We start from the raw sequence: 287,792 nt of genomic DNA on the forward strand, positions 1-287,792 counted from the left end.
GGACTCATTCAGGACTTTGGGATTGCACTATGGCTAGCTAGGAGCAAGCTTGCTGTGACAAAGCTGTGGTCGTTATTCCCAGAGAAGTATGGGCTGCAAACTTATTCCCACAGCATCAGTGTTGGGAAGTGTACCCGGCACCATGGGAGCTGATTCGGTTTGGGGACTGGTTCTTTTCCTTGGACTGGTGTGGCTTAGCAAAAGACATGCAGCTGCAGATTTGACCTCTTGCCTATATTTCTACCTTCTGCCTTCAACCATGCAGTCATAAGACGGTTATCTTGGTTTGTGCTTCCCAGCCTCCAGGGTAGAGAGAAAGAAACATACATTCTCTATGAACTAGTTAGCCTACGTTCTCTATGAATTAGTTAGCCTGCAACATTCTGTTACAGTATCACAGAATGGCCCTCTGGGTACCAAGGGATACCAAGGGGAAAATCAGTTCCAAGGAGGAAGTCAGACACTTATCTGCAACACGATTTCTTCTTACACTCAGCCGAGACACACCAAAACTTGCAAAGACTAATTCTTAGATATGCTTTCTTAGAGGCCACGCGCCTCCTTTTACCTTTGCCCCAGTTATAAGTGCCTTACTCAACAGGAACTGACTGGATTTCAAGAGCAGGCTATCCTGTTGGAGCAAAGTGGAAAGGGAATTCTTCGCAGTCCTCTGGCTATCATGGACACCAAGGACAGTTTTGTCATGCTAGGCAACTACCAACGGGTTGGGATTTGGGGCAACTGGAATCCCCATTCTCTGCAAGTTGGGATGTAAAAGAACCCAGCCAGAACTGGTGCTTCAGCTTCAATACAGCAGCCAGGCCCTTCTCCTGTGCCCCAGCCCTGGCTGTTTGTTCAAAACAGTTCTGTGCATCACAGCTCCAAAAAGGAAGCAATACACAGTCACGTGAGAGACATCAGGGAACTCCGTGCATTTGAAGGGCCCTTGGCTCCCTGGGAATGGGGAATACATGAAAGAGCCAGATATAGTCGAGCCTACACTGTGGCAATGCCATGCACATCCAATCCAGCAACAGCTTGCCACTGGGGCTGCTGCCTGAGAGAGGCACAGACTTCTGATGGCGGTACATGCTCCGGATCGTGGTCTGGGAGATGGTTCCTGCTAGCTACATAACATTCTTCTATTGAACTAGCATCAGCATGTTTCCTTCTAGGCAGAGAGTACCTCAACAAATCACAGCTAAAAGGAAAAAAAATCTCCGAGAGCCTTGAAGGACATGGGCCCAGCTGAGTTCAGGAAAACAAGTCATTTAGGGGTGATACTTGCATTTGATGGACATTGGGATTCATTCCATTTGTGGATGTTATGTTTAAAGCTGTTGTGAATTTCTTAATTTCGTCTTCTACTTCTTCCTCCTCTTTCTCCTCCTCTTCTTCTCCCTCTTTTTCCTCCTCCTCTGCCTTCTTCCTCCGTTAAGGACAGGGTTTCACTCTTTAGCCCTGGCTGTCCTAGAACTCTCTCCGTAGAACAGTCTGGCCTTGAACTCACAGAGATCTAACTACTTCTTGTGCCAGTGAGTTTGTAATTAAAATCATGTGCCTCATGCCCAACAAAATGTCACAATATCTTGTACATACCTTTGTGTGGACCTAAGGGGGTGTTTTGCTTTGTTGTTTTGTTTTTAGACCAGATCCTCACCTTGCCCAGACTGGTCTTGAACTCTCAATGAACTCAGGATAACCTTGAACTCCTGATCCTCCTGCCCCTGTCCGATGAGTGTTGAGGGTTGTGTGTGTTTTAGGGAATCAAAACCCAGGGCTTCCTGCTCCCTAAGCAAGTACTCAATCAAGTAAGCGATAGCTCAGTCTCTGGACATAGGCTGTTTTTTACTTTGAGTAATGCCTAGGAATGGAATTTCTAGGTCATAAGGAAAGCTTATGAATAAGAAACTACTGAGACAGTTTCCCAGTAGGTGAGCAGTACATGTTCTTAGTTAAGGATCCATTGTTAACTGGTCTTGCTGATACTTGTGGCCAGACTCTGCTTTTAGCAAACTAAAAAGTCTTCCTTTTCTTTTCTTTTCTTTTCTTTTCTTTTCTTTTCTTTTCTTTTCTTTTCTTTTCTTTTCTTTCCTTTCCTTTCCTTTCCTTTCCTTTTCCTCTCTTCTCTTCTCTTCTCTTCTCTTCTCTTCTCTTCTCTTCTCTTCTCTTTTTTTTTAACTTTCTATGTGCTGAAGATAATACCAGCCAGCATGCTCTTACATGCTGGGTAAGCTATACTCACAGTCTAAAGCTTTCAGTTTTGAGGAAGTCTTTTTATGTGAATGGTTGGTATCTTGGGATACTAAGAAAGCTGTGCCTGGGAGAGAGTGACAGACCCTCTTACATTCCTTTTCTAAAAGCTTTAGAGTGCCACTATACATCCTTTTTTCGTTTTTCTTCACCGCCATCTTCCCCCCCACCCCCCACCCCACCCCCCGCCCCAAGTCAGAGCCCAGCCTGGGCTACAGAGTGAGTTCAAGGCTGGTCTAAGCTACTAGTATTTTTTTTCCCCTTTCCACATTGCTGCCTTTGTAGGTTGTATCAGTTGTAGGTGTATTCCCTGGCTATGTCCCGTTCCCCTGGTATGCTAGTCTATCCTGCTGTCCTAATTACACTGGAATCACTTGTTACAATATATACACTTGATTACTTGTATAGCGAGTCAGGAAAACATCTTGGTGTGATGTGAGAGACCAAACTGTGGGAAACCAGACCCTCAACAACTCTCACCCTGAAGATCCGGCTGACCCTTTGATGGGAATTATGTCACCCCCCCTCCTTCATGTCTCCATTTGGTGCCCGGGACTGTTTTAGGGCCAACATTTCCAAGATAAGCTGCAAGATGTTTGAAGCCTGCAATCAGCATCCACCCCAGATGTCCATCCCTTTCTCTGTATTTTATTATGCCCCCTCGACCCCTCCCTATTTTCTCTCATTGTATGCTTATAACCAGGCTCCTAGCCTCCATTAAACAGACCTTGACAACTCTTTGCTTGGTCTCGCTCCCTTTTCTCTGCCCGTTTCTCTTTCAGGCCTCGGTCCTCCTCAACCCACAGAATAACTAAGTCCTGCTGGATGGGACAGAGTGGCGCCCAGACGTGGGGCTCGAGGCACAGACCTTTGCCCAGTGGAGACCACGGAGACTAGCTCCAAGAGAATTTTGTCACGACTAGATGAATAAGCCGTTTGAGGAATGCTCCTACTGCTCATAGGAGAAGTTGTTCTCGGTAAGTTGATTCCTCTCCACTAAGAAATGGGAACTAGCCAGGTGGTGGTGGCACATGCCTTTAATCCCAGCACTTGGGAGGCAGAGGCAGGCCGATTCTACAAAGTGAGTTCCAGGACAGCCAGGGCTACACAGAGAAACCCTGTCTCAAAAAATCAAAAAAAAAAAAAAAAGAAAAGAAAAGAAAGAAAGAAATGGAAACTAAGCTGTTGAAGGAAGCGGTCTTCATCAGAAACCTGAAAGCTTCACTCAGGGAAAGGGGAGTTCAAGTTAAGAAAAAAGATTTGATAAACTTTTTTATTTTATGGTTTATAATTGACGGGGCAGAGATACACCGTAAAAAATGGTGAAGGGTAGGTCGAGAATTAAATGAAATATTGGCCAGGCAGGGCCCCGATGCTGTTCCTGCAAATGTTTTCACTTATTGGGGACTCATTCATGATTTAGTAGAAGCTCGGTTGATGATCCTGAGAAGCAGCAACTTTTGTCTGTTGTGGAATACTGTCTCCACCCCTTGTCTCGGGTGGCTTCAGTGAGCTCCCTTCCCACCAAGAAACCTCCTTCAATAATTACAGACATGCCTGAAGCCCTGCAGGCTTCTCTTTATCCCCCTCTCCCAGTGGATCCGTCTCCTATTGACATGCCACTGATCAATCCAGTCTTTAAAAAACCCTTGGCTGAGGGGCTGCTAGGTCCTGGGGATGCAGACACTTCAGAGGAAGAGGTGGTTCATTCTCGTAAGCCGGATCAGCCGCCTCACACCTCAGCCCCTCGGCAGGGGCTTCCTCCCTACCTTCCGCCAATCTGCCCGTTCCCACTCTCATAGATGCCAGAGACAAACTCGTGTCTCAGGTCTCGGGGTTATAAGAAGTTTTACAGCTCCAAAAACAGCAGAGATTTAAATGATAAACTAGCTAATGAGGGTCCCAATGCAGTCCCTGCAACCATCTTTTCTTATTGGGGAGTAACTATCAGAAGCTACCACTGTGCCTCCTCTCCCTTCTCTGGCAGAATTCCCAGAAGGAGATAAAGAATTAGAATTTGAACATGAGAGAGAGAAAGAGAGAGAATAGGTTTCAGAAAAGGAGTTATCCCCTGTTTGGGACCTTTTAGCAAAAAAGAGGGAAAATGAGAATAAGCTATTTCAGAGCTCTCCTAGGGACAGAAGGAAATCGGGAGACGTCCTGCTTCCTCTCTGGCTCCTATGGAAATATTCTTAGTTCTAGTTAGGATATCTGGGTCCCTTTGAGACATCAGGTTCTATTCCCTCTCTGTCTATTGTCTGTCCTTGGTGCAACAATTTGTCCATATGTCTGTCTATTTATGTTTGTTTTTGTTTTGTTGTTTGAATGATTATTGTTCTGTGTTTCATGTTGAAGAAAAAAATGGTTAAAACTTTATCTGCTGGCTGTCCATCCTTTGATTTAGTTTAACTTGTTTAAAAGGAAGTCTCAATTTGCACAGCAGAAAATGATAAGTTACACTGCACTGTGGCTGGGAGTCAAGTACAGCTGGAAAAGCCCAGTTAGAGGCTGATTATCTACACAAGCAGCTCTTAAAGGGGCCAGCAGCCTTTTGCTTGTAACAGAAAGTTAACTTAAAATTGGTAACTCAGGGTTGGAGTCATTCTAAACAACATGTGGCATGAGCGAACCCAGGAAAACAGGTCTTTAAAGATACTTCAAAAATAGGGATAATATTTGGGCCAGGACTCTGGCAGAGTGCTCAGATTGAGAAATGTTTGCATTTGGGTTGATTCGGAGCTCAGAGCAGCCTCAACGCGGCTTGAGTGGCATTTCTTTTGTTTGGAAAACCCTGACTAGGGAAGTTCTTGGGACCTCACCTCTCCCTGCCTTCAGGGAAAATTCCTTTTAGCTAAAAAAGCATTGTTGCAGATCTAGCCAGATGTTGTTCTAGTAAAGTTTAAATTCAAAGTTTATAAAAGGTCAATCAGGCTGTGGAATTTATCAGGACATTGCGATTTGACTTGCCTACTTCATATAAAGTTATAGTGCACAGAGTTTGCTTCTAGTGAGCTTGTAATCACTGGAAAATTTTGCCTCTAGGTATGGCTTATATAGCATTACCTCATGTAAGAAAAATTCTTATTGTCTTTGCTTCAATACAAGAAGCTAAGAGTTTGAATCTTTCAGTGTATATTGTTTCCTAAGTGAAAAGTATTTTAGTAGCTAATGCTTTTAAGGGGAAGTTTATTTTAAATCCTTGCTCTCACACAATGAGCTTTTAAGTTCTGGAGAGTAGCTGTTGCTCCAGAAAAGATTCAGAGGCAATATCTTTTTAATACTTAGGGTTTTAGCTATACTAGAGAATTGTGGTACAGAAAATCTAAGAAGGAAAAATTGATTTGCTTCAAATTTTTATTTTCAAAAGCTTCCAGGAGATGTTAATTGGCTAAGACCTCACCTTGAGGCTTTAAAGCTACTTAAACCTTTGTTAGGTGCTATCTAGTGAGATTCAAAATTACTGGTGAGAAACAAAAAGGTTTCACAGAAAGCAGAGGAAACTTCTGTGATCAATTGTTATCAATTATAATCAATGGCAATTAAATATTACCTGCATATTTATATATGTGCCTACAGCAAATCTTTGGCAAGTGAAAACATTGTTGTAAAATCATCCTTCTTCACCTCAAAGTAAAGTTTTAACACCCTATTAAGGCCACTGTGGTGCTAATAAAGAATTGTAAGATAAATTCACATATTTTGGAAAAACTATAACAAAAATTGTGTCTTAAGGACCTGACTAAGTGTCTGTTCCTTGTTCTAAACAGCCATTAATTTGATTATTACAGAATATTGATATTTGACCTATTGCATACCATCATTTTAAATAATATTGACATTGTCCCAAAGATAAATTAAAAATTGTTTTTATGCATGCTTCTGTATCTTCTATAAATTCATGCATGTACGCATCCCATTTACTGTGTTTATAAACAGCCTTTCTATGGGAGAAAAGTATATGTGAATTGGATCACATACTTATTCTTTTGAGTTTTCTCCTGTTCCAGCACAGATAATTAAATTGTGTGCTGTAGATGGTGTTTTAAAATGTTGAACAATCAAACTTTAATTTGTATATTAATAGTCTATATTATATCTCAGAGCTTACAATTGCTTAAGATTGTTGGCCCCTCAGATGCTATTAATTCTCAAATTTGCAATTGCTTGTGCATATACTACTCATAAGTAAAAATGCTGTTCTTTTAAGAAGACTGTCTTTGGACATTTAATAAATTGTTCTGGATTGCCTAAGGCAATGCCAAGCTAGATTTATATCTCAGCCAGACTACAGGTGTTACATAAGAAGGATTTGGCTATATAATCTCATTCTTTATATATTCAAAACAGTAATGGTTTAAGATAATATTTTGATATTTTTGGAGAATGTGCATGTCAAATTGTAAAAACTTTGCTCTTGGTGTTCTCAGTTCCTACCTGTTTCCACATAATGGTGTTAATTCTTGAGGACTTATGCTTAATCAATTGCTGCAAATGAATGCTCTTATTTCTGATTAATAAATAAATTATGCACATGTGACTATTAATAACTTTTCAAGCATTCTAGTTACAACCACTCTTCAAGAGAAACAATTGAAAGTGTAATTAGTCACTGCCCATATTATATTAAAACTGACTATAACAGTCAAGTATTTGAGATATTTTGTCAACAATTTAATAATTCTCAAAGACAAGATATTGTGGAACTTTAAAAACTCTATCTTCTTAAAAAATAAAGAAGGGGGAAATTATACCCCTGTGCACATTATTCAAATCATACTTTTATTTTTAAGAATTTTGAAATTTGGATGTCAAAGAACTTAATAAATACCTTATAGTATCTTAAAACTAGACATAATCATGTCTAGGTGAGATGAAAAAGGATCCACTTATTGGCACATGGCATGATCCTGAAAAGAAAATTAATATGGGGGAGAGAGGGGGTTTTTCTGTTTTTTCCACAGAATGCTGCAGAAGCATGCTAGCTTCCAGAATGATTCGTGTGATAGGCTGGCCTGTGAGTTCCTGAGTGCTCTGACACTGGTGACAAGAAAGCTGTGTTGAGCGCACAGAAAAAGAGGAATCAGGGAGAGCAGCCCCTTGCAAACAAGATGAAGAAACTCTTCCTATCTCCGCCATGGGCTACAGCAAGGAGAGCCGACCTGGTGTCAACTTGGGGACAACTAAAAATGATGACTTGTGAGGCAGAGGGACTGCTACAGTGTATTTGACAAAATTTCGTCAGAGAAACTGTTTTTTGGCCATTCAGGCCAACTCCCCTATAGCTGTAAAAGCTTGTGTACCTTACCTATATGCTATACTGTTAGATAATTTTAAGAGTTAAGATCACCAATCTTGACAAGTCTTTTCATATTCATTGTAATTCTTGTCAATTAACTAATTGTGTAGATCCTAATTTAGATAAGGAATCTGCTGTTATGATTTTGTTAAAGAGGCCTGCTTATGTTTTGCTGCCTGTTAGAGTTAGGAAATGATCCTTGGTTTAAAAATCTGGGAATGCAAACTTGGAAAAGGATAAATGAGCAATTTTAAGATTTATTGCTTTAATTGCAATTTTAACTTCAATACTTATCACAGCTTTAGATCAGCAGCTGCATACTGCTCATTTTGTTAATGATATGCATAAGAATATTTCCATAGCTTTGTCAGAGCAACTTACTATAGATAAAAAATTGGAGGCAAAGGTTAATGTCTTAGAAGTAGTAGTCTCAGCAATAGGGCAGGATATAGCAAATATTAAGGCAGAAATTCAGATATTAGAAGAATGTTGCCTATTCAGTGACATTCAGAATTGCCTCTAGTATTGTAAGAAAGATAGTGAAAGGAACCAGGCTTTACTATCTACTACATAGAGTTAGAAATCTCAGGGCAAACTTAGCAACATAAGTTTAGAATTCTTATTATAGTTATGTATGGCAGACTACATTACTTATTAGTAGAAAGTCCCCCCACACTATCACTTAGAATAAAAGCCAAGTCTCTCCCATATACAGGAATTTACAATGGTTTAGGAAATAGATCGGGCTGTGGTTTTAGAGTATTGCATTATTCATGAGATGGTTAGCTAGAGCAGAACTCCCTAATTAGAACCATGACTTGGGTGTGAAAGCCCTTGCTCTAGGAGTGTAAAGACCTCACACCTGGCTTCTAAGACTATACTGATGTCCCTATTACCTTCTTTCAACCCACATTCCTTGCAGGCCTGCCCTCCTTGGCAGAACTCATTGTTACCATTGTTAATGCCTCACTACAAGCCATTCATGAGGCCAATTCTACCCTTGCTAGGGATTGTTGGATTTGTTATTTGTTCCAGCCTCCTTTTTATGAAGGAATAGCCCTTTTTGGAGAGGTGATTGCCACCAATGATAAATCCTTTCTGAGATGGCATCTGGAGTCTAAAGAAGGGCTGACTCTTGGCCAAATATCTGGTATTGGTCTCTGTCTTTTGGGACCCCAGATGCTTCCCCCCTTGCCCCTGTTTAACGTGTGTAATCAAACCCTGGCTCTCCACTTTGCTTCCCAGCCTTTTGGGACCCTTCATGAGCATTCTGTTGCTTTGGTCATTTGGCCCCTGGGCTTTTTTGTTTTTGTTTGTTTGTTTGTTTGTTTTGTTTTTTGAGACAGGGTTTCTCTGTGTAGCCCTGGCTATCCTGGAACTCACTCTGTAGACCAGGCTGGCCTCGAACTCAGAAATCTGCCTGCCTCTGCCTCCTGAGTGCTGGGATTAAAGGCATGTGCCACCACGCCCGGCTGGCCCCTGGGCTTTTAACAGATTAATCAGTTTTATTAAGTCACAGATTGATTCTGCCTTAAACAAAACAGTTGCAGTCCACTACCATTGGCTAGACATCCGAGACTCAGCCAAAGACCTCTCTTCCGATGATGCAGAGAGGGTAGCCGTTGGCCTTCAGTTTTCCACCCTTGCTGCAGAAACGGAGCCTTCTTGGTTCCATATGCTGTAGAAACGACAATGATGGAGGGGGTGTTCTCCGGATCCTAATAGTGGCTGAGGGCCATAAGCTGTGGGATCCCAATGACGGGATCTTGTGGTGACACAAGCCAGATGCACACTGCCTATTGGCTGCAGGGTAACTCCATGATGGGATTATTGTGGGTCCACTGCCTGGGTGCTCATCATGACTACCAATGGCCTGATTAAGCCATAGGAATAAGACGTGATGCTGGGAGTGGTTGCAACCTGCATTGCCTAATACCTGAAAAGGCCTAGTTACTGCTGTGCTGGACGTGGGTGCAAGCCACAAAAAAGGCCTAAGACAGGTGCTCTTTTCATGGCCACCCCCTAACTTTAATAAAGAAAAAAGGGGGAGATGTGAGAGACCAAACTGTGGGAAACAAGACCCTCAACAACTCTCACCCTGAAGATCTGGATGACCCTATGATGGGAGTTATGTCACCCCCTCCTTCATGTCTCCACTTGGCACCTGGGACTGTTTAGATAAAGCCAGCATCACCTCCTCCTTCATGTCTCCATTTGGTGCCCGGGACTGTTTTAGGGCCAACATTCCAAGATAAGCTGCAAGATGTTTGAAGCCTGCAATCAGCATCTGCCCCAGATGTCCATCCCTTTCTCTGTATTTTATTATACCCCCTTGATCCCTCCCTATTTTCTCTCACTGTGTGCTTATAACCAGGCTCCTAGCCTCCATTAAACAGACCTTGACAACTCTTTGCTTGGTCTCGCTCTCTTTTCTCTGCCCGTTTCACTTTCAGGCCTCAGTGATGGGACAGTGTGAAGGATACATACTTGATCTTTTTCAAAAAACTGTTTTGAAGCTGGGTATTATGACATCTACCTATAAGCCCAACATTTGAGGGATGGAGACAGGAGAATCAGGACTCCAAGGTCATTGGTTACATTTCCAGTTCTAGACCAACCTGGGCTACAAGGGACCTTGTCTTAAAAAGAAAAAGTTCAAGGTCATCCTAAGCTTTATTACAAACCCTAAAGGTCATCCTGGGCTACAGAAGATCATATCTCCAACAAACAAACAAACTGGAGATAGTTTGATCTCATTTAGACATTGTGTGGTGGGGGACACGGGCTGGCACCAAACTCTAGGCTTTATGTGTGCTACACAAGAACATCTGCCCAGCCCTCTTCAAGTTTTTTCCTGTAAAGTTTAAAATCAGATGGTTTATTGTCTCCAGAATCACCAGAAACACATTTCTATTGGAAGTAAGCTATTCATTTTATTTATGTATTTATTTATTTATTTTGGAGACAAGGTCTCATTATGTAGCTATTGGCTGGACTAGAATTCACCCGTGCAAAACTTTCTGATGGAAAGTTTCCAGTGCCACATCTGAAACAAATTTTTCTTTTTTCTTTTGTGCCACAGGCTGGGCTCAGTCGGTCCCTCAACCCGTGGGAGAATTCAGGGTCCTGGTACTCAGGTGGGCAAGGAGTCAGCAGATGACAAATAGATACTAATACAAGTAGAGTGTTGGATCTGAATGTAATTTCTCAAAGCGAGCATCAGACTTATAGAAGAAAACAAGGAAGTTAGATGATACATTAAGGTTATCTGATGCATAACAACTCTTTACACAAAACAGAGAAATGCATATATAAAGCTGGCAGGAACCAGGCAGTGTTTACAACTGAAATAAAAAGTGGCCCTATCTAAAGTCAGCTATTCTTTGGAGCCAGGTGAAAGGGTTAATATGCCCAGGTGCAATTCTAATCTATTGTTTATCTCACCACTAGGGAGGTTCCGCTCTTTCTAACCTTTTCATAAATGATGCAGTACTCTAGTTCCTCCTTAAACTCTCCTTTTCCTAGACCATTGTAAATTCTTGCATATGGGAGTTATTCTAAGTTTACTTTGTTGAACTAGCCCTGAGATTTCTAGCTCTTATCCACACTATCGCAAGGACAAATCTGAAACACATCTGTGTTATGGGAAGCCAAAGACTCTCCAGGAGACCAGTTTCCATGAAACTTCTTGCCTCAGGACTGAAGCCAAGCTTTTGGACTTGTCACGCAGACTCCACTGGAGTGGGTGTGGCACTTTTGTTCTCTAGACATGGTTTCTCTGTGTCACCCTGACTGTCCCAGAACGCTGCTAAGCAGGCTGACCCCATGCGCAGAGATCCCACTGCCTCTGCCTCTGGAATGTAGGGCTCACATAAAGGCTTATCTGGCTCAAACATTTGCTGCTCTTGCAAAAGAACCAGGTTCAACTCCTAGCACCCACATGGCAGCTCAGACCTTCAGAAGCCATAACTCCAGTGGATCTGATGTTGTCTTACCTCTGAGGACACCAAGCATGCTTGTCAAGGTGCACATGAAAGATCCTGACAGAATGTAAAAGGTCACAGAAGCCCTCAAATTGGCAAAATAGATTTCATTGTTAGTTAAAGTAGCTTCACTGATTTAGAAAAATAGAGGTGCACAATGCTCTGGCCACTCCTTGAACCCATGTGTCTGCCAGTGTTTTGACCGTTCCTTGAACCCAGGTGTGTGCCCACTGCTGCACCTCACTGCCAGGTGTTTGTGATATTGGTTGCTAAGATAGAATCGGAAAATCTCCCCAGCAACCACAGCTGGGCCAATCTAGAGTCGCTACACCTGCACCAGACTCTTTCCTTGTACCCCTCCCATACCCATTTCTTGAGAATAGACATTGTTTAGATCGGGAAATCCCCTACTATCCCCCTTCTCCTTTCCCCACTGAGGGCCTATAAAAACTGGGGCCTCTTTCCCCTCAAGGTCGACTCCTCTACCCCTGTGTGGGATATGAGTCATCCCCAGAGCTCTGGCTTTGCCTGAATAAAGCCTCATGTGGTTTGCATCAAGCTTGGTCTCTCGTGAGTTCTTTGGTGTCCGCTATTGTCCCGAGGCCCGAGCGAGGGACTCCTCTCAGAGTCTTTCACACATACATTTGTTCAGGCAAACACCCATACACATACAATAAAAGATAAATCTAGTAAAAAAGTTATGTATATAAAATTAAAAGTTCATGGTAATCAAAAGATTATGTTGATACTCTCATTTCTCCAGTTTATATTACAACAGATATGTTATTTGGAAACCTTGATCTTAATTATACATAATGAATTGCACTGAATATGCCCATTTAAATGTTATTAGCATTATTGGGGGTATTCTGGTGCTCCAGTGTGCATGAGAAAGTCAGAGGTCAGTACTGCCAGGTCCAAAAGGAAACTTCAATTCCCCAAACTCCAAAAGGCCATACAAGTATCCAGAGATGAGCTCAGTCTGGTTGATGAGGAATTCTGTTGGTTTGATAAAAGCCAGCATTCCTCAGAAACTCATGAAAGTGGCTCCCACTTGCCAAAAGGAGCCATTTCCCCTAATTCTGGCAAAAGGGACACATGGCTTCCCCATTAACAAAATGCCTGTGGTGTCTCTCAGCATGTCAAAGTCCAGGCTAGCCTTAGGCTCCCTCAATATAACTTGGTACACATTTCAAAGTCTGTGCTGGCATCCTAGCCCTTCCTGCCTCCTCCCTACCCTAAGCTCCTGCCGGTTTCTACTTATTCTTATAAACCTTATTTTCTCTGTGTCTGTCCCCCCCCCCGCCCCCCCACCATGTGCATGTGCGTTCGTGTGTGCTCCGGCTTTTCACTGATCTCTATCTCCTACTGTTCTCTCCTTTCTCACAGACAGCCCTGCCCATGTCTAGTCTGCTGGCCATGCTCAGACTACTTCTTTCTTTCTCTCTCTGCTCTGGACTCTCCAGATGCCTCCAGCTGTTCTGTCTTTCAGACCAACAATAAAAACCTTCCGCTTGACCAGATCTTTGTAAGTATTTTCCTTCTATTGCAGGTTCCCAGGTTGGAAGTCAGGTCGTCAAGCTTGTACTGAAAACACTTTTATGCTGAGCTTGCCAGCTCCCAATTTTTCTTTTTCTTTTTTTGGCAACTAAAGGGACTAAAATTGAACTTTCTCAATACAGTATTTAAGAGCCTTCATCTTTAAGGAAAGTACATGTTTACTCTGTCAAACTTCTCTCAAACCAGATTTTCTAATAGAATTTGTTCTCTGTTTATGCTTCAATTGGATTGTAGCTATCTCAGCATCAACTTGAGAAACCAGAAAGATACATGGTTTATTATTTAATAAAAAAGATTTTTACTTTAAGAGTTTGTCAGCTAATGTCTTTTATATCAATGCAAAGTATTCAGAGACTCTTTCTGAATTCTTGAAAAAGTTGTTACATTTGTTTATTTTGTGTGTGGTGGGGGAGGGGGATATGCAAGCCACAGCATGCATGTGTAGGTACAGAACAGTCCTTGGGAGTCAGTTCCTTCCATCTTGAGGATCCCAGGTCTCAGGTTATCAGTCTAAGCATCTTCACCTGTAGTAGGTTGCCCTGTTTAAATGCTAATACATTAAACACCCAGCCAGAGCTGGGCGGGCGTGGTGGCGCATGCTTTTAATCCCAGCACTCAGTAGGCAGAGGCAGGCGGATTTCTGAGTTCAAGGCCAGCCTGGTCTACAGAGTGAGTTCCAGGACAGCCAGGGCTATACAGAGAAACCTTGTCTCGAACCCCCCCACACCTCCCCAAGGAAAGAAAGACAGAAAGAAAGAGGCTTGTCTGCTGTTTGGGGCTGAAGAGATGGCTCAACTCTTCCTAAGGTCCTGAGTTCAAATCCCAGCAACCACATGGTGGTTCACAACCATCTGTAATGAGATCTGATGCCTTCTTCTGGTGTTTCTGAAGACAGCTACAGTGTACATACATATAATAATAAATAAATCTTAAAAAAAAAAAAAAAGCCGGGCATGGTGGCACACGCCTTTAATCCCAGCACTTGGGAGGCAGAGGCAGGCGGATTTCTGAGTTCGAGGCCAGCCTGGTCTACAAAGTAAGTTCCAGGACAGCCAGGTCTACACAAAGAAACCCTGTCTTGAAAAACCAAAAACAAAACTAAACAACAACAAAAAAACCCAAACACCCAGGCAGATTGCCCCAGAGATTAGAGAGTCCCCAGGTAAGATGCTGAGTGACCCTGACCCTAAGTTCTTTCTTTCTTTCTTTCTTTCTTCCTTTCTTTCTTTCTTTCTTTCTAAGATTTATTTATTATTATATCTAAGTACACTGTAACTGTCTTCAGATGCACCAGAAGAGGATGTCAGATCTCATTCCGGATGGTTGTGAGCCACCATGTGGTTGATGGGATTTGAACTCAGGACCTTCGGAAGAGCAGTCGGTGCTCTTAACCACTGAGCCATCTCTCCAGCCCCCTAAGCTATTTCTGATTGGTAACTAAAGATGCCAGGAGAGACATAGATGGGGTTTAGGTTTCCAGAGCTTGGGATTGGAGGAGAGATGAGGAGGAAGAGGAAGAAGGCAGGAGAAGCTGCCATGAGTTAGGGGTCAAGAGAACGTGGCCCTTAGGGTCGCTCAATTGGATTTAAGAACAGTCCAGATGAAACATAATAAGTAACCCTCAGGGTCATCAATAGGAAAATAGATTCTGATAGCGTGGAGAGTAGAGCTGCCCAGGTGTTGTGCTGTTTTAAGGCTTATTGTCAATATAAGTCTTAGGCCTTGCTTTGTCTTTCACCCAGGAATTTAAATGGCCTAAGGTGGGGTAGAAACCTTAGGCCAGCCAGGATTTAAATACTTTCTACAACATTTACCCCCTGAGCCACTTTGCTGCCTCTAGGCTATGGCTCTTCTGAGTCCTGCCGTGAAAAAATATTGAGCATTAGTTACACCTGGGAGGAGTGCAAGCTGACTGGGAAGTGGCACAGGGGACCCTTCTGAGGGGAGGACTCCCATCAGTGAGAAAGGTGTTAATCACACTAGGCAAGAACAAGACCATTACCACCTTTTATAAAAAAAAAAAATTTTTTTTAAAGATTTATTTATTTTTTTTATGTATATGAGTACACTATTGCTCTCTTCAGACACAGCAGAATTGGGCATCAGATCCCATTACAGATGGATGCGAGCCACCATGTGGTTGCTGGGAATTGAACTCAGGTTCTCCGGAAGAGCAGTCAGTGCTCTTAACCACTGAGCCATCTCTCCAGCCCCAAGATTTATTTTTACTCATGTGTACAAGTGTTTTATCTGCATGCATGCCTGTTTGTGCAGCGCCCATGGATATCAGAAGAGGGTGTGAGATATCCTGGAGCTGGAGTTAGGGACCCTTGTGAGCAACCATGTGGATGCTGGGAATCAAATCCAGGCTCTTTGCAAGAGCAGCAAGCTATTAACTGCTGAGCCATCTCTCCAGCCCTAATATACACATACATGTATGCAATGTATTACAAATTGTGTAATATATTGCACATACATGTATATGTATGTATACACACACATACACGCACAGATCTTGCCCCACCCTCCATCACCACAAAAACCAAAATTCATGCCTTTCTGTATATGAGCAGAGACAGCAATGACCTAGAGCTGTCATCGTCTCTACTGTTATCCCATAATCTCAGAGAGGATTAGCCATAACCCAGAAAGCACCTAGTGAGGGACTGGGGGCCAGATGCCTGCAGGCTGACAGTCAGGGGTAACATGTGGGGCTCACTGCGTCACTAGGACAGGCTGTCCTCTTTCTCACTGCCCCCAGAAGCTCTTCTTCCAGCTTTTGGTTTGTGGGGACAGTGTATCATTCTGAAGCCCTGGATAGCCTCACACTCATAGCAATCCTCCTGCCGCAGGTTCCCAGCTGTGCCTCTTTTGGTGTTTACGTCTGTGTCTTGTACTCACTGGGCAATGTTTCATTCGAATGTTCACAGGGAAATCAAACCACTGTCACAATGTTTGAGCCCAATTTGAAGCAAGCTTTATTAAATACTAGCCAGGAGGATGGACACTAGCTAGGCCCATACCCAGGATTTCCAGAGAATGGCCACAAATGATGTTAGTAATTTTGGGCAGGTCAGGAGACTCCAGGTCCAGTACAGCATGAACCTGAAGTTCGGTAGGCCCAGCCTTCCTGCCTGAACAGCTGCTGAGTCATGCTTCTTGCCTGGGGAAATTGAAACTGATCCTGTGGGAAGCAGACACCTGGAGGGGTGTGGCGAAGGGAGCTAAGATTCCCTTACAAGGCAGAACAAGGACATAGGCTCATCAGGGTCTGCCCTTTGGTTCCCTCTCCAATCCTCCCTCCTTCTGGGACAAGTCTACAGGGAGAACCGGATGCTATGGAGAACTTCTTAAGGATATCAGCTGATTTCTGGGAATGGAGTGTGGGGGAGGGAACAGATGAAGCAGCTGCGTCAACTCTCCCCACCTTGAGGCTGTAACAAGCCTTAAGCAAACACATCAGCTGTAGCTAGGAAGGGACAGTTAGCACAATGTAGCTCCAGCCGCCTCAGCAATTGCAACCGGGCTGTGTGGTTGTAGGACATGGCTGGAAATTGACATTTTCTCACTGTTGTCCCCTCCAAGCTACACATTTAGGATGCTGTGAGGGCTAGGGTTTTGCTTTAAGTCTTAATTACCAAGCTTAAAGATCTATAAAACAAAAACCTCTCTAACTCATGAGCCCTGCTTGCCCAGAGACAGATAACTTCCTAGAATACTGGACACTGTGGCTCATTGGAAGATAAGAAGCCATATCATATATCTTTACTTCTGAAAGCAAGTCGGTTGGCCCAGCTGCACAGGATGTGTTTGATCAGATGTAAGCTGTAGCTGCTGAGGCGGGACGCACATCAGGATGTATGTTTGCCTCCAGTTGGACAAAGGCAGGAAGTATGTAGTCCTGTGGGGTTTGTCTTTATAAGCACCCGACTAACGTCATTTGTGGCCACTCTCTGAGAATCCTGGGTATGGACCTGGCTAGTGTCCATCCTCCTGGCCAGTATTTAATAAAGTTTGCTTCAAATTGGGCTCAAATGTTGTGACAGTGGTCTTATGCTCACCTGATTGGGTCAACAATGCATCTTAAAGAATGACTCATGTATCCAGCACAGACGACCATAGGTACTGGGTGCCAGGTCAAGGTTAAGGTCAGGGAGAAGGCCAGCTCCGGAGCCTCACAAGCCCTCCAGGAGTCTACTCTACCCATGAAGAGTCTCTGCTGGAGGGAGCGCCGTGCACAGTTCTCCCACCCTGGGATTAAGGGGATCTTTCCTTTCAAGGGGTAATAAAATAGAATCATTTGGGTTGGGCGTTATGGTGATGGAAATTACTACCTGCTGCGAAGGAAGTGAGTTTGCTCCAGGTCTGAGGAGAGTCTGTGCATGGAGCCTTGGCAGTTAGGTGAAACCAGGCAAGCATTCTAGTCTCAATACCTCTGTTTTCTCACTGTAAGTCAAAACTGGTGGCAGGTCTACTTCCGAAGGGGACTGGGGGTTAAGGAGCAGCTGGTTGTCAGGCGCTCAGGCGGCGGAGTGGGCATGCTGGGTTTTCTGTCATTTGTTTTTTCCTGGCCTGGCTATGGTAGTAAGGTGGTCTTCTGAGAAGGGTGGGTCTGGTTAAGCATAGATAAGTGCCTGCGTGGACAGGACAGCTCGCTAAGATGATGGTGACTGATGGGCTCTGTACAGACATGTATGTGCACACTCCTATCTCCAGGTAGCAAGGCAGCTCCCAGGGACTGCAGAGCACAGGTGGAGAACAAAGTACAGGGCCAGTTACACTGGAGAAGACCCAGGCCCATCCAGCAGACTCAGGGTCCAGGCTAAGGAGTCTCAAGTAGGACAGAGGTATGCTTATTTTAGAGGGATCCTTGGGTGACAAAGAGGAGGGTGTGACTAGCTGGAGGAGGCTGGAAGGTGAAGAGCACCCATGGAGCTGTGTCCTGGGAAGTCCTTGCCCGGCACAGAGGTGGTATCTGTGTGAGGAAAGGCTGGTTCACAGGTGTGAGAGGCATGGCAAGTGCAGCTGCAGGGAGAGAAGGTCATGGTACAATATTAACTGCACCGAGACGACATGTGTGATATGAAACCTGATCCTGGCAGATATCCAGTCTGCACTGTGGCCACGAGGACCCTGAAGTCCTGTCTCTAAACACATTCTATTCTTTTTTTAAAAATAATTCTATAAAGATTTATTTATTTATTATATGTAAGTACACTATAGCTGTCTTCATACACCTCAGAAGAGGGCATCAGATCTCATCACAGATGGTTGTGAGCCACCATGTGGTTGCTGGGATTTGAACTCAGGACCTTCGGAAGAGCAGTCAGTGCTCTTAACCACTGAGCCATCTCTCCAGACCAGCACATTCTATTTTTACTGGCCAATTCTATATGAGTGTGTGTGGCCCTGAGGTCCCAATAGAAACACAGGGGCATGCAGGTTGGAGGACAGAGGATCAGCATCCAGATGCCACCAATACACACTAGACATGTTTTGTGGATTTGTTTTGTTTTGATTCAGGTTCTCACTATATAGTCCTGACTAGTCCAGAACAGGTAGTATAGCTCAGGCTGGCCTCAAATTCCCAATGATCCTCCAAACTCCATTCCCTAGTTTAGATGTATACTTACTATGCCTACCTCTTAAGGAACAATGGCAGGCTGGGGAGATAACTCAAAAGGCAGCCTGGTCATGAGGGTCTGCATTTGAATCCCAAGAACCCAGGTAAAAGCTAGAACTGTGTCACAGTGTCTGTAATCTCAGCGCTTCCATGTTAAGACAGGAGAACTCGGGAGCTCAGAGACCAGCTGTCCTGGTGTGTATAGCAGAAAACAAACAAAGCCTGCATCAAACAAGGTAGAAGGCAAGGACTGGTACCTGAGGTTATAAACATGCAGATACACACACATGCACACATATAATATACACACAATACTCATACACACATACATGCAAACAATACACAAGCATATACACACTTGCACAAACATACATACACACATACATACATACAAACAAATACACACATACATACAGATACGCACAAACATAATACACATATATTGTATACATATACATGCACACAGATACACACATTCACACAATACACACACACATACATACACTGTGAGGGCTAATACTGTGTTTTAAGTTTTAATTACTGTGCTTAAGAGAACTATGAAATAAAAGTGCCCTCTAAACTGTAAGTTCTACTTGCCCAAGGACAGTTAAACCTGCAAGCCTACTTGCCCAAGGACAGATAACTTCCTAGACTGCTGAGAGTTGTTCATGTAAGATAACAAGCAAGCATTTTCGCTTCTGTGAACAAGGTTGGTTGCCTTAACTGCACAGGATACGCTTGATCACACGTAGGTGGGAGTTGTTTAGGCAGGAAGTACGTCCCCAACTGGATGAAGGCAGAAGTAGCCTTGTCAGTCATTCTCGGGGATCCTAGGTATCCTCCTGGCCACTATTTAATAAAGCTTGCTTCAAATTTTGCTCAAAAGTTGTAGTAGCATTTGATGGGATTAATAACACACATGTGCACACACATACATGCAATACTTGTATATGTGTGCCCAGGAAATGGGGCCGGGGAGATGGGGAACTCTAGCTTAGCTCATCGGTAGTGGTGGTTGTCTGGAAGTGTCAAGAGGCCTTCTATGAGAGATTAAGGCTGCGGCTTTGTAGGTGAAGGCCTTTTCCATGCTCCCCACAGTAGTTTCGATGGGAGGGACAGCCCATGTTTATCCATACTATTTACTGACTGCGTTTTCCCACCCCGAGTGGTGTCTCAGCACTTCCCTATAGACCAGCACCTGACGACATAGGGAAACACAGTTTTAATCTCTCCTTCCTACACCCCAGCGGCGGGGCAGAACACAGACCAATAAATATACATACACACACACACATGTACACACATAAGTATATGTGTATACATACATATATACACATACACAGTCATACACACACACACACACACACACACACACACACACACACACACACCACTGAGAGGCCAAACCTACTCCATCTTGGAACTGGCCTTCATCTTAAAGAAAAAAACAAATGCCTGAGAACTTGGCCTGCAGATGAACCCAAGCTGCATCTACATACCAGGAAGTACCCCATGGCTTGTCCTTGGCCAGAGTTACTCCCTAGCTACTTCCTAGCAACAGCTAATCAAAGATTAGTCTGATTATTTCAGATGTACTTTCAGACCGTTTGTAATTATATACTGTCTTGCATCAGAGCAACCACCTGTCGGCTTATAACAGACATTCAGTTAGATGCTAGGATAGACTCCACCTCACTTTCATTTTCTATAAAACCTCGTTTTGATGAGAATTCAGGGTTGCTTTGCCAAAAATCGTCCGTATGTGTGTATGTGTGGCCAGCAGTGAGCAAACCCAAACTTGAGTTTGTAATAAAGAGACCCTAATGTGATTACATCGTAAACAGCTCTTTGGTGGTCTTTTGGGGTTCACAAGCGCTTTGTGGCACAGCAACAAAAGTGTGTTCAAAAGGATTTTAATTAAGAAAAAAGGTACAAACCTAAATTCCAGGAAGACACCTTAAACTTGATGCTCTTAGCTTTGGGCTGGAGTAAGCATAGACTGTGAGATTCATCACTGGGAAACACTCTGTTTACAGGAAGGCCCAGGCCAGGGCACTTTGCGTAGGAACTTGGTGAAATAAACTCTGTGTGTGTGTGTGTGTGTGTGTGTGTGTGTGTGTGTGTGTGTGTGTGTTTGTGTGTGTGTGTGTGTGTGTGTGTGTGTGTGTGTGTGTAGGGGGGTGTATGTTAAATATCAGATCTGTCAGGACTCTTTCAAGCCTCCAACTCCCCCCAAGAAGAGTTTGTATAAAACAGTCACAACAGTCACATAATTTAGAAAAGGTTAGCCACACCAGTCCCTCCAGCCTGCCTTTATTTTATTTATTTATTTTTTAAGATTTATTTATTCATTTATTATATGTAAGTACACTGTAGCTGTCCTCAGACACTCCAGAAGAGGGAGTCAGATCTCGTTACCGATGGTTGTGAGCCACCATGTGGTTGCTGGGATTTGAACTCCTGACCTTCAGAAGAGCAGTCGGGTGCTCTTACCCACTGAGCCATCTCACCAGCCCCAGCCTGCCTTTATAAGCATCTGAAAAGTCTTGGCAATCCAAGTGTCTGAAATGAATATTTGTGCAAGTAGTGATAGATACTTATAAAACAGGTACTTGGGAGGTAGAGGCAGGAAGATCAGGAGGAGTTCAAGAGTTCAAAGACAGCCTTGAATACTTGGGGAATGTAGCTAGCCTGGGCTACTATGGAACCCTGTCTCAAATTAGGAGGGAGAGGGGGCTCAGGCATTTAATCCCAGCACTCAGGAAGCAGATGTAAATGCTCTACCACTAAGGCAAACTCCAGCCTCATTCTAGTTTGTTGGAGGATACTACTAAGGTACTGAGACGGGAGGTGATTTTCTCAAAGTTCATTACATGGTTTGGAATGAGTTTGACAGCTTTTCACAGAAAGTGCCCAGCTAGAGAGACTTGGAAACTACATGAGTTTGTCCTTTCATCTGAAAGAGGTTGGATGTTGCTAAGCCAGGGCCAGGCAGACAGCTCCACCATGATGTGGGCTCCAGCCCCTTTACAGTAGCCTACACCATCTTTAGTTTGTTATTTCATGAGCCAAATACATTCTGGAGCCTGCGCCATTACACTGATGTCCCACTGAACTCTCCATTAGCCACACCCTTCATACCCACATGGCCTCAACACTATCAGAAGCACACACAATGCCAGGGAAATCAGAGGGGAAGGAGACAGCATTAACCTGCCCATTTAAACAGCAGAAGTATCTTTTTAGTATAAAACACACACACTCACACATACATGCAACGTCTCCTGTAGTCCAGGCTGGTCTCAGTGAATACCTGATCCTTCTGCCTCTGCCTCCTGAGTGCTGGGATTACAGCGGTGCACCACCACATGCATCAGTGTGTTTGGCACTAAGGATGGAACCTCATGCATGATAGGCAAGCACTCTACTAAGTGAACCCTAGCCCCAGCTGTAAAACACCTGCAAACTGTTCAGTCCCGAGAACAGGGCGGACATGCTCCCAGTGGGGAAAGGTTAACTGAGCCTTCTTTCCCTGAGGCTCTTATCTCTGTTGGGAGGAACAATAGCAGATGGCAGATGCTAGGGTGTTTGTACTGAGGTCACATCCGCCCTGCTTGTAGCCCTCATCTGACCTGCCCCCTTCATGTCACTGGCCTACATTGCTGGTGGTCTTCTGTTTGTCCTTCTGTCCTGTCCCTCCTTCCTTTTACCCAGTTTCATGGGACACAGTTCCCCTGTTTGCCCTGTAGCCATCCCCAGGAAAGGAGCCAGTATTGATCAGATGCCAGGTTGCATTTTGAGCAGCTCTCGGCACAAGGAAAATTTGTATTGAAAATTTCACATTTCAAGTTCAGCTCCCAGCACCAGTGTAGAGTAACCGACAAAGCTAAGACTCAGAGAACACTCAGGCAGCTGGTGAGTGGAAGAATCGATGCCTCGGTGCATGAATGCCTTCCCTGGCCATCACCACCGAGTAGACAGAGATGCCTAGAGGCACTGGTTGTCTCATGGTTCCTCCAGAGCTCATTAATCTGCTGCTGGCTGCATTATCTCGACTGCATGAATTTGGCGTGCACACTTACAACCCAGGTAGGCATAATGTGATGGTTTGTATATGCTCGGCCCAGGGAGTGGCACTATTAGAAGGTGTGGCCCTGTTGGAGTAGGTATGTCACTGTGGGTGTGGGATTTAAGACCCTCATCCTACCTGCCCAGAAGCCAGTCTTCTAGCTGTCTTCAGATGAAGATGTAGAACTCTCAGCTCCTCCTGCACCATGCCTGCCTGGATGCTGCCATGTTCTCACCTTGATGATAATGGACTGAACCTCTGAACCTGTAAGCCAGTTCCAGTTAAGTGTTGTTCTTATAAGAGTTGCCTTGGTCATGGTATCTGTCCACAGCAGTAAAACCCTAACTAAGACACTTAGGGTCCCTGTTCCCCTCAGCACCAGAATGAACACCAGTTCAGATGAGGATGAATCCTTCTTCACTCCCATGCGCTGTAGGCTAAGAACTCAGCTTCTGTGTGCACCCCATGTCCCAACAAGAGATCTTGTCTCACAAAACAAAATGGATATCTCATAAGAAAGAACACCCTAGGTTGACTTCTGCATGCTCACACATGTGTACCTGCACACACATGAAAATGCACATATACTCACACATACACACAGAAAAAAAAAATTCAGGGGAAGTAACCAGACATAGTGGCACAAACCTATGATCTCAGCATCTGGCTCCTACATCAAACCACCCTTGCTTTCCAGGAACAAATTCAATTTGGGATTGGCAAATAATCTTTTAATATGCTAAACTTCATTGGCATCTTGTTGAGGATTCTTCTTCGTCATTGTCTTCATCGGTCGTCTTCATCCATCACACTGTGTGGAGGTCAGAGGGCGATGCTTTGGAGTCGGATCTCTGCTTCTGCTTCTACCTGAGTTCTGGCAATCAAACTCAGGTTACCAGGACTGCGTAATCAAAACCTTTACCTGCTGAGCCAAACCAGACACTGTCCTGATTTTGAGGATTTTTACATCAGTGTTTATCATGATGCGTTCTTCTAGGCTTTTAAAAATATGGGCTTTGTATCAATGTGATCCTGGCTTTGCATGTTAGTAAGTGCTCGCCACTCTTCAATTTCTCATAAACATTTAAGGGATATTGGCATCAGATCTTTAAATGTTTAGGTAGAATTTGCATGTTAAGCCAGTAGGTCCAGGGTTTTGCCTGGAGAGTTTAGGTGACTGATTTAATCTCGTTACTAGTTTGCAGCTATGTCTGCACATATATTCCTTTGATTTAGTATTGGTGGGCTTTGTATCTGGCTCATTCCGTTTACTTCATGTGTGGACGTACATTCATTCTGTCTTATAACCAACTGTCTTATTTCTGTAGAATCAATTGTAATGTCTCCATATTCATTCCTGGTTTTGACAGTTGCAGCCTTCTTAGTCCATTTACAGGTTTATAAATCTGGGTAAATCCTGTTAAAGAGCCAGCTTTGGATTTTACTGAATTGAGCAGTTTCTCACTCTCTATTCCTTGCACCTACCTCTGCTCTCAGCGTGTTTTCTCTCGAAAACAAATTTCTCCCTAAGCAGGTTTCTTTTACAGCAGCTCATCAGTTTGCAGGGTTGTTGCTGTTGTTGTTGACTTGTTTTTGCTGTTGCTGTCTTACAAGGCAGAGTTGGGAGTCACAAGGATTAAAGGAACTGCGGAGTAAAAAGGTACCTGAGGGTATGTGAATGGGCTGGAAGAGGAGTTTGTCAACTGTGGCTTTTTTTAAATTTAAGTGTTTCTGAATTTCCTTGGTGATTTTTCTCTAATTCACAATTAGTATTTTGGGGGCCTGACACCATGACTCAATCATTGGTCTGAGTTTCCTTGGTGGAAGGACCAACTCTGGAGAGCTGTCTTCTGACCTCCATACATGCCCTGTGGTGTATGCAACCCCATGCTCCTATCACACAACCTAAAACACTTTTTAAAAAAGTGTTATGTTGGGCTGGAGAGATGGCTCAGTGGTTAAGAGCACTGACTGCTCTTCCGAAGGTCCTGAGTTCAAATCCCAGCAACCACATGGTGGCTCACAACCATATGATAATGAGATCTGACTCCCTCTTCTGGTGCATCTGAAGACAGTTACAGTGTACTTAGATAGAGTAATAAATAAATCTTTAGGCCTGAGTGAGCGGGATCAACCGGAGTGAGCAACCTTCATTCCCAGCAACCACATGATGGCTCATAACCATCAGTATAGCCACAGTGTGCCCATATACATAAAATAAATAAATATTTTTTTTTAAAAAAATCTTTAAAAAGTGTTATGTTGTAACCTGGCAATGGTGGTGCACACCTTTAATCCCAGCACTTGGGAAGCAGAGGCAGGCAGATCTATGGGTTTGAGGCCAGCCTGGTCTATACAGTGAGTTCCAGGACAGCCAGGTCTACACAAAGAAACCCTGTCTTGAAAAAAAAAAAAGTAGATGCTGCTTAATTTTCAGTTTGTGAATCTTTCCAGGTAAGGCAGGGTCTCATTTGCCTTAGGCTGACCTTGAACTCCTGACACTCCTGACTCCAGCTTTCAGGCGCTGGGATATCAAGAATATACACTTCGTTCAGCACCATCTTAAAAATATATTTTTTAGTTAACTGCTTAAACATTTTTTCTTTTTAAAGATTTATGTGTATGGATGTTTTGCCTATATATATGCCCATGCCCTGGTGCCACAGAGGCCAGAAGAGAGTGTTGGGTCCTTTGGAACCGCAGTCAGATACTTTGTGAGCTGTTGTGTGGGTGTTGGGAGTCGAAAGAGCAGCCTATGCTCTTGAGCCCTGTCTCCAGCCTCTCTTTGTGCGTGTGAGTGTATGATTCCACAGAGTTGAGAGAAGGATGGCGCGGGTCTCCCCCAGCCCTCTGTACCTATTCCTTTGAGTCAAGGTCTCTTGAACCTAGGGCACACATTTTTCTCAGCTGGACTGGAAGCCAGTAAGCCCCAGTCACCCTGTTCCTACTTTCCCTTGGACTGAGGCTGTAGGATTTGTGAGACTCTCGGCTTGTTACGTGGATACTGGAATCCGATCTCCGGCTCGTCAAGACTGCGCAGTAAGTGCTCTTAGCCACTGAGCCGACTCCCCGGCTTCAGCACTATCTTTTGAACACAGGAGAGGGTCAGTAACTGAGCAGTAAGATCTCTGGCTTCTGATGAGGGGTCAGGGTCAGATCTGAGCTGTCGTCTCTGTATCCCACAATTGGGTCAATTCCTTGATCTCTTTACCCCGCCTTCCCAGCTGAACACCATGAGTCCTACTTCACAGCATGGTTAGGAGGGTTTACAGGAAGGAGAGAGATTCAGAGTGGAAGCCCTCACGAATTGTTCCTTTTCTCTTGTCTGTGCTGCTTCTGCCAACCTCCAAAGCAGCTCTCTGTACCTGTGAGTTGGCAATGGAGAGGCTTCCAGAGATCAGAGACCAATTCTGCTCCCCCTCCTTCATGGGAAAGGCACCTTAGCTAATAGGAGACCAACTGGGTCTGCATTACACATTCTGTGACTGCTGGGGTCATCACTGTCTCTCTGGGACATAGTCCTGCTGCCTCCTCCTGTCTCCTGTTTAAAGAAAATTGTGTGAGTGTGTGGTATGTGCATACACACATGAGTGCAGGTGTCTATAGAGGCCAGGGTTAGATCTCAGGGAGTTGGGGTTACCGACACCGGGCACTGTGGTGGTTTGAATATGCTTGGCCCAGAGAGTGGCACTATTAGGTGTGGTCTTGTTGGAGGAAGTGTGTCACTATGGAGGTGGGCTTTGAGACCCTCTTCCCAGCTCCCAGTTTCCTTTGGATGAAGATGTAGAACTCTCAGCCCCTCCCTGCCTTACCTGACTGGATGCTGCCATGCTTTCTGCCTTGATGACAATCGATCAAACCTCTGAACTTATAAACAACCCTCAAATATTGTCCCTTATAAGAGTTGCCTTGGTCATGGTGTCTCTTCAACAGCAATGAAACCCTAACTAACCTAGGCTCTGAGAACTGAACTCTGGTCCTCTGCAAGACCAGGATGTGCTCTTAACCACTGAGCCACCATCTTTCCAGCCTGTTCTGAGATCTAGGCATAACCTCCTCTCCCCCTGACTTCCTCCCTCCCTCCCTTCCTCTCTCTCCCTCTCTCTGTTAGGGTCCCATGTAGCCTCAGCTGGCCTGGAACTTACTATCTAGCTGAGGGAGGGCTTGAACTCTTGATCCTCTGATCCTGCCTCCATTCTTTAGGGAGGTTCATTAACCCCTGGCAGGGTTCAGACCCTGTGCCCTCCATTCTTGCCCTCCAGTGCCAGTTACCCACATGGTCCCCAACAGTCATCTGAACTGCTCAAAACAAACAGGAGTCTCCAGATACCTTGGTAAACTTTATTCACACACTCCAGACCCCTAGGCCTGGCTGAGCCACAGGGGACATTCATTCTTAGCAGTGGCAAAAACCCCAACGTAACACATTCATCAAGACTAACCATTTTAATTTAAATTAAAGCATTTCTGGAAGACAAATGCAATTGATAGAAAATATAAAAACTTTTACTGTACAAATTTTACATCACATTCAAAATAAGCAAATAAATGTCTGCCTCGTGGCCACAGAAGACGCTAGGTGTACACACTGATGATATCCTGGCCAGCGCTGCAGCACAGCGTGGCTGTCCCACCCCACCCTGTCACTACAGAGCAACACAGGTTTGCCACTCCCTGCCTGGACCAGGAAGACAATGGCCGAGGGCTCTGACTGGATGCATTAGAGCAGCCCAGCACTAGCTAGGATTCACTACTTGCCACTCTGATGGGAAAAGGCCTCCCTCGGGGTGAGGCTGGGAACCCAGGGTGCCTGGTAAAGGGCATCACACCTTAGGTGGGCAGGTTCTCCGATGCTTGGGCCTTTTTCACTGCCTTCATAGTGGCTACGCGGGCTGAATTCACAGTATCTGTCATCCTTCATGTGTCTCCCAGGAGACGAGGAGAGTGCGCAGGAGGCAAGCTTTCCTAACTTCAATTCACAGTCACTTAAGTAGAAAAGGAAGTGGGGGCCACGGTGGGAACTCTCTTACAGGAAGGGCCGAGCAGAGGCAGGACTTGGGAAGCAAGGAGGAGGGCCCTAGAACTATAGCTCCACTGGGGCAGATGGCAGCCCCAGCACACTGGCCCCCAGAAGATGGTCAGCTCCTTCAGCCAGGGGCCACTACTATTCCTATCTGGTTCTCAGCCAATGCACAAGACCATATTCAATGCAGGGCTCAAAGCTTTCTCAACTGTGATGTTCACAGCACAAAGCAAGACCCAGGCTTGCTGCTGTCAGTAGGCTGTGTGCCGCTTGCTGTGATTTGGTGTCAGGGGATAACTGAAAAGGGTTAACTCAGCTGGCAGCCTGACGGTTCACATTCTACCATGAGGGGAGGCCAACATCACAACACTTACACAGTGAGAGACCGGCCTGAGCCTCAGGCACTGTGGCCTCTGGGATGGTGCAGGCATGAGACTGCCAGAGGCAGGGGGCACACACAACTCGGTTTTGGAGTAGGGAGGTCACGTCAAGGGCTAATGTGGAAAGCTGAAGGGGTAGAGAAATGATTGGAGAGCCCACGCAGATCTGAACAGAGGCTCACGGCTCTTCCTCCCCACCCGGAGGTAGGGTCAGAATGCTACTGTCCCAGCTCTCCGGTAGTGTGAATAACTGTGCTGGGGCCTAGGGGAAGGGGATTTCCACAACTTCTCAGAGAGTGGCCTGTTTTAAGAGACGGCTGGAGCAGACTTGGGTGCTCGGAGAACTGTGGCTTTACTGGGAGTTTTAACTGAGAGGGAGCTGCAAGGCCACTCCACAGCGGGACTCAGCCCGTGGGTCTCCGCTCCATCCCCATTTCTTTCTTCCTCTGGTTGTGGAGTCTGATGCTGCTTATCCTCCGCTCAGGGACCACCCTGCTCAGCAGCTGACAGTTCCTGCCAAGCACATCTGACCCCACCCAGTCCAGCCCCTCCAGCTCATAGGAATGAACACAGAGGTCTGCGGCTCACATCAGAGCCTCCCTGACTGATGTGCCTGGGCGGTCTCATAACCCGATCTGAGCTCAGAGCACACACAGGGGTCAGAATGGGCTAAAAGGTTTCCATGAGATGGGGAAGGGAAGTGGTGGTAGGTCTAGAACCTTCTGGTGTGACAGACAATGGGTTTTAAGATGCTAGGGCCACTGCAAACTGCTTCTGCCAACGTCCCTGTTCTCCTTCACCAAGAACTTACTGTACACACACCCGATGGGCTAGCCCTTGGCTCTGGGGGAAGGGGGTCAATGAGGCATTGGGGGGGGGTGTCTGATGATAGAGGCTGAGTTCCACAGCCTTTGTGCCTACCTGGAGGCCTCAGATAAAGAAGTGGGTGTCTCCACAGATATGTGGCTATCCCTCCCCCCCTCCCCCCCGCAGTAGAAGCCGGGCTAAGATCCATCAGATCAGTCTAGAAGCCGCTGAGATTCTGTCTGTACTTTTTTTTTTTTAAGGGGGAAAAAAAAAAAGCACAACAGGCCTGGATCAGAGCAGAAACTGAGTCCACTCTCCAGGAACTCTGATCCCCGTAATCCAGATAGATTCCTAACTCAGGCTGCTGCTCCTTAGTGTGGTTCTCGGCCCAAGCACAGGCCAAGGCAAACCTCCTGCCACCTGCCCTTTTCCGGGTACAGCCCACACCCACGCAGCTTTTCTTTCATCTGGCTCAACCCTGGGCCTCTCACAGCTGTAGGGTCTTCCAGAACGGGGGCTGGGGACATCCGTGCTGCTCCACTGTGCCAGCACCCTTCTGCAGAATGATCTTCACCTACTGTAAAATACCAAGCTTGCCAGGCAGAAACCTCTGTGTAAACACTGGCGGTAGTGGTATCATCTGGAGTTGCGTGTATGGCTGCGATCCTGAGCTCCACACACCTTGGTGACGCACGCACGCACGCACGCACGCACGCACGCACGCACGTCCTTTAGGGAGGAGACACGCTCCCAGTCCGCAGCTTGGGATGCAATGCTTCTGATTCCTTGAGGTGGTGGTCTGCATGTTTCGTGATCATGTTTTCGAAAGGAAGACACTCTCTGCATGAACGTGCAGGGCTGGCTACATCTTTGGATTACCGGACTCCAGGGTCCCCAGGCCAAACCTTTCAAAGCGGGGCATGACTTTGCTGCTGTTAATGCTGTGAAGAGGAGCAGAGACACGGGTTATGGCTCTGCTGGCCTCGTCCAGTCCAGAGTTAAGGTTGTCGCTGGTTAAGCTTAGCAGAGGAGCCGAGTGAAGGCGACTGCTCCGCCCACAGTCTTGGCAGAGCTGCTCCTGGCCTCCCTAAGCCCCGGGCCTCGGCTACATTCCCTTCCTGGCAGGGCTGAGGGGAAAACAGATGCTTGTCCACCTGACTGCCCAGCACCCAGCATGGCGGTAGCTGTAGTTTCCACCCTGGCTGCCCCACATGGATGTGGGACTGGGTGAGCCAGGCCTGAGGACCAGCAATGCCACACACTCCTTTTAGAAATAGCGCTCACACGGGGCCTACTGGGGCCACTATGGAGCAGAATCCCGAGCCTGACTGCAGAAATCTGGTCAGGGAAGGACATGAACTCCTAACAGATGTGGCAGCAGGTTTGCCTCCATTACTAAGCTCTGGTGGCAGGTATCACGTTGTTTATGACAGTTTTGAGTGTGGCTCCTAAGGACCCAGCCTTTTTAAACTGATGCCTTTCATCAGTGTGTGTGTGTGTGTGTGTCCTGTCTTCAAGAGAAAGAGAGGACTCCAGTCAGGGTCCATGACCTCAGTGCTGACTCTGGGCAGCTCCGAACTGTGACACCCTTTGTAGAACAATGTCCCAGGGTCACCGAGCCCCTCCCCATCCTGAGCATGCTCAGCAGGGGCTCATGAAGGTGTTAGTAAGGGCTAGGGAGCAGAGGAACACAAGCAAGAGCCACTCTTGGGAGAACAAGAGAAAAGAGACCATCTTATCCAGGAAGGCGGCTGAAAGCTGCTCTTCCGCCTCGAGGGTCACTCTGTTAGTGCCATCCTCCCCTGGCAGTGATGAAAGTCAGGCACCCACAGGCCATGTGGAGGGGAGGGGAAGCTGTTAAATGGAGCACAGGGAGGAGTCTGGAGCAGCAGAGATGGCGTCCCCTGGGTTAGTGCCTGCTGGCATTTTTTGAGTCTTAGCAGAAGTCACGAAGCTGAGTCGGTGTTTAGGAGGAAGGAAGCCCCGGGGCATGCAAGACAGCCAGGTCTACAACCTAGGGACAGAGGAGAGAGTGGTATCAGAGTCTGAGCCTAAAGGAGCCAGGGCTTAGGGGCCTGGCCAGGCCAGATGCCCAGGGACCCACCTCAGAACAGGATCCCCACCTCCACCCCTCAGAATGGCTGGGGACAAGCACAGGGAATCTTCTCCAAGTTCCCACGGGGCAGTCGTAGGTCCCCAGGGCTCCCTGTGACGAGCAAACTGGCTTCAGAGATGATCACTTCTGCTTTCTTGGCTCCTCCCTCCCTCTCTCTACATTCATTATTACTATTATCATTATTAATGTCTGTAGTTCTGGACCCCAAACCCAGCCTTGTGAATACTAAGCAAGAGCTCTACACAGAGTCACACCCCCAGCCGTTCACTTGTGCTTGTTTGGTTTGCTTTTTGAGACAGGGTCTCTTCTGGCACTCACTGTGTAGACCAGGCTGGCCTCAGACTCAGACTCATAGAGATCCACCTGCCCCTGCCTCCCGAGTGCCGGGATTAAAGGCGTGTGCCCATCCCCGTCCCCAGCTGCCACTGATGATTCTACTTCTGACATTTTACTATGTATCCTAGGCTAGACCCAAACTTAAAATCCCCCTGCCTCGGCCTCCTCAATGCTGGGATGATAGGCGTACACCACCACAGCCGGATCACTGGATTCTCCTCTCCTGAGCTCTAGCCATAGTGGGACTTGGGGGGACCTGCTTGGCTCACTGAGCGCTAAACCCCCCTCGCCCACATGCTAGCTAGCTCCTGTGGTATGGAGAGGGGCCCTCCCTGCTGCACACCGTGCGTTTCTTTAACTCTCTGTGAGAAACACAAGTCTGGTGGCCATTTCAGATGCAAGAGGTCATTATGGATTATGGGAAATCAAAGCAAGAATGTGAGAAGCTGGCATGCAGAGACAGAATGGGAGGGTGGGTAGGACAGCCACACACAGGCAGAAAACGAGAGAATGGCAGAAACACACTATTCCTCCAGAACTGGACAGGAGTTCTTAAAGTCGGGGTGACCATAGCGTCCTTTCCCGTAGTAGCGGCTCCGCCAGCGGCTAGGGGTGCCCGAGACCGTTTCACCAGCAGTTGAAGAGAGCCGTCCAATCCGGTCCAGCCCGGTGGGTGATGGCAGCCAGCAGACAGGTGGAGGAGTCAGGATGGTAGAACAGGGGAGATGACAAGACAGGCCAGTGTATCCGCCACCCCCCCAAAAACGAAAAGTGATGAAGCCGACAGGAAAGAAAACAGAAGTGAGAGTTAGAGACCCCATGTCCGAGGAAGCCACGGAAGCCTGGGAGCTGGTGGCTGTGGCCTGGTGACGGTCCCTACTAGTGGACTCCTCTCCCATCTGTGAGCTGAGACCGTGGGGATGACTGGTTTTCAGAAACAGGAGTCATCTCTGAATGCCAGTGTCCGGTGCTGGCATGGTTTCACAGAGGAGGAAGCCTGTACCCAGAGGGCCTAAGGAAGATCTACAGCAGCAAGCAGCACAGGGCTCAGCCCTGGGGCCTCGTGACCCCTCCCCCACCGCCAATGCCAGCACCTCCCTTGCCCAGCTTCCAGGATTTACCGCCTGATGACTGGCAAAGTTTATGCAACTCTGGATCTTCCCTAACGCCCACTGTGAAAGCCAAGACAAGTGACAGGGACCCAGATCCTGACAAAGGGTTGTGGCTGGAGAGGTGTCTTTGGGAGAGGAAGCCAGAGAGCCAAAGTAGAAACAGAACAGGACAGAATACAGAGGAGATGACAGCAGCCTCTTCTGCTCTGTGTCTCAGGACACAAAGGGCCACTAGGGGGAAAGGCTTCTGACACGGGTGCCACAGAGCTCAGTGGCGTGGCTCACTAGGGGGCGGCAAGCTCCCAGTGCTCAACAGTTCAGTGACTAAGTGGGTGCCAGCCTAAGCAATACTGATGTTGCTTATTGGGGGCTGTTTTGGTACTCACATGGACCTGACCTCTGACCCCTTCTCTCAGGCACAACTCTCCCACCATGGTCTAGCCTGGGCTTGGTGTCAGTGACAGTCTATTACGGTGATGTGTGGATTTTCACAGGTGGAAAGGAGGTGCCCCCCATTACAGGGGGCCTCCAGCATCAACTGGGGAGGTGAGAATCCTTCAGCTCCTACACCGTGGAAGCCTTGGATTGTGGTCTGATGCATGTCCAGCAGAGGGCGCCCTCAGACACTCTAGACAGAGGCGCTCAGGATGGTTCACAGAAGGAGGGAGTACTTACTCAGCCGACTTCCAAAAGTGCCCAGGGTGGGAGAGCCGCCGGTTCAGCTTGGGCAGCCTCTCCAGCATGTCCATCAGCAGGCTGAAGCTGGGTCTCTCCTGCAGATCGAAAGCCCAGCAGGCAGACAGGATCTCCTGTAAAGAAGCACTGGGGTTGGTGGTGTGTGGGCATCTGGGTAGTGAAGCACAAGGACAGAGCATTTCCCGAGGAGCCCCAAGAAGCACTCAAGTGCCCCGCGCATCTGTGGAGTCAGAATCAGGTGATCCTCCAACCTTCCAGGTCAAAGAGGACTTGTCTGCTTTCCTTCCCCCTCGACTTGTCAGCGACCAAGTCAAACAGAATGGAAAATGGGAGAGGTCAGAATGAAAGCGGACGGCCTTTCAAGATGGAAGGTACATCCTATGAACATGAAAACATCTGAAGGTAAATGCAGGGTTCTTGGAAAGCATAGAGAACGGCCCTGCCACTAGGGGGCGCCTCAGCGTTCCAGAGCAGAGACTGGACAGGCAGGACTAAATACAGGAGCAGCCGCTGAGAACCCTCAGAACAGCTGCCATGACAGAAGGAAGGCTTTCTTCTCAGGGTCCACTCAGCCCCACAGCACCCTCTGTAGTCCTGACATCCAGGGGTGTGGCCTGCACACGTTGCCAACACAAGGCACACACCCCTGACACTTTTGTTCTCCATATAACGGTATTAGGTATTAATGGTCCCTGTGCCTGTACCACTACGAAAGCCTTCTCAGTCATGTCACATGCCCAGCCCACACTTGTCCTTCTGTCCCTCTACTCACGCCGACTTCCTTCCCCAGGCTGACGGATGCCAGGACGCGCCGTACTCCTTCCCCACTTCCAATCTGCCAGATCAAGGCCTCAGCAGGCTGGTGCTTAAAGGGCCAGTCTCTTGCCTGTAGTTCATACCACACAGTCCTGTGGAGACACACCACAGTGTGAGCTACTAGAGCTCCACAATGGCTGGCCCACGCTAGATGCCAGAGACCAGAGGTCAAAGGCAGTCACTCTGCCCAGCTAGCACAGCCATGACTTTCCAAGGCACACCTCCCCCCCGCCCCCACCAGGGCCTTCTCATTTGCACTTGGGGGGGCCAGTGGTCGACTCACCCGAATGCATAGACATCGGCTGCTTTGGAGAAGGGCAGCTGGTCCTCGTCCCGCCCCGGGATCATTTCTCGTACGATCTCGGGGGCCAGGTAGCACAGCCAGTCATGTGACAGTTTCAGTTGGTTCTCGCGCCTGGAGGTCAGGACAAGAACGACACCTCAGTGGGGGAGCGGGTGGCCTGACTACACACATCTGTACTCACAAGTGGTACACAGAAAGCCAAGAGAGGAGCAGGAGATCTTGCCTTTGAATAGGATGGGCGCGTCTAGGGAGGGAGGCCACAGTTGGGAATGGCGGGGAGCCGTCAGTGACAGGGTCTGAGTCCCCGTGCTGGGAGAGCAGCTGGTTTGTCTAGGTCTCGGATGACTGCAGATATCAAACCTGCATGCTACTGGCCTGCCACTCTTCCTTAGGCTCCCATTCTTAGGGCTTTTTTTTGCCACCCCAACCCTTTACAACCACAGGAACTAAACCCCAATGTTCTGTCTCATGAGGGGCGACCAGCCTGGTCCCTCAGCCTGCATGGTACCCACCTGGAAGCTGAGTACCATGAGGGACCTAAATATCACCCACACCCAACACTGGCCTGAAAGCGCATGGGCTGAACCACAGACCGAGGTGACCTAGCCTGTGTGGCAAGGCTCTCTCCAGCAACACAGCTGTGGGCACTTCACACTTACACAGTGCCCCGGCTTCCCAACTCACCGTTCCTCTCGGACCACACCCGAGATCCCAAACAGCCCGAAGTCTGTGATGACCACTTTGCCGTTGTCATAGAAGACATTCTTGGACTTGAGGTCCTTGTGCACGATGCCTTTTGCATGAAGATAACCCATGCCCTGGAAGACAGACAACCTAGCGTTAGTGTGTGTGGGGGTTAAAGATGGAGGTTGAGCTTTACTCGGGGTACCACACAGAATTCACCCCCAGGTCCAATCTTCACACAGACAGCAGGCAGGAGGATACTGTCCTCAGCTTGCAGATGAAGCAACTGAGGCTCAGAGAGGGCAAGTGAATTGCCCCAAGTCACACAGCAGTTAGACAGGGAGCATAGATCTGACCTTAAGCTGGTTGATGCTCTTTCTATGCCACTCTGCTGCCCAACAGCCACCTCAGACTTGGGTAACTGTGGGGTGTGGACACGGTGAGTGGTCTCGGGTAGTCAAGGAGCATAGAGATGAGTGATATGGGCTTAGCAGTGATGTTGTGATGCAGCTTAGCAGTAAGCATGCACATGGTCCTGTGTTAAGTACTCAGCATTACTGACTTAGAAAATAATTGACCGGGGCTGGGAGATGGCTCAGTGGTTAGGAACACTTCCTTCTCTAGCGGAGGGCCAGAGTTCAGTTTCCAGCACCCACATAGGGTAGCTCACAACCATCTGTAACTCTTATTCCAAAGAATCCAGGGCCCATTTTGGGCCTCTATGACACATAACTGCCAACCATGTACAGTCCCAGCCCTTTCTCCCTTGCTTCTTTTCTCCCATCTTCCTCCCCCCACTGCACACACATACACACGAGAGAGAGAGAGAGAGAGAGAGAGAGAGAGAGAGAGAGAGAGAGAGAGAGGAGAAAAGAGGAGGGGAGGGGGAGGGGGAGAGGGAGGGGGAGAGGGAGAGGGAGAGGAAGAGGAAGAGGAAGAGGAAGAGGAGAGGAGACTTATCATCTGGGCTGGGGCATACGGAGCCTAGCTGGATTCTGCCCTTCAGCAAGGCAGCTCTCAGAGCAGGTAACAGACACATTCATTCCCAGGGTGAGATCTAAAGTTGAGCTGTATCTAATACTTTGTCATGGTAGCAGGAACCCCAGATGAAGCCTGAGGTCTGAGTTCCATGCTCCATCTCCACTCAGAGGCTAGCACTGTGCGGCCATGGCCACACACCAGGAGAAATGTGGTGTGTGATTCCCACCAGCATGTGAGCATTCAGGGGTCAGGCACACAGAGCCTATGACCTGACAATTGGATCTCATTAAGGCCACAGCTACTCAGCACTAATCCCCAAGTTCTCAGGATTCCTAGAGGGAATGGAGCATGGACACCTCTGGGGCAAGACACTGTCACTCATGATAGAATGGCCTGTCTGGCTGTGGCCTCCTCCCACCTCCCAGCCTCCCCATGAGGTTTCCCAAAAGTGTCCCTGGCTATAAGGGAGTTTGGGTCACATGCCTAGAAACATAAAAGCCACTTTTAGGAAACAGTATCAACCAGACACAAACCCACTGCAGGGAGTATCGGGAGTATCAGAAGAGCTTAACCCAAGTGGATCCTGCTCTAAGACGCAAGAGGGTGCAAGGCTTGGAGCCTCCCCTCGGGCCTGTCTTCCGGTGAGAGGCCCTTCCCCAGACTCTGACTGAAGTGCAAACCAAACTTTATAAAATATAACTGCCATTTCCTAAACCAGGCACAGCCTTTCCCAGGTGCCCCAGTGACAGATTCCATTGTGGGCTGACTAGGGACAAGGAGCTGTCCCTCTCTGAGGCTTATTCACACCACAGACATTGAGTGGGGCTTGGTGGGTTACATTTATAATCCCAGGACTTGAGAGATGGAGGGAGGAGTTTAAGGTCATCCTCAGCTACACAGTGAGTTTGAGGACCGCCGAGGCTATGCGAGTCCCTGTCACAAAACAAAATAACCATCCAGACAAACAAAAACCAGATGTGACAGCTGGGAAGGGTCAGGCTGAAGAGACAGGCTGTGGAGCAGAGCCTGGACCATCAGTCCTTTCCCAGAGCTTCCTGGGGTCTCTATGGCAATCCCCAAAGTTACAAGCCTCTCACTGAAGGTCAGGTCCCTCTGCTCCACTTCTGACTCTCAAGGCATCTCAGATCACTCTAAAACGGAAGTGAGCTGGGGCCCCTGTGGGGTGGGGGGAGAGGAGGGGTTTCGGCAGGAAGGAAACAGGGGGGGACAAGAGGCAGGCGGAGGCAACTCCAGAGCCTCCGCGTCACTTTCCTTCTGGGCCCTGCAAGTGGCCACTCTGGCCACCTTGGGTCACGTGACTCAGAGGACAGCTCCCAGTTCTGAGAAAGGTCCGAAAGTGGGGAGCAGCAGGATTCAGGTGCGGGGTGGGGAGATGGAGCAGAGTCCCTGGTGAAAGACCACGGACCACACTGCAGGCAGAGGTGACTGACACCTTGGGGTTTTGGACTCGGCTTAATCTATAAGTGTGACCATGGGAAAGGGACAGACTGAAACCCTAGTTTGTCCCCAAATGCCACTGTGATGATCTTTTCTAAAGACATCCGTACACACTGAATGCACCAGAGAAGGGAACAGGGTGGGGGGCGGGGCATAGAAGGCAAACTGAAGCACAGCTGCCAGGGGCGAATCTTCTTTTCTGAGACAGGAGTTCATGTAGCCCAGGCTAGCTTGCTTGGTAGCCAAGGGTGATCCTCCTGCCTCCACCTTCTAAGTGGAGATTACGGGTGTGTGCCACTGAAATGCTTCTGGTGATGGGGACTGAACCCGTGGCTCTGTGCATCCTAGCCAAGCACTCTACCAACTGAGATTCATGGCCAGCCTGAGAGGACGCAGCCTGTCAGCACAGACAGGCTTTTATAGGAGCGGAAGCTGGATTCGGTGTTCTAGGTTTTCTGTTTTGGAGACATGGTGATCTCCCTTCCCCATGTGGTCCAGGCTGGTTTCAAGCTTTCAATCTTCCTGCCTCAGCTCTGAGCCCTGGAATTCATGATTTCTATTCACAGCACTTGGCTTTATCTTACTATTTTTTTTTAAATAGATTCATTCATTTTATGTGTGTTTTGCCTACACGTATGTATGTGCAGCATGTGTGTGCTTGGTACCCATGGAGGTTAGAAGAGGGTGTCAGATCCCCTGGAACTGGAGTTAAGGATGCTTGTGAGACGCCACATGGGTGCTGGGAATCGAACCCAGATCCTCTGCAAGAGCAGCAAGTGCTCTTAGTTACTGAGCCGCCTCTCCAGTCCTCATAACAGGTTGTTTAAACAATGAGTGAGAGGCTCCCTTTAATTAATTTTTAAAATGAGAGTGGAAAGAGCTGCCTGTGCTGAACAAAAGGGCCTGCTCTCGGGACGCCTGGATCTGGATAACAACAAAGTTGCAGAAAGCCTGGGTCTTTTTATGTCCTGAAGTGAAACACTGTTTCCCACTGCTGGTGCTAAGAAATCCTCACCAAGCCCGCTAGCTCCATGACACTGTTCTCTGTACAGATGATGTCACTGTCTCTGCTCTGACCTAATCAAAGAGGTTGTGTTGGCATTTACAGGGGAGGAAGCTGAGGCTCAGAGAGGCTAAACAACCTCCCCAAGGCCACAGCTAGAGTGACACTGTCTTTAGAGCATGCAGTATTTCCTCACTGCTAATTCAGTTCTATTAACACCCCCCCCCGCACCCCCCCCCCAGCCCCTGCCCAGTGGAGTTCTGCATTTGACTGGATGAGACAGGGACCCTGGCTGAGGTGCCCCAGCTAGGACATAGAAGAGCCACAAACCACCTGACACAGGCAGCTATGGTCTTCGGAAAGACCAAGACCTGTAGAGGTGGCTGGAACCCCCAACTTCAACCCCACCTTTACCTTGATGATCTCCTGGGCGATCTGCCTAGTCTTATTGATGTCCAGAGACGTCTTGGGGTCCCTCACGAATGAATGCAATGTCCGCCCCTTGCAGAAGCTGTTGAGTAGTGGGAATGGGTAAGAGGCCAGGAGCTAGTACAGGTTTGCCCTAGCTCCATGGAACCTGTGAGGAGAACTGCGACCACCTGCTTCTAGAAGGTTCTTCATCCCAACCAACACACTCCAAAGGGCATGCTCTTTAACCAGGACTCCTGCTGTAGCTTGCCTACACATGCATACACGACACAGCTCACCACACTCCCATCCCATCCACACATGGGGCAGGAGAACTCACACAGGGAAGAACTCAGCCTCCGGGACTCTCAGCAGGCCACACCGAGTCTCTAGGACTCATCACCAAGGTTATCATTTTCATTAGTTTTAGATCCCAGGGTAGCCCATCCTGTTGCTAACTGAGCAGTGTCCTGTTGCTCCTCTCTGTGTAACCCCATTCGCTAACTCCAAGCTCTTCTGGAATGGAGGCCTGAGTGAGAGAGGGTGGGTGGATGGCAGAGGAGGCTGCAGGGCCAGGCACTCACAGGCACCTGGAGACTCTCGGGGCTGCTCTGAGTGGGGACCCATTTATAGAATGGGTCAGGGGGCTCCAGTGATCCAACACTGCACAGTTCCTCTTTACTTCTGAGAACAAGGGCAAATTTTACTTGTTCAATGCATTAAGGAAAACAAAGAAAAAGACGGCTGTTTGTTTGTGGGGGTGGGGTGGGGGTGGGGGTGGGGTTGTTTGCTTGCTTTCCCCAAAGCACAGGGTCCAGGTCCAGGTCCAGGGTGTCTCATGTTGGAGAGGATTCTCTTGGTTTCTTGGAATGGAGTCATGAGGACCTGAGTTTGGTCCCAGCAACCACTTCAAAAGCTAAGTGTAAAACTGGGCACATTGTTGTGCGTCCTTATTCTTGACACTCGGGAGGCAGGGGCAGGTGAATCTGAGTTTGGGGCCAGCCTGGTCTACAAAGTGAGTTCCAGGACAGCCACAGCTCTACTGAGAGGCTATCTTCGTGTGGGCCCCCCACCGCCCCCAGACCCCTCCATAAACCTCAGTGCCAGGATCTGAACTTGGGTCCTCGTGCCAGGATCTGACACAACTGGTGTTATTACCCACCAAGCTCTCCCCCCCAGCCCCTTTTTCTGATTTTAAAAGTCAACAGTTTAAATGGCTCAGGCAAGTGTTTCTGAGTCTGGCCTGCTGCTCTGTGGAAGGTCCCTGTTTTCCACAGGGACTGACAAGTGAGGCACAGAAGCAGGTGAGACACATCAGGACACTGAACTGTCAGGACTGGCTGGGGCATGGCTCAGCACAGCCCTCGCTGAACCTGCAAGGCACTGCACTCCTCCCTCAGCAGCACGCACACCAAGAAGACCTCAGGCTCCCATCAACGGACAGAAGTAAAATGTGAACCAGCGCAATTTAGTTATATATTTTACAATTAATTGCATTTATTTTTTATTTTTATTTTTTGTGTGTATGTGCATGTGTGCACATACCACAGCATGCCTATGGAGGTTAGGGGACAACTTGTGGGAATCGTCTCCCTTACTATGGGTTCTGAGGACCACGATCAGGCTGACAGGCTTATGCAACAAGCACCCTAACCTGCTGAGCTGTCTCACAGGTCCTCAACCTGCTTTATGTTAATGAAAAGAATATTGAGATTAACCACACTCACTTCTGTTGGGAAAAAGCACTCATGCAAGGTGGTGTGAGCGGAGAATCTGCTTTCTATCTTTTCAGAGCACTGGGATTTTCTTTATGCCCAGAGGTGGTTGGTAGTATTATTATTATTGTTGCTACTACTATTACTACTACTATTACTATTATTATTACTATTACTATTATTATCTGGATGGGAGACAGAGTATTGCTGAGTAGTTCAGGCTATCTTAAACTCAAGATTCTCCTGCCTCAACCTGCAAGTGTTAGCACTCCAGGTGTGCGCTGCCACATCCAGCTCTGATGTTCGTCAGTGGTCCCGTGTGGATGCAGAAACGATGCTTCATCTTTGCCTTTCTTCGTCCTCTCTCTAATAACCCTTCCACACTCCCCGGGGCACTCATAGAAAGCAGCAGGCTGCAGGGACAGGAAGGATATGCCGCTCACGGGCCGAGAAGGGGTGGCTTACCTGGTGATAATGGCCAGGTGAGGTGGGTTCATGCAGGCCCCCATGAAGAGCACCACGTTCTCATGCCGCGTCTGCCGGTAGTTCATCACCTCTTTCTTGAACAGCTTCAGGTGGTCCTGATTGTGGCCGTCCATCTCCAGCAGCCGAATGGCCACCTCGCCATGCCAACGGCCTCGGTGCACCCGGCCCCAGCGACCCTGTCCAATGGGCTCGCCCAGTTCCACCTGTTCAAAGGGGATGTCCCACTCTTGCAGGTAAACGCTGGTCTGGCTGGCCTTTCGAGAGATGGGGCCCCTCCAGGGCCGGCGGGAGCTGGGGAGGTCGTCCACCTCATCCTCCTCGTCATCCTCTGCCTCTGACTTGCCAGCCTCAGGCTCCTCAGCCTGAAGGAAGAGGGAGGGAGGGAGTCTGGGTCTTTTCTTCCTGGAGTGCTGGCCAGGCGCCCCCACGCCTGCTACCCTGGCCTCCTGGTCCTCTCTGTCTGAACACACAGCTTCTGATGTCCATGCTCCTTGCCTTCACTGCGCTGCACTGCAGAGACCCAAGCTTGGTTCATGTTTCCATTTGAAGGCCAAGCCAGTGGCTTCTTTCTTTTTAAGACAGGGGCTCGTGTAGACCAGGCTCGCCTCCAACTTACTATGTAGCAGAGGATGACTTGGAACTTGTGACTCTCCTGACCTCTACTTTCTCAGGAGCTGGGATTACAGGCGTGCATCACCACACCTGACTATGATGAAGACAGCGGTTCTTGGCAGGGATCAGAACTCACCTATCAAGCTCTGAGAGCATAGAGATGCCAACTCCCACCCCAGGCTGACTGACTTAGCTCCCAGGCCCAGGTCTGTGGGTAGGGAGTGAGAACAGGAGAATAGAAAGGTTCTTCTTTCAGCGAGTTCCCTAGCTTGCACTTCACATTCTTCTCCCATGCGCGTATCTACCCACACCAGCCGCAACAGGCTCAGCACCCTCCTCCCCCATGCCTTCCACCTACCCTGTACACCCTAAGGAGGGGACACGGGGCAGCTACCTTGGGTCTCATACATGGTGCTCCTACTCACCTCTGCTTCGTGAACACCTAGCACATCTGTTTTGGGCTGGTCGTCGAGCCTAAGAGTGAAATGGGCTTTGTCAAGGAGACTCTGGGCTGGGCGGGGGGGGGGGGGGGGGTGGGGGGGGGCGGGGCGGATAAGGCAATGTGGATGCTGGGGACTCAGGCAGGAGGCTGACTGGAGTGGGTGAGGATGAGGGTGGGCATTTGGTGCAGGGCCCCACATTCCTGCCTCTGGGACCTGGCTATCACATCCTTGCTATGTTAACTCGTGTCATCTAACCCCTCAGAGTGGTTGCACCCTCTGGGAGACCTACTTCACTGGCTGAGAACTGAGCGACCCGGAGCCAAGTGCTCAAGGAAACCTAATGGAGAGGGGATCCAGAGGCAGGGGTTATGTTTAGTCTCTGTTCACCTCCGTTCCCTCGAGGGCCACAAGCCTGCTGCCGTTGTATACCCAGCCCCACTCAGGGCTCACTGTTCTGCCAGGAGGCGATTGACTCCCAGGCTCAGAGGGTCAGAAATTTAGGGGTGGGTTGGGAGATGGCTGGGGAGGGTTCATACCGTGTACTGTCGGCTGTGCTGGACAGCGGGGCTGCCTGAGAACAGGCTGAAATGTCTGTAGGAAAAAAGAACAGGAGCAGAGTGAGAGAGAGCTTGCCTTCATCCCCAAAGACCGGCACACCAGGGCACCCCCTCTCTCCTGAGCTGCCGCTGCTCCTCAGGCCACTTCCACCAGGAGCTTACTGCGTTCTGTAAGCTGCCACAGACTCAGTCTACAGCCTTTGGTCTACATCGCTGCCCCTGGCAGAGGCTCCACGTGAGTGACTCTAGAGAGACCCCAATAATTAATACCAATGCCCTGGGCCCAAATGATTCTGCAAGTGACAAAAGCTAACACTACTACCTCTGGTAGGAAGCAGGGCTAGCTGTCACTTTTTAAAGTAGGGACCCCCTTTGCCTAGCTAGTGGCAGAGCCGGCAGCTCTATGGCACCTGATAACACCTGTGATACCGACATCCGGTATATAGCTGCGGGTCACCCAATTGGGTGGCTAGTGCCATAGCTCTGGGTAAGATGAGGGAATTCAGTCTGTGTACCAGGAGGCTCCAGGCCAGGCAGCTGAGGCTGACCCCTGACCCTAGGTAGTCTAGTTGTAGCATAAAGACCCGCCTCTAGGGCACCAGAAATAGATGGTCCCCTCAAAAGTGGAGGCGAAGTGCTACATGAAGAGTGGTGGTAGGGGTCAGTGCTCCCCTCTTTCAACAAAGAGGATCAGTTAGTAGAAACTGCTCAAGCTGTCAGTAGTCCCTCCCCTGCCCGGACAAAAACCTTCCTTCTCAGCCCGCGGAACCAAACTCTGACAGAAGCTGTGGGCCTTCTTAACGGGGCACGCACACATGTGCCTGACATCCTGGTCAGTGTTGGGAGTCCACGGGCCTCAGAAACATCTCCAGCCTCTCCGGCTACCGCTATAATGGCCTCTAGACTACCAGGCCAGCATGTCCACACGTGCTCAGAACATTCCAGAAGCTACACATGCCTTAGATGAAGTGTAGGAAGTGGGGGTGTGGGCGGACGTCTGGGAAGCCTCACACCTGCTCTTGGAAGCTAAGAGTACATTGTGCAGTCTGTTCCTACCTGTCCCTGTTACAACTGGTATATGGGGCTCTACGCCCACCTTCAGGACAAAACAGGCCATTCAGGAAAAAGCACTGTGGCTCCTCGGTTGGGGAGGAACACTAGTATACATAGCCTAGAGATGGTAACTAGGAAGGCTCTTGGGAGGTAGGGGATCATACAAAAGGGGCGGATCTCCCAAGCTGTGACAGCTGGCGATCACACCCAAGTAGCGTTACAGGGATAAGGGTTGCCAAATGCTCCAACTCAGTTCCTGAATGGAGCTGATCTGGGAGATAGAAAGGCCTGGAATACCCAAATACTGAGTCTTCCAGTCTTGGCAAACCAGAGGAAAAAAAAGACTATTAGAGTCAGCTAAAGCCCACTGTGTGGAAATACTGTATTTCCAGCGGGAGGAGAAAAGCATTGATCCTATACAGACAGAAGGTGAAGAAGTATGGCCAAATGCACAGGTGTGCAAAAATAGATTTTTTTTTTTTGTAGGAGGGAATCAATCCATGCCTTATTGAATGAAAGTTTTTTTTCTTCAAACTTTCTGCAGTGAGAAGGTAGTTCCAGTGACGGCCAGCAGGGGGCGCTGTGTGTTAAGGCTGGGAAAGGCAAAGCCAGCTGACAGATGCCAATGCCTGTAAGACTCTCCCTAATTGGCTTTGCCTTGTTCATTATTCACCAGGCACCATCAGCAAGCAGTTCCTCTCCCTCATTCTGCAAATGTGTGAGTTCTGCTTTCTTATCTGTCTCTTATCACTTCACAGCAGTGTGACCCTGAACCAGTTCCCTGTAAAAGACTAGGGAGGATGGACAGACTCCAGAGTCCCATCCAGCAAGGTACTGCCCACATGAAGGTCCACACCTCCAGGACTTCGCAACCTCTTGCCTAGCTGCAGTGGACTCAAACGTGTGGGGAGAAGGCACCCGGCGGGAAGGAGAGGGTCCCAGCAAGGGGCAGTTAGTGGACCCACGCAGAAGACTCACCTGGGAAGATAAACTGCTGTCTATGATGAATGAAGTAGGCAGCTTTAAACAGAAGAGGAGGTGAGTCACACAGTGCACAGGCAGCGCGGGAGGAGGGGGGGCGTGGGCTTGGGGGGAGCAGGCACTGGTTATTGGCTTAGGCGGCTCTGCCCCAGGGGCTCTGGTGAGAAAAGGTGGAGCCATCCAGGAAAGAGACCCAAATTAGGAGAGAGTCGGGGCGTGGATAGCCCCGAGTGGTGATGCTGCACTAGAGATGGGGCGGCAGCACACCAGCTCGGTGGTTCCCTAGCCGCACAGCCCTGGCCAGTGCGCATGGGGGAAAAGCTCGGACCAGGTTTATTCTAGAAAGATGTCCTTGAGTCAGGAGGCTCAGGTAGAGTAGGGAGATCAGTGGCTTTGACAAGGTTCAATGGTGTGTGCAGAAAAGCCTCGTTCCCTTCAGTCTGGCCCCGCCCGGAAACAGCTTAACCTCACTGCCTGAGTTCTGGATCGGGCTAAGTGCTGTGATTCCAGACTTAGAACCATGACATACCACTTGCTTATGTTTTTGAGATGCTTGCTATCTTGCTTGGGCTGGTTTCAAACACATGGGCCCCATTCTCCTGCCTTGGCCTTGCAAGAAGTTGGAACTCTAGGAGAGTCCAACCTCGGCTCTACTCCATGCTAAGGCTCTGGGGACTGAGGAGGCAGTTAACCCCTCAGTGCCTTATTGAACAAGGGAGATATATGAGCTTGCCCAGGCTTTCCTGTGCAGGACAGCTATGAGGATCCTGGACAGCACAGGACAGGTAGGTGGTGGGAGGGGTTCAAGCCTTCTCAGTTCCCTAGGGATCTGTCTGTGAGTCCACTATGATCATGGAGAAGGTGACACTTCTGCATAAGGGATGAAGGAAACCCATCTCCTTTATGGGTCATCTGTGTTAGTGGAAAGGGTCCGATCAATATAATAAAAAAGACTTTTTTTTGTGTGTGTGTCCCTTGCTTTTCAAACTGGCCCTTCTGTGGAAAACCCAAACTAGATGGTTTAGCAAACAGAACTTGTTCAGAGAGTAAAGGCAGAGCAACAGGAAAGGAAGTGAATCCAGGGGCTGTGGCTGTGTTAAACCAGAGGGTGGGGTGGTACGCAGGGCACAAACTTCACTGCACTGTTAGGAGCAATCCAGCCACATGCATATTAAGGAAGGCACAAGAACAAGGGACGGAAGAGTCCTACCCCTTGCCACCCCCAAGAGAAGTCCCAAAGTCCCCAATGGGCCAGAGGCTGCTTGGCCAGCTGCTGGCTGTATATAGGGTTAGTGTCGGTCTCATTAGCCAGGTGAAGGGTTGAGGGGTGTGGTGGTACTCTTGTCTTTCTGGGCTTAGAATTCTAGGAACCAGTGATGGGACTGATCTGGATCCTGTGGGCTACAACAAACAGGAACATCACTGTGCAGCATTTCCCATTAGGACTAAAGACCAGATAAGCCCAGGACTGAGGTTTGACATCTCTTGCCAAGGTGACAGCTAAGTGCCATGTAGGTAAGTGGGCCTTGCTCTGCACCCTGGAGACAGGGCAGCCCAGTGTGGCTGACCAGAACCAATGGTAAGACAGGAATGCAATCCTGGCCTCTTCCAGCAGTTCCGGGGCAACCGGGATCTGAGCATAGCTTCTGAGGGCAGCTGGGCTCAGCTCTGCTCCTCCAGGGTTGCCCCAGGGCCCGGAATCCTCACCTGCTCAGTGGTGACCACCTTATTTTAATTCCCTATGGTCTCTGGGTGGCACAGGAAGGGATGTGAGATCGTCTTTGCGTAGCTAGACCCAGGCACAGAACTGGGTATGCAACAGATGCACTGTAGGTTTCTTGCTCCCTGCTGCCTATCACGACACTCTCAAGTTCAGACATCAGCTCTGAGAGAGGATGATGCCGGGCAGAAACTACGCCAAGCCCAGGCTGGCATCCCGGGTCATCCTAAGAAGCCAGGCTCTGTGTACATTGCTGGGCCAGCCACTCCTCCTTCCTTAACCCCAGCGTCCTCATCTGTATGAAGTGCATTAATCCTATGCTCAGCAGATGCTCTGCCGACTCAGCTCTCGGGGGAGATGGGGAGAGATCTGAAGGTATCCCTCGGGACCCAGAAAAGCCCAGAGGTGTGGTACCTGGGAAGCTGAACCTGCTGTCCCGCTGGCCAGGTGACGGGTTGGGAGGCGTGGTGGCACTGGAGGGATTAGATGAGGTCAGGAAAGGTGCCGGCGATGAGGGTGTGGAGGACGTGGTGGAGGATGGGTTGCTGCTGGAGTCCAGGTTCATGGCTGGAGGGTGCTCCTGCAAGGCCAGAGATGCGGAGATGAGCAAGGCTGCAAGCTCAACTCAGCCTCTGCCACCTGGGGCGCCCGCCCTCCTTCCACCCCCTCCATCTCTACAGGTGGAGGTTGGAACAGGAGATCCTTGGGGGCCCATTCTGAAGCCCCAAGATTATCTGGGACTAATATACGATGGAAGGACACTTAAGAGACCCTCTCCTAAAGGATTCCTGCCCATCTTTCTCATTGCAGTTCCTTCTTCTCCCCAGAAGCCTGCCTGAAGCCTGCCTGAACTATACTCTTCCTCTTCATCCTTCCACAGTGCTCAGCATTTCCGCACCCAGGCACCGTAACGGACCCTATGTCAGCTTCTGACAGCCGAGGGTGGTTTGACCATCTCTCCCGCCCCAGCACCCGCCTGGCTTTGAGCTGGGCACCTTCTTAATGAAGTGAATTTATATTGTGACCAACATTTATGCAGCTTCAGGCCCCTCGGCAGGAAGCAAATCGAGTCTGTGGTTTTGTGATCTTGTCCTAGTGTCAAGGAACTCAGAAAACCCCACAAAACTCCGGAAGAGGCCACAGCTTGGGCCAATGTTGTCCGCTGTCTCGAAGAGTTAAGAATTCCAGAACTGAGGACTGGCAATGTGGTTCAGCTGGTGTGATGCTTGCCCCAGGTCTGGTTTTGATCTCAGCCCCGCATAAACTGGGCGTAGTGCTTCAGGAGGAAGTTGAGGCAGGAGGCTCAGAAGCTTAAAGTCAGCCTTGGCCATAAAGTGAGTTTCAGACCAGGCTGGGATACATGAGAGCTTGTCCCAAAAAAGGGGGAAAAATCCCAGAGCTAGAAAGAAATTTCTAAGAGAGATTCCAGGAAGTGATCAGTGGGCAGGTCTAGTTCACACCCCCGTGACTTATTAACGCCATTTCTTTTACAAGCATGCATGGTCACCTAAATTAGATCAGGCTAGCCAGAGCTTGCCAACAGATGGCTTGCCGGCTAGGGAGAAATATTGGGAGCTGTGGAAGGATAAAGAGGAAGCTTAAAGTTCCAGGCAGGGTTTGGACAGGTTTGCTTGCTGGGAGACCTCAGGCCCCAGCAGGGATGGTACTGGGCCAGAGCAGGGAGCACTGGCCTCCCAGCTCTCTGCAGGAGGGGCCCACAACACCCCCACAACACCGCAGCATCAATTCCTGTCCAGCTGCCTCTGGCAAAAATGCAGACGGCAGGCTCAAGTCTTGGTCAGGCATGGCTTCTAGTCAGGATGAAGTGGTTTCTGGATTTTAATGACATCTGGGTATGTGTACATGTGTGAACACATGTGTCTTCATGTGCCCGGAGAAACTGAGACACTTTCTACCCTGTTTTCTGAGGCGCCCTCACTGAGCAGGATACACACTGATGTGGCCAGACCGGCTGATCAGCAAGGGTCTTCCTGCCTCCACTTGATTGGTACTTAGACCCACAGGTGCACCGCCACATCTAGCTTTCTGTTCCATTTCTGTTCATTTCTTTTAAAGACAGGGTCTCCCTATACAGTCCTGGCTGGCTTGAGACTTGCTATGTAGATCAGGCTGGCCACGAACTCACGGGATCTCTGCCTGCCTTAGCCTCCTGGGTACGGGGATTAAAGGTGTTAAGCTGTTATGACTCTCATGCCTGGCTTTGTACGTGGGTGCTGGGCATCAGAATCCAGGTCCCCACAGTTACATGACAATCACTTCATGAACTAAGCCATCTCTCCAACCCCAGTGACATTATTTTATCAATTACCTTCTACCTATGGAAGATGATATTTCTAATTATAATGATGATGAAAAACTGAGGGGGGGGTTTCTAGTTATGGTGATGGGGGATTGTACACCAGCAGATTCCGAATATGAATCTTGGTTGGCTGTGCCCATGAGGACAGAGCCAGATAGATGGTCTGCAGTAGTCAGGATGGTCCCAGGGAAGCCCAGGGTCAATGTGGCAGGAACTGGGGAGGAAGCCGAGGCTTAGTCTTCTTCCTTCAACCTCATTAGACAGAACCAGGTCTGATGCAGGCTGTCTGGGAGTCCCATCAGGGTTTTATCACTTCTTAGCTGGGTGACTCTGGGCAACTTCCTTGACCTCTCTGAGCTTCCATTTCCTTAGCCACACAGTGGATACATCATCACCTTTGCCAGAAGGTTACTGTGTGGACTTGCAATAAGACAAGTATGCTGTACATAGCAGGTGTCTAATATTTGCTCACATCTTTCATAGACCTGCTTGGACCAAACAATGCCTGGGATCTTGCTTTGAGACTTAACCAGACCAAAAGACCAAAAGGCCCAAGAGGGGTCCAGGGACTCTCTGGGTTAGGTGGACTGTAGGTCTGGCCCAATGCCAGTATTTCTGAAGCAGAAAGAAACTCCTTAGACAAAACAGGGCCAAACCACAAATAACAAGTTTCTCTCTTGCAAGACCTTTAAAGGCTGGGGTATGCAATGTCCCCTGAAACTCACAGAACTGAAGTTGGCGCTGCTGGCCAGGATGGCTGCCCCAACATGGCACCAACTAAACACCACCCTCTTCTTTCTGCTCCCATGCCAAGGCTCTAGACCTCCCCGGCCCCTCCAATCCCTGTAAGCTGCACCAGACCTAAGCAGGAGCAGCAGCATGTGGGCCACAGAGCAGGCTGCATGGTCCTGGGCATACACATGACCTGAGCTAGTGACACCCATAGACTGGGCAGCAATGGCTACACTACAGGCTGCTCGTGCACCCAGTAACCCACACTGATGCTTCCGGCTGTCTAACACATCCAGGAGACAATGCAGATATCAGAAATGTGCAGGAGGGGACAGCACTGCCTCCATCTCTGGGGACATCTGTGCCAAAAGAAATGGGGGAAGGTGGCAAAAGAAGGAGCCACAGATATTCGCAGCCCTCACCCCAGTGGCCATGCGTGAAGCCCTGTTATTCCCATTCCATACCACCCATGCGTGCATGAGTCTCGGACCCCTGGAGTGTCTCAACCCTGCCTGTGCCGCAGATCTCGGACTGTGGCATGGTGTCCCACTTCCCCACTGAGCCTGATGGGGGGCTGCTTTGAGGGAGGGAATCCAAGGCTGGGGTTGGCAGTGCTCCCACGGGGCACCGCCAGCTTACCTTCTTTGTCAGGGCCTTGGGAAGGGTTCCAAAATGGGGCTCTGCTGCTCTGTCCACTGGGTTGTTGATATCTGACGGGACAGACTCTGTCCTCCGAAGCCTGGCCACTGTTTGGAAAGGAGGGGGTCCGTGAGGAACGGATGCCGTGGGATGCACCCTGGTTCCTGGGGGTGGGAGAGGGGGAGTACTCACGTGGGAGGAAGGTGATCCTGCAGGCGGGAGCTTCCTTTGTGCACTTGTTATGGCATTTTAACCTGCAGAGGAGGCAGAGTCAGAGCTCTGACAGGCACCCCAGCGTCGCCCAGACAACTCTGCCATGGCCTCGGTTTCCCCAAAGCTCTCAACAAGTGTCAACACCAAGGTGTGGGGCGCCCTGCATGCTGTAGCTGGTGTCTCCGGCCCCACAAATACCTCCCCTGCATTTTTTTAAATGATTTTTATTTTATAGGCATTGATATTTTTGTCTGCGCCTATGTCTGTACGGGGATGTCAGATCCCCTGGAACTGGAGTCACAGACAGTTGTGAACTACCACATGGGTGCTAGGAATTAAACCCATATCCTCTGGAAGAACAGCCAGTGCTCTTAACTGCTGAGCCATCTCTCCAGCCCTGTCTCCCATGCTTTTAAAGAGGGAACTTCCTCCATCTGAGCAAGCTGGACGCGTATCTGATCTTTAAGAATAGTTCTATAGATCAAGGACCCTGGGGCCCCCAAGGGTGTCCTCATTCAGGCACTGGCCACACAGTCTGTCTGGGTCTAACCAAGAACCCACAGGTCTCAGTGTTCCTGCTAATGAAATGGGTTTCAAGGCTGCTGCTCTACCACTGCAAGTGTAGGGCTCAGCAGGGTGGGGCTCAGGGGCCACCGTGTGCTGGCCACATCGGGATGGGAGCTGAGGATCTCCTTTATAATCAAATGACCAGCAGCTCCTCCGAGGCCAGGGACAGTCATCAGGACACAATCAGTCAGGCTGACCTGCAAGAGACTACTGCCTCAGTCCTGACAATAGCCCAATAGTCACTCATGGCAGCTCAGATAATGAGGGGCCAACTTCCCAGAAGTCTACACGGTAGACACATAGCCCCCAAAGGGCAAGTGCCTTACCCCATGTCACACAGCGACATCAGGGCAAGGGCTGGCTGGGAACTGAGACTCCAGGACACCCTCTGTAAGGCGTGTGGGCAACCAGATAGCAGATGACGAACTGTCAGCCCTCACTGTTTCTACTCATGTCCCTTCCCACCGGGAACCATATGCTACGACGAAGCAAAGCTGGGCTGGTATCAAACCGCCATCCCCCCTCACTCTGCCCCGTCATAAGGCAACTCTGCTTCTGCCGCCACCCACCCGGTAGCCCATCTCTTCAGAACTCCTTCGGATCCCAGGAGTCCTCCCTCCCTTCCTTGCCTTTGAATTTCTACCTCACTCTACCTAGAGCCAGTTCTAGTGGAACTCCTCTTCCTCCTTCCAAACACACTTCAAATACTCCTTTCTTCTAAGGGTGCCTCCTAGGGAGTCTCGAGCACCTGGCATGCCCAGTGGCACTGTGACCAATGGGTTAGAGGAAGTCCTTCCACTCTGATGTGACAGGAGGCCAAGAATGAAATAACAGGGCCCTTATAAAGGACAAGGACCTGCTTTCCCTTGCTCATCACCTGCAGTGTTTGCACTTCACGCCAAAAATCATGCTCTTCTGGCACACGTTGCACACCTGTGACAACCATGACTTTGTGGAGAACCTGCAGGGGGTAGAAACGTAAGTGGGGATTAGAGCTGGGACTCTGGATGGGTCCCGTGTGCGTGAAGGGAGTCTTGGCCTGATCCTAGAACCACAGGAGTTCTGTACTTGGGGGTTACAGCTCCCTTCCCTGGGCATCTAGATTTCCCAGATGCTGTCAATATCTTAAAGGTTGTGTGGTCAACCGCACCCAGGGTGGCACCAGCAATCCGCATCAGTGGGCACACCCTCGGATCTAGCAGTTCTATTCCTTGGTATTTATTCAACATGTCAGTCCTTGGGATGAGATGTCATGTGATACACGGGTACAGAGCTGCTGCAGCCTTGTACCACAGTAAGGCTGGAAAACCATGTCCGTCAGAAGGTGACCACAGTGCTGTTCCTCCACAGAGGAGCCCATGCAGCTAGAAGATAGGAGATATTTCCACACACACGAGCAGCCACCTCCAAATCTCACTGCATGGTAACAAAATTAAGTCCAATAGGACATGACTCCATTGCTGACGGTCTAGCACAGGAAAAGCTCATCTGTGACAGCAGGCTCAGAGAGTAATGGCAGGTGGCAGGTGGAAGCAAGATAAATTGGGAAAAGCCAAAGATGACTATCAGTGTGTGGAATGTTTTTATCTTCATCTGTCTGTACACAGGGGATAGCTACAAACTCCTATGTGTGCTTTGCTCTATGTAAATCACATGGATTTAAAGGGGGGTGGGAGCAAAGCATGAAGCTGTAATATGGGCAGTTTTTTGGAAGCAGAACATACATACATACGTGCCCACACACGTGCCTGTATAAATCATCCCTGAATGGATACGTGACCTGTTTTCAGGCACAGTAAGAAGCCAGGGCCAAATTCACTCTTCCCTTTGAAGCCTCTTGAATTCCCAGTATAGGTATTTTCAGTCTAAATATTTACCAAAACAAAAACAAACCAGAAGATAGACTGGAAGGAGAAATGGGTTTTAAGGGGAGTGGCATCCTCCAGCACAAAAACGCGAAGCCAGCCCTGGGAAGCACAGACAACCCTTTCATTTTCAGGGGAACACTCTTAACACAGCAGAATGACTAGAGACAGCCTTTGTGCAGCCGTGTGTAACACACCCACAAATCTCACTTGAGGATCACATCCACCTCCAGGAGTTAGGTGGGTCCAGGAATCTGGAAAAAGCAACTCAGAGAGGTGGGTGGTGGTCTATCCTAGCCGTACGTGCCCGGGATTCTCGTCCCTGAGACAGCGGCTGACGGATCCTGGCAAGGACAAGAAGATGCTCTGCCTCCAAGCAAAGGGCTCAGGCTTTGCCTCGGTGACAGTGACCTCAGATGCACTGTTCAACTCTTGGGAGCTAGAACTCCCCCTTGGGTGAGAACTTGAGGCCAGTATCAGCACAGCTGGAAAATAGCCCACAGTTTCCATGGAAACCACAGGCCCTGGCAAGTTGCAATGCCCTTGAGCCCCTGACAGTGTTCCCTGCTGTGATTACAACAGACTTTAGCAGGGACAACCAGAGCATGGGCAACCCAAGGCACTGTCCTGCAAGCCGTCCAGAACCATGTGGCTAGCACACTCATCTCATGAGCATTGAGGCCAGACCTCTGGATGGTTCTCAACAAAGGTCTCCAGGGGCCTCTTTTATACAAGGGTTCAGGCTCTGCCACTCTTTTACAAACATCAACCTCTGGAAATGTTAAAATCCAGGTTGTTGCTGGATACCTTTAATCCCAGCAATTGTGAGGCAGAGGCAGAGGCAGAGGCAGAGGCAGAGGCAGAGGCAGAGGCAGAGGCAGAGGCAGAGGCAGAGGCAGAGGCAGAGGCAGAGGCAGAGGCAGAGGCAGAGGCAGAGGCAGAGGCAGAGGCAGAGGCAGAGGCAGAGGCAGAGGCAGAGGCAGAGGCAGAGGCAGAGGCAGAGGCAGAGGCAGAGGCAGAGGCAGAGGCAGAGGCAGAGGCAGAGGCAGAGGCAGAGGCAGAGGCAGAGGCAGAGGCAGAGGCAGAGGCAGAGGCAGAGGCAGAGGCAGGATCTCTGTGAGTCTGAGGCCAGTCTGTCTACATAGTAAGTCCAGGCCAGCAAGGGCTACATGGTTAAATCCTGTCTCAAAAATAAAATAAGGGGCCAGAGAGATGGCTCAGCAGTTAAGAGCACTGACTGCTTTTCTGATGGTTCTGAGTTCAAATCCCAGCAACCACAGGGTGGCTCACAACCATCTGTAATGAGATCTGATGCCCTCTTCTGAAGACAGCAACAGTGTACTTAGATATAATAATAAATATAAAAAAAATAAATCCAGACGGCCAGGCAGAGAAGCCTGTGGGCTGCATTGAGGAACATAGATTTTCAGCACCTCCACGGAGGACCCTAATGGCCTTAGGACCTGCATGGCATGAGGTGAATGCGGAAAATCTGTGGCTTCTTGCCATGACTGTGGTCCTATGTCTCTTGAAGAGGGAGAGCGATAATCCTCAGCAGGATGAGACGAAGACTCAAGTGGGACCAGAAATCCCAAAAGTTGTCTGGTTAAATAATTCAAGAGCTCAAGCTTTGTCATAAGACAAGCAGATAGGCCAGAGGCAAAGAGCAACCAAGACAGACCCAACAGTACCCTGTGGAGTCCAGGTCAGCTCTGTACTGCCCACAGCTGAACCTACCTGTGCGTCACCGAGAGCCCGATATCCCTTCGTACCAGCTGTGGGGATCCATGAGGGAGTTCTGTGGGTGGAAAGAAGCCAAGTTGGGTGAACTGGGGAGGCTCTGTAGAGCTGACCTCTGCTTGCGAGCTTCTATCTCAGAGATCACAGGCTAGACGGGGCTTGATGCACAGAGACGCTTCACTGAATCAATACCCATCACACAGAGATGGGCCAGACCCTGCTAGTGCAGGAGGCCGTGTGGTCACCCTCACACTGGGTCCTTGCCTAGCTCTTCAGGTGGCACACTTGCCTATATTGCCAGTCTGCTTTGGTGGGAGGCAGTGGAATGGATGCAAAGCTGAGAGACTCTCATGTGCATACCAGCCTCTGGCTCTCCTTCATTGGGCATTCACCTTTAGGACTCAATTCTGGCTAATTTTGGTTAAACTGGTGGACACCTGACCTCAGCACAGGGCACGGGGCTGGTCAGCCATGCAACTCCACCTGCACTCTTCCAGCCAGCAGCACCCTGGGGATAGTCCTTGCTGATCACAGAAGAGCAAGGAGATGGTGTGGCTCTTCCGGGCCATCCCTTGAACCTGTAGGGAGACCCCTGCTCCCCTTTCTCTGCTGAGGAGGACCGCGGGCTTGGAGGGTCCCCTCTGCTTACCATATGCAGGCCCCCTGAGAGCTCTCTCTCCTAATATGGCTTCCTCTAAGAGCAGTCATACCAGTGTTTATGGCAAAGCCAACTTTGAGGTAGAACAATGGCTGGGCCCTGTCCATGACCTACAGCCTAAATGACCGACCTGTGCCCCATTCTTCTGAGCCCAAAGAAGATTCAGGGACCCAGAACTCCCCAGGGGTGGTCAGTAGACTACTGCAGGCTTTTTGTTTGGTAAACATGGTGTGGACTTTTATCCAACATATCAAAGGGTTCTATACCCCCCCAAAATTAAGAATCACAGTACTCAGATAACAAATGTCCCACCCCTCCAGGGCAGCTACTCTCCCTATTCCTAATGTTCTTTCTCACAGCTGGTACTCCCGGCACGCTAACTTGTCTAAGGCCGGGTACCACAGACTCAGCAGCACAAGGACCCCCGGCCCACACCAAACAAGGAACTGTGATCGTGACAAAAGGGCCTCTGCTGCCCTCCTGACAATAGGGAGCCCACAGCGCTATCACCAGCGGCTCTCTGGCACATCCTCCATGAGGTTGTTTGCCTCTCAACTTCCTCCCAGGGCCAACCCCACTCAGTCTGTGGCCAAGGATGTCAAAAGACAGCACTGTGAGAGGTGTGAGCCCGCAGCTGCGAGAAACAGTAGCAAAGGGAGCGGCCAGCCATGAAGCTCAGGGCCTGGCCTCTGATTTCTCATGTCGGCCACAAGTATGCAGCCTTTTGTGACAGGCAGCACGGCTCTGGGTCCGGATGGAATCCTGGTCCTGGGAGCCCCACAGACTCACTGCCCTGGGCCCTTGGCCACCACAGCCACCCGAGAATGAGGAGTGATGGTCAGAGATGTAGGCTTTGGTGGTAAGCGGTATCCTAGGGTCAGAGATGCAGGCTTTGGGAAGGGCCCTAGAGAGAGGAGTGCAGTACCTTCTCCTCCTTCTCTGCCTTCCTGGGATGGTGCGGGAGCTCCCTCCAGGACTGTCACTGCCTGCCAGGCCCTGCCTGCCCTCTCTCCTCAGGCCTCACCCCAGACACTATTACCATCTAGCTAGTAGAAAAACAAATCGCTATTTCACTGAGAAAACCCTAGCCATTCCTGGGGCACTCAGATGACCCAAAACAGAGTCACAGGACCTCACAGTTTGTGAGTGCGTGTGAGACCCTAATCCCAGTTGGAGATGGGAGGAAAGTGGAACTCCAGGGTGGCCTGGGTCTCCTCTTTTTCTTGGGGAACTTGTACTCTCAGGGTTGGAGCTGTCTCTAGGAATTCCTGTCTCCTACGGAGGGGAGTCCTGAGCCTTGAGCAGGGTCCAGCTGGAAGACATTCCCCACCCAGAGCACAGCTTGCTGAGGCAGCTCAGAAGGCAGGAGCAGGCACAGGGGTCACTACATAGATGGCAAGGTGGAGCCAGGCTTGGGGCGGGGCTCATGAGGGTACTTTCAAAGTCTCAACTTTCCATAGGCTAGGCTAGGGCCAGCCTGTCATTTTAAGGCCAGCTGTCTCAGAGCTATTTCACGAAGTGGCTGCCAACACTTTTGCTTCTGGACTATGGAACAGCCAATGGGGCTAAGGTGTGCTCAGAGAAATCCACCCCGGATGGGGACATCGACTCGACCATGACTTCCAGTGGCAGAAGGGATGACAATGAATTGTTCTTACCAAACCTGGAGAGACAAAAAGGAGAGCAAGGGGTGATGTCACCACATTGGCTCAGTCTGGGCTTGGAAAGCTACCTGGTTACAGAGCAAGCCAAGGGCTGGGACAAGGGACAGAGACCTAGCCCTGGGTAGGCCTTGCTAGTCACCCAACATAGCAGATTCACCCCACTTTTACCACCAAGAAAACAGGGTCTTCCTAGGTCACATGGCCCATGGGGATGAGTGCCTAAGGTCCAGGAAAAAGGGGATGGATTGGTCTGTTAGAGAGGCAGGGAATTGGGTAGGAGGGCAGAGACTCAGCCATGCAGAGCTGGAAGGTAGATTCCAGGAAGGGTCAAGCAGGGACATGCTCTGAGCAAACATGGAGCTTCCCTTGCCCAAGGAGGCAGCAGCTAGGGGGAGTGAGGACTTTCTGCTGCCCTTGGAGCTTGCCAGGGAGTCCCTATCAGGGCTGAACCAGGTGGCTGGGTTTGAGGGGAATGTACTCAGAATCCCAAGGTCTGGCCTGAGCATCCGTTCTCTACCTGAACATGGGACCAAAACAATGTCTACTGCTCTTCTTAGGAGAGAATGAGAAACAAGGCATTGGCTGCAGGCCACTGTGAGGCCTCTTTGGTGGACCTGGGGCCTTGAGGCGGTTGTCCTGTATTCTACAGCTGCATGTGGGGGCACCCGGGCTGGGCAGCACAGCTGGGTAGAGAGGGGACAGCACAGGCAGCTTCTGGGTTTCTGCTCCATAGTGCAGAATCATCTCAGTCATCCAGGGTCTGACACATAATGGACCCAACACAGGCTTCATGCACGCACAAAGCCATGAGGGACACTAAGGCCCCGGGAACCCTCTAGAACAGGAACACCATGTCAAAGAGCCAGGCACCTGAAGCCTCAGGGAAATAAAAAGAACCCAGAGAAAACAGCAAGACCCACAATGGTCTAAATGTCCACCGGAAGGGATATGCTGACCGAGTTATACAGCAGTGTGCCGGGAAGGTTCTTAAGTCAGGTTGCTTTGGTTGATATGGCTATTGGTAGTGGGGATTTAGGGAGGAAGGGCACACATTTATGGCCTTTGGACCATGTGTAAATGCTATTTAAATAGTTGTTTACTGTTGGTTAAGAAATTAAGATAAGGGAAAAGGTGCATGCTCAGTACAGCCACAGGTAATGTTTTTTCCCCCAACTGTTTTCTTTTCGTGTGGTTAGATATGGTGAGTGTTCTACCATGAAACCGCATCCCCGACTCCTTCCTTCCCAGTATTTTCAGTCCTTCAGTGGTTGGATTCTCTGGAGCAACCCATGAACACAGAGAACCAACTGGATTTTACTGCCCATGAGAATTTACTGTGTGATCTGCCAGTGACCAAGTAAGTAATGTCCAGACGGGCTAGCCTCTGAGAATCAAGTCTGACACTTGAGGCACTGGACATACAGGGCCTGTTTGTTACTGTGGCCTAGTCTAGCCTATCCTGACTGATACACGGCACCATTTTATACATGTGTGTGTGTGTGTACAGTAAGAGATCTGTTGGGATTCTGTCCAACTGCATCATAGGGATGGACACCTATTTTTGTTCTCCATACTTCTATCTGGGTTGACTTTATCAGTCCTTAGTATGTGCCTAAGAGGGTGGTGCCACAGGGCCGACTTACTTCATCGGGGTGACGTCGTCGATTCGGTTTCCCAGCTGGGACTCGTGGGACTTGCTCCGTGTGAGTGTGGGGAAGCTGGGGAGCAGCTGGAAGACCTTGCGGCTTGGCGGTGGGGGTGTCCTTGGTGGCTTCAGCTTGGCGTGCCGTCGTAGCTGGGGTGTGGTAGGGGGCGTGATGAAGCTGTGCAGGGCCCGGGGGGTCAGCCGGCCGCTGGTGTGCAAGGGGATACAGGAGTCCGAGAGGCCCTCACTGAGGCCGGGGACCGGAGAGTCTGAGGCAGGCAGGGCGGACACGGAGATGGAACGGGGTCCCTGAGTGCTGGCACCCGCTCTGCCCAGCGAGGAAAGCATGTCCATGGGAGGCCCCAAGCTACTGTCTCGAGCATCTGTTGAACTCCAACCTGAGTCCATTTTGTGCTCCCCTCCTGTGGGCCAAGGAGTCGGTCAGAAATACAAGGCACTCAGGGGCGCCACTACTATGGGAGAGCATGACACCGTGACGGAGGTAACACCATTACTCAGCAGCAGGCTCTGCTCCCAGCTTCCCCTTCTCCACCCAACAGCGCCTTCCATGGCACTCAGCTGACACCAGGCTATGAGCACTGATGTCACACTCTCTGCTGTACTGAGGAAATGCTGGGTCGCCCACCCCAAAGTGGGGCCTCAGAAAAGGAAGAGGTGGCAGCTCCCATTAAAAAAACGCTGCAGTGTGTGATCAAGGGAAAGCTGGGTGGGAGGTGGCACACACCGTGATCCCAGGCACACACCGTGATCCCAGTATTCAAGGGGGGGCGGGTAGAAGTGGAGGGAATCTGAAGCTCAAGGCTACCCTCGACTCCATAGTGAGTTCAAGGCCAGACTAGGCTGCAAGAGACACTGTTCCAAAAACCCCGTCAGCTGGGTGTGGTGGTGGATGCCCAAGGAGACCTCGCTTACAGAGGGAAACGAAGCACACTAACGTGAAACAGAAGCCAGGTGTCACCCGGGCTTGGTGTCACCCATCTGTGTCACAGCACTCAGGGAGCTGACACAGGAGGAGGATGAGCTCAAGGCTGGCCTAGACGACACAGGAAGAAAAGACCAGAGACTGTAAGGCTAACGATGGCAACATTTGCCACCCTCCACAGGCCTGACCTTTAGCGACCCCCAGTTCATTTCTCCATCACAAAAATCCTGTTAGAGGGGCAGCCTTTTTGTACAGATGGGGACCTGAGGAACAGGGAGGCCGGGGGTGGGGTGCGGTGGGGGTGGGGTGGGTGCTCTGACCAGGCTGGAGTGCAAGCAAGATGCTCTGACTGCTTTCAACCCTAGTGGCCAATGAAGAAGTCATGTGGGATGATGGGAAGCCCACAGGCTGTCACAGGGACACAGCGGCCTCACGGCTGAGAGAACAAGAAAGGAAGCTGTGGAAATTCCCTTCCCCAGAGCTGTGTCCTGGCACGGTGGACCCCAGACATACTGAGTACCGCAGGAACTCAGATGCCGTGAACAAAGAACTTAGGCTCTGTGCTTTCGGGGGAATAAAATAAATTAGCTGGGCATGGTGGCACACTCAGCAGAGGCAGAGGCAGAGGCAGGTGGATTTCTGTGAGTTTGAGGCCAGCCTGCTCTAGACAGGGAGTTCTAGGCCAATGAGCACTACTACATAGTGAGACCCTGTCTTTAAAAAGAAAAGAAGAGAAAAAAAAAAAGAATATAATGCCAGGTGCCTCCTCTTTCAGCCTCAAGAGGCTGGAGATGAAGCAGGTAACTCAGATCTTTCAAACGAGCCCTGCCTCCCTGCCTCCATTCCTTAGGCTCATGTCAGTGCCTTCTCTGGGCAGTAGTGGAAACATTAAGTCAGGCATTGGAAACCATTTCCAAAGGCAGATGTAAAGTGCCTATGAATAATCCCAGGGGAGATTGTGGTAATGGCGGGAGTATACACAGCCCGGGATAGCCCTGTGTGCACTCTCCAATCAGCAGCACGTTTTCTCTAACTATGCAGGGCTCAGGCCCCACTGGTACCACAGCGGCTTTGTGAGCAGGGATCTGAAGCCGCTCATGAGGACAGGAGCAAGAGGGAAGCTGTTTAGGGAGGGAGGTGGAATGCAGGAAGCTAGTGGGAAGGGCTGGAGCAACACAGATGCCTTCCTGTACATGCTGGAGGCACAGCACACAGAGCCTGAACTGAAGGCAGGCTAGGGTTCCTAACAATGGCTGAAGCTTTTAAGGTCAGACTGGCCGGACCAACTGGGCTCCAAGGCCCCGGGGACCCTGAGAAGGCTTCCTAGGGGCCAAGACCCAGTATATTTTCTAAACAGCCACACCAAAGCTACCCCCAAAACCCCGAAGCACACTACCCCTATCTATCCCAAGGTCGACTCTGGCAGAAGTCCCATCTCCCAAGGGAACCAGCCAGGCCTGGGAGCACAGGCAGAATCGAACCCTGGGGCAGAGCAGGCATTGCTTACCCAGGCCAGTCACCTTCCGAAGGCAGGTAAGGGCTTGCTGTAGGCGGCTGCACTCCTCCGTGCTGGCCCCCCAGCGCCGCAGCATCTCCTTGGCTTTGGCCTCGTCCATCTCCAGCAGAGCATCCAGTGTGAGCTCTTGGGGGATCTCCTGGGGGGGGCACAGAGGGGACAGGAAGAAGGCTGAGAGAGCAGTGTGGGAGTCCTGGCCCTCTGCTCTGAGGCCTGGCCTCCCAGCTGAGTGGCAGGGGCCAGCTGCTGTCTCGGACAGCCTCTGACTAGAAGCCACACTTGTCGGGAGCAGAGCTCTCTCACTCACCCCCCCCCTCCCCCCTGGTCAGAGACAGCAGCTGAGCAGAGTGCCACCTTTGGGTTGGAGATGAGGGGAAGAAGAAAACACCAGAAAGCCCTGGATGGGGCCTCGAAGCCTGTTTGTTTGTTTGGTACAGAAAAGTTAGGAGTTATGACATCTTTGGAAGCTCTTCTAAACTTGATTGTATCTGAATCACACAAGAGACATCTCAAGCTAAGTTGCTTTTAACAAGGATAAAACAACAAAACAAAACACAAAAACCAAACAGCACTTACTGACTTGTATGTAAGCCAGTCAATGTAGGTCAGCTAGACTGGCCTGTCATCCCTTCTAACTGGGAGGCAGAAGCAGGAGGATCCTAAGTTCAAAGCCTGCCTGGGTTAGGAAGTGAAGTCAAGGCCTGCTAAGGTAACAGTGAGACCTTGTCTCATAATAAAAAGTGAAGGCTGAGGCTGTAGCCCAGCTGGCACAGTGTGCCCAGGATGCACAAAGCCCCAGGATCTAATGATGTGCACACCTGTGCCTGTAATTCTAGCTTTCTTAGAGGCTGAAGGATGGCAAGCACACGGCCATTCCTGCCTTCGCAAGAAGCCTGAGGCCAGCCCGGGTTACCTAAGACTGTCTAAAAATGGGGTAGGGGTTGGGGAAGCAGAGCTGGCTGTGTAGCTCAGTGGTTAGGGAAGCAGAGCTGGCTGTGTAGCTCAGTGGTTGGGGGAGAATTTGCAGGTCACTGGGATCACATTACACCTAGAGAATGAGCCTCAGAGGGCGACACTGCTGGACAAAATGTCTTGCGGGAGGTGGGGGTGGGGCACTAAGATAGTTTGCCTGCAAACCTGAGGACCTGAGTTCAATCCCCAGAACCCAGAAAAGGTAAAAGGAAAGAACTTGACTCCACAATGATGTCATCTGTCCCTGTCCATGTGTACTGTGGTATGCACATATGCATGTATTGTATATATGCACATTAATAATAACAATTAAAAACATCTATGATTGGGCCAGCAACATGGTTTAGCAGGTAGGGGTAACTTGAGGACAAGCATGATAACATGAGTCTTATTCTTGGATCCCATAAGGCTGTAATTGCTACATGCATGCTGTGGTATGTGAGTATTTGCACACACAGAGATACATGCACACACACACACACACACACACACACACACACACAATCTCTTCAGGGGGTAAAGGGAAAAGTGGCGAGGGAACTTTTAAGGCTTTTGTGTCGGAGGCTGGAGAGATGGCTCAGAGGTTAAGGGCACTGTCTACTCTTCTAGAGGTCCTGAGTTCAATTCCCAGTAACCACATGGTGGCCACAACCATCCATAAGATCTACTTGCCTCTGACTCTCAAGTGCTAGGATTAAAGGCATGAGCCACCATGCCCGACCTTAGAAGAGATTTCTTTTTTATCTTAACTTTTATTTTATGTGTATGGATATTTTGCCTGTTGTGTCTGGGTACCATGTCTGAGCGGTACCTGCAGAAGCCAGAAGAGGGCGCTGGATCCCCTGGAACCAGAGTTATAGGCAACTGTGAGCTGCCATGTGGGAGCTGAGAACTGAACCTGCATCCTCTGGAAAAACTGCTAGTACTTTTAACCACTGAGCCATCTCTCCAGCCCCCTCAAGAGTTTTGAGTCTTGGTGCCATTCCTGACAACATTACGTGGCAACACTCAAGAGCCCTTCAAAAGCAAATGGCTTTCTTTGGTTAACCCCCATAAAGCCCATGTGAAAAGAACTCAGGCAGACCTTGGAGATGGAGGGTCACCTGAGGAGAAATGTGGGTGGCCTCTCCGGTGGCCTGTAGGCTGCTGACACCCAGTGAGAGACCAGAAGCTCAGGCCTGAGTGACCCTCCCCAAATGCTTTGACTAGGCAACTTGACAGAAATGAACTAAATGTTTCAGACAGGGGCTCAGAACCAGGGCCCCGTCACCTGCTCTCGCTTCTCCCATGCTTTGGGGAGATGCCTTCTCTGGAATGTCCTTAGCTGCATTAGCCACAGGTAACACACCACTGCCTCTGCCTCTCCTAAAATTCCTATATTCCTCTCGGAAAAGATGACTAGGGACTGGAAGCCACTCACCTTTCCTCTTCTCTGCAAGATGATGTTGGTCCCTTGGGCTCACTTAAATTCCAAAAGCATCACTTAACACGAAGAAGCTTTTTCTGTCCCTAAGGTCCTCTCAAAACTGCCCACCTCCCTCCCTCCCTGCACAAATAGATACGAATGTTGGGATCTTCTGGCCAGTGGGGACAACTGCACTAAATCTGAGCGTGTAACGTTCTTGCGGGGCTTTTCTCCCATTCAACTTTTGACAGTTTACCCCGAGGGACTGTTGTAAGGTGGAGGGAAATTCCTTCTGCCCTAAAAGTCACAAGAAATTGGATTCTAGCCAGGTGGTGGCGGTACACGCCTTTAATCCCAGCACTTGGGAGGCAGAGGCAGGTGGATTTCTGAGTTGGAGGCCAGCCTGTTCTACAAAGTGAGTTCCAGGACAGCCAAGGCTACACAGAGAAACTCTGTCTGGAAAAAAAACAAAAACAAACAAAAAAACAAAAAAAAAAACAAAAAAAGAAGAAGAAGAAGAAGAAGAAGGGAAGGGAAGGGAAGGGAAGGGAAGGGAAGGGAAGGGAAGGGAAAAAAGAAAAGAAAATTGGATTCTGCCACCAACCTAAATTTACTTGGAAATGGATTCTTTCCTCAAAGCTTCCCCAAAAGCCTACCTAGCCTGACTAACATCTCACTTGGCTTTGTAAGAGTCTATGCAGAGAAGGTTGCAACGGTTGCAACACTGGCCTGGGGTTGAGCTCCTCACGATCCTCCCACTGAAGAGCTGGGAACTTCCACAGGGGCAGTGCCTGACATTGCTGAACAGTACGAAGCACTAGAAAACTAATATAAGCGTGAACATTGAGTTAGACTGACTTCACAGTTGGACCTTTCCTCCCACCCTAGGAGTCCGAAGATCCACCTCTGGCCTCTGCGGGTTACGGGGGCTGAGCAAAGAAGTAATCCCTATGCACTAAGATACAAACAAGTACAGGGAGCCAGCAAACACCTCCATGGCTGGACTGGACAATCGCCGTCTTCATCGTCTTCCACATTCTTATTGCCGTTTAACACTTTCTACATGTGCAGTAACTGGGGTTCCCACATACCCCAGATCAGTAAGTCTAGAAAGCCTGAAGGATTTCAAGGGTTCTGAAGGCGACCTGGATCTAGTTTTGTTTGTTTCTTTGAGGCAGGGCCTTATACTATATCCTAGCTGGGCTGGAAGCGATTTTACAGAAAGCTCAGGCTGGCCTCCCAAGTCCAGGTGATCCTCTGGCTTCAGAGCCCAGTGCTGGGCTACAGGCCTGCAACACCACACCCAGTTCAGATTCTATTTCAAAAGAGTAATCTCCCTGCTGGTGCACTTGCAGTGCTGCAAACCTTAGACTCAAGGGTCAAGCTGAACTGACTGAATCCTGGAGACTCGTGTGGGCCACGTTCCTCCTCCCATAGGTGCCTGCGTCTCCGCTGGGGCTCCGGCAAGACTCTCAGTATAGTTTACAACAGTTCCCACCACAATGAGAAAGAAATACACAATACCAAGAACCAGTGGTCAGAAAAACTCTTGGTTATCAGAAATCCTTCCACTCCATCACATGCAAACCCACAGGAAACTGCTGTGGAGGGCGGTGCCGGGAGGAGACGCTGATAAAAGACCAGTTCGCACACAGGAGCTTCTCGCCTGCCCCACCGGTCTTCCTTACGTCCCCAGCAACTGTTCGTCACCACAGTGCGGCCTGGCCATCCTTCCCCTTCATTTTGCCATGGAAAGCAGCTTGATAAGATTGTTGGATCAAGGATGGGTGACCTTTACTTCCACACAACTGCACTCAGCACATGCAGCACATGCCTGGAATCCCAGTTGGGAACTACATCCAAGAGGTTCTTAAATTGGAGGCCAGTCTGGGCCACTGGGTGATCCTGCCTCAAGCAAAAGTCCAAAGGCAACTACATAAAGCAACATTCTACCTCGGGTGGGATGTCCTCGGCTGGTCACCCAGACACCCACGCATGGGCACACGCCCACATGCACACATACTGCCGAGAAAGCTGAGTCAGCAGGTTCCCGAAGATGAGAGACATACGCTGTGGTGGCAATGACGAAGTCAGGCATGTGAACCCCAACTTCCAACCTAGCAATAAAGCTAATAGGAAGCAACTCCCTTTTATCCCCTCTTCATCAACCACACTGTGATGGTTTGTATATGCTCGGCCCAGGGAGTGGCACTATTAGAAGGTGTGGCCTTGTTGGAGTAGGTGTGTCACTGTAGGTGTGGGCTTTAAGACCCTCATCCTAGCTCCCTGGAAGCCATTATTCTGCTAGCAGCCTTCAGATGAAGATGTGAAACTCTCAGCTCCTCCTGCACCATGCCTGCTTGGACGACGTCATGCTCCCACCTTGATGATAATGGACTGAACCTCTGAACCTGTAAGCCAGCCCCAATTAAATGTTGTCCTTTATAAGACTTGCAGTGGTCATGGTGTCTGTCCACAGCAGTAAAACCCTAACTAAGACACACACCCTTACAATTTCTCAAACAAAGTAATTACAGTCATTACCACCACCCATTTGCTGGGGCAATATGTCCACTGCTTTGTGTATGCTATCTCTACTAGAACCGATGCAGGAAGCCCACACCACCCAGTCCATCTATTAAAGCTCCAGGAGTTCACAGAACTTAAATAGCAGCCTGTCAGATGCAGGGGCTCCTGCTGCTGTCCCATGATGGCGATCGCTAAGCTGGAACTTGGACGCTTCCTTTTAGGGGAGAGGGCTACTTCAAAATAACCAATCTCTACCTGTTGTGTTTTATAAAACGGCAGTAGAATGCTTCGGGAGGGAGCACCTCAGAGGGCTGGCCAAGCTGTCTCCAAGGAGTCACCACCATGTGACAGGCCTAGTACAGAAGGAAGCTGATGGTGAAGGGAAGGGGATTTGGAAAGGAGTGGAGGCAGAGGAAGGAGGGAGCCAGAAGGATGGAAAGAGAAAGGAGAGGGGAAGAGGCCAGCCTGGAACCATGGGAAAGAGAGAGAACAGGAGATGGAGATGGAAAGAGAGGATAGACAGAGAGACAGACAGGTATACACTCATAGGGAGAGGGAGAGAGGGGAAGAGGGAGAGCGAAGGGGGAGAGGGGGAGAGGGAGGAGAAGAGGGAGAGAGAGAGGGAGAGAGGGAGGGAGGCAGAGAGGGAAGGAGAGAGGGGGAAAGAGAGAACACATACATAATGGGGGTAGCCAAGCAGTTCTTATACCCCAGGTTGGTTCATATCTGGCAGGCAGCTACGTAAGCTGTTGCTAGGTAGCTGTTGGGCAGAGCCTGGAGGAATTACCGACATTACCTACATTTCAACAGAACCACTAAGTAACACAGAAGGCCCTTTGTTCTTTATCCAAGGGAATTAACTTTCCTGGAAAAAGAGAACTAAAATGTTCGCACGCATCCTTTTCTTTAATACATAAAAGAAAAGTAAAAAGAAGACACGATTTTTTCCTATAGCTTCAAATTAGCCATAAGTGTCCCTTGCTCCTCTGAAGCCTGGGGATCAAGCTGCTCCCCCCTTGAATACGGCAGGAGTGTAGCATTTCTAGTCTTCTCTCGTCTCTGCTCTTCATGATCAGATTCAAAACAGTGCTAGGAGACGGACAAGATCACAGTGGATGGCAGCGGGAATGCTGGAGAGGAGAGCCGCCCTACAGCCCTCCATGTGCTGGAGCCTCCACCACCCTGGCCCCAACCCCATCATGGGCCACTCAGCGCTTCTGCCTGGCTTCTAGGGGTATGGATACACACCCCCAGACATGGATGTATCAGACTGCCTAGCACTCCATCTACACCAGTCTGCTGCTGTCACTTCTGGGTGACAGTTCTTTCTACCACTTAATCTCTGTGGCATGAGGAGGCACATGGGGAACTGGAGGGGGGAAACCCTAGTCCCCAGAAATTGCAGCAGTGGAGTTATCTCTATACCCATCCTTTTATGATTAGATGTTTTCTGCCACAAACTCCAAAGCTAACCAGAAACCCACCCACTGCTCTCAGTGTTATGGGAATGGAGAAAGCCAGGAAGGGTGCCAGAACTTCTAGCATTAAAAGCAAACAAACAAAAACAAAAAACAAAACTAAGCTGGGCTTGGTGTGCCAAGCCTGTTACCCACAACTGGGAAGGTTGAAGCAGCTGGGTCACTACTTCAAAAGCCAGGTACATAGTAAGTTTAAGGCTGCATAAGACCCTGGTTTGTCTGTCTGTCCTCTGTCTGTTTAAATAGCAAAGACATTTTGAACTATCTTTGAATGGTTGTTTTCCACTTGGTGGTAACTAACTCAGATGAGAAGGGCCTGTGTTGTCGTCGTCATTCGTCATCTTCCTCTTCTTCCTCTTCCTCCTCCTCCCCATCTTCTTCTTCTTTTTTCTTTTTTTGTTTGTTTGTTTGTTTGTTTGTTTGTTTTTGTTTTTTTTGTTTTGTTTTTTTGAGACAGGGTTTCTCTGTGTAGCTCTGGCTGTCCTGGAACTCACTTTGTAGACCAGGCTGGCCTCGAACTCAGAAATCTGCCTGCCTCTGCCTCCCAAGTGCTGGGATTAAAGGCACGCGCCACCACCGCCCAGCCAGACCAGAGGCTTCTAAAGCCTTCCTCTGCTGTCACATGAGACCTGTTACCCAGCAGTGAGCACCCTGGTGGCCAGGCTATCTCAATGAGCCAGCCACCCTGCACATGAAGTGTGCAGTCTTCCAACTCTTAGGGCTGATGTGGGGACTCAATGTTAAGGAAAGTTCCAAAGGCAAACATGCTTGAAGAGGGCGGATTAACAGAAGAAAAGAAAATATCTGTGGCAGCCCAGCCCCCACAGTCAGAGGAGCCTCCCAAGCACCCCCACCCCCAGGAGTGGTCCTGGCATCAAGTCTCAGCCAAAACAACTCAAAGCCCCCAGACCTCACACACAGATGTGACTCACCCACTCACCAAGACAGCACAGCACAGGGGAGTCTGTTTAACCAGAATCACTCCCATGTATGCTAGGGGACCACAAGATTAGGGATCAGCCTGCCTCCTGCTCCAAGGGAACTCATGGGAAGGGCCTCTGGGAAACCCTCTCTGGCTTGAGAGGTCCCTTGCTGACCACCCACCTGGAGAAAATGGCCATCTGAAAGCCAAGAACAAAGCCTGCCTCCTTCTGCTATGCTCTGGAGAGCTGGAGCAGGGATGGAACCTGAGAAGCCCACATGGCTTCTAGAACTGCTACTCACTCCAGCTGCTGAACCGAGATAAAATATGCTAAGTAGAAGCTGAGAGAAGCCATATGCCCCAGCCATGGACCCAACATGCCTTGGGGCTCACATGGCCCACAAGCGGGTGGCGGGAACACTTGCCTCCTCGGCTCTCTCTGCTGCTTTCCCTCAAACCATGACTTATGTTTTCCAGTGAGTGACATTAAATTATCCTTTCTGGTAATAAAGAGAAAGCAGGGCCAATTGTCAGCCCAGCCTGTGACAATTAAGCCATGCCATTAACAGGAGCCTACTAGTCTCTGTTCTCTGTAGCAGAAGGCAGGGAAGGGTCTAGCCAAATACGTCCCCATCCCCTGTCTCCAGCAGCTGGCAATGGCTAGGGTCACAGGTCACGCTGGGTATCAGATGGTATCCTGGGACTTACCAGCAGCCACGGGGCAGCCTGCGTCTATACTTAGAAACACAGGTGGGCCAGCGAGAGGACAGTAGTTATGCCAGGGACCGCTCCGCCTGGTGTGGGTCACATACACACAGACACACTGTACCTCCAGCCAGAGTAGAGGGGACAGTTGGAATGAGAGCATACTTAGGGCGAACTCTTAGCAGTGGGATGGAAGCAGCTGCAAGGGGCTCCCAGGAGGCCTGTCCCCTCCTGTCCCTCAGCCCCACCCCTGTAAGGGGCTCCCAGAAGGCCTCCTCCCCTTCTGCCCCTCAGCCCTGCCTCTACTTCAGGCTCCTCAGCAATGTAAGCCAGTCCCTTTCCTGGTACTTTCCAGGACTGCCTAGTACAGCTCTCCAGTTCTAGACTGCACACAGTACCACTGTCCAGCCTCAGTGCTACCCACCAGGGCCTGCCTCATAGCAGTCTCCCAGAAAAGGCACAGAAAGGCCCCTTCTTCCACTTTGCCATGACTGTACCCAAACGTCCCCCAAGATGACACTGTAAACGAGTGGGTGTGGTCATGTTCAAATGACACTCCGTAACTCTCAAACTTGAATTTTATACCATTTTCATGTGTCACAAAATATTTTGCCCTCCCCTCTCTGACAGTTAAAAATGAAAAAAAACAAAACAATCAAACACATAAACAAACAAAAAAACCAAATCAAGAACCTTCATTCTTTAAACAATAGTGGACTAGTTCTGGTCTGTGGATCAGAGCTCTTTAGTCCTGTTCAAGTGGGCTTATTCAGTCACTCCATAAGTACTTGCCAGCTATGTCTGGCTTCATCTCCCAGAGGCCTGGCCCCATTGTTCTTCCTTTCCTGCTTCCCCTTGCACCAGCATCCCTGGTCCCACCCCAGTACAACGTCAGCAGGAAGGGGTCATCTAGGACAGGCTTCTGGCCAGGCCCACACCTGCCACTCAAAACCCACAACCTGTGCCCACATTTCCAAGCCGACCTGTTCCACTGCCAGTTGAAAGTGGCTAGACATGGTCCATGAGAGAAACACACATGCACCCAAGCTTGGAGGAATTGATGCTTCCCTTACTCCACACCCTCCCAGAGTAAAGAGAAGGTTGTGAGTTCGATGCCAGCTTAAGCTACAGAAAGAGGCTTTCTCAGAAAATAAAAACCATTATCCACAAGACCCAACAGTAACGCTCACATCAAAACTAGATAGTTTCTTCAAGACTCCGGGTTCAATCTCCAACATGAAACAAAGCAAAAGACAACACAACCACCCTGGGATACCCATTCAAACCAGCCAGAGACCGGGCTGGAGAGACTGCTGAGTGGTTAAGAACACCCACTGCTCTTGCAGAAGGCTGGAGTTCAGTTCCAGACCCTGTGACTAGCAGCTTACAACCACCTATAGCTCCTGCTCTAGGGGAGCTGATACTTCTGGCTTCTGTAGGCGCCTGCACTCATGTGCATGTGTGCACACGTAGACTTAAAAATAATACATCTTTAAAAAAATTAAAGACTGTTTGAAAGGAAGTCTTGGGGTCAGGGTAGTTTGACTACAGCCAAAGAGCTACATAAACCCTTGAGTGACATTTTGCTTCTGGGGAACTGGCAAGTGAGAAACTCCCATAACGCACAAAACAGCTATGCAGAGGGACCAGAGGCCCTTCCCCAACCATCCCCTGTTCTAAGGCACAGCTCCCAGATCATCAGGTTTCCCTGGCCTCCTTTGTTGATGCAGCAGGCACCACGCGAGCAGGTGACAGCTGGGTGACAAATGACCATATGCTGTGCCAACCACATCAAGGCACTTCTTTAAGGAAATGGGGAGCCGTGACAAAGTTGGGCCTGCCCCAGAAGTTCAGGGTGCTGGAAAGGACAAGGGCTAGTCTGAAGCATTTCCTATGGGTAACCTAGCCCTCCTGAGAGTCAGCTAAGTCCCTGACATAGTACAGGGACATTGCCATGCCTCCAGCCATCTTTACCGTCTGCTGGTCCCCAATATTTCCCCTGTTCAAGTCCTTCCCCTCATTTTCTCAGTGTCAAGGACTAAACCCAGGAGTCCCATGTATTCTAAGCAGAAGCTGACCTATATCCCCGGCCCCAGTTCTCCCCTCTTCATACCTGCATCTACCTCCTCCAGGTTTGCAGGATTCTGAGACCAGCTGGCGAGTTCTGCTGCAAGTGGATTGCAGCTACATGCCTGACCCCCAAGCTTCAGTCCTACAGGACCAGAAACCTAATCACAGACCCCTCTAGCAGATCACCACATTAGCATGGGAGGTTTGTCTGCTGGGTAGTTTGTCTGTCCCAGAAGGGAATAAACTGGGTTATACGCAGGCAGGAGCCCAGGGCCAGAGACCTGAGAAGCAGATTCTCTGTCTAGAGACAAGGGTTCATTGTTTCAGAGCTCCCCTAAGACGCCCGGACAGGAGCAGCTAGAGACCTCTCAGGCGACCCAAGGGCAGGCAGTAGTTTTCCAGGGCTGCTGAACACTAAAGGCCCCACAGCAGCACTGGGCTTCAAAGCTATGGAAGCCCAACAAAGCTTCTGAGAGGGCGGCTAAGACCCAAGCCAGGGGGGGCTGTCACCATAGCTACCAGGTTCTGAGGACATGAAAGGAGCCAGTGGATACCCAATAAAATAAGGAGAAACCCATCGGCTGCCAAAGTTGGAGGCAGACTTCAAAGAGACCTTAGAGATAATGTAGCCACAAGTGAATTTACAGAGGAAGAAAGAAAAAAAACAGGACCTAAAGGAGGAAACCTGCTTGTGTTATCCAAACAGCAGCTCTGGGACCAGGCCCCGGTTATCTGCATCCACAGGAACCAACAGCAGAACAGGCCATACCTCATGGCGGGCCTCCCAACATCTCCCAATGTCCATGAACTAATGGGAACCACAAGAGAGAGGACGGACACATATAGACAAGGCTGGGGTTGGGTGGCCGGGGCAGTTAGATGGAGAAAGCGCAGCACTGGGAAACTGTGTGATTGTCACATAGGAAGCAGGAAGGTGTCATGGCATCCAGCTGAACAAGGAGGCAGGGTTAGTATACACAAATAAACAAGGGGCAGAGTTTATGGGATGCATCTGGATCAAAGTGACAGGTCTAGCTAATCTTGGTAGGAGTGGTGTCTGTAGGGAAACAGCCTTAAGGCCATAAACGTGGGGGAGGAGTAGGGCAGACATTCTCTGTGCACACTGTCAACACTCACACTTGATTCCACAAGGGAGGCTTTGCCATTTCTGTCCTAGCCTGTGGAGAAGGCTTTCCTATTTTCCAAGAACCCCTGAGACTCTGGGGTCCTTGACATGGCTGTGCCCACATCAACAGCACACATTCCCTCAGGACTTCACCTGCTCAGGGTCTTCTCTGCTCTCAGCAAGCCCTCCCTACCCATTTGTCAAGGCGCCATTCCTTCTAGGTCATCTGAGCTGGTGCCACACAGAAGCTGAGGGGAAGCCCCTGACTCCTATGCTGAGCCTCTTTTCCAAAGACGACTGCCCAAGTGGTGCCAAGCCACACGCTGGGCTTGTGGGACCAGAGCCCTATGTAATCCAAAGCAAACAGTCCTAGGATGTCACTTTAGAACCTGCCAAGTCCCTAACACAGATGATAGAAGGGAACAAATCTTGCCCACCGTACCTTCCCTAACTCCGGTGACAGGAACACGTTTTATTATAACAGGAAGATGAGAACCTCAAAGCACCAGCTATATCCAACAGCTAGCTTCCAAGACAAGAGCCAAGGTTTACAGGGGCCCATGGCCCACCGATTCTTACACAGCTTCTCGGTGAGCGTCCTCCTCTCTAATCAGTTGAACCATGTAAGTAATGATTATGGGTACTGCCACCACTCAGTAAGTAGCTCAGGCATTAAGTGCTTGCTAGCTATAAATACATACTCTGAAGGGTTCCATTACTCATCCTGGGCCACTGCAACCTGGGTCTTGGCCCCATTTCTCTCCAGCCAACACTTAGATTCTCTATGTGGCCCAACTTCCCTGTCCTGACCGACCAGAAGACTAAAGGGTAAGGTGAGCTCAACCCCTCATAGCAGGAACAGGTCAGGTCCCATGGATACAGCAGGCTCAAAACAAGTGTGTCCTGTCTCAACCAGAAGCATGAAAACAGCCAACCCCTTCATTATAAAAATGGGGGCCATCTACATCTAAGACTCGGACGGCTCCTTAGCCATAAGGAAGGGAATGGGACATGAAACGACAGTCACCCCCCCTAAGGTGCATGCTTTTCTGGTGTGTTCTAGAGCCAGCTGGCAAAACAAGGACTCAGGGTCCAGCCAAAGGGACCCATTCCGAGGACCCAAATGAAGGCCCTCTGCTGCCTACCTCACAACTCTCATCTGGTGCAGGCTGGCTTGAGCCTTGGGCTTCTCTCGGCAAGGTGGGTGGTGGGGCTTCTGGGTCCCTTGACGCCTTTGTGGTCACCCAACTCCACAGGCAATGCATGGTGAGGGGGCCCTGAGCACTGCAGCCCTGGCCCCCAGAGCACTGTCCCACGGAAAAGCAAGGCAGGGAGAGGGGTTTCTGTTTTCATTACTAGCGAATGGTCACTGTAGCCAAAAATAGTTTGTGCCTGGGAGCTGGGGAGTCAGCACATACTTCCCAGAGCAGGTGCTGGGCATGAGGCAGAGACAGAGGCTCTGGGCGGCCTCATGGCAGGGGGTGGGGACCCAGGATGCCAGAACCCAGTTTTCCCTGCCTCACTGCCTCCCTGCAAACAGCAGGAACTGAGTCAGGGGGGAGCACCGTTCTCTCTCACCTCCCGTGAGTCATCTGGGGACTCCCCACCTCCAAGTGAACTGCAACTACCCTTTAACCCCCATAGCCTCTAACACTTTCGGGGCACACAAGAACCTTGAGAGTTACAGTGTGCCCTGAAGAGCAGATAAGACAGCACCAAAGGAGCATGTGGTGGCTGTCACACAGCTAGAAGTGACACAAGGACCAGTGACCCTTCCTCTCTCAAAACAAGAAAAAAAAATGAGAAGGACTCCAGAGCAGGGTGGACTGCCAACGTTTGGAGCAATTTCACTTTCCTTTTGAAGTTTTTCTGTACTTTCTAATTTTCCTAAAATCAACACTTATAGTTAGATTTGGGGATGCTACTCTAAAGTAATAAATGTTTTTAATATAAATAAAATTAAGGGTACTGGGAGGGGGCATGGATTAGTTGGTTAAGTGCTTGTCCCACAAGCCTAAAGACCTGAGTTCAGAGCTCTAGAACTCAAGTAGAGGAAGCCAGGCAAGGTGGCCCACAGCTGTCAGGGTTGGAGAGGTGGAGATGGTAATTTCCTTCAGACTTGTTGGCCAGACCGTCTGACGAATCAGTGAATCCCAGGCTCAGTGAGACCCTGTCTCTGTTTTTTGTTTGTTTGTTTGTTTGTTTGTTTGTTTTTCGAGACAGGGTTTCTCTGTGTAGCCCTGGCTGTCCTGGAACTCACTTTGTAGACCAGGCTGGCCTCGAACTCAGAAATTCACCTGCTTCTGCTTCCCAACTGCTGGGATTAAAGGTGTGCACCACCACGCCCGACTGAGACCCTGTCTCAAAATACATGGTGAAGAGCAATGAGGAGGACGTGTGGTGCTGACCTGTGTTCTCCACAGACGCATGTATGCATGTATATATGAGCACATGTACACACGAAAAAAAAATTCAAAGCATGTAAAGACCTCGTGCACCAGAGGGAAAGAGACAAGAGCTTGTCTGTGAGAACCAAGGGAGAGAAAACAAAGAGGAGAAGGAGAATTTTGTGTCCCAGTTTTGCAGCCAGACGTCCTGGAGATGCATCCTGGCTCTGCCACTATCCACCTCTGTTGCCTCAGGTGGGTGACATGTCCCATTTGCTGCACACTGAGCATTACAGAATGCTTTCTTGAAGGTCACTTGGAGAAGCGGATGGGACCATCTAGGTACAGATCACCTCAGTCGCAGGAATACTGAGAGTCCTCGCTAAATAATTATAGCCTAAATTCACATGTGAACTACACCATTACAAGAAATGGGTGTGAGCCAGAGACATGAATTAGAGGTTACATGGTGGCTCATAACCATCTATAATGGAATCTGATGCTCTCTTCTGGCATACAGGTGTACATGCAGAGAGAGCACTCGTATGCATAAAATAAATACATCTTTTTTTTTAAAGGATCGTAATAAAGAAGTCTCCCCAGAAGGAAGCAGTCACTTTAGCAGCGTTTCTTCCCCCCAGCACTGAGACTATGAGATAAACAATTAGTAAACAGAACTATTATTACTCCCTAGTCTTTGCACATTTTAAAAAAGACTTATTTATTTTATGTATAGGAGTACACTGTAGCTGACATACCAGAAGAGGACATTGGACCCCATCACAGATGGTTGTGAGCCACCATGTGGTTGCTGGGATTTGAGCTCAGGACCTCTGGAAGAGCAGTCAGTACTCTTAACCACTGAGCCATCTCTCCAGCCCCATCTTCACACATTTTGAACATGAACATATGAATAAGTACTAAATAGCAGGGAAAATCTAGTCTGGGCACTGTGGTGGAAACCTATAATCCCAGTACTTGGGAATGTGGAAGCATGAAGGTCACATGATCAAGGCTAGTCTTGTCTACACAGTGAGTGCAAGGCCAGCCTGCAATCATGAGATGCTACCATAAAATGGGGGGAGCCTCCACCCAGGCTGAGCCCTTTGACCTCTACTCTCCATCTTCCTAACCGGCTGCTGGTCACAGTCTGTGAGCATGTGACTAAAGTCTATCCAATCAGAGCCCTCCCTGAGATGGCAGCTACAGTTCAAAGGGAAGCAGTCCCCGTGGCCCCTCTGACAGGCACAATTGCCTTGAGAAGCGTGGCTGAGCTGCCGTGGTCCTGCACGCTGGCACACAGGGCTGTTCACCCAGGAGACACGTCCTAATGGTACCGCTCCTGTACACACACCTCTCTGGGCTCCTGCCTTAGGTCTACTGGATAGCTACATTTACTACGGAGAAGGACTGACTAGTGGGAGGAGTGTGCATCAGCTTTGCATCGTAAGTATTCACTGTCCCTGGTACCCTGCCCTTTTCCTATCTATCCATCCTTCATTCCAATCAATAAAGAGCTGTGTGTGCAGAGGACTTTATTCAGTACTTGGGGATATCAGAGTGAGCATAGTATTGTTTTTTTCCAGCAAGAACCAAAATAAAGAACAAATTCAAAACTAACTACAATGTGTAATTGGAATTTGTGAATGAGTGCTATGGAGAGCACTGCACATGGCTGTGGAGAGGAGGGGAGGCATCTGGTTTAGACATGGCAGCTTCGATAGAGTCCTGACTTCTCAGCCCTGCAGAGGAAGAGGAGACACTAGGCTGAGGACATAGACCCATGTGGGCAGAAGACACAAACATACGAGGGTCTGTGGCTGTTACAGGAAGCAACCTGCCTTGTTCTGATGCCTGGGCAGAGGGAAGAGGCAGGAGTTGTGGAAGGATACGGACACTGAATACTTCAGGGTCTTAGGAATGGTGACAAGGCCTGACTTTATGTTGAGTGTGACTGGATCTCGACACAGGACTAGACTCAGAAAAGCCGGCTTTCTCGATGTGATCTTGAAGCAAAACCACTGTGGGCTCATAAAAAATGAAACGGAGGGAGGGGACATGGATCTGGGAGTGATGGAGTATGCTGCCAATGGAACAGACACAGATGGATCTGGGACATGCATGGAAACGGAGCCCATGTCAGCTGGGAGCTGAGTGTGGGGGTAGAGGAGGCAGAAGGGACCAGATGTGACTCCACGTTTCTCACCAGAACAACCAGCAGATGAGAAAATGGGCACAGAGAAGTTAAGGGACTTGCCCAAGCACACAGCTGGCCGATGGCAACTCAGATGGGTCACCTGTACAGCCTTAGTCAAAGTGGGATATGCTTTTGGGAACAGGGAACCCTGAGATTTACCTGCTGCTAGTTATTGAAAAGAAGGGTGACAGACTAAGGATAGATAGCTCAGTGATTGAGCCTGTTTGTACAAGCATGAAGACCCAAGTTCGAATCCCCAGAACCCACATTAAAAAAAACTGAGCGTGGCTATGTGCACACTAGGAGCCTGGGTACTATGTGGGTGGAGACAGGATAGTCATTGGGGATTGCAGGCGACCAACCAAGTTCCAGGTTCAGTCAGAGACCCTGCCTGTAAGGATTAAGGTGAAGAAGTGATAGAGCAGGGTATCCAACACCCTCTGAGCCTCCATGTGCACACAGCTCCTGTGCACACACATGAGCATACCCTACACACACACAAAAGGGAGCCAAGGAAGAAATCGTGACTTACAATAACTGAAGCAGGGCAGAGTTGACACAAACATTTTCCTAAGCAACCTGGCTCATCAGATCTCTTTTAGAGCAAGCCTCACGGCTGCCCTCCCTGAGGAGGAGGGAGCACACATGCAAGCTGGCGGCTTGGAAGCTGGCAGTGTCCAGAGGAGGCTGAGCACACACTACTCCAAAGGCATGGGCCACAGGCACATGCTGTTTATCCAAGTCCAGCCTGTGGCCCACAGACACATCAGCCCAGAAATAGCTGCCGCAGTGACTGGCAAATTCAAGGGCCCCAGCGATAGCTGGAGTGCCTTTTTCACTTACTCCTGTGACATCTCAGCCCCAGGGGGCAGAAAGGCTTTGGATGGTATTTGAACTTAAACATTCAGAAAGCACGCCGGTGTGTACACACTGAGAACCACAACTGAAGAGCGAGATTCCTGTCCTTATAGCCCATGCAATCTACACTCAGTGACCTAGAACTCCAAAGAACTAGGAAATGGGTATGTAGTTCACAGCACCACACAACACGAAGTTATATGGCATGCTCTTAGCCGTGACTCTTTACCGACTGCCTGAGCCCAGTGGCTCTCCTACCTCAGAATCTTAATAGATACTTGGTTCAGGATCAGAAAAGATAAAGTGGCATTACTTAGAATGGTGCCCTCTATACAACCATGGCTAAGCACATGCTACTGAGAGTAAGCTAACTAGTGAGAGAGTGATGTCCATTCTCCACTTGGGACCTGCAGCCCTCAGACACTCCGCTTGGCATGGTGACGATTTGTAACGAGTGCATTCTGCAGCTGCAACCTCCCCAGGGTGAGATGATTCATTTGGGTACCTAGCAAAACGTAAATGATTGACGACTGACTACACAATGAACGGGCATTAAAGAAGAGAGAGAAGGTTAAGGGCAGTGAAGGGGGAAAGAACGTGAGAGGAAGGCAGCCAGCTCTGTCACACCACCAGAGACAGCTACGCTGAACTGGGCTGTTCTGGGGCCTGGGCTGAGGTGGATCCCATGGCTTTGGGTCACAACAACCTGAGTTAGAACTCTGACCTTACCAGCAGCTAACTCAGTGTACAGTTCTTAATTTTTCTGAGCTTAAGCTTGCTAAACCAGAAAATGAGGCCCCTTCCCCCCTTTTCTAGGCATGATGATTAAACAGGATTGTGTGTGTGCACGTTTGTGACCCGTGTGCACATGTGTGCATGTATCACACTCATACATACAAAGCCTTGTCACTTCCATCTTCCCCTTCACATCCCAACTTCAGCTCCTCTGTGTGGTTAAATGTGACTGACAGAAGTGTGTGGTCACCCACTGGGCCTCTGCTGGCCCATCCCAAGCAGGGAGGAGAGGAGTCTGTGGTCCAGTGGACCAAGCTACCCCTGAGATCCAGCATCCATGCTGAGACCCAGCATCTAATACAACAATCTCACTTCCTCTAGCAATAGGCAACGGGGGCTGACATTTCTATACAGATTCCTCCTCAAGGCAGCACGATGGAGGTTCTCAGCTGCCTGAGATCATCAGCCAGGCCTCTGGCTTCTCAGGGAGATGTGGGGCTGGAAAGAAGGAGAAAAAGGCTGGGGGAAGGGCCATAGGACTCACTCTGTTGATCTATACCTCAAGAGCCAATGTGCTTATGTGAGTTTGCTTCTTAGAGAACCTTCCTGTCTTTGAAGCCACCCTTCTCAGGCCAATAAAGCTACAGCCAGTGGGAGGCCAAGATGGTGGCAATGGCCAGGTGCTCATCCCAGAGAAGGCTGAGAGGACAGAAGAAAAGGGGAAGAGAATCCTGCCTACTGGTCCACAACATAAAGCCCTTTTCCAGGCCCAGGGACATCCTCAGCTCAGAAGCACCGGCTGCAGGAACTTATGTAAGGGCAAACGTTGAGGCTCTGTGCTGGACCACAGGTTCCTCGCAGCATCTGCCTCCTGCCTGCTAGAACTGATCCCAGCTGGCCTTTCCCACTTCCTTTAACAACTTCCAACAGGAAAATTGCTGAAGGGGGAAAAATGGCTCCTGGCCAGCGGGTTCTGAAGTCATTTCCCTAGTTGCAGCCAGAATCCCAAGCTGTGATGTTCAGACTTAACCTGTGGGGCAAGGGTGGCTGGAAACGGTCAGTATTGAAGGGGTGGGGTTTGCCTCTGACCCGTCTCTGGGCCTTAGGGCCCCCACTTGCAAGCAGGCTGCTGCCTTCTTCTTTGCATCTCTCCAGCAAACCCATGCTATTCTCTGCCTGCTCACCAGTGGGAGCTTTGTTTTCCATAAAAGAATTCCAATATCCAACCTTCCTCCCTAGCTCTCACACATGCTTCAATTACCCTCCTCAAGTCAAACCCACGCTCTCTGCTACACACACACAGAGCTCCTGAGCTGGCCCAGGCTCCTCCCAGCCTTTCTCCCTTGTATCCTAGGAGCACAGCTCTGGCTTTTTCCAGCCTCAGGGTCCCCACAGATACTGTTCCCTTGTCTCGGTGCTCTTCCTGCCCTACTCGGGATGAACAACGACTTCTCTGGTGTTGCCTGATGTCTTTCTGACGTGGACTTTCCTTGACTGCCTGGGATGAGTGTCTTTGCATCATACTTCTCATGCTGGCTTCCATTTGAGCACCTTATGTCAACTCTCAAGTTGTGTTTTACCCAAACCTGGAGCCCATGAGGCAGAGAGTGTCACAGCATCTAAGCTCTTGGCTTAAGCCCTCTTAGGCAGACACAAGAGCTGTACAGCTCAAGTGTAGTAACAGCCCAACATCCACATACTTTAACGCTCTTGATATCAAAGTGGTTCTCAACCTTCCGAATGCTGTGACCCTTTTATACAGTTACTCCTGTTTTTGTTATCCCTGCAAGCATAAATCATTTTGTTGCTACTTTGTAACTGTAATTTTGCTACTGTTATGAACCATAAGGTAAATATCTGATATGTGACCCCTGTAAAAGGGTCATTTGATATCTCACCCCAAGAGATCACAATCCATAGGTTGACAATCACTGATATAGAACCTTGAAGAATTCAGTTTGTCTGTGTATCTAAGACATCATTTCCTGGACACACTGGAGGGGACAGAGCCTTCTCATCATTGAGGTTCTATTAAGCAAAGCGTCTGTCCAGGATCCGCACTGGTGTGGGGAAAGAAGAGGAATCCAAGATTTCCAGGTAAGAAAAGCCATAGCTGGCTGGGTGGTGGTGACGCATGCCTTTAATCCCAGCACTTGGGAGGCAGAGGCAGGCGGATTTCTGAGTTTGAGGCCAGCCTGGTCTACAAAGTGAGTTCCAGGACAGCCAGGGTGATACAGAGAAACCCTGTCTCAAAAAAAAACCAAAAAACAAACAAACAAACAAAAAACCCAAAAAGAAAAGAAAAAGAAAAGCCATAGCTGTGGGTGCAGGGGTGAAGCCACTCCCCACCACTGCCCCTAACCACCTGCCACAGTCAGGAGAGCAGGCCCTGGGGTCATTGAGAGTGATGAGCTGGCCCTGTCCCTTACCGGATGAAGCCCTTCTGGGGTGCAGGCTTCTGTGTACCTCATCTGGGCAGCACAGTAGAGCTAGCCCTGATGGCGAAGGCACAGGTGGGCCAGCCCTGAGGGTGTGAGAGTGGAAGAGCTGGTCCAGCCGCTCACCTTCTGCAGCACCAGGGAAAGTGGGCCCAGAGCCTTGACTAAGCAGCACAGTAGAGCTGGCTCTTAGAGGCTTGGGTGTGCCCTGTCCCTTGCCAATGGTAGCACTGGGTGACCTAGCTGGAGCCGTGCTGGAGAGGTTCCCCTGGTGGTGCAGATAAGGGAGAGTCAGCACACTGACCAGCTCAGCTGCCACCCAGGCCCAGATCCAGGGCTCTGAGTTGCCCCACACCAAAATTTATATAATCCATAAATGGCTGGGGTGTGTGAAAGTGCCAGTCCTGATCCAAAGCTGCAGGATCCCCATGACACAGGACAACGAGATAACCAGGAGGCACAGTAAGGATCCAATACTGATGGTGTCACAGAAGCCTGAGATCTCAAACACAACTAATGACTCACTGCAACGAACATTTGTAAGTGAAGATGTGTGGACAGAGGGGTATACATACTGTGGGGGACACACACTGTGACGTAACAGCTTCCATGATGAGATGTTTTCTATGCTTTCATTGTCTGTTTTGGGTTGGTGTGTGTGTGTGTAAGTGTGTGTATGGTGTATGTGTATGTGGTGTGTGTGTGTGTGTGTGTGTGTGTGTGTGTGTGTGTGTGTGTGTGTGTGTGTTTTATTTTCGGGGAAAGGTTATAAGGACAAAGAGCAGATGTGAGTGAGTGGGGAGATGAGTAGGACTGGGGCACATGATGTCAAACTTACAAAGATTCAATAAAAAGTTTTTTTTATCTTAAAATAAAATAAAAGAAGAGGCACAGCAGCCTCTGAGCTGTGGAGGGCTGGGACACACTCAGGTGACATTCTGACTAGGTTTCTGTCAACTTGATCCAAGCTAGAGTCATCTGAGAGGAGGGAGACTCAACTGAGAAACTGTCTCTGTAAGATTGGGCTGTAGACACGACTGTAGGTCATTTTCTTAATTAGTGACAGATATGGGAGGGCCCAGCCCATTATGGTTGGGGCCACCCCTGGGCTGGGGGACCTGGGTTCTATAAGAAAGTGGGCTGAGCAAGCCAGGGGAAGCAAGCCAGTAAGCAGCACCCCTCCACGGCCTCTGCATCAGCTCTTCCAGGTTCCTGCCCTGCTTGAGGTCCTGTTGTGATTTCCTTCAATGATGAACAGTGATGTGAAGTGTGAGCCAAATAAACCCGCTCCTCCCCAAGCTGCTTTTGGTCATGGTGTTTCATCACATCAACAGTGACCCTAGCTAAGACAGGTAAGGACAAATGAGTCCCAGTGCTCAGTTGCCTCAGCCTGCCCGTGCAGCTGTCGCTCCACGTGCATGTGAACTAATTAAGTAATAATTAACTTTTTGAGGCAATGTCTTGCTATGTAGCCCAGGTTATCCTTGAAATTATGTAGCCTTGGCTAGACTCCAAATCATGAACTTCCTACTCCACCTTCCTGAATCCTAGGATTAAGGTATGTGCTATCATGTGGTCCTGGCTTGACATCCCTCTATCTTTTTTCTTTTAAAGATTTATTTATTTATTATATGTAAGTACACTGTAGCTGTCTTCAGACACTCCAGAAGAGGGCATCAGATCTCTATGGATGGTTGTGAGCCACCATGTGGTTGCTGGGATTTGAACTCAGGACCTTCAGAAGAACAGTCAGTGCTCTTAACCGCTGAGCCATCTCTCCAGCCCCGACATCCCTCTATCTTTACCCACCGAGAAAGACACTGTTGCCTGGAAAGTGACCATAAACACTGTCCAGCCCTGTGACATCAAGTTAAGGTGATGGCTAGCTCACCCTAGGGAGGCAACCTTGTACTTCCTATGGCCTCATACATACATGATCTTGCTTATGTCTTCCTCCAGCCATAAAGCCGTGAAGAGCTACAGTCAGAACAACATTCAAAAGGTGGAAGGGACAAATTCTACCACAGAAAGACCCCCACCCACTCAGGAGGCTTCAGGAGATGCCCTAAGACACATCACCCTGTGGTGAGATGTCAAGGCTGGACCCTTCAGCTGCTAGGCATTCTAGACCTGGTGTGCAGAGGGACAGAGAGATGCTGAGAGGAACCTCAATACCCCCAACCTCTGTCCCCACTGATTGTTATCCATTTCTACCACCCTTGGACCAGAAAAGGCTTGCCAAAGGCTTCCCACCTGCTAGGTGCCCCGGGGCTAGGTAGGTACAGAGCTTTTTCAGGTACATGTGGCTTCTGTGGGCACAGGCTCACAGATTTATTCATATGCTGAAGTCACAGTGAGCACTTGTGTAAGCAAGTGGTCTCATCCAAACACAATCATTCATAATGGAGGATCTCTTCCTCCCTCCCTCCCTTCCTTCCTTTCTTCAGGTGTTGAGGGACTCAGTGTGTGTATGTCTGGGGGAGGTCTCTCAGAGGCGGGGGGGGGGGAGGGGGGAGTAGGGGGAGAAAGGATGTCTCTGTTCCTACCGCAGCAGGCTAGCTGTCCCTTTAGCTTTGCCAGCTGCTCTTTCTAGGGAACAGCCCCCTACCTATCACTGAGCTGCATCCCCGGCCCACTGTCAGACATCCTGAAGAATTCTCTCACTATTGTGCTCTAAAAGAATGAGGTGGATTTTCTGGATTTACACAAAGGCGAGAATAAGACTGACATCATGCAGAATTCATACTGCACGATCCCATTATAGCAAACAAAAGGCAGGAAGGGAACACGCGGGAGCTGTCAAGTGTCCATGAGTGCAGGAAGGGAACACGCGGGAGCTGTCAAGTGTCAATGAGTGCAGCGTGCATGGAGAAGCCTGGCCAGGGTACCTGGCAACTGCAAACAAGGTGCTTATCTCAGAGCACAGGCACAGGGAGGCCTCCACTCACTCCCTCCATAAACAACCCCTGCCACTGCATGGGGTGGAATGCACTTGGAAGGCACTCTGTGTCTCTCAGCATCCATGGGCCTCTAATTTGTGCCCTGATCACTTCCTGCGTGGGATAAGCAACAGGAGCAAACACAAAAAGGTGAAAACACGCAAAGCTGACACATGAAAAGCCATGAGCGAAGAAACCTGGCTTGGGCCTGTGAGGCGAAGATGTGCTTGTGGGGGAGGGGGTCCCAGCTGTGCCCACAGGACAAACGCAGGACATGTGTTCCCCAGGAGACCAATGGGAAAGCGTTGAGAAGACCTTTCTGAAGGACAATGGGACTGAAATCACTGGAGGAAGACATACAGCAGAGGCACGGACCAGCCTGGTTGAGGGCTTCAGTGACAGAGGCAGCGCGGTTCCTGGAAGCCTCCCGACCGCCTCATAGGACACAACTCTACAGCTCTGGCTTCCCTCTGTCTCTCGAAGCCTGAGGAGAAGGCTGAAAAAAACTATCTGAATCTTTCCCGATATGGGTAAACTGAGGCTCAGAGGGAAGAAGTGGTCTGCTCTGGGATACACAGGGAGAGAAGATCGAGGGGCCCTTGGGACACGCACAGCACCTCAAATTCTGGGTGCCCTCACACCCACACATCAGCGGCCACAGAACTCAAGGATGTTCAGCTCCCGTTGGAACGTAGCCCCAACAGCAAGCCCGAGGGCCTTCAGAGGGCATGTTCAGCCAGGGAGCCATAGAACGTGTAACTCCCATCCAGAGCAAGGGGCAGAAGATGCTACACTGCCTGGCCGACTGACCCTGTCACGTTCATATGCACTGGGGACCATTTTGTGGGGGAGTAGAGGGGAGCTGAGTTCTGTAGTCTGTACTCCTCAGAAGAGACTCTTTCCAGCTCAAACTTCAGAGTCAAGCAAACAGGGGGTCTCTCTAGAAGGATCTACATTACTACAGAGACCTCTAGCCAGCTTCCTGGAGAGGCTGACAGGTTCTGGGACCTCCCCATGGCAGGCTAGGATGCTGAGTGAGGGTTGGAGTGATCTCATGAGGGCACCAACAGGACCTCAGTAGGAGTCAAGTTGTCCTTCCAACCCTTTGGGGATTTGTTAGCTTCCTTTAACAGTAGGTGGGCCAAGGTACTAGGGCAGGCAGGCCAGGCAGATAATGCTACTTAGCTTCTAGTGCCCATGGCCTAGGGCCAGTCTGGCACAGTAAGAAGCATGCTATTGTGTTAAAGGCCCAGGCCTCCTGCAGGGTAGAGGGCTCAGAAGGACTGAGAGCCCTGGTCTTTATGACAGAGTCCATGTGCACAGACACATCACTGCTTAGGAACACCCAGAGAATGGATGGGAAGAGAGGATCCTAACTATTGCCTAACAAGCTATTGACGTGGGGAGACAGGGTGGAAGACAGCACCTACCACACATGAAGATGGGCAGGACATAATCTCTGCTTGAGCAGCTGGCTTCTGAATGGTCAACTGTCTCCAGGTGAGAGGTCACAGGCAGCAGGCAGTGTTCCTGTTTTCTCACCCCCACCCTCTGTTCCTAGAGCCCTCTGTCCTGAGGGACACTCTGGCTCCCATCATGCACTCGGCCTTGGGGCCTGGTGGCCCGTCCGCTCCTCAGATCCACAGGAGCTCACTGCTCACTGAGCACACAGCTCTGCTGAGTCATTTGGGACTTCATGATTCAGCCAGGGCTTGACTCAGCACCAGCTACAGCTCGGCCTTGCTGGGAGGCCTCTAACCCAGCAGCCACCACAAGGCACACTCCAAATTATCAGTCACCGCCCTGGGCACACTGGGCCCCATCCCCCAAAGATAGTCTCCCAAGGTCTTGAGGTATCTGCTGAGAATCCCTTGGGGCATAAAACCGGCTGCCAAGTATATCTTCAGAGAGCAAAGAGGTGAAAGGCACACTCAAGAGTCCAGCACATTGGATTGAACCACGCACAAGTTTGTCCTTGTCACCAGCTCTGTGAACATGCCTGAACTGCTGTGTTCTCATTTGGAGGTACCGACATAGATCCTGGGGATGAGGGAGGTACAATGAGATTCGGGGGACAGTGGCAGCATGGGGACAGCTTGCTTCTGTATAGCCTCCAAATCTATATACTTAAATCTGTGTCCACATTGCATGTCCAACCTCCTTCTTGTACGGCAGAAGACTGACTGATGAGCAGGAAGGTGGGCGAGGAGACAGACAGAGATTGTAGCTCATTATACTCTGTGTATATGCTAGATGCACCCACGTGTGTGCGGGCGTGCAACTTTTATCATTCAAGGAGCCAGTTGCAAAAGGCATTTTCCCCCAGGCTTCTTCCAGCCCACCCTTTCTGGCTACAACGTGGACCACGCTACACATGAAGGTAACTGGGGCCTAGGACATCTTGGCTAGGATTCACTCATTCCCCAATCCTGTGACAGGACAGGCACATTTCCACCCAGGGATATCTCCTAGGGAAAATTCCAGAGCCGTTTACAAAGAGTGTCACAGCGAAACTGGTTACTGTCATGTCTAATAGCCAATGGCTGGAGTTGGCTTTTGTCTGGTAACTTGGCACCACCCAATCAGGAGACACTAATAAAGAAACAATCAATAAGAGACAAAAGTGTGAAGCACCAAAAAGAACACACTGGGCTAACCGTCAACTGATGAGAGTAAAACGTGAGATTGTTCTAGATGGTCCCCGTGTCCAGAAGTACCAGATGAGTGGTACTCTTACATTCCAATCTGGCAGCCACACTTGAAAACCCAAAACCAACCAGCCAAACAAACAAACAAACAAACAAACAAAAAACCGGCTGAGCACAGCGACTCACAACTCACGCTTATAATCCAGCGTCTGGGTGGCAGAGGCAGGAAGATCGTCCCAAGTCTGAGGCCACCCTGCTGGTCTACAGATAGAGTTCCAGACCAGCCAGCGATATATGGCAAGACCCTGCCTCAAAAGCAATCAACCAATCAACTATACCAAATAGACAGGGGAGAGTAATTTTAATGTTATAAACATATGTCCAAAAAGACTGTCCCTTCAACATGTCACAGGCAGGAAAAGTCACACACAAAGTAATTTTATACTGTTTCTTTGGTACCCAGGCTTTAGACTACAGCTCTTGTCTCTAAAGGCGCAGGTACGGGGCTGCCTGAGACCAGTGGCTGGCTGGTCCTAACCCCTTAGAAATGGGGGCAGGAGGGATAAGAATCTCAAAGGGTTGTTTAGTTTTGTTTTCCTGAGTGGTAGACAGGCAGGATACCCTTCCCTTGTTCTGTTCGCCTCAGAGCCCACACTGAATGGACTTAACTGTAAGCACTAGCGAGGGTTAGAACTGATGTAGGAGATTGTATGAGGGTCGGTCTTTCCCATTTTATGAGACTTGACCTGGTAAAGCATAGCTCCCACCTGGCCACTTCTGTCAGTTCCGTGAGTGTCGCTCTGTACCCTGACACTGCCCTGCACCCTGACGCCGCCCTGCACCCTGATGCCACCCTGTACCCTGATGCCGCCCTGCACCCTGACATGCCCTCCAAGGGCACTGTTGGCTAAGAGGTAGGGTGAGGTTGGGTAGAATGTGGACAGATGGAAAGATGGACTGAAGGAGACAACGCAGTTCAGGCAGTCAGGAGAGGACACTGAGCTGAGCTCAGGCTCTTGTTTCCTAATCCCATGGCTGCCTCCTGCCAGCTGTGTGTCCTCAAGTATGACAGAAGAATGGCAAGACCTTCTTTATAGAACTCTGAGCAGAATGAGATCATCTAGTTTCCTTTATTATATGCATAAGTGCTTTGTCTGCACGCATGTGTGTGCATCGTGACTGTGGAGGCCAGAAGAGGGCATCTGATCCCCTGGATCTGAAGTTACAAATGGCTGTGAGCCACTGTGTGGGTCCTGGGTCCTGGTACTGAACCCAGGTCCTCTGCAAGAGCAGTAACTGCTCTTCTTAAGTTCTGGGCCATCTCTCTAGCCCCAAGGTTACAATGTCACAGCCATAGAGTCAAGAATTCCAGGAAAGGTCATTGTCATGATGATCAAATGAATGGCCAGTTTAGTGGGGCTATCCCAGCTTATGTGGCAATGGCACCTGGGGCACTTGCTATAGCCACAGGTATCCTGGGTTGCTCCTGGTTGCTGCTGTTTCCCAGCTCGCATGCCATCCTCTGCCCTTTTCCAAGAGCAGAGCATTTCCCACCTCCATCTCAGCCATTCTCAAGTTTGGATGTGGTCCCCGCTCATCCCTCTTGCCCTGGCCTGGGTTCTGCCACATACCTGCACCACCTCAGGCCTCACGTTGAAGATGTACAGCCAGTCACTGAAGCGTGGGTAGCTGTTGAGCTCGGCGGTCCTGTCGCTTGGGGTCACACTAAGCTTGCTCTGCTGCTGCTTGCAAATGTATTTCACCAGCTTTGCCTGTGGGAAGTCCAGCAAAGAAAAGGTCACCTTTATGGGGAGCACAAGCACGTGGCAGCCATGTGCCCTCTGGGGGGAGCTCAGGCAGATGCCACGGAGATGCTGAGAACAGAGATGGTAGGTCATGGGGAACCCTCTTGCTGTCTGTTATTCACGGTGAAGAAAGACTACACATAGGTAGAGGAGTTAGGAGAGTCTGGCCACAAGCATGGAGCTCCATCCTCGCTGAGGCCGGCCAACTACACTGCCTTCAAAACCAGCCCTGCAACAGGAAGGGTCATGACTAGTCAGAATAGGAGCAAGCTAAACAGAAGCCAGCCTTCCTGTTTGGGGCACAGATATGGATAACTGATAACAAGAAAGGGCTATGAAGGGAAACTTGGAAAGATGGGGCAACCTTCCAACTGTGATTAGACAGTCTGGGTTGGGGCAAAGGGTCTTCCCTCATATGTGAGTGAGTGAGTGAGTGTGTGTGTGTGTGTGTGTGTGTGTGTGTGTGATGATAATGATAATAGAGCCTCCCTCAGAGAGTTTAAGAGATAAGCTCTCAGCCCATCACTGCACAGAAAAGCATCAACATGGTAGCTGTGACTGGGAGGGGACTGGACTGGAGTCTCCACACAAGCTATTGGGGATTTAAATGAAAGGATATCAGAAAATTCCAGACACATGGACCTGGTGTTTCCCAAGGGAACAATGTCCAAAGCATTCAAAAGGCTCAAGCAAGATAAGCTTGAACAAGGACAGACTGACCCAGGTCAAGCACAGAGTTCTGACCAGCACTGAGGAACACAGAGCAGAGGCAAGACACAAAAGAGAGCACAGCTAGGAACTGCTTGAAGAGGAGGCTCCTCCAGCTGAGGCGACCCAGCAGGGTCCACAGAGGGGAGGGCACCAGCAACCAGAGAGAACAAGGAAAGCCCGGGGTATCTAGTGAATATGAGACTCGTGGAGACCAGGCTACTATAACTTTCAATATTTCTCCCAAACAGCAAACAGCAAAAGCTTGCCTGAACTAAGTATACTGAACTAGAATATAGGACCCCCACAAGTAACATGTTAAGCTCCCCCGCCCCACCATGAAGGCAGGGCCTGTATCCATCTCACCCATTTCTGCCCCCTCATGCCCGGTACTGCACCTGGGTGTGACTTGGGCTCCCAATGGCAGAGGAAGGAAAGCCCAGGGTTCTAATCTCAGGATTTCCACTCAGTCTCTTCTTCCACTATAAGTGGCTTGCAAACCACACCTTCTGAGGGTTGACCAGAGGCAGGCCTACTTATCAGATAGCTGTGAGAACTCAAAACTACCCTTTTCCACACTGATGAAAGAGGCGGCTAGGCTCCTAATGTTAACAGTATCGTCAATAATAGCCATCCATCCCAGAGAGGGGCCCACAGGCTGGACCTCTGGGGGATGATTAATAACACCTGTTTTACATAGGACTTTGGCTGTGGCCAACTGATGTGGGGAAGTGCTAGTCTGAGGGTCTCCAGTTCCACTTGTCTGCCTTCCCCAAGCCATGTTCAGCCCCTCGCTCATCTTTGTGCCAATGACCCTCTTGCCATGAATCCCTGGACCTAGGCTAGGCGTCTGCGCTCCTTCCTCCGGGAAGCCTCTAGGCCCTCACCCAGGTGACTGTCAGTCCTTCCAGCTGGTCTGGCTCTCTTCCTTTAGGTTACAAGTTCTGCATAGCCACAGGTCTAGTCTGCATCTCTGAGTACCATCAGATGCCCAGTCTGCATCTCTGAGTACCATCAGATGCCCAGAAGCCTGGCACATGGCCTGGGCCTCACAGCCACACTCATTCCATACCCTACCACCAAGCTATACCTTATTGGATATAAAGATATTGGAGTTCTGGGTTAAGTATCGCAAAGCAGGCCAGGGGCAGGGCTGTGCAACACTGCCAATGGGGCCTGAGCTGAGTGAGGAACATGGCAAGTCCCTGCTGTGCTATGACTGCTGGCAGCTCTGGGGTCCTGGAGCTGCTGTCTCCTGTGAACTCACTTACTGAGGAGCAGTGCTCTATCCTGCCCAAGCAAAACAGCAGCAGCTGGCGTGTTAGGGTTCCCATCCCAGGGAGATGGGGCTGCTCTCACTTTCTGTGAAAGTTAGTGAAGTCTCGGAAGCACCAAACGGCCACTTTCTGAGACAAACCGCAGCAGGCCTGCCAGCCAAGCCCAGGGGGTGTGCCAGGGGACCTCACATCGATGGTGTCATTTCCTCTTTGCCACAAAACCCACAAGATCTGCATTTTCCGGAATTTAAAAGCACCAGAGGTTCCAGCGGGGTGGCCGCCTACAGAGCTAAGAGTCGTCACGTCATCGCTAGGATGCTGGCCACAGGTAGGGCCTCGGTCTGCCCACCTTGACAGCCATTTGCATCAAGAGTACTTGCCCCACTGTTCTCCACACAGCCAGGTTTACACAGTGTAAAAGCTCTGGTGAGCCCACAAACAAGTTGGCAGGTCCTGTATACAGCAAGCACTCACTAAGGTCCACTCTCTGCTCCGAGCTTTGATAGTTAGGATCAAAGATCTTAGAGAAAAGCCCCGGGGCTCAGCCTCAACCTCGGAAATGCAGCGACACGTGGAACTGTTGAACTACCTACAAGAATATTTGGAACTGGCAAGAAAAATGCAAGTCCCACAGTGTAACTGCAAGCTACTCAGGCCACCCTTGAAGACCACCTGGGCATGAGGAAGACTGTTAGCTCTACTTGGGTGGAACTGTCAATGAACTAAATCCTGTCCATTCAAAATATTGTAAATATGGGCTGGAGAGATGGCTCAGCAGTTAGGAGCGCTTAGGGCTCTTGCAGAGGACCTGAGTTCAGTTCCCAGCACCCATGCCAGGAGGCTAACAATTGTCTGGGGCTCCTCTAGCTCCAGAGGATCCCAAGCCTCTGACCTGTGAGGATACAAGCACTCATATGCACATACCACCCCCCCCACATGCACGCATGCACGCACGCAATCAAAAATAAGCCAGGCTTGGTGGTGAACACTTTTAATTCCAGCGTTCAGAAGGCAGAGGTCAGTGAATCTCTAAGTTAAAGAGCAGCCAGGGCTACACAGAGAAACCCTGTCTCAAAATAACTAGACCAAACCAAACCAGACCAAACCAACCAAATACACACACACACACACACAAAGACACAGGGACATGAGGGAAGACTCAGCTCTGAGACCACAGGCTGGCCATAAAGTCCCTCGCTGCCTCAGTTCCCTGTGGAAAAACACAGTCAAGGGATTCCCAGTGCCAGCCTCAGTCACAATAGGGTTGATGAACCTGAAAGGCGAAACTGTGTAGCCTGAGCCAGGGCAGTGGTGGATACCTGTACTCCCAGCACGTGGGAGAAGAGTTCAACGTCATCTTTGGCTATACAGTAAGTGTGACACCTGCCTGAGCCACATGGGACCCTGGGGGTGGGATGGGGGACCACACCAAATAAATTGCCTGAGCAGGGAAATGCTTGCTCAGTGATGGTTAGCATCCTTGCCAGGTGGTCTTCAGGTCCTCTTTCATCACCTCAATGGCAAGGACTATAGCAGTGGGGTGCTTGCCCATCTCTGGAGTTACCCCCCTCTCTGGGGTAAGAGCTAAAGGCAATGATAGCTAATGTTGACCACAGAATAATGTTTGGGATAACAGATCAGGAATGTTTAAGCATAATGTGCGTTGTGATCTATGTTCCTCTAAGTATGTAGAGATATCACTTCTGTGCAAGTATGCACACCCGTGCTTAGCGCCAAAGGCAGACCCTTGTCTTCAATTTACTTCTCTACTTTATTTTTTTTGAGACAGGATCTCTCACTAACCCTGGAGCTCACTGACTCAGCTGGACTGGCTGGACAATGAGCTAGGGAGAGCCACTGGTCCCTGCTCTCCCCTGAACACTGGGGTTACAGATGTACACCACTGGATCCAGCTTTTACAGAGGTGTTGGAGATCCAAACTCAGCAAGCGCTTTGCTGACAGAGCCACTTTCCCGGGCCCAGGTTCCTTTACTTTCAAAAATAGGAAGGCCAAAAGTAGGCTTGCCTAGATACCTCTGGTTTCTTCTCTCCCCTTGGCACCAGACAGTACGACTGCTCTGGGAGGGCATAGATCGTGGGGATGCTGCTTGCCCAGGTGAGTACCTGTACGTGAGAATTTTGATCAAGCTCACACGTTACCTGCTACACCCTCACTGCTCTGGGCATGACCCAGACCAAGCCTCTCAAAGAGAAGACACCAAGAACAAATGTATCTTATATGAACCCCATAGGGTGTCTAGATGTCATGGCCAATCCTGGGGCCATGCTGATCTGGAAGTTGGAGCTCTTCTGAGGCTATTATTAAGCCACTTACGGGCTTTGCACAGAGAGGCTGGCTGCAGAGCAGCCCTTGTTGGGGGACTGGCTGATGTCAGATGGAGAAACATACTCCTCACATGCAAGGATCCTCAAAAGCCTCCTGTTTATCTCCAACATCCAACCTACCTGGTTATGGCCCTTGTTCTGTCCTCTGAGGGAGGCACCAGGTCAGGTGGCCCCATACCACCGCCCATGTGGCACAGACTGGATCAGTTTCCCTATCTGCCTGTTCCCTGTGGACTCCTCTGCCAGTGTTCTCTCCAACACCCAGGACACAGCAAGTGCTCAAGGAACAAGAGCCTGTGAGTATCACACTTCAGCTCAGCCAGCAAGAACAACTCAGTGCACAGAGGCATAAGGACCTCTGGTACCTCCACAAAAAGCACCTCTTTCCAGAGAGCTGACTCTTGCAAATGACATCAGCTCCACCCTAAAGTTGCAGGGCCTAGGATTGTGAAGTCCCTTCTATAGGAGACTTATAAACTAGAGAGCTGGACTGGGAAAGTGGCTCAGATGTTGCCTGTTGCAGGGCAACCCTGTGGCCCAAGGCTCCATGTCCAAATACAGGGCAGGAGATTAAGTCTACGGTAGCAGATGTAATTGATGTAGGAATATACAGGGGCCAATGGACGGCAGGAACAGGCTGAGGCAGACGCCAGAGTCATTCAGAGGCAGGCTCCCTGGGTTATGAAAATCATGAAATTGTGTCAGTGTTCAATTACAAACCTGGCAGTAGGAAACATGCCCCCGTTTACATAGTGCCTAACTCCTCTTGCTGGATTCTCAATGGCAATTTTTGGAGGTAGGGATCTTTTTTGGGGTAACATTCCAGTCATCGTACAACTCCAGTCCTAGCCATAATAGTAGAGTATCTTTCCCCTCACAAAATAAGCACAAGAAACTAAAAAACATTACAGACTCTTACATACTTAAAAAGATTCTATTATTTTTCTTCATTCTTTTGAAATCGGGCTGTAGTTGTGTAGTTCTGTCTGGCCTAGAACTCACTCTGTAGACCAGGCTGGCCTTTATCTCACATAGATTCGCCTGCCTCTGCCTCCCAAGTGCTGGGATAAAAGGTGTGTGCCACCACACCTGCCTTATTTTTATGTATGTATACATGTTTGTGTCTGTGTTCATATATGTACATGGGGGTCTCTGGGGAGTGTCAGATCTGCTGGGGCTAGAGTTAAAGGTGGCTGTGAAGCGTCCTACAGAAGTGCCAGGTCCTCTCTGCAGAAGTGCTCTTAACCACTGGACCACCCTCCCGGTTCCCTTCCCTTGCTTTGGCTGGGATGCTCATTTACTCAAAACTAAGCTTAGAACAGCAAAGCTATGCTGAGCTGGGGTTGCTGAGCAGCTGGCTTGGCTCACTCGCAGGCTAAGGACACCTGCCTGCCATACCAGCCTTAGCAGAACGACAAGCTCTTCACAGTCACTCAGCACATGCTAAGCCCACGTGACACGGAGCTACATTTTACTATTCCCAGCTCACGAATGACAACACCAAGAACTTTGTTGTAATTTTTGAATCACATAGTTACAGCAATGACCTAGTCTGGTGCTCTGCCCCCAAGGCCCACATAATCTCCAAAAATATTGACTCCTTGATACTTCAGCTGGGCTCAGCTGGGCTGACCACTCACACTGGGGATAGCACTGAGAAAGACTTGTGACCCAAATCCAGCAATACCCAGACTGTACCAGGACCTGTGCATAAAAGCCACAGCATTCGCGTATCTCCTAAGTGGCTCTGTTCATACAAACAGATCACCATCTCTGGTCTGACTTGCAATAACCCTTGAGCTACACCTGATCCCTGGTCCCAAATCAGCTCTAAATTTAGTTAAGCCTGCCATTCCCCTGCCCAGTACCCATAGCTACCCTTCTAAAGTCTTAGCATATCTTCTAGCCAATAGACTAGGTCCCAGCTCACCAGCACCCTTTGTCTTTCCTCCCACATGGTTAGCAACACACACACACACACACACACACACACACTATTAAGTGGATGTCCATAGCAGTTCTTGCTACAACCAAATTCCTTTCTGCATCCTTCTAACCTCTGGAAGTCAGTAAAGCTGTCATGACCCACTACACCCAGCACAGCTCAATGGTTCCTAAAGCCACTGTCCCTCCTTGCTGCCCCTCTGCCCAGGGAATGTTCCCTTCCAGCTTCCATCTCTCCAAAGCTGGATGCTTCTGGGGACATCCTGCCAGCCCAGCTGGCTAAGTACTCTGGTCCGACTTCTGTGGCCAACATGTTGCAAAACAGTTTCTGGGAATGCAAGGAGGGCTCGGGGGACTGCCACACAGATGCTGGCTCCACACACAGGCACGGGCTGACCACAGCACTTGGCCCTAGAGGTGGCCCTTGGCTCTCAATCAAACCCTGCAAGGGTCTCAGAAGGGCTGACATTAGCAGTAGAAGGGCAGAGTGAGACCATCAGCCAGGGATGGAGAGGTAGGCAGCAGAGAGAACACCAGTGACCCCACACTAAGGGTTTTGCAATAACCTTCCCTGGTGGCTCCTTGGGGAAGCTGCCAGCCCATGAATTTTTACAGAGACAACCTCCCTGCAAGCCTCTCAACAAGCAATCCTGCCTTGACGTCAAACTCCAAGTCGGGGAACTTCAAACACAAACAAACAAGTCTGCCCCAGACCACAGTGGAGATGTTCCCAAGGAGGGCTGGCTGGCGGAGAGTGGCCACAGCTGGGCGCATGAAGCTTACTCCCCTGTCCACATCTGCCACGGCTGAACTCTGTGACCTGGTCCTAAGCTGTAAATGCAAGGGTCTACCCCACGATGCTCCCTAGCCCTGTTGGCGCGTGAAGGCGCCCACTGGGGTGCAGTGACCCTGCCCTTGAAACGCTCCAGCCAGTTTGCTCCTCCGTGCGAGCAGCACTATCCCCAGATAACATCACAAGGTCTAACCACTCTGAGACTATGTACTGAAGCCAGGAAGGAGAATGGCTTGCGCAAAAGCACTTAGTGGGGCTTGCTGAGAAACTCCAAGTGTAAGCCAGGCAAGGATGACAGATAGCCAAGGATCTGACTTCTCGGTGACATCTTCTGACCCAATCTTATTCTCCACAGAGGCTGTGAGCCTCAACAAGACTTCTCTGGCCTTTGCAAAGCAGCCTTTGCCTTGGAAAGTCTGTGGATGATCTGCCCCGGGACTGTTTTTCCAAGGTTTGCTTCCTGTCCTACCTCATTACTCTGACCCCTAAACCCTTGCCTTTGTGCTCTTGGTCCCTGCACTCCTGGGGAGCCTCAGAGACAACCTGGACTAAATCGGGAGAGAGCAAGCATTCACTTTATCCTCACATTTCCCATGTCCTGAAGTGACTGCCCACGGAGGCAAGAAGAGAAGTGTGGCTGTCATTCATTCATTCATTCATTCATTCATTCAATAGTTAAATCGCATCCTTCCAGAGTCAGGTATGGTGTCTGTCATGAGCAGCATGGTTCCCAGGATCCACTGGGGACCAGGGATGTGTCCATAGGCGTGCCTGGCTGGGAAACAGGAGAGGAGGCAGAGAACAGATATGTCATGTTCCATGAACGTCCATGACACAGAAGCTTCCGTGGACACAGGTCACTAACATATCACTAACACAGAGGTCCCTGGTGCTTTGTACTTCTGTTGGGAAACTGAGAGGAGGGACAACAGGTCACGTACTACGCACACATCAGGTCTTCAGACACACCTGTGTCCTGGTTCAAATTCCCCCACATACTTGTCTGAAGTTCACCAGACCTGCAACACTTAGAAGAAATCAGTTTCCTCCTCATGCACAGAGGTTGGTGGATACTCTGGCCCAACTGTGAGGTGTAGGGGTGTCTGGGACCTACAAGGAATCAGAGAGGAGGGCACCCCTAAAATGGAGCAAGGGACATGGCACATACTGACGGAAAGATGGGGGGCCATGCTAGGTATGTGTGGGGGCACCCTATGAGCAAAGATGAGTGTCATAAAAGATTTTAAATAGGGTCAGGGGAGATAGCTGGAGATCTGAAAGGACCAAGAAGAGAAGGGCAGCAGAGCTGGTGTAGGACAAGACTGGATCCTATATGTCCTAGAAAGTTCTGGAAACTTCTACAAGGTCTTGGAAGAACACAGCATTAAAATAGCTGCCGTCATGCAGGTATGGGGTAGGATGTACACGGAGGAATGTGATCTGATTTGCATTTCTGAATGATCATCGTCATTTTGGAAACCACTCGGAGAACAGATTGAAGTGGGCGTGGAGAAAGCAGAGACGGGAAAATCAAGGAAGAAGGACCCCACCGCAACTCAGCACAAGATGGGAACAAACGGTAATTTAGCTAGTGGCAGAGTGGGTGGAATGAAGAAGCAGATCCAAGAGATGTTCTATTGGCATTCTTTTTTTTTTTTTACTATAAAGATAAGACTTCCTTCTTGCTCGTCCCGGGCATTTCTGGCATACCAGCGCTCTGGAATGCAGGAAGCTTAGCACTGAAGCTCAGAACAAATTAGCTAACCACATGGAGCCCGGGTGGCTGTTTGATTTACTAGAACTTGGCACTTTGTGTGTTCTGCGGTGGGGAAGCCTTTTGCCAAAGGACCAACCTGGCAGGGCACAGACTGCAGACTCAATAGCCCAGGTTCCCATCACCCCGCTTCTAAACACAGCACCTGCCTTACCTACCAGGGAGAGGGGGCCTGTGCTTGCTTAAAGCAAAACTTGGTGTTTCCCTGTACTCTACTTGAAAACAGAGACTGCCCTCTCCAGCCAGCCTGTCACACTGGTTCTGTCCACCCCTCTTTGCTAAGGGGAGACAGTTTTCCCCAACTTAACTGTAAAAGCCATCAGAGTTCATAGCCGCACAGCCCCAAGCTCATGTCTCACTTCCATCTGCTGCTACTTGTGGCTTCGGACAACTGACAGACTGTCTGGCCCTTCACTTCCTCTGTCCTAAGTGAGGAAAAAGATCTCCAGGCAGCCAAAATGTCGGTGTGAGTTTTGAGTAGCTAGCATGCTGTGGATCCCCCCCCCAACCCCCGTTCACATCCCCACCCTCCTCCTCTGCAGCTTTAAGCATCATGGAAAAGGCCTAACAAGGGAACCAGGTGATGGGAAGCAGGGTGGACTTCTGATGGCTTGTGTCCAAATGTAGGATCTGGTTTACTGATCTGTGGTCCCATGTGGCAGTTACCTGTGGGACAAGGAGAGCAACTGGTTCTGAGCACAAGTGCACATGAGCTCCTACCTACACCCCATTTACAATCTGAGGTTCACCTTGTCTTAGTTAGGGTTTTACTGCTGTGAACAGACACCAAGACCAAGGCAAGTCTTATAAAGGAAAACATTGAATTGGGTCTGGCCTACAGGTTCGGAGGTTCAGTCTATTATCATCAAGGCGGGAGCATGGCAGCATCCAGACAAGCATGATGAAGGCAAAGCTGAGAGTTCTACATCTTCATCTGAAGGCTGCTAGTGGAAGACTGACTTCCAAGCAGCAAGGATGAGGGTCTTATAGCCTGTATCAACTCTGACAGGGCCACGCCTTCTAATAGTGCCACTCCATGGACTGAGTATATACACCCCAAGGCCTGAACAGGGCCTCTGAGACAGACCTACGATGGGACCAAAATGACATGACCAGCTGCTGTGTGACAGTGTTTATGGTCATGTATTACACCCTCGATGAGTTAAAACGCTTCACACACAGGGCACTCAATTGATCCTCATGCCACTTGTCAGAACTTAGCTCTGTCTCCATGCATTCCTGTCCCCACAGAATGGGGTGGAGGGACACACACACACACACACACACACACACACACACACAGAGGAAAGCATGGCTTTGAGCTGAGAGACTAAAACACTGAGTCCCAAGCAGAGTTACTATGTGGTAAGCTGTGGGTGCCTGGACAAAGCCATCACCCCTTCTTTCAGAAGGGAACCTGTGAAGGCCACTCAACTAGTTGGAATCTTCTCCATTAGGAATAGCATGCTCTGCTGTTGGGGTGGGGCAGAGAAAGGAAATCAGTGGTGGGTGGGGAGGGGGATATCTAGAACATGGTGGGGCAGTTTTATCAGGCAGCTAAAGGGAAGGGGAAGGTGACATGAAAAATAAACAGAAGCCCAAGAACGGAACTGCAAGGGTGCAATGTTGTCAGCTATATGTCAGGAAAGAAAGCAAGGCCACTGACTCCATCAAGCAGAAGCCAGGAGGCTGCGGGCCCGACTTTCAGCCCCAAGCACCCACTGCAACTGTGCTCACTAACCAGGCAACAGGGGATGGTGGAAGGCTCATAGAACAACGAGACTACAGACAGAGCTCTGGCTAGGAGTGTTCTGGGAGGGCCAGCCAGGAGCCCTTGATTCTAAGAGTCCTGCAGGTATGGGTTCACATGACCACTGCACTCTGCTGTTGATCAGCTATCTGAGCACACTTAGTTTCCTTATCTACAAAGGGGGGAGGAGGTACGGGGGGGGGGGGCAGTGCATTCCTTGACAGTAGGTAAGTGCAGGGGAGGCCGGCCCAGCTGACTCACTCGCACCCTGAAGGATGCTTTCCTGAGGCTTACTCTCTTCCCAGGAGTTCAGGAACAGTGCAGTAGCAAAGCTAGTGTGTGTAAAACAGAGTCGGGGCAGGAGAGTCCCAACAAACCATGAGTGTTACCCAGCCATAGGGAGCCTGAGGGAGCAAGCCAAAGTGGCCTTGCCCTAGGCAGGAACAGGGGCTGTTCTCCAGGCTTAGGTTGGGGTAGCACACTGACACAGATATGCACATACACCTGTGACCCCAGAGGAGCTCTGCCTGGACAAAAAAAGAGGGGGGGGTGCATTTGAAAGTAAATATGCTGTGGGTGTCCAGCCCCCCAAGAAACCAGTAGGCTCCAGGCACCCACAAAGCTGGATACTCCCAGGGCTGTCTTCCCTGTCTCCCCCAGATAACTCATGTGATTCTCCCTACAACGCTGATGCCAGGCAGCATCTCCATTCCAGAGAGAAATGAGCCAGGGACAAGCAGCCAGAGATCACGCAACTCATGCCGGGAAAGGAGGCAGAGGCAGTGTATCTGCCTTGGCCATCTGCTTTACCACAGGACCGATAAAGCATCATAACCAAAAGCAGCTTGGGAAGGAAAAGGTTAACTTCTGCTTACACTTCCAGGTAAGGGTCCATCATCTGGGCAAGTCAGGGCAGGAGGAGCTCAAGCAGGAACCTGGAGGCAGGAGCTGATGCAGAGGCCATGGAGGGATGCTGCTTACTGCTTTTCTCACTATCGCTTGCTTACTCAGCCTGCTTTCTTATAGCACCCAGGACCACCAGCCTGGGTGCGGCACCGCACACAGTGACCTGGGTCCTTCCACTGCACACAGTGACCTAGGTCCTTCCACATCAATCATCAGCCAAGAAAAATTCAACACAGGCTTTGTCCCCAGGCCAATGTGGTGGGGGACAGTTTCTCAGGTGAGGTTCCCTCTTCCCAAATGACTCTATTTTGTATCACATTGACATAAAACTAGCCAGCACAACGCCGGATGGCAGAAACTGGGGCACCTGCTAGTAGGAGGCAAATGATGGACATCTTGGTATGAGGATCACCAGGAAATGGGACCCAGAGGTGAAGAAACTGAATCCAACACCACTCTGTCAGGTCCTTGCCACAGCAAACACCCTCTGCACATAACTAATGAACACCCTGTGTTGTTCCTCCTGTCTTTGACCTAGTAGGCCGAAACCCCTGCCTTGGGGACAGACCCTTGGGGCCATTCCACTCCACTTATACACACTGATACATCACTGATGATGCACAAACCCAGGGAGGCAGCTGCTCTGCCACATGACCAGGAGTGCCCAGAATTTTCCAGAAGGCCTGTTCTCTTCCTTGAAGAGAACACATCAGCTTCAACCCCCTGTGTCAGCACAGTCTCCTCCTCTGGGGTGCTTGGAAACCGGAGTTCACTTCTTCCCATCCATGGGCAGAAAGAACCAGACTGGGGGCCTCCTGTACCATCCAGACTGCAGGCACGCTGTGGACTGGCTCAGCCTTCTGGGGGTAACCGTCTGAGATACACGCATGTGCACATGTCCTTGCGTCAGATCCTTTCATCCACACTCAGACCTCAGACAGAGCAAGCAGAAGCGCTGTGGGCTGTAAGCGCTGTGGCCCACAGGGTGAAGCAACACACACCTCGGGTCACCCCGCTTTATAAGGCAGCACAGGAGCCACACCTGCCCAGGGCTAGTCCCACGTGACCCGGATCCAAACTCTAACGACCAGGTCAGCCAGAGAACAACAGCTCATGTAATTTCTGTCCTCCAGTCTGTGCAGATGGCTCCAACAAGGATCGGCCAACCAGCAGGGGCGACTGGCAGGAAAATTTGCCCTAACAAAGTAACATGTGTGAGTGATGGCTGCTCTGCCAGCTACCTGTGTGCCTGAGCTGTGTGTACCTTTCTGTGTCTGTGTATGTGTACACATGTGGGGTCAAAGGTCAATGTCGAGTGCCTTTTCCTATTGTCCTTCATCTTCTTTCTGAGACAGGAATTCTCAACAAAACTAGAATTCACCAGCCAGCGAGGCCCCAGGACCAGGATCCTCTTATTTCTGTCTCCCCAGCTCTGGCATCCAAGCTCTTTATGTGGGTGCTAGGGATCTGAATTCAGATCCCCACCATTGCGTGGCAAACATTTTTCTGATTGAGCCATCTTCCCAGCCCTGCTAGATAATTTTTACAAGACAAAGAGTCTCACTATGTAGCCTACCTAAGCTGGTTTCAGACTCTCAGTTCTCTTGCCTGAGCCTTCAAAGTGCTGGGATTATAGGCATGCAGTGTGCCACCATGCCTGTCTCAGCTACTTTGAAGTCACAGATCAAGGGCTGATCTATAAAGCATCCGAGTGCTAATTTACTGAAGTACTCTATTGTCTCATGTAGGGATGCAAGTCAGACTCAGAGATGAGGTAGCCAGTGGAGGAGGAGGAGGAGAACCCAGATGATGTCACCCTGTTGTGCCAGCCAGGCTTCTTAGTTGGAGTTCTCAGCTTGCTCCTAGCCACTCCAGAGAGGCGGGGCTGAGGTCAGGCTGAAGGCAGCTCCCATCTCAACAGCCCAGGGAGTGTCCCCCAAAGAGTCATCAAGAAGACACTAGGAATGGATTTCCCCCTAAAGCAGAGGAAGCTGGGATGAGGCAGAAGATGGAGCCAAGTGCTTACAACCAAACCCATATAACCATTGCCACTGGTCCTTCCCGGCTGCCCCCCGAGATCCCTCCAAAGGCTTGGCTTCCTCTGACCTGCAGGGCTGCACCCTTGAGCAAGGGGAAGCAGGGTGGAGGCTCTGACCCTGCAGAGCATGAGCCTGTACTCAGAGCTGACCTCCTGTGCACTCAAGCTCTTGTGTTTTCTTCCTGAAAACGGAAGCCATTTCTCAATCTGTTGCTACACAAGATACTAGGAAACCAGAAGCAAGAGATGCATGGGGGTACAGACAAGTAAGAGGGGAGGGGGGGCTACAAGAGACACATGGGGTACATACATACAGGCGAGAGGGGAGGGGGAGGAAGGCTACCGTGGTTGGTGGGTTGTCTGTGGCTCGGCTGAAGAGCTAGTAAGGAGAGAGAGGGAGGGCAAGGCCTTGCCTTTCGGGGCTGCTCATGAGGGAACGGACCTAAGGACCACAGCCTGGGAGCCATGCGAAGAAGGTGACCACAAAACCACAGGGCGAACTGTGACAGAACCACAGAACACATCTCAACACACAGTTGTGTTAAGTGACATCGGCAGAGAAGGGATCCACATGACAAATGAGGAAAACCATTGTCAGGGACAAAACAGGTTCTGGCCAGACCGTGCAGGCCATGGTGGTGCACACCTGAATCCCAGCACTCAGGGGCCCTGGGCAGGGAGATCAGGAGTTCGAGGCCAGTTTTGGCTACAAGGTGAGTTTGGTTACACTGTCTCACATAAAAGAAAGTGGAGCTAGAAAGATGGCTCGGAGGTTAAGAGCACTGGCTGCTCTTCCAGAGCATTGGGGGTTCAATTCCCAGCATCCCCAAGGCAGCTCACAACCACCCGTAACTCCAGTTCCAGGGAGTCTGACCCCCTCCTCTGGCCTCCGTGAGCACCAAGTATACACACGGTGACATTCATGAATGCTGGCAAAACACCCACAAACAAAATAAAATGATAATTTAAAATTTTTAAAGAAAAAAAATTAAAAGAAAAGTAAGGAAGAGAGGAGGGAGGGAGGAAGGGAAGGCAGGAGGGAAGGGGGGTGGGGGGGAGAGGCTGGCAGGCACGAGGGAGCCAAGTGGGAAGGAGTCGGAGCTTGTTCTCCCAGCCTTTCTGTGTTCTGAACACTGTGATTACACAGGCGGGTTCTGCAAGGCTGTTGCTGGTAATGATACATGTCAAACTGTCAACCAGGTACTGACTATTTCACAGTGTGCTAGGGTAAGTGGTGGGCTGCCTGTGTCCTGTGTAGGGGAGCCAAGCCAGGCCTTCCCACAGAGGCTAGTTCTGGCTTCTCTGTGCCATGCCGGGTGGATAGCAGAAAAAACCATAAAGACCTTGACTTCAGCGCAGGTCAGAGGAATTGGCTTTAAGAGAAAGGACATAGGAGAGGGCCCCACGAGAGAAGCTCTTAGGGGGGGAACCGAAGGAGAAAGAGTTAAAGCACACAGTGTGTAGTGGGGAAGAATGGTTCAGCGGGTAAGAGCGCTCGCTGCACAACCGTGAGGACCCAGCTTGGCCCCAGTGGCCCTGTGAAGTGTATAAGAAGCTGCAGTAAGTGAATTAACAGGGCAGTCCCTGGCAGCTGCTGGCTGCCACCCTAGCTCCAGTCCAGCAAGACCCTGTCTCCATTGAGGAAGACGGAGAGATAGGGCAGGACAGTCAACATCCTCCTTTGGCACACATGTACACACAGACACACACACAGAGATACACACACACAGAGACATATACACAGAGACAGAGATACACACATTCACAGATACACACACAGACACAGTCTCTCTCTCTCTCTCTCTCCTTTTGAGGAACAATGAGATTTCAAGAACAAGTTCACAGAAAAAGACAGCTTTGCCAGGGATCCTGGAAAGCCAGGGAAAATCCAGGAGGAGTCACGTCAAAGGGAAGTTACAGGAAGCCCAGGGGTGCAGGTCTGTACTCCAGGCTGTTTAGGAGGACAGGGAGGGTGAAAAATTCAGGAAGAGCCTTGGCAACTTAGTGAAACAATGACTTAAAATGTAAAAAGAGCAGGGGGTGGGGGTGGGGGTGGGGGTGGGGGTGGGGGGGCAGGCTGTAGCTCAATGGGAGAGCTTGCCCTGCCTGCATGTCCCCAACCCCTCCATCACAAAGCAAGTAAGCTATAGTGAAAGGAATAGCGTTCCCCACTCACCGACAAGCTAGGAGAAAATGAACACACACTCAGGCTTTGCATGACACCTGCGCCAAGATTCCAATCAGTACCCAAGCATCCCAAGACAGCTGGGAACCTCTCAACTCCAAATCCACTTCTAGGAATTTCTCTTGAAGAAATAAGCCTGGGGCTGGAGAGATGGCTCAGCGGCTAAGAGCACTGATTGCTCTTTCAGAGGTCTTGAGTTCAATTTCCAGCAACCACATGGTGGCTCACAACCGTCTGTAATGGGATCTGACGCCCTCTTCTGGTGTGTCTGAAGACAGACAGCTACAGTGTACTTACATTAAATAAATAAATAGAAAGAAAGGAAGAAAGGAAGAAAGGAAGAAAGGAAGAAAGGAAGAAAGGAAGAAAGAAAGAAAGAAAGAAAGAAAGAAAGAAAGAAAGAAAGAAAGAAAGAAAGAAAGAATGAAAAAAAGAAGCCGGCTAATGGTGAGTCACAGAAGTGCAACTGGGAAAAGCCAACCACAGAAAGCAGGCTGCTGTGGCCTGAGTGTCTGTGACAGAGAGGGTGGGGTCCCTGACAAAAGTCCTTTAGGAATGGACTGAAGATGGAGTCTACATCCATGGCCGTGCCCTAGCAAAGGTCAAACTCAAGCTGAGAAGACTAAACGCCAAGAATAATCTCAGGCCGTCTCTGTATTTAGACCGTGATTATCGTTTTCCTTTTCCTTAACATGAAGGCCAATCTATGTTTTAAAGCAAAACAAACATATCAAAATATAAACACTAGAGATACACTATGTAGCCCAGGCTAGCTCCACTTGCATGCTACGATGACAAGCCTGTGTCATCATACCCAGCTCGAAATAGAGGGTCTCTTATTTGACATTTTTACTTTTTGCACTATCTTCAAAGAAGATGTGTGATTTTTCTTGAAAATTTAAAGGATAATAATAATAGTTGTTGTTATTGTTGTTCTTGTTAAAAGGGCACACGTATATGCCAGGTATATTCCACAAAAGCTAGGGAACAACTTTCTGGGATCGATTCTCTTCCTCCATCTTTACATAGGTTCTGAGGACCAAACTCTGGCTGTCAGGTTTGCATGGCTAGTGAGTGCCTTTACCCACGGAACCATCTTGCCAGCACGGTTGACGTCATTCATCGAGAAGGCAAGAATTCTAAATGTGTTATCCATGGAAGCCCTGGGCATCCTAAGTTTGGAAATACTAGAAGCCATAGTGGAGAAGCCTGCGTCTGTGCTGGAGGAGAAAGGACTGATCCTCAGGTCCTGCCCTCTGTAGAAATCCCTGAGTGTTCATCTTTGAAGACCGGATGTGTTAGATTATGCAGAGCTCACTGCCTCTCTGGGAAGTTAAACCCGTCAGAACTGTTCCTGCTGATCAATGAAGCCAGATCTAACCTGGATGCACGTGTGGGAAGCAGGACCCCCACAGGAAAGATGCTCAACCAATCTAACAAGAGCATCCTCAAAAACCAGCAGTGCTCTGTAACTACGCACCCTGCACCCTCGCCTCAGAAACTACGAGCTACGAAACACACCTATCTGAAGATCCAGAACTCAGAGCCTTTCTTTCTAGTGAGGATGGTGACAAGCAGGAGAACACCTCAGTCACGACACTCAATTTTTCTGATACAGGGGAGATGTGTGCCCCGAGAGGAAATGGGCAGTTCAGAGTCAGCAGGATGGCTCAGTGGGTGAGCGTGCTTGGTGCATAGCTTGATGGTCTGCATGTAATACCTGGATCCCACAGTGGAAGAAGAGAACTGACTCCTGAAAGCTGTTCTTTGACCATCACACGCATGCCATGACATGTGCATGCACACACACATATGCATGCGCACGTACTCACATATACATACCACCACCACCATCACTATCCTCACCATCACAATTATCCTCATCATCATCTCCATCACCAACATCTCCAAAATCAACATCATCCACAGTTCTGGAGCAGACGTGTATGCAGCAGGATGACTGGCTTTTCAGCCATGGTGGGTAAAATGTGTGTTCATCTTACATCATTCCCAACAGGAATGTCTATTTGCAAATGGATCCCACCCACCCTTTTCCGCCATGTAGGACCGACTTTGCTTAGCATCACTTAGCTTCCTTGAAGCTTCCTGGCTTCATAAGCTGCCCCTCAAGCAATCTAGACTCCTGCATGTAGGCTTCCTGCCCCTGAGTGGATTGCCTTCACGCACTGCAAGCACAGCTGAGCGAGCCCAGGCTTGCCCATCTGTCACTTGGAGGTTCCAACCTAAGCCTTTGCTCCACCCAGCGCACAGGTGATAGACAAGGCTCATCAATAGATCTGCAAGGCCCTCTGCAGGCCCTGGAGGCCACAGGCCTGACCCCTGCATTCTATCACCTCTTATGCCACCTCCTTTCTTCTGAAGGGGCTGGGAGCTGACGTCTGCTGTGCTGTAGCCACTGAGCTTGTGGTAGCCCCTCTGTCCACTGTGACAAGATAAGAGGGACAGTTTCAATGGGATGGGGGACTGATCTAGTCATAGTTGCAGAGGTTTTCTGGCTGTGCTTGGCCACCAGGAACATCAGGGTAGGGGGATGTGACAGGTGGAGCAAGCAGAGGAGGGAGGGGGGGGAGAGACCACTTCCACCCACACGTTGCTTCTATCACTTCTAATAACACCATCAGATAGGAACGGCCAGACCGTCAACCCACAGCTGAGGTGGGGACGCCTCATGACAAGGTCACATCCCAAGCCTGTCAGCTGAGTCTCTAACACAGGCCTCTGGCAGCGTTTCAGTCGGAAGCCAGAACACCAGCATGAAGAACCACTTCCCTTCTGCCTCCTCACTCCCCTCCTTCTCTCCTCTTGCTCCCCACAGCCTGCTACCTCGGAAAGCACCTGGGCTGCTGTTTTTCACTTGGCTTCCTGGGGCTACAGTAGAGGCCCTGCACTTTCCCTCTCCAAATACACATCTCCTAAACCAGAAACTCCTTGTCCAGGTTCAGGGCCCAGAGGCATCCCTAACTCACTCATGCATTCCATCTCCCATCCTCTGAGTCTGCAGGAGACCCAGCCTCCCTTCTTTGCAGCAGAATGCTAACGGGCAGGTGCCTCCCTTCCACCCTTCCTCACAGCCTGGTGACCCATGTGACTTTACTATCTGGCCAATGATAAAGAAATGGGATTCTCGAATGGAGATTATGAAAGGGTATTTCAAGGATGCAACCTTCTCCAGCCCTTTATCATCTAGCTGCTGGAGAGCCGACTACATGGCTGGTGCTCTGACAACCATCCCGGAACTTGGGTAAGACACGACAGAGAAGCAAACGGGGAAAGAATCTGGCTTCTTGGTGACCACGCCAACCTCGGCCTTCTAACCTCCCGGCTTCCTTTGTGTGAGAGAAAATGAACTTGTTTGAAACGATTGTCATTTAAATGCCGTTTCCACTCGTACTCCACCCAAGTGGGTCCTTTCCCCGACTTGGCCAATAACACCAGTGTTTACGTTCTGGACCCCCCAGGGCTGTTTATTTACTAATTTCCTCATTAGTTATTGGCAATTTCTGGAGAGAGGATGTCTCTCATTTCCTTTAAGTGAATATTTCAAACGTAACAAGCAGTGTAGCCTCCCTGTCTGGGCTTTTTGTTTATTTAATTCACTGTGTGTGCTAGCACAGGACTGTCACAGCGCTCATGTGGAGGTGAGAGGACAGTTTTCAGGCGTCAGCTCTGTCCTCCGTCCCTGTGTGTGTCCTGGGGATCGAACTCGGGTCCCTAGTCTTGTCAGCAGACGCCGTTACCACTGAGCCACTCTGCTGGACCCTTTCCTTGTTACCCTTGCTACAGTTGATGGTACCTGTTGGCTTTACCTGGCAGGAATATCGTTATGACACACATTCTGCAACTTGACTTAAGCACAGTCAAGATGACTCACAAGGAAGTCCGGGCCATTGACTGCGCTCTGCTTCCAGGGTAGCACCCCACAGAATACTGATAATACCTTCCTGCCCACGGGCACTGGGGTTGCTCCCAGTTCTCCTCACCACAGAAAATGGCACAGTGCATGTTCCCACCAGTCTCCATCCTGCACCTCAGGACTGCCCAAAGTGCACTTTCTGGTAGTGGGAGGCTTGTACTCTTAGCTTCACCAGACGAATGTTCCACTTAGGAATGCCCAGCCCATGTGCCCAGGCCTGGAGAAAGAGGGGCCTTCCCAGGACCAGGCTGTACTTAGCTCTGAACCACCAGCCCCTGTCATGTGATGGGTGACAGACGTCTGCACCCTCTCCTCACAGTCTAAACTAGTCATAGCAGATATACAAATACAGAAGTCCCCTGCTTAAGCTTCCCTGCCCAAAATGGCTGCTCCCTGGGGACACGTGCGGAGCCAATGCACATGCTGGTCCCCACACAGAATCTCTCTGAAAAACAGAAAGAAAGAAAAAAAAAAAGATTTTCTTCCCTGTCAACAGCTATCTGTGGGAGAGACCCATCTTCTGCATATCCCAAATCAGGAGATCTCGAGCCTTTATCCAACATCAAGAGTTTTCAAGGTACCCACCCCCTCCTCACACCCTCCCATAGGGCCTTCCTGCATATCTCAGCTTCTCTCAGGAGCTATCTCCCAATGAAGGAAAGTCCCAGGCGAGGAGAGGGGCCAACTTGTTTATTTCCAAATGCTGCCACATTCCAGCTGCGACATGTATGCTGGCTGGATAGGCTCACTGCAAAAGCCAGCTGGGAAGTAGGCCTGCGGGAAGGGGCTGGAGCTTTGCAATGGGTTATTTTTAGGCAAGCCAGTGTTCCCAGAATCATGTTTACAGCCCCAAACCAGTCCAGGCGTCCCAACTCTTGAATAGCTGTGTGCTTCTCATTAGAATGTGCCTCTGCACCTCACTAGGGGCTCAGGTGAGAGACAGATGACGACCCAGCAAAGCTACAGCAGACACCCGCCCTCCATGCCACACTTACTGGATGCCAGCTCAGTTCAGGGGTTGGTACTTGTCCACAGCACAACCACAAAGCTGGGCTCTGTAGCAAGGAAAATAAATATTCCAAAGTGGGATAATAAGCCAGACATGCTCAAATCCCAGCTACTCACCTCTAACCCCACCTACTCACAATGCTAAGACAGGGAGGTTAAGAGTTCAAAGCCAGCCTGGGCAACTTAATGAGGCACTATCTCAAAATAAAAGGGGGGCTGAGGATACAGCTCAGCTGCAGAGCATTTGCCTGCAGTGTGTGAGGGAGAGCTACACCCCAGCCATGCAGGAGAAAAAGAACCACCATCTACACACCAGGGTAGCAACCATCAGGGCTGCAGAAACCCTATTTCACAGGTCACATAGAACCTGCCCCAGGAAGATGCTCAGGGGCCACCCTAGCAGCCCGCTCCCTGTTCCCAGGGACTTCAGGAAGCTTCGGATTAGGAAGGCAGGCAGATGGGGCACTATCACCTGGATCCTTCTGCTGTCAGCCAGTGGGATCCACCCTTCTATGGGGCAGGGCTTGCTGGCTCCTTCTGCCCACTTCAAGCAGAGCATAGTGACATGAGATGCAGGTAGCACCTTACAATGCCCCAGCCAGGGCTCCTCTCTCAGGGGAAGAAGTCATGGGAGCTGCAGCCACCAGGTCTGGGAAACTGCAGTGACCTCCCTGCTTGGATGGAGCCAAGAGGAGAGGAGAGGAGAGGAGAGGCGAGATGTGTTTTTGGACAAAGGGGCTGAACAAAGCTACATTGTGATGCTGGCTGGGCAGAGAAAACCAGCAGGGGCAGAGGGGCCCGTGGATTCATTAGTGGCTCATTTATTTATCCAGCCAACAAAAGGCAGTGCAGGCAAGGCCAGGAAGAGCCCTGAGTCTTTTCAAAATAGTAGCTCATGCCAGGCATGGACATACAACCTGTTATCTCAGCCTTCAGGAGTCACAGTGGGGGTTTAAGTTCCGGGCCAGCCTGGGCTACAGAGAGAGACCCTGTCTCCAAAGAAAGAGAAAAGAGAAGGAGAAGAGTAACGGACAGAAATCGGAGCTTTCCCAAGCTCATGTCCAAGGAGGGGAAGGAAATCGTCTTCTCCGTCTTCTGTGCAAAGTGCCTGAGCCATCTACAGAGGCTGTCACCTGCTGGGGTCTGCTGCTATGAGAGTCGTGAGAGAAGAATCCTTGTGCATGACTGTCCTTGGAGCCTAGCACCCACCATCTTGGGCGAGGTCAGATGTATCCCTTACAAGAGGATCACCCCAGCTGGACCTGTTGACTATTTACACAGGGCCGATGGGGAGAGTCACGAGGCCCTCACCTGAGTAGCCAGCCACTTCCTGCTACTTCTGCCTTGACTTCATATAGCCTGGGAGAGGGACCAGAGGATATAGACCAGGGAAGACTAGAGGTGGAGGCTCCATCTATGATCTGTGTGGCTACATGGAAGCCCCCTCCCTGCTGGGTAAAGACTTTCCAGGTGCTGCCTCACTCACACACACACACACACACACACACACACCACACACACACACTCCTATAAGTAACCTTTCACTTGTGGTCTGTAAGAAAGCCCGATAAACTCCCTGGTTCCCCCAGACTGAACTTTAATGGGATGGTGCCTTGGTTTGTCACTGGGACCTTGGGGGGATGGGTTGTTTATGTCTCCCCTGGAAGGAATCTTAGCCACAGAACACAAGAGTCAGGAACGTGTCCAGGGTATGACCTCAACTTCTTACTGTAATTTTCAGTGGGAGGGGGCATTTGCTCACAGCGGGCTGGGGAGACTGTAAGAGCACGCTCAGGGAGCCGTGTCTATGGAAGGTGAAGGCAGAGCAGCCTACCTCCAAGATGCCTGTGAAGTGAGGCAGCTAGCTACAAAGGGCTCCAGGCCACTGTGGCTTGCTGTGTTCTCCCCCTGCAAAGCACACCACCAACAGAGATGCCCTGCAAGATGTCCTAGTCCCAGGAGGGGAAACTGAGGCTTGAGTGGATGAAGTTTTCAGGAGTAGAGGGGAGATTCGAACCCTGTGCCAAAGACTTTCTTCTTGGTATCTGGTTACCAGCCCTGGCCCCACACAATCTTTTGGGTGGTGGTAGTTGTAATATTGGGTCTTATAGTGACTGTGACATAGTCAAAACTGTTCTTAGGTGTAGATGAGGAAACAGAGAGACTAGGTATCTCGCCCATGCAGCTACCTTTTCTAACTCTCTTTTAGGTGTGACAAGTCCCTTAATGCCATGGGATCTTATACCAGACAGGAGAATTAAGGAGAAAGTTATTCTGAGTGGAGAGGGGGAAAGCCAAAGTGACAAGTCAGCCATGGGAATTGGTCGTTCACTATCACTGTGATTAGGGAATGTTGGAAACTCCCTCCCCTTCTGAAAGCATGGGCGAATGGGTCAGTGGATGGATGAGTGGCTGGGTGGCTGGATGGGTGTCACATACTCTCTTACAGAGCAGGTCCAAGGAGACTCGAGTAGTGACAAGCCTGGTCAAACTCCTGGTTAGTAGTGACTAACCCAGGAGTGCGGATCATTCTCTACCCCACGACTTGTCCCCCAGTGGTTCAGTCTGCTGGGTGACCTGCCTTGACAGAGCCCAGCATCAGAGCTTCAGCACCTGAAGCTGGAAACCATGGCGCTCACAGGGAGGAGCACAGAGCTCACAGGGAGGAGCACAGAGCTCACAGGGAGGAGCACAGAGCTCACAGGGAGGAGCACAGAGCTCACAGGGAGGAGCACGGAGCTCACAGGGAGGAGCATCACAGGGAGGTGCATGGAGATACAGGAAGCACGGCACAGCCGGCGAAAGCTTTAGAAAATATCATCTCAGCCCAGCATGGTGCCACATGCATGTGTCCCAACAGTCAGGAGGCAGAGGTGGGAGGGTCATGAGTTCCGGGACAGCCTGGGCTGCACAACAAGACCTTGCCTCAAAGGGGAGCAAAAGCTAAACGACAACTAAAAGCACCTCATTTCGGATTTGAGGATAAATCTCACTAGTACAATACGTGTCTCGCACATACATGTGAGGCCCCAGGTTCAATCCTCAGCACCGCTAAAAATGATTTAAAAATAAATTGGAGGAGGCATAATTATCTGGGATCAAAACAACAGTACAAATGACACTTCAACAGGGTCTGTGGAGATTTCTGGCCATGAAGGGAAGTCGTGTGTGTGTGTGTGTGTGTGTGTGTGTGTGTGTGTGTGTGTCTGCCTTCTTGAACTATTTTAAATTATTTTAAAATACATTGGAGATGGTTGATGTAACTCCCCACTACCAAAGGAATCTGATTTACTGTGAAGCATTGAGTTCTCTTGTTGACGTCACCCAATAAACAAGGGTACCTGCTCTTAGTCAAGGGTCCCCTGCTCACTGTCCCTTCTTCATTAACTCTGAAGAGACCTGATTTTGCTCAGGCTGACAACACATTCATCCTCCAAGGCCCCTTGCAGCCAGTGAGATGGAAACGACTTCCAGAAAGGTGATTTTCCCCCCTCATTAAGTTGAGTAACAGGCAGATAAGAACAAGATCCTACCTAGAATGCAAACCTTGAGAACTTGAAGCCCCATGTGGAGGGTGGTTACAGAGCAGACAGGAGGAGGCAGTGCAGACGCTGGGGTTTGCTGACCTCTGAACTTCCTGTTTCCTGAGGAAGCAATCCCTGGATTTCCCCTAGAAATTACTAGGATTTCTGACATACAGACCAAAGAAATCTTAACATCCATACCAAATCCTAACTCCAGGGCGATGAGCATGGCTCCTGGTAGCATACTCTATTCCTGGGAGTAGCCTGCGAACTTTAGGGGACACTGGGGGTACTCAATAAGCAAAGGCTGCCTAACCCTTATTTTGGGGCACCCTGCTTGGTGCTGGAAGGGGCAATGGCCATTCATGGGTATTATTTCTGCTGAGTTGGCTTGGTTTTGCAACTTGGAATTTTGCTAGCAAACAAAAAGTGCTTTATGACAGAGGACTGAAGGCCACAATGGGACCTTTCTGCGTTGATTATGAAAACACATTAAGAGCTGAGCTGCCCCAAAAGCCGTGGCCAGGAGCCTTGGCCCCCTGACCCTGTACGCTGGAAGGCCTCCAAAGCCACTCAGGAAGAAAACGCAGAAGCCGAAACCATACTCCAGCAGACAACAAAGCTTAAAGAGCCATTGAAAGAGCTCAGGTCGGCACTGGGTTGCGATGGACCAGTGGGGCCACACATCTCCCGAAGACCCTCTTCTCCATTTTGGCAGCTCTCATGTCTGCGACACACAAGTCTCATGCTCCACCTCCTGACACAGACACAGGCAGCACACACACTCTGGGGTTGCAAAGTCCATGGAGATAGGAGAGTGGGCAGAGGGCCCCTAGGGCCCTGGCAGACCCCTCAGTAAACTGAGCAACCTTTTCACCTGTTTACAAGGCTGATTTGAAACTGAAACAAGAGGTGGTGATCCTGTTGCCAGGACCCCCTAAATAATGTGCGTACACAGGTGCACATATGTGTGCACATACATGTGCATGCACATAAACAGATTCACCAGGACATGTCTAATAATGACCACAGTGGCATGCTGGGTAGCATCTTAGAACTAAACGAACCAATCAGTCACCATCAGGAAAATGACACGGAAATCAACGATACTAATGTTCTATCTATGGCTACGCTCAGTTGAGTGAGTAAATACACATACATACATATACACACACAGACACACACACACACAAACCACCACCGAGGAGGAGAGTGAAAAGGAAAGAGGATACTCAACAACTAAGAATGGGAATTATTTCTTCATTGTGCCCATTCACTGGACACAATGAACAAGTACAGCTACATGCCATGGAACCACACGGATGTTATAACATCGAACCAGACAGACTCCCACGCGTGTGCACAGGTCTTCTGACAGAATATATAAGAACTGAGCAGGGGGAATCCCAGCAGCAGAGGGATACAACTTTGTGGCAAATAAGACTTTGAAGCAGGGATATGATGACTCTGGCAGTCAAGCTAATGTCATTTGTGACAGCCAGGAAAGGGGTGATGATCAGAGAGACTTCTGGGCTCTGGCAGGGATCTGGTGTCCTTGATCTGGACAGGTTACCAGGGTCCACATGTGTGACTGCATGCCAGCTGTACACTAATGTCCTGTGCACTCTGACTCTGTATTGTGTTTTACGATAAGCAGTTACAAAATAACAAGGGAAAAATTATGTCTGGATTCAAGCCTGTCTTTGTGGGTCCTCAAAAATGTTTTGACTGGACCCCCCAAGGGCCGCTCCAGGGAGCCGGCACCCTTGTCGCTCCAGTCAGAAAGTGACAAGGGCATGGCAAGTCCCCTGGCCTTCAGGTTGTAATTAGGGCTCCCTCAGCAGGAACCACACAATCCTCTGAGAATGGAGTGGTGTGAAACACACATGCCTTTCCTCCCTGGATCAGAGATGGCCACATAAGAGAAGCGCCTCCCCCAATACAATGACGGTTACTACACAGAAGATGAGCAGGCATGCAGGGTCAGCACAACAAAGGCTGCACCCAGGCAGGCAGTGACTGGCAACCTCAGAGAGAAGACAGAGAAAGGCCCTGGTCTGGCCTGCTCCCACCTGAAGCCTCCAGTTAACTTAATGCCACAGACCATGTCAACTGCCCAGAGCCTCTTCCACATTTTGCAGTGGATTCTGCTCTCCTACAAGGCCTGGCCACACGGGTACCACTCTCTCAAGAGAACAGACTCTCACTGAAGCCTTGGCTTCCTGGGGAAACAAACTGCCAGGTCAGGGGGCATCAGGCAAACAAATCTGGATGTTGGCCATAGCCACAGCTATAGCTTCTGCCAAGGAGTGAGAATTCGAGAGTTCCCACGTTAGGTGGTCTCTTCCCTGGGGTACTTGGTGGCACCCCAGACACCCCTTCCCTGAGGTATGGCTCACCAAGCCACCTTGAACTCACTGCTTCTTTGTTGATAGCACCGAAAGCCACAGCCAAGTTCTGGCAGTCTGGAGTCTCAACCCACCTCAGATCCTGCAGAAAACCTAGCCTCTAGGGTTCCAGAAGGCAGAACATTACCCTGCCTTTCTCAGCTGTGGGCCCCGGCAGGCCACAGAGAACTTTGAGCTCCTGTCCAACAGTGCTCAACAGTTGAGGTACCCAGGAACACACCCTCTACTTCCAGACATGGTGGTGGTGGTGGTGGTGGTGGTGGTGATGGTGGTGATGGTAGGCTAAGCCTCATCTCCCCCATGTTCACCTATGCCCTCCGCAGAACCTACAAAACACCCAGACGAAGAGGAGGTAAGAGACCCTCCCTGGCTGCCGCAGCTGTCCCACAAGCACGTGGAGATCTCTAACCTGGAGAGTCTAGGAAAAGGAAATGGACATTACGCAGGTTTTTTATTTCTGTTAAAAACATTACATTTATCTAATTAATATGGGCAAGGCATATGTCGGAAGGCAGTCTGCAGATATCACCTCTCTCCTGCTATCACATGTGTCTGGGGTTCTGAACTCCAGTTAGGAGGCCTGGCAGAAGGCACCTCTGACCACTGAGCCATCTCGCCAGCCTGTTCAAGAGCTGCTGGCTCATACCCACCTTCTAAACAGTCATGCTGCCTCTCTTGGCTGTGGGCATCAAGGGAAGACAGCTAACACTCTGTCACTTGCAAGCTGTGCACGACCTTTGGGTCTGGGCTCTGAGATGATGTCTGGATGGTTGAAACATGCCGGCTGCGGAGAGGGAGTCGGGTGCAGAACCTGCATTTGTAGATGATGATGAGAGCAGTCTCCTAGAGGCCCCGGGCTTGGCAGACCCCGTACCATTCAATCAAATCACTTGGGAAAAGAGTGGAACCTGAACCCCTGTTCCAAACCTACTAGGCACCATGGACTTGTTCAAACCATTTCAGTAAACCCATTTTACAGGCATGAACACCAAGGCAGGGGAGGCCTTTTTTTTTTAAGTTACCTTAAGGTAAGGCCCTTTGCTAGTCAGCCTTAGGTTAGACTTGTTCTTTCCAGTCCTCTCCTGTCTGACAAACAAACATGGAATTAGGCACAATGACCAGACATGCTTTTTCAGGGGCCAAGCCTTCTGTGCATTCTCATGGGACCCTCACAACTTTTAAGGATATGTCTGAGCCTCACTAACATCCCCATTTTACCGAGGAGGAAAGCTGAGGCTGGGGAGATAAAAGATTTGCCCAGGGTATCAGAGATAACCTTACCAAAAAAGTAGTGGTGACAGATACCACTGCTCTCTGCAGGCAAAGGGAGGGTGATCTTCCCAGAGTCCTGGGCACCACTACCGCTCACAGCCTACAGGAGGCAGAATCAGAAGACACACACACAGGGCTTGCCTTTTTCATAGACTCGGATGGGAGGGGCTTTATACTTGTCTAGGGAACAGGTTTATTACAAAATGCCTGAAGCTGAGGACACTGGCTTTCCCACCTATTCTATACTGGACCTGAGGGGACCTTAGGACAAATGCCCAGCGCTTAGCTCCTCTGTAACTCCCCAGTCCTTTCTAAGCCAGACACTCCACCCCTTCCCAGCATTCTACAGACATCGCCAGGACAGGATGGCTGCCACAGTGGGTCCTTGCCTCTCCTTACCCCAGGCGGCAGGCCCAGGCACATTCCCTCCCCGGCTCCAGTTCATCCTCTCTGGGGTAGGACCTCAGATGCCAATCCATGCTAGCTAGACAGCTCTGCCTCAAAGACAGATGTTGTGGAGTTTCCTCTGCTTCAGTAGCTGGAATAAAAGCTATTGTTAATTATTTATTAGGAGACACCAACTCATGAAGCTAGCCTCAAACTCCATGTGTAGCTGACGATGACCCTGAACTCCCTATCCTGCCCGCACTCCAGTGCCAGGAATTAAGGGTATGTACCACCACACCCAGTCAGTCCCTGCTGTTTTAGGGATTGCATCCCAGGACCTCACGAAGGCTGGACATATCAACTGAGCTACAGCCTTATGAACGTTAATGATATATTTAACCAAGCATACACAAAACATCGTTTGAAACCAAATATCTATAATATACTATACACGGTATACAGTATACAGTCAGTGCACACCAGGAAGTGAGTGACTCTATACATTTTTGTCGCCTTTGTCTTCTAGATTCACCCTCCAGCCCATTCTCATCCAGGCCAGCCACACGTCTTCTATGTTCATCTTCCCAGCTTCCCAGGGCTGATGGGAAGGCAGGGTGGGTACCTCAATGAGCACCAGCGGTTCTGCTAGATGGTGCCAAGGTTCTCCGCTAAATCCTGGGTGCTTGGAAGGACGCTGAATCGGGTGGGGCTCCCCCTCTGAATTCCCACAGGGGCAGACCTTTCTGACAGCTAGGGGCTGACAGGAAAAACCTGTTTGTCTGGCTGCAAGACAGCTCCCCCCCACATACACACACACACACATCCTGGACTTAGGCAGGGCTGGGGGGTTTCCACAACACCTGCCGAGCCCAAAGCACTGCCTCTGGGGAGCTGAACCAAGACCCAGAGCTACACAAATTGAAGCCTGGGGGTTTCTGGTGGGGTGGGGCTGGGAGCTGAAGGCTGACCCTCTGGCAGGACAAGCCCCTACAGCATGCTACAGATGCTGGGAAGGGAAGGGGGTGCGTGAACTCTCTATACTATCTAGCCAGTAGAGCGAACAAGAAGACTGTCTGTCTGCCATTCTGAGCTGGGGATTTTTACCGAGAATAGCATCTTCACTATTGCAATGTCAGGGTTAGGACAGTGTCCCTTATTCCTATGCTCTGTGAGGCCGTGAGGAGAACCAGCTCTCCAAAGTGATGCTAAATTGCCCAAAACAGCTCAGCTAGAGAGAGGCTCAGGATGCACTAAACAAATCCCATCATACTCCAGTTCCTACCTTACCATGCTGCTAGCCACCAGTGTGTGTGTGTGTGTGTGTGTGCGTGCGCGTGCGTGGAGAGGGATTTTTAGCACTAAAAAGCACCTTTTACTCTTCAGTCACATTACATTTCTGCCAACACACCCCAGGTCGGGGAGGGAACATGAACACGGGAACACAGGTGGGGAGCCACAAGTCAATGACTCTTCACAGTGCAACACCGACCATGCAATGTGCCCTTTTAAAAAGCTAATTTGATGTTGTGCAAGTGTTTACCCAAATGTATACATGCATGCCACATACATGCCCAGTGTCTGTGGAGGCCAGAAGATGACATCAGATCCTCTGAGACTGGAGTTAGACAGCTGTGAGCCACAATGTGATTGCTGGGAACCGAACCCGGGTCCTCCGCAAAAGCAGCAAATCTCTCAACCACTGCGGTCTCTCCAGCTTCTCTAAATGCATCCTTTAAAATCATCCTTAGAGTTACATATTTACTGACTGATGGACTGCTTCTGTCTGTCTGTGTGCACATGTGCATGCTTGCATACCGTTTATGTGTAGAAGCCAGAGGGTCAGAGGACAGTCTGTGGGAGTCAGCTTTCCTCTATGTGGGACCAGGCTGTCAGGCATGGCTGCTGCCCCCCACCCCCATCTGCTAAGCCACCCGTAGTCCCACACATCCTTTTCAGAGGCTACTCTCTTCTGAAAGAGAAAGCACACGGAAAGCACCAGGGAAACCAGCTATGTGCGTGCAAAACTGCCCCGCTCACCCCTGAGATCTGGAGGCCGTGCTTGTCTGGAGCTGGTAAGATGCTCCAAGTACAATTAGAAACACATTCATTATTTATATCAAAGAAGCAGGAGCAGGTACATCTGATACCAATCCTTTGGTGACACCAATACCTGGCACCTTAGGGAGAACCAGAGAAAGCCGTGAACCTCGTGTGTGTGTGTGTGTGTGTGTGTGTGTGTGTGTGTGTATGTGTGTGTTCAGCACTGAATCCTGTAACTCATTCGGCCGAAGGGTTCCAGCCTCAGACTCACTTTACTGATAAGGCAACTGAGTCACAGAGAGATGAACTAACTTGCTCAAGATCACACAGTCAGGGAGTGGCAGGCTGGGATTCACACTCAGGCAGCCTGGCTCCACGGCTCCCAAGCCCTTTTCACTACACTGTCTGACCGTGGCAATAATGAATGTCTGGGGCCTGCAGCCCAGTGAGTCACCCGCTAAGGCAGAGGCCACCAGCACCTTCCTGGATAATCAATTGCTCTTAGATTAATGAGGGTGGTGGAAGGGGTGGAGGCAGGCCCACAGGTGCCGGGGGAAAGGAACCAGGCTGGGCAGGTGGGCCACTGTTAAGTTTGCAACCAACTCCTCACCATAACCTCTGAGGTGAGAAACTCGGAGATCAGCGTCCCGCAAGCTTCTATACAAAGAGTTAACCCCACGGCAGTGTGCTCTTGGCACAGCCTTGCACACGGCCAGCAGGTACCCTCAGGACGGAGCTGTCCAAGCTGTCCCCAGGCTCTTGTCCCAATCCCCTCCCAAGCAAGAGTGCTTTGAGGACCTGAACTGGGTAGCTAGAATGAATATGTCACTCTTTCCTTCTGATATGTTGGGGACTTTATGGGACAATGACCTTAGGCCTACCATGCATGCTGACCTCAGAAGGAGGCAAGTGGAAACTGTTCCCTGATTGTGCCCTTTTTATAGATGGGAACACTGAGGCTCACAGAAGTGTGAGTCAGGCTGACTTTGTCCGGCTAGGCTGGCTCACGGCCAGGGTAAGCCTGCTCCTGGCACGCAGCAGTCATACCTGAGCCTCTGTGAGAGATGAGCAGAATTAATAGCCCTCAGCACACTGCCTGCACAGCAACACCCCTCCTGAGGTGAGTGCTGCTCAGGGACGGGCATGGTTGTTCAGGCCAAGAAGAACCAGACCTGTACATGGGGTATACCCTACCCACAGTGCTCTTTGAGCCCCTGGCGTTGCTGCAAATCAGAGAAAAGTAAAAGACACCCAGCCCTCTGCTCTTCTCCCTGCTCAGGGCCATCCTATTCAGTGGCTTCTCCTAGGGCCTCTCTCCCCCCAGCTACACCAGGCTGTGGCACTCACATTCCACGCTCAGCACACACAACCCAGACATGCTGTGAGAGACCTCAGGAAGCAAAGACAGACTTCACCTTCAAAACACTCACGTGCAACAACTGCTTTAATGTGACTTACTGAGCAGATTAAGTGTGGCCGGCTGACAGTGGCCTAAACTGCACAGCTGTTGGATCCTGTCTTAGTCAAGATTTCTACTCCTGCACAAACATCATGACCAAGAAACAAGTTGGGGAGGAAAGGGTTTATTCGGCTTACACTTCCATACTGCTGTTCATCACCAAGGAAGTCAGGACTGGAACTCAAGCAGGTCAAGAAGCTGGAGCTGATGCAGAGGCCATGGAAGTATGTTCTTTACTGGCTTGCTTCCCCTGGCTTGCTCAGCCTGCTTTCTTATAGAACCCAAGACTGCAAGCCCAGGGATGGTCCCACCCACAGTGGGTCTTCCCCCCTTGATCACTAATTGAGAAAATGCCCCACAGCTGGATCTCATGGAGGCATTTCCCCAACTGAAGCTCCTTTCTCTGTGATAACTCCAACCTGTGTCAAGTTGACACAAAACTAGTCAGTACAGATCCCAAGAGAAAAGCCCCCGGTGGCTGAGTGAACCATTCTTTTATAAAGCAACCTGCCAGCATCCATGGACTTCCCTTGGGGACTGGCATGGTGTCTTCACTACAGAACGCAATAGAGAAATACTGTGGGCTGGCACTGACACCCACAGCTGGCACAGAGCCAGTTACTCGATCCACATCTCACCTTCACATTTCTGTTCCAGTGGGGGATGTTAGTCAGGATCAGAGAGGCTCTGCAGAGGACAGTCGTCCCCAGGTCTCAGTGGTCTAGACAGAAGTGTAGCTGTCATTCTTGCCTGTGTCCACCGTGGCTTGAGGCTCTTCTCAAATCTTCCCAGTTGGGGCTGATGGAATCCACCAAGGGAAGGGCTGAGGTGAATTACAGGAGCTCTTATAGGGCTCTACCCTGCGGCCCGTGTTTCTTTCTGCTAACAGCTCATTGGCCAAAGAGTCATATGTCTATACCTAAAGCGTGGAAGGCAGAAAAACATGGTCCCACCATGGGCTCACTCAGCGACAGCAGCAAAAGCACACAGTGACGGAACATCTGGGCAGATATTCAGGATACAGCACCAGGTGAAAGGCTGAGGACAACTGCCTATTCTTGTAGCTCTTGCTTGGTTGTGACAGGGTATGTGTATCTAGGTTAGCTTTGAACTTGCAATCCCAGTGAGGATGGTGCAATTCTCCTGTCTCAGCACCCCAAATGTTAGAATTATAGGTGGGAGCCATGGTACCTAGAGTTTCTTACCTGTTAACATTTGGAATATTCCTTGTCACAGGAAGTCTGTCTTGACACTGCAGGGTACTAAGCAATGTCTTTGGCATGTAACCAGCAGCCACCACGCTCCAAATGATAACCAAAACTGCACTGCCCTTTGTCCCCGAGGGAAGCACGAGGTAACGTCTGCATTAGACGGTCAGGGGCAGAATAATCTTTCGAAGAAAGAAAATGATGACATTACCCTTCTCCCACAAGATTCTTGCTCAGATTTGTCTTTACTGATGACTCTGGGGCTCAGATCAGGTAAGGTGACAAACTGCTCAGCACAGGGCTCGTATAGCGTGGATGAATCCGCAACAGGACATTTGTATTAGAATTCTCCTGCTGGCCCCAAGTGCGGAGCAAGAAGAGATGGGGATTTCTATCCTCTGAGAAACCAGCTGGGCCCAAGGCCATCCTTTCTGCTGGGTGGGAATCCAAGGCTGGAATGTTCGAGGAGTTGCCTGGTGTTCCAATGATTAAAGTCAAATCAACATCTGGGTAGCAATTCTGCCAACCAAAGGACGCAGGTCCAGGAATGTGCTGAGGCTCCCACGTGGGCAAGCATGGAAAGACAAACAAGTATCTGCCCAGGGAAGGGCTCACACAAGGCACTCGGCCATCCACGATCCTGCAGTGACCGCTGCGAGGTGGCACGTGACCAGAGACCACCCTCCATCCCAAGCACCCCACTCTCTAACCTCTTCCTGACTGCACATGCTGATGTGCATATGATAACACCACTCTACCTCGGATCCGGAATAAGCAGACCTGCTTTCAGATTCCATCTCTGCCATGTTCTACCTATGTGGCTTTAGCCAAGCACTTGACTTCAACGCTGTCCCCGGCACTTGTCCAGTTTGTACCCACCATTAAGATGGTGGCATGAAAGCAAGAACTTAATTCACACAGGTTTCACCAAACTGGCGTCCCACATGGTCTATGCTAAGAGACATTTTTAGTTGCTGGAATAATGCTGACCCACCTGATCCTCAACCCCTGTATCTAAAACCATCAAAGGAATTATGGAAGTCATAGTTTTTATTGACTTAAAAGCTTCAGACATGCCAGAGAAGAGAGACTCTCAGTTGGGGAATTTCGTCAGACTGGCCTACGGGCATATCTATGAGGTATTTTCTTGATCGCTGATTGTGGGAGGAGCCAGTCTACTATGAATTGTACCATCCCTGGGCAGGTTGGCAGGCTGAGCAAGTCAAGGGAAGTAAGCCAGTCAGCAGTGTTCCTCCACGGCCTCTGCATCAGTTCCTACCTCCTGGTTCCTGCTTGAGGTCCTGCCCTGGCTTCTCTGAAGGATGGCCTCTAGTCTGTAAGCTGAAATGAACTCTTTCCTCTCCAAGCTGGTTTTCATCACGGTGTCTGTCATAACCGAAAGCAAACTATGACAGTGATCATGTGCACAAAGTTTTCCTCACTGCCTCCTACGGCAATCACTGGCCGAGGCTTGTTCCCTATGGTGACAGTGACTAGATATATAGCCTTGGTTGACATCCTGCCTCCAAAGCAACCAAAAGAAGCCTTAAACCTGCCTCATGGAACTCAACAAGGATTAAATGAACAAGTACGAAGGGAATTTGGCACAGTGGGAAGGGCCTGAGGATCATCAGTGGTTATTCCTACAGACGTAACAGGGCTCAGCCTGAATCCATTTGCAGCTTGCAGTAGAACATTAGCACAATGTCAGACACTGAGGAAGGGTGCGAGAAATGCCAGCCATTGTTCTTCACACATAACTTGCAAGCCCTTTGGTGGGAATCCCATATCCTGGGTACCACCTTTGTCTGACCTGTTCCTAGTGATTCTGTGCCTATAGAGAATTTGGGGTCCACATGTGTAAACATGAGGACCAGGCCTGGCCGCCAGAGCCAGGACCCACAATGTCCTCTGTTCTCCTTCCTAGAGGCTTCCTGACTCCTGGAGATGGTGGTCATTGGTTCTTGCCGTGCTCATACTTCGGCACCCCATTCATCCACAGCTCTCAAAGTGGAACCCTTCCCCGACAAGCTTTCCCTAGATGGCTAGTCGTTAGCATACTACGTTTACAACCTTAAGATATTCTTCCCAAACAACTGATTTTAATGTAACCACATTAAGTTCAAAATTAAGAATGGGCAGGTGTGACAGAGTCCTCCCTGCCTCTGTCAACTATGAATGAGAGCCACGTGCTAGTACAGCTCACGATGTCCTTGATGTACCAGACACAGCAGCACACGGTCACCTGGGACATAAAAGCTGCTGAAAACTTGGGCTATCACTCCCATTGGGTCTAAGCTTACCGGGCCACTCCTTACACTGACACTAAAGAGAAGATCTTGGGCTATGAACCTTACTGGTAGAGCTAGCATGCACAAGTCTTCCCCACCCCAGGGGGTGGAATGTAGGAGTCACCCAGAAAGCAAGTACACAAGAGGCAGGGCACAATGGAACAGGCCTGGCCTCTTGGTACATCCTAGATCCACCACGTGACCTTCATATTGACCAAGGATGGAGAACCATTGGAATATCTGGAGAATCAGTGAGTGTGAAAAATATCCACTGGGGCTTTCTCTTTGAGAACATCCAGCTGTTTCCCTAAATAGAATCATTAAGCAAGCTGTGGGTAATGACAGCGGGTGAAGAAGGCCAAGCGTGATAATAACCAAAAGAAACACACATGAGCATGTGTACACACACATACACACTTACACACACATACATGCTCACACACACATGCATGCTCACATACACACACACACACATGCTCGCATACACACACGCACAAACCCCGCCTCCAGACCCCTTCCTCGTAGTAAAACTTGCACAAGCCTGTCCATGCAACCCAGAATCAGGCTATCACCCTGATAGTCTTGCGTGTACGTGCCCTGTGTGCTCAGCTTTCCAGCAAGGGCAACCCTCAGGCAAGCAGTGAAATTCCTCTTTCCGACCCTCCTGGCCTCCTCACTGCAAGCCTGTCCTTTCCAAGTAGGCTTCCCTAACACCGATGGCTCGTCTCTTTGGGCACAGATCACCAGAACTAATATTTATATATCTTCTCTTCTTTCTTTAAATCTACTCATTTTTAAAAATCCGAAGGGGAGGGGCCCAGAGGACAGCTTTGTGGAGTTGGCTCTCTCCTTCTCCCTGGGGAGAGAATCCAGGTCATCGGGGATGGAGGCAAGAGCCTTGACCACACTGAGCCATCATCCTGCTGGCCCAGATTTGCTCACTTTTAAAATACACTTTACATCTTTACCATAAAAGGAACATAAATAATCATGCTACACTGAGATATTACACAACATCAAGAATAGCTGTCTGAGTGTCACACATCTGTACCCTGGTACTTAGGAGCCTAAAACAGTAAGGTCATGATTTCTAGACCAGCCTAAGCTACAGAGAGGTGTTGCACAGTTTTAGAACACTTTCCTAGCATGCCCAAGGCCCTGGGTTTGAAAGAAAGAAAGAAAGAAAGAAAGAAAGAAAGAAAGAAAGAAAGAAAGAAAGAAAGAAAGAAAGAAAGAAAGAGGGAGGGGGAGGAAGGGGAGAAGGAGGGGAGGGGAGGGGAGGGAAGGGAAGAGAAGGGGAGGGGAGGGGAGGGAAGGGGAGAAGAAGGGAAGGGAAGGGAAGGGAAGGGAAGGGAAGGGAAGGGAAGGGAAGGGAAGGGAAGGGAAGGGAAGGGAAGGGAAGGGGAGAAGAAGGGAAGGGAAGGGAAGGGGAGAAGAAGGGAAGGGAAGGGGAGAAGGAGGGAAGGGGAGAAGAAGGGAAGGGAAGGGGAGAAGAAGGGAAGGGAAGGGGAGAAGAAGGGAAGGGAAGGGAAGGGAAGGGAAGGGAAGGGAAGGGAAGGGAAGGGAAGGGAAGGGAAGGGAAGGGAAGGGAAGGGAAGAAGGAAGGAAAGAAGGAAGAAAAGAAAGAAGAGAGAAGGAAAGAGGGATATGAAGAAGCAGAAAAGAGGAGAAGGAAGAGGAAGAATAAAAAAGTTCAAGGCCAGTCTGCTCTACAGAGTGAGTTCCAGGACAATCAAGGCTACACAGAGAAACCCTGCCTCAAAGAAAAAATAAAAATCCAGAGGCTGGAGGGATAGCTCAGTCTGTAAAGTGCCCACATTCCCGAATTTGGACCTAAGTCCAGACCATAGCACCCAGGTGAAAAGTCAGGTACATTGGTGGCGAATGCTTGTAACCCCAGCTTTAGAAAGGTAGACAGGAAAATCCTTGGGGCTTGCTGGTCAGCCAGTCTAGCCAAATCAGCAAGGCCCAGGTCCCACTTAGAGACCTACATCAACAGAAAGGGTGGCTGGTTCCTGAGCAACAACACCTATGGCTGACATCCAAACACACCACACACACACACACACACACACACACACACACACACACACACCCATTCATACAACCCTAACAATTCCCCCTGACCCCCAGCTTTGAAGCAAATATCTGTGCCTGGTCAGTGCCACCCAACTGTGGACTGACATGAACTCTGGTTCCACTGAGGCTTCACCCTGTGCCCCGGACTCAGTGACTGAAATACCCGGTTGGCAGTCATGTGTTACTGAGTGGGGACAGCTCACCAGATGACACTGTTCTCAGGATTTTGAAACTAGAAGAAACACTGGAAAAGATCACCAGGCCTCCCTCTGGTGGCCCATATGCACGTACCAAGGCTCATGAGAGGACTGTGTCACAGGGAGACTAAGAGCTAGGTCTAAGGCATCATGGGAGCAGGTACCCCGATAACCCTGGAGTCCTGGGCCAGGCTACCCACTACTCTTATTTCTTATTCCTGCAGAAATCCACAGACACAGGCAGAGTGTCACACAAAGGCATTCTGGCAAGAAGGGCATGGAGTGGGCAGGGGGACAAGGAAGTGAGACAGTTACTGCACATGGCACTCCTTGCCCCACCATGTCCCCTCTGACTGAAACATACATTTCCGGGCAGACACGGTTTCTAAGAGACACCCAACTTCTCAGATGCCTTTCCCAGGCTCCGCAGGTAAAAACCTCAGCCTTGTGCACAAATCATTCCCGCTCTGAACACCGGGGCCTCCGTCCAATGGCTGCTCATCTGCCCCACCCTCGCCCCCACCCCAGCTGCCCGACTTACCCGGCTATGCCCACTGAGATATCTTATCAGCCTCTCACTTGGGCTGCTGGGCGGGAATGGGATCACCTGGGGCACCTGCTTATGGGCTGGGCAGGGACACAGCCGCCTACCGGGCACAGGGAGTCACCCAGCAGACCGCACTGAGTCAGAGGCCAGGGTCCAAAATCAGTTTCCTGGAGGGCCTGTGACACCACCCAATGGTTCAGACATGGCCATCAGGGCTCAGACGGGGCTGCCAACCCGACTCAGAAAACGGCTCCGTCAAGGATTTTTTTTTTTAAGCTGTACAAGTGCCAGAAACCTCTTCCTCTTGTTATTACTTTTGAATGTAAATTAAAAGACCTGTTCTTTCATGTCTCTGGAATGCCGATATCAGTTCCTCAGCTGTCTCCAGGAAAACATGAGCTCTGCTGGAGTCAGAAACAGCGGGGCTCAGTCCCCTCGTCCATTTAAGGACATTGGCCAGGCATGTGACAGTGGGTAAGTTGTCTCTTTCACTTTTTATGACTAGGATAGACTTCAAGCTTCCCAGTTACTGCCACCTGCTGTTCCTTCCCATGCCCAGAAAGCCACTGGCTTCGATTGCCAGGCTCCGCACACCGCTGGGACCCCACACCCCCACTGCAGGAACTACTACACAGTCCTTGCACAAAATCTGCGCGGTAGCTTTGCCCTCAAGTTCAAGTCTTTTGCTTAAACTCCTTAGATGGCCTCCCTCACTGCTCCTCAAGCTCTCTGGATTTGTGCATTTGTGTCTGAGTGTGTATTCAAGTGGGGGCGTGTAGGGGCCAGATGGTCAACCTTAGGTGTCCTTGCTCGGGGAGTGGGGTCTGAGGGGGGGCATCCACCATGTCTTTAAGACAAGTTTCTCACTGTCTGGAGCCTGCCAAGTAAGCTAAGTTTGCTGGTCTGTGAGTGGAGGGATCCTCCTGTCTCTGCCTCTCCAATACTGAGATGGGAACAGCCATCTACCACACCCAGCTTTTTTTTTTTTTTTTTTTTTTTTTGTGGGTACTGGAGATGGAACTTGGGTCTTTGTGCCCAGACATCAAACAACTTATTAACTGAGCTTTCTCCCCCTTATCCTTCCTCTACTTTCCTCGCTCCCTGTCAGACATAGATCCCTAGCATGTCCAGGGAGGGGCCTCTGCTCCAAACCACAGCAGCCATCGAAGTCCCATGTCGGGGCTGGCAAAATGGCTCAGTGGGGAAAGGTACTTGCCATGGAGCCTGAAACCTGAATTTGATCCTGGAAAGTCCTCTGATCTCCACACCTACTCTGTGGCATGCTGGCTGGCACTCTCTCTCTCTCTCTCTCTCTCTCTCTTTCTCTCTCTCTCTCTCTCTCACACACACACACACACACACACACACACACACACACACACACACAGAGTCCATGTGGATGACAACTGTTCCAGGAAGATGGGACACAACCAAAGGGCCTCAGGACCCCTAACGTTCTCTCCAGACACAGAAGCAGACAGAGTGAATGACCTGCAGACCACATAGCCATGGGTCTCTTAAGGGGAATAAGCTGGACAACAGAAGCCCACTGAGCTGAGCTGAGCTGAGCTGAGCTGAGCTGAGCTGAGCTGAGCTGAGCTGAGCTGAGTCTGTCTTGCTTCTGCTTCCCAGCAGCAGGCAAATCCTTCAGCTCTGCTAGCGAGTGTCACCAGTGCGACTGCACTCATGCGGGGCCCATTATTTCCTCCCCGAGTCCCCTCCCTCCTTGACATACCCCTTAATTAAAGTTTAGGGTTGGGATTTTTTTTTTATGATGCTGTTCTTTAAGCACATGACAACACAGAAGGAAGAGTTATTTAAATCCAACTTGCAAGGGGAAACCGGCATCGTTAGAAGGGCAAAGCAAGAGCACATTTCACTGGGTTTCAGGTATTTCAAGGTCACTTCTGAAGAACAAGACAGAAAAAAAATGGGATCCTGGAACTAAGGAGCAACAGCCTGACAGAGTGACATGCTGGGTTTTACTGTGACTCCTTCCATACCTAACTTACCCATGGCACTCCGTCTGTGACAGAGACACACTCCATCCGAGAGTGGGAAAGATAAAAGGCAAGGTGAAAGGTATGGATGGCTAGCAGGCCCACAGCGGACAAGACACCCCCAGCCTGTCCTTGCTCCTCCTCCTGCAGCCACCCCGGTCCCACTTCCTCCCAGTCTCTCTGGTCCTCCCTGGGAGGTGTTCCCATGATGCCAATGATGGGGCTCTCCTCCTCCTGGGACGATGACCTGGGGGTTGCTCCTGAAATGAGGTCACCCACAGGAGACCACATGCCCATGAAAACCAGGCCTCCGATGACAGCATCTCGAATTTGTCCTAGGATGGTCCCCACCCAGCCTGGCATGACCTGGCCAGATGGATAAGCCACCAGGGGCTCTGTATCTGTGTTGTATCCCGTGTCCTATTTCACTAGATCAAAGTTCTGCACCTGGATGTTTGCAGGTGTCACAAGAAGAATCCCTTCCCGCACCCTACTTCCTAGCAAAGAGAAGAGCTTGGTGGGGAGAAATTGAATTTAAAAGTACAGCTTGGCAGGCTGGAGAGATAGCTTAGTAGTTAAAAGCACTGGCTGTTCTTGGAGTTCGAGTGTTCCAACACCCACATGGTGGTCCACAACCATCTGCAATTCCAGTTCCAGGGGAAGGACCCCCACGGGCACCTGGCATGGACATATATACATGCAGGAAAAGAAAACACTCATACGCAGAAAATCAAAACGCTAAGTGCAGTTTTGTCCAGGTGTGGTAGCCCTCGCCTTTAATCCCGGACTCCTTGAGTTTGAGGCCAGCCTTATCAAAATAGTGAGTACCAGGACAGCCAGGGCTACATAGTGAGACCCTAGCTCAACAAACCAAACCAAATGCAATTTCATTTGCATTTATGAGCTATAACCATAAAAATGAAGCCAGCTCTTTTAGTTTGATTTTTTTTTAAGAAAGAAAGAGAAAGAGAGAAGGAAGAAGGGGGGAGGCACAGAATTATATGGTACACATGAGCCTGGCAGGACGGGCAAGAATAGGCACCATGTGGAGCTGACAGTCAGGGTGGCTGAGGAAACCTACTGGACTAAATAGTTCCAGAGCATGATTTCCTGTGGGGGCCAAATATTCCCAGCCATAGCCACAGAACTGGATCCCTGCCCCTATCTCAAACCATGTCTTTAAAAGGACGTAAGAAGTAGAGAGTAAGAGTTGGCAGCTGAGGCTCCAGTCCTAGCTTGACCACCCGCTGTGACCCAGTGGCCTTAGACACAACCGGGTAGTTCACGAAGACTCTCAACTTTGTCATTTTTAAAGGGCAACAGACAATGGTGCCTATCTGTTCATAGTGTTTCCTGAGGCCCTAAGATCAGGGCGTCGGGTACACCACACACAGTCGACTGTGCAGAGTGCTAATTGGAACTAAAATGATGAGGGGTTAGGCAAGGTTGGCAAATTCCACACGGATGCTTTCAACTGAGTGGTATCCTTAAAGCAAGGTCAACTCCCATTTCCCTCCCGACATGAAATACACTATCCAGCAAAGACAAAAAGCAGTTTCAAAAGCCAAGTCCTTTGGCCAATACCACGTAATGAGCACCTGTCAGGAATTTAAACATATTTCCCAAATCCTTAGCCCTTCCTTGTAGATGAGATACCATGGCTTGAAATCTGCCCCCACCTCCCTCACCCCCCGCCCCTACTGATCATACCAAGCCAAAATTTCACAGCCAGGTCTGCATACTGGTCTTGGATTCTGGACTTTACCTAGCCCATGGCTGTCTTGCTGCAACAGTAAACATGTCTACCATTCAAATTTTCTAAAACTGTGAAGAACCCCCAAAATGCCCTGATTCAGAAGTGTCAAGAACTGTGCCCAGAGAAAGGGAAGTCAAAGGCTTATGACTCTCGAGAAAAAACCTTGCCATCAGATTCCCCATCTTCCCTAGAGGAATAGGTGCTGGCTCCGGTGGGCAGACACCAGCTGCAGAGCAAGGCGAAGGTGAGCTGAACAAGGCTGTCAGGAAGGCCAGTCTGACCTGTGCTGGCTGCTGCCTGCATCAGGGCTCACCAGGAACCACAGCCTCTAGAAGATCCGAGTGTAAAATTACCTTCTGAGATGCTTCATGCATTTCTATTTTGAAGCCACCCACTCCTAGCTGATGCTCACACCCTCCCAGGCGATTCCCTCCTCCCCACGTACAACTTAACTGCTTGTCAGCACCGTCTGTCTGTGGGCAAAGGAGTCCCATCAGGTGGCTGACCCCAGTAAATAATTAAAGGGTGATCCCACAGCCCCAGCGGAGGCCTATTGAGAGGAGGGAGCCCTGCTAAATTAGACATGGCAGGGAGGCACGCTAACAGCTTAGCAACTGCTTCCTTGACAGATGGTGAGCAGAGCGCAGCCCACAGAGCAGCCTGCCAAGGGCAAGGCAGGGCAGGACAGGGGCACGGAGCCTTGGCTCTCGGCAGGCAGGACCATCTCAACGACACGAGAGAGTCTGCGATGGCTCTTCAGCAAAGACCCGCACCACCCGGGGAAACCCACCACCCTCTCGAGGCTAAAACAACACCCAACCTTTTACTTCTTTTTCTCTTTTTAGTGGGAGGAAAACACCAACCAGAAAGTAAAATTTCCCAAAGTGCCAGCCTTCTATGGGCCGAGTGAGGGAGAAAGAGAAAAAGGTCAACTTCCATTTCATCTTCCCACCAAAGTGGGCACATGAGAGCGATCTGTGTACAGTTTATATGCAGGCCCACATAGGAGCAACAAATGCACAAATGCTCTGTGAGACAGGACTGGGCCAGGCACAGTGGCACATGCCTATATTTCCAGCTAAACTGAGCCTGGCTCAAAATCTAGAAAAACAAAGAAACCAGGCTGGTGGCACAGACCTGCAACCCCAGTGCTGGGGCGCTGGCCACAGCTGGGGAGCTGGTAGCAGGGGGGTTATGGACGCTTGGAAAAGTAAGAACAACTTGACAGACCCCGTCTCAACAGCAATATGCTTGTTTAGGATTTCTGAGGCTCAAGGTTCAATCCCAGAACCTCTAAAAACCAAGAGTTAAAAAACAGCTGGGACCGGGCATGGTGGCTCCTGCTTCTAATCCTTATATTTGGAGATAGACACAAGAAGATTTAAAAAAAAATTCAAGAACATCCTTGGTTACACTGAAAATCTGAGCCAGGGCTGGTGGTTGTAGATACCAGAATGCCAGCAGTTGGGTAGCTGAGGCAGGAAAATCTCTTGAGTTCGAGGCCAGCCTATTCTACATGGAGCATTCCAGACATCCAGGGCTACATGGAGAGAACTTGTTTCAGAAATAAACAAACAAAAGGCTGGAGACGAAGCTCAGTTGGTACAGTGCCTGCCTAGCAGGCACAAAGTCCGGAGTTCCATCCCAGGCACTGCAGAGCCCAGTCACAGTGATGTATAGCTGTAATCGTCGCACTCGGGAGGTGGGGGCACAAGGGTTGGAAATTCAAGGCTATCCTCAACGACAGTGAGTTGCAGGCCAGTATGATCAGCACTCACTCACTTAGGAGAGAAGGGGTTTTGGGGAGCCCTCAAGGGACTCTGGCTATTGTCACCTGTACTTTTAGTTTTTGAGTTTTGTCATTACCTGTGTTTCATTGTGTGTGTGTGTGTGTGTGTGTGTGTGTGTGTGTGTGTGTGTGTGTGTGTGTGTGTGACAGTGCATACAGAGAATGCTAGAGGAAAACTTATAAGAGTCAATTCTCTGCTTCCACCATGTAAGTTCCAAGGACTGAAGCCGCGTTGGCACGCATGGTGGCTAGTGTCTTAACTAGATGAGCCATCTCAACAGCCCTCACACGTGTTTTTAATGATGGGGGCAAAACGTTTTCATTTCATTTCTCAAACTTTGTTTTCCATCATATATGATGAGCTAGTCTGTCACAGTCTATCACAGAGACTATCTATCACCCAGGTCACTTAAAAGGCATTAATATTTGCTCACACTTAGGCAGTATTACTGTGTTGTGTGCCTGGTGTATCACATGATAAACAACCAGCCCTCTTCCAGAGGGAGAAACAGAGTTGTCACGCTGACTCGCTGGCCCCTCACCTGAGCTCCGCAGCTAGAGTTTCACAATGGGCATCGTCTACACACAGAACAGAGAGGAAGGGGTGGGGGTGGCAGGAGTAGCCGGGCTGCCAGGGATGTGTGTCTACAGAGCCAATAAAGGGGAAAAAGAACAAAAGGAGGACAAACGAGAGAGCACAAAGGGAAAGCACATGAGGAGATGCTCACCTCAAAAGCAGCTGCCCTGGGCGCACCCTTGACCCACTCCCCTGGCCTGCACCCTTCACCAGCCCTCCCACACATGTCCCTCTTCAGAAAGGCAAAGAAAAGCAGAAGAGACGGGGCCCAGACCCCAAGAATGTTGCACAATACAAGAACAGGAACTTTCTTCTTAGAGTGTAGCGTGCAGCTGAGCTCCCACGTGTGTGCTTCTCCACACCCTCCCTTCAAGTAAGCATTGTCCGGCTAGGGGGTCCCACAGTCATCCCTGGTTCCTCGGGCCTTGGGGAAGGTACAAGCTGTCAGATAGGAGAGAGCAGTACCAACACATGGCAGAGACTATCAGGGGCCATCACATGTAGACCAGAGCCACAAAGGCTCCCTTCCCTTGCCTTGAGTGTCTACATGTTCTGGAGCTGCCTGACAGATCAGGGACTGATGCAATAGAGCCTCTTACAGCACCTTTTGATTAATGCCAGTTCCTGGAAGCTAGGAAAGTTACTGCAGCATTGATGGTAACAGCAAAACTGGAAACACCCTAAACATCCATCAGGAGGAGACTGGCTTTAAGAAAAAGGTGACAGGGGGTCTGGACTCTGTGATGAGAAGACAGAAGCAGGAGGGGGCCATGTCAACACAGTGAGTACCAGGCCAGCCAGGACAACACGGCAAGACTCTGCCTTGACATGAAATCCCCCATACTAATAATGACACAGGCACAGTGAGGAAAGAGAATCCAGCTACCTTAAAAAGAGCAAAATGATGGGCTTGGTGGAGCACGCCTTTTATCCCAGCACTTGCGAGGCAGAGACAGTCAGATCTTTGTAAGTTCAAGGCCAGCCAGATCTACACAGGGAGTTCCAGGTTAGCCGGGCTACAGAGTAAGACCCCAGGTGGTAAAGGAGCAGGCCACCAAATCAATCCCCAGGACTCACAGACTGAAAGGAGAGAAGCCTTACGCTGTCCTCGGATGCACACACACACCCTACCCCACCCACAGGGTATGGCATGTGTGAGCATACACAATAAATAAATAAATGCAATAAAATTAATTTAGAATGTTTAAAGTGTGAATGCTTCTGAAGAGGGAAAGTAGGCAGGGTGGGGGGTTGGGGGGGGAGCATGGCAGCACTGGCACCATAGCACCACAGCATATATATGAAGGTGGTTTCCTTTTATTCTAGAGCCTTTTACAACCTCCCAGAATCTTGTACTATATGCATAAATTGCTTTCACTAAAATACACACACACACATATATATACACATACATACATATGTATGTGTGTGTGTGTGTGTGTGTGTGTGTGTGTATCTCACAAAACAACAACAAACTGTATATATCACAAAACAACACAGTGGCTGGCTGGCACTTTTCCAGGAGTGTTTCACCATCATCACAGAACAGGAAAGTACCAGACTATCAATTTCTCCATTTACAGCTAACGCTGCAGCCCAGGCACTGAGTGCCGTGATGCCAGAGATGGCAACACATGCCTATGACCCCTGACCTTGAGAAGCACAAGAACTGCTGCAAGTTCAAGTCCAGTCTAGTCTACAGAGTGAACTCCAAGCCAGCGAGGGCTACATATTGAGAGCCTGCTGAAGAAGAGGAGGAGAGGCAGTGGGGAGATGGGAGTGGCGGCACATGCCTTTAACTCAATCCCAACACCTGGGAATCAAAGGCAGGGGAATGTCTGTGAGTCCCAGGATACCTGGGTCTACATAGTGAGGCTGTCTCAAAGGACAACAAAAAGGACAGACAGTGTGTATGTGGCAGGTCAGGAAGAGAGACCACATCTCCAGTGTACAGGTCTGTCTTCCCTACTCTCTACCAAAGATGCGATACCCGACTGACATGACCTGGTCAAACCCTTCCGTAGTGACATCCCTTCCCAGGCTGCAGTTGCACATGGGGCAGATTAAGGATGGAAACAGCCCACAAGTCCCTCAGGGAAGTCAGGACACAGTCTTGGTTAGAACACCGAGCTGAGAAGCGGGGCTGCTGCCTCTAGAAGTAAGCTTAAGGACAGTGGGATGGGGCTGTTAACCTCTGACCCTGACACTCAGGGCATGGTCAGCCAGCATGGCCTCTCCCGAGTCCTCAGCAGGGATCCTGCCAATACACCACAACCTTGCAAACTCAGTGGGGCACGCGGTGCATGAACTGACCACTCTGCGATCAGAACCGCAGTGTGGAAGGCAAAAACAAGATCATCCTGGTGCCTTCATGCCAGCAACCAGGCAACTCAACAGCCTGAGATGCCAGACCCAAGCCTGTGGTGACGACCCTGAGCCAAACCACCCTGTTTAAATACCACTCCTGTCAGCATGTTTACACTGAGGAAAAACCTTGAAGAGCTGTGCAGAAGATCATAAAACCTAGGGCCAGGGGGAGCTGAGAAAACATGATGGGTTTTCTCTGCAATAAAAATCCACTGTGCCCACTTCATTGGAGGCCAGAAAAAACTCAGTCCAAATCGTAATACTTAATACCTAGTTAGCAAATGCTACCAAACCGAAGTCCAAATAGTCTTTTCAACAAACTCTATCCCACTGAGGGCCAGGAACAGAAGGAGTTCCAAGGATAATTAGAATGATTGCCACTTAGAAGACACAAACCACACAGATGAATCTACACCAGGCATGTACCACGAAGGGCCTCTTGCACAGGACCTCCTTAGTTTTCCAAGGAGCCCATGAAGAGCATCTTATATCATCCCATTTTACAGAGGAAGAAACCAAGGCTCTGGGGTGTAATAGCTCATCCCAGGTTTCAGAGCTATAGCAAATAGGCCAGTCTGGCTCCAAAGCTTCCTCTACCCACTCCACATGACACGACCCTGCCCGAAGGAGGTTCCCACTCGGCCAAGTATCGCACTTCCTCTAAACCCATTGTGTGCAGCAAGGCAGTGGAGCCTGTAACTTACCCCCTTCCAGACTCCAAAGTTCATCTACCTGAGCCTCAGAAGGGGGTACAAGCCAAGCAGGCAGAGGTAGGGTCTGCAGGGTGGGGGACACAGCAAAGGATCCCAGGAGCTCCAAACATCCTCCCACATGGCCACCTGGGTGCTAGGCTCATCCCTGGGGACTGTGTGTACATTGATAACATGCCAGAGTCACCGCCTAGAAGAGGAGAATCCACAGGTATATCCCTACCCCCCAGAACAGGTACCTTGTATCACATGTTCAATTGTCTTTGGGGCCAGGACTCCCTGAAGTAATGGCCTTCTGTGCACTTATGTATCCAAGTGTCCAGTAAATGTTTGCTAAGTATTACCATGACCCTCTGAAAGGTATGGAGGACAGAACTCTCCTAGGAGGTGACACACTGCAGGATCCCAATGCTGGGGTGGACCAGACCAAGACAACGGGAACCTCCTTCACAGTCCTGCTTCCCAGAGAATGTATCTCTCCCCCAAATGGCCAACTCCTCACCATGAAGCAAAGTTGGCCCCATCTACAGAAAGAACACACGCTCAGAAGACTATGTCCAGCTCCCTACACATGGAGGGAGTCCTTGATGTTCTGTCAGGAAGCCATAAGGGGCTGTGTGACAAAACCAGTCCTCTCACTGGCCTATCCCTTGAAGGCCTGTTTCTGTAGGCACACCAATCTGCGGACACTGCACAGTGGTGCATGGCAGTATATAAGTGTGCTTTGTGAGATTGCCAGCGCTGCAACCCAGGAGACAACCATCTAACGGAAGGGGTCGAAGGGGACAGGGCTGCCAACACTGACAAGGCAGGGGTCACATGAGAGCAGACGTGGCAACTCTCAAAACAGAGCTATCCAGTACCCCAGGCCTAGCACCCTCCCCACTAGGGAAGATAGGACAGGAAAGAGAAAGGAAACAGATGAGAGAAGCTACCCAGGCAGACCGGAAGAGCTCTAGGCACGATGAGGAGAGGCAACCTCAGACCTGAAATGGAAAAAAAAAAAAAAAGCAGCCCAATGTGTTGTGGACAAAACTCTAGGAGAGGTACAGGGAGGCCTAAACCAAAGCTCGAGAAGCAGGCCCAGTGACACGAGGGGTGTGACGCTCTCCTGAGCGCATCAGGAGCAGCACCCACCAAAGGCTGCCTATCTACGCACCAGCAGCCATCTCTAGTGCCACAAGGAACAGAAGATCGAAATAGCCCGTGCCTGGCAAGCCTTGCACAAGGCCAACAAAAGCACTGCCCTCCACTCAAGTACACAGTGCTACACGTTGGCGCTCCAGGTACAAGGAGGCCCTCAGATCGAGACCCATAGATTCTTGGAAGAAAGGTGTATGGCTGGGTAGTCCTTCCCTGCAGTCAAAGGCTACTTTCTGAAGACAGCCACAGTAAGTAGGCAAAGAAGGTAGACATGGTAACAGGCACAGTAGAGGGCTGGGATATGCTAGGACCCCATCCATGTCTGCAGATCTTAAGAGAGCACAGACATCCCAGGCTGCAATCTTTGTTCTCAAAGACATCAGAATCGGGGGCTGGGGAGACACACTGAGTGGGAAGCACGCTTGGTACACAACCATGAAGACCAGAGTTTGAATCCCCAACACCCATGAACAGGACTTGAAGAGGTCAAGTTAAGCCTTGAGAGGCAGAAACAGGAGATTCACCTAGGATGCTGGTCCAACCAGAACAGAGAGCTGCAGCGTCAGCAAGAGAGCCTGACTCAAGGGATGAGGGGTAGGGTGACGGCGTACAATGCCCATCTCTCTCCCTCTGGTCTCTGTACACATGTGCACACAAGCTTACACACATGCAAAGTGGCAGAAAAGCCATCACTTTCCCCTCCAGAACTCACCTGGGTCAGTTTCCCTGATAGCAGGCTCTGAGAGAGAGATTTGCCAGCAGGAATTTCACAGGAATTTCAGGAAAGAGGCCTGGACTGGGGAGGCTGGGAGCAACCCAGGTCGCAGATAATCCTGTGGGAACTGTCTGGACTGGTCTCTGATCGAGATGAAAGGCTATGATTTGTACCCTAGTTTCTAGATAAGGTGGCAGTCCCTGGGAAAAGACATTCCCTTTGCCTAAAGGCAATTCTAGGACTGACCGGGCTAGAAGCCATCAGCAACCAGAGCTTACAAAGCAGCGGACAGGAAGTAGGCTCCTGATGGGTCTTCAGCCATTCCAGGCCTCTGCAGCAAGCCTTGACTCTGCAGAGGGTTCTCAAAGCAGCTGTGGGCTACCATCAGCCCGAGGATCTCAGAAAGACACAACTCACATGAAGTCACGGAGGAAGAGCACTGTCACGCACAATGGATCTGACAGGATCTAATGTTCTCAGTCCTGGGTTTAGATTATTTTTAAGAACACATAATTTCACTTCAAAAAGAGAGAGAGAGAGACCTGTCGACAAGTTGCTCTCTGAATTTCTGAATTTTCCATTTTCTTCCTCATTGTGCTCAAGCTCCTACTTCACACACCTGAAAAAAAAAATCTATTTTTTGATCTGTAAACTCAAGCCATGTCACGTGAGCAGATATTCACACTGAGCTAGGGGCCAGGTTGTGGCAACAGAATGGTTAAACCTTCCCAGCGGGGACAAAAATTAAACCTGAGAAATGTTTCCCACATTAAACTCCATGAAAATTTACCCAAAACATTTTTACATAAACATGGCATGATTTTTCCCTGACAGAAGAAACGTAGGTTTTACCAAAGAAAACCCGAGAAAGGAAGGAAGCCAACCACCTAAGCCCTTACCACCTATACCACCTAAGCATGATGGCAGGGGCCGAGGATCCCAGCTGCCTGAGGCAGGAAGATTGGAATTGCAGGGCCTGCCCTGGCAACTTAGTAACACCCTGTCTCAAAATTTAAAAAAAAAAAAAAAAATCAGGTGGGCAAGAATACAGCACAGTCAACCACCCCACCCCCGGGGGGGGGGGGGGGCGGTGAATTCTAGAACAACAAAAAAATAAATAAAACAAGAAAGGGAAGGTGCCAAGAAGACAAGCCAGAGCCAGGCGTGGTGGCGCACACCTTTAATCCCAGCACTTGGGAGGCAGAGGCAGAGGCAGAGGCAGAGGCAGAGGCAGAGGCAGAGGCAGAGGCAGAGGCAGAGGCAGAGGCAGGCGGATTTCTGAGTTGGAGGCCAGCCTGGTCTACAAAGTGAGTTCCAGGACAGCCAGAGCTATACAGAGAAACTTTGTCTCGAAAAACCAAAAAAAAAAAAAAAAAAAAAAAAAGAAGACAAGCCAGAGAGAAGGCCATCCTTCAATAGCAGCCTTTGCATGTATTTGTCTTTCCGTCTTTTTGTTTTGTTTTGTTTTTTGTTGTTTTGTTTTGGTTTTGGGGGTTTTGTTTGGTTTTTTTGAGACAGGGTTTCTCTGTGTAGCCCTGGCTGTCCTGGAACTTACTCTGTAGACCAGGCTGGCCTTGAATTTAGAGATCTGCCTGCCTCTGCCTCCCAAGTCCTGGGATGAAAAGTGTGCACCTCCACCACCTGGCTTGTCTCATTTTTTAATAATTAAGTGGATTCCCGCTCTTTGGTGACATCTTTTTTGCTTAGTTGATTGTTTTTAGTTTTTTTTTTTCCCCCAGTTAGCGGTATACTAGGATCATTTTTTAATTCTTTATAGCAAGGGGGTGTTTTAAAGGCTGTCATTCAAATGCGCTTGGTCTTGCTGGCACAGTATCTCAGGGTTGTATGTTTAGGGTTAGACAGGTGGATTGTTGCAATTCCCCATGGGTGTAAACCATGCTGTGTTGAGCATCCTTGGGGACCACTAGTCACATTCTCTGAGTTCTCGCTGGCCCTTAACCCCTTTGATGTGCACTTGCCTCAGGCTGGGCATAGTGACATGGGTTTACAAACCTCAACAGGAAAGAGCATCCTATACTAGGATCCAGTTCAAGGCTAGTTTGGGCTCCATAGCAAGGTTCTGTCTCAAAAGCAAAACTCTTCCCCTAACAACCTAAGAGTGGGACCTCAAGCCTAAGGCAGCTAGCAGCAGAAAGGGGAAGCACACAGGAGCCCACTTCAGCAACTCCAAAAGCCAGCGCTGTCCCTTGCTTATTCTGCTTGTATTTCTAAGAGGCCATGGAGGCGGCACATAGGCTAGGGCTGGTGTGTGGAGGTCAGAGGACAATCCACTGGAGGGGGTTCCCTCTCCACCATGTGGCTTCAGGAAACTGAACGTAGGTCAGCAGGCTCGGCAGCAACCACATTTACCCCCTGAGCCGTCTCGCCTGGGCTGCCATCGCGTCTTACAGAGCTTCCTGTCACACAAAACTACTGTGGAGGGGCTGCAGACTAGTTCAGCAGTTAGGAGCACATGCTGTCCCTGCAGAAGACATGGCAGCCCACAACCATCAGTGACCAGTTCCAGGGGTTTCTGACACGTTCTGCTCCCCACAGATGCTGTAAGCACATGGTATAGTGTATACATGCAGGTCAGACACTCACATATATAAAATTGTAAACTTTTTAAAAGCTGAGGACAACCAAGGAAGACAACTGATACTAACCTATGGCTTCCACGTGTGCACATACATTCATGGAACCTACACTCTTGTACACACCACACACAGAGAGAGAGATTGGTTGACTGGTTGTCTGACTGATTAGTTATTAACACATGCTCAATACTGTAATCTCAGTGCTCAGAAAGCTGACTCCAGAGGACTGCATATTCCCGGGCCAGTCTCAATAGCCTCAACCAGAAGGAAAAGACCTTGTTTCAACAACAATGACAAAACCCCAGACATGTCCGTCTTCATCCTTAAAGGGAAAGGAAATCTCTCCTATAGGTAAAGTCACCCACCCTCTGTGGAGAATGGGTAGCCATCCCTGAGGTGGCTGGGAAAGCGTCGAGGGTATCCTGGAAAGGCTGAGACAGGCAGCAGGGAGTGGGGCAGGGTCACTGGGTTGCTGTTTTCCCTGTGTGGCTGGATTCCACACTCGCATCATCATGTGTCCAGCGACAGAGACCTGTCAGACTGCAAGTTTAATCCCAGGCTATCATACTACCAGTGGATGGCCCTTCGGGAGCTGCTTAGACCCCCAGGGGCAGCTGAAGATAAGTGTCCTCTGTGAGCAAAGAGCCCTGAACAGTTCCTGTACGGTTCCTGTACCAGTGGATGCTACAGTTACAAACATCCTCATCGACACTGGTACCCAACTCCCAGGGTGTCTCTAAGAGGACCAACAAGCATGGGCACCTTGGAAATGAAGCTGGGGCCACAGTCTTCCTCCCAAGATGGCTGATGCTGAGGGACCTGCACTCAAAGGGGCAGGATTCCCCTTGTTAGTGGGGATTCGGCTTACAGACAGCAGCCATCACTGCTTAAACGGAGGCAGCAGGACTTGGGAAGCTCTTTCTGCACCAGGCCAGTTCTGTTCCCACAGGACTCCTTGCTAGAAATAGCTCAGAAGAGAGTGATTCTGGAAACTTCTCAGCTCCGCTACAGAATCCAGGACTAGATGAAGAAAGGTCTGAGTGGCCAGATGTGGCACAGGCCTGTCATTCCAGCAGTCAGGAGTCAGCATTGGGCTACCTAACAACCTGCTTTAACACAAGCCTAAGTGTCCAGAGGAGAAAACTACAGGACGAGTCTCCCTTTTGTTCCAGAAAGGCTTGGTTTTGTTTTGTTTTTTTATGGTCTCTGTGAGCATCATGGAGGGAAGCTTCCAGCCTGTGGCAGTGCGCTCCCAGCAAGGACAGGGGAATCTAGTCTGGGACACACCATATCTGGCCACCAGCTCAGGGACTAGAGTCTGGTAGGCATTCACACATTCATCATTTCATTTTTTAAAAAATGTCGATGTACATATAACCGTTTTGCCTAAACGTGTCTGTGTACCATGAGTATGCTTAGTTCCCTCAGATGCCAGAAGAGGGCATCAGATCCCCTGGAACTAGAGTTACAGATGGTTGCCCATCATGTGGTTGCTGGTAATCAAACCTGGGTCCTTTGGGAAAGCAGCCAGTGTGCTTAACCACTGAGCCTTTTCTCCAAGCAACACAGTGATAAGCTAAAGTGTGACATGATAGGGGTGAGGAAGGGATTTTTTTTTTCCCAAACGAAAAGCAGCCCCCACCCACTTACTTCACTTCTGGTTTTCCCATCTACATACATATTTCTACCAATTTACATAACTATAAGTGCTGCAGGCATACAACTTCGCCATCTGGATATTTATTTTCTCTTAACGTAATGTTGTAAACAAGGCCGTGTTCTTTCCCAGCCTTCTTAAGTAGCTTCTGGGGTACATAATAACCCCTGCATTGTAGGCTGGGCTACGGCATGAGTAATTAACCATGGCCTTGCCGATGGACAGCTATCTTGCTGTCTTTTCTCCCTCCTGTATTACAGTTTAAATATGTTCTCATGAATTCTGCTTCATTGCTGAGTCGTTTGTCTTAGGAGAAACTTCCTAGGGAGAAAGGACTGGGCCAGGTACTGTGCACTGTGCTCTCCAAATGCACACGGGAAGGGGGTGGGGGTACCGGGAGAGACCAGGTAGATCTACTGAGTTCATGCTCAATAAGCACTCACAGAAGGAGGAAGGGCGGGGCCTCACTCCCAGGACCTCCTAGCAGGTGACAGACTCACAGTCTTCCCCGGGCCAGCAGGGCTCTACCACCTGCCCCCAGTCAGAAATGCAACTGTCAGGAAGGGTCAACAGTTCAAGGTCATGTTTGGCTACTTAACAAGTGAGAGAGAGGCTAGCCAGTGATACGGGAGACCTTGACTCAAAACAACAACGAAAAGGTATAATAAAAAGAGTTTTTAAAGTAAGAAGTAAGGTGCTGAGCACGGTGATGGGCACACATCTTTAATCTCAGCACTCAGGAGGCACAGGCAGGTAGATCTCTGGGAGTTCAAGGCTAGCCTAGTCTACACAGTGAGGCCCTATCTAAAGAAAAGGAATGAAAAACAGAGGCAGGGCTCACCGAAACATTCACATAAGACTCCAAACCTTCTTTCTCTTTATTCTTAACAGCTCCTCCCTTCCTAGACTCTGGGTCCTGGGAGTAGAGGTAGGCATATGGCAAGCTCCACACAGGCCACCATGACCTCCTTCAGGGAGCTCCAGGGAGCTAGGGTCCACTCCCTTGGGCTTCTGCATTCATGGCTCCATCAGTCACTTAACTGTTTACCCTGTGTCTCCTCCCAGCATTGAAGTGTTAGCCGCACAAAGTTTGTACCCACCGTCTTCACGGCTATCCCCCAGTCTCACAATAGTGCCCAACCCAAGTAGGTGCTAATCAAATACCTGAAGAGAAAATAAAAACCAGGCTGGGATTGCAGCACGCACAAAGCCCTGAGTCTGATCCCACAACAGAGTAAGCCAGCATGGTGGTGCACGCCGAAACCCAGCACTTGGCATATGAGGTAAGAGTATCAGAGTTCAAAGTCATTCTTGGCCAAATAGCCAGTTCAAGGCCAGCCTGGGCCACATGAGAAAAGGAGGGGGCGGGGGGGGAGAGAATAAGAAATGAATAGGAAATTCTCGTGTAAAAATCTTCTTCTAGGTCAGGCACCATGCTTCACACGGGCCCGGCTCACCAGCTACGAACAACAATCCCATTATAATCCTCATTACAATAAAGAAATGATTGCCCGGGAAAGGCTAAATGACTTGTCCAAAAACATGGTGAGGAGGCAGAGTCTGAGCTCTTCAAGCACCACAGGTTGTGATCTCACCCACTGTGATGTTGCTGCACACTTTCCTGGTTCAGCAGCAAAGACAGACCAGGCCCCTGAGCCTCCGAGCTTCTCAGAACAAGATAAAGTCTTGACATCCTGTGATCAAGAGAGTGGAGGAGGAGGCAGGGGCAGTGAGGCCGGGCAACTGCCCCCCCCCCGAGTGCCATCTCCTGCTTCCCCGGGGGAGCAGCAAGCTTGACTTTCGAACCCAAGCAGAACCTGGTTTGGCAGCCACAGAGTGGCAGGGGCCAGGCGGCTGCAGTGAGTGGGGCTGGGACTTTGGACAAGCCAAGTGCTTTGTCCTGCCGATCCGGAACTGATGAAGACAACTAGGGCCAGAGAGGAAGCTGAGTCTAAGATACAAAATGCTCAAGACAAAGTCTAGCTGTTTGAGGCCACCAAGTCTTACTAAGAAGAATCAGAAGCCATGTGGAGTGAAGAGGGAGGGCAAACGACCAAGTTTCCATGAGTCACGTGGCAGGCTGTAACACATGTGGCTTTCTGTACACAGGTATCACAAGTACATGATCAGTCTCCCCTCCCTTGACCCTCCCCTCCCCCTCCTCATGAACAACCAGCCAACCACAAAGAAGCTTTCTTGTCCCCTCAAAGACAGTTTCCACTTGCTAATGGAGTCATCCTTGCTCTGTTCTGTCCCCTTGGCCAGGATGAGTCAGGACCAACGAGGGGAATCTCCCTGAATACTTATCACCTTCTTTTGAGTAAGATCAGCCACCAACATGTAAAATACAACTGGGCCATGGGCCACCAACCACACTGCCTTGCTTTTCATACACAACACTGTGGGATTGGAACCTATGCTGGCTCCGTACAATCCAGTGCCCATCCCACTTGAGACTGTTCTTCAAAGGCGGCCTCTCCCCAGCTTCCTCTCCACCAGGAGGCAGCCATCTCTGGCCCTAACTCTTTTCTGTTAATCCAGGTTCCAACACTCTCAGGTATATGTTTTTTTCCAAACACCAAGCACCAGCAAGCTCTTTTCCATGCAGTAAATGTAGTGTATGGAGGAGGGGGCACACAGGCATGCATGTGTCTCAGCACTCACACAGAAGTCTGAGGAATTTTGGGGGAGTTGGTTTTGTGGGTTCTGAGAGTCGGGCTTGGCACCCTTTACCCACTGAATGATCTCACCAGCTCCCAAAGCCTCTTCTGCTCTCCTCTCCGCAGCTACGACCCAAGGGGAGGCAGCTTTCTGACGGGTGAAATGAAACATCTAATACAAATCCAGGCAACTCCAGACGCCACCAATGCCCTCAAGCCTGGTTTCTGTATTCTTGAGGTGGGCTTGTAAAGTTAGTATGACTCCAAAATTCACTCAGAGAACCCCTGGGAAAAGCTTGCGGTGTCAAACCAGTCAGGTCCAGCTCAGGTTAGCCCTCACCGTGTGACAGAGAAACAGAGACCCTAAATTATTCTCCTCCCAGGATCCTGCCTTCCCTTACCAGAGAGCAACAAACTCCTATACAGGGAGCCTCAGGAGCTGGGTAACTCTGACCAACCCTGGCCCCAGCTCAATGGCAATAGAGCGTAGGAGCCATCAGGTTCCTCCAAACAACATGACAGCCAGCATCCACCATCCCATTCCTAAGAGCCAGCGCAAACCCTGCTGCTCTCTGCACGAATACATTCTAGGCTGTCCAAATAAACTTTTGAGGAGCTTGGGACTGTAGCTCAATTGACAGAGTGCTTACTAAGCATGTACGATGAACCCCTTGATCTGGCTTCCCAACACCACATAAACTAGGCATGTTGGTGCACTCAAAGGTGGAGGCAGGAGAAGCGGGAGGGAAAGACCATGCACATAGCAAGTTCAGGGCCTGCTGGGATACATGAGATCCTGGCAGAGACAGACAGACAGACAGACAGACAGACAGACAGACAGACAGAGAAGATAAAAGACATTTAAGTATCTATGCAGATTTTACAAACCCTCTTTACCCTCCCTAAGGAAAGAACACTACGAAAACAACACAATGTCAAGCCTGAGGTGGCAGCGACCACCTGCAAACCAGCACTCAGGAGGCACTGATAGGAGGGTCAAGAATTCAAGGCCAGTCTGATCTACATAGCAAGTTCCTATCCTAGAAAACCAACCACTGAAGATATGGTTCAATAGCAGAATACTTGTCTAGCATGCACAAATCCCAAATGGGAGTCGGGGAGGAAGAGAAGAAGCAGAGCAGAGCAGAGCAGAGCAGAGCAGAGGAGAGCACAGCACAGCACAGCACAGCACAGCACAGCACAGCACAGCACACGACAGCACAGCACAGCACAGGACAGCACAGCACAGCACACTACAGCACAGCACAGCACACTACAGCACAGCACAGCACACTACAACACAGCACAGCACAGCACAGCACAGCACAGCACAGCACACATAGCACAGCACAGCACAGCACAGCACAGCACAGCACAGCACAGCACAGCACAGCATCCCCAGGACTACGCTCCTGGCAGAAGCTACAGCCAAAGTGTTAGTGAAGATGGGGCAGCCGAGGAGGAAGGGGGTTTCCCGAGTCTACTTCTCAGGCACTGTTTCCCATAAGTGGCTGCCAGATAACCACACCTGGTCTCAGCAGCCCTGCAACAGAGCTGGCCACCTCAGTTCCCAGCTCCTCCCTTGGCAGAGGTTCAAGGCACCCCCACCCCCAACCCCGAGCAGGGCTGGGAAAGTACTCCTGTCCCCGCAGTAAAGACTGGCAGCACAAGGTGCATTTCCCAAGATCTTACACACCTCGGTGCAGAGATGAGTCAGCGGGAGGTAGGGGGAGGGGGAGGAGGGGGCACTCAACCTCCTTCACACCTCACCAACACCTCCTGCGGGTTTACTCAGCCTCATACGCCCTGACCAGCCAGCCAACTTGCCAGAGTCAATTCTCCCCTCAGATAGGTTTGTGCCATGCCACAGAGCAGTGTCCAGAAAAAGGCTAAGGAGACAGCACGGGGAGAACACCCTTTCTGTCACCATTGTGTCCCAAGTCCCCATTCCCGCCTCATGGCTATCACACAGGATAGTCCCCGTATAGCCCCTCTTCCCCGCTGCAGGAATTCATGATCCAGACTCCATCTATTCATGGACACACACACCATTTGCCGGAAATACCCCCTCTCCACACACAACTCCAACCCCAAACTAAGGCCCAACCCTGCCTCCTCTCTCCGCACTTCCATTCTCCTTGGCGCAAACCTCTGTCCTTGGCTTCTCATTTGCCTCCTTCCACTACCGGAGCCCTCTGCCGCCCTGCCTGCCTTTCTCCAGCATCTAAGGCAGTGTTCAGCACAGAGCAGTTGCTAAATCAACATCGAATGAATGTACAGAGAAATAAAGAGCAAATGAAAAATGATTTAACAAGGCCAAAAAAATTTTAATAGAGAGGTTAGGAAGAAATGCACAGATAAATACATGGGGAAACTGGGAGTAGGTACACACCCTGAACTCCCAGAACTTAGGAGATGGAGGCAAAAGGATTAACAGTTTAAGACCATCTTGGATGGTGGGAAACTTTCATGTAAAGGGAGTAGTGGGGAGCACATGGCAGAGACAGCCAGAGGCAGACAGGTAGGCACTCCTGACTCATTTTAACCTAAGAATTCCATTCATGGGATTATGTGAAGGATATGAATTGAATTCAGAACAGGAGCAAAAGAGGTGCTTGTATAAGAATGGTTCTAGTCACACTGTTTAAACAGCAGAATTCTAGAAACAACTGAAATGTCCAAAACCAGCAAAAACATCTGGCAGGTGACAGACAGCACAACTGCACGCGGTATCACATGACAGTTAAAACGACAGAACCGAAGGTAACAGAGAACAGTGGCGTGCTTTAAAATAATGCCAACTAAGTAGAAGCCAGGCCTGGAGACTTAGACCTGAAATCTCAGCTACACTGGAGACCTCAGCTCATGAGTTCAAGGCCTGCCTGGGCTACAGAATAAGTTGAAGGATCAGCCTGGGTAGCTGAATAAGACCCAATCTCAAAACGTAAAAAGTGAAAAGACAACAACAGGCCCAATGTAACCCAGTGGCAGGGCGCCTGTCTGTCAGGTGTGAGGCCCTAGGTTCAATCCCCAAGTCTGCAAAAGGGTTCATTGATGCTAAGCAAGAAAATGTGTGTATGCATTGAATTTCTTCTTAAACACTAGATTCTAGTCCACACATCCTCTGAACCCTATGTTCTTACAGAGTCCAAAATAGATTCTGCGTTCCCTTATCTACTGAGGAAAAAAAAATGACAGAGAACTGAGCAACTTGCCTAAGATCAGAGCTAGCAAGGAGTCAGGAAATGACTCTGTCACACTGGCCCCACAGCCCATACATACATACCCTATGTCCTCAGAGTGGCCCTTCCCATGAGGCTACATTGTACCTGTGCCTGAGAAGCCAAGCCCAGAAACATCCAATAGCCAACAAAGGTGACACAGCACCTGAAAACCAAAGAATGCAGCAGAAACCTATACGACCAGAAGCAGACCACTGCTGCCGTCCAGAGACCCCAGAGAAAAAGCACTCAAAGAACAAGCAGCAAGACCAGGCTTCTGGAGAAGCAGTGGCCAAGGAAGCAGCTTTGGTGTACAGGAGCTCAGCCAGTCTGGATCAGCAGAGATCGGTAGGGGTCGGCATCCGCCTGCCACTCTGAGCAGCCAAGGACATTCATCTATCTAATGACACAGATAGAGGAAAAGTACGAAAATACACCTGAGCCATGGAGAAGTGTGGACAGGCCATGCAGGCAAGTCACACGCCACTCAGTAGGATTTCACACTCCTAGCTAGGTCTGGGGAAGAGGGAGGGCCGTGAGAATCGGAAAATCCCCCCAATAACTGAGAGGACCAGGTCAGAGCAGGAGACGACCCTGCAGTACTAACAGACCAGAGCAGGATATGCCTGAGGCTCATCAGATGGAGAGCCCTCCAAGTCTAGGGACATAGGCAGAGAGCTAGGCTATACAACCTCCCTAGGTCTCACGTCCCCAGACACCTAGGGCCACCACTTTACAAGTCCTCAGAGTGAACAAGGGAGATGATCAAAACTAGCCAAAGCTGCTTCCTCTGGAAGCTTCCTCTGGTGGGGAATCACCATCGTGTGTGTGTGTGTGTGTGTGTGTGTGTGTGTGTGTGTGTGTGTGTGTGAGAGATGTTCTGAGGCACACACTTTCTACCTTTGTATGTTTGAAATTTTCCATAATAAAGTTGAAAAACACATTGGTATACTCCCGAAATCCCAGAGCGCAGGCATATAAAACAGAAGGCTTATCTTGAGTTCAGAGACCAGCCTGAATGACAGCGCAGAGGTCTTTCTTGTCTCTAACAAACAAGGGGTGGAGAGATGGCTCCGTGGTTAAGAGCCAGGACATAAGTTCAGGTCCCAGCACCCATGTCAGGTGACTCACAGCTGCTCGGAACTCCAGCTCCAGGCAGACAGACGCCTCCACAGACCTTTGCACCCACTCGCACATACCACACGGACACGCAGACACGTAATTAAAACCAAAATGAAAATAAGAAATAAAAAAGCCCAGGCCTACAAAAGAGCTCAGCGACTAAAACATTTGCCAAGCACACTTGAGGACCTGAGTCTGATCCCAGGAAATGTAAAAGTGGAGACTCACTCAAGTGTGTATGCGCGCGCGCGCGCGCGCGCGCACAGACACACACACACACACACACACACACACACACACACACACACACACACACGAGTGCATACGCAAGCCTATAATCCCTGCACTTGGCAGGTGGCGGAAGGAACCTCAAGAGTTCAAGGTCATCCTTAGCTACAAAGTGAGTTTTGAAGCTAACCTGGGCTATCTCAAAAAAAAAAAAAAAGGTACCCAGGTTTAATGACAGCTCTGTCTGCACCTCCTGGCAAATCCCTGCTCTTGCTCTTTGTACCTCTGCTCCTTTTCTGCAAATGAGGAAGATGGGAGGGACACCCCCATCCCCACCACCACTACCACCACCACCCCACCACCCCACCACCCCCACCCCCGCAAGCTCTTGATGTAACTTGGTGTAAGGACTACCAGCCAGAGAGCACACCTAACAAGGAGGTCGGGGTGACGAACAGGCAGTAAAATGTCAGTTAGAGTGACACATCCATTTGTAGCAGGTATTGAGGGGCAGTTTAGAAACCGCACACGCCATTTGACCTGGCTATCTGGGGAGGATGAAATGGGGTAGCCTCAATGCTGCTGTAAGTCTGAAACCTCAGGCAACAGAGAGAGAGCAAAGGCTGGAGAGTCTCCAGCTTCTTCAGGCCTAAGGGACAGAAAGAACTAACCCCCACCCCACACACACACCCCAAAGGAAAAAAAAAAAAAAGCCACCACCACCAGCAAGAGGAAGCGGCTTCCTTTCCTCTCCTTCCGAGCCAGCATTTCCTTTTTTGTTTTAAAAAGCATTCCTTGTCTGCAGCCCGGGCCCCAACCCTCCCCTCCCGCCCTAGGCTCTAATGGCACCCAGAGACATCTGAATGTCTCCTGCTTTGTCTTCTGTCCAACTAGGAATGGGGGGTGGGGGTGGGGGGCTGAGGGAGGCACAACAGGGAGGGAGGGGGTTGCCCAGGCAGGCAGAGCTCTCTGAGCATCAAGGGTGGAAAGATTAAGTGCCAGGAGACCCATGCCATCACATCTAAACCACTTCCCCCAACCAAAGCCGCTTTTCCTTCATGACTGAGTCCTCTGGAGTTTGGGCTCCCTGCCATCGCCAAGCTCTGCCTTCAACCTCAAAAGGGACCTCCAGTTTATAAAACATCAATACAACAGCACTGGTTCAACCGAAGCCTACAGTCTCTTTCCTTGCTTAAGGCTAAGGAGCAAGGCTAAGGTGTTCCTTCAACTGTAATGGACAAAGAGTCCTTTGGGACACACAGTTGTGTGTGTGCAGGAGTCTCAGGGCCTTAGTCTCTGAGGTTGAGGGGCAGGGGGAAGACAACACACTAATGTAATACATTATCTACTTAAAACCCTCTTTCAAAGGAGCATCTAGCAGCAGGGGAAAGGCCACATGAAGCATTTTTAGTGGGACAGGAGTGTGAGAGAGAACACACACAGATCACTTTTTTTAAATGACCTGTAACTGGGGCTGGGTGATGACTCCACCGGTGTCTAAGGACACCACCTGCTCTTCTGGAGGGTCCCTGTTCAGTGCCCAGCACCCACATAGCAGCTCACAAGCACCTGTAACTCCAGTTCCAGGGAATCCTGCCTCTTCAGATACCAGGCATGCACAAAGCACACATCCAAGCAAAACATCCATACACTGTGCTGGTTTGTTTGAGTCACTATGAGAGAGTGGCACTATTTGAGAAGGATTAGGAGGTGTGGCCTTGTTGTAGGATGTGCATCAGGGAGGGATGCACTCGAATACCTTCCCCCCCACCCCTCTCTTCCTCTCTCCCCATCTCCCCCTCCACCTGTAGATCAGGATGCAGCTCTCACACAGGAGGCTAACGTTCCAGAGGAATCACTATAACTTAGAGAACCACCTGGTCTAGATAGCAAATTCTAGGTAATGGAGCCCCTAGACTATTTAGATAGAGTCTGTCTTTTAGAAATGACAAAAAAAAAAAAAAAAGAAAGAAAGAAACCCCAAATATCTAAAACCCAAATTAATCAGTTAAGTTAGTTTCAAAGCCATCACATATAGTAGAGACCTCCATAGCACCAGCAGTTCATAGCCATGGAAAGCAAGGCCTCCCAATCAATAACCTGCCGAAACAAGCCTGCGGTTGGTGCTGTGCGGAAATTTATTTTTCCTAATCAGAGCTGGCTGGTTCCTGAACTGCATATTTTAGTCTCCATTTTTCCCCTCAAAATTCTGAATGCAAATGTTAGCTCGTTCTTGTCATTATTCCCAGGGCAGAAAAATGAAGGAGGGGGAGGGAGCTGCACACAGGCAGGATGGCTTCACCGGGGCAATCTGCCCAGTAAAGATGCTCTGCTACACACCAGCAGGGGAGCAGAGGAAGGAATGCAGACATCCCAGAGCACACGGGTGTGACAGCCATGTTGGGGGGCAGGCATCTAGATTGAGACTTTTTTCTTTTTCTTATTTAAAAGATTTATTTATTTATTTATTTATTTATTTATTTATTTTATGTATATGAGTACACACTGTAGCTGTACAGATACTTCTGAGCCTTCATCTGGTTATTGGGAATTGAATTTAGGACCTCTGCTCGCTCCAGTCGCCCTGCTCCCTCTGGTCAACCCCACTCTGCTCAGTGCCCGCTCTCTCCGGCCCAAAGATTTATTTATTATAAATAAATGCACTGCAGCTGTCTTCAGACAGAATCAGAAGAGGGCATCAGATCTCATTATGGCTTGTTGTGAGCCACCATGTGGTTGCTGGGATTTGAACTCAGGACCTTGGGAAGAGCAGTCAGTGTTCTTACCCACTGAGCCATCTCACCAGTCCAAGACTTTTTTTCAATGCATAAGAGTACATAGCAGAGTTTTTGTTTTATCTCAACAACTGGCCTCAGAGTAAACCTCTGCACTTCTGACCTGGGTTTTACAACAGGAAAAGAAGGGGAGCGGAGAGGGATTGTAGAAGGGGTGAGGGGGGCAGCGATGTAGATGCAAAGCAAATAAAAAAATGGTACTACTAATAATATTAGTTTAAAAGAAAAAAGAATAGGCAATGAAGCCAAAAGAGGATGTCAGAAACGCACAGTTCCAACTGCAGGCCACACGGTGATGGGGAGGACCTTGCTCTCCACAGATGTGAGGTGAGCTGCCTAGGGGGTGGCAGGGTCTTCACCACATCTGGAAGCAACTAGAAAAAAGTCTGTTTTTCTCTTTCTTTCTTTCTTTCTTTCTTTCTTTCTTTTCTTTCTTTTCTTTCTTTTCTTTCTTCCTTCTTTTTTTAAGCTGGAGAACAGTTTTATGAGACTGTGAAGGGGAAACAAGGCAAGCTATAAATCGTGGAGCAGTTGGGAGGAAGGAGACAGGGATGAGGAAGAGAGACAGTGATCTGGTTCAACCATGGGGGCTTGGAGGAACTAGAACGGGTGCTTCTGGGAGCAAGCGAGAAGACCCGGATGTCCAGGAAAGTAGGTTTAGGCTTTTGGCCAGTATCCAGAAAAAGAGATAAAGAAAAGGAAAAGTGATGCTTTTCTGAGTAACTGGAAAGGGAGCAGGCCACACGAACAAGGCCTCACCACACAGCCCATAGGCCGGCCTGGAACTCACTCTAGAGCCTAGAGTCCAGGTTGCCCTTGAACTTGAGATGCCACCCCACCCCGTGAATGCAGACTTTGAAGTCGAAGAGTGTCTTTACAATTATCTTGACAGTAAAACCAGCAATGGGGGGGGGGGGGGCTCAACACCTTCATGAAGTTTCCCAACTGCAGGCTCCACAGGAAGCTTTTCAGGAGAGCGGCCTTGGGCGGTCCAACATAGTCAGGGACAAAGGCAGTCCATACTGCCTGGGTGTGGTGGTACAAAATAGATCATCCATTTGGGGAGAGCCAGGCACACACAAGACACTTCAGACAGCTTTCCAAAATCCCACCCAACCCTCAGGGTCCCTCAGACTGGATGGAGGAGAGACGGCCAAGCTATTCCTTTTTCCTAGGACAAGGCATACATACATCCATATCAGTCAGGCAAGTTCAAGGCGTTATTATGTGTCACTCAAGGGAGAGTCAGCGCTGCCAACCACTCTGCCTGTTCTCCCTAACTGGTACTCCTCTTGGGCAAAGGCGCTTGCCGCCAAGTCGGCAGACCTGAGCTTGATCCTGGAACCTACACAATGTTAGGAGAGAACCAACTCCAAATTGTCCCCGGACCTTCACTTTTTCACTGGGGCATACACACCCACATCCATACATACACACACTCTCTCTCCCTCCCCTCCCCCATACATATATATATATATATATATATATATATATATATATATACAAATAAAATCAACGCATTGAAAAAAACTTCTTTTAAATAGACACCAGATGGCCAGAGATAGGGCTCAGTGGTTGCAAGGACTGGTTGTTCTTCCGGAGGACCTGGGCTTGATCCCCAGAACCTATGTGGCGGCTCATACATCTGTTAACTCCAGTTTGAGGGGATGTGACACTCTCTTCCAGCCTCTGAGGGCACAAGGCACATATGTGGTGCCCATACATGCATGTAGGTAAAACCTTCATACACATAAAGATAAATAATTTTTTAATTTAGGTAGACAGATACTAAAGGTGTTCATACATTTTAATTCAGCAAAATCTTACCTGTAGGAAGATATATCAGCACGCCAAAACAAAAATATTTAAAAAGTCCAAACACGCACCTTCCTGTGCAAATGCAGTAAGATCGAGGAGTCAGCCAAAGGGAAAAAGGGGAGGGGGTCTTAGGGCTTGGCTCTGGGGTCCTAGGGCTTGGCTCTGGGGTCCTAGGGCTTGGCTCTGGCAGGTGACTTGGCTGTTATCTAGTTTTGTGCTTCCCTTGTGCTGTGGGAGCAGGCGTGAATGTGTATCTTAAGCACTGCAATTAAAGGTAGCAGGTTAGAAGACACACTCCTTGTCTCAGAGTTGCTCAGAAAGAATAAAGCAGGTAGCTATTTAAAAAAAAAAAAAAAAAAAAAAAGCCCTGAGTGGGCAGGGCAAGGTGGAGCACGCCTTCAGTCCCAGCACTCGGGAGGTAAAGGCTGGCAGATCTCTGTGAGTTCGTGGCTAGCCTGGTCTACATAGCTAGTTCCAGCCAGCGCTACATAGAGAGACCCTGTGTCCAACAACAACAAAATATGAGTGAGTTCATCTCAAAGCAGCTTCTCCTTTCTCAGAATGAAACCAGCCGGGCTGGTTGCCTCACCACCTGCTTTGAGGATGTTCAGAGCTGAATGGGAGGGAAGCTGCCCAATGCTCAGACGCAAAGGCCGTCCAAGGCAGTCACTTGCGGATCCAGTGAGCTGGAAGTGAACCCATCCTGGGCCGGGCCTTTCTCTTACTGACCATCCATTCCCTCGATGTCTGTCCATAGTCATCACTGTCATCACTGACCAGAGTCCCACCCCCAGCCCTCCCCCGTCAAGGTTTCTAGAGGCAGCTGGAAAGGTTGCAAGGTGAGACAGGGAGCGGTGCCACGTGGGGATGCTGAGGCAGAAGGATGGCAGCAAGTTGAAAGCCAGTCAACTCAGGCTCAACTATCTACTAAACTCAGGCTCTCTGGCTCTCCTAGTTCAGTTACCGAATCTCCACACTGAGGATGAAATCTCTCGGCTGCAGTAAATGACCAGTGTAATGAAGCATATGTTAAGGGCCTACTGGAGAACTTCACATGGAGAATGTTCAGGAATATTCCTGATGTATGTGGACCCTCTCTTGGCAGAGGTCGCTCCCATGAACCTTGGTGTGTCTACACTAGGAGGCAGTGCGTCTCTACCCCAGGCAGCATCCCTAGCCTGCAGGTCCTGGGTACAGATGTGATAAGGCCTCTCTCTAGCATCTGGGCCCTCCTTACACACACAGCACATCCTCCTTAGGTCTCTCTGAAGGACAGTTGGGAAGTGGGTATGTCCAGGGTAAAAGTCACCAAGGTGCAAGTGGACACCCTTTGAACTAAATGTAAAAATGACACTAGACAGCCTGTTCTGCAAGGATTTAAACACACACACACACACACACACACACACACCCCTTAGGGGCCTGGTAAGAAGGCTCAGGAGTAAAAGAGCTTTCAGTCAAGCCTGACAACCTGAGTTTGATTCTTTGAGAATGGATTCAACCGAGCTGTGTTCTGATCTCCACATGCACACCATAAATAAATGTAATGACACAATTTGAGGCTCAGCTTAAGGACTCAAACAGGGCTCTGTTCCCTTTCTACATGTCTGCAGATGCTGTCAGTATCACCACAGGCACCTTCGTGCATGGTCCCTCTCTGGACCACCGCCAGCAGGCAGGCAGGCAGGGAAGCATCTGGAATGGAATGCTGCTTCCCAGGACTGCGAGCCAAGCCAGGTGTCTGAGAGAAGGACCAGCCCTGCAGCTAGGAGGCAGCCCCTCTCTACCTCAGCCTGCAGGTCCTGGGTGCAGATGTGATAAGACCTCCTTCCTGCATCCAGGCCTGCCTCTGCTCACAGCCTTCACACACAGCACGTCCTCCTTAGGCCTCCTCTGAAGAACGGTTGGGAAGTGGGTCTGACGGGGGGAGGGGGAGGAGACATGGGGGGGGGGAGGGCGGAGCCACCAAAGTGAAAGTGGACACCCTCAGCTCCATCATGTCCCTCTAGTGATAACTGGAGTCTCTCGGGCAAAAGGTTATAAAACTGAGGCAGAGAAATGTCACTCACCAGACACTACCTGAGCTAGGAAAAGAGAACCAGGTTCTAGTCAGATCTTTCCGGAACAGTCACCCAGACACTGACAATGTCTCTTATGGAAGCAGAGGTCAGACTGACGGATTCTACAGGATTCCTGACTCAGGGCCCATGTGGAAGGGCTCTCTACCAGCCATGTAGTGGAAGCTCTGCTGTCCACTGCCTGATGACCCCTTTAGACTGAACACACCCCTTACACCCAAAGATCAGGAGGGTACTCCACCTATCAGAGCCAGTGTAGCCACCAGCTAGGGTTGCTGTAAACACACTGGTAGTAATGGAAGGCCTGGCCAGTGAACACATCCTTCACTTTTAGCAGTTCCACTGGACACTCCAAGGGCCATGAGGAAGTCAGGTCCTAACACAGAAGACACTGAACTCTGCCCAGCCCACTAGATGAGTGTCTCTTCCTTCCCAAGCAAAGCCTCCAGGGTAGCTCTGCTCAGGGAAGTGGCCAAATGCAGAGACTGTACCCACGACGGTTTCTGTTATCCTTTCCCCCAGGAAGGCCTCATGAGCCCTTTAGCGACCCCGCAACCCGTACAAGACACCAAGCCAAGATGGAGCCCGTTTCTGGGCGGTGCTAACAAGATGGCAAGAGAGAAGAGATGACAGAGTGCCAAGAAAGTGAACGAACATGAGGGGATGTGGGCACCTGCTTCTGCACACCGTTGTCTCTCCAGTGCACAGATGGGACCAGCAGACCCAGCTGTATAGCAGGCCAGGTGTCCCTCGATGAGCGCAGCTGGAGAGTGACAACATCCCTGCTTGCCTCGTGTAGTAGTCAGAGCTCTAGAGAGCCTGCCAGAGACCGCCAGATCCTACCCAATGACACAGACCTGCAACTTCATCCCGATACACTGAGTTCGGGTTGTGCCTTCTGTGCTTTCCATTTAAACAGGCAAAGTGTTTGATGAACTTGGTGGGGCTCCAGTGACTCCTAAGAGATTGAAAAGAGACTAGCACACTGCTGGGCAGGTAGGAAGTGAACAGTAAGCCTTGGCCCCTTTTCCCCCTTTCACACGCACTATTGGAGATTTGAACTGCAGAGCCTTAAGTAGACAAGGCCACTGTTCTCCCAGCGAGCTGTACTTCTCACCTCCTTTAACACCCTTTTCACGCCAGTGGAGCTGTTCCACAGAGCAAAGCCATCAGTAGACAGCATACCGTCATGACCTGGGATCTTCTCAAGCAAGCCTGCCCCTGGGCAGGGTCCTGCAAGGAACATCCCATGAGCTACCACTCCCACCGAGTTTAGCTAAGAAGGGCCAAAGTGTCCTGTGCCTCTTGAGAGAACAGAAGTCTGATATAGGTGTATAAGCCAAACTCTCCAGCCAGACACCTGTAATCCTAAGACCCAAGAGACAGAAACAGGAGAATAGCCATGAGTTCAAAACCAGACTAATCTATGTGCTGAGTTCAGCCAGGGCTACATAATGAAACCCTGTCTCAAGGTCATATAGATAATTATACATAGTGTGTGTGTGTGTGTGTGTGTGTGTGTGTGTGTGTGTGTGTGGCTGGACAGATGGCACAGCAAACAGTTAAGAGAATTTTCTGCTCAGGCAAAGGACTCAAGTTCACTTCTTAACACCCACACGGCAGGTAACAACCTGTAACTCCAGTTCCAGAGCTTCTGACTCCCTCTTCTGGCCTCCTCAGACTGGCCTGAGTTAGTTGCCCTTCTACATGCTGCTAGAGTGGGCTGCCCTAGAACAGACCTCTGGGATGGCTTCCTGTCCTGTGTCATCACCTGGAGGAAATTAGTTCTATGTACTTCTTCTAAAGGTGCCCTGTGTGTGCACGAATGTCACCAGGCCCCCATCCAGGGACCGTTTCTAGGCAGACACAGCCTCCACCAAACACCACAGGTAAAAGCACTCTGTTCACACTTTCCAGGCAGGTGGGGAAGCTCGAGAGTAGAAGTTATCCGGCTTGCCACCAGGTCATCTAGACAGAAACGGGACCATTACAAAGCCCTGGGGGCTTCCCATTCCCTTGCACTTCTATGGTCAAGATTCTCACAGTAATAAAAGCATCTCCTACATAACCTGTCCAGTGCTGTTCTTAAACAGGGACATCTGCACAGACAGTAGACACATTAACTTAACCCAACAGAGTCCTCATCCAGTCCCGCCTGCCCAGCCCCCTCCCCCATCATTTAACCACAAGACGGCAGAGCTTTTCAGAAACAGAGTGAAGGGAACCACTCCAACCTCTTACAGATCACATGGGGAAGCGAAGGCCCTGGAGATGAAGTGATTCACCCAAACTAGCTGGTAATAAGCCTAAGGAACCAGCTCCAAGGTCAAACTCCCATCCAAAATGGCATCCAAAGTCCTGTCTTTTCAGGGACCAGAAGGATCTTTCAAATGCATTGCAAAGAACAGGGCATGTGTCTTGTTCACACTGCAAATGGCCCTTGGGCCTTCAGAAGCCACAAGAGATGACCTCAAAATGCACCCAGTAGGGAGGCTACTGCCTAACCAGCTCAGAGGCCTGAACAGCTGGAGACTCTGGGGTATCTGATGTCACAACTTTGTCAAGATGTGCAATCTCAGAGGACAAAGAGAATTTGCAGAGAATAAAGAATAAGCCATTCTACATACAACCAGGGACCCAGGAGCACCTCAAAGGGACCTGGGGAGGAACTACAAAGGCCAACCCAGAACATTCAACAGCCCAACAACATAGCAACTCAACAGATATACATGGCAGGACAACGAGCCCAGAACTATGACACACAGGCCTCCTATTGTATCAGCCTAAAAAGTGAACTTTGCTGGACACACACACTCAGCTGTGTTCAAGAAATCCACATGCAGAGACTCCCAGTGCAGGGTTTTGTTGGTTTGTTTTTAAGGCAAACCCCAGGTCAGTCCTGCTATAGCAACTGTAACAAAAAAACAATAATAATAGCCAGCACTGTTTGGAGTCTCCCAATGTCCCTGGCTTCATGGCTTTTATGAAAATACAACTAAGGGAGAGTCACCCTGAGCATTTTGGATCAAACAAGGATTCAGGCTTGTGGTGCGAGAGGAGGGAGGGCTGGTCTTGTAATAATTACAGCAATCATCAGCTGGCTCTAGGACAGCTGGCAGATGCAATTAGCAATTGTGTGTGTGTGTGTGTGTGTGTGTGTGTGAGAGAGAGAGAGAGAGAGAGAGAGAGAGAGAGAGGAGAGAGAAAGGGTATTATGTATCTAACAAGACATCCTCAGACCTACAGAAACCAAATGTGGCAATGCCAGGGAAAGGCCCTTCTTAGGGAAAGAGTTACTAAATAACCCCTTCACTTTCAAAGGTCTTCCAGTCTCTGGGCAAAAGCAAGTTGGGAAGGCACTAGTTTCCCCCCCAATGTGTAAGGGGGTGGGGGAGCGTCCCCTTCTGAAATGCCAACCACCTTTCTGGCTGGTTCTTCCAAATCGTTTTAATGCTGCACTTCCCAACTGTATAATTTGAGAGAAGAGAGCTCACACATCTTGTTTCCTCATTGCACTCCAGGTTATCTCTGTCAGCAACCCCCTTAAGTAGCCTGTTCTTACCAAAGGTTCCCTTCCCCAGTATAATCCTTCCTAGGCCAAAGCTCAGTGTTTGGGGTGGAGTAGGGAAGTCAAAGGGTAATTTCATTTTAAGCAGTGAACCGCTGTGACATCTCCAAAGACAAGCACCCCAACGCCTGAACAGCAAAAATGCTGTTTCAGCAAACACTTTTTGAAAAGCGGCAGAGACCTGGTGGAAAGGAAAGAAACGGACAACAAGGAGAGTGGGGAGTGAGGGGAAAGTCAGTGCCACCGATCGATCGACGCTCACACTTCAAGGGACGTCCCCCACATCGCCCCAGCCCACGCTACCGGACTTAAAGCACACGGAGAAAAGACCGGCGCGTGATTCAGTGGGACAATGACTACTGTGGGCACTGGAAATAGGGTGAAGGCGGAAAGGGGTTTGCAGTGGGGTGCCCTGTGCATCCTACTCGGCACGCTGGTCTTCGAGACTCGATCCAGTTCCACGCTAACACCCCCCTCCCCTAAATTCTTCCAAAGTGAGAGCTGGTCGTAGGTCCTCACGCTGCCGCATCAGAGAGCTCGGGAAAGGGAGGAAGACTCCAGCCAGCAACCCCGCTGCAGGATGCAACTCGGGAAGGAAAGCAGTGGGGCGGCTCCCGGGCCACCGCCGGGTCCGGACGTGGGGCGCAACGGCCCCTTACCTCTAGGGTCCGGATCTCCTGCTGTGTGAGGTCGTTAGACACTGAGCACTTGGTGCGCAGCCCGCGCAGACTGCCGATGGAGATATCGATGAGCTTCTGCAGCTGGCCGCACTGCTGCAGCGCCCGGCTGACGGCGGCCCCTGCGCCCCCGTCCGCCGCGGCGCCCCCGCCGCCGCCCTCCTTTTTCTCGCCCATCGCTGCCGCGCGCAACGCCGCTCTATCCATGCCTCGGCATCGGGGCCGCTGGGGGCCGAGGCGAGGAGCCCGGGGACACGGGCGCCTCGGCAGGAAAGCCCCGAGCCAGGAAGGCTGCACTAGGAGCGCCCCTTGGCGCCGCCTAAGCCTGCAGTCCCGAAAGCCTGCTGCCCAGTCCGCTCCTCCTCCCGCCCAGACGCGGCGGCAAAGCGAAAGCCTCCACTACCCGACGGCTGTGGTTGTTGGAGCCTTTAAGCGACAGCGGGGGCCGGATCGGGGCCGCGACGCATTCTGGGACTTGTAGTCCGCGCATCGCATCTGCTTTCTGGCCCGCGCCCTCGGGGCCCCGCCCGCACTTCGGCCCCGCCTGACGTCTAGAAGGGGCTGCTCTGCGCCTGCTCCAATTCGTGCGCGTCGTGGTCTAGGGAGTTTGATTCCTTTACCCCCATCTCCCACTACTACACCCTTCTCACACACGCAAGCGCACACACATCAGTAGCTTTCCGAGACTGGCGAATGGGGTGGGGAAGGGGCTGATGGCTCAGACCCAGATAACCCCTGTCTTGTAGGATATTGAGGGTCCTAAAATTTTTGTATGAGTTTAGGGGTTACCATGTATGGGAATGCGCTAAAAGTGTAGCTCAGCGGCAGAACATTTGCCAGGCAAACACAAAGCCCTAGGTTTGATTCCCCAACACTATCAAAAGAAAAGAAAAAGAAACACCCACCTTCATCAAAATCTCACAACACCCGACGAGGCTGTGTTTGTGTTCACATAGAGCTTGACCCTGAATTGTCACACCAAAGTTACTGTGCAGGCAAGGAGAAAGGACTTTCTTCTGTGTTCTATTTACTCAACAAAATAAATTTAGTGCCCCCCATACCCTGTAGATGCCACATGGGCAAAATATTAATTTGTTGAACAGTTCTAAGAGTTTCGAGCCAGAGAGAACCTGGGTCTACCCAGTATGTGAACTTGGACAAATAGCTTTCCTCTGAGTGCCCAAGTTTCCCCTTCACATCAAATAGGGTAGTCATAGCCATCTAGTCTAGAGGGTTTCTTTAAAAAAGTTATGTTTCTAACAGCACCCATATTAACTGCTGGCATGTGCGATCAAGTATACATGCTAGCTCCTTTCTAACTTCACACTATCTAGATGAGACCCTGAGCCTCAGCAGTCAGTGGTCTTAGCAGTGGTGTTTCCCAGTCTGCCCTAATTTAAGCTTTACCACACCTGCTCATTCTCCTCTCCCATCAGTCCACCTCACATGTTCTAGCAATAAAAATGAAGTGAAAATGAGCCAGGTGGCAGTGGCACTCTGGAAGCAGAGGCAGGAGAATCTCTGTGAGTTCCAGGCCAGCCTGGTCTACAGAGCAAGTTCCAAGACAGCCAGGGCTACACAGAGAAACCCTGTCTCGAAAAAAGAAGTAAAAACTGAAGTCAAGTGTACACACTTTTAATCCCAGCACTCCAGAGGCAGAGGCAGGAGGATCTCTGTGAGTTCAAGACCAATCTGGTCAAATAGTGAATTCAAGACCAGCTTGGGCTACATATATAGTGAGGTCTTGCCTCAAAAACAGTGTTGGGTTAGACAGATAGCTCAGCAGTTAGGAGCGCTCGCTCCTGCAAAGGATGAGGAGTTCTGTGCCCTGCATCCGTGTGATGGATCACAGCCATTTGTAACTCCAGTTCTAGGGATTCTGATGCCTTCTAACCTCTGTGAGCACCAAGTAGTCACATGGCTACACATACATGCATGCAGGCAAAACACTCAGACCCATAAAACAAAATTAATCGAACAGAGCTAAACAAAAAGAATTACTGGGGCTGGCGAGATGGCTCAGTGGTTAAGAGCTCCGACTGCTCTTCCGAAGGTCCCGAGTTCAAATCCCAGCAACCACATGGTGGCTCACAACCATCCGTAATGAAATCTGATGCCCTCTTCTGGGGTTTCTGAAGACAGCTACAGTGTACTTACATATAATAAGTAAATAAATAAATCTTTAAAAAAAAAAAAAAAAAAGAATTACTGATACAGGTAGGTGTGGGAGCTCACATTAATCCCAGCACTTTACAGGCTGAGGCAGGAGAATTCTTTACTTGAGACCGACCTAACCTATCTAGTGGGACCCTGTCTCAAAGGATTATGAAGATACAACAATCCCCACTCTGTGAACAAGACCCCTCTGGTGTACTTACATGTTCCCAGCCCTTTCTGTTACCACAGCCCCACTCCAGACCCTGTATACGAGAAGCAACTACCTTGAAATAAAACTGCAATGGTGGTTTTCAAGCTTGAACAGTGTCACAGTCAAGGGGAGGGCTCCTTCATCCTAGAATGAGAGACCCAAAGCCTGTAGTTTCCTGATCCATAAATCCAAGCCTGGGTCTTGAGATTTGCATCTCTAGCAAGTTCTTAGGGGGTACTGATGCTGCAACTGTAGACAGCATGCTTTGAGAAGCCACAGTGCAGAAGGTCCGTGGACTTCTCAATCTCTCTCCACCTTGTTGTTTTGAGGCAGGGTCTCTCACTGAACCTGGAGGTTGTCAGTTCTGCTCGACTAGTTGGCTAAGAAGCCCCAGGAATCACAGACATGTCTTGCTGGCCCACCTTTGACATGGGTGTTAGAGCATCAAATTTAGGTCCTTAGGCTTGCATGGCAAGCACTTTACTAACTGAGACACCTCTCAAGCTCTTGGGACCATATTCTGGCCCCAAATCCTGGCACAGACCCCTTGTTGGCCTGCGGCCTGTGGCACTCATGTCTATCCATGCCACCATGGTGGCAGCAGAAGAGCTGGAAGCTAAACAAACGCCAATCTCTTGGCTGCTCTCTTTGGGCAGCTGACAACGTGTGTTATAGGCATACATTCACACAGACACACACAAACATATGTAAAAATAAAAATAAATCTAAACTGAACACACACACACACCAACAGTAAATTCAGAGAGTGTTGGGTGCTATAAAGGAAGAAAAAGAAGTGTCCAAAGAAGGTCTCTGATCACAGAAATGAGGTTGGCCAGTTTTGTTTTGTTTTGTTTTGTTTTTGGAGCACTCACTATATAGCCTAGGGTGTGACCTTGATCTCCTGATCCTCCTGCCTCTGCCTCCCAAGCGAGAGGATGACACAAGTGTGTGCACCACACTGGGCTGAGCAGAGATCTGAATGAGAAAATGAAGCCACCTATGCACGCGGTTCCCCAGGAAAGGGCCATTCCAAGCAGGGGCCATGTGCAAAGGCCTAGAGGCAGGAACTTGACATACTGCAGGAAGAGAAGGAAGACTCACATCGCCACAGTGTGATAAGAAAGAGCAGATGGAGATGGTACAGGGAAACTGGACAGGGCTAGATAAAGCAGGGCACAGGAAGGAAGCTGGGAATTGTCTCTAAGCCTGTATCACTCCTAATATGGCACAAGAGCAATGATAACACATCACCTGGAAGCCTCTTAGAAATGCCATGGGGGGCGGGCAAGATGGCCCAGTGGGCTGCCAAGCCCGAAGATCTGAGGGCAATCCCTGAGACTCACGTGGTGGAAGGAGAGAACATACTCCCAAAAGTTGTCCTCTGTGCTCCAGATGGATGGCGTGACACATTTAGACATGCACAATGTAAAAACCTGGGGGAGGGGGTATGAAGGGAAAAATGCCACCAAGAAGCAAGGTGTAGTGGCCCAGGCGGGAGAATCTGTTTACGGCCAGTTTTAGAGTTCTGTAACCAGCCTGGACTACATTAGATCGTGTCTCAAACAAACAAGCACAGCTCTCTAAGCACACACACAAAAAAAGAAAGCCAATATATGTTTACATAATATATATTTTATAGAGATAATTAATATTGTGGGAGGGAGGGAGGGAGAGAGAACAGATCAGAGGACAGCTCTGGTCTAGGGACTGAACTAGGTCACCAGGCTTGGTAGTAACTGCTTTTACTTTCTGAGTCATCTCCCCTACGTTCTTGTTTGAAAAGAAAATAGGTGACTCTGTCTTGAGGAGAACACCAGTGTCTTGGGAGATGCACTGTCTTTTTCCTAAGCACCCTCCTCTTCCCTCATCCCTATGCTTAAATCTATATTAAAATGATTTCTTGGGCTGAGGCTGAAGCTCAGCTAGCTCAGTGCTCGGGTAGTGTGTGCAAAACTCTAGATTCAATTCCCAGGACCACATACACTGGGCCTGGTGGCACAAGCCTGGGAACTGAGCGCTCAAGAGGTGGAGGGGAGAGGGTCAGAAGTTCAAGGTCATCTTCAGCGACCAAAAAGTTCAAGGCAAGCCAGGGATATGTAAAACCCTACCACAGCTAAACAAAAGCAAACCAAAGCCAACAGAAACCCAAGACCAGTTTCTTTCCCTTTTTAATTGCATTTATTATTGTTAGCCTGTGAGCATGCAAGTGAAGGCAGGAGGGCAGCTTTGTGGAGTCTCTTCTCTTACCTTTATTTGGAATCCAGGGGATTCAGGTTGTCATTTTGCATAGCAAGTACTCTCACCGACTAAGCCTCTCACTGGCCCACAAACCTGTTTTTATTTTTTTCTTTTGTTTTGTTTTGTTTTGTTTTGTTTTGTTTTGTTTTTAGTGAGCTCCAACTTTGTTTGATTAAAAGCAACAAAATACAAGCTAGCATTTGCCATGTCTCCTACCTTAACCTCCTGCCACCCTGTTACACTTTCAACATCTCCTGATTATCTAGAACATCTCCTACAGTGCCAAGGCTGTGTACAGGGCTTTTCTAGTGTGTTACACAGGGAATGGTAACAAGAAAAACTTTAAGTAGTAAGGGCTGTGGAAGAGCGCTTGTCTAACATGTGCATGGCCCTGGGTTCCAACCGTGTCCATATAGGAGGGTTGTGTAACCGTCCCAGAAGCAATCTACTTTTGAAATATTTTTTGAAACAAGGTTTCACTCTAGCCCAGGCCAGCTGGGTGCCTGCTGGTCTCCAGCCCCATGTTCCCCTCTTTCTTGGTCTCCTAGGCACTAAGATTACAGGTGTCAGCCACCACATCTAGTATGCTTGGTAGACTACGAGGGCTGGACTATGGAGCTCACAATGAGCCTGTGCTACTTTCCCAAGCCATTCCTCATTGCCTTCCAACTGGAAAACTATATAGGCTGCCTGAGGGTCACACAGTGAACCATGATTTCTGATCAAAGTCTGCAAGGTCCTTTCCATGCCAGGGTTCAGCCAGCCTCTTCAAGCTTATCACTACCGGAGGCTGTTTCAAGTCAAGACCCTGACTTAAGAATCTGATAGAAATAGAAGCATCTCTCAAGAAAAAGGTTTTCATGGATAACCTGCAGAGAACCTCAGAACTAAAGACAAGGTTAGGAGTCCTGTGTGATGATTGGTTCTCACTACCCTCGCTCAATAATCTCAGGGTGGGGGTGGGGCATAGTGAGCTTTCATACCATGATGCTTAAGCTGTCATTTTTAAACATGCCTTTAGTCGTGTGTGTGTGTATGTGTGTGTGTGTGTGTGTGTGTGTGTGTGTGTGTGTTGTGTGTGTGTAGGTCAGAGGTCAACCCACGGGATTAGGGGATTGAATTTAGCCGATCAGGCTTGACGTCTTTATTCACTCAGCCATCTTGCTAACCTCTCCAGCGTGCCCCTCCCCCCACAAGCAGAGTATCTCTATGGAGCCCTAGTCAACCTCACAACACTCCTGCCTCAGTCTCCCTAGGGCTAGCACTACAGGTGTATGCCATCACACAGGCTTCAAGCTGTCTCTCATTTGTAGCTGCAGCCTGGTGTCTCCACAGTTTTACTTGGTCTGTTGACCTAATTGCACAGACACCTACCCAGTCAAAACCGCAGAGTCATCCTCCCAGCGTCCACAATCCATAGAATTCCACTCCCCAACCCTTCTCCCTAACTGGACTGTGAGTCTCTGTGCATTCCGGTTGACCTATGTCACCGCGGCAAAGCTTTTGACCTTTCTAAGACGTTATTTCTTTATCTGTAAAAAGTGAGTCTAGATGGGCTGGATGACGAGATGGCTCAGCTGGTAAAAGCAGGCAAACCAGGACTCAGTCTCCAAAACCAACTGGCCTTCTTGTAAGGTGCTAGATTATAATTAACACTTAGGAGAGTGAGACAGGAGGATTGTTGTGAGTCCCAGGTAAGCCTAGGCTATATTCTGAGACCCTGTATCAAAATACCAAAAGGAGAGAATAAAACTAAAGCCACCCCCCCCCTCTCTCTCTCTCACACACACACATGGTTTTCAGGTACCCACTTAAAAAACATAACTATATTCTCAGAGATGTAGAGAGAAATTGGCCAGAAGACACCAGAAGGAGATACAAGACCCTTTGGCTTCCAGTTACCACCTAGGCGATTTATTCTCCCCTACTTTCAAACTCCTTGCTGGTTTGTAGCCGCTGGGGTACAGCGTCTTATGACAATTTCCTTCCCAAGCTGGTTTGCTCTAGAGCCCAGGCCACCAAGGGCTTCTCTTCATATGCCCTGAGCTCTGGCTTCCTCACCACACCTAAGCTCCATCGAAACCTCCTGCCCTTACTATCACATCTCCACCACAAGTGACACCTGTGCTTCTGTGCCTGATGACTCTGTACCACTCCCTGACTGACAGCAGGCAAAATTGCACTTCCCCTTCATACTCATGGGCCCAGCTAACGTCTGTCTTTCACACAGCCACACCCTCCTTCTGCACAGCCGGGCTGAAGCAGCTGTGGATGCTGGCTGGAAGAAAGCACAAGGCCTTGCCACCCACTGCCCTTTAACGCATGACCACAGACCTCAAATTGGCACTCTCTAGGCCTGGCAGTTACACCAGCCTTTCCTAGACAGTTCGTGTTCCTGTTCTCTAGGATAGCTATTCCATATGCCCTCTCCTCTGGACACAAAGTTCCCTGCCCCACTCTGCTGTGGGTCCTGGCTCATCCTTCCTTGAGAAACCAGAAGCTTATACACCAAATCTGCCAGCCTTCCTGCCTTGGGCCTCAGATTCCATCTCTGTTCTCAAACCACAGAAGTGCCTCCTGTTTAAGTCTAAGTTAGACATGGACTCTAACTCCGGTTCCAGCCTGTGGAGCAGGCTCAACCGTATGAGTCCCAGCATCCTTGCCTCTGCGGTATCATGCTACCCCACTTGCCCTGTTATGTTCTCCCTACCTTTCAGACAGGGTCTCACAATGCAGCACTGGCTAGCCTGGAACTCACGGTGTAGACCAAGCTGCCCTTGACTCCCAGAGATCTACCTCCATCTGTCTCCTGAATGCTGAGATCAAAAGAGCACACCACACTGAATGGTAGTGGCACATGCATTTAATCCCAGCACACTCAGGAGGCAAAGAAGGGGGTTCTCTTGAGTTGAAGGCCAGACTGGTCTACAAAAAAAGCTCCAGGACAGCCAGAGCTGCACAGAGAAACCCTGTCTCAAAAAACAAGCAAACAAACAAAACAGTACACACCACAATGCTAGGAGACTTGTTTGGTTTTTGAAACAGTTTCTCTTGTATGCCAGGCTGGGTTTAAACCCAATATGAAGCCAAGGATGACCTTGAACTCCATCCAGATCTTCCTGACCTTGCCTCTGTGATGCTGGGATTATAGACTCGTGCTAGTACACCAAGTTTAAGAATTGCTGAGGATCATATCTGGGACGCTTCATGCTAGGCTAGCACTCTACCAACTAAGCTATACTCCTCGCCCATTCAGCGTCTTGCCCAATTGTGTTGCCCTTTCCTGTATCCTCAATACTTTGAACAGTGTACCATGCACAGCAGGAGCTAAGTAGTTGTTGAATGAATCCGTAGTAAGGAACTCTGCAAAGTCACTACTGGAAGACCAAATCAATAATTCAAGGACCTTGTTATGCTTTTAGAAAAATGACTCCAGGAGCTGGAGAGATGGCTCAGCGGTTAAGAGCACTGATTGCTCTTCCTAAGGTCCTGAGTTCAAATCCCAGCAACCACATGGTGGCTCATAACCATCCATGAGATCTGATGCCCTCTTCTGGTGTGTCTGAAGACAGCTACAGTGTCTTACATATAACAATAAATAAATCTAAAAAAAGAAAAAAGAAAAAAAAGAAAAATGGCTCCAGATGCATAGGTATAGATCATACTGATATTTTTTAAAAATTAAGATCTATTTTGTGTTATACATTTGGATGTTTTGCTGCACACATGCACATCATGAGCACATGTGGTGGATGCCTGTGGAGCCCAGAAGAGGGCTTCATCCAGAGCTGGAGTTACATTCAATTGCAAGCTGCCACATGGGTACTAGGAAGAGACCCCAGGTCCTCCATAAGAACATCAAGTGCTCTTGACTGCTGAGCCATCTCTCCAGCCCCTTCTATTACATTTTTGTTTGGTTTTTATTTGGGGGACAGAGTCATGCTATGTAACCCAAACTGACCTCAAACTGCATCCTCCTGCTTCAGCCTCTCAGGAATCCCAAGTCGGCACCAACAATTACCCGTTAAATGTATGCATGCATACACACACACACACACACACACATACACACACACACACACACACACACACACACACACACACATATATATATACACACACACACACATATATACATACACACACACACACACACACACACATATATATATATATATATATATATATATATATATATATATATATACACACACACACACACACACACACACACACACACACATTCTACCCATTACTATAGATGAAAGCACCTGAAAATCTGGTCCTGCAGATTTGGCAGAAATGGAGCATGTGTGGCAATACCAGCCCACACTCAACCCCACAAAATATCAAATCTGTTTGTATGCTGTTGTGAAATAGTGTCTCGGTCTTCCAACTCTCTAATTCTGGGTTTAACATACATCACCTACATAGTCCCAATCCAACTGCTCTTCATATTACCTTGGCATGGAGACCACCACTCACTTTGACTCCTGCATTCTGGGACCCACGAAGGAACCGAATCACCTCCTTCTGGATGTCCTCCTTCCCCTCCAGGCGAGCCCACATCACTTCTTCCAAGTCTCCAACATTCCCAGAGCTTAGCACCAGCACAATGGGACATGCCTGCCTCCAGATCCTGTGCTCTGTCTCCTGGGCGGGAACTTTAACCAACTCAGCCAGTGTGGCCCCAAATTCTTTCCCTTTGCATCTCTTGTTGTGGACTGTGGGCCTCTGGCAAAATGGACCTTCGCAGAAACTACAGTGCTCCAAAAGGCTTGCTGTTCCTTGTTGAAATTAATGAGCCACTTTAAGCTAAAAAGCCCTTCCCTGACTGTGTTTACTGCGCCCTCACCAGGACAGCCTGAGCTTGGTCCCATAGTTCACAGGTGTCCACTGTCTTTCCTGTCACATGCTTCTCCCAGAGGCTGGAACGCTGTGGGTGGGGAAGATGCTCCAAAACACCCTGTGATCATTTATGAACTTGCAGCCAGCATCCTGACCGAAACACGCATGCTCAGCAAGCCTGCCCTATTTCCTGAGCCCAGCACCCAGGTTGCTTACGCCAAATGGTGGCAATGTGGTTCTTCTCCATGCCCGTTCCCATCTCTTTACTTTTTAAAGACAAGGTTGAAGTGGAAATGTCTGGTTTCTGTGGAGACTCAGTTGTATACTGTGATTTTTCTGGAAGCTGTCTTGTGAAAGGGCATGTGATATTTAGAAAGAGTATAAATATAACCCCACAGAGAGTGAGCGAACATGCTTGCATTGGTGTGCCTTGCAATACTAGTCTTCACAGATGACAGTCTTGCATTGGTATGCCTGCTGGTCCTCACTGATCTTCTCATGACTTCGTAGAAAGAAACATGCCAGAGAACTTCTCATGGTATTCTGACTGCTGACTGCTTCTGCAGACTCTGTCTTTTAAGCAGAGCCTCATAGTTTTCATCTGGATCTTTCTAGCCGCTGCTACTAATTCTTGTTTGGTGTTTTGGACTGGACTGCTGATATCCTGACATTGAAGATTGGAATAGCCCCAAAGACCTACTTTTAAACAGGTCCACAGTCCCCTTTTCCTAGTAACCTTTCTTTTCCCCAGCCTCTGGTAGGTGGGGTAGAAGGGAAGCTGAAGCGTTTAAGGACCCTTATTAAAGTAGGTTTTGAAAAATCTAAGCCTACACTAGTTCTTATATAATCCAGGCTGAGTTCTAAGTCCCTATGTGGCAGAGAATGACCTTGAGATTCTGATCTTCCCACGTCCACTTCCAACATACTGGATTACAGGTGTGCTCCACCACCACCTGGGCTCTGTGCATGTTAGGTGAGCACTGTGCTGTCTGCTGACAAGCTATGGTCCCAGCTGCTGCTGCTGCTCTTCTTCTTCTTCTTCTTCTTCTTCTTCTTCTTCTTCTTCTTCTTCTTCTTCTTCTTCTTCTTCTTCTTCTTCTCCTTCTTTTTGTTTTTTTTTTTTGGTTTTTTTGTTTTTTTAAACAAACTATATATAGCCCTTTGTATATAGCCCTGTCTGTCCTGGAACTCACTCTGTAGACCAGGGTGACCTTGTACTCAGAAATCCACCTGCCTCTGCCTCCCAAATGCTGGGATTAAAGGCATGTGCCACCACTGCCCGGCTCTCCCAGCTTCTTTAAATTTATTTTCTAAAGTTAATATGCTATGTAATGGATTTCATTACAACATTTCACACACGTGTCATTATACTTTCTTCTTTTTTATCACCTCCCCCATCTCTTAGATATATTCATTCTTAATTAATTAGAGAAAAATTTAGCCTACATATTTCCTGGCCTTAAGCCTCAGACTCTCCATTGCTGGAATGACGTGCATGTGTATCTGGCAGTTATGTGGCCCTCATCATGGTAGAGGTGTCTTTTTATGGGTTACATTGTTCTTTTTCTGTTTTTATATGCCACTGATATTGTGTGCCAGGATTGCTGGTGAAATAGTGAAATTCTGAGTATGAAACGACTTAGCAGGGTGTGCCCAGCCCACAGTTCCTGAGGGATACCAAAGGTGCTTCAAGGGGACTTTATATCCAGACATTGTCAACAAAGAGAATCTGTTCTCAGCCCCCATCCAAGTGAGGACTGTCCCCTCCTACCAGAGTGCCATGAAGGAACACATGCTTGGCTGGTAAAGGTACTTGCCATGTGTCTTGGTTAGGGTTTCTATTGCTGCAATGAGACACCAAGCAAGTTGGGAAGGAAAGCCTACACTTGTACGTAGCTGTTCATCACCAAAAGGACGTCAGAACAGGAACCTGGAGGCAGGAGCTGATGCAGAGGCCATGGAGGGATGCTGCTTACTGGCTTGCTCCCCATGGCTTGCTCAGCTTGCTTTATTATAGAACCCAGGACCATCAGCCCAGGGGTGGCACCGTCCACAATGGGCTGTGCCCCACCCCCAACGCGGTCACTAAGTGAGAACATTCCTACAGCTGGATCTCATGGAGGCATCTTCTCAACGGAGGCTTCTTAGCAGCAGGATTCGAGATAGCCTGTCTTTGATGATATCTGGGCCTCCCTGAGGGATCTGAGCCTGTGACACAGCCCTGCCAGGGTGGTCAGGTTATATAACGCAGGCTCGATGCGGATACCCAGTTCTCCACCCCAGCCCACTGGATCCTGCACTGCTCAGGACACCTGATGGCCTTGGACTCCACCACCACCACCCCACCCCCATGCTCCAGAAGTTAAGCCCTTTCTATAGCTTTAATAGTTCTGTCCAAGGTTCAGAGGCTCAATTGTTATTTATAGCTGCAAGCTCTTAGCAGAGCACTGGGTAGGTCTGTTAATGTGCATCCAGATCGACTCCAGCACCTAGAAGGAAGTGCTATTAACCCCACTCCCTAGTTACTACAAGGAAGTTAAAAGTTTCAGAAGATTAACTACATCCCACTGCTGGGTCCTTCTAAACTTCTCTATTGTTCAGCTGTTCACTGCAGAGACCCCAGGGTGGACCAGGCTTGGCTCTGTGTAGGTTTACCCAGCCATCTGATATGTAAGCTGGTTTCTGAACTCTGATGTCACCTGCCTCTCAGCCTGGCATCCATGAGACTGGCTGGCTGACTGACTCCCCCAACCCCTTTACACACACACACACACACACACACACACACACAGGGTCTCCTGGACTGGGCTAGATAGCCAAGGATGTCCTTGAATTTCTATTCTCCTGTCTGTCCCTCCCAACTCCTGAGATATTAAGTATGTGCTGCTATGCCCAGTTTATGCAGTGCTGGGTCTCTCCTTCCCAGGCTTCTGGGCATGCTAACGACCACTCCACCAACTGTGTGCAAGCACCTTTGCCAGCTGAGCCATGTCACTAGCCCATAGTACTTTTCGAACTGTAAGAAATGCAGATTATTGGGCATCACCCACACCACACAACTAGAACCACTCCTAATGCACACAGGAATCTGTATTTTATTTTATTTATTTTTATTATATGTATGTGTCGATTTGTATACGTGAGTGCAGTGCTCTTCAAGGTCAGAACTATTAAGCCCTGTCTCCAGTCCCCCATCCCAACTCCAATAAAAGACCAACTAAAGAGAGCCAAATATAATTCCCAAGCCAGTCCTACTGCATGGCTTATAATCCCATGCTACATTCAGAGCGCGTCTCCCCGGGGTTCACGTGGTGGGTACTGGCATCCCAGCACGGGGGATGTTGATGTTAGGAGATAGTGCGTACAGAACCTTTAAGTGGGGTCTAGTGAGGAAAAAGTCAGGTTATTGAGGAGAGTGTGTTCAGGAGAAAGCAGTATAGAATGTAGTTCTCACAGCACCCTAATTAGTGGTGAAATGAGTTCGAGGCCAGCCTGGTCTACAAAGTGAGTTCCAGGACAGCCAGGACTATAGAGAAACCCTGTCTCGAAAAACCAAAAAAAAAAAAAAAAGAGTGAGCCAGATTCCCAAATCACCCTCTGCCTTTCTGTCCCATATTCTCTGTCTCTGTCTGTCTGTCTCTCTCTGTCTATCTCTCTCCCTCTGTCTCTCTGTCTCTCTGTCTCCGTCTCCCCCTCCCCACTCCCAGCATGTAGACCCATTATGACGTGTCTGACTCAGGGTGTCCTCACCAGAGCCTTACCTCTTATCCTCATGCTGTGAGCAAAATAAACCTCTTTTCTTTGTAAGTTCCCCAGCCTCCATTATTCTATTACATGAATAGGAAATGAATAAATAGTATCCATGGGGTGCCCCACTTCTGCTTGGCCCACCTTCAGAGTCTCTGCATCAATAATTTCCAATTAGGGCTCACCTGAAGCTTTTCCTTCCATCTACACTAAAGCTTTCCCAGTGCTCGGCCTGCCTTGGACACTGCAAACGTGGGCGGGCGCTAGCAGCTAACTCCTCTCCTGGTTCTCCTTTGAGTGGTCATTGTCTGGTCCCACTGTTAGAACTAAAGGCAGCAAAAGTAACGGAGATAAGGAATTAATAGGTTCTATTTCTTAATTGTCTTCTTTTTTTTAAACATCTCACTAACTCTTTGTAAATTTCACATCATAGACCCCAACCCCACTCATCTCCCCATCTCTTTGTATCTGCCCTCCGCCATTGCAACCTCCCCCTAAGAGAAAATTTAAAAAACAAAAATAAAAATAAAAAAATAAACAAACAAAACCAAAACCAAATCTTGAGGAAGCTGTAGTTTATCCACACATCTTTATTTGCAAATGTTCATTGCAATGAGTCCTTGGTCTGGTTCCAGGCCTCTGGCTTCCACTATACCATCAATACTGGATCCTCACCGGGACTCCTCTCTGCTATCCTGTTTTTTCTGTGTCATGGAGATCCTGCAGATTTGGATCTTTAGGACTGGCCCCTCCCTTCACAAGCTCCAGTAGTTCACAGATGGGGTAGATGTCAGGGTGGGCCATCTCAAAGCCCTGGATCTGGGCCTGTGTGGTAGCTGAGTTGGTCAGCCAGCCAGTTCTGTATCCACACTACTAGGAGCTCGCTTCTATCCAGCACTGCTGCCATAGCTCACCCAATGCCAAATCTGGCAAGGGGCAGGCCCAGCCCTCCCACTCTCATGCCCTAGAGCAAGCTCACTTGTGCCCCCACCACCAAGGTCAGCTCTGCTGTGCTTCCCAGGCATGGTGCAGGACCCAAAGCCAGTAAGAGGCAGGGGCAGCTCTGTACAGCCCTTGGTCATGAACAGGGTCCCAGGTAGCAGCTTAGACCAGGGACGTCCCCTTGGCCTTTGTTGGTAATATGAGTCACAGACATCGGCACAGACCCCAGCTGCGGCATAGCCGCAGTCCCAGACACAGCCCTCAGCAGCAGCATAGGCTGGGACTTCATTATGGCCTCAGGCGGCAGGGCAGGCTGTTCAGATCAGGCTGTTCCTCTCCACCTTCGAGTCTCCAGTTCTGCCTCTCTTCATAGGGCTCAAACCTTTTGGCTTTTCTTTCTCTCCTGTCTCTCCATCACATGCTTGCACATCATAATGGCAAGTGGAGGGGGTGGGTATCTTCCCCGATGCAGCGGGTCTTTTTTAGGGGCGCGGGGGGGTCTCACTATGTAGCCCTAGCTGGATTGGAACTCACTATGTAGACCAGGTTGACTCAAAGACCTGCCTGCCTCTACCTTCTAAGTGTTGGGACCAAACATGAGTACCACCTTGCCAGGCCGGATCTTTTTAAAAATAAGACATAACAACTTTGCTAATGGAAGAGTAGGGAAAGAGGGGTGGTAGGGAAAGAAAGTGGAGAGCAGAAGAGACTTGAACACCACACTGAGCAGCTGGCCCCACTGTCTAACAAGAAGACTGTCCAGTGAGTCACGGTCAGAAGCTGGGAGTGGGGTGCTGTTAACGTGCAGCATAGGCTAGACCTTCCCATCCTCCTGCTTCAGCCTCCTAAGGGTTAGAATCACAGGTGGGGGCCACCATGCCCAGGCAGCACTAAGCTGTGTTAGGTCTCAGCTGCCACTATGATTTGACTGCTGGGAATTGAAACTCCAAAATGATGGTCTTTGGAAGTGGGGCCTTGGGGAGGTTGTTAGGATCAGAAGAGGTCATGAGGGTGGAGCCCCGTGACCTTTTTTGTGACTTTATAGGAAGAGGAAGAGAAACCGGGGATGGCACTCTTTATGTAGCACATGCCAAGCAGGGGCTAGAACCACACATGCCAGCCTCTAGAAACATGAGCCAAATAAACCTCCATTCTGTGTCAACTACCCAGCCTCAGGTACTTCATCATAGCCACAAAACAGACTAAGAAAGAAGCCCCTAGGTGAAGGGCTCCAACACGGCAGTGACTCACTGAGCCTGGACGCAGAGGAAGACCAAGCAGAAGGAACTGCTGGAGCCTGTACCTTGGTTTCTATACCCAGGAGCACAGGCAAAACCACAGGAAAGAGCGTAACCAAAGGAGAGGCAAGGATACAGGACTGAGCTGCAGTCAGAGATACGCAGACAGGAGGAGGCCCCAGCAGTGGCTCAGAGGAAGAAGAAGCTAGCACAGATGGAGCCCTGTTCTCCCCTGAAGAGCAAGGGCTACCCAGGCTGTCTGCTGCACCCTTCTCACCAGTCTCCTCTCTGCAGTTGCCTAGGGGCTGTGGTTAGCTCAGCCCTGACTGCCTCCCATTGTTTCTGACCTTTGTACCTGCTGTCCTTCTCTGGTGTCTCAAAAGTCACTCTTTACCACTAAGTCAAACACATCTGAGATACGAGACATAGAAAATAAGGGCTGCGGGCAGTGGCACAAAAAGTCTGTCATCCCAGCAATAGGGGCCGAGGCAGGAGAATTAGGAGTCAGGATCTGCCATGAAGCTCTCGAAACAGTACAAGTCAAAAGTTTTGCCAATGAATGTGAATTAATCCTTTGCTTCCTCCCGGTACCTTTGCCAAGAACTGGTGGTTTTTAGACAGCCAGATCCTGTCTTTAAAAAATAAAATAAAATAAAATAAAATAAAATAAAATAAAATAAAATAAAGCAGGGGAGGAGGCCAGGGATGTGGGTTCCAAGGATGGAACTTAGGTCAATCAGGTTTATCAGCAAGTGCCCTTGCCTGCTGAGCCATCTCACTGGCCCCTGGCCTTTCATTTGTGAACACTGGTGTTACGTATTCTTAGATACAGTTTCTGTGTTTTCTCCTCTCTGTCTGTTACGAGCCCGACCATGTCTTCAGAAAGTACATAGCACACACTTCTGTACGAGGCAGGACATTTTAGTACCTAGAGAGGATTCTTGGTAGGGTCACTACTGCTGTGATGAAACACCATGACCAAAGCAACTTGGGGAGGGAAGGGATTATCTGACTTCCACTTCCACTTCCACATCACTGCTTATCACCGAAGGACATCAGGACAGGAACTCAAGCAAGGCAGGAACCTGGAGGCAGGACCTGATACAGAGGCCATGAATGGGTTGCTTACTGGCTCATGGCTTATTCAGCCTGCCTTCTTATAAAATCCAGGACCACCAGCCCAGTGATGGTACTACCCACAATGCACCGAGGTCTCCCTATCAATCACTAATTTTAATAATGCCCTACATCCAGAGCTTACGGATACATTTTCTCAGTTGAGAGTCCCTTCTTTCCGATAACTCTAGTGTGTGTGTCACACTGACATAAAACCATCCAGGATCAGAGCACTACCTCATTCTTTGAAATATTTAGAATCTTAGTCTGTGGATTGATGGCCTCTTGTGTAACAAATCCCCACTGACAAAGCACTCCCGGTGTCTTACATAGGAACACCCAGCTTTGCGCACTCTGTCCTAACGCGTGCCTTTGGGTACTTCCCTAGAAGGACGATTTCAAGCCAAAGGAGGTGACTGATATTTTTAATTTAACAGATATTGCCAAGAAGCAATCTAAAGAGTGCAAGTCAAAAGTTTTGCCAATGAGTGTGAATGAATCTCTTGCTTCCTCCTGATACCCTTGCCAAGAACTGGTGGTTATTATCAATGATTTTAACCCAGTCACACTTCTGGTGGAAAAAAAAAATGGCATTGCGTGATTGTCTCATCTTGGATAGTGCAGAATACAAAGCAGTTTCCCTGGAGTTTATCAGGTTTGTCCACTTTATATGATTTTCTTTCCTTTTTTAAAAAATAAATTTTTAAGAGATTTAAGTATTTCTCTTCTACACATGTGAGTGTTTTACCTGCATGTATCCCTGTGCGTCGGGTACGAGACTGATGCCCGGGGAGATCAGAAAAAGGCATCAGCTCCCGCTGGAACTGGAGTCACAGAGAATGGTGAGCCAGCTGGTGTGGCTGCTGGGATCGAACCTGGGTTCTCCGCAAGAGCAGCAAGCGCTCTTAGCCACTGAACCAGTCCCAGATTGTTTTTTTTTTTTTAATTTCTTATTAGCAAGGATTTCTTGTTATAGATTAATTTGCTTCCTATCATATAGCTGTTACAGATACTTTATTTAGCTTTTGGAGACGAGGTCTCATGAGGCTGGAGACCCTGTGATCTCCACATATGCTGCTTTTTGTTGTTGTTGTTGTTGTTGCTGCTGTTGTTGTTGTTGTTGTGACAGGGTCTCACCATGCAGCCCCAGCTGACCTGGAACTCACTATGTAAGTGAGACTAACCTCAGATTCACAGAACCCCCCTGCATCTAACCTCAGAGTGCTGAAACTGAAGGCATTTGACACCGGCACACACCTACTGCTTTTGCAGAGGACCATGGCTCCTGAGCTCCATCCCAGCACCGACACCGGGCAGTTCATGCCCACACCGGGTGGCTCATAACTGCCTGTAATGACAGTTCTGGGGGTGATCTGCTACCTCCTGCTCTCCACAGGCACCTGCATTCATATGTACTTACCCACACAGAGACATGTACATATAATTAAAAATAAAAGAAATCTAAAAGGAAAAAAGGCAAGGTCTCCCATAGCCTAGGAGGCTCTGCCTTTGATTTGTGCCCCAGGGTGACCTTGAGTGCTGAGATTGCCATGAGACACTGAGTCTGGTTCAGGTGGTGCTGCTATACAGAAGCGAGTACACAATCAGCCCAGCTACGTCCCCAGTTGATCTCATGCCCTCACCACACACAGACAGACCCCTTCTGACAGGTTTTTATGTAGCCTAGAGTGATCTGGAACCCTGATCTCCTGCCTCCACGTCCCAAGTGGTGGGGATCACAGGCATGCCCCACCACACCCAGCTTCTTCATTATCTCCCCTTATAAAGCTCTGGAATTTTGTGTGATCATGAATAACAACCTTTTCTCCCTGGTTTCATTTTCTGTGTCATGCTTATAAAGTCCCTAGGTGCCTCAAAAATCCATTTCTAAAACACACACACTCCTCTTTCCCCTAGCTCTTTACTGCTTTTATTTTCTCACAGACAAACATCTTTGAAGCATCTGGAATGATTTTGATGTCGAGAGGTAGGACTTTGTTCTTCTTTGTAAATATATTTTATTGGGTGAACAAAGGAGACACTCTCCAGACCTACGTAAAGTTGAAGGCTTCCTAAAGGATTAGATTAGATGCATAGTAAAGTTCCTTGCTCACTCGACAATTATTTCAAACGCACTTGCTGGCGCGGTAGAAGGCAATAGAGAATCGGATCAGCTACGGCTCCCACCCGTGGGGGCTGTTAGAGTTCACGGAGGAGGCAGACACTGGCCAGACTGCATGCTGGTTATAAAAGCTCGCTGAGGAGCCATGAGCATATGACAAAGGAATCTATCTCGGTTTGGGGGTCAGAGAAGGGGGTCACTGGTGAAAGAAGGGATTTCAGGGCCAGGAGGAGGTATAGAGAGACTTCATCACAATGACCAGTGTCCCACCCCATCCCACCCACAGGAACCTGGAGGGGAGAGGACCCCTGGAAGTCTGTCAGGATTAAGGCAAGGAGCCTAGACCTTTAGCACCTCTTTCTCTGTCCACCAAGTCTGATGAACTCTGTCCTGGCAGTGCCTCTTCCTTTCCACAGTGAGCAGAATCTGTGAGTAGCATCCTGTGGCTCTCCTGGAAGCTGAGGAGGGAGGGTCCAGTCCTGACGTGGGTGTCTGTGCATCTCACCGCCAGGTTCACTTCACAAGCCTCTAAAGAGGCTGGCGTGGGGCTAGACTGGGACTCTTATTTGCCCTCAAATAAGACTCAAAGTCCTCACCAGCTGTGGTGGCACATGCCTTTAATCCCAGCACTCAGGAGGCAGGGGCAGGCGGATTTCTGAGTTCGAGGCCAGCCTGGTCTACAAAGTGAGTTCCAGGACAGCCAGGGCTACACAGAGAAACCCTGTCTCAAAACAAAACAAAACAAACAAACAGACTCAAAGTCCCCAGCAGCTGTTTCCTGGGGGAGGAAGAGAAATGGTAGCTTAGTTTGTAGCTCAGGCTAGCCTCAAGCTAACAATGCTTCTCCCTTACCCCACCAAGCGCTGGGATACAGGCATGTACCACCACCATGCCTACTCTTTAAGGATTTTTTAAAATTTACTTTGACTTTATGTATATGAGTGTTTTGACTGCCATGTATGTCTGTACAGATGCACGCAGTGAGTGGAGGCCAGAAGAGGGAATCAGACTCCCTAGAGCTGGAGCTACAGGTAATTGTGAGCTGTCAGACACGGGTGCTGAGACTTGAACCCATGTACTCTGCAAGAGCAGCAAGTGCTCTTGACTGCTGAGCTGTCTCCAGCCCTGCAGCCTTCAGCTTTGCTTTAAGGAATCATTCTTTATTCTTTTTACATTTATACAAGGATGTAGTGGTACCTCCTTGTAATCCTAACACTTAGGTGCTGAGGCAGGAAGCTTGTGAATCTGAGAACAGCCTGTGTACATAAAGACATGCTTGAAAAAAATAGGAGGAGGAAAAGCAGAGAGTGGGGGGGACCTAGGGGTCAAGAATCCTGGGTTCCAGGACAGGCTCGGCATCATTAGCTGCCATTGGTCCCTCCTTCCCAGGCTGGATGCTGGGCTAGCATCCTAGTCTAACCAGGAGGGATGGGAACAGAATGCACCCAGAGCTTCAGGGAAAGGTCAGTGGGATGGGGGCAGAAAGGAGGTCAGGAGCAGCTTCAGGGAAGCACCTGATTTGTGATCATCCTCCCACTGATGAGTGGGCTCCAGGCCTGGCACTATTGCTGCCGGAGTCTCCTTAGAACTGTGCAGAGCTCCTCAGACTCTCTCTGTCCTCTCTGTCTCTGCCCATATCTCCTGGGTTGAGAGCCCCAGCCAGGTTAACCCCTACTGGTCCTCCAGAACTCAGACCAGAAAAGAAGTCTTCCTGCTACACCGATCTGGCCTTCTAAAACTTCACCTTCTCCATTGCACTTATTGGATGTAGGTGTGGTCATCCCCCACCAGGACCCTGCCTGTACAGTAAGCATGCTACATGCCAAGCCACAGCCACAGTCATCTTTGACCCCAGGTGCCTGGCAGGGAGTGAATTCCCTGCTGGTAAGTATTCAGTGGAGTGGACTGGGCCTGCTGGCCAGCTATGGTCTATAAGGACACTCTGTTATAAGAGCAAGTCTTCTCTCCCAAATTACTCCTCATTGGCAGGGCATCCTTCACTGGGAAGGGCAGGGACCTGAAAGGCCCAAATGATGTCAGGGCAAGGGACAAGGACCTTCTACAACTTACAACCAGCAAGTGGGAGATGAGCCAACCACTCAGACCTTGAGTCCCCACTCTGGACCCTGCAGGCACACTCCCTAATTTCTCCTCTTAGAAACACCCTATTACTAGGTTTTTCCTAGCCTCACCCAGGCCACTCCTTCCCCATAAAACCTGCCTCTGTGTCCCATTTCCTGGGATGTAAGATTTCGAGGAAACAGAGAAGGGACCAAGGCTCCTTGGTGTGGAGGAACAGTGCATCTTTCATTAGTGGAAGTCAAGGCCTCTCTCTGAGGAGGAGGAAGATGGATCTGACTTTGGAAGCAAAGCAGCAGCCTCTTGCCCTGCTGCATCTTGGAAGGACATCAAAAAGCCAGCTGAGATGGCAATGACAATAGGTGAGCTCACTAAAATAACTCCCAGACAGACAAGCAGGGAGGCGCTGTCCTCTGGCTTCTTGTCAGGAGACGGAGACACTGGCTCCCAGCCTCTGCTTCCAGTGTGGATGGGAGCACCAGGGAGAGCTACGGCCCCTCATCAATGACTGCCCAGAGAATTCCCACCGAGAATTAGACTAGACAGCCTGTGAGGATATACTGACTTGGGAGGCTGAGGCAAGTGGATATCTATATTCAAAACCAGGCTAATCTACATATTAAGTTCTGATCTACCCAGGGCTACAAAGCATGAAATCCTATCTTAAGATAACAAATTACAAAAATTAAAAATACTGAAATTGCACTGACTGTCCTCACCAAAAAAGTAAGGTAGATGATTCCCGAGGAACATCATCGGCCTCTGGCCTCCACAGGCACAAACACACATGCATACGCGAGTGCGCGCGCGCACACACACACACACACACACACACACACACACACACACACAGAGAGAGAGAGGCACATTCACAACAGAATTATTATCCAGGTAGGACTACATACCACAGCAAAACCCTGTCTCAAAAAAAAAAAAAAAAAAAAAAAAAAAAAAAGTTGGAGAGACAAAGTTTGGAGCTGAGACGAAAGGATGGACAGTCCAGAGACTGCCCCACCCGGGGATCCATCCCATAATCAGCCACCAAACCCAGACACTATTGCACAATGTCAGCAAGGTTTTGCTGAAAGGTCCCTGATATAGCTGTCTCGTGTGAGGCTATGCCAGTGCCTGGCAAATACAGAAGTGGATGCTCACAGTCACCTATAGAATGGAACCCAGGGCCCCCAATGGAGAAGCGAGAGAAAGCACCCAAGGAGCTGAAGGGGTCTACAACCCTATAGGTGGAACAACAATATGAACTAACCAGTACCCCCTGAGCTCGTGTCTCTAGCTGCATATGTAGCAGAAGATGACCTAGTCGGCCATCATGGGGAAGAGAGGCCCCTAGGTCTTGCAAACTTTATATGCCCCAGTACAGGGGAACACCAGGGCCAAGAAGTGGGAGTGGGTGAGTAAGGGAGCAGGGCGGGGGACGGGGAAATAGGGAACTTTCGGGATAGCATTGGAAATGTAAATAGAGAAAATATCTAATCAATTTTTTTAAAAAGTCGGGCTCACAAATGGATCACCATATGTCAAGGTTCTGTTTGTTCTATGACAATGTGAAAACTGCACATTTTTCAAGATGAAAGAAAAAAAAACAATAAACAAACAAACAAGCCTCATGTACCACCTCCTGCTGCTGCTGCTCCATCGGGAAGCCCCCAGGAGTCCAGGCCCATGAGGAGGGCAGGCAGACCCAAGGATAGGCAGATCTAATAGATGTTCAAGAACTAAGACCTAGAACCCAACCTGCAGGTCAGGAGATGGAGATGAGTGTTGTGTGGCCAATTGAGGGTGTTGGAGGCTTTGTGTCTCTGTGACCAGAGACCAGACAGAAGCGGCGATGGCTCACTGTTTCAGGGAGAGCTCAGTCCATCCTGAGGCGAGGGTGTGGTGGGTCCATGACAGTAGGAGCTGTGGCAGAGGCTCCTCACATTTCATCAGGATGCACAAACTGTGCTGCGAAGCCTGGTTTTGGTGAACCTTGAGACCCATCCTCCCTTATCATCTACTTCTCTCGGCCACACCCTACCTCCTTAGAGCTCCACAACCTTCCAAGTAGCACTTCAAACTGGGGATGGAGCATTCAAAGCATGGGCCTATGTGGGCATTTCAGATTAAAGCTGTCACATCAGGGGGGCTGGTGAGATGGCTCAGTGGGTAAGAGCACCCGACTGCTCTTCTGAAGGTCCAGAGTTCAAATCCCAGCAACCACATGGTGGCTCACAACCATCCGTAACAAGATCTGACTCCCTCTTCTGGTGTGTCTGAAGACAGCTACAGTGTACTTACATATAATAATAAATAAATCTTAGATTATGCTGAAAGGACCCTGATAAAGCTGTCTCTTGTCAGAGTATGCCTGGGCCTAGCAAACATAGAAGTGGATGCTCACAGTCGGCTATTGGATGGATCACATGGCCCCCAATGAAGGAGCTAGAGAAAGTACCAAAGAAGCTAAAGGGGTCTGCAACCCTATAGGTGGAACAACATTATGAACTAACCAGTACCCCGGAGCTCTTGACTCTAGCTGCATATGCATCAAAAGATGGCCTAGTCGGCCATCACTGGAAAGAGAGGCCCATTGGACACGCAAACTTTATATGCCCCAGTACAGGGGAACGCCAGGGCCATAAAAGGGGAGTGGGTGGGTAGGGGAGAGGGGGTGGGTGGCTATGGGGGACTTTTGGTATAGCATTGCAAATGTAAATGAGCAAAATACCTAATAAAAAATGGAAAAAAAAATAATAATAAATAAATCTTTAAAAAAAAAAAACTGTCACATCGGGATGGAGAGATGGCTCAGTGGTTAAGAGCACTGACTGCTGCTTTTCCAGAGGTCCTGAGTTCAATCCCCAGCACCCACATGGTGACTCACAATCATCTATAATGGGATCTGATGTCCTCTTCTGGTGTGTCTAAAGACAACTACAGTATACTCATACATATATATGTATATATACATACACATACACATATACATAATCTTTTTTTAAAAAGGTAACATCTTCCATGTCAGGCACAGGACTTGTAGCTTGTTAATCATCACAGGAGAACTATGAAGTAGAAACTGCCACAAACCAGGAAATTGAGCTTGAATGGGTTACAAAAAGGTTTTTGATTAGCATCTCCCAGCTGAATGAGCAGCAGGACTATAGTCTAAGCTCACGTCCAACTGACTCCAACAACTGTGCCTTCTGAATAAGAGGCAGAGCCCCACAGACAGCCGGGGTGTATGGGGGCACAAGGCTAAGACCCTCAGAAGTTCTGGTAGTTATAGGGACCCTGCAGGTGGTCACATCAGGGGAACAACCTCAAGGAGGTAGAAATGAAAACTCCATCCAGATTGGCTCTGTCAACCTGGCTCAAGACTTCAGGGAATCTGATGTCCGTAGGCTTGTTGCTAGTATATTTAAACACAATATAATTTGGGGCGGGGTAGGGGATGTTTCCTGGTGTAATACAATCCCTGATATACAACAAAGCATAATTACATCAAAATTCAACTCAGGGTACATGTCATTGCTTCCAAGAAGATGGGTTCTGGAGATAGGCTACCTTAGTAGCTTAAGGGCCTAGGAAAGGATCTGGCTTGGTCTCAGCCATACAAATAGCTTAAAGGTCACTTGGGCTATTATCCACCTCTGGTCCTGGTTGTGGGAGCTTGGGGCAGCCTCTGGCTATACAGATAATATAAGGGTCATTTAGAATATTAGGTATCTCTGGCCATGGTTGTGGATGTGGCCTGGCTCAGCAGATAACACAGGGTATTAATCACTTCAAATTCCCAGCTTTGTGGATAAAAGAACAGGTTTCATGTCCTTTGAGAGTGTGTTTACCATTCCTGGTTTTCCTGGAGCTCTGTGTGCACAGGAACCTTTGTGCTGTGCTCTCAACAGCCAGCCACTGCTGCTTTTGGTTCCCTAGAAGTCTTCCTGCTTCCAAGCACTGTGGCCATCTCCCTGTGGAAGCCTGTGTGTGGTTCTGGGGAACCGACCTTGTTCGCTCGCCACCCCAGCTCCATGGTAGATAAATATCTCTATTGAAGCACTTACATCAAGGTGGCAAGAGGGCTCAAAAGATAAAGGTGCTTGCTGCCAAGACTGATAACCTGAGTTCAATCCCTGGAACCCAAGTGGTTAAAGAAGAGAACCCACTCCTTGTCCTTTGACCTTCTCATGTGTGCTGTGGTACATGCCTATGTACACACACACACATGAGCATGTTCCTGTCATTTCATCCCTCCTGAGTCCAAGGCAGGAAGAACCCTGTGGGTTCAAGAACAGCTCGGGCTATGTGGTGAGTTCTAGTCCAATCCCAGCTAGTGAGCACAATGTTATCTCAAAAACACAAAACCAAAAGCATTTCCTACACTGTACACATACAGTCCACATCTATTGGCTCAGGAACATGAATGGGTCCAGACAGATCCATCGAAGCCTTCCCCTGGAACCTTAAATTGAATTTATTGAAAACAGGATGGATACTGCTGGGTGAATTTCTCATCACCGAAAAAGGCAAGCCGTGACTCAAACCTGAAAGGGAAGGAACAGAGGAGCCATGAGGCTGTGGGTATACTGACTACCCAGCCACCCTTAGATTTCTTAGGTATACAAACTGGCAAGTTCTTGTTTGTTTGTTTGTGTGTTTGTTTATCTTAATTAAAACCTTTTAGGCAAGGGGCTGGAGAGATGGCTCAGGAGTTAGGAAGAGTAGGTTTGGAAGCACACTGGCTGCTCTTCCAGGGGGCATAGGTTCAATTCTCAGCACCCACATGGCAGCTCACAACTGTCTGTAACTCCAGTTCCAGGGGATCTGACACCCTCACACAGACACATGCAGACAAAACACCAATGCACATAAAATTAAAATAAATAAATTATCTTTTTTTTTTTTTTTAATTTAGGCAGAGTCTCACTCTGTAGCCTTGGCTGGCCTGGAACTCTCTGTGTAGGCCAGGCTGGACACAAATTCAGAGAAATCCACCTACCTCTGTCTCTTGAGTGGTACCACAAGAGAAATCTTTGATTGCTTGCTTTGTAGGTTTGGGTTTTTTGTTTTGTTCTGTTTTTTGTTTATTTGTTTTTTTGAAACATGGTTCTCATATAGCCCAGGCTGGTCTCAAATTTGACATGTAGCTAGAGATACCTCGGACTTCTGGTCCTCTCCTCTGGTATTACAGACATGTGGCACAATGCCCGGCATTCAGTTCCTTCTAGTGAGTAGTATTAGGTGGAGGGCCGCAGCCTCACCTGAATAGAGAACATGGTGGTATGGTGAACCTTCTCCAAGGTAGACTAGCCCAAGTGGGGCTGAAGGGGACCTGGAGGGGAGGGGACGGGGGAGGGGAAGCGGGAGCTCTCTTGCCAGACACCCACGAGCCCATCATGGTGTACTGCTCTGATCTCGGGGCTGCCATCTGCAGAGAGATGTACTCATTTGCAAACCACCCCGAGACTGCTTGTTCCTGGGAAGCTGCAGAGAGTGGGACACTTTCCAGTGAAATAAATATCAAGAGATCTTTCCAGTCTAGGGAGAGATGAAGCATCAGGCATGTGCCAGGCATAGCGGTGTCTCCTCAGCTCTTTATCATTCAGCCACCCACCTGAACGTGGGGATATAATGTCCACCACTCCATGTAAGACACTCACCCCAACTAAAAATTGCTTTTCAGTTCTGTGTGCGTAAGTGTTCACATATGTATGAGAGAGTGCGCATGTCATAGAGGCCAGGTTGAGTGTCTTAGTGATTTGCCACATTTTGGAGACCAGATTTCTCTATGTAGCCCTGGCTGTCCTAGAACTCACTCTGTAGACCAGGTTGGCCTAAAACTCATAGATCTTTCTGCCTCTGCCTCCCAAGTGCTGGGATTAAAGATGATCATCTGGTGCCACTCTTTAAAAAAAAAAATTACTTTTAGTATCTGTGTCTGTGTGTGTGCATCTGTATGTGTGTGCATCTGTGTGTGTGTATGTGTGTGTGTATCTGTGTGTGTGTAGATCTGTGTGTGTGTGTGCATCTGTGTGTGTGTGCATCTGTGTGTGTGTAGATCTGTGTGTGTGTGCATCTGTGTATGTGTGCATCTATATGTATGTGCATCTGTGTGTGTGTGCATCTGTGTGTGTACATCTGTGTGTGTGTGCATCTGTGTCTGTGTGTCTGTGTGTCCACCATGGTGGCCCTCAGAGGAGTCTTTTTTCTTTTTTCTTGCACCATGTGAGTCCCAGGAATCCAATGCAAACTATCAGTCTCAGCATTTGGCACCTTTGCCTTCTGAGCCATCTTGCTTAGAACTCTGTCTCAAAGTGCCAGACAGACACTGAACCTAGAGCTCACTTATACATCTAGACTGGCTGGCTAGGAAGTTCCAGGAACCCCCACCTCTTCTTCCACAGTGCTGGGGTTAGAAGCACGTGGCACATTACCTGGGCTCTGGGACCTAGACTTGGGTCTTCATGTTTGGATAGCAAGTGTGGCACTGACTGGTCCGTTTTCCCAGCCCTCCAAAATGCTTGCAATGGAAAGAAAAGTTTAAAATCAATCCTCTAAGAGGATTCAGAAAGATATAAATGGATGGTGCTCAGAGAGGCTGAAGACCCACCCACATCATAGTCACTATTCTATTGCTCTGAAGAGACACCATGACCATGACAACTCCTATAAAGAGAAGGATTTAGCTAGAGTCTTACCTGACAGTTTCAGAATCTTGGTCACTATCATCATGGTGAGGAGCATGGAGGCAGGCATGGCAGTCATGATGCTAGAGCATGGCAGGCATGATGCTAGAGCATGGCAGGCATGATGCTAGAGCATGGCAGGCATGATGCTAGAGCATGGCAGGCATGATGCTAGAGCATGGCAGGCATGATGCTAGAGCATGGCAGGCATGATGCTAGAGCATGGCAGGCATGATGCTAGAGCATGGCAGGCATGATGCTAGAGCATGGCAGGCATGATGCTAGAGCAGTAGCTGAGAGCTTTACATCCTGATCCCCAGGCAGAGAAAGAGAGAGAGAGAGAGAGAGAGAGAGAGAGAGAGAGAGAGAGAGAGAGAGAGAGAGCGAGCGAGCCTGAGTCTGGTATGTGCTTTAGAAACTTTAAACCCCATCCCCCATGGTACATTTGCTCCAGCAAGGCCACATATCCTAATCCTTCTAATCCTTTCAAAGAATTCGACTCCCTGGTGACTAAGTATTCAACTATATGAGCCTATGGGGGTCAAACTTATTCAAATCACCATATTACACTTACCACAGAGTTGCTAAGTGGCATAGGTCCAGTGCAATACACATCTCTCAAGCTTGAGTACTTGTGTTATGTGTGTTGTATGTTCTCATCATTGTCCTGGACAGATGAAAGGCATGACCTCTTCAGGAAAATCGCAGGAAAGCCTAAAAGAAGTAGATAGAGGACTGGAGAGATGGCTCAGGGGAAAGAGATCTGGCTGCTCCCCCAGAGACCAGAACACACATGGTGGCTCACAACCATATATAACTTCAGTCCCTGAGGGTCTGACTCCCTCTTCTAGTATCTGCAGGTAAAAGGCACACATGTAGTGCACAAACGTACATCTAGGCAAAACACCCATACGCGTAATATAAATTAATTAATTAAAAACCAAAAAGCAGGTAGAATACTGACTTACATAAATAAAAACTAGAAGAGTTAAATGGAAAGCATGCGATTGTTGAGACACAAATGACAACTTCCTGTAAGGAAGATTTCAAGAAAAACTTCAGGACTTAAGACAATTCTTTCTTTCTTCATTTCCTTTTTCTCTTTTCTTTCCCTTAAATCTCATCATGTAGCCCAGACTGGCCTCACACTCAGAAACCCTTCTGTCTCAGCCTCCTGTGTGTTGAGATTACAGGTGACTGCCTCCATGTCTGACTGAGGATGGACTTTTCTCTTGTACGAAGACAGTGAAGCCAAGGAACTGTCATGGTCAGGAGGGTCACATCTCTCAGAGAGGGAATACTTCTTCATGGGGCAAAGGAACCAATGTGCAAGAGGTAACAAGAGAGGCTAGGAGACGTTTCCTTGAGGGCAGGACTAAGGGCACCAGGCACTTGGCATTTCCAGGAAGTAGAATTGCCTTCTCCAGAGTGGGCAGGTTCCCCAAAACCTGGCAGAGCCACAGCATAAATAGCTCCAAAAGAAAACAGTGCTGCTTTTGCCTCCTCAGCTTTGCTCCTGGCTGGTGAGTGCATCTGTGCTGCTGCTGCTACTGTTACTGCTGCTGCCTCAAGACTGGTGACATCAGAACTCAAATCTCCTACTTTCTAACACAGATTAAAGACTATTAGCTCTCCAGGAGTCCTCCAGATCTTCAGTGCCAGATGGAGACTGCTGAGATATCCCGTCTGGAAGAGTGTGCAGCTCCCAGGCTCAGAGCCATCACAGTGTGCAGGCAGCCATTGCTGTCTCCTATTGTATAAGCCAACCTATAAAGCCCCTTTGGAATATATATTCATCCAGTTCTGCTCCCCTAGAGAACCCCGATTCGTTACACTATTATTAGTAACTTTGGGGAAATAATTTGGTTGTTAAAAGCACTTAACCATTTTTAACATTTCTTTTTTTGTTTTTATTTGTGTGTGCTCACACAAGTGTGGAGGTCAGAGGACAGCTTTCAGGAGTCTGTTCTCTTTCTGCTTTGCAAGTCTCAGGGATTAGACTTGGTGGCCAGGCTTGGCAGCAAGGGCCTTTACCTACTGAGCCTTCTTCTGGCCCGAACACATTTAATCCTCGATTAGATTGATCGTTCACACTTCTTTCTTTAAACTGAAAGGACATGAGTGTGTCTTCAGTGTGTTTGAGTGCCTTGGGGGCAAGAATTGGTTACTGGATTCCCTGGAGTTGGAGTTGTGAGGCATCTGGGAACCTAACTTGGTCCTTTAGAAGAGCACAAATGCTCCCAATTGCTGATTCATGTCTCCAGCTGCTCATCCTACGCCTTGGTCATCTACGGTGAGAAAACAACCTCAGCATGGAGTAGAGGAAGTGTCTGCCCAAAGAGGTTGAGTCTGATGTTGTCTGGGGCACTGCAGACACAGGCAATCTATCAGTCCAGTGTTACAGGACATTTGAACCTGTTTCTAGTTAAGGCTGTTTCTCAGCCTTAGCACACACCTTTAATCCCTCTGGCTAGAATACAGGTAAAGCCTTAGTATTCACCTTTAATCCCAAACAATGAGGGTGAAGTTAGTTTGTAGAAGGAAGCAGCCATGTTTGAAAGTGATATCTAATTGAGTGGCAGACAAAGTGATGAATCAGAGAAAGGTTTGACAGGATAGGATCTGCCCAACTCTCAGGAGAAGAGAGAGGAAAGGGAAGCTACTTAAGGGAGAGACAGACGGTACAGGAGAGGAGAGTGCAGTACAGGATACAGGAGGGCTTGTGAGAGCAGTAGGTAGAGCTGAGAGGGAGAGTAGAGCAGCCCAGAGAGGGAAGAGGTGGTTTTACCAGGAGAGTTTTACAGAAACAGACTGAAGAGAGAACAAGCTAGACACAGGCAAAGACAGAATGAGCAAGAAAATGAGACAGAGCCAGAAGATTAGAAAAGATTTCTAGAGTTAGTTTGAAGTTAAGCAGAGCAATTCAGAGGGGGGGGGAGAAAATCAAGATTGACTAAGTCAGCTGGGAGAAGAGTTTGAGAAAGAACAGCTGAGTTGAACCAGTCAGCCAGAGTTCAGAAAGAACTAGAAAGGGTGAGCTTAATTAGAAGCAAGTCTCAGAGGCTGAAAAAATTCTAGGCTTAGATTAGATTGTACAGAGGCTAGAAACTTCTAGAACTAGGCTTAGGTTAGCAGATGGAGGCAGTGAGCCTCCCAGACAACAATTACAACAGAAGAATAAAAAATACGTTTACAGTCCAGCAAAGAAAAAGTCTAATCCAAACAGACCTGAGCTGATCAGGTGTCCTATGTGGAGGCTACTGGCACACAGTGGGCCTCTGGATGTCCTAGTCCCAGGGCTCTACATAGCCCCATCTAGTTTAGACTGGCTTGGTCCACTTGGCCTCTCTCAGCCTCAGCTGTCACCCTTGTGTCCCTCTCACCCTTTGCCAGTGCCTGTCTAAGTGAGTTGAAGACAAAGCACCAGGATGCGCTCCCTCCTGCGGTCAGCCATTCATCTGCAGCCTGGCTCCCTGCCCTGACAGCCTTACCATCATATGATGATGACTGTGGTGATTATAAAACTTAATGCTTATGAAATGTGCCAGGCCCAGCTCCGGGATCTTCTCCTGGGCAGCTCATTCCTCCCCTGCTCACTCTTTACAAAGGAGTTAGGGTTATTTTGTTTGGTTGTTTGGTTGTTGTTTTGTTGAAACAAGGTCTCACATATCCCAGGCTGTCCTTGAACTTGATAACTAGCTTCGGATGATCTTGCTCACTGGATTTTCCTGCCTTTACTTCTTGAGTGCTGGGGTTCCAGGAACACACCATTATACCTCATTTATTTGGTGCTGGGGATGGGGGCCAGGCCTTTGTGTGTACTTGGCAAGCTCTCTACCAACCAAGCTACACACCTGGCCTAGCAGTTACCATGGTTTCTCCTTATCTAGATGATGAACCTGAGGTAACAAGCAGCTCACGAGAAGCCTGACCTATATCTTATGAACATACCTGTGTTGGTGTGAATGAGAATGCTTGGTCCCCAGTTAGGAGAACTGTTTGGAAAGGATTAGGGGGTGTGGCCTTGTTGGAGGAGGTGTGTCATTGGTGGTGGGCTTTAAGGTTTTGAGACTTGTGCCATTCTCAGGGTCTCTCTGCCTCATGGTTGTGTCTTAAGATGTGAGCTCTCAGTTACTGCTTTAGCACCATGCTTCTGGCCAGAGCCATGCTCCCCACCATGATAATAATGAATTAACCCTCTGAAACTGTAAGAAAGCCTCAAATTAAATGCTATCTTTTAAAAGTTGCCTTGGATCTGCAACCCTATAGGTGGAACAACATTATGAACTAACCAGTACCCTGGAGCTCTTGACTCTAGCTGCATATGTATCAAAAGATGGCCTAATCGGCCATCACTGGAAAGAGAGGCCCATTGGACATGCAAACTTTATATGGGAACGCCAGGGCCAAAAAAAAAAATGGGAATGGGTGGGTAGGGAAGTGGGGGGGAGGCTATGGGGGACTTTTGGGATAGCATTGGAAATGTAATTGAGGAAAATATGTACATATGTATATATATATATATATATATATATATATATATATATATATATATATAAGTTGCCTTGGTCATGGCGTCTCTTCCTGGCAATGGAACAGGAGTCAATAAATAAATAAATAATAACCATACCTACAGAGTTTCATGAGCTTCTGTTCTAGAGCATTCTCCTAAGTCACCTTAACTGTTGCCTCCATACTTCTGGAACCTCCTTTGACTCATCTTTTCAACACTATACAGTTACCAAGACCAAACTGGACAGATGCTATGATAGAAATTCAGGACACAGAAGTGCAAGATTCAAGGTCTAACAGGCTATCGGTATGGCTACGAGAACAAATAATGGACTGCAAGAGAGGTTGGGAATTGAGGTTTGGACAGATGAGGGCATTCTGCCTATCACAGGGGCTGCAAAGGCAGGAGGAAGAGCCAGCTTGGCCAACTACTCCATGGCAGCTCCTTTCCCCTTCCAAGCTATGTGCTCAGAAGCAGCCCGACTGTGTGTGGTCAGTGTTCCCTCCAGAAGAACATGCAAGCAAACAAAGCAGAGACGCCTGCGAGACTTTTCCAAGAATACCTACAATTCCCACAAAACAAAGGGCCCTTCAGGCCCAAGGCGGAGATTCGCTTGTATTACACAAAATCCAGTATAAACCATTTCAGTAATGTGAGAATGGTCGGTCAGACACTCCTCCGGACCTTACTGGCTCAGTCAACTGACCCTAGAGAATGGCCCTGAGGAATTGCCAAGCTGGCTTCTCCTCATGCATGTATACACATACACACGTGCACATATGTGCACACAAATAGTGAGATATAACAACAACAATAACAACCTCCAGAATCTCACTTAAGTAGGACAGATATATAAATAGCTCACCCGGTCCCAGGTAGTTTGTTATGGTAACACAGGTCTAAGATAGACTGACCCTTCAACAGGAATCCTGATGGCCCAGCTTCTCTCTCTTTCTTGCTTGAGACCTATGGAAGCTGAACTATGAAGTCTCGGAGGTACAAGGCAGGTCTGAGGGCTTGTGAGCCAACCCCTCTTCCTGCAAGGCCAGAACACACTCTGTACCTTCATCCTGTGGCCCAGCCTGCTTATGTGACCTTGCTCACTCAGTCTGACTTGCCCCTTAGATGAGAGGGAGAGAAGAGGGAGAAGGGGAGAGAGAGAGAGAGGGAGAGAGAGAGAGAGAGGAACACATTTGTCCTCACATGAGCACCCATAAGAATGCACATTTGCACATGCACACGCACAGTCCCAGGCTTGTCATGAGACCACAGTGAAGGCACACTTGGCTATGGAGCATCTCATGCTGGGCACGGAGGCAAGCAAGCCCGAGTCTTTAATCCCAGCACTCGGGAGGCAGAGGCAGGCGGATCTCTGTGAATCTGAAGTCAGCCTGGTCTGCAGATCGAGTTCCAGGACAGCCAGGGCTACACAGAGAAACCGTGTCTCAGACAAACAAACAAACACACAAATACACCAAAAAACAATTTAAAAAAATCGACTCCACTGTGCTGTCCTCTGACTGCCACATGGACACTGTGACAAAGGACACACACACACACACACACACACACACACACACACCACTCCTTTGTTTTTATAAAACCCAATGACTTGAGTTTGGTCCTCTGAACTCACATCATAGAAGAAAGAATCTACTTCCTCAGGTTATTCTCTGACCTCCACATGTGCTCATGAGAGGGAGGGAGAGGGAGGGAGAGGGAGGGAGAGGGAGGGAGAGGAAGGAAGAGAGAGGGAGAGAGTCTGAAGGACACACTTGTATTCAATACAAGCACCCATATGAATGCACACATGCACGTACACACAAACAATGTGTGCCCCACCCCAAGAATATAATTTTAATTTTGTCTCTGTCTCTGCCACTCTGTCTCTCTCTCTGTCTCTCCCTCTCTCTGTCTGTCTCTCTCTGTCTCTCTCTGTCTCTCCCTCTCTCTCTCTGTCTGTCTCTGTCTCTGTCTCTGTCTGTGTCTGTGTCTGTGTCTGTCTCTGTCTCTGTCTCTCTCTCTCTCTCTCTCTCTCTCTCTCTCTCTCTCTCTCTCTCTCGGTCAGAGAACAATGTGTAGGAGTGGGCTGCCTCTTTTCTCCATCTGGCCCCTGGGATGAACCCAGCTTGTCAGGCTTGTACAGAAAGCACCCTTACATGCTAACCTATCTCACCAGCCCGGTAATCATTTTCTTGTTATTATTAAAAGACCTGCCCCAAGGTCTAAAATGCAAATACATGGAAGGCCAAATCCATTAACCAGAACTTAACTATTTGCAGGGCATTTATACCCCATGGTCTGGGCATCCAAAGCCACTCCTGAGGTGCCTGCCTTGTCCTGAACTCTCCCACCCCTGGGTCCCTTTGCTGTAGTTCTAGTGACTGGGTGACTGGTCAGCATTCCTCACACAGCAGGATGTGTCCATCTCAGGGCATGGTGTGATGTCTGCTTTAGTCAGAGACTCTCTTCTCCCTGAGGGTGTTTTTTACTTTCTTGCCTCATTTATTTATTTTTTAAACAAGGTGGCATGTATTCCAGGCTGGTCTTGAACTCTGTGTAGCTCAGGATGACACTATGTAGCTAAGACTTTTGAACTGTTTCTGATCCTCCTGCCTCTACCTTCCAAATGCTATGACTGTGGACACAGTAGCACCATGCCTGGTTTTAGCAGTGCTGAGGGTCTATCCCAGGGCCTCTTGCATGGTAGGCAAGAGCTCTACTAAATGTTGGCTGATAGATCCTGTCATCGGAGAGTGGCACACACTGGCTCTTCTCTCTGCTGTTTTCTTTCTCTCCCTCCTGGCCTTCCTGCTTCCTCCCCTGTCCCCACCCACTTTGGTGGTGATAGGGAGGGACCCCAGGGACTCAGCTTGGCTGGAAGCACTCTACCTTAGGGCCCATCTTTATTTTTCTTCCCTACCCTTGCTTCTATCCATCCCCTAATATGACACTTTTACTTGTTTACTTACTGTCTGTCTGTCCATCTTACCAAGTGTCAGCTCCACCAGGACAAAGACTTAGGCTTGTTTGCTACTGTGGCTCCAGTGCCTAGAATAAGACGCTTCATAGACACTTGTGCCTCACCATTGTGATTCCATGACAACCTCGAAATATGTGTGTGTGTGTGTGCATGTGTGCAATCACATGGGTGCTCAAGTGAGGACAGGTGTGTTCCTCAGACACTGTCTTTCATTTTTCCCTTTGAGACAGGGTCTTTCATTGATTTGTAGCTCACTAAATGAGCTGTCTCTGCTTCCCCCGACATTACAAGTGTATGTCACCACGCCCTGCTTTTTTGCGAGGGTAGCACAGATCAAACTCAGGGTCTCATGCTCACTGATCAAGCTACATTCCAAGACAAACTCTGGGAGATTATTCTAGTGATAGAAACTCTCACTGAAAGCCTGACATGGTGGCTCACACCTCTAATGTCAATATTTGAAAGGCTGAGGCAGGAGGATTACCTGGGCTACACCTGGGCTGGATTACCTGAGTTCTAATCCAGTCTAGGCTACAGAATAAGACTCGATCTTAAATGGCCCACCAAAACATATTGGAAAATATTAAAAAGGCATGGATTGCTGGACCTAGTGCTACATACCTGTAATCCCAGCACTAGCGAGGCTGAGGACTGACATAGCTCAGAGGCTAGCCTGAGCTACATGACTGTTTCTTTTCTCTCCCTAACTCATCACTGAGTTGAGGAGCTGTAGATTTATCATCTTGATTTCTGTCAGTTGGGAAGATGGTGTTCTGAATGATTTAAGTGACTTCCCAGGGGTCTCATACAAATGGCTGATTTCAAACTTCAACCTAGGCCTTGGGAGCCCAAATGGCCTTGGAGCCACAATGCAGCCGTCAACCAGTGCAACCTCCGGAGGAGACAGCGGAAGGCAAAGGTGTCAGCACAGGGATGGATCTGCTGATCAAGATTGACTAAGATACTCACCTCTCCCAGTTTCACACCCTGGGGGAGGGCAGGACACACACACTCTCCTTTAACTTGGGTGGGGTTGGGGGTTGGATAGACCAAAGGTGTCTGACAAAGAACAACTTATCCCTGTTTTCTCTGACTGCTGACTGGCCCTCCCAGTTATGTGTGAGCTGACATATATTCACATGAACTTCCTTGAACATCAAGTGACACATGTCTTCAGGACAGAGTTCCCTGAGACAGGATGAGGGGCAGGGAGGCTCATGTGATTAAGGGTGATCAACAGGAGATCTGGAAGCCGAGCCAGGAGGATCACGAGTTCAGGGTCAACCTGAGTTTCGTGAGACATTGTACGACAAAAGAAACCATGGTGTCAGGTCTAGCAGATGAGCAAGCCAGCATGTGGGAACAAGCGCTGACTCAGTGAGCAGAGGGGCACACTCAGCCCTTCAAACTCTGATGCTGGCTAGACCCCTTAGGGGTTGGAGTTAGCCGGAAATGCTTCCTCCAGTCACCCCAACAGTTCTCAATTACTCTTTCTGCCTAGGTGACTAATTGTGCCAATGAAATCATTCCCTCGGGGCAGGTGGAAGGCCTCAGACCTCCTCTACTGTCCCAGGATTTTATCTCCAGCAGTGTGGTGTCAGCCTGCCCAGCCTGAACCAGGTACCAGGGACTTTTTTTTTTTTTCCTGGTGCAAACCTGGAGAAGGCTTTAGTGTCTAATCCTGGAAAGGCCAAAGATCAAAGGGGCTGTCCAACACAAGGAGAGCCATCTTTCTCTCAATCTGAGAGCAACTGCTTCTAAGGGCAGTCCATGTAAAAAGCAGGAAGAACGTCTATGTGGTAAGGTATGTTCCTGTAAGAATGCTGGTGGTCCCTGTGCCCCATGAGGCTGATCCACAGACACCCAGAGACACGCATCTGCATTCACACTTTAAAGCATCCTATTTTCCCAAGCCTCTGTTCCCGAAAAAGTTGCAGTAATCTGAGGTTCTCCAGCCCTAGCACAATTGCGGGTGTTTCCCCCCTTAATTACAGATGCATGCTGGGAGGAGGCCAATCTGGCGGTAAATGGAGCAAGGACTTGTCAGGGAGAAGGAAGATGAAAAGAAGGCTCCAGTCTCATGTTTTGCCAGAAGGAGAAGGAACACGGCGTCCTCGTGCTCACAGCTCTCATACTAAACTTAGCCAGCTCCCAGGGCTCCAGAGTTGGCAACTCAGCTCGTGGGGTCCTAATAAACAGCCATGGTGCAGTGACTCACAGACAGCAACCACGTGCGGGATGTAGCTGTTTTCAGCCAGCCTGTCTTAGAGCGGTGCTAGGCTGAGCCCCCCTTCACACGGCAAGCTCGAGGATGGGAAGGTGAGGACGAATGGATGTTATCTGAAGAGCCAGAGACGCCTCCAGGTCCCAGAGCCTGACACAGAGGAGAATAAGGCTCAATGCCTGAGGAGTAAGGAGACAGTTCTGTGAGGTCATACGGAGAGCGGATGAGCCGTCTTGAGGACTTCATGACCATCAGGGAACAAGGGAGACAGTGTCACATGGGAATTCTCTCTTCATGATAGCAGACAGGGGGTCAATAATAGAAGGTGGTTTCTAGGTGAATCCAGAGAATGTCCTTTTCCCTGGTGCTGATACGGTCAGGTTGCTCTGGTCAGACTGGGTCAAAGTTTATAACTGGTTCCAAGATCTAAGTCCCTGAAGGTGTGGATGGACTCTGGACTCATCAGCAGTCTGATAACTACATGTCAATCCACCTGTTGCCCCATCAATGGCAGCAGATGCTCGGCAGAGGCTGGGACATCTCAGAAGGAGGTAGACAGGGGCTTCCCGGGCTGAAAAGGTACCAAGAGTTCCTTAGGGAAGTCAGGAAGAGCTCGTCCGAGCAGCACATTGCAGCTGGTCTGAAAGCCAAGAAGATGGACACCCATACTAGGGAGTGAGGGACCCTAAAGGCTGGGGGCCAAAATGGGGCTACAATGACCTGATGCAAGCTTGCTCTGCATGGAGGGTGATCATCTGGCTCCTAGGGAAGTCACAGAGCCAAGTCAAGTGTTTCGCAGAGCATCCTAATGAAGGGGTTAGTCACATTCAAGAGGTCCCAAGGGAAGAACGAGGCTAATGAGAGGGGCCTACAGAAGTCTGTCCAAACAGAGCGGAGCTCGCTGATAGCACTACTAAACCTTTCCAGCAGTGTAGTTGGAGGTAGTGAGTCCCCCAGCAATGGGAGCCTTTAAGCAGATCACTAACCTTGTCTGCCCTCTGTGTCAGCTCCCCCTGAAGTCCTGTGGAAGGAAATATGCAGAAACTCAGCTTTGCTCTTCACAGGTGGCACTCAGAGACCAGAAAAGACTGAATACTGCGCCCAAGGTCACCAGAAAGCAGCAGGACCAGAAACAGCCTTGTCTGCTCCACCACCCAAGCTCTAGACTTCCCCATCTGGTTCCCCAATTGGTGTCCAGACTGGCACTATTTTTAACTGGTTCCCTTGGCCAGGATGGAGAATGACTACAGGCTGGGCTAGTGCTGGCTTCTGGAGCTCAGGTGAGGCTAGAAGGGAGCCAATGGCCTGTCCTTGCACCCAGACTTGTCATGTGTGGCTAAAGGAGGATTCGAGTGTGCCAATACAGTTACCCAGCCTGGTGTTGTCCCTGCACCTGTGAGGAGGGACTGTCACAGTGATGCAGGAATGTGCTCTGATGGTAGGGCTCTACCCAAAGGAAACCGTCTTGATTTCATCTAGGAAACATTCAAAATGCACAAGAGAATATTGTCCTCCAGGCCACTAGGGGGCTTCAGCTGAAGCACCATAGAACTTTGTTTTCTCTCTCTCTCTCTCTTCCTTCCTTCCTTCCTTCCTTTCTTCCTTTCTTCCCTCCCTCCCCACTCCTTCCTTCCTTCCTTCCTTCCTTCCTTCCTTCCTTTCTTTCTTTCTTTCTTTCTTTCTTTCTTTCTTTCTTTCTTTCTTTCTTTCTTTCTTTCTTGTTTTTGTTGTTTGTTTGTTTGTTTGTTTGTTTGTTTGAGACAGGGTTTCTCTGTATAGCCCTGGCTGTCCTGGAACTCACTTTGTAGACCAGGCTGGCCTCGAACTCAGAAATCCACCTGCCTCTGCCTCCCGAGTGCTGGGATTAAAGGCGTGTGCCACCATGCCCGGCTTATGAGCTTTGTTTTCTAAAGTAAATTTCTGCAAATATCTGCCCACATACAGCTAGGCAAGGCAGCTCACACCTGTAATCTCAGCATTTAGTCAGGGCAGACAGGAGGGTCAAGGGTTTACAGATAGACAGAGGAACATTAGACTTTGTCTGAAAAAAGGAGGGGCTGGTGAGATGGCTCTGACAGTAAATCCACTTGCTTCCAAGCTAACCACCCTAGTTTGATCCTTGGAACCCACATGATGGAAGGAGAAACCTGACTCCTTCAAATTGTACTCTCCACGCATGTGCCTCCCATGCTAAATAAATGGATATAATGAAAAAAAAAATGAATGCAATAAAGTCAGCCCAAAGCTCCTTGGAGACTTTTGTGGTTGTTACTGTTGTTTCTTAGATTTATTTTTATGTATACCTGTTTGTTTCTCTCTCTCTGTGTGTGTGTGTGTGTGTGTGTGTGTGTGTGTGTGTGACATGTGTGCAGGTGCCTTCTGAGGCCAAAAGAAGGCTTTGAGCCTCCCACATCTGGAGTTACAGGCAGTTCTGTGCTGGGAACCGAACTCTGGTCCCCTGAAGTAGCAGAGTGCCCTTAACCACAGAGCATCTCTCCAGCACAGATGTAATTCTAACATTTTTTTTAAGTTCTAAAATGGTGTGTGTGCATGAATAGCGGGTGTATTCACACATGTGTGATAGGTAGCACTGGGGTTGCAGGCTTGCGTGCATGGCTAGGCCTGACTTTTGACATTGCTGTTGAGAGTTGAACTCAGTTCCCTATGCTCACCTGCTAAACCAGCTCCCCAGCCTGACGTTGATTTTGTGGTTTTGCCCCCTGGGCTTCTGGAGATAAAACCCAGGGTGTTATGTAGGCTACACAAGTGCTTTCCCAACCCGGGCACAAACACTACACCAGTGCTCTGTCACGGAGCCACAGCCTCAGTCCTTTTTATATTTGTGAATGGGAGGTCCCATTCCCTGTCCCCTCACTTCAGAGAGTATGCTCCTCCCGCATCCCCCTTCCCCAGGGGCTTCAAGTCTCTTGAGGTTGGGTGCATCTTCATCCACTGAGGCCAGACCAGGCAGTCTTCTGCTATAGATGCCCCGAGGGTAATTCCATTCTTAAATGGTAGCATCAGCTCTTCAAGATGGGCCTCATTAGGTCAGGCTTTTGTTTTGTTTGGTGGGGATTTTTGTACTTATTTTTGTTTATTTATTAAGATTTTTGGGTCAGAGTCTCCTGTAAGCAGGCTGATTTCAAATTCACTACATAGTTGAGAAAGGCCTTGAACTCCTGATCTTCCTGCCTCCACCTTCCAAGCGCTGGGATGGCAGTTATTTGACACCATATCTGGCAAAGAGGACACTGTGGTATTTGGTGGTTTGATCTGTTTTGTGGTGTTGGGATTGAACCCAGGGTTCGGCTGGTGCTAGGCATGTTCTACCAACTGAGCTGCATCCCCAACCTCCTGGTTTTGTTTAGGGTCTTGAACAAAGTTTTCCTACACCCTCTAAAGGACAGTGTAAGGAGGCTGATGGTGGCGCAGCTGGAGGCTATGGGTAGGGCGAATCCATGTCCGGGCAGTTTTTTCAGTTACAGTTTTCTTTTTTTTCTTTTTTTTTCTTTTTATTTTTTTCCATTTTTTATTAGGTATTTAGCTCATTTACATTTCCAATGCTATACCAAAAGTCCCCCATATCCACCCACCCCCACTCCCCTGCCCACCCACTCCCCCTTTTTGGCCCTGGTGTTCCCCTGTACTGGGGCATATAAAGTTTGCAAGTCCAATGGGCCTCTCTTTCCAGTGATGGCCGACTAGGCCATCTTTTGATATAACAGTTACAGTTTTCATTTGTGTGTGTGTGTGTGTGTGTGTGTGTGTGTATCTGTATGCCTATGTTTCTGTGTGTTTCTGCATGTTTGTGGTTTGTGTCCGTGTGTGTATGTATCTGTTTATGTGTCTGTGTATATGTGACTGTGTGTGTGTCTGCCTCTGTGTGTGTGTGTGTGTGTCTGTCTGTCTGTATGTGTGTTTGTGTCTATGTGTGTCTGTATCGATGTGTGGCTGTCTGTGTATGTCTATGTATGTGTCTCTGTGTGTGTGTGTGTGTGTCTATGTGAGTATGTATCTGTGTGTGTGTGAGTATATATCTGTGTGTATGTGTCAGTGTGTATGTCTGTCTGTGTGTGCATGTCTGTGTCTATGTGTGTCTGTGTGTGTGTCTATGTGAGTGAGTGTGTGTGTGTGTGTGTGTGTGTGTGTGTGTGTGCAGGTGCCACAGTGCACTGGTGAAGGTCAGGGGACAACCCATGGGAACCAGCTCTCACTCCATCTAGCCACCCCCACAGCCCTTTGTCCCACAGCCTTCTGGACTCTTATTTTAACACAGCCAACCGCACTTTCTAACTTCTTTAGAGCTCCCCTGCCTCCCAGGAGGCCGTGTGACTCATGCTAAGCCAATCAGAGGGTCTTGTTCGTCAGACAGTTCCATGAAGGGAGGGCCACATGGTCCAAGCTGGACCAAATCATAGCTCTTCTCTTCCTCAGGAGCTACCAGCTTGAGCTGGGGAGTCAGTCCTCTTCCTTTCTGGGAATCTGAAGGAGCCAGCCCGATGCTCTGAGAATGTTTCCTGCCACTGAGATCACCGCTCCCAGGTGACGAAGGTGAAGACTGACTGATTTCTCCCACAAATCACATTTGCACCCACACGACCACAGTGACTTTTCGGATGCAAAGAGTTCCAGAAGGTGCCATTTCCTGGTTTGGTTTGGTGCAAAATTCCTTTGCAACGTTTTTTTAGCCCAATGTGATTTTCTTTGACTCCAGATGGCTGTCTTAGGACCAATCCTCAAATCCATGATGTAGACAGAAAAAGGAGCTAAGAGGCAAGGGTATGCAAGACCTTTAAAGAACATTCTAGAAGCCCTCGTCCAAAGTTGCCACTTATATTTCAATGGACATTCCTATATGCAGGGAATGCTGGGAAATCATAACTCCCACCTTAGCAATAAAGACTCTCCGTTACTAATGGAGGAAGGGGAGAGTCTGCATGCGGGGAGAAGCAGAGATGAACATGGAGCCTCCTTCAGGAACGGTCCATTCTTCATGCCCTTCTTAGTCCTATAGGCCAACATCATCCTTTTCTCCTTAATCTGGAGTGAGTTGTGTTTCAGTCACCTGCAACTGGGCTGTAGATGCCCTACGTCAGGGACTCCTCTGTCTCCCTGGCTTCCAGCCCAGGGTTTTTCTCCCAGATTCCCATGTTGCTTTGAGCAGAAACTTTTGGCACCGATCTCGCCCTTACTCATGCTCCGACTAACAGCACACTGTAATTTCCATGCCAACTTGTTTCCCGCCCTTTGGGGATCCTGGCAGGAGGCCTGAGGCAGGCCCTGCCCAACCTCCATCAGATTTAGATCTGATTATGGGGGGTTGTAGGGCATTCCTGGCAGACCTGGGGAGAATCCAGAAATGGTGCAGACTTGGGGCCGCTCCCCCTTATCAACCCACTCAAAACAGAAGGAAAACTAGACACTATTTGCTTTCAAAGCTATCTATGCTCTGCCCTGACTTTCAGTGGGAGTGACCTAGGAAGCTTTGAGTGGCTCTAAGACCCACAGTTAGCATAGGGCCGTCTATTTGCCCAGCGGAGATAATAAACTTTGGTAGTTAGCCGGCCTCTTGCCACTGATGGCTAGCCTACAGAAGAGCCGGGCCAGCCCCACTCCTTCTTCCTGGGCCCTCGGTGGGTGGGGAGAAAACAGGAGCGCAGTCTTCCCAAGGCGTGCATCCAAGCAAACCAGTTCCCAAGCAGAGGCTGTGCTTGCTCCAAGCAGCAAGGTGTGCAGGGAAGCTGTTCTGAGGCCAGAGCTGGAAACCATTCTACCTCACATCTGAGTGCCAGGACAGTGAATGCCCACTCCATCTCGTAGGCCCTGCAAACCTTAGCCATCACCTCAGGCAGACTCTGAGTTTCTTCACTCGCTCAATGCCCATTCACCCCCTCCTTCACTCCCTCACACTGCTCTCAGTGCCTGTTCCTTCAGAGAGGCTCGTGTGCTGAGAAGAGCCAAGGCTTTGACGTTAGAGGCCAGAGTTCGAATCCCCACCTAGAGCTGAGCATAATAATGCCAGTAATCCCAGCTCTCATATGCTGAGATAGGATCACTAGCTAAGGGCCGCCGAGCCACGCAGCAAGACCATGTCTCAAAAGCAAACAGAGACACGCAATGATGGGGCTGTAGCTCACTGGGAGAGGGCTTCCTCACCTTAGCTGGGTCCAGGTCCAAGCACTGTGAAATCAAAGGCAAACAACCCCCGCAGTACCACGGGATCTTTTTTTGCCAGGTGCAGTGATGCACACCTGTAATCCTGGCACTGGGGACCCAGAAACAAACGAGGAGAGGACTTCATATGGTCATCCCAGCTTCATAGAGAATTTAATCCCTGGAGTCCATTAGCCAACTCCACAAAGCTGTCCTCTGACTTGCACTGAGACAAGTGCATGTACATACCATGCCCCCACACTCCACAGGCACACACACCATACCAGAGTGCACACACACACATCACACCAGACCACACACACACACACACACACCACATACCACACACACACACACACCAGACTACATACACATACACACACACCACATACCACACACACATACACACACACCACACACACAACACATTAGACCACACACACACACACACACACACACACACTATACAAGAGTGTGTGCACATGCACACACACGCAAACACACATACCACACACATCACACAAACTACACCAGAGCACACACACAAACACATATTGCACACACACCCCACCAGACCACACACACAAACACACACAACACCAGACCACACACAAACACACACACATACACACACACCACATACCATACCAGACCATACACCACACCACACCACACACATAAACACACACACCATACCAGAGCCCCCCCAAACACATACTACACATTACACACACAAACACACACAACACACCAGGCCACACATACACACACACACACAAACACACACAACACAACACATACACAAACACACATACACACATACACAAATTTAAAATAAAACAATCAAACAAATTCCTGTTTACCACTAAGTAGCCATATGACTTTGGGCAAGTAATTCTTTTTTACTTAAATTTTATTTATAAATGTGCTTTTACCTGCATGTGTATCTGTGTACCGTTTGCATGCCTGGTGCCTGCAGAGTCCAGAAGACGACACTGAATCCCCTAGAACTGGAGTTATAGATGGTTGTGAACCTCACATGTGGCTGCTGGGAACTCTACCCAGGTCCTCTGGAGGAACAACCAGTGCTCTTAACAGATGAGCCATCTCTCCAGCCCCTGGGGAAGTAACTCAGTATCTGCCTGCCTCCATTTCCCATTTGAAAAGTGGAGATAAGGATTTCTCCCTCACATTGTGAATATAAAATTTAGTCTAGGAAGCACAAGAATAAGCCAGGCATGGTTACATATGCCTACAATCCTAGCACTTGGGAGGTGGAGGCAGGGGTACAGAGGTTCAGGGCCAGTCTCATCTCCATACTGAATTCAGGGCCAGTCTGGACTACAAGAGACCCTGTTTCAAAACAAACAAGCACCCCTAAACAAGCTAAGATGCCACACCACAGCAGTTGTCAGGAGACAGTGATGGCCCTGCCCTGATGGTGCTGCTGGTGCTGGTGCTGTGCTGACACAGAAACAGAAGATGCCCAGGAAGTCGTGGCCACTGTGCCCATGCTCTGGTGGATGCTGACTGCCAAAGCACAGGGGGTCACATGTAACAAGGACAGTGTTCCATGTGACCTCATCATGCTTCCCTGTGTGAGAACTCCTGGGGAAGGGTCTGCCCTTTTACATTTTTAGTGATTTTTGTTGCATAGGAGATAAAGTCCAGGGCTTTCTGCACACTGTAAGCAGTCTATTTCTGAACCACACACCTAGCCCCATCTCAGTGATGGCATCAGGATGTGCCCAATGCCCAGTAACATTCAGTCTACACATCTGGGGTGGAGTCTAGGGCTCCTGAGTACCCAGAGCAAGGTGGGTCTGAATCCCAAGGTTCCTTGGTAGCTTAGGATATCTTCCATCCTGAGATAATTTGCCATCCAAATCTCTAACTGCTGGTGGAGAAGACAGATCTTTCTAACAAGCCATAGCCCTGTTCAGACTAGCTACCACTTCCCACCCTTGCTCTGTGCTTCCCAGCCCAGGAGCAAGCCAGATTCTGTGCTCCCTGCCCAACATTTATATCCCCAGCTATTTATAAACCTGGCTTACAGCAGTCTGAGACTGACGCTGAACGGGTGGCAAGAAATCTGGCCTCAAAATCATGCAGCAGCCCCAGCGGCCCCTGGCACCCATCCGAACATTTTGTCTTGCAGACTCTGGCTTGCTTTCTCTATATAGGCTTGTGTCTCTCTGGCTGCACAGGGCACTGTGCTTTCTCCAAGGAAGGTGATAGGAAGACCAGAAGCCACCACATTGTTCAGAAGGGCCCAAGAACTGGCCTATAACCCCGAGCTGCTCCATCTTAGCTGTGTACTCTTGTAAAAGTTGCTTAACCTCTCTGTCAAATTAAAGAGATTTATCCCACGATCCGGTTCCTAACAGGATGGAGAAAGTGGAGTGGCTTTGTGTGTTTGGGTAGTGCTGGGCATGGAACCCAGGCCTTTACATGGGCCGGGCAAGCACTCTACCACTGAGCTACACTCTAGCCATGACTACATGTTTGATCAGCTCTCTACAGCAAGGTGGGCAACACACATTGCTACATCTTGTGTTTTCTCTACTTCTCTCCAATAGTCCTGGACTACAAGAGACCTTAATCCATGGTCCCCATGCTGTTCTTGAGGGCTGTCACTGAGAAAGGGGGTCAATTTGAGGAAAAGTCTCACCATCGCTCAGCTGGCTGGTGGTTCCCATTCATGTTGATTTGAGTCACAGATGGTCCTACAGTCAAGGGTAGAAGTTATGCCAAGTGGATCCTGCACAGCCACGGAAGCTTCAGCATATCTGAAGGGGATGGGAGAATGTATATTTAGAAACTCATAGGAGAGAACATGGCATCAAATGGGAATTGAGATCGTGACTTGATACCTGGGCCTCTTGCTGATGTTACTAAGACAGATCTCAAGGTGGCTTTGTGGCAACTTCAAGACAGAGCCCTGGTGAAAGCAGGTAGGCTTCCCCCACATAGTCAGAGCAGGAGGGGAGAGAACAGACCTAATAGACTAACATGAGGCCCTACTGGGAAGCTCAGTAGTCTCTGGGAGGTATGCTAAACAGAGCAGGTTAGCACCTTTTTAAAAAAGCCACTTCTGGTTCTCACACTGCCCCCTGGTGGCTGGGAGGCCTGGGACAGCCAATTAGCATAAACAAAATAGGCTATGTTTCTTTTCTTTTCTTTTCTTTTCTTTTCTTTTCTTTTCTTTTTATTAGATAATTTCTTTATTTACATTTCCAATGCTATCCCTAAAGTTCCCTATACCCTCCCCCAGCCCTGCTCCCCTACCCACCCACTCCCTCTTCTTGGCCCTGGCGTTCCCCTGTACTGGGGCATATAAAGTTTGCAAGACCAAGGGGCCTCTCTTCCCAATGATGGCCGACTAGGCCATCTTCTGCTACATATGCAGCTAGAGACACGAGCTCCGGGGGGTACTGGTTAGTTCATATTGTTGTTCCACCTATAGGTTTGCAGGCTCCTTCAGTTCCTTGGGTACTTTCTCTAGCTCCTCCATTGGGGGCCCTAGGCTATGTTTCTTGCATGCTGAAGAACAATAGATAGACTTTCTGTTGGTTTTCAAGGACAGTTTGACAGGTGTGAACAGAGAAACAAAGCTGAGAGACTGGTCAGCTGCCCCCACTGTCCCTCATACCAGGCCAGGCCACAGCTTGGGGTACCAGAGGTCACATGGTGCTAGAGAAGGTGTCAGCTCAGTAAGCTAGTACCCTCCGGGTCCTACTTCACTTTCTGAGACACAGAATCTGCCAGAATGGTTTGAAAAACTGAACCTCTGTCAAGATGGCCCAGCATGGTGAGACTTGAACACACTGGCATTTCCTTGGCAAGGCGGAATGGGCCAGCAGAGTCACCCCACCCCAGCACCCTTCCCTGCTTTCAATTTCTGTCACAATGTTGTGCCAGCTCCCCAAGAGCGGCTGGCAGCTGCGAGGTTGGCTGCTGGCCGACACCAAATTCCAAAACAGAAGCAGGCCCACCCTGTCCCAGTGGCAGCCATTCACTCCTCCCATCCCTGTCTTTCCATGACCCTCGCCTCTCTTTGTGTCCTGGTTCTAGAAACAGTTCCCTCTCCCTGGAGAAAATTCCCAAAACCCCTTACCCAGTCACTGCCTAACTCACACTGCTTGGGTCCCCCAGGTGCTGAGTGTCCCTCTAGCCATGTGCCCATTTCCCAGCTTCACCTGACAGGGAAATGGGCACTTCAAATGGATGAGGATAGCCCCAATGGAGGAAACAAAACTGGAGGGCTAGCCTGATGCTCTAGCTCTGCTGTCGGATCTCAGGAAACAGTCCAAGTTCTCAGTCCACAAGACATGGACCTGACTACATTACTCAACTGGAAGTAGCCCAAGAAACCTGCCTCAAGGGCTGACGTCCCAGAAGCCAGCGTCCCCAGCAGGACCCTCCTCTTGCCTTCCTCTGTGACTCCTCACATCCCCCAAACTCCCTACCACAGCTCAGAGGAGGCGGGTCCAGTCAAATGGTCAAATGAGAACTTGCTCTGTCATCCACTGTCCTTTGAGCTTAATGTCCTGTATCTCACTTTAACTTAGCTATGATATTTTGAAGTCACCTATGGTCTTAGCCAGGTTTTCCATGGCCATGAAGAGACACCATGACCATAGCAACTCCTGTAAAGGCAAACATTTCATTGGGGCTGGCTTACAGGTTCGGAGGTTCAGTCCATTATCATGAACGTAGGAGCATGGCATCATCCAGGCAGGCATGACGCAGGGGCTGAGAATTCTACATCTTGTTCCAAAGGCAAACAGAAGACTGGCTTCCAGGCAGCTAGGAGGAGAGAGGGTCTCAATGTCCACCCTCAAAGTGACACATTTCCTCAACAAGGCCACACCTCCTCCAACAAGGCCATACCTCCTAATAGTGCCATTCCCTGGGCCAAGCATATTCAAATCACACCTATCCTACACACGTGGAAATTGAAGTGACTGACCCTGGGCCACACAGATGTCAGAGGTAAGACTTGAACCCAGACAATTCTAATTTCAGAGCCAGTGGTCTTTGATCTATGTCCCAGCCCAGGATAAGACATTAGAGGCAATGACTACAACTGTATTCTGAATCTGGGTGAACTTTATACATAGGGGAAGTCATATACATCAAAGCCTGCCACTGTCACCTGAACGGTAAGATATTCTGGAGCTTTCAGTATACAGAGAGAAGAAAGTCATACCCATGTGAATGAAGGCAATTTGAGAGTTGCTTAGGCATGGGTCTGAAGGCCAGCTCTATGGTTATCTGGCTGGTAGGCTAAAAGTGTGTGTGTGTGTGTGTGTGTGTGTGTGTGTGTGTGTGTGTGTGTGTGTGTTTCAAGTGTAGCCAAGTGGAAATTCAAAACTACAAAATATTCTGCAGTGTTTCAGCTTAGGAAGTCAAAATCCACGGGGCACTTTGAACCAGAGAACAATGGGGAATATTGCTAAGCTGCTCTGGGAGCATTAAAAGTAAACTACCAAGGACTGAGCATGGTGGCACACTCCTTTAGTCCCAGAACTCTGGAGACAGAGGCAGGCAGAGCTCTATGGGTTCGAGGACAGCCTGGTCTACATAGCAAGTTCCTAGACAGCCAGAGACACATAGAGAGACCCTGTCTCAAAAAAACAAAGTTAAATAAATAAACAGTCAGGACTAGATATGGTAGTGCTTGCCTTTAATCCTGGCTGGGAAGGAATTCTCCATGTAGAGCAGGTTTCCCTTGAACTTACAGAGGTCTACCTGCCCCTGCCTTTATGGTGTGGAGATCAAAGCTGCCCATTCCCACCCGTTTCTGTGAATGGAAATATCTCTCATGAGTGAAGATATCTAAGGACTGGAGAGATGGCTCCATGGTTAAGAGCACTGACTGCTCTTTTAGAGGACCCAGGTTTGATTTCCAGCACCCACATGGTTCTCACAACCATTTGTAGCTCCAGGTCTAGGGGACCCAATGCCCTCTTCTGGCCTCTGAGAGCACTAGACCCACACAAGGTACACAGATTAAAGATAAAGAGTAGCAAGATGGCTTAGTGGATGAAAATGCTTGCTGCCAAGCCTGGAGACATGAGTTCAATTTCCAGGACCTCTTAGAGTAAAAGAAGAGAACCAACCCCCCCAACTTGCTCCTCCCCACCCCGACCTCCACATGTGGGTCATGCCATGTATGTGTGTATGCAGAAATAAATAAATTGTGATTTTTTAAAAAATGTTTAAATGAATCCATTATTTATAAAAAGAGAAAGATGAGGGACAAGGGTGTGCCTCAATTGGCAGAGCCCTTCCCTAAATGCATCAAGTCCCAGGTTTGGTTTTTAGTGCCATATAAACCATGAGTGGTGGCACTTGCCTGTAATCCCAACACTTAAGTAGAGGCAGGAGGTTCAGAAGTTCAAGGCCATGCTTTGCTATGCAGTGAGTTACAGGACAAGCTACAATATGTAAAACAGAAAAAGAAAAAAAAAAGGTGAATATAGCCCATGCCTTTAATTCCAGCACTCGGGAGGCAGAGTCAAGTCAATCTCTGAATTTGAGGCTAGCCTGGTCTACAGAGTGAGTTCCAGGACAGCCAGGGCTACACAGAGAAACCCTGTCTCAGAAAAATAAAACCTAAAGAAAAGAAAAACGTGAAGATAAATTGAAGATGTTAAGGGGAGGCAGGGGGCACAGAACTCACTGTCCAAAGCCCTATGTTATATGATGTGCCAAAAGGAGTCTGAGGAGAAACTCTCCTTTACAAAAACAGGCATCTTCAGATCAGAAGAAAGTGACCAATAGCTCTGTGGGATTAAACTCTCCAAGTGGATGTTACTGTTTGAAGAGTGTGGCAGAACTCTGCCCAATGGAGTTTAACACAGGCAACAGTGGCAGCTGAAAGGACAGGAGGGTGGCAAATGGGGGCTGTGGTAAACAGCAGAGACTAGCATGTGAAATGATGCAGCATTAACTCCAAGTAGACCTTGAAACCACAAAACCACTAGAGAAACCACTAGGAAATGCCCAGAAACAATACATACAGTAAGGCCCAGTGTGGTTTTGCATGCCTCTAATCCCAGAACTCTGGAGGGAGATGATCAGGAGTTTCAAGGCTAGCCTGAGCTGCACAGCAAAAACCCTGTTTAAAAGAAGAAAAGGGAAAATCAAACAAGGAATCTTCTCTTTTAAGTGTGTGTGTGTGTGTGTGTGTGTGTGTGTGTGTGCGTGTGTTTATGTGTTTATGTGTTTATGTGTTCAGGAGCTCACAAATGCCAGAGGAGGGTGTCAGGTCCCCTGGAGCTGGAGTTAGGGCTGATTTTGAGCTGCCATGTGCATGCTGGGAGTGAAACCAGGGTCTTTTGTAAAGACAGAAAACATTCTTAACCTCTGAGTCATCTCTCCAGGCAAAGAGGAGGGATTCTAAAAAAAGTTTTCAAGCACATTTGGAAATGGCGAAGCTGTACTGACCTGTATGTGGGCTCCAATCGTCATGTTCAGAGCTGTCCTGAGATGGTGAGGGGATGGAGAGGAAGTAGCTGCCTGGGAAGTGGGGGGGGGGGGGATGTTTCTTACTTAGCCCTAGAGGACTAGCTAATGTTGTCAGTTCACAATGAAGGCATAGCCTTCACTCATATGACCTCTGGGACTAACCCTGACCCTTCCTGCCCAGATCTAAGAGTTCAGAAGGCCTCTTGTCCCACGCCCGAGCCTTCTGCCTTCCTTGCTTGCCATCTCTTCATTCGTACTTAACCACATGCCTAGGAAGCACAGAGCAGCTGCGGCCCTCTGATGGGTTTGTCTGGGCTGCCCAGTTGCATCCACTCCCCCACTCCCTGGGTTCATGTCAGCCCTACACACAAGCCAATGTCTGCCCTGACTGTGGTCCTAGATCTTCAGACACAGGCAAAGCGGTGAGAGAGAAGGCAGCGAGAGCAAGGGAGTTGTGGGCCCTTCTGATGTTGCCACTGCCCTGGGCTCCTGAGGTCCTGACACCCAGCACAGAGCTGCATGGTTCTCCTTAGCCACGAGGAGGAGATTACTGACTCATGCGTTCATGCATGCATGCCCTCATTTATTCGATACCATGAACTCTCTGCCAGATTCTGGAAATACAGAAATGGGAAATGGGGAGGGGCCATAAAGGATTGGGAGAAGGAAAGGGAGGGAAGGCTTTGGTTTGGATGTATTGTATGAGAGAAGAAAAAAAGAAGTGGAAACCAGGATTCTACTCACATCCAACCTCCCGGTAGACTAGAGGGCAGACACATTCTGTGTCTGTGAGTAGGTGTATGGTAGTGGTGAGTTCATCACTATTCATCAAGTGTACCAAGATGACAGACACGGCGGGAGGCTCCCAGGGGAGGGGCAGCATCTGTGATGAACCCTCGAGTGAGTAGAAGCTAGCCAAGTGACAAAGGGGAACCAGCCTGCAGGGTGGTGCATGTCCATGGTCCCAGCATTCAGGAGGGGGGGAGAAGCAGAACCAGGAGATCCAGGCCAGTCTGGGTTACATTTCAAATTGGAAAGCTTGTTTTGAGCCACTGTCTCCGAACCAGCTATATTACTTAACTTTTCTTACTGCTATGACCAAATACCTGACGAGAAGCAACCTAAGGGAGGGAGGAGTTTGTTTGGCTTACAGTTCGAGGAGATAACAGTCTGTTGTTGTGGCAGGAAGGTGTGACGACAGAAGCTGGAAACAGTTGGTCACACTGCATCGGTAGTTGGGAGGCAGAGAGTGAACAGGAAGTGGGGCCAGGCTAAAAAATGTTAAGGCCCACCCGGAGTGACCCTACTTCCTCCAGCAGAGGTCTCTATCTTGTAAAAGTTCACCAACCTTCCCAAAATGTTATCAGTGTTCTTCATGAGTCTGGGGGTAGGGTGGGGGTGGGGACACTTAGCATTCAAAGCATAACACTGAACAAAGAAACAAGAAAACAGAAGGTGGGCAGGCTATTGAAAAGGGGGGACCACTTGTTCAAAGGTTACAGGGCTGGACTGCAGCCTGCACTTCTGGGTAAATGCAGTGCCTGGATCTTGTGAGGAGAAGAGGGTTGGCAGGAAGACTGCAGAGGGATGTCAGACGGGGGCCAGGTAATGTCAGGTGGGGGACAAGTGATGATTCTTGGAAGAAAAGAAGTAAGGTGCACTGTCCTGGCAGTGGTTAGAAACATCCCAGAGATATCCCACTGTCTAGAAATGGGGGACTGGACCCCTTTCTTCCCTCTGAGATCATGGTACCTAGGGTGGTAACTTAGGCTCCCCATTCTTGCTGAGACCATGGCTAAAACCATGCTCCTCTGACAGGCTTCCTCTGCATCCCTGGCTGGTGCACACTGCTGCAGTCTTTTACCCAGTTCTTTCCCAGATCTTTCTAGAAACATGTGCATGTGTCTATCAAACATTCTCACCCAAACTTCCTCCTGATCTAGCAACTTGTGGTGTTACTTGAGAGCTGGCGGTGGCCCCCTTGGCACTGTGTCAAAGGCCTGGTGTCATGGTGCTACAGGTCTCCAGCTGCTGTGGCTGCCAGTGCTAAGTCTAACCAAAGAAGCCACTTTGCTGAACCATGCTACACTCCTCTCCGGGCCTCACCGAAGGGTCATGCCAGCACTGTGTCTCAGACGCTGGGAAGAAAAATGGTTCCTGGCTTTTCTCCGCAGATCCTTCCAGTATTTCCAATTTGCCCTCTGAAGGCTTATGCATTGCATTCGTCATTGAGTGAGGCCAAGTCCGGGCTTCCCAGGACTTAACACTGACCCTGTTTTTATCAATGCAAGCTCTCATGTCCCAGGATATCTGTCAGGCACCAGCAACCTGGGATAATGGGCCTTCCAAGGAATGCAGGAAGGAGATGGGGCAGAGCAAGAGGGGACCCTGCCTAGGGCGTCTGACTGTCCTAAAATTTCCTTAGGAAACCTGTATCTGTTGTCAAATGAGCATCCTTTCTGGGACCACCAGAAGATGTGAACCGATACTAAGACACAAGACCATCACACAAAAAAGACGGCTTACATCCCCTCCGTAGATTGGGGCTGGGCTTCTCTGTCATTCCCTCAATCCTTCAACCTTTATCATCTAACATAAGTCAGGTTGGCTCTTGGTTGCCCAGCCACTCCTAGGCAGTTCTCACTGACTGGAAATTCTCCCCTGCTTCAAGCTTGTTCACCCTCAGTTTAACATCCCCAGTGCTCGTCAAGGAACAGACAGACCAAAGGCACTGTCCTCAGGACGGTGGTAAGTGCCTGAAGATCATCTCCCTGCTTGGGCCTGAGCCCTGTTCTGATACTTCCTGCCTGTCTCTAATATCCAGGCAGAGGCAAGGCTGCCTGCCCTGCCCCATACAGCTGGAAGGTATTTCTCAGAGCCCATAATCCACTCCTTTTTTTTTTAAACTTGACTTTACTAATTTATTTTTTTTGAGAAAGGGTCTCATGTACCCCATGCTGGCTCTGACCTCTCTATGTAGCTATGGGTGAGCTTGAACTTCCTGGTTGCTGGGATTACAGGCAGGTGTCACACACCAGTTTGGGGTAGGGCTAAGGCTCAAACTCTGAGCTTTGTGTGTGTGAGGCAGACACTCTACCAACTGAGCTACATCCCTGGCTGTCTCTCAATGCCCTTCCTTCAATCCGCTCTCTCAAACTTCTATGTTTGCTTCTCAAAGCTGCCATTGCAAACAAGCTCAGACAGAATAGTTTAAACTCGGAAATAGTTTAAACTCATTTCTGGAGGCCGGGAGTCCATAGCCCTGAGTCTGCAGGGACAGCTGCTATCCTGATTCTCCCAGGAGTGGCCTCCTCGACTGTGCCTGGCCTCCGTGCATGTGGAAAGTTAATTAGTGGTGGTCCTTGGTCCTTATACATCCCTCTAATCTGCCTTTATCTTTATTGGTCTCTCTCTTTGTGTGGCCATATTTCTGCATTGTCTTCCCTGTGTGTGTGTGTGTGTGTATGTGTGTGTGTGTCTACATTCTCTTATAAGGTATCAGTTCTTAGACCCCTGGTCTAGTACCATCTTGTCTTAACTTGATAGTATTAAGATGCTAGTTCCAAATGTAGTCACATTTGGGGTTGATGTCTGTGTATCTTTTAGGGGGATGCAATCCAACTCCACTCCAAATGTAGCCGAAACCAGCGTAGCAGCAGGAAACTGCTCAGGAATTGTCACGCACGGGGATGAAATTATTTATCTCTGAGCTATGAGGAGAAACAGGAGCAGGACGCATAGGAATCCGAGAAGGTCTGCTGCCCCAGGCTCAGGGACAGAGTCCAGACGGAAAGCGGGTTTGTTCTCAGTCACCAGACTGTCTTGTGCTTTTCCTGGCTGCTCCTTCTGCCCTGCAGCCAGCAGGAGAGAAGGCAGGGCTCAGAGGGAGAAGCCAGGAGAAGCTCTGCTGGCCATGTGTGCATGAGCCCTGGGTGGTCCCAACATTGCCCCGCAAGACGCTGTAGCTGTCAGTACCACCGTGATGACCTCATCTGGGAGGCAGCAATTCAGCCTGCAGCCTGGGGACCCTTGGCTGGGATGATGGGGAAGGACAGGAATGTTTCTCAGAAGAAAGAAAAAAAGATAAAGGAAGCATTCCTGGCAGTGCATAGTTCTGTCCTATTGGAGCCACCAACTGTGCCTGATGTGTGGGATCAGCAGTCTTGCCACCTTAGGACTCCAGAAAAAACCTGCAGGAACCCCAGGACCGTCCTGTGCTGCCCTCTTTCTTTGCCACATCACCCTAGGAGACAGTGATAAACTCCTGCTGTTGGCTACTCCGGCCTCCCATGGTAGTTTGAATGAGAATGGCTCCCATAGATTCATAGATTTGAATGTTTAGTCCTTTAATCCCAGCAACTACAGCCTCATCTAACGCCCTGCTCACATGACTGTCCCGGGTTCTGTCTAGACAGCAGTTAAGAACACAGTCACCTCTTCCAGCAGAGCTAAGGGCCCATCCTCACCCTCACACCGTCACTCTTGATCTGCCTCCCTGTTTTTCTTCTTTTCTCTTCTCTCCAAGTTTACTTAGACCGAGCTAGGACCCGCTCTTTAGTCCAGGCTGGTCTTCAAACTTGAGATCCTCCTGCCTCTGCCTCTCTGAGTGCTGAGATCAAAGGCATGTTCTCTCACTCCTGGCTCCCCTGACTGTTCATACTCACCCCTGAAGTATGTCCACACAGCTGGAAAAGGTAGGGGTCAGTAGCTGGCTGCTCCCTCTGCCAGGAACACCCAGCCTCTGCAATCTTCCTGACCAGTACCCACATACTGATCTGAGTCAGCATTGCCCCTTTAAGAAGTCCTCTCTTTTCAGAAGTCCTCCCCATTGGGAAGTCCTCCCTGGCAGCTTTCCTTGCCTGTCCCCTTAGATGGATGTCTCTCAGGGACTCTTACACTGTAGATTGTGCTTGCTGTTTTGCAGGTCTGTATCCCCGACAGACTCTGAGGACTTGAGGTCACAGGCTGAGAGCCATTTCCCTTACCCAGGACTTGGCAGCTGTGGATCTTGCCAGAGTGAGGGCACATGCCTGGAATCCTAGCTCTCAGGAGGCAGAGGGAGAAGGGTTGTGAATTTGAGGCTAGCCTGGACTACATATCAAGACCTCATCTCAGAAAACCAAGGGCTGCCTTGCGGCTCAAGTGGGATGTGAGGAGCAGGTGTGGCAGCAGTCCCAAGAAGGCGCCAGGGACTGCAGCTAAGTCTTATGACTTGCACCTGACTTCCTCATACACCTGAAAATAAGCCACAACCATCATGAGAGCTGCACAGGTGCACCATGATGCTGGCGGTTTAAACAAGTCTATATTTGGTGGAGACATGCCCCTGCCGCTCTGATTGGCTGAAGCTGCATGCCTGGTAAGGTGACGTGGCCTGCTGTGAGTGGGTGGGGACTGAGAGTATGTAAGAGTGAGAGGCCCTGGGTTCGGGGGAGAAAGATGAGGAAAAAGATGAAGAGAGAGAGATGAAGACTGAAGTTTGCTGAATAAACTGCTGTTAGAAGGACTGGTGGTCATGTCGTTCTTGCTGGTCAAGAGCGAACGCGACAGTGGTAGACTATGTTCTTAGCATGTACAGGGCCCACACAAGAGGAGAAAAATAGTGGGTCCTTGAAGTGCAAATAGAAGAAGAAAGGACAACACAGGGAAAAGGAAAGGGAGGGAGAGGAGGAAGCAGAGAGAGAGAGGAAGAAGTGACTTGCTTTTTATCTTTTCCACGTTTGCATCCCAGAGTCCTTCCACTTTAAGGACTCAGTCCTTCTGTCGGGACCATGTCAGATGGGAGGAACCCAGGGCTGGGTCGCCTGACTGAGATTCATCTCCACCCCACCCAGACCACAACATCACACCCTGATTCTGCTTGTTCTGTCTCTACTGTTGGGAATTTTATTATGAGGCAATACACACGCTTCCCCTCCCCAAACTCAGACGTGGACGGTGGGGTGAGTGTTCGAGGCGAATAGACTCATGTGAGCAGTGTCTCACTGAGAACAGATCTCCGCAATCTGTCTTCAGTCCTTACCCAAAGCGGGAACACTCTCCGGACTCTTCCATAGCAGCTCCCCTGCCGCATGCTTCACGTATCCTTGGGATTACAACATGCACCCTTCTGAGTCTGACTTCTTTCTATTAATGCTCCAACTGTCAGAGCCATTCAAGTGGGGACTGACGATTCATTCCTGCTACACAGACGGACTTAAACTTTTTCTGCACATGCCCTCTTTGGATCTGAGAGAATTTTACACAGCTCTGGGTTCGGGGATGGATAAAATGGGTATTAAAATCAAACCTTTACTGATAACCAACCATAAACAGCCAGCCCAGAATTGGAGTTTATTAGGAAGATTTTTGGTTTGGTTTGGTTTGTCTACGACCTGCTTTTCCTCCATAGTCCTGGCTGTCCTGGAATTCCCTATGTAGATCAGGCTAGCCTTGAACTCACTCTGCTGGCCTGGGTCAGTTGGTTAAGGTCTTGCTGCCAAGGCTCATAACCTGAATTCCCTCTCTGGGACCCATAAGACTGAAGGAGAGAATCAACTCCTATATGTTTTCATCTGACTACTTTATGGGGCTGTGGTGTGTTCTCATTCACACATGCACACACGCACACACACACATAAATAAATAGTAATTTTAAACAAATTACTCTTGACTGAATATTTGATACCACAGGGCATAGATCATCTGCAGTGTTTTCACAATTGGTTGATAATGCTGAAAATTTTTAATTAAATAACTTGATTTATTTTATTTTGTGTATATGAGTTTTTGCACACATGTATGTTTCTGTACCACTCATGTGCCTAGGAACAGGAGGAGGGCCCTAGCAGGGTACATGCCAGGTCATGGCCCACTCTGACCCGTATCGTGGACATCCCGCTTGGCTCAAAGGTCAACTACGAATGAAGGGAGAGTAAATAGAGATGTAGAGCCATGTCCTGTGGCTTCTCTGGGTGTGCGCTGTAAGGTGTCAAGATGGAAGAGCAGGGAGGGAGGAGCTGGGAGAAACTAAATGGAGGTGGTTGGGGGCTGAGGAGGTGGGAAGCTTTGGGGAGATGTGGGGAGACACAAGGGAGCCTTGCAAGAGGTGGGGGTGCTCTCAAAGCTTTGCTATCCTGTCGTCCCTGTCGTCTTTTCCTCAGGCTAATGTGACAAAGAATGAAAAACCATTGGGGGGGGGGGTGAAACAAAACAAACACAGACACATATCTTGTGGGGGTTCTGGAGACCACAAGTCTGAAATCCAGGTGTAGTCAGGACCACAAGCCCCCTTAAGTCTTGCCTGCCTTTTCCTGCTTCTGATGGTGTCTGTATATTCTAGAGACAGGTCACAGCTCAGACCATGAACTGGTAGGGCCCCCAGAGCCTGTGGGGCAAGTGGGGCTACAGAGCCACAAACAACACCCCTGTCATTATCCTTTGTCCTTCAAAGCACTGCGTTGATGAAGGTCTGACCTCTGGCTTCCTTTGGTGGCTCATGCTTTGGTGACATAACTGAGACATTCACCAAACCCCAGGTGACCCCCCTGTGTCTTCTCTCAAGGACTCCACAGGGATTTGTTGTCTTCTTTTTGATAGTATCTCAGGCTGGCCTTGAAGTCTATGTGCCAGAGGTTGACATCAAATTTCTGGTCCCCCTGCCTCTACCCGCCAAGGAGTAGAATGACAGGCATGTGACACAATGCTCACCTCTTGTAGTTATTTCATGTCTGCCCTGCACTTTGAGTCTGACAAGTTTAGAAGGGTCCTCAGATGAATTTATAAGTGGCATGTGGTCAAGGGGCGGAGCTCCTTTACTGCCTCCTTTCCCTCCCCCTGCCTGGGTGGCCCAAGCTCTTTGGAGCTGTCATCTGAAGTGGCAGAGCTCTGAGTGGAAGGGAGCTCTCATGCAAGGCAGTGTGGAGACATCTTTAGGTAGAGACCACAGTGCAAGAGGCCAGCAACAGAGAATTGGCTCTTCAGGCTCTGCCTTCAACAGAGCAGAGTCAAGTGGAGCAGACGTCCCTTGGGGTGGAACATGTGGTCAAAAGAGAAATCCCTTTTAAGAAGAGCTAAGCAAAGCCATTGCTGTTGCCATCACCACCACCACCACCACTGTCACCGGAATAACCAGCATCACCAGCATTAGCAATATCACCAGCATCACCAGCATCACAGTGATGGTTAGCAGATCCTGCCAAGCATCAGTGGGCACAGTGAACAACCAAAACTCACACTGCTGGTAGGAATGAAAATTGCCATGCCTGTTGTGGAAAAGGCAGTTGGGCACATGTCTTGCCCATGATTCTACAATCCTAGGTCATACCCAGTGTTGGTGAGCAGCTAGATGCATTTAGTCCTAGCTTTCAAGAGGCCTAGGCAAATGGATTCCTGTGAGTTCATATCAACCTGGTTTACATAGCAAGTTCTAGGCCAGCCAGTGCTACATGGTGAGACCATGTCTCAACTCACACACACACACAGACACACACCAAACCAACATAAGTGAGCACATGTGTTGCTCAGACACTTTGAAAAATGTTCACTATAGCTGAAATAATTTGTTTGCTTGCTTGCTTCAATTTTGGTTTTTCAAGACAGGGTTTCTCTGTGTAGCCCTGGCTGTCCTGACTCACTCTGTAGACCAGGCTGGCCTCGAACTCAGAGATTTGCCTGCCTCTGCTCCTGAGAGCTGGCATTAAAGGCATGCACCACCACTGCCCCACTACAGCTGTATTCTTTTTTTTTTCTTTTTTTTTTTCAGTTTTTCAAGAAAGGGTTTCTCCATTCAAAAGAATTTTTTTCTTGATTGAGAAAAGGATACAAAATGCAAAATCTGCAATTTTGATAACTGAAAATTGCCAATTGTTTTGCAGTACTTTATTCTATTGGGTGTCTTGTTTTCCTTGGGCTTTTAGTTAGCTGATGAATGAATACATTAGACACTTCTGGGTTTTAGTTGGGATTTTACATAGCTTGCATTTTAGTTCTTTGGTTCTTTGCTGTTTCTATTAACCCATAGCATTATTTTAATAAATGTTATAATACCAACCTACAAAAGAAAGAAAGAAAGAAAGAAAGAAAGAAAGAAAGGGAGAGAGAGAGAGAGAGAAAGAAAGAAAGAAAGAGAGAGAGAGAGAGAGAGAGAGAGAGAGAGAGAGAGAAAGAAAGAAAGAAAGAAAGAAAGAAAGAAAGAAAGAAAGAAAGAAAGAAAGAAAGGGTTTCTCTGTATAGCCCTGGCTGTCCTGTAATTGGCAGAACTTGGTGGAAACCCAACGTCCACCTACATCAGGATGAACGCATCACAGTGTAGTTGCATTATGGGATGTCATCCGGCCCAGCTTTTTACACTGTGGATTGGGTCTCACACACACAACATGCATGCTTTGCACCGCACATGTCTGAAGGAACCTCAACTCAGAGTCATGATCACCGTGGGTTACGGCCGCTTACAACTGCGCTCTGCCCTGTGGAAACAATGGTCTCATTAGTAAAAAACGGAGACTCAGTATTTCCCTGTCGTCATTCTTCAGTGGTAAGCATCCCATGGATGTATCTTTGGATTCTCTTGTGTTTGAACCTTTGGTTTTAAAAATTGCTGTTTGGAGGCCAGAGTGGTGGCTAAGTGCTTAAGCGCACTTGCTGTTCTTATAGAGAACCCGGCTAGGCCCACATGGTGGTTTTTAATCATCTGCAGCTCCAGTTTCAGGGAATCTGATACCTTCTTCTGACCTCCATGGGCACAACTCGTGTGTGCACAGATATATGTGCAAGTAAAACAGCCATAAATATAAAAATCAAACTAAGTAAATCTTTAAAGGACAGACAGATGGACAAGTGGGCTAGCAGGAGCCATGTCAGCTTTAGAGCAGCGATGCCAGGACCCAGCTGTGTGGACACAGGCCCTGAAAAGAAGCAGGAGTATCCTCTTGAGGAGGCGACGCATGTTCAGTGACCAAAGAAGAAACCCAGGGTGTAGACAGATGGGGTATGGCCACAGAGCTGATGAGAAGCAACTGGGATATATTCTGAAAGTAAAGGCAGCTGAATTTGCCGATGTGTTGGGTGTGGCAAATGAATCCAAGAAAAGAAGAACCAAGAAGGAGACGGTTATGGTGATGCAGAAATCCCAGTGCCTGGGAGGTGAAGGTTGAGGGTGGCAAATTTAGCTATACTGGGCTACATGCTGAGACTTGTTTGTTTGTTTGTTTGTTTGTTTGTTTAAAGAGGAAAAGAAAAAAGGAAAGGAGGGAGGAAGTGAGGAAGAAAGAGAAGGAGGGAGGGAAGGAGGGAGAGAGGAGAGTAAAAAGAGGAAAGGAAAGAAAGAAGAGAGGCAAGATAACGGTGATAATGAGAGTGTCGGTATGAGGGCTAATCTAAGAAACTGGGAGGCTGGACCTGCCACTTCCCGAGACAGGACAGCGTTCTGGGGAAGGTATGGGGGAGAGGAGAGTACAGAAGTTTGGGGCTGGACCTGTTAGTTTGAGATGCCTCTTGGATTTCCAGATGGAGATTTTGAGGTGGCAGAGTATAGACCTTGTGGAGAAGCCAGGGTCTGGGAGCCTGGCCATGAACTTGAAGCTCTTTTGGGATGGCTGGCAGGACCTCCTGGTAGAGCTCCCTGGGACCTTGAGACTCCGGTAGCATCCTGGTGTCCATCATGTCATCCAACCCCCAAGATAAAGGATGGTCCCACTGACCCCACCTCCTGGCGTCCACATGCACAGAATCCCCCCACCCTCATCTTCCATCCCCCGAAATCACAGAGCAACAGAACACAGCTGATCCACAGGACAGGCCATTGCAGAAATGCTGGCTTGGGAAGGCCGAGGTTAGGTCGTGGCAGATGTCCTGGCTGTTGCTTGCTCATCATAATCATCCTCGAGCAGTTGTGTGGAGAACATAAGAGCTGAGCCGCCTACCACAGGTGACTACAGTAATGGCCTTTCTCATTGCTGTGAGCAAATACCTAACAGAGGCAATTTAAGGATGAATGCTTTGGATTCATTCATGGTTTGCGAGGGTACTGTCTATCAGAGAAGCTACGCCACGAGCTCCTGATGCCGGGGACGGAACTCCCGCTGTCTTGTCTTCTCTGATGATTTCATGGTTGACTGGGGACTAGAAGGGGAAACCCCACACTTTCCATAGGCCTTCCAGTTCCTTTTTGCGAAACTCTGTGACAAAACTTTATCTGTAGCACCCTTTCCAGGGCCATCAAGAAGACAAAAACAAGCCGGTCAGTGGTGGCAAAAGCCTTTAATCCCAGCACTTGGGAGGCAGAGGCAGGCGGATTTCTGAGTTTGAGGCCAGCCTGGTCTACAGAGTGAGTTTCAAGACAGCCAGGGCTATATAGAGAAATCCTGTCTCGAAAAACAAAAGGAGAAGAAGAAGAAGAAGAAGGAGAAGGAGGAGGAGGAGGAGGAGGAGGAGGAGGAGGAGGAGGAGAAGGAGAAGGAGAAGGAGAAGGAGAAGGAGAAGGAGAAGGAGAAGGAGAAGGAGAAGGAGAAGGAGAAGGAGAAGGAGAAGGAGAAGGAGAAGGAGAAGGAGAAGGAGAAGGAGAAGGAGAAGGAGAAGAAGAAGAAGAAGAAGAAGAAGAAGAAGAAGAAGAAGAAGAAGAAGAAGAAGAAGAAGAAGAAGAAGACAAAAAAACAGGAGTAAGTTAGTGTCTGAGAGAGACTGTCACACAGCAGGGGTTTCCAGTGACTGTGGTGTGGGAGGCAAAACTTCTGTGTACCTTAGAGATTCTCATCTCTTTTGATATCTTCAACTTCTTTATGAACAGGAGCCATTTAGACAGTCCCCACACCTTGAATTCCCCAGTGTGACCAGAGGAAGTTGGGTCAAGGCTAGGAGGTGAGGAAGCTGTCAGAGAAGTTTCCAGAAGAAAGAAAAGAGTTCCGTCCCACTGCGGTCTTTGCGATGGATATCTGTTCATTCATTTAGCTATGCATATGTGTGTCTTCCTTGATGTATGTATGTGCACCACCTTTATGCTGTGCCCAGGAGGCCAAAAGAGTGACAGGTGGTTGTGAGTTACCCTGTGGGACAGAAGCGGAATTCAGGAAGGGCTCTTAACCACTGAACCATCCCATCAGCCCCACCTCCATGCCTCATTAGTTAGTTAGTAACCAGGACAGTGTTATACACTCTTCTAAGCACAGTCTAAGCTCTTCTCAAAGGCCAATGATCCTTTATTAAGTAGCTACTGTATCAGTGTGAGCACCTGGGTGATTCTATTCAGTTCCCCCAGCAGCTTTGCAAAGCTGAGGTGGTGTCCTCCTCCTCAGCTGAGGAAGCTCTCACTCAGGCCGCTCACCCTAAGTGAATGGTCAGAGCAGCTAGACCTGGGTAGATTTTGTTAGCTATCAAAGCCCATGGTTTCAGGAATGCTAGAAATCCTGCCAGGGCTGAGGACAGGAAGGCTTGGCATTGGGAAGCTGAAGTTAAGAGGTGACCTTCAGCCTTCAGGGCTTTCAAGGTCCTTCCACACGTCATAAGAAGGTTTCCAGGACCCCAGGGGTCGTCTGGTCACTCCTCCCAACTTCCTTCGTGTTAAAGATGAAGCAGCTCGGATTCTAGATGCTAGAGCGTTTATCTGGTACTCCAGGTGGCTCCTTCATTACTCAACACTCCTTCAGAGGACAATCTTGTGCTTTACTAAGAAGCACTGCCTGGTTCTTGATCTGCAGCTACCCAGAGAGCTTGGATATTCTCCAAACACAGACTCCAGGCCAGGCATTGCATACGTGTTATCTTGTAATAACTCCAAGAACCAAATATTTTCATTCTCATTGTTTGGGTAATTTTTATTTATTTACGTGTCTGTGTGTGTCTGTCTGTCTGTCTCTGTATGTGTGCCTGTGTGTCTGTACGTGTTCCAGGTACAGGCATAAGTCTGAGAAATCTTCTGGATTTCTGGTGTTGGGTGCTCTGGAACTTGGGCTCTAAGTAGTTGTGAACTGCCTGATGTGGGTGCTGGAAACCAAACTCAGGTCAGCTGCTCCCCTCCCCCAAAAAAATCAGCAAGTGCTCTAACCACTGAACAATCTTTCCAGCCATTTCATTCCCATTTTTAAGCCGAAGAAATTGCAGTTCAAAGAAGTCAAGAGTTTGATGAAATAGGATTTTAACTCAGATAATCCCATGTGGGCAAAGCTCTCTCGATACACTGCTTTATGGCACGAGGAGCAATTGGGTTACCTATAGCACAGGATTAGGTCAAAGCTATCCTGTTCTTCCTGGTGAAACTCAGAACAGACAGCTGTGATGTTTTAGGTCACTAAGGAGCACATGCTTTTCCCATGATGCTCTGCTCTCAGAGCACAACACCAACAGGGTAGGAAGGAGTGGTTTCAGAGACACTTCTGCTTTGTGCCAAAACGTTGGGGTCCATCTAATCCATATACACATTTATCAATGAGCCCGGTTATGCTACACACACACTCCAGACAGAGCCATGCTCCTGTTTGATCTCCAAAGACCACAAACACATTCCCTTATTTTTTTTTTTTCTTCTCAGCCTCACTTTGGTTTCAGTTTTGATTTTGGAGCTAGGATCTCACTATGTAGCCCTGGCTGTCCTAGAACTCACATCATAGACCCGGTTAGCCTCAAACTCACAGAGCTCCACTTGCCTCTGCCTTCCAAGTACTGGAGCTATAGGTGTGTGCCACCATGCCTGGCCTCTTACCAGAATTTACACTAACGTAGTCATACATTTTATCGTCCTATGTGTAATAAACCCCCAAAACTTTTTGGTTTTGTTTTTGGTTTCTTGGGTTTGTTTTTTTTTGTTTGTTTTTTTTGTTTTTTGTTTTTTGTTTTTTGTTTTGTTTTTGGGTTTTTGGTTTTTTTGGTTTTTTTTTGTTTTTGTTTGTTTGTTTGTTTGTTTTTGGTTTTTTTGAGACAGGGTTTCTCTGTGTAGCCCTGGCTGCCCTGGAACTCACTTTGTAGACCAGGCTGGCCTCGAACTCAGAAATCCTCCTGCCTCTGTCTCCTGAGTGCTGGGATAAAAAGCGTGTGCCACCACGCCCGGCTGTCAAAACTTTTTAAAAAAATAGTTATTTTGTGTTGAGACCAGCACCTTACTCAGCCCAGCCTGGTCTCAAGTCTGCTCTCTCCAGGAGCACTTTGAACTTCTGAGCCGCCTGCCTGCACTTCCTGATGGCTGGGATTACAGATGTGCACCACCACCCACTTCACACAACGCTGGCCATCAATCCCTGGGCTTTGTGCATGCTAGGTGTCCTGCTTGATTTCTGTCAACTTGACCCAAACCTAGGAATATCTGGGAAGAGGAGATCTTATTTGAGAAAATGCCTTCCTTCATAAGACTAGCCTGCAGGCAAGTGTGTAGGACATTTTCTTTTAATTAATGATTGATGTAGAATCCCTTAGCAGGTGAAGAAGCAGGCTAAGCAAGCCATGGGGAGCACACTAGTCAGTAAGCAGCATCCTTCCACGGCCTCTGCCTCAGTTCCTGCCTCCAGGCTCCTGTGCTGGCTTCCCTCAGTGATGAATGTCTTGAAAGTTAAGATAAATGCTTTCCTCCCTGGGGTGATGGTTTGAATGAGAACGGCCCCCACAGGCTCGTAGGTTTGAAGGCTTGATCCACAGTTAGTGAAACTGTTTGGGAAGGATTAGGAGGTATGGCCTTGTTGGAGGAGGTGTGTCACTGTGGATGGACTTTGCTGTCTCAAAAAGCCCATGCCAGGCCCAGTCTCTGTCTCTCTCTGTGTCTCTGTCTCTGTCTCTCTGCCTCCAACCTCCAGATCAGATGTAAACTCAGCTACCACTCTAATGCCTGCCTGCCTGCCTGCCTGCTGCCTGCTGCCCTGCTTCCCACCATGGCAAACATGGACTAACCCTCTGAAACTGGAATCAAGCCCCAGTTAAACACTTTCTTTTCTATGGCTTGGTCATAGTGTTTCCTCACAGCAACAGAACAGTAACTAAGTCACCCCTCTCCCCAGTTGCTTTGGCAGTGGTGTTTAATCACAGTAATAGAATCCCTAAGTAAAACACCATCCACACCACTTCGGTATCCTAGGTAATGAACTCTGGAGCATCTTCCCTCCAGTCTGACAGGCCTAAAATCTAGAGTGAAATCAACTTCGGCAGTTGTGGCAGCAGCTAACGCTCAGGCATTCACTCAACAAACACTTACTGAATTCTGACTCTGCTGAAGATGTCGTAGATATGGCCATGCACAGAAGACACATAGAGCCCTGTCTTCACGGAGCCCAAGTTCTGAGGGGCAACTGTTGCATGTTCAGGGGTGCAGGCACCACTAGCAGCACCTTCCATGGCTGAGCTCATTTGTCCCTCACACTGACTCTGACCTAGACTGCTCTGACACCCAACTTTCAGATGAGTGGGGAGGACTCACAGCAACCAACTTGTGTGGAATCACGTCAGCAGCCCCAGCTCCACACCACTATATATATATATATATATATATATATATATATATATATATATACACACACACACACACGCACACACACACACACATATATATAGTACTGGCTGGTTTGGGGTGTCATCTTGACACAAGCTGGAGTTATCACAGGGAAAGGAGCCTCCCTTGAGGAAATGCCTCCATGAGATCCAGCTGTAAGGCATTTTCTCAATTAGTGATGGGGGGGAGGGGAGGGCCCATTGTGTCTTGGGTTCTATAAGAAACACTATGAGCAAGCCAGGGGAAGCAGGCCAGTAAGGAACATGGCCTCTGCATCAGCTCCTGCTTCCTGACCTGCTTGAGTTCCAGTCCTGACTTCCTTGGAGATGAACAGCAGTATGGAAGTGTAAGCCGAATAAACCCTCTCCTCCCCAACTTGCTTCTTGGTCATGATGTTTGTGCAGGAATAGAAACCTTGACTAAGATGTGTGTGTGTGTGTGTGTGTGTGTGTACACATACATATATTTGTGTATATATATACATATATATATATGCACATATATATATATACATGCACATTGTTTTACGATCTTTCCTTTCTTCTGCGGCCATGCCATCCTGAGGAAGACCAGGAAACATTCCGGAGCCACGTGAGCCACAGCGGTCAGGGTCCCATATGTAAGCACCACGAGCACCCAGATGATGCTGGAGGCACGAATCACCACAGGATCAACTTTGACAAATATCATCATCCAGGGTACTTTGGGAAAGTTGGTGTGAGGCATGACCACTTCAAGAAGTTTCATAGCTTCTGCCCAATCGCCAACCTGGATAAATTGTGGGTGCTGGTCAGTGAGCAGACATGGGTCAATGCTACAAAACAAACAAACAAACAAGACAGCAGCTGCTCCCGTATGTGGTGTCCAATCAATCCGGCAACTTGTTCTAGGAAAGGGAAAGCTCCCTAGGCAGCTGTCATCATGAAGGCCAAATTCCTCGGCAGAAGAGCTGAAGAGAAGATAAAGGATGTTGGAGGTACCTGTGCTCTGGTGGCTTGAAGCCACCCAGGGGGTTAATTAAATGCTAATATTAAAAAAAATCTCTATGGGAACACATGTTGTAAATCGTCCTGGAATTTTTTACCTCATCCAACTATTGGTTGCTGTGGGGGTTTTTTTTTGTTTGTTTGTTTGTTTTTTTTTTTGAGACAGGGTTTCTCTGTGTAGCCTTGACTATCCTGGAACTCACTGTGTAGATCAGGCTGGACTCGAACTCACAGAGTTCGGACTGCCTCTGCCTGGGATTAAAGGGTTGCACCGCTCCTTCCTGTTCTTTAGAGTCTTCAATGAAGGGCTGGTTTCCCTTTCCTGTGTCCCCTTCGTTTTCCAAGTCTTTCTGGCTGCCTCAGATACCAGGACAAGTCTTTTGTATTCATAATTCGTGGAGTGCAGGGAGGTGAGGAGTCCAACCACGGGATCAGTGTGGCTTGAAACCTACTGTGTGGCCTTATTGTTACTTCATACTCCCGGGGTGGCTCTTGGGAAATAGCTGAGATTTCCAGACCGAGGCAAGTCTGTTGTTCTCTGGAACCTGGGAGGGAAGGAAAAGGGGAGCCTAGAGGGCCGGCGTGGGTCAGGTAGGCCATCTATAACTGTGGGATCCTCTTCTTCCTGGTGAGGGCCCAGGCTAGTATTTCTGGAACAACCCTGTTGCAGGACCCACAGTGATCACTATTTAGGAAATGTGTCTGCAAACAGTGTTGGGAACACCACAGGAGGAAGAGGCCGGAGTAGAAGATGAAATTATTCCTTGCAGTGCGGAGCTGTGATTTCCTAGCCCCTCTGGGCAGGATGTGCAATGCACTGTCCCTGTCCCATACACCTCAGGTCTTGGATTTCCCAGCCCAGATTGTGGCCGTTCCCTCACACTGCAGGCTTTGGCGCCCCCTGCCGGCCCCGGAGAGCCGTGCCACGCTCCGAGTCCCAGCGATGCCAGAAGGGCATGTCACTGCTGGGGCAGGATTAAGTCACTAGAAAGAAAGGAAATGAGTCACCACTCTTCGCAGCTGGGGGCGGCCTGGGGAGAGTGTCGAGATAAGGATACAGGAACTAGGGACAATGGCGGGAAGTGAGAGGAATGTGGGCCCAGGACAGCCTTCAGTACCCTCTGCACCCTGGACCAGCAAGGGAACCCTCCGAGGGAGGCAATAGGGGTGGGACGGGCTGAACCTTGGGTTGTTGGAAGAGAATGGGACAGAGGACAGCCCAGGGCGCCCATATCATCTTTCCCACATCCATTGAACTTCCTAAAAACCTTAGCTAGACTTCCTGAGAACTCCTGTAAGGCCCTTAGCATAAGACACAAACTGTAAGAACACCCCAACACTCGCCAGGGAACATGGGCAGTGTAAACATGGGTCGTGCTATTTCCAGCTATGGAGTCTATTTTCCAGAAGGAAAGTGTTCCCTCAGTAGTAAAGATCTCTGTAGTCCTTGCCCGGGGATTTAGGAGAGTTGGCCTTCGACCTCAAAATAGCTCTGGTCCCATCTGGATTAAGATGTCTGACAGCAGGCCCACAATTTGAAGTTGGAAAGTCTGTTCCAAACCAGTTGTCCGTTCCTTAAGTCCTGAATGTTCCTTCGTTAAGTAGTCATCCCTTTGTCCTGAAAAAATAAGATAACTTTATGTTCTATCTCAGACAAGAAGGGCTTTCCATGTGACCTTCCAAGGTGGCCCACTCGAGTTGCCCCTCATGTCTCAGGTGTGTGTGTTGAGTTCCCTCAGTAGGTCTCTACTTCCTGGAGGGCCTTTCCTCTGTTGTTCCTTTGAGCCAGAATTGAGACAGTCACCAGTGGAACTGGGTCTGCTAGAGAGTCATGGCCAGTGGGCAATTGGAGAAGAAGTAATGGACCCACCAGGAAATATCCCACTGGAAAGAGAAGAGCAGAAATTATTTTCACATATGAACATGTCTGGGCCTGCCAAAGGGGTGCCTAGAGTCCTCCAGTCCCTTAGGTGATGATTCTCCCAGAAGACATCTGTCTTGTCTGTCTTGTCCTACTCATTCCAGCCCACAACCCTGTCACGTGGGTGAGTCTACCAAGTGTCTCCTGAACACTAATGGTAAGTTTCCCATGGGACAAGAGAGCATTGTGGGATCTTCTCCCCTCTGGTGGTCTCAGCAGTGCGGGGCCACGATGACTCAGGGAACAGAGCTGCATCTAATCAGTCCAGATCTCCTTAGGATTTTGATAGGCGTCCCTGAGGCTGTCACCAGTCCCCTCCCTTCCCCAGATGGCCCCCTGTGCACACAGTACCCAGTATGCATATTCCGAGTCCACACAGATCTTTATGCTTTTTCCTCTGCTGGGCTTCAGAGCTCTTGTCTGAGCTGAGTTCAGGGGGTTTCAGTGTCAGCCAGAAGGGATTTCAGTCTCAAACTGTCTTCACAGCATATCCCAATCTTCTGATTCCATCCTGAACAAATGAATTCCCAGCCCTAAACAACTGGACATTGGAACTCTGCAGAGAGTGATCCTTAGGAGCTGGCCTGCATAGACGCTGCATAGCCTGCATAGTTGGCAGCAGAAGTGCTCAAGGCCTGCCTCTTCAGGGAGGAGAGCAGCAGGGTTGAGAGAGAGCTGGGCTTTAATGTGCCACTTCAGGAACTTCCAGGAGAACAGCCTGGAACTTCATTCTATCTGGCAACCGTAACTGTCTCTTTTAATTAAAATTAAGTATCCTCCTGAAATCAAGGGGGTATAAACTCTTGAGAGGCTGTCCCAAGGTCTGCTGTGTGCCTCAGGGGTCAGGAGTTCCATGACCACTGTGGATCTCAAACATCCGGTCTATCTGAGCCACTGAGTAGGGATTACTTACTAAGGTATCCTATCTGCTGGAGTGCCAGTCTAGTCTGAGCTAGGAAGGTATCCTATCAGCTGGGGTGCTGGTCTAGCCTGGGATAGGAAGGCTCTCTGTTGGTTTATATTTTATAGTTTGAAATTTAGAATACTCCAGATTCTTCCAGAACTCAGACTATATTTCCCTTCTCTCGTGCTTTTCCCCAAGAGACTCTGGTGGCTAAGACATTAAGGGGGCTTAGGGAAGCGGTCCCTCAGGGGTGCCCTCCCCTGTGGCCTCACAAAGGAATAAGTTATCTATGTATTGAAGGAGGGTGGTATGTGGGCTCAGCCAATCCAGACCATGGGCCAGAATCACTCCAAACAGATGGGGACTGCTCCTAAATCCTTGGACCAAAATTATCTACACTGCACCCCACTTCCTACAAGTGTCAGCTCTCTCGTGGCAGCCCCCACCCCCACCCAGAGTAGAGGGGAAGAAGCAGGGAACAGTGCTGCTGACAGTCTGTGCAGCTTCAAATCTCTGCAGCAAGCCTCTTCCTCCCCCTCCTTCTCCCTTTGCAGCTATACTGTCTAGTAGTTTAAAATAAGCCAATCAGGCAGGGCGGCGGTGGCGCACGCCTTTAATCCCAGCACTTGGGAGGCAGAGGCAGGTGGATTTCTGAGTTCAAGGCCAGCCTGGTCTACAAAATGAGTTACAGGACAGCCAGGGCTATACAGAGAAACCCTGTCTCGAAAAACCAAAAAACACCCAAAACAAAACAAAACAAAAACCCCGAAAAACAAAACAAAACAAAAACAAACAAAAAAGTCAATCAGAACACAAGCCACCCTATAAGGAGACAAAGAACCTGAAACGGTATAAAAGGGCTATCTCAAGCTCTGCCTTGGTGGCAATTTCTCACAAAGATGAGCTAGTATCCCACAAATGAGCCTGCCGCACTCCTGTGTATTCAGGGCCACTACCTTGTGGTGAAACCCCGCCCCCTCACCCAGGGACCCTTGAAGTTATTTCGTTTCAAAAGACACCAGCAACAGTGAAAAGGCAAGTCACAGACCAGGAAAAAAAAAATACCCGAAAATTGTTTTTCTGATCAGGCACCAATATTCTGAACTGCTCATAACTCGGTAACAGCAACAAAATCAAATAGGCTGATTCAAAACTCAACATTTATCCAGGGAAAGTACATAAATGGCCGGTGAGCATGCGCAAACAGCCTCGGGCACATCTGTACCTACGCTTTGAATGGCTTAACAACCAGAGTTTGATCCCTGGAAACCATAAGGTGGGAGGAGCCGCCCAACCCCATTAACTTGTCCTCTGACCTGCAAGCCATAAGACCCTGAGATAAGAGGTGCAGTAAGGTCTATTATTCACTTGGGAAATGAGAAGCAACACACACAATGGAAGCTGAGATGTCCTTTCCTGTGCTTTGAAAGAAACAAGTATTGGTTAAATAAATAAAATAAAAAGAGAGAGATTTGAGGCTGGAGAGATGGCTCAGGGATTAAGAGCACTGTTTTGGTCCCAGCACCCACATGGCTGCACTCAGCTGTGACCACAGGTCAGGAGACCCAGTTCCAGAGAGAGCTGGTGGCTCTTCTGACCTCCCTGGGACCTCCCTGGTAACCAGGCACACACTATGTGCATACATACGCTCAGGCACATATACATACACATACAAATTAATATTTCTTAAGAAAATAATGGAGAATTAAAGCTGAGAGTAGCGACACACAACCAGAAGCCCAGCAGCGGAGGCAGAGCCCCAGGAAGACACGGTGCACACACATAACACTCGGGCAGAACACTCATGCACATAAACAAACCTAAAGACACTTTCTGAAAAAAAAAGGAAAGCCATAAAAAATCGGAACTCTTGAGCCTGTGGGCAGAGACAAAGAAATGTGGTGGCTACAGTGGAAAACATCAGGAGAGGCTTCCAAAAAGTTTAATCCAGCTGTAATCCAAGCTTTCCACCTGGGGAACTGAGGCAGGAGGATTGAGAATTGAAGGTCACCCTGGAAGTCCTAATGAGATGCTGTTTTGAGAAATGTTGTTGTTGTTGTTGTTGTTGTTGTTGTTGTTGTTGTTGTTGAATAGGGCTGGGAGATGATTCAGAAGTTAGGAGCACTTGCTGCTCTTACAAAGGACCTGGAGTTGGTTCTCAGCACATGGTGAGTCACAACCACATGTAACTCCAGTTCCAAAAATCGGATGCCCTCTTCTGGCCTCTGAGGACACTGCATGCACATGGTACACATACATGCTTGCAAGCAAAACACTTATACACATAAAATATGAATATTTATTTATTTATTTATTTATTTATTTATTGTTTTCTTTTTTCCAGACAAGGTCTCTCAGTGTAGCCTTGACTGTTCTGGAACTTACTCTGAAAACCAAGCTAACCTCAAATTCACAAAAATCCACCTGCCTCTGCCTCCTGAGTGCTGAAATTAAAGGCTAAATAACATTTTTTTTTTAATTTTTAAAAACTAGGCTGAGGGGCTGGAGAGATGGCTCAGAAGTTAAGAGCACTGACTGCTGTCCCAGAGGTCCTGAGTTCAATTCCCAGCAACCACATGGTGGCTCACAACCATCTGTAATGGGATCTAATGCCCTCTTCTGGTGTGTCTGAAGACAGCTACAGTGCATATATATATATATATATATATATATATATATATATATATATATAATAAAATCTTTACATACATACATACATACATACATACTAGGCTGAGAGTCCTGACCCATGCTGCTAACATCAGTACTGGAAAGGCTGAGGACAGACAATCACAAGTTCAAAGCCTGGGCTAGACAGTGAGTCTAAAGACAGACCTTGTACAGGAAAATCACCCATAAAGTAGGAGAGAGAGGGGCAGGAAGGGAAGGAAACAGAGTCACATAAATTAGAATTTAGCTGAGGGATCGATGCTTCCAAAATAACCCAAAGCAAAGCAGTCTGTTAACCAGGGCTGCTAGAGACAAGAGAGATTTCCACGCTAAGGATGTGAACAGTGGGCCACCAGGATTCACAAGGCATTAGGCCCCACCCCTATGGAAGAACAAGCATCTAAGGGCAGCTCAAGGGGACACTGGCCACTGTTAAGTCCTGGCCTGCCAGGAAGTTCTCTTCCTGAGAAAAACAGCATTCTGACAGGTAGAAAAGATGACTTGGGTAACAACTATTTGAAAAAATAACAACACTGGTGTGCTTAAAATAGTTCTGGTAAAAAAAAAAAAAAAAAAAAAAAAAAAAATCTCTGCCATGTAAACCTCCAAGCAGCCAGATCTGCAGACTCCTGCCTGTTTAGATTGTTCACAATGTAACCTGGGGCCAGGACCTGACAGGGGTTTAAGGATGTGGGCCACGCATAGTCCTAGTGTGTACACAAATTCGTGACGTCTTCTGTTTGAGGCTGGCTCCCCTTTGGGCGGTAGCCAGAGCCAGACAAGCTCGATTAAAGAGCCTTTCCCTCACTAAGCTCTCAGTGTGTAGAACGACTTCTCTCTGGGAGGACATACTGTTTCTATGACATTAGGCTCTGTTTTAAGGCCAACTTGCCACAAAATTAGAGTCCCCTGAGTAAGAAGCCCCACCTGAAGAACTGTTCTGATAGCCTTGATTGATGGCCTTGGTTGATGGGAAAAGATGACCAAGCGGTGGACCCCACCTTCTGGATGCCGCCCAGATTAACAGTGCGTGAGGAGGAAGACTGTGGCGACCTCTGCTCTCTTGACCACCTCTCTTTCCCTCTAGCCACTGCTGCTGGCTTCTCTGTGGATTGCAGGAAAAGCTTTCATGGTGGACTAAGGACCAGCAGCTGCCTGGGAACCTTCCAGGTTCCAGCACCAGACCAGTACTAGAGGCACACAGCTTTAGCTCCTCAGAGTGTGGGTTTCTCTGGAAGATATAGGCTTCTTGGTTCATGCAATCAAAATGTCCAGCTTGGTTCCTCCCTTAGGATAACTGGGTCCCATGTCCAGGCAACACCTCAAGGCCAGTTCCAAAGCTTCCAGAGAGGATTTAGTGGCACACCCATTTAATCCCAGCACGCAGAAGGCAGAGATAGGTGGATCTATGTGAATTCGAGGGCACTCTGGTTTACATAGAGAGCTTCAGGACAGTCAGGGCTGCATCGAGAGACCCTGCCTCCAAAAAAAAAAAAAAAAAAAAAAAAACTAAAATGACTCTACAGATGTTTGCAACAGCACTGCTCACAGCACTCCAATGATGGAGAATAGTAATTCAAACATCTTGTCAATGGATAAGTGATGCAATTACTACTTGAGAAAAACAACTTTCAAAAGCAGGGAGGATTTTCTTTGGCACATAGTACCAGAGCATATCTTTCTGGGCATTCCATGAGTGGCCTGCTTTCTAAACCCAACCTCCTAAAGTTTCTACCACTTCCCAAAATAGTCCCACCATCTATGAATGAAACCTTCACTACCAAGACATTTTGTAGTCAAGCTACAATAAAGGGAAGAAACAAATTGTGATGAATCTACATAATGAAATATTACTCAGCCATAAAAAAGAATAAGCCAAGGCTGACAATATAGCTCAATGGTAGAGCACCTGCCTATAATATCTATGTGGCAGTAGACTCAGTCCCTGGCATTTTCCCTCGCTCCCAAAAGGGATGGGTTACCCACACATACTACAACATGGGTAGACCTTGTGTGTATTACACAAAACCAAAGAGACAAAACCTAAAAGAGAACCTGTGAGACGGCCCATCTAGTGAAGGTGCCCAGGAAGTAAACACATTCATCATGTAGGCCCAAGGGCCTGAGTCGGATCCTGGAAACACATGTAAAGGTGACAGAGAGAACCAACTCCATAGAGTTGTCCTCTGCCCTCCACACGTGCATCAGGCAGGCATGCATACACGCACACGCACACGCACACACACACATCCCACAAACACCCACAAACCCACACACACCCTCCACACATATCTCATCTCCCACACGCATACCTCACACACATACCCACACACACCCCACAAACTCTATACCCTACAAACCCCAGTGCCCTTAACTGCTGAACCACCTCTCCAGCCCCTAAAATGGTGTTTATTTTACAGGCTGTGCCTTGCTCTGAGATAACCCATTTTACAAGCAGCATCTGACTCCATTTTGAATGCAAACACAGAGGCAAGATGGTCTATACCTTGTTGGGCATGTAGACAGCTGCCCTCAGAGCACAGGTGATAGATAATAAGTTATTCCTGCTGGAGAGACAGCTCAGCAATGGCTGCTCTTCCAGAGGACCTGGGTCAGATCCCAGCACCCACATGGTGACTCACAACCATCTGTAACTCCAGTGCCAGGGGATCAACATCCTCTTCTGACCTCCTTGGGCACCAGGCACATACCTGGCTCGTAGACATACATGCAGGCAAAACACTCATAAATATAAAATAAATAAATCTCAAAAAGAAACATTTTAAGCTGCACAGTGGTGGCACATGCCTTTAATCCCAGCACTCGGGAGGCAGAGGGAGGCAGATTTCTGAATTTGAGGCCAGCCTGGTCTACAAAGTGAGTTTCAGGACAGCCAGGGCTACACAGAGAAACCCTGTCTTGAAAAAACGAACAAAAAATTAAAAGACAGACAAGAAAAGACAAATTTAAAAGTGCCAACTTTAAACTTATCAAAATAACTCATGAGCATGTTCAAATCACATCAGGAAACCAGCTGTGAGAACTTAACAAAATGCACAAGCAGCACCCGTTGGCCCCCATAAAGAGGAAGACACTCCACGCTCCCATGGCAACAGCCTCCTCCGACCTATCATCTTAGTGCAGGAATTAGGTTCAAAGCTTGTGCCCTGGCTACCCTGTTGGGTGATGGGAAGCCAGGTGCAGTCTCATGTTCTCCACGAACCAATTAAAAGCCAAATTAATAGGGAAAACAGAAAAAGGAGGTGTAAGTGAGAGGCCAAAGCTTTTAAGTTCAAACTCCATTTAGAGAACCTGACCGAAGTTTGAACTCAGGTAAACTAACAGGCCAATTCTTAGCGTTAGTTTCCAAGTTATCCCCCAACAAAACCTGAGCCTAGCTCTGGTCTCTACACTAATCCCCAACAAGACCAGCATCTCCAGGTTACACCCCCAACAAGACCAGGGTCTCCAGGTTATTCCCCCAACAAACCTGCACCCCAGGTTACAAGCCCACCTTCTACCTAGTGACTACCAATGCAGAGGGGAGCAGAAATTAAGTTTATGTTCTGACTCCCAGCACCAGCCAATTACGTTAAAGGCCACAGGAGCTTTCCAATTAGATGCTTGCACACGTACTCCCTGCTGGTTGCTTACTATAAAGCCCTGTCCTAATAGACATTCGGGGCTCTCCCACCACCAAAACCGTCCTGCGTGACAGTGGTACATTGGAGGGGCTCAAGCTAGCACGAATAGAATAAAGACCCTGCTGTGAGTTGCATCAGATTGGCTCCTGTCTGTTTTATTTTTTTTTTTGGGGGGGGGGGGTCAGTAACATTTCCCTGGCACTACAGTAATCAATGTGGTCACATTGGGAAAAGAGACCAAGAGATCCAATGGCCTCCCAAATCTACCTTCAGGGTCCTTGCAAGAGGATGCTGTTTAAATAGAAGGCAACAACTATGATGACTAAGCAGTCTCTGGTTCAGATCTGGCAAAGCCATCCGATTCCAGGATCCCACCATTTCCTTCTCCTAACATACAGTTCCTAGGGGGTATGCCTGTCCCCTGGATGCCATTTAACAGTCCAGATAGCCACAGTGAGGGGCAGGTGTCCCCTGGGATAACTTCATTCCTCCCAGACCGGCTGACTAAGTCTGACCCTTGTCTGTCTTTCACATCTATGGTCTCCATTCATCGCGCTTGGACACCTTGACTGGGCCTGGAGGCTCAGCTCCACCCTGACCCTGCAGTCTTCGCCCAGCACTTCCAGAGGTGTTCGTTTTCTTTTTTTCTTTTCTTTTTTTTTTTTTTGTGTGTTTTGTTTTTTGTTTTTTGTTTTTCAAGACAGGGTTTCTCTGTATAGCCCTGGCTGTCCTGGAACTTACTCTGTAGACCAGGCTGGCCTTGAACTCAGAAATCCACCTGCCTCTGCCTCCCAAGTGCTGGGATTAAAGGCGTGCACCACCACTGCCCAGCAGGTGTTCATTTTCTAACCACTGTGTACTGTATGATCTGAGCGTTAATATTACTAATTGATTGGAATGGCTAGCGAGATGGCTCAAGGTGTAGAGGCCCCTGACATGCAAACCTGGTGACGACATAAAGTCAGAAAGAGTCAACTCTACAGAGTTGTCCTCTGACCTTTACATAGGCACCATAGCACATGCCTACTATGATGGCTGAAGGGAAGTTTTAAGTTTAGATTACTGTAATAAGAGATCTATAAAACAAAAATGCCTTTAACCTGTAAGCCCCACTTGCCCAAGATATACTTCCTGGAATGCTGGGAACTGCTGTACATGCGAAATAACAAGTCACATGTTTTTACTTCTATAAACAAGCTTGGTTGCATCAACCACACAAGATGTGCTTGATCACATGTAGGTGGGCGGGACATAGACAGGAAGTATGCCAGGATGTGTGCTTGTCCCTGATTGGGTGACGGCAGGAAGTATGTGGCCTTGTAGCTTTTGCTTTAGTAAGGCCTTTGACGAACACAACCAGTGACCAAATGGGAATCCCGGATACGGACCTGGCTAATGTCCATCATCCAGGCCAGCATGTAATGAAGCTTGCTTCACACTTGGCTCAAAAATGGTGATAATGGCCCCAACACACACACCACATAACTTCCTACACAGTCTATACCTCCCCCCACAACTTTACATTCACAAATAATAAAGAGTTTAAAGTAATTAAAATTGGAATAAAAGAATTTGTGCTTCAGTTGAGAAAGACATAGAAGGCTTCTGTGACAACCTCTCCCTTCCCCCCCCAAAAGAAACAGTCTCGACAGGAAACCAGGGAAGAGAACTCTCAAAAATTGTCGTAAGGGGGCTGAAGTGGCGCTCTCCACAGCTGATGGCTTCTGGCGGTGTGGGGAAGGACTCCATTTTCTTTAAGGGGCTATCCACTGGAAGTTAGACCATGCTCCAGTGAGGATATGGACAACACAATGGACTTAGTATTTTTTTTCTCTTTTTTTTCTTTCTTTTTCTCCTCCTCCTCCTTCCGGTAAGATACCAGGGTGGGAGCAATGGGCCTGAGAGGACTGGGAAGCATGTGCTTGGAGTGCGTTATGTGAAATTCCCAGATAATCAATAAAAATATTATACTGGTGGGGTGAGGAGCAAACCCGTGCTTGCCTTTGCCAGCTATCAAGGGCAATGGAGGGACTTGGGAAATGACTGCCAACGAGATCATCATAGCTTGTGGGGGTTTGTTTTGTGTTTTGTTTTTTTGTAATTCAAATTCTGACAAGCTGAAAAAACATAAAAGTGTGTCCATCCATCCAAGTTTTTAAAGTAGCACACTCACACCAGCTAGTGGCACACTCAACGTTGGGGATCATCTTGGGACCCGCTTCCTAAGCCCTGTAAGCTTCCCCATGGCCACTAGGGGGCAGTGCTGCACGGAGTCCCGCTTCCAGCTACCCTAAAAAGGCCCCTTTCCCCTCCAGCTGAATGTAGCTGGGCGAGTCTGGAAGGCCTCTGTCCCAGGCGGCAGCAGAGAAGCTCCTGACTCACCACGGATGCTGGCTCTGGACCCACTGCTGCCCCCGGGGCTTGGCAGGTTGCACTGGAAAAACTGGGTCAGGCATGTGGCCTAGTTTGCTGGTTCGCAGCACAGGCCAGGGATGAACCTGGGAGTGTGAAGGGCGTCTCACTTTACTCCCTGGCTCAATCAAGTGACAGATGTCTGAGGAGTCCCTACTAAGTGCCAGGCCTAGGTGAGTAAGGGGACATACAGACAACCAATTGCGAATGCACTTTTAAAGCCCAGGTCACAAGAGTTCGCTCGGTGTCATCTCAGGATCCCCCGGCTGGGCTGCCTGGGCAGGTCACCAAGTCAACAGTCTTCCGTTCAGATCCGCAGTTTGACTGCCCAGTGTGGAAGGCGGGTCCTGACGCAGCTTCCTGTTTCTTGTCCAGCTGAATCCTACCTCTTTGACACTCTGGGGCAGAGCTTTCCCAACAGAAGGTTGTTTGAGCAGACCAGAAAAGGCAAGAACTTCCAAGTCAGTCAGACAGACAGACAGACAGACAGACAGACAGACATCTCCTGCTTTCTTAGGCTAGGGAGGGTCAGGTGTGTTTATAAGAAAAGACACTTGAGACTTTTCCAGACAAAGAAATTATAGAAAAAAAGAATTTACTGAATGTGATGGCTAACCTTAGCTGTGAACTTAACTATATCTAAAATCAACTAAACCTCAAGCAACTAGGCATGCCTGTATGGGGGGTTTTCTTGATCAATCACTTAAGATAGGGAAACACACCCTAAATTTGGACCAGCACCGGATTGGAACTGCAGCCTGGCAGACAACTATAGGATTCTTAGCCTTTCCACTGTGAGACTGCCATTGTTGAACTCTCCAGAGCACAGCCTGTGAGCCACTCTAATAAATCATATATAACTACGGGATTCCTAAAGAGATGCTGGTCTTCCACTGGAATCCCAAAGGAGTAAGTTCTAATACCAGGGGCTTCCTCAGCTGCAGGCTAGATGAGCTTGTCAAAGAAAGTGAGGACAAGCAGCCCCACAGCAAGTTTCCTTCTTCTTCATCCCAGAAGATGTGGCCCAAATAGCTGTTGTCACTCTGGGTGGTCTAACATCCACGTGTTCTGCTCCTGGGCACTGGCCTCTCCCTGAAAGCTCTGTGACCCGAGCCTGCTGCTACCTCCTCTCCACTCGGTTCCTCTGCAGTCACAGTCACTGTCTCCCCACAGCCCTTGCTGTCTCTGTGAAGAACATCACAGGGAGGCAAGAGAAGACCTTTGGGAGAAACCTTTGCTGGGCCTTATGCCGCAGTACCACAAGACAGCACAGGACAGCCTCTCCAGCTGGTCAGCAGAGGCTGCGGTTCTAGAAGCCTCTCTCAGATACTGTGCGACTTGCTTCTGCTGCATAGGAAGCTGGGGTGAGGTCATGGCACATTGTAATCAGTTTCATGGGTTTTTGTTTTCTTTTAGACGAGCTGGACTAGGCTGCTGGGGTGGGACGTGCATGATGCGGTCACTACTGCCTGGTACCATCCACAGCTCCGTTCCATGAGTTCTCTCTTTCTTTTTTTTTTTTTAAGATTTATTTATTTATTATATGTAAGTGCACAGTAGCTGTCTTCAGACACTCCAGAAGAGGGAGTCAGATCTCATTACAGATGGTTGTGAGCCACCATGTGGTTGCTGGGATTTGAACTCTGGACCTTTGGAAGAGCAGTCGGGTGCTCTTACCCACTGAGCCATCTCACCAGCCCCTCTCTTTCTTTTTTTATATTTGTATTGACTCATGCACTTATTTTTGTGCATGTGTGTGTATGATGAGTGTGTATATATTCACGTGTATGTGAGGACAGGTTTGTGACTGCCACAGAACACTCTGAGGATCAGAGGACAGCCTTGGGCATTGGTCCTCTCTTTCCTCCTTGGTTTGAGGCAGGGTGTCTGTTCCCAAGCTGGCTGGCCCTCAAGCTTCTACAAGACTCTCCTGTCTCTGCCTCCCACCTCACCACATGTAGTGAGAACTTTGATTTCTTTAAAACACAGAAATGGTAGGTGAATATGTTTTTGTTAATCCCAGGTGTGGGATATGGGGCTGCTTCAGACTGTCCGCAGCAGCTAACCATGATTTGTCTCGTGCTCTGGCAGGGGCATGATTTTGCCACCTTAAGATAGTTTTTTGGGGGCTGGAGAGATGGCTCAGTGGTTAAGAACACTGGTTACTCTTCCAGAGGTCTTGAGTTCAATTCAGCAACCACATGGTGGCTCACAACCATCCGTAATAAGATCTGACACCCTCTTCTGGAGACATCTACTGTGTACTTAGATATAGCAACCAGAGCAAGCGGGGCAAAAAACAAACAAACAAACAAAACCAGACTGGCCAAACAACTGGCTGTGCCTCTTTCTGACCCCTTAGGACTTTCCCTTCCCCTCTGGCCACTTCTTTCCTGACTTGGCTTTTTCAGACAATCCTCACAATTTGAGTCATATCTGCCAATCATCTGGACTACTACCGCTGCTGCTGCTATTACTACTACTACTACTGCTACTACTACTACTACTACTACTACTACTACTACTACTACTATTCTCACAGTGACAGACCTCCTTAGCCCCACTCTTGTCCTGTTCTGCCCCAGCCAGCACTCCCATCTAGCTGTTCCCTCATCTGACCCACCTGCTCAAGTCTGAGGCTAGCCCCTCCTAGTTGTGGTCAGGGCCTGGCACCTGTGAAGTACCTCAGCTCACAGCCACTTGCTTACTGTATAGACCAGACTGACTCACAGAGATCCACCTGCCTCTGCCTTCTGAGTGCTGGTACTACAAGTGCGCACCGCCAAGCCCAGTTTATGGGATGCTGAGGATACTAGAGCTTCATGCATTCTATTGAGCTCCAGTTTCGGCCCTGAACTTGCTTTCACACATTTTGGTTGGTCCTCATTGTAATTTCCAGGAAGGTCTCACAGATGCCCAGGAAGGTCTCACAGATGCTCAGAAAGGTCTCACAGATGCTCAGAAAGGTCTCACAGATGCTCTGGCTCCCAACTTTCCTCATCCTCCCTTCCCCTTGACAGCCTGTTTCTGCCATCTTTTATTCTTGGCAGTACATATAACATTCTACTGACTTTTAAATTGCATGTAAGATGCAATGACTGGTTTTGTTGGTTTTGTTTTGAAGACCGCGTCTTCTGTAGCCTAGGCTGGCCTAGACTCCTGAGTACTGGCTTTCCTATGAAATTCTAGACACTGCTGACTTTTATCCACATCACTGTAGCTAATGTGTCATTTTAGTGTGTGACAGCTGAGAGATTTATGTTTGTTTTTTGTTTTCAAAGTTTTACTTGGAGTTCAGATTATCTCCAATTTTCTTTTTTGTTTTTCCTTTCCCTTCTTCTCCTTTTCCTCCTCCTTCTCTTCTTCCTCCTCTTTTTCATCATCATCCTCTTCCTCCTCCTCTGATTTTTCAAGACAGAGTTTTCCCAGCCACCCTGGAACTTGCTCAGTAGACCAGATTAGCCTCTGCCTCCCAAGCGCTGGGATTAAAGGTGTGCGCCACCACACTTGGCTTGCCTCCAACTTCTTATCCTTTTGCCTTAGTCTCTTGAATGCTGGGATTTTTTTGTTTGTTTGTCTTGTTTTGATTTTGAATGCTGGAATTACAGTTATATGCTACCACATCCATGAGGATTTTTGAAAACCATGCTGATTACAAAATATATCTTAGTTTCAGTTAAAATGTGATGGTGGAAGGGGCCTGGAGAGATGGCTCTTATTTCTCTTTCAGGGAATCCCAGTTAGGTTCACAATACCTGTGTCAGATGACTCACAACTGCCTGTAATTCCAGCTTCAGAGGGTTGGGTGCCCCCTTAGGACTTCTGAGAGCACCCACTTGCATATGGCTTGCTTGTCTCACACACCACACACACATACACACTCTCACACACAAATCTTAGCTGAGTACTTGTAGTGCACATCTTTAACCCAGCACTTGGGAGGAGGAGGAGGAGGTAGAGGCAGAGGCAGAGGCAGAGGCAGAGGCAGAGGCAGAGGCAGAGGCAGGTGGATCTCTGAGTTTGTGACCAGCCTGGTTTACAAAGTGAGTTCCAGGACAGCCAGTGCTACACAGAGAAACCCTGTCTCAAACCTCTCACCAAATGAATAATTTTTTAATGTAAAGGATGGTTTTATTTTGAGAGAGGGTCTCATTTACATCAGGGTGGCCTTGTCTTCACAAGCATTTGATATGGCGCCTGGCTTCTGGGAGAAGAATTAAAGTCTAACTTTCCTCAGGGTCATGTGACAAGCATGACTGAGCTTTGTTACTGATGACGATGCCGGCCCTGCCTTGTTCTGGATTTGGTCCACTCCATCAAGAGCATCTGTGAGCTGACACAGAGAACTTACATCCAGTCCATTCCAGCCTCGAGGACTCTGTCCAGGTCATCTCTGGACCAGTGAGGCCAATCTTGCTGGTACAAGAGGCTCCTGCGGCCTTGGTCAGGTGTTGATCAACGAGGGGAGTTTCGAGGCCAGCTTACTTCTTTTCTTGCCTTCAGCCCAGCCCAGCCCTGCAGAATCCTGCTACAGCCTGCTTGAGTTAGATTTGTCACATGGGCAATAAAAATGATTTGTTTGAGTGATATGTGTACCCAAGGACAGCAGAGCGGAGCAAAAACCTAGCCAAGCTCCGGTGTAATTTCCCTGGGCACCGAGCAAAGGGCAGGGACCACAGTCACTCTGTGTGGTTATTTCAATTGCCTCGTTATATTCAGGGGTAATCCTTGTTTGTTTTTGTTTTTTTTTTTCCACAATCCAGTGAAAAGGGTAGGGTGTGTTGGGGAAGGGTTAGCCTGACATCATGGCTGGCCTCCCCGGGAAAGGCGGGGAGGTGTTGGCAAAGACACAGCGGAGCCTGGCTGTTTTCTTCCTAGCATCCGCTCACAAGCATTATGAAGAAAAAACAGGAGTCTGCATTCAGCACCATCTTGGACCTTGAGATCATGTGACCGCCTCCACCTAGAGGAGGGAGTTAGCCTCATGGCTTGCACAGACATCAAAGGAAAACAATAAAACTTCCCAGAACTGCTGACCAGCAGCAGGAACAGTAAAATGCACCCGTGGTCAGTGCTCAACCAATGTTGGTAACACATGTCAAGTAGCTGCCAGGACTCAGCACTGCAGAAAGGAAGGAAGAGCCAATGCCACTTGTGTGGAGACATTATTACATCATTCAACAGCCAATTGAGCAGTCAGTCACAGGAGTCTTCCTCAGGATAGCAGCCTCAGTCACCATGTCAGCGACATCCTTTGGGCAGCCGTCTATGGAGTGTGGCATCTGGCCAAACTGCTATATGCACACCCTCTTGCTGGGAGCCAGATGGGACCGAGCCCAGCCAGCTTGGCTTTGGCCAAGCATTGAGCAGCATGACCCAGTTGAGGGATCTGCTTTCTCCACACAGCACAAGCTGGGTGCGTGGCCCCCAGGTCTCTCATCCAAACCTCCCAGCTCGGGCTATGTTCATGTCTGCCCAACCGGGACCGGGGGTCTGGTTCCTGATCAGTCCTTCTGACCCAAAAGCCAGGCGCCAGCAGCTCCCGTGAGAAGGCGACAGAATCTCCTCAGGTGTGAGGAATTTGGCTTCTAAACAAGGAATCAACATCTAAGAATGATTAACTTATTTGAAACAGGGCTTTATTCGAAAGTCCAAGGAGGGGGTGAAGAAATGAGATCGCGTAGGATTCCGTGGCAAGACGGCAGTGAGCTGGGGCAGCTTATCCGGCACCACCGAAGGGGCCTGACGAAATTGAAGAAAACAAAACAGGCTGAGAGAAAATAGAGGCAGCGGGGTGGGGTGGGATGGGGTGGGGTGAGGGGGCCACCTCTGACTTGTGGGTTTCCTGACCACTTTCCAGTTACTGCAGACCCTTGCAGCACAGAAGGCTCACACGAGTCGGCTGGTTCTCTGCCCAGCTCTACCAATATAATATAATATCATCCAAGAGGAAACCTGACCCCTCTGCAGAGGCAGGTATAATGGGGCGTGTCACGGACTTTCATGTTACCGTGGCCAAAGCTCCTGACGGAATCAACTTAAGGGACAAATATCCTGTGTCACTTGGTCCAGCAGGCAGAGAAGGCATGACGGTGGGAACACGAGGCCACAGTTGTTCACAAGGTGGCAGATTAGGAAGTAGAGCTAGGCCAGAGGTAGGGGTAGGTATAACCTCCACAACTCCCCTGCATTCAGTGACCGGGTTCCACCAAACAGACCCTACAACCTTTAGGGGTTACAACATTTAAAGTAACCCTCAAAACCAGCCTGTGGAGGGATTTTCAGGTTCAAACCTTATTAGTAGAGGAGCACACAGACAGAGTGGCTAGCTTTGTGTCTTAGCAGGACTTCTTCCCGGCTCATATCAGGAGGCGTTCTTGCAGGTCTGTTTGCCCTGTTGTCACAAATCACACAGAGACTAGGTAGGTGGTTTAGATACAACGCACCCTTCTCACAATTATGGAGGTTGCAAGTCAGACCCAGGAGCCAGCACGGTTGGGGACTGGTGAAAGCCCCTTTCACTCCCTTCTCCTGTCTTAGCAGTGTGGAGGACTTATAAAGGCACAAATTCCATTAAGCGGGCTCCTGCCCTCATGACTTTTCCCAAGTCCTCACTTGCTAATGTCATCTCATCAGGATGAACAACACCACATGTTAACGGATTGGTGGTTAGGATCCACTTCCTAACGTATCCCGTCCTTTTCCTTAGTCACTGTCAGGATGGACACAGGACCATGCAACTTTCTGATTTCGCTTTTGTGTTTAGGGCCCCGTGGCTCTGTTTACATTTGCCTCGGTCCTGACTCTGTTCCATATCCTCACTCTCAGGCCTCCTCACCCTCCGTGATAGTGACTGACTCACCTCAGCCTGCAGTGCTGAGTAACAACGCATACTCTCCACTGCATCATAACACGGCATTATCCATCAACAACTGGGAAACAACCTACTGGGATAGCCACTTCAGTCTTCTGGACCTGCAGTAGATGACTTTATAGTTTCCCCTTTATTGCACAGGTAGAGAACTTCACTATGTGTGATTATGTGGGGTCACGGGCAGCATTTGAGTGTCTTCTCTGACAGCCCTCCACTGCATTTCTTTAGACAGGGTCTCTCCCCTGATTTGGGTAGAATGACTGGCCAGTGAGCTCCAGGAATGTCTCGCCAGGGCTGGAAATACTGATTGGCACTTGGCATTTTATATGGGTTGCTAGGTATCTGAATTCAGGTTCTCAGCATTTTACTACCTGAGCCATTTCTCCAGCCCCAAAGTTTCTTTTCTTTTCTCCTTTTTTCCCCTTGTGGTGGTGTAGGTTGAAACTGGAGGTCCTGAGCATGCTGGAGAAGCACACGACCACTGAGCAGTTCCCCAGGCTGAAAGTTGACTTCTGTCAGTGAGCCACGGCGTAAGCATCAATTGGCTCTAACATACTAATCAGTTGGCTCATACATACTGCTAGCATTACTAACAGCCACATAAGGCTCCACGTCTCCTGTAACAGTCTCACTTCACCCCTGGTGCAGACCCAACTTTTGCTTTTGGATAAATGCAAGCTTTTAGAGCAAGGATGGTTGTTGTTCTGGTTTGTTAGTGTGTTTTGTTTCAGATGTTTTGTGTGTAAAAGTGCTTTGCCAGCAGGGATGGATGCACACCACAGATGTGCCTAGTGCCCAAGGTCAGAGGAAGATGTTGGATCTCTTGGAATTGGAGTTATAGTTGTGAGCTGTCAAGTGGGTTCTGGGACCAGAACTCAGGTCCTCTGCAAAAGCAACAAACTTTCTTAACCACCGAACCTAGCCCAGAACAGCTTACATAAACACACACCAAGGTTATGATAATCTTCATTCCTTCCAGTGGCTACCATATTGTCTGTTGTCAACAGTTCCGACTTCTCTGTTATTAACGCGTTCTCACGCCCGGCCAGGAAAGACGCAACAGACCAGAATCTTCTGCGGCAAAACTTTATTGCTTACATCTTCAGGAGCAGGAGTGCAAAAACCCCCAGCCCCAAAAACGAAAGCCCCTTCAATAATTTTAGGAGCCAGAGCTCCGGCGCGCCAAAGCGCAGAGCGTGCTCTATTGTTTACATCTTTAGGCAGCGAGAGAGCGCAGGGCGCGCAGAGCCAGAGAGATGCCAGCGAGAGAGAATGGCGGAAAACCCCGTCCCCTTTTTTAGGAGAGTTATATTTCGCCTAGGACGCATCACTCCCTGATTGGCTGCAGCCCATGGCCGAGCTGACGTTCACGGGAAAGGTAGAGTACAAGTAGTCATAAAATACCCTTGGCTCATGCGCAGATTATTTGTTTACCACTTAGAACACAGGATGTCAGCGCCATCTTGTGACGGCGAATGTGGGGGCGGCTCCCAACATCTCCCCCTTTCCTTTTAATAAGAGCAAATAGGCCACCCAACTAATGAGAGTGGAGATAGAGGTCAAATCCCCAGTGTGTAGGTAAAGGAGCCATGTACAGGATTAGCTCTTAGGCTCACAGGCTTTTACCCAGAGCAACCCTGACCTGCTCCCGTGTCGTTTTGCCTGGAGAGAAGGACACTTGGACACTCAACCTTCTTGAAAGATGACATGTCTCCCTAGAATAGGCTCATATATGCCGCAGAGCCTTTCTACTGCAGTGCTTAGCCGTGCAACTCTCTCGGGCTGCTGAAGCACACTCACTCTATCTCGTGCAATGAGACTAGCCTCATGGGATATAAGAGCTGAGTGGCCAGCGACCTATTGCCTAAGCATAGATATATCAGGGGAAGCTCCATGTTCTAGTCCTGCAAGCGCCTGGGCAATAACCACCTTGTCTCTCCTAGTTTGGGCCTTAAGCTTACAGACCAATCAAAGAAGCAACACTAATCCACAGCAAAGTGTATCTCTAAATAATATTAATCCCACCCATTTTTTAAAGAAGGAAAATGCTGAGGAGATCCAATTGGGTAATCTTTTGGTCAGGGACAGGTCTAAGCGCGTGGAGTTGACCTGAAGTCTCAATTCCCGAAGGATCTGTTCAAATTCAGCCGTCCAATTCTGTAACATATACTGAAAAAGACTTTTTGACAAATTAGCTGTCCTAGTAAATTTCTCATACTGAATGGAAGTAACACACAATCTCGGAAACTTTTGTTTACACCCCAGCTGAGTTATTTGTCATAATACATCTAGTTGTATCTGGACAAGATCTATGAGTTGATTAACCAGCATGAGACCTCTCTGTATCTTGACATTAGCTGAGGCCTGTTCATCTATGACTGTAGTCACTGAGGCTGACAAAGTGTTAATGGTGTCAGTCGTCTGGACCTGTCCAGACAGAGCCAAGGCTGTCTGAATTAAGGCCAAACCCAGTTTCTAGTTAGTGGTAAAAAAGCAGGAGAATACTTGAGCATTATACATCACCGTCATTGGGAGTGGAAATGTCGACATTATCCCCCAACGCTGCTCTCTCTTTATTATTGACGCCCTGGACATCACCAAGACGAGGGACATCAGTATTCCCTTGGTCAGTCTGGATTTTTCGGGTGAGTCTTTCTGGTATCCAAAATGGGTTGTCTTCATTCTGTGGGAAAACACAGATAGCTCCCCTGGATCTTATCAAAATAGGATCCGGGCCATACCATTTATTATCAAGGACATTTTTCCATTTAACCATCTCATTGGGCCTATCTGGCTCTGAACAATGACATTCAGCCGCAGTATGGCCATGAGCATCAATATTTAAAAAATTGAGTGTAAAGAGTGCCATAGACACAGACACTCTTGGTGCTCGGGGTAAAATCTCTTCAATTCCCCTCTTCTGTTTTATAAGATAGGTTTTGAGGGTGCGATGCGCACGCTCAACAATACCCTGTCCTTGAGGGTTGTATGGAAGTCTAGTCAGGTGGGTCACGTCCATCTGACGGCAGAACTGTTGGAATTTTTGAGACGTATAAGCTGGTCCATTATCAGTCTTAAGGAGTCTGGGTTTCCCCCAAGCACTCTATGCCTCAAGGCAATGTTGAATCACATGTGAGGCTTTTTCTCTGGTTAACGGAGAGGCAAACATGATGCCAGAACATGTGTCAATGGACACATGGAGATATTGAAGTTTTCCAAAGGAAGAAACATGTGTAACATCCATTTGCCAGACCTGTAGAGGTCGAATACCGCGTGGGTTAATTTTCACATGAGGAACTGGCAAGAACTCACAGCAGCTTTGACATTGAGTAACAATGTCACGGGCTTTTTTTCTTGTCAGGGAGAAACGACTGCGTAATGTTTTAGCCGTCACATGAAAATTGTTATGAAAATTTCTTGCAGCCTCTACCGGGGATGATAGGGCAGCAGCCACCACTTTAGTGGCCTTATCTGCCAAATCATTTTCCAGAGCCATGGGGCCAGGTAGGCCTGAATGGGCTCTAACATGAGTAATATAAACAGGAAATCTTCTAGATAACAAAACTAATTGTATCTGCTGAAAAATATTGGCAACTCTACTGGAAGGCTTAATCACTCTAGCCACTTCTAAAAGATTTACTGTATTAACCACATAACAGGAATCTGACACAATATTAAGGGGTTCTAAAAAGGTTTTTAAAACTTCTAAAACCACTAAACATTCTATCACTTGAGGTGAATTTTCATTATATTGTTTGGATACCACTTTACCATTAGCCACATAGGCACCTATGCCAGTTTTTGATCCATCAGTATATACCACAATCCCATTTTTAAGTGGGTTTCTTCTAAACATGTAAATATTGATTTCTCTCAAAGGAGGAAATATGCGTGACATCTATTTGTCAGACCTGTAATGGCCTGACGCCACGAGGGTTTACCCCTACGTGAGTAGATAAAATTTGACAACAATCTAAAGGCATTATTAAGTAATCAGAATCATTTCTAGTAGAACCAATCTCTCTGGCAGCTCTAGGAATATCAGAGGAAGAAAAAACAGCCATGTAGGCTTGGCAAAATTATTAGTTGAGCTATTTTGTCTCTTTGTGATATAGAAAAGACAACTTGAGGACAAGAACAGAGAACCTGAAGTTCCCCTTTACAATCCTGATCTACAACTCCAGGGTGGACAATAAGACCTTGTAGGCTGCAAGAGCCTGCCTCTGTCATTATTGTCTAGTGGCTTCACCTGCTCGGGAGAGCGCCTTTCAGGCCCTAATAGCCTTTTCATCTGATTCAGAACTATTAAAAACTGGCTCCTTGAGCTCACCTAGTGATGAGTATAGGCTCCTTCTCCTAGAGACCTCCGCTAATTGATCTTTTTTCTTTTCTTTTTCCTTCTCCTTCCTTCTAATCTCTCCCCAGGTATTCTTACCTGACCTAAACTTTTCCTCAGATTCAAGACCCGTGGAAAGGCCTGTATGCTTATTTTGTGTACCATATTTTTTCTTTGCTCCTACTCTCTCTCCCCGCTTTACTTCTGATAGATTGTCCTGAACTTCATCCAGAATCTGCCCTGCCTTAACCACTTGATAACATGTGAAAAGGAACAAAAGGGCTTCTAACACTAGAGAAAGTTCAAGGCCAAACATACCTTATAAAGCTATTTTCTACTTTACTTCTGATAGACTGTCTTGAATCTCCTTAGAAAGTTCAAGGCCAGGCTTACCTCGTAAAGCTATACTTACGGGTTACCGCCGTTCCCCAGCTGAAAAGTTCTGAATTTATGCAGTTGAATCCTTCTTAACAGTCTGCTTTACGGGAACCTTTATTACCGCGACCCGCAGTTCTGGTTCTGGAATGAGGGATCTTTCTTGCGCCGGTGAAACTCCCGTCCCGAGTTTCTTCCCGGGTTTTTTCTTCCCGGATTTTTTCTCGTCCCGGAATTTCTCGTCCCGGGTTTCGGCACCAATTGTTATTAACGCGTTCTCACGCCCGGCCAGGAAAGACGCAACAGACCAGAATCTTCTGCGGCAAAACTTTATTGCTTACATCTTCAGGAGCAGGAGTGCAAAAACCCCCAGCCCCAAAAACGAAAGCCCCTTCAATAATTTTAGGAGCCAGAGCTCCGGCGCGCCAAAGCGCAGAGCGTGCTCTATTGTTTACATCTTTAGGCAGCGAGAGAGCGCAGGGCGCGCAGAGCCAGAGAGATGCCAGCGAGAGAGAATGGCGGAAAACCCCGTCCCCTTTTTTAGGAGAGTTATATTTCGCCTAGGACGCATCACTCCCTGATTGGCTGCAGCCCATGGCCGAGCTGACGTTCACGGGAAAGGTAGAGTACAAGTAGTCATAAAATACCCTTGGCTCATGCGCAGATTATTTGTTTACCACTTAGAACACAGGATGTCAGCGCCATCTTGTGACGGCGAATGTGGGGGCGGCTCCCAACACTTCTCAGAGATAAAGGATTTAAATACAACCAAAAGAGCCAGCGCACAGGCACCTATATTCTATCTATGCTCTCTTACTGAAACTATAAGCTCATGTATAACCAACAACTCTACTGTGCACTGTATGCATGCCTGGTACCGGAGAATGCCAGGAAAGGGTGCTGGGTCCCCTAGAAATGGAGTTAACAGTTGTGTTCTGGGAACTGAGCAGCAGTCTTCTAGAACAGCCAGTGTTCTCAGCCACTGAGCCTTACATAGAAAGATGGACTAAAAGAACATTTATCCTAGTACCTTAAAAACAACCTACTTGCAGTTGCACTGAACTGAGTGCTGTGGCGGCTGAGTACTGCTCACACACAGGTGTGGATTTGTGTGCCCTATGCCAAGTGTTTGGTGAATGCTACCTTCATGTATACATTTGAGGATTTGACCATCCTGTGGTAGCTTCATTTTTGTTTTGAAAAAGGTCATCTGTTGGGCAGGGCATAGGCTTCTTCCTTTTTCTCACACATCAGATCTGAATTCTGTCTGCTTGTTTGCTGAGTCCTCAACATGACATGCTGGCACTCAGTGCTCACCAAGTAACGCAGCGGTAGCTCTGCTCCTGTGGGTAGCTATTTATTTAGTGTGTGTGTGTGTGTGTGTGGTGTCCACAAGTACAATTGAAGTACTTATACAAGTCAGACAACACTCGTGCCAATCAGTTCCCTATTCCACCATGTGTGTTGGCAGTACGGACCCTTCTCCACTGGGCCACCTCTCCAGCCTCGTTGAACTATCCATTTATGAACCGGGTGTTCTATAGCTAAAATGCACCTAAGACCAGACGCTGGTAGGAGCTGCCTGGATAGAATGCTGAGGCTCCTCCAGGTCTTCAATGTGATGGGTGGCCTACACGGTTGTGCGAGACAATGTTTAACTTCTCAAGCTTCTTTTCCTATCCTTGAGCTCGGCTGGCAGCCAAGTCCACTGCCTAGACCAAGAATCATAGTTCCCTCCATCCCATCTTAGGTCTTGCTGCCCTAGGGCAGTGCAGACCAGCCCAATCCAACTTTATCTCAGTCACAAGCAGGCAAGGCATTTCAAGGATCATAAACTGAGGGTTTGCCAACCAGAGATCAGGTTACAGACCTTAAAGTGGTATGCATCATTATGAAAGGAGACTCTTTCCTGCACTCATACCCACTTACAGGCAATGGAGGGGGAGATCAGCCCGGGAGGCAGAAATAGGGGGATCTCTGTGGGTTAAAAGGCCATCCAGGGAGAGCTACATAGTTAAACCCTGTCTCAAAACAAAAGCCCAGGCAATCAAATCTGAATGGTAATCTCTTCTCAGTTCTCCAAATGGCATGGCTGTGGCAAGGAATATTTTAAAAAAGCAACCTCAATCTAAAATCACATAGCTAGAATCTGAACCAAGAAAAAGCCCAACCACCTTTTTCCCCTGCCTCCCTTTGGGCATGCAGCACCACAAGCGGGTCACAACCCCTCCCTCCAAGACAAAGGGAGGCCCTGGCATATTTACATGGGTCTTATACTGTTGTGTTTTTTTCTTAGGACACTGGGGTTGCAAGCATCTTAAGCAGAGTGTGTATTATTCAACTACTGTTACAGGACTGGTATTTGCTGTGGTTATAAAAAGTAAATATTCATAGAGATTATTTTTATAATTTTAAAATCCTATTTTTTGTATATTTAAAATTTGACAATTTTAGAAAGTTTTAAATCTTATTTTTAAAATTATAGTATACAAGTTAAATGGGGGGTAACCCCTAAGGTTAGAGATGCCTCTGTTTTTTGTATAATATAGCTGCTGCCATGAGGAAGCACTTGGTAGTCTTTTCTGGCTTCCCTAACTACTTCCATATACTTGGCCAACATGAACGTATCAATACTCAGTGGATGGTCATAGCCTTTAGATCATACATGGCTAAGAGTGCCTTCTTGAGGACCCAGACTATCAGCCTCTATCACTAACCAGGCCGGCTTACTTTGAGGCGGTCCACTGCTCTGAGGTCTTCTTTTGCTCTGCTGTTCTTTGCTCTACAGCATTAAGTGTGCCTGAGGAGGAACACTGTGTGGGTGCTATGGCAGCACCCAGGACACGGTGGTGGAACACACCGCACACATGCTCGCACAAAGTGATGCTTCCTGTACATGCTTCCATCCTTCCTCACTGCCTTCTGCACTGAGCATCTGTGGACCCACCAGCAACCTTACAGTACAGCTAGACAAAAGGACTACACAATGCAACCCATGAAAGAAATATCGGCAATGTAGTAGTTTTGTGTCGTTTAATTAAAAAAACTCAACAGGGATAAAAAAACAAGCATTTTACATAATGCATACATTCTCAACATCTGCAGATGAGATAAATAAAAGAAGGCTAAAGCAGACATACTGTGTATTGCTTCTCTTTGGTAAGTTACCAATATCCTCTGCAGAAATAAAATATGTTAAAAACAAAACCCATGGTCTTAAAATAATTGTCCCTTAGTATTAACAAAATATTCAGCAATAATACAGTAGATGTAGTTTTCAAATTGACAAGAATGCATAATACTTTATTCTCTGAGGGGTAAGTAGCTGCTTTCCAAAATTAAGGCTGATGAGAGCCAACCTTTTTTTCTAGCTACCTTTTTCCTTGGCTCTTTTTTTAATCATCACATTCAAACTCCCAGACACCATTCTTTTGGAAACTCTTTTTCACATCCAAAACCTCTTATCAGTTTCACACCATCTATCCTGACCAATTCCATTTCCTATGAGGCAATTCATCTCATCTAAACTTAGTGCCCCCAAATAAAAAAAAAAAGAACAAAAATTCCCCTGAATTTGCTCTAATGAACAGCACATATACAAATCGTGGCTCTATTAAAGCAATATATACAGGTCAGAACTAAGAGAAAACTAAAGGGCCCATTCAATATATAGCAGCAGCTCATGTCTAAATATATACATGTATGTAATGTTTTCACAGTTATCTTAAAAAAATTACATGATATGTTCAGAAATATTTCTATGGTGTATAAATAATGCTTTAAAAGTCCAACTAATGAAATGAAGAATAAGAGTGGATTCCAATTAAATAAATCTGCTGAGCCTCCAAGGACAGACGCTTGAGCTGGTAAAGCTTGAGGTGTGTCTTGTAAAGGGCGCTCTGTCTGGCAGGCCTACCAGGAAAGGCAGTCTTCAGTCTAACCGCGGTAGGAGAGAAACGCCAATATTTTGGAAGGAACAGGCAGTTTTTGGACTTCTTGGGTGGACATCACTCTTCGGATTGACATGCGACATATATGTTGAAGGCTAGGGACTTGCCTTGGAGTGGCCCAAAAATACACACTTCCATCATGTGTCCTTCAGAGAAATGGAAAAACAAAATCATGGTTACACAACTACACTTGTCCTATGTCCCTACAGCTGTAGATCAGATCCATACATCTCACCTTAGACTCTAATAAGAACTCCAAGGCAAGGCAAGTAGCAGGATTATATAAAGAGTTTGTCTAGGAAATTTACAGAATCATACATAAAAGAAAAATAAGTTTTCAAAAGAAAAAGAAACAAGAAAAATGTATTTACCCAGCAGCTAAAACACTGCCATCAGTAGAAAAGGCACAGCAAAGACCATTGCTCAAAGGTGCAACTTGTACCGGACAATCCTCATCGATTCTCCAGAACCTCACCATTCTGGAAGGGAAATCCAGAATGAGTAAGTCAGAAAGCAATGCTCCTGTCCTGTGTTCTGATCACAGCATGCATACGCACGAGTCACTCAAACAGCATGGTAACTTTGGTTGAGATGGGCTCATATGCACACAATCCGGGCCAGCATCAAATTCTTGAACTTGCTTTTACTGCCCAAAGGGCTGGGATTACAGGTCTGTCTTCTCCACCTAGTTAATATGTTTGTTTTGTTTGAGGTTGGGTCTCACTACACAGTTCAAGCTAGAAGCTTCCCAAATGCTGCAATTACAGGCATTCTATACTATCGTGCTTTATATATCTATACAGACTAGTTTACATTTTATTATCATTTGGTAATTTGGATAAACTCCAAAGAGATTACAAGGCATGGCTTTGAACCTGTAATGTTCACAACTGGAAGCTTTGTCATTTTCTTACAAATAAAATATAACACAATCTGATTTACTCCTTTCTACATTTGTCTAATCTCAAAAGCAGTGGCCATCAATTTACAGGTGTATCACCACAGCCAGTTAAGCAAAAAAACAACACCTTCCAAAGTGTTGTCTAGAAAGACAGGATGGGCATGGTGGTTCACATAGAATTCTCAGCATTCAGGAGGCAGAGGTAAAAGGATCTTTAGTTCAAGATCAATCTGGCCCATATACCAAAACCATTTCAAATACAAACAACTCCTGTACAAAAACCTAAATCAAGCTTATGAGTGTGTTATGAGTTAAAGCACACTTTCATTAAAAATCACGACTACAGACAAAACTATATTATACTCCATAATACTCACTTATCATCAGCAAGGCTGGCAACATGCAGTCCATCATGACTGAAAGACACAGCTCTCACCCATCGGTCATTTGCTCCTCCAGCAAATATTGGAGTGGGCGAGGGAAACAGGTGCCTGGGGTCAGAGACACATTTGCAAAGTTTCAGAATCAATTCAAGAAACAAAATAGCCCTGGTACCGAGTTCACTGGCCTCTGAATAAGGTTTAAAGTGGGGCTTTGATGATACAACTAAGACTGAAGAGAACTGTTACAGCCGAATTCAATGAAACAGAGAGCTGTTCATTTTACATTTTTGTTAGGGATTCTAACTTTATACAAATTCTTCAAATCTATATATACTGAAAGCCAATGTTGGGTTACTAACTGAAATAATTCATGTGGTACTCACCCAAACTCCATCAGAAGGTCTCCATTGTGTGGATCCCAGACATACACACGAGTGTCATAGGATGCAGTAGCTAGCAATGCTCCATCAGGAGAAAAGTCACAAGCTACAACATCATGGTGATGACCTTCCAGCTTCCTAATCATGGTGTATTTATCCATATTCCAAAGGAAAACCTGAAATAAAAGAGGGAAATGTTATAGTTTCACTCAGACACACAGAGGACAAAGGGGCACATCTTAAACTAAAATTGCTACTTTAATTACATCAAATTAATTACAAATTATGAGTAATTTAAAGAATATGCTCAGTGTCGTAGATTAAAAATCAGTCTTTACGTTAATTAAAGCAGACATGCAAATTTCTATTTCAAATGTTTCTGTTAAATGTTAATTTAAAAAATAAGCCTAAAGGGAAAATAAAGGCAATGCAATTTAACCACAAATACTGAAATCCATTTATTCCAAAATCTAATTAACTAAAATATATGGAAATAAATAGGGTTAAGTATTACAAACCCCTTTCTCTTTTTTTCCAGAAACTACCAATTTTTAAAAATATATACAGACAGAAAATGTAATGTTAGCAATTGTTACTCCATTGGCATCTCCCTTTGAGATAATCACTTGTTTACAATAGGCTTGGGTCACCACCGAGAGCCTAGGAAGAGAAACAGATACTGCAAGCAAAGAGAATTTTCACAGCCAAAAATAATTTTGTTGGCAAACAACAAGTATGTTACTAAACCATATTACAGATGAAAATATACTATTTTATGAAAATATAACTACAACATTTTTAGATAATCAAGATTTAACACTTATTTTTCCAAATTGACTATGATCATTAGTTACTTTCAGCATAAAACAGTTAAATTACGTAAAAGTAAGCCCACATACAGTTTAGATTTTAAACATCCAAAGACTGTGCAGAAGGCTCTAAATAGGTTTTGCTGGGTTTTGCTTTGAGGTCATGTCTCACCAAGAAGTTAAGCTGGCCTATCTACTTGCCTTAGCCTCTCAAGTAGTTCTGGACAGTATTCTAATGCTTACTGTTAAGAGTAAATGTAAGCTGGGAGGTTTACAGCAAGCCTAGTGAGACAGCGTTCCTCCTCTTGAAGTAGAATAATCCTTTCTGCTACTTCCTTTCTGCACACATTGTTTCCCAAGGGAAATAAGTATAATAACTGGGTAAATAATTTAAGGTACTACTAGTATCTTAAGAATTCCAAAAAACAGAGAAAACACTCAAAAACCAATTACGTTAACATTAAATTTACTTGTCAGACTCTCAATTCCTTCAAACTGGAAGATCAATTTACTCAGGAGTCTGGACATTACTGTGGGGGAAATTACTTTTAAAGGAAAAAGAAAAGAAAAAGAAAAGAAAGAAAAGCAGAAAGTGGACGCCGACCAGCACCTGTGTACGTACAGTACACCTTGCAGCCGAATGCAAGGTTACTTCATCCTATGGTAAAGGTCGCCCCCAGCCCGGTAGCCAGAGATGCCACTCTTTCTGCCCAGCTAACACCATTGTGCGCCTGTGTGCGAGTGGTGCCAGCATAACCTCAATCACACCAATATTGCTGCCACCACCTGTGACAGGGAAAGCAAGAAGCATATGGAAAACACACAGCCTAAAATCACAATGTCAACATCTAGCTTGTTGTTATGATTTAAAACAAAAAAAAAAAAAACAAAAACAAAACTAAGCTACTTTGTTTTAAACTTCTAACATTCACAACTATCATCTTAACATACTTCTTGGCAAAATAAAATGTGTTTTATCTAGCCACCCCCACCCCCACCCCCATCAATCCAGAGTGTTGCCATCATTATACGTATTGAGTTCAGCCAGGTTCATACTCAATGCTGCTAAACTCTTAAAAATACATTAACTCAGAGCTAGTAAACTGACAGTTCACTAAAAGTACAACCTTCAACAGTCACTACTTAAGCTGTCAATAGGCACGCTGTCAAACCATGTGAAGCTTCATCTATAATCCACTGTAGGACATCCATGAGTTTTAATTTTATTATGCTTATAATTTAATAATTTTTTTTTCAGTTAAATGTCCATGATCAACTGAGACTCAAAATTTAAAAACAAAACAAAACCAGCAAACTGGACAAAACAAAAACAAAGAAAATAATTAGCAAGGAAATATCTTAAAAATGGACTAGATCTCATCTATAGCACTTAAGCACTCCTAGATTTCACAAACAAACAAAAAAAAAAAAAACAACCCACAAAAAACCCTCACTAACCCTTCATTTTATAAGCATCTCTAAAAGCAATTCAAGTAATCTCAATTCACAGATAACTAATTTTCTACTTGCAAATTCTCTCCATAATGAAATAAAGCACTTAAGACATTCAGGACACCGAGCACAGACTTAATAGGTTGCTTAGATTTAAAATGATTAGGCATTCATCATCATCATCCAATTCACAGCACGTGTACAAGAACTTTGATACTTACTGCTTTACTGGCGCCAACTGAACACAGCATAGAACAGTCGGGAGAGAATGCACAACTGTACACCCAATTCTGATGTGCCCGCAATACTTTCACCATGTTTCCTGAACAAAAGAAGCATCCGTGTCAGGACCCATTTCCAATCAGTAACACCTCGACGGACAAGACAGTAATCTACATTCATCATAAACTTCTGCAGCTGAAAGGGATGTATATGCATAGAAAGGCCTTCAATATCAGCCACCCGTTGCTTTCTTTCCATCCCTTTTACCAAGGCAGGAACTCTATATGTAGCCCTGGCTGTTCTAGAATTCACTATGCAGACCAAGATGGCCTAACTCACAAGGGGTAGTATTTTGCTTGATAAAATTACACAGGGCTGGAGACACACCTCAGTAGTCAAGAGCACACTCTGCTTGCAGAGGACCTGAGTTTGGTCCCCAGCACTTTATTGCTCCATGGGAATCTAACACTCTGACCTCCTCAGACACCCATACATAACCACATGTAGACAAACATGAATATAGAGAACTAAAAATAATACAATTTAGAATATAAAAGCCAGGCATGCTAATGTATACACCTTTAATCTCAGTATTTAGGAGATAAAGACATTTGTTTCTATGAAGTAAAATACATCAATACACCACACGTCTCAGAAAGAAACTGAGTACACCAACATACTTTTCCATGAGGGTTAGAGGATAAAACATCTCGTATATTTTATGAAAGAATTTATGATCTATGCTTGCCAGCATTTAACCACATTACAAATCCTGATTTGTAAATCAGGCTATATAATCTAAATTCTATTGGGTGACTAGATTTGTTGTTTTAAATAAAATTTTAAAAATAGGGCTTTTTAAAAAAGATTTATTTATTATATGTAAGTACACTGTAGCTGTTTTTCAGATACCCCAGAAGAGGGCATCAGATTTCATTATAGATGGTTGTGAGCCACCATGTGGTTGCTGGGATTTGAATTCAGGACCTTCGGCAGAACAGTCAGTGCTCTTAAATTCTGAGCCATCTCTCTAGCCCCAAAATAATGTTTTTGATTTTAAAATTCATGTATTTAATATGTGAGTATTATTTTGCTTGCATATATGTCTGTGTAGCACCTGCATGCAGTATCCAGAGGGGCCAGGAGATGTTGAATTCCTTAGACCTAGAGTCATAGGTCTGTGTGGTTGGTCTGAGCAGTGTCAGACTGTTTGTTATAGTAACTGCTGGTTCCTGTTCCAGCTTACTTACTTAAGCTGTGCTTTGTTTGATCTACATAGGAAAGGGACCCGAGTATTAAACAGAAAAAAGCAAAGTAACAATGATCACCAAGCCATTTGGTTTCTGTTTTGCTGACAGTCTTGCTAAGTAGCTAGCAGGTTTGTCCTAGAGCTCTCAATTCTCCTGCCCTACCTCCCCTAAAGCTATGACTCCTGGTGTCCTTCATGAGTCAGGGCAGGGCAAGGGCAATCCCCACATCTCTCTGAAAACTAGTCATAAAGAGATGTGGCCATGTGTGGCTGAACACATCTTTAACTCTAACACTCAAGAGGCAGAGGCAGGTGGATTTCTTGTGAGGATAGTCTGGTCTACATAGCAATTTCCAGGCCAGCTAAGGCTACAGAGAGACCCTGGCTCAAAAAAAAAAAAAAGAAACAAAACCTCACCCTTTGACACAGCTAGGGAAAAGACAAAAGGCATACATACCATCATCTTTCAGGTCCCACACTCTTAGAGTTTTGTCTCTTGAAGCTGATACAAGGAGTAAGCTCCCATCTGGAGCAAAAGTTAAATCTCTAACCATTTCAATGTGGTCTACCAAATTAAGGAGGAGTTTTCCTAAATGTGATTGAAAGGAGAAGAAAAAAAAATTAAACAGACATTCTTGGGTACTTTCTTGTTTTATGAAACAAATTGTTTAATTTATTAACTAGTGGCTATCGTTAGCTGTGAGAATCTACAACTCAGAAATTCTTCCCAAGATAACAAACCCTCCATGTATTAGAAAACTATAAAAGAAATGACTGCAATGTAAGAAAACTCCTAGACCAAATTAGCATTAAGAAAGCCCCACACCACTGACTTTTCATTTGTACAATATCAAAGTATCAACTTTTCTCTTTGACCTTGGACCATCAAATGCTCCATAAACATTATCTAAACAAAACAAACAAACAAACAATTACCAGTTACTGGAAGTTTTGTTTTCTAGAAAAATCTGTGGTCACCTTAATTTTTCCCCTCAATAAGCCAATCAAACTTTGATTCCTTGTCCTCAAGTCAATGCCATTATTACTGTCTATGTCCTGGGGTACATCTTGCTTTTATGCTCACTAAAATTATTTTATATTTGTGAACAAACAGAATATGCTAAGAACTAGAACAAAATCTAAACTCTTTTTTCCCCCTGCCTCTGCCTCCCAAGTGCTGGGATTAAAGGTGTGCGCCACCACTGCCCAGCACTTTTTTCTTTTCTTGCATTGCTGGTCACTGAACCTCAGGTTTGAAGCAATATCAGGCTGGCCACTCAAACATCTCAGTGTTGAGGTCACACACCTATGTATCACCATGCCCAGTTTGAACATTTATATACTTGCTTTTTTTTGTTGTTGTTGTTGTTACAGGGTCTCTCTACATAGCACTAGCTGACCTAGAACTCACTATGTAGACAGGAGCTGGCCCCAAACAGACATCCACCTACCTCCGCTTCCCAAGTGCTTTAATCAAAGGCATCTGCTACCACCTTGAATACTTACTTGTTCAAAGAATTCAACTTCCCCAACTATATAGTTAGATATTGGATAAAGTGATTAAAACCTTCTGAAGGGAGCCGAGAGTGGTGGCCCACACCTTTAATCCCAGCACTCGGGAAGAAGAGGCAGGCGGATTTCTGAGTTCGAGGCCAGCCTGGTTTACAGAGTGAGTTCCAGGACAGCCAGGACTATACAGAGAAACTCTGTCTCGAAAAGCCAAAAAAACAAAACAAAAGAAAAAAAAACAACCAACCAAACAAAACCCAAAAAACAAAAAAACCTGAAGGTTAGATATTGATTATTAAAACTTGATTTGTGAGCTAGGCATGGTGGTGCACTTTTATTTGGGAGGCAGGCAGATAGATCTCTGTGACTTTGAGGCCAGCCTGGTCTACATACTGAGAGACCTTGTCTCAAAACCCAACTGTAGGATTGTCTGTTTCTGCTTGGCCCAGGGAGTGGGACTATTAGGCAGTAGAGGCTTACTGAAGTGGGTGTGTTACTGTGGGAATAGGCTTTAGCATCCGTATCCTAGCAGCCTCCAGATGAAGATGTAGACCTCTCAGCTCCTGTATCATGCTTGCCTGCTCCCATCTTGATAATGAACTGAACCTCTGAGCCTGTAAGGCAGCCCCAACTAAATGTTGTCCTTATAAGAGTTGCCTTGGTCATGGCGTCTGTTCACAGCAGTAAAACCCAAACTAAGACACCAGCCCTCCGATCTGTAGCTGGGTAAGTAAGTGGTTCAGTTGACACGTGCTTCCCTAGTATGCAGGTGAAGCCCTAGAGTTGGAGTCCTAGCACTGCATAAAATTGGGAGTTGCAGCACAGGCCTGCAATCCCAGTACTCAGGATGTGGTAACTGGAAGTAGTCATCATCAGCTACACAGCAAGCTTGATGCCTGCTTGGGATACAAAAAACTGCTTTCCCTTGAAAACCCCTAAGTTATCATTGAAAAACCATGTAAGACATTTTGCTGAGTCAGAAACTAAAATATTAGTTTATAGTTAACTAAAATAAGACCCAAACCTGCTTTGCATATTTTATCTTATCAAGTGGTATAAACTCTTATTATTCTCCTAGATTAAAATTATAAATTATTATAAGACTTAGGACAATTATAAAGACACATTAATTCTCACTTTCCAGGTTCACTTCCAATATGAATCCATACCTGTATATACATCCCAGATTTTGATGCGACCATTGTTTAATCCTGTGGCAAGGAGTAGCTGATCCTGTCCAAATCGGAACCGATGCCATTCTATATTAACGCAACGACTCTGTTTTTCTGGAACTGAAGACCCAAAAGCAAGACTCCAGACTATGTCTCCACAGTCTATAACGTGCTCAGGAGGCTTGTTTTTCTGACCACCATTACTGTTTTGTCTTGCCAATTTTAGACAGCTTGAATTGGTAACATTTTTGGAACCATGCAAAAGACTGAGGGGAAAAAGATTGAAAATGAATTTTTCTTTATACCGAACTTCTGTAAACACTAATTGTTAACACTTGTTAGGTTTTTCAATACAATTCTAACACTATTTCTAAAGATGAAAAAGTTGGTATCTGAAATAAAAGGCTAGACAAATTCAACTCATGAAAACTATTGTTGGCTGAGAACCCTCAGTAAGAAAACAATTTATAGCTGATTTCCCTTCCAAACCGGCTTCATAGAACTTCCTTTACAGAGAGTGTAAAGCCTGGTTCCACCTGAGAGGGGCATTGTTGACAGTGTCCAGCACTGGTCAGGGTCTCAACTGAGACCGCTTCTGTCACAGGACATGTACTCAGTGGTGACACTAAACCTGGAACATTTTCTTTATGCTCAGAAGAGAACTTAGGATGAAAAAACAGTAACTTCTCAATATGAATTTTTTTAAAGATTTATTTATTTATTATATGTAAGTACACTGTAGCTCTCTTCAGACACCCCAGAAGAGGGTCTCAGATCTCATTACAGATGGTTGTGAGCCACCATGTGGTTGCTGGGATTTGAACTCGGGACCTGCAGAAGAGCAGTCAATGCTCTTTACCGCTGAGCCATCTCTCCAGCCCTCTCAATATGAATTTAAGGACTAATTTAGCTCATTTGCTAAATTAAATTGCTAAATTGCTAAATAATTTTAAGTATTATATAAGCCATCTTTTAGGATACTAAACTAGATTATTCCAGTAAACTAGAAGCCATAGACTTCAGAAAACTTTGAAGCTATCATGAACATGTCCTTAATTCAAGCAGAGATAAAAAGAACTGTCAGGTGATGGACAGATAGCATGACTAGATTAAGTTCCTTCAGAAAGAAGAGTTATCTTGATGAGAACTTCAGTGACCCTGGTGCATAGTGAAGGGACCACACAAGCCTAGATAAAATCTAATTAACTTGAAAATTAAAATAACAGACATATAAAACTTCAGCTGGTGGAATGCTTACAGGGCAGACATGAAACCTCAGGTCTGATCTCTACCAGAACATAATGGGGTATAGAGGGATACCCAGTTAGTTATTCCAGCAATTCTGAGTAGAAATGCAGGATTAGAAGTTCAAGGTCATCCAAGGCTATACATACTGAATCTGCAGTTGGCCTAGGTTAAAGCTTTCCCTGACCCTACTCCAATCAGAAGGGTGTGTGGCTCAAACCCGACAGCATCATCCAGGAGGCTGAGACAGATCAATTTAAAGCCAACCTGGGCCACATAGTGACCAGATCTATTTTAGAAAAAAATCTGTTTATACACCTCTGTTAACCAATAAAGTGTGTGAAATCCAAAGTGAATGCAAAAATCTTCATCTAACAGATCACTTGATCTGACACAACAGGACACACACACACACACTAAAGCAAGGCACAATTAATCTGTCTTTACACACACACACACACACACACACACACACACAAAGAGACAGGGATGTAGGTTAGTTGGCAAAGCATTGGCCCCTGTGTATGAAGACCCTGGGGTTCAGTGTGGGAGGGGTTGGGAGCATAAATATTTGAGAAAATTTTACAACATTCTATAATATTCAAATTTAGTCCAGACCTTTTCACTACGTAGTCTAGGCTGGTCTATACTATGACATCATCCTTTCTGCTTCCCAAGAGCTGGGATTACGGGAATGTACCACCATGGCCACCCAGATTTTTTTTCTTTTTTGAGACAAGTTCTACTATGTATGTAGACCTGGCTGGCCTTGAACCTCAGAGAGCCACCTGCCTCCTCCACTTCCCAAGTGCTTGGATTAAAGGGATACAGCAGTGACTAGCTCAGGTAATTCTTTACATTCAATCTTCAATGAAGATTCCAACTACAAACAAGCTTCTAACACTGGCTGTAAAGAAAACTTAAAAGCTCCCAATGGAGGAGCTAGAGAAAGTACCCAAGGAGCTAAAGGGATCTTCAACCCTATAGGTGGAACAACATTATGAACTAACCAGTACCCCTGAGCTCTTGACTCTAGCTGCATATGTATCAAAAGATGGCCTAGTCGGCCATCACTGGAAAGAGAGGCCCATTGGATACGCAGACTTTGTGTGCCCCGGTACAGGGGAACGCCAGGGCCAAAGGGGGGGAGTGGGTGGGTAGGGGAGTGGGGGTGGGTGGGTAAGGGGGACTTTTGGTATAGCATTGGAAATGTAAATGAGCTAAATACCTAATAAAAAATGGAAAAAAAAAAAAAAAAAAAAAAAGAAAACTTAAAATATCTTATTACCCAACACTGAAAGACAATAGTAAATTCAACAAAAGCAAAGGAAAGCAGTCTTACAAGTTCTTACGGCACTGGGACCACGGGACAAGCTTCACTATGCGATATCCTTGTGACCACGCAAAGTAGGAACCATCAGGAGCAAAAGCAACCGTCCAGTTCTCACCACCACATTTCTTGTCAAAAGGAGCTGCTGGAGCCAAGAGTTCCCCTATAGTACGTGATCTCACTGAAACAGACAAAGACAGAAATCAGGATAGTGTATGCAATCACCGGATTCACATGGCCCCATATTATTTTGGCATTTGCTGAGATTGCCCCCTTTCCTTTTAGACATGGTTTAATTGGCTTTCTACCCCAAAACATTAGAGATGAGCTTTGTTTTGATAGTGGTTTTCAAGAGATTTTAAAATATGTCACTAGGCACGGAAGGCACACCTCAGCCCTTAGAAGGCTTACTGTTCAGGAGTTCAAGACCAGCCCGAGCCACATGAGACCCTGTGACAAAGTTTCAGTGTAGCTGGGGCTGGATGACAAATCTTTAAGGCCAACCTAGATTAAATAGGTAGACCCCATGAAAGTGGGAAGAGAAAAGAGAACAGAAGGGGAATTAAGATTATCATCACCTTTCAAGAACTATAAATCGTTAGGCATAGGTTGTCTTGCTAATCTACAAGAAGCTCTGGTTTCTATCTTCATCATTAGTACAAACCAGGTAAAGAATTGGAATTTTAAGGTCACCTCAGCTACATGGTCAGCCTGGGAAGAGCTGGAGGGCTAGCAAAATGACTCAGTGGGTACACATACCTGCTGCCAAGCTTGACCACTTGATTTCAATTCCTAGTAGCCACATGGCACAAGGGGAGAACACACTTTTACTATTCTTCACACATAATACACGCAATTTTTGTTTTCCGAGACAGGGTTTCCCTGTGTAGCCCTGGCTGTCCTGGAACTCATTCTGTAGACCAGGCCAGGCTCCAACTCAGAACTCCTACATTATTTTAAAATTTTCCTTCTTGTATGAAAATATCCTAACACCCATCACTAAGATAAAACTATTTTGCTTAAACAATGTTTTCTTTTTTAGATACTCAAATCTGCTGAATGGTAGTGGCACACGCCTTTAATCCTAATCCCATCACTCAGTTGGCAGAGGCAGACAAGAATCTCTTGAGTTTGAGGCCAGCCTGCTCTACAGAGTTCCCGGGTTACACAGAGAAATTCTGCCTTAAGGAGAACAAAGAAAAAATAAAACAAAAAACAAAAGAATTCAAAATCTTCCTTCTACCCCACCCACCTATTGAGCGGAATCTGATCTGAGAACAATCTTGACCTCATGACCTCATATGACACCTATATAGGAGTCTTCTCTAGGATACAATAGTTCTAGTTCTTTCCATCAGTCTTCAGATTATAAAGTTTTGAGTCAATTTTCTATCTTTTCCTACCTTAATTTTTACATTTTCCTGGAATACATTCCCATTAGTAGTAACCCTTAAAAAGGTGATACCCAGAACTGGAGACTACTTCCTGGTGTGGTTTAACCAAAGTGATAGAGAACCCCCACTTCTTCAAAAGGGAGCAACATAGAATAAGCTCACATTCCTGTTACTGGCAGTCACATGAGTCTGATATAAGACTCATGAGTAGGTGAGCCTCAATGCCAGCAGAATGCATTTTCAATGCGAAACCTCAGAAGGAGCACATTGCTGCAGGCTTCCTGCATTTCTCCAAGCCTACATATACTCTTACACGGTCCTTTCACTGGGGTTCTTCTCATACTCAGCCCCCCAAACTGGGATTCCTGCTTAACTTTCATCTATTGGTCAAAATGAATTTTAGGAAGGACTTCATTCACAAATAAGGAAAACAAGTTTTAAAATTCTACTTTTTAAAAGAAGGCAATGGAAACATTCGCTTTAAAAGAGAATGCTCCCAAGTTGATCTAAGAAGAATACTTTATTTCCCAGAGATTTATATCTGTACTTTAAGGTTACTTTTAAAAACTAGTCTTGGGTACACTCATTTGGCTACTTTTCTTTATAAAGTGTTAATGAGATAGAGATGTGGCTGGTTCAAACACCAAACCCCAAGAAACAATTCACTAACTCATCTTCAAATGTAAGACATTCTAATTGTTACATAGTCAGCATTTTTCTAAGTGCCTTCACGTTTCCTTGTTAGCTAACAGACACAAACGATTTTTATACTTTAATTAGCTGCTTTAAATACTCAAGTACTGACTAGTAAAATATTATCAACCTCAAGGTTTTTCTCTAAAGTGCTTTGGGGAAAAAAAAAAGTAATGGGGCAGTGGGTGGGAACCAGCCCTAAAACCCAACCTATCTGCATAGCACTTACATCATGAGTCATCACTGAACAAGGCTAACCAGATTCAAGTTCTTCCTCACATTCCATCCTCCGATTTCACGACCAGAAAGGAAGTGTGACAGTGCCTTGTTAAAGAGGGTAGTAGCTCAGTTATAGCCTGACCTGGAACTCTTCACACACTCATGGAGTCCTGCCCCTACCTTTAGCATGGACATGAAAATCCAATTGACAAAACTGTAAAGTCAGTGTCTACTGACGATAATTTTGTTCAACGAATGTCATCCAATGGGCTCAAAGGTGACTCCTTTGAGAGAATTTAAATAATGCTAAGTGCTTTAAAGGGGCCAACGGGCAGGTCTGGCCCACGCCCTTCCACTCCCCATTGTCCAGGCTTCAGCCAGACGCGTGACAGGTCTAGCCACGGCTACATCCTCTGTACAATAGCCCTCCTTCAGCCATTCCACCTATTCTCACGGCTCCTTCCACCCCCACCCCCCCGTGTAGGTGGGCAACATATTCCCTCCTTAGAACCCTTCACTTTCATAACGCCATCCTTTAAAAAACACTAAAACTTTTTTTTCTACGCCGCTGACACCTCTCCAGGTCCCTTTCTCAATAGAGTACCGGACATACAGATGCTGCTGTTCCTGCTGCGCCTCAAAAAACACAAAAGTTCACAACTTCTTCCCACCAAAGAGAGCCTAGGATAGACCACTTAGCCTATGCTAGTAACTCTCCAGGTCCATTCGATATCCAAGACACAGCCGGGAGAATCCCAGGACGTCCGATCCGCACCCCAGCTGTGATGGTGTCACTAGGGTTTGCCCGGCGCTGAGCAAACTCGGGAGGCCCGCTCTGGGTCCATTCACTCCCGGCCGACGCCCATCGCGGGACCGCTTCCTCCCGCCACGCAGCGTCAGTCCTTGCTCCTCTCCATTTCTCCGGAGCCCGGGCATCCGGTCCCCCGCGCTCGTGGGCCTTGGCATCGGACTTCCCCGTTCTCCCATCCCCCACCCCCGTTTTCCCCCCGGGCCCCGGAGCCAGCCCCTTCACGCTCTGCCGGTAGACCCCGCGCTCCCCCTCCATCCCGAGCCTCACCGATCTCTTTCTCGTTAACCCTCGGGGGAAAGCTGGCCATCTATGGGGCACCGTCTGATTCCGGGAACTCGATTCGGACGCGACAACAGAGAAGGGACTCAGCGGGGGCTGAGGGGCGTGACGCGGGCTCAGGCTCTCCCGGGTGTGGAGACTGCAGAGAGAGCGCGGGCGGCCGCTGCGGCTTCTGCGGACTGCCCGGAGGAAATCACCGGAATGCCTGGAACAAAGCCACCGGGTCACACTCAGACAAAAGAGCCGGCGCGCCTTCCACTCACAGACTCACACAGCCCGCCAATGCTTCCGCCGCCAAACCAGACACTGAGACAAGATGGCGGGCGGCACTGATAATATCTGGGAGGCGGGGTGTAGTGGGTGACGTCAGACCATCAGGCCCCGCCCCTCGACGCAGGGGACGTGATGGTCTGGATTCACGGACGGGCGTGAGCCCTCAAAGCGCGACCTGCGGGCATTTTCGAAGTCGAAGGCTCATTGCCAAGGGCAAGCCCGGGATTATATAATGCACGTGACCGAACCGGAAAGGGCAAAGTAGACGTTTCACGTGCTTAATCCCTTTTAGCTACGTCTCTGGCTCCTTAGTACCTGGGAAGTGAAGGTTGCGCTGAAGAAAGATATGATGGAAACTAGCATAGTGGTGTCCAATTGGTCAGGACAGAACAAACTGGTTTTAGGAAAGACTCAGTTGATGAAGGAGACCCAGGGTGATGGGCACCTCTGAGGCCTCCCCAAGACTGCCTCTGTTCTAATTGGTCCCTAAAGTCAGGTCTCCTGAAGAGCTGGCCAATATGACCTCTACCTCAGAATCTGCCCTTCTTCCACAGAAGTTGAGGTCTCTAGGAAGCAGCTAGCTATTCCACATCATTGTTTGGGTGTGCCCCACATCTCAATCTAAGTACCATCTATAAATGATGTCATTGCATTTTAGTGGCCCTTGCGGGACTCTTTCTTCCAAAGGATAACAGATAACGGCTTAGATTTTCTCAGATACTCCTGGAAGACAGAATTGCCCAGCATAACTTTAGATCTCAAACACCATAGGTAGTGCATGTACTGTGTGCATGTCCCTTTGCCCAAGGTAGAAATTCTTAAGATCATGATGATTAATAGAAATAAATCATCCCCTTCTTTAAAAAAAATTACTTGGTTACTGCTTGACAATATGTTTGTCCAGAACTTCATGCACGGCAATGGTGCTGCCTGACGAACAGTAGAAGGAAAAAGAAAATTCAATCTTGTCAAATACAGACCATTATTGTCCCCTAATGTTTTTAGCTTATTTATTTATTATGTGTGTATGAGATATGTGCATGTTTTTGAGTCTTTTTTTTTTTTTGAGAGTTCATGTGTCTTAAATGCTTCTGTGTGAATGCAGGCATTCAGAGGTCAGATGACATCCTAGGATATGAGTCCTCACCTCCCACCTTTCCTGAGACAGGGTCTCTCATGATTTCAGTGCTTGTATACCATGCTAGCTGGCCCTGTAACTTCCCGACTCCCTGACAGCCCTGTTAGAGTGAAGGGATTGTAGAGTAGTAGTCTGTAATCTCCTGCCTTCTGCTTTAACCTGGGTTCTGGGCTTTCGAACGGTCAGGTTTGCATTTTCACCTCTGAGCCATCTTCCCAGCTATTTTTTTTTTGAGTTTTCATACAAAAATATGCAGATTTCACAAACTTGCAGGGCTGGAGGAGGGGGGTATAGCTCAGTTAGTAAAATATTTGTCTAGTATACAGGAACCATGGAGTCCAGCTCCAGTTCCTCAGAAACCTAAAGCAAATGGTACATGCTCGAAAGCCCAGCTCTTGGCAAGCAAAGGCACAAGAATCAAGAACTTAAGATCACTTCTGCTATATAGCAAGTATGAGGCCAACCTGGCTCCAAGACTCTTATCTTCAAACAATCTGGAAGGCTTCAGGAATTCGTGAGTCAGCCTTGCTCGGGAGTTATGCTGATTTGTTTGGTTGTTGGTTTGGTTTGGTTTTTTGAGACAGGGTTTCTTTGTGTAGCCCCAGCTGTCTTGGAATAGCTCTGTAGACCAGGTTGGCCTTGAACTCCAAGAGATTTGCCTGCCTCTGCCTCCCAAGCACTGGGATTAAAGGTGTGTGTCACCACTGCTGAGCTGACACTGTTGTTTAGTACAGACATTGCCCAAGTGAGCACCCTGTTAATATTTTTTGGCTAACTGCTGTAACTCCCAACTAATTACACTACACCATAGAAATCCATGGAAAATAACCATTCTTGAGAGCCTGCTTGTGAGTTATATTTTCTTACCTTTCTTTTCATTATTTTGCTTGTGAAGTATTTGAAGGACTTTTTCACAGAATTGTTTAACTCCCACTTAATGTGAGTAGCCTATAGATGCCTTGAAGATTTTCTTAACTACAAAGTGTGACCAGTAAAATGAAAAATAATTGTCTCATTTGTGTGCCCATTGGTGATTATACCTAATATTTGTAGGGTCATGTTACGTTGTGGGCATTGGGGTGCATCAGTGCTTCATTAATTAACCATTTAACATTCGTGACAAAGCGAGGAGCTCACTTGCCATTGGGAAGGTCAACATGGTTAATATAACAGGCTCTAAAATCATCTAGGAGACAAACTTCTGGACATGTCCATGAGAAAGGGTCTAGATTTTGGGGTAGGAAGACTCACCCTAAATTTGGGCAACATCATTCCCTGGGCAAGGGGTGGAGTGAATTAAAAAGACAAAGCTAGGGCTTAGAGAGGTATCTTAGTGGTTAAGAGCACTGGCTGTTCTTCCAGAAGATCCGGGTTCAATTCCCAGTACCCACAGATGGCTCACAACTGTCCATAAATCCAGTTCTAGGGGACTTCTTACCACCTCAGGTGCTGCACACATAGGATAGACACACATACACTCAGCTACACAAATAAAATTAAAAACTCAATCACTACACATTCATTCACTTAATCTCATTCTGAAGTTATTCGGAAGCATTGCTCTGTGTAGCTGTGTGCTGTGTGGCTTTGCCTTTGGCCAGTTTGACACAAACTGCACTCACTCAGAAATAGGGAGCCTCAGTTGAGGTGCTGTCTCCATCCGATTGGCCCGGGAACATGTCTATGGCCATTTTCTTGATTAGTGATACAAGTGAGAGGGCTCAGCCTATTGTGGGCAGTGCCACTCCTGGGCAGGTGGTTCTGGGTTTTATAAGAAAAACAAAAGCCCCAAACAAGCAGTATTCCTCCATAGTTTCTGCTTTGGTTTCTACCCTGCAGAGTTTCTGCCCTGGCTGTTTTCCATGATGTACTGAACCCTGTAAACAGAACAAACCCTTTCCTCCCCAAGTTGCTGTTGGGCAGTGTTGGTCACAGCAACAGAGAAACATATTAGGGAATATAGTGTAGTAGTTTGTATATGTTGGGCCCAGGGAGTGGCACTATTAGAGGGTGTGGCCCTGTTGGAGTAGGTGTGTTACTGTGGGTGTGGGCTTTAAGATCCTTATCTTAGCTGTGTAGAAGCCAGCCTTCCACTAGCAGCATTTAGATGAAGATGTAGAACTCTCAACTCCTGAACCAAGCCTGCTTGGATACTACCATGTTCCCACCTTGGTGATAATGGACTGAACCTCTGAACCGGTAAACCAGCAGCAATTAAATGTTGTTCTTTATAAGACTTGCTTTGGTCATGGTGTCTGTTCACAGCAGTAAAACACTAAGACATATAATATGGCCAGCTGTTGGGGGAGAGTATTGGAGATTAGACCAAGGGCATGAAGCTACATACCAGGCAGGTCTTCTGTCCTTTCTTTCCTTCCTTGTTTTTCTTCCTCCCTCCCACTCTCTTTCTTTCAAGACATGGTCTTCCTCTGTGGTCCATGTTGGCCTTGAATGGACCATAAGCCCAGGAATAGTCTCAAACTCATGATCCTCCTCTCCCTACCTGCCATACTGAGATTAAAGGCAGGTGCCAGCACCCGTGACTAAGATGGATTTTATGTGTAGCTTATGGACAAGGTGGCTGCAGTCCCCTGACACCATGAATATCAGCAGGTCACAGCTGTCACTCGGCTTTGTTCACTACAATTTAGAACTACTTAGGGGAGTTACTGCCAGCATCTGCATCTCTGGGGTGGTCCTTCATTATCAGTGTCCTCAAAGACCTTCTAGGATAATTGCAAGGAGGGAAAACCTATTTTGGCTCTCGGTTGTTTGTTTGTTTTTAAACACCCAGGAGATGTATTTATTTATTTATTTATTTATTTATTTATTTATTTATTGTAAGTACACTGTAGCTTTCTTCAGACACACCAGAAGAGAGAGTCAGATGGTTGTGAGCCACCATGTGGTTGCTGGGATCTGAGCTCAGGACCTTTAGAAGAGCAGTTGGTGCTCTTAACCGCTGAGCCATCTCAGCAGCCCCTTGGCTCTCAGTTTTAGAGGGTCACTCCTCCATGGCTACTGTGCTCCATGAATTTAGACCAAAATGTCATGGTAGCAGAAGCATGGAGCAGGAGAGGTTTATCACCTCGTGGTGAGCAGGAGGCGGAGTGTGAAGACGACAAGGAGTCAGCAATGACCTTTAGGGGCGCTCCTCCACTGACCTACTTCCTCCAAACAGGCCTGGCCTTCTCAGGTTTCCACAGCCTCCCAAAATAGTGGCACTGGGTGGGAACCAAGTCTTCAACACAGTAGTCTATGAGGGACACTTCAGATCCAAACCACAAACTTCTTTAAGTCTCTGAAGTTTCTCGGATGGAAAACCGGAGAGGTTTAAAATGGGGCAGACTTCTAGAGCTTCTTCAATCTTTGTTTTGAAAAAAAACAAAAACAAAAGCAAAAGTCATCTGCTTCCCGTAACTATGGGGATGTGATATTCACTGAAAGCAACAGTGCAGCTGAGACTAAGACAAAGGCAATTGTCAGGCATGGTGGCTTGTTCATTCCCATTACCCAGGAGGCAGGTAGGTCTCTGTGTGTGTAGATGCAATATTGCTAAGTAATTGGGCCCATACTTGAATATGACAACTGTTTCCTCCTCTTGAGTTCTGGGATTAGATGCCAAAGGACCACTCTTCAGAAAATACCTGTAAAAAGCAACACCTCTCAGCTTGTAAATCATGACCCTTTTTTTTTAGGAGGGGTGGATCTCAAATGACCCTTTCACATGGGTCACCATAAACCATAACTGAAAACACAGACATTTACATTAGAAGCCATAAGAGTAGCATCATTACGGTTGTGAAGTAGCAAGGAAAATAATGTCATGGTTGAGGGTCATTACAACACAAGGAACTGTATTCAAGGGTCGCAGCAGTAGGAAGAGTGAGAACTACTGATGTAGAGGCTAAAAGAATTGCTTGGTTTTTCCTTCTCAGTCTTCTCTATAATTGTTATGATAGCCCCTACAAACTAACCCATAGCTAAACGAAAGATTTTATCTAAAAGCGTCCCCAGTTTGGGGTCTGGAGAGATGGCTGCATGGTTAAGAGTGCTTGACTCTTTCAGAGGACCCAAGTTCAGTTCCCATCACTCAGTCAGACAGCTCACAGATGCCTAGAGCTCCAGTCCTTAGGCACTGATCCTCTCTTCTAGCCTCTCTAGGCACCTGCACTCACTTGCATGCATCCCACACCAACACACACAAATACTCATACATTTTTTTTTTTAAGTACCAAGGTTTGGATCCTGGTCTGGGAGTTTCAAATGAGGGGAACTGCAGTGCTAAGTCTAAGATTCTAGATTAAAGAGAAACAATTTTCTGAGGATTCAGATGCACAGATGGAATTTAAACATACAAACACATGCATCAATAAATGCTAATAGGCAGGCACAGTGTAGTGGCAGGCTCAGTGGTATAGGGGCAGGCTCAGTTGTGTAGGCCTTTAATCCCAGTGCTTGGGAGGTTCAGACAGGCAAATCTCTGTAAATTCCAGGCCAGCCTGATCTACATAGCAACATAGCAAGATTCAGACCGATCCTGGCTACACAGTGAGATCCTGTTTCTTTCTTTTTTTTTCTTTTTTTTTCTTTTTTTTTTTTTTTTTTTTTTTTTTTTTTTTTTTTTTTTGGTTTCTCGGGACAAGGTTTCTCTGTGTAGCCCTGGCTGTCCTGTCCTGGAACTCACTTTGTAGACCAGGCTGGCCTCGAACTCAGAAGTCCGCCTGCCTCTGAGATCCTGTTTCAATAAATAAACTAACTAACCTCTGAGAGGGAGTAGCATCATAGTCAAACTCATACTGAGAAGGGACCTTAGAGACTCCACACTATGATCCTAGTTTCTAAACCCCATTCTCATTATCTGTAGATTGGGAATTGCTTCCTGGTATAATCAAAAGACAATCAAGAAGAGAGTCGTTTCCTGTATACATATTTATTAATGTAAAAAGTTTATTACACTTTTAGCCAGGTAGTAGTGGTGCACACTCTTGATCCCCCCACTTGGGAGGCAGAGGCAGGCGGACTTCTGAATTTGAGGTCAGTCTGGATCTACAGAGTGAATTCCAGGACAGCTAGGGCTACACAGAGAAACCCTGTCTATAGCCCGGTGTGGTGGGTGGCACACTTCTTTAATCTCAGTGCTCAGGAGGCAGAGGCAGGCAGATTTCTGAGTTCAAGGCCAGCCTGGTTTACAAAGTGAGTTCCAGGGCAGCCAGGGCTATACAGAGAAACCCTGTCTCGAAAAATCAAAAAACGAAATGAAACAAAACAAAAGAAAACAAAACAAAAAACCCTGTCTATAAATAAATAAATAAATAAATAAATAAATAAATGGGCTGGGGAGATAATTTGGTTGTTTCAGCAGCTTCTCAGAACTGTATACATTCCAGCAGAGTGGATACAGATAAGGAAGATGGCTGAGAAGGGAGAAGCTGAGAAAATTGTTAAGTTGGTTTTTGGTTTTTTGTTTTTGCAAAAGAATCTTAAAGAGGATACCGTTCTTTCAACCTTTTAAAGCTCCTGACTTACTGGAGTGGTGATATCACACGCCTTTCAGCCCAGCACTCAAGAGGCAGAGGCAGGTGGATCTCTGTGAGTTCGAGGCCAGCCTGGTCTACAGAGGGAGTTCCAGGACAGCCAGGGTTACACAGAGAAACCCTGTCACAGGGAGAAAAATAATTTAAAAAAAAAAAGTCATACCAACTAAAACAAACAAAAAAAACCTACTGGCTTCTTAGTTCTCCCCAAATATGACCTTCCTCCATATGTTGCTTTTGGTCTTAGTGTTTAATCATGGCAACAAAAATGTAACACACACACACACTCTCACACACACGCATACACACTTTTCCTTTTCCCTGTTTGTTTGTTTTTGTTGTTGTTTGTTTAGACAGAGTCTCACTATGTAGCTGGCCTAAAACTTGGTATATAAACCAAGCTGGCCTCATATTCTTTTTCTAGTCAGAGAGATGGCCCAGTGATTAGGAGCAGCTGTTCTTTCAGAGGTCTGGGGTCTGTATTGTGGCACACAGCCATCCGTAGCTCCACTATCAGGGTGTCATATTTCCTCTTTTGACCTGTGAGGCAACCAGGCACACATATGGTACACATACATACATACATGCAGACAAAACACTCAAACACATAAAATAAATCTAAAAATGCTCCCCCTCCCCCTGCTTTTTGAAGCAGGGTTTGACTCTGTAGCTCATGCTGGTCTGGAACCCACTGAGTAGCTGTGCTGGCTAGTTTTATGTCAACTTGACACAAACTCGAATTCTCTGAAAGGAGGGAAGCTCAGTTGGGAAAATGCCCCAATAAGATCCAGCTGTAGGCATTTTCTTAATTAGTGATTGATGAGGAAGGGCCCAGCCCATTGTGAGTAGTGAAATACCGGGGCTGGTGGTCCTGGATTCTATGAGAAAGCAAGCTGAGCAAGCCATGGGGAGCAAGCCAGTAAGCAGCACCCCTCCACGGCCTCTACATCAGCTCCTGCCTCTAGGTTTCTGCCCTGTTCGAATTCCTGCTCTGACTTCCTTCAGTGATGGACTGTTACCAGGAAATGTAAGCGGAAATAAGCCCTTTCCTCCCTAATTTGCTTTGGTTATGGTGTTTCATCAATAGTAACCATAACTAGGATAGTAACCCAGACTGGTCTTGAACTCTTGACAAGCCACCTGGCTAGTTTTGTGTCAACTTGACACAGCTGGAGTTATCACAGAGAAAGGAGCTTCAGCTTTGAAGTGCCTCCATGAGATCCAGCTGTGGGACAATTTTTTCAATTAGTGATCAAGGGGGAAGGACCCCTTGTGGGTGGGACCATCCCTGGGCTGGTAGTCTTGGGTTCTATAAGAGAGCAGGCTGAAGCCGGGCAGTGGTGGCGCACGCCTTTAATCCCAGCACTTGGGAGGCAGAGGCAGGCAGATTTCTGAGTTCAAGGCCAGCCTGCTCTACAAGAGTGAGTTCCAGGACAGCCTGGGCTACACAGAGAAACCCTGTCTCAAAAAAAAAGAGAGAGAGAGAGAGAGAGAGAGAGAGAGAGAGAGAGCGAGAGAGCAGGCTGAGCAAGCCAGAGGAAACTTACTGGCTTAGTAAGTAACATTCCTCCATGGCCTCTATATCAGCTCCTGCTTCCTGACCTGCTTGAGTTCCAGTCCTGACCACCTTTGGTGATCAACAGCAATGTGGAAATGTAAGTTAAATGAATCCTTTCTTCCCCAACTGCTTCTTGGTCATAATGTTTGTGCAGGAATAGAAACCCTGACTAAGATACCACCTGAGTGCTGGGGTAACAGGTGTGAGTTTCTGTGCCCAGCATTTTTCTTGAGGTAGTTTTATGTAGCTCAGAATCATTTCAAACTCCAAGGAATGGCTTTGAATTCCTGGTCTTCATGCCTCAACTGCCTGGGAGTTATTGGTATTACAGGTGTGTACTACCATGACTGGTTTATGTGGTCCTGAGGAATATACTACCAAATGAGCTATATCCCAAGCCCATGTTCAGTGTTTTGATTTTTTTTTAATTAATTTTAGCCAAATGTGGTGCAAACTCCTTTACTGCCAGCACTGTGGATATCTGAGTTCAAAGCCAGCCCTGATCTACGTGGTGAGTTCCTGTTCTCTTCTGTCTGAGGATCCCACTGGCCCTAGAACTGGAGGTAGAGCTGGGGAGGGGCGTGTGCAATCAACAGGCTAGACCTGTAGCTCCAGAAGGCTTATTTGAGGTAAGAACTTATTTGAGGTAAGAAATTAATGTTCACTCTCGAACAGCAGGGATTCTCTTGGTGCCCCAGATCTCCTTATAGGATTGGGTAAAAACCATGTTCTGCATTCACCCACAGAGACCTAGGGTTGGTATGTCTGAGTGAGTAAATGGTTTTTACCCCACAGTTTATTGGTGGTGGTGGTGGTGTGTGTTGTGTTGGGTAAGGACATTGGCATGCCACAGAGGTTAAAGGACAACTTTGTGGAATCAACTATCTTTCCACTCTACCTGGAGTTGGGACTCCAGGTAGCTAGGCTTGCTCAGAAAGTATGTTATCCTCTGAGCCATCTTGCTCCTAGCTCTCCTCCCGCAGCCCCACAGATACCACCTTCCATATAACACATGTTAAGGACCACAACGGACCCAGCCTTTTTTCTTGTCTGCTGGCTCAAGGGTGGCACAGACAGCGTGTTAATGGTTCACACCCAATCTGGTTAAAATTTGAGAAGACTTAAGATGGCCTAAAACTGGGCTGGCTAGATAGCTCAGTCGGTAAGAGCATTGACTGCTCTTCCTGAGTTCAAATCCCAGCAACCACATGGTGGCTCACAACCACCTGTAATGAGATCGGATACCCTTTTCTGGAATGTCTGAAGACAGCTACAGTGTACTTACACATAATAATAAATAAATCTTTGGGTCAGAGCAAGCAGAGCTGATCAGGTTGACCAGAGTGAGAAGAGGTTCTAAAAATTCAATTCCCAATAACCACATGAAGGCTCACAACCATCTGTACAGCTACAGTGTACTCATATACATAAAATAAATAAATAAATCTTAAAACAAAAAGAGGACCTGAAACTGAAGTCAGGTGGTAACTCATCAAAATGATACTAGACAAACGTGGTCCTGTTGATTAATTGATTGATTGCCTGATTGATTGATTGGTTTTTGTGGTACTGGGCATTCAGCACAGGGTTTTGCACCTGCCAGGCAAGAGCTCTCCCATACGGCCACACTCCCAGCCAATCATTGCTTTCAAACCTCTGAAGTAAAACAGGACCCAACACGTCAGCAGTTCAAAATGTAACAAGGAACTTTTCTCATCACTTAAAAATCATAAGAATTCAAGATATTTTCCCAGCCCTGTTTTAAAAGCCACAGACTGGCTTTTCTCCTTTGAAGCCTTTCCTACTCTCAAAAGTTCTTTTTCACTTTTCCTCAATATATGTTCCTTCTGCTTAAAAAAAAAAATCTTTGTAGGGCATTCAAACACTTTTAGAAATTGCTTGTGCACGTTTTACATTTAGAAGAACTCACTACACGCACGAGGCAGCCAAAGCAGGATACTGGGTGTTCTCTTCTTCTACTGCCTGCCTAGTGCCTTGGCAGGGTCTCTCATTTAACAGAAGTTCATATGAGCTGTGAGCTATGCCTGGCCAGTGGGCTGGGGTCATAGGCCTACACACATTTATGCCCATACATGACCACACCCACACAATTTCTTATGAAGTTGATAGAGGTTTGATCTTAGGTCTTCTTGTTTGTTTAATAAGAGCTCTTATCCACTGAACCATTACCCCAATTCCTTAAAATACTTACAAAAAAGTAAAAATAGGTCTGGGTGTGATGGTACCTATCTTCAATCCCAGCACTCAGAAGGCAGAGGCAAAGACAAGCGGATCTCTGTGAGTTCCAGGCCAGCCAGGAATACTTAGTCAGAACCTGTTTCATTTAAAACACACACACACACACACACACACACACACACACACACACACACAAACACTCTTTTCTATTGATGTGATGACCAAAAGCAAACTGTGGAGGAAAGGGCTCATTTTACTCACATTTCCACATAACAGTTCATCATTAAAAGCAGTGAGGACAGGAATCAAGCAGGGCAGGAACCTGGGGGCAGGAGCTGATGCAGAGGCATGGAGCTTTGCTGCTTACCGGCTTGCTCCTCGTGACTTGCTCAGCCAGTTTTCTTATAGAACCCAAGACAGGACCATCAGCCTAGGGATGGCAGTACCCACATTGGGCTAGTCCCTTCCCCATCAATCACTAATTAAGAAAATGCTCTATAGGCATGTCTACAGCCAGATCTTATTGGAGACATTTCCTTGGTTGAGGTGACTGTAGCTTGTGTCATTGACATAAAACTATTCTGCTATATATACACCTTGTTTTGACAAATGAGGTCCTGTTGTACCTGCCTGAGTACTGGTAGCTGTTAACTGACAGTTACTTAGCATCCAGAAACTGGCTCTTTCTTCAAATCACTGCTAGATGCAACAATAGAAATGAATTTCACCAGTATCAGGCTAGGCTGTAAGAGCCAGGCACTGATAAACTCATGCTATGTAACCCAATCATACAGCATTTTTAAAAGAGCCCAGATAACTAACCTGCAGGGACAGGAAATGGATCCGGGGTTTCCTGGTTAGAGTCAAGGAATTGACTCCCAGTAACAGAATATAGCTTGCAGAGTAATTAAAAATATTGGGTAAACCAAAAAAAAAAAAAAAAAAAAAAAGCCGGGCGTGGTGGCGCACGCCTTTAATCCCAGCACTCAGGAGGCAGAGAGGCAGGTGGATCTCTGAGTTCGAGGCCAGCCTGGTCTACAAAGTGAGTTCCAGGACAGCCAGGCAACTTACAACTCTCCATAGCTCTAGTTGTTCCAGTAGAACCAACCCTCTCCTGGCCTCTGAGAGCAACTCACTCAAATACACACCATGCCTTACACAGACAGACACATAAATGACGGTAAAATCTTTTAAATGGTCCACATTAGCCCCCTGGAAATGGCTTAGTCTGTGCCAAGCTTCCTGATGTCCTAGGTCCAATCCCCACCCACAGGCTGCAATCAATTCTGCAAGTTGTCCCTGTCCTTAGCAAACATAGCTTGATGTTCTCTCCCCCCCTTTTCTCTCTCTCTCTCTCTCTCTCCCCTCCCCTGTCTTTTTCTCCTCTCTTTCTTCCCCCTTTTCTCCCCCTTCTCTCCTCTCTCTCTCTCCCTCCCCCCCTCACACACAAAGTACATAAATGCAGAAAAAAAATCTATATTCTAATTATTAGTATTCCTTCTAGGCTCTGCCCCACAGTTACCTGGCCACAGCCAGGTATGCCTGACTTACTATAAAAGGGGCTGCTTGGCCCATCCTCAATCTCTTATTCTCTTACTCTCTGCCCTTCTCCCTCTCTCCCCCCCACTCCCCAATTTCTCTCTTTCCAGCTGTTCTTGGTCGGCCTTTCTTCTCCCCTTCTCTGTCTCTCTGTCTCTCTCTCCTCCCTTCTCAGCTCCCCTCCCATACCCTGGATAAACCCTGTTCTATACTATACCATTGTATGGCTGGTCCCTCAGGGGGAAGGAATGCCTCAGCATGAGCCCACAGAGACACCCCCTCCCACCTTACCATACCTCGCTCTATCACACATCTCCTTGGCTCTTTTTCTTTTTTATAAAACTCAGCACTAGTTGGATGCAGTGGTGCACACTCCTAATCATAACATTAAGACTGGAGAATTGCAAATTTAGGGCCAGCCTAGACACCTGACTGAGTTCCACTTCAGCCTTGTCTATAGCATCTCAACAACCACAATGATGAAGACAACAACAACAGCAACAACAGCAGCAGCAGCAGCAGCAACAACAACAACAACAACAGCCCTGTTTCCATTGATCTGATTCAGGGTTTGTAGCAAGCCTCTTTTTCTTAGGGACATCCCTGAGACTTGACTCCCATGGCCCATGCTGTGGGATGCTTTCCATCTGCCACAACTGGCTGGTCATGTGAGCTAGGCCAGGCCCTCCCTGCCCCAGAGTTTTCACAAATGAACTTAGAGAGTTGAATCAATCTCTCTCCCTGTGTTCTCATTGGCAGTGGGGCCCAGGGGCTGCCAGGAAGCAGGTTTGCCTTGTGCCAGAACAGACTAAACCCGAGTGAGTGCAGCTGTCAAGTGTTTTTCCTACAGAGTGGGGTGGATGTGGACTACAAAGTACTCATTCAGACACACAAAGCCAAAGCCTCCAGTTAGCTTTGCTGAACTGTATTCCAGAAAATTTCAAGGACTGGACCTGGTTTAAGTAGTTTAACAGAACTGTGAAAGGAGGGTGTGACTAGCCAGAGGCATAAACCCAGACTTCCCATCCAAGCCACAAAGGTGGAAGGGAGTTCACCTCTCTGTGTGTCACTTTATATTTACTGAGTATCTCTGTGTCCCTGAAACCCATCCAGATGCTGACAGAATAGTCGCTTTCAAGGCCAGGGAGGTGAGGTCTCTGCTGGTTGTGGCACCTTTTGTTGGTTTTTGTTTGGTTGGTTGGTTTTTGGATTTTTTTTGGGGGGGGAGGGGTGGTTGAGACAGGGTTTCTCTGTATAGCCCAGGCTGTCCTGGAACTCACTCTGTAGACCAGGCTGGCCTCGAACTCAGAAATCCGCCTGCCTCTGCCTCCCGAGTGCTGGGATTAAAGGCATGCGCCACCACGCCCGGCCCTCTTGTTGGGTTTTTGTTTTTAATTTTTTCTTTTTTAGATTTACTTATTATATTTTATGTGCACACATGTTTTTTGCTTTCATGTATGTATATAAACCATGTGTATGCCTGGTACCCTTGGAAGTCAGAAGACAGCATTGAATCTCTGAAATTGGAGTCACGAATGCTTGTGAGCCACCATGTGGCTGCTGGGAACTGAACCCAGGTCCTCTGTGAGAGCAGAAAGTGCTTGTTCTTATAGTAAACTTGATACAAGCTAGAGTCATCTGAAAAGAAGGAACCTCATTTGAGAAAATGCCTCCATCAGATCCAGTTATAAGGCATGTTCTTAATTAGTGATTAATGGGGGTGAGGGGGACCATGGTGGGTGGGGCCATCCCTGGGCTTGTGGTCCTGGGTTCTATAAGAAAGCAGGCTGAGCAAGCCATGGAAAGCAAGCCAGTAGGCAGTACTCCTCCATGGCCTCTGAATTAGCTTCTGCCTCCAGCTTCCTACCCTTTTGAATTCCTGTCCTGACTTCTTTCATTGATGGGTGATAATGTGGAAGTGGAAGCCAAATAAGCCCTTTCCTCCCTATCTTGCTTTCGGTCATTGTGTTTCATCACAGCAATAGAAACCCCAAGACAGAGGTCTTAACCACTGAGCCATCTTTCTTGCCCCCCTGTAGTTTTGCTTTGTTTGGTTTGAGACAAGGTGTTACTGGGTAGCCCTGGCTGGTCTGGAACTCACTGAGATCCACCTGCTTCTGCCTCTGGAGTGCTGGGATGAAAGGTGGGTACCACCATGCCTGGCCTTGTGATACCCTCTCATACCAAAGCAGTAAGTCAGCAAAGGAGAAAAGAAGCAGTTCTGAGTAGCCGTGGATAATCCCTGATAAAGCAAGACAGGGTGACAGGATACCTGCAACAGAGAGTGAGGCACCATAGGTAGGGCAAGGCCTGCATGAGGTGAGGCAGGGAAGGGCCCAGTGCCTAGAGAGGTTTCTCCAATAGCTCCCAGGCAAAAAGGAGCTCAGGGGATTAGAGAAAGTCCCTGCGGCTGGGGTACAGTGAGTCAGCAAGGCTACAACAAGCAGAGAGGATGTTGGGGAGACCTGCTCAGGCCATGTCAAAAAGACATTGAACAGTTAGAGTTCTGTTTCCAAATGCTGCTGTTAGGCATTATGCAGAGAATGGAGTGTAGGAGGCAAAGAACAGCAGCAGGGACTTGGGGACATAGGGACATAGGTCAGTGGCAGGATGCTTGCCTAGTGTGGGCAGGGCCCCAAATCCCCAATAACACACATACACACACACACACACACACACACACACATACACACACACACACCTCTGTGGATCTGAGGGAGGAAAATATTGCTTGTTGTTTACATAATTGTTGCTTTAAATGAACTTTTAATTCATTGACAAGTTCACACATGGATATAATGAATTTTGATCATGCTGACCTCCCATTACCCTGTCCTAGCTCTGCGCACTCCTGTTGAATCCTTTTTCCCAGCAAGTCTGCCTCCTACTTCTGTGTGTCTTCTACTGAGTTTAACCAGTGCTGCTTGCATGGCCGAGGGTACCAGGCACACAGGTGGTGCGTTTGCATACATGCGAGCAAAACACTCGTACACATAAAGTAAAAGAAATAGGTCTTAAATGATAATAGTAAACAAGATGATAAATGGAGCCTCCTCGGTGTCTGAGACACACTGTTACTGTTAGGGTAGACCTGAGTCCTAACCTGAGGGCCCTGTCCCTGGGGACCAGTGTGCTAAGATGAATTCAAGATCTTGCTGAACTTCATTCCTACCACTCTTTGTAATATCCCTGCCAAGACTAACAAACAAGGAGATCATAGATCAATATAGGCTTAGACATCTTGGAGTAATATTAGTAATCTATCCACTCTTATAAACAAGGGTCCTAGTTACTAGAATCAATGACTTTTATACACAGAAAATAAATCTCTTTTTTCTTTTAGAGACAGTAGCCTAAACTATCCTTAAACTCAGGATCCTCCTGCCCTTGCCTCTCAAGTGATTAGATTGCAGCTGCGTGTGACCATGCCTCGCTCTGAGCATAGTCCTAGGCCAGGGCAGACAGTGAGGCTCCTTCCAGCCCATTGCTCTCTGTTGTGTTTATGGTTTCTATGGGTATATATGTATGTGAATATATGTGCATGGTATGGGTATATATGTATATGTGCACGTGTATATGTATGTGCATGTGTGTATGTGTGTGTATATGTGTGTGATGTGTGTATATATCCATATGTATGTGTCTACATCTCTCTCTCACACTCTCTGTTGTGGCTGGTGTCCTCTCCTTTCTCATTTGTCTCCACTCTTAAGCCACACATGCACATGACCCATGTGGACCATTCCATGCTAACTTACTCTTTTACCAGACCCTCCCACCTCCATCTTCCTTAACTGTTCTAAATTCCTCAAAAGAGAGTCCAGTAGCCCAGCTCTTTCTTTTTCTTTAAAAAAAAAAACCAAAACTCCTATTTTATTTCTAATCATGTGTCTTTGGGCACATGTGTGTATGTCTACACAAATGTGTGTGTCTAGGCACAGGTGTGTAGATGCTCACGGAGGTCAGAAGATGGCATCAGACTCCTGAGGCTGTGGTTACAGGTTATGGACCTGTGAGTGGCCCCACGTTGGTGCTGGGATCTGAATTCCAGTCCTCTGACTGAGCAGTAAGCGTTCTGAACCCCTGAGCCATCGATCCAGCCCCTTCTCTTTTCTGTCCTTTAAGGTTTATTTCTGATTTATGTATGTGTCTCTGTACCTCTATTCAGATGACTAATGAGCACACAAGATGGTACCCGGTCTCGGGGAGCTAGAGTTACAGGCGGTTGTAAGCCTCTCCGACACTGGACTCTGAAAACCAAACTCAGGTCCTCTGTAAGAGCAGGCACTCTTAGGCTTTGAAACATCTCTCCTGCCTCTCCTCTCACATTTCCAGTCTAGGTTACAGGCTCTGGCCAGGCATAGACTTCGTAGGGCATGTGCTAATGCTGCCAGGAATAGGATAAGACCACTATGACCATTTTGAGCCATATTTGAGACAAGCTTTAATTAAATACTAGCCAGGATGATGGCCTCTGACCAGGACCATGCAAGGGTTCCTAGAAAATGGACATGAGTCGCATTTGCAGAGGCTTTTAAGCAAGCTTTTAAAGGCAAACCCATAAGGCCACCACATTTGCCATCAGGCCCAATGAGTGGCAAGCATACATCCCAACGTATTTTCTGCCTCTGTACCTCTCTCTGTACCTACATGTGATCAAGCTCATCCAGTGTAGTTGAGTCAAGCAAACTTGTTTAATGGAGTGAGAACAAAAATATAGCCTACAGCATTGTTTTAGTTAGGGTTCCATTGCTGTGAAGCGATACCATGACCATGGCAACTCTTATAAAGAACAACATTTGATAGGGGCTGGCTTACAGATTCAGAGGCTCAGTCCGTTTTCATCATGGCGGGAAGCATGGCAGCATCCAGGCAGGTATGGCTCTGGAGTTGCTGAGCAGTCTACCTTTTTTGTTCAAAAAGCAGCTAGGAGAAGACTGTCTCTTCCATCCTGGGGAGAGCTACAAAACCCACCCTCACAATGACACACTTTTTCCAACAAGGCCACACCTCCTGATAGTGCCTCTCCCTGGCACAAGCATATTCAAACCACCACAAGCATTCCAGGTAGTATCTGTCCTTGTGGGAGGGGCTTAGATGTCAGAGGTATTTTTGTTGTATGGATCTCTTAGGGACAGTAATCGGGCTGGCGAGATGGCTCAGTGGTTAAGAGCACCAACTGCTCTTCCGAAGGTCCCGAGTTCAAATCCCAGCAACCACATGGTGACTCACAATCATCCGTAACAAAATCTGATTCCCTCTTCTGGAGTATCTGAGGACAGCTACAGTGAACTTACATATAATAAATAAATCTTTAAGAAACAAAACAAAACAAAAAAAAAAGCTTAAAACACAGCCTTGCCGGAAGGTGGAGTAATTATTACCCTGAGTAATAAGGGTTGATCAGAGCGAGACAGAGGTCCTACAAAATTCAATTCCCAACAGCCACATGAAGGCTCACAACCATCTGTACAGCTACAGTGAACTCATATACATAATAAATAAATCTTAAAAAAAAGGGCTGGTGAGATGGCTCAGTGGGTAAGAGCACCAGACTGCTCTTCCGAAGGTCCAGAGTTCAAATCCCAGCAACCACATGGTGGCTCACAACCATCTGTAATGAGATCTGACTCCCTCTTCTGGAGTGTCTGAAGACAACTACAGTGTACTTACATATAATAATAAATAAATCTTTAAAAAAAAAAAAAAAAAAAAAAAAACCAAAAACAGCCTTGCCTATAACACAACCTTGGCTCTCACACTTGACTGGTTATACTGCTATCTATGGTCAATGTTAATCTGAACGCATGCATGTACAGATGTCAGTCAGAGGTATGCTGTGGTGCCACCCACTCCACCCTGACTCTGGGGCAGGTGGCTGGGTGAGAGTTGTTGAGTTCCTAGTTACTCTCATTGTGACCCTGGATCCAGGACTTCCAAGGCTGGCCCTCCCCAGGCATCTTTTGGACTCACAGATATCATTCCCCCTCACTCCCTTTCCTTGTTCCTTTAAATGCTTAAGTGCACATGCTGAACTTCTTACATTGGGATAAGCATAGGAATCTATGTTCTACCCTGACATGGCCATGGGAGTCTAGATTTCTCATATATATATATATATATATATATGTATATATATATATATATATATATATATATACACACACACACACACACAAGATTTCTCTGTGTAGCCCTAACTGTCCTGGAATTTACTTTGTAGACCATGCTGGCCAGGAACTTACAGAGATCCTCCTGCCTCCTGCTGGGATTAAAGGCATGTACCACCACTGCCCTGCACAGAAATCTATATTTCTAACACGTTTCCCCTTCGTGGGTGAGTTCCGCCCCTAGGACCTCACTTTGAGTAGTGAGGGCCTGTCAGAGTCGGTTTGTTTCTTCTTATTTCTAACTGGCTTACGTCTGAAGCAGTTGACCCTCTTTTGGGGGGTGTGTGTGTGTGTGTGTGTATGCATGTTCAAATATATGTAGGTGTCCATCTGAGCACGTGCCTGTGGAGTTGAAGCTGATGTCAGGTGTCTTTCTAGGTCACTCCCCATCTCACACGTTAGGACAGTATCTCTCAATCTGGAACTCACCCATCCAGTTAGGCAGCTTGCTCCTGGGGAACCCTGTACCCCATCCAGAGCTCTGGGGTTACAGACCGGCCACCATACCTGCCTGTGCATGGATGTGAGTTCTTATGTTTGTGCAGCTGAGCCATTTCTGCAGCCCTTAGTTTGCCCCTTTCACAGTAGGTGAACATACTATGTGAACATAAGAGCCCAGTGTGCAAGCCCAGTGTGCATAGCTGCCCACGCCTTTCATTTCAGTACTCGGGAGGGAGAATCAGGAAGAACTCTGTGAGTTCCAAGCCAGCCAGGGGTACCTATGAGACCTTGACTCAATAAAATAAAACTAATATCAATACTCTAGTAATATACTGAGCACAATTCAATTTATTTAAGCAAGATCTCACTTTGGAGCCCAACATGTACAAAAAAGAAACAAAAACAAAACCCAGAAACTGAAAGAGAAGCAGGGGTCTGTTACCTTCATTCCACTGAAGAGGAAGAAGTTGAAAATCAATAAATCTGCATTTTCTTTACCTAAAACCTCTCCCTGGGTTCTAAGGGAGCAGCTGGCTTTGGCGCCTGGTGTGGCTTACCTCACCAGGCTTCACGGCTTCGTTCTCCATTTCTTTTTGTGTTGAGAGCAAAAGCAAGGGTTGGGAACACTGGGACCTAAATGGAGCTGCCAGGTGTTCTCTGTCACACTGGGCACCAGATCCTTCAGGAAGGTAGGTAGCACCTATGTGTTCTCAGGCGATTCCTGTTATCAGGGAGGTTTGGGAAATACTGATAAGGACAGATCTCAATGTTTAACAAAGGTCAACAAAGGACTTTTTTTTTTTTTTTAAATAGAGTCTCACTGGATGGCCTAGAATTCACTATGTAGACCAGGCTGGCCTCTCATTTTTGGCTGTCATCCTGCTTCTGCCTCCTGGGTGCT

General features: G+C 48.4%; 2 protein-coding genes and 3 long non-coding RNA genes across 21 annotated transcripts; 2 read left to right on the forward strand and 3 right to left on the reverse strand.

Annotated features, from left to right (window-relative positions):
* Window positions 1-27,111: 27,111 nt before the first annotated feature.
* Ksr1 (kinase suppressor of ras 1) lies at window positions 27,112-160,205 on the reverse strand. 11 transcript variants are annotated; one of them, XM_011248770.3, is made up of 21 exons: window positions 159,727-160,205; window positions 88,018-88,158; window positions 60,969-61,116; window positions 58,517-58,940; window positions 56,868-56,872; window positions 54,549-54,609; window positions 51,824-51,907; window positions 50,359-50,420; window positions 50,167-50,273; window positions 46,890-47,055; window positions 44,753-44,794; window positions 42,701-42,755; window positions 42,147-42,195; window positions 41,089-41,471; window positions 38,915-39,011; window positions 35,059-35,192; window positions 34,354-34,485; window positions 34,027-34,162; window positions 33,234-33,367; window positions 31,972-32,052; window positions 27,112-29,935 (listed from the first exon to the last, which is right to left on the reverse strand). In XM_011248770.3, exons 1-21 carry the CDS (start codon window positions 159,949-159,951, stop codon window positions 29,857-29,859), a joined length of 2,745 nt encoding a protein of 914 aa, XP_011247072.1. In that variant the 5' UTR covers window positions 159,952-160,205; the 3' UTR covers window positions 27,112-29,856. The 11 variants fall into 11 exon arrangements, 10 of the variants coding, with proteins under 10 accessions (XP_011247072.1, XP_011247077.1, XP_011247074.1 ...); XM_011248775.2 differs by lacking the exon at window positions 159,727-160,205 and adding an exon at window positions 126,261-126,321; XM_011248772.2 differs by lacking the exon at window positions 159,727-160,205 and adding an exon at window positions 108,842-108,883.
* Window positions 37,269-48,677, forward strand: Gm11201 (predicted gene 11201). The gene is made up of 6 exons (NR_045873.1): window positions 37,269-37,388; window positions 41,193-41,342; window positions 41,781-41,927; window positions 44,319-44,405; window positions 44,533-44,812; window positions 46,115-48,677. It is a non-coding gene; the product is annotated as a predicted gene 11201 (long non-coding RNA).
* A 36,991-nt stretch (window positions 160,206-197,196) lies between the features above and the next one.
* Window positions 197,197-206,030, reverse strand: Gm30413. Its single transcript, XR_388876.3, has 4 exons — window positions 205,872-206,030; window positions 205,670-205,787; window positions 197,832-197,866; window positions 197,197-197,416 (listed from the first exon to the last, which is right to left on the reverse strand). It is a non-coding gene; the product is annotated as a predicted gene, 30413 (long non-coding RNA).
* A 32,326-nt stretch (window positions 206,031-238,356) lies between these two features.
* Window positions 238,357-262,107, forward strand: Gm30470. 3 transcript variants are annotated; one of them, XR_880030.1, is made up of 3 exons: window positions 238,357-238,626; window positions 245,765-245,857; window positions 262,038-262,107. It is a non-coding gene; the product is annotated as a predicted gene, 30470 (long non-coding RNA). The 3 variants fall into 3 exon arrangements; XR_388878.3 differs by lacking the exon at window positions 262,038-262,107 and adding an exon at window positions 245,282-245,468 and having other exon boundaries at window positions 245,765-246,018; XR_388877.3 differs by lacking the exon at window positions 262,038-262,107 and having other exon boundaries at window positions 245,765-246,018.
* Window positions 253,054-268,381, reverse strand: Wsb1 (WD repeat and SOCS box-containing 1). Of its 5 annotated transcripts, XR_003949534.1 has the most exons (10): window positions 268,025-268,381; window positions 264,653-264,821; window positions 262,063-262,331; window positions 259,842-259,973; window positions 258,135-258,235; window positions 256,171-257,247; window positions 255,656-255,828; window positions 255,267-255,380; window positions 254,360-254,467; window positions 253,055-254,134 (listed from the first exon to the last, which is right to left on the reverse strand). XR_003949534.1 is itself a non-coding variant. In NM_019653.3 (9 exons), exons 1-9 carry the CDS (start codon window positions 268,062-268,064, stop codon window positions 253,975-253,977), a joined length of 1,266 nt encoding a protein of 421 aa, NP_062627.3. In that variant the 5' UTR covers window positions 268,065-268,367; the 3' UTR covers window positions 253,054-253,974. The 5 variants fall into 5 exon arrangements, 3 of the variants coding, with proteins under 3 accessions (NP_062627.3, XP_030102296.1, NP_001036030.1); NM_019653.3 differs by lacking the exon at window positions 256,171-257,247 and having other exon boundaries at window positions 253,054-254,134; window positions 268,025-268,367; XR_003949533.1 differs by having other exon boundaries at window positions 255,656-257,247.
* Window positions 268,382-287,792: the final 19,411 nt, after the last annotated feature.

The sequence above is a fragment of the Mus musculus genome, chromosome 11 (genome assembly GCF_000001635.26).
Source record: "Mus musculus strain C57BL/6J chromosome 11, GRCm38.p6 C57BL/6J".
NCBI lineage: Eukaryota > Metazoa > Chordata > Mammalia > Rodentia > Muridae > Mus > Mus musculus.

Bases quoted from the DNA above. Each gene is read 5' to 3' on its own strand.
- Wsb1 (NM_019653.3), bottom strand. From the start codon at position 268,064: ATGGCCAGCTTTCCCCCGAGGGTTAACGAGAAAGAGATCG. The intron at 255,829-258,134 runs GTAAGTATCAAA...CTTTTATTTCAG, and splicing joins CAGTTGGCGCCAGTAAAGCA to GTTTTCCTTTGGAATATGGA. The intron at 254,135-254,359 runs GTAAATACATTT...ATTTCTCTGAAG, and splicing joins GGCAGTGTTTTAGCTGCTGG to GACACATGATGGAAGTGTGT.
- Ksr1 (XM_011248770.3), bottom strand. From the start codon at position 159,951: ATGGATAGAGCGGCGTTGCGCGCGGCAGCGATGGGCGAGAAAAAGGAG. The intron at 51,908-54,548 runs GTAGGTTCAGCT...TACCCCCTGCAG, and splicing joins GGGCTCTCGGTGACGCACAG to GTTCTCCACAAAGTCATGGT. The intron at 47,056-50,166 runs GTAAGCTGGCGG...CTGGCCTTGCAG, and splicing joins CCAAGGCCCTGACAAAGAAG to GAGCACCCTCCAGCCATGAA.